Consider the following 288,358-nt stretch of genomic DNA (forward strand, 5'->3'; position numbering starts at 1 on the left):
ATCACTCTCATCAGTATTTTGGCTCGTAAAATTAATCAGTTTCAACATTTCTTCAGAAGTTCTCTCTAATTTTTTTCTAATATGAGATGGAAGGTTTTCATGCCTGGATGTTTTGGACCAGTCATTTATGAGGTCATTTGCTTTTTCAAGAGAAAAGGGATGAGTAACATTGCCAATCTTTTTCCTGGCTATTTTATTTATACATTTTCAAGCCAAACTTAAAGGGGTGGACCTATTTAATCCACTAACAAACTGTTCCCATTCCTGTTGCCTAAGTTCTTGCTTTCTATTCCTTGCATTTGTTAGTGCAGCTTGGAACGTTCTGAGCAGGTCTGGGGTTCTACATTCACGGTATGCTTTACCAATCCTCCTAGCTGCATGTGTTAGATTGCGTAGCTGTGGATCATTATAGTATTTACATTGGTTTTTATTGTTATTTATAGTGGAGGGTCTTTGTTTCCTATTCCTGCCCACTGGATCTGCATGTGTACCACCCCAGCAAGACTAGCTTCATCTGGAGGTATGAAGTCCCTGTCAGCTGAGCCAGGTGGCTGACTGACAGCTGACTCAGCCAGACAGGTGGTGTCAACACCAGCAGCAGTACTAGTGTTGATAACAGACGTGATCGTGCTCTGTTGATCTACTCCCAGAGTGACTCGCTCAACCATATTGTCTGAAATCAGGCATGGGTCAGTATTCAGACATGAAGTATCTGGTAGGCCTATTGCCTCATCATGGGGGGTGATGGGTGAGGCGGGAGCCCTGCGGCTGGCGATGTGAGCAGCTTTCACTCTGCAGTCAGCATGAGCAGCTGTGACTCCTGGAGTCTTACAATTGATACATTGTAATGCAACGGTTTGGTGTTTCTTGATCATATCATAGCACTGGTGAGAAGGATGGGCCTTGGCACACACTGCACACCAGTGTGACTTAAATGGGCATTTCCAAGCGATGTGACCCAGCGCTGACACTTGTAGCATCTACGGTGAGGTGGTTTGCACAAGGCTATTTTGTAACTGGAGTTTACCTGGAGAGAGTTTCGGGGGTCAACGCCCCCGCGGCCCGGTCTGTGACCAGGCCTCCTGGTGGATCAGCGCCTGATCAACCAGGCTGTTGCTGCTGGCTGCACGCAAACCAACGTACGAGCCACAGCCCGGCTGATCAGGAACTGACTTTAGGTGCTTGTCCAGTGCCAGCTTGAAGACTGCCAGGGGTCTGTTGGTAATCCCCCTTATGTGTGCTGGGAGGCAGTTGAACAGTCTCGGGCCCCTGACACTTATTGTATGGTCTCTTAACGTGCTAGTGACACCCCTGCTTTTCATTGGGGGGATGGTGCATCGTCTGCCAAGTCTTTTGCTTTCGTAGTGAGTGATTTTCGTGTGCAAGTTCGGTACTAGTCCCTCTAGGATTTTCCAGGTGTATATAATCATGTATCTCTCCCTCCTGCGTTCCAGGGAATACAGGTTTAGAAACCTCAAGCGCTCCCAGTAATTGAGGTGTTTTATCTCCGTTATGCGCGCCGTGAAAGTTCTCTGTACATTTTCTAGGTCGGCAATTTCACCTGCCTTGAAAGGTGCTGTTAGAGTGCAGCAATATTCCAGCCTAGATAGAACAAGTGACCTGAAGAGTGTCATCATGGGCTTGGCCTCCCTAGTTTTGAAGGTTCTCATTATCCATCCTGTCATTTTTCTAGCAGATGCGATTGATACAATGTTATGGTCCTTGAAGGTGAGATCCTCCGACATAATCACTCCCAGGTCTTTGACGTTGGTGTTTCGCTCTATTTTGTGGCCAGAATTTGTTTTGTACTCTGTTTTGTACTCTGGTGGATGTCTTTATTGGGCTTAGCAAGAAAGATCATCCTAGCAGTCTTAAAAACCACTGGAAAATGTCCTGAGGCCAAGATGGCATTAAAGATATTAACCAAAGACTGTTTACAATTTCTGGGTAGGAACTTTATTTGTTTCATTGTTATTCCAGAGACCAGGGGCTCTATTTCGCATTCTTCCAATAACCTGACTCATCTCGAGTAATGTAATAGGTCTAGTAAGCGGGTGGGCGTCTTCAAGAGTTGATGTATCGATAGAAGGTAGTGGTTGTAGATCATCTAAGTTCTCATCTCTCCATTCATTTACCAACTGATAGTGATTATTGTTAAATCTACGACTATTATTGTGGGAGAGAATTTTTCCCATACATCACCCATCAAATTAGCCTGGTCCTGTGGATCATCAAGTTTAATCTCAACATCTTCATCATCCTCATCAGTGAAAGTATGAATTAGGTAGTTAGGAACCTTGTGCTTTGCCCCTAACAGTTGTCGGACCTTACTCCAAAATTTTGCTGGCTCACGTTTATACTGATCAGCTTGAAGAACTAGCAGTTTCCATAAGTCCCTTTTGTGATGACTAATCATGTTAATTAATTCTTGCCTCAATCTGTGCAATGTAGCTACTGGTGGTTTTCGCGTTTGAAGATGCCTTCGACATTCTGCTTGATAATTTCTTAAAGCGTCTCTAATTTCCCTAGTAGGTTTATATTGTTGATAGATCTTTGTGGAAGCTAATTGGCAAGTTGCATTAGTAGCTTCAATTATTCTGTTGTGAAGGGACCTGATTGCGTCATCAATTGCAGTGGAAAGTAGATTTTCCAGTGACACAATTTCATCTTCACCCAGAAATGCTCTGAAGGGGTCAAATCCTAGGGTGTTAAGATTGGGTTTAGGAGGTACAGGTATTCTAAATGGAGAAGTTTGTAGTTGTATTATAACAGGGATATGGTCAGATCCTACGTTTCCACCAGGAGATATACGACAATGAAAGATGTCACAGTCTCTGTTTGTCAGTACTATATCTGGTGTCCCTGGATGAGGTCCAATGTACGATTTAAAGAATGGGCCTTGAAATGACAAGTTTCTAGCTGTCATGATATTAAATAGTTGTTTTCCTTTTAAGTCACCCAGTGGAATATCAGCTCCACGGTTAAAGAGGGCAGGGTGATGAGCATTAAAATCTCCCGCTAGAATTGTTGGAATATTTCTGCTTAATATCCTATGTAGAGGAATTGACTCTATATATGGTTGTCTCGGGGGAAAATATCCAGTTCCTATCACTAGTTGGCCATGAGACGTTGTCATTTCTATTGCAAGAATGTTATCTTCATCAACATGAATATTTTTAAATGTATAGCCTAATTTAACTAAGATGGCTACACCACTAAAGGGTCCTCTCGATTTCTCCACAGTAGAGTAACCACGTAATTTAATATGTTGATCAACTCTTGCAGCTGTCTCATTCAAGAGTATAACATCGGGATTGTAATTATGTAGTTCAACTTCAAGGAGGTAACGGTTATTAAAGAAATGTTGAATATTAAGTTGGAAAATTGTAATCCCCATTATTTCTTGCACTTCGCTCGTGTACTGCGGTCTGAACGCCTGCAAGTAATGTCATGTTTGGTATCCACACTATCCCTGCTGGACTCGTCAAGGGGAGGAGGGAAGTTCTGCGTAGTTGCTTGTGTAATAAAAGTGTCATCATCTTCACTAGAATTGGTAATATTAACAGAATCATTAGTCATTAGAGTCATCATCAGAAAACTGAGGTGTTGTATTCCCAGTTACAGGAAGCAGAGGCTCGTGAGAGTTAATGGGAGACTGTGGAGGCTCCAAGGGAAAATTTGGTAGGCCAGGTGATTTATGCGGGGAAAGTTCCTGTTCAACAGGATCAGCTGCAATAGCGGAAGAGTAAGCACCAATCTCTGGGGTATCGTTAGGGTCAGGTATTGACTCATCGGGTTGAGGGGAGTTAACAACTTGGTTATGTGAGGTGGGTGATCCCTGGACAAGGGATGAATTAGACTTATTTGAAGAAGTAGAGTAGGGAACATACTTCTTGTTATGAGAAGGTTGGGCCATAATCGTTTTAACATTTTCAGGGATAGTAATGGGAGTGATCCCATTAGCCAATAACAAATCATTTAAAACCTTAGAGCAGAGATGAATGTCACCTCCTGCTATGTCTTTGGCCAGCATATACATTAGTTGCGCTCTCGTCATATCCCCGTCTGAGGATACCTGAGACATGGGAGGTGAGGCTGGACCTTGTTGTTGCGTTTGTGTATGTTGTAGGTGAGGGTTAGATTGGGGCACTCCAAAAGGAGTAGAATTCCAAACATTGGAACCATTGGTAGAGACATGAGGAGTCCCACTAGATCCAAGCAGAGCTGGGAAGGAAGTTTGGGACATTGACGGCGGTGCCTGGGGAGTGGTCTTCTTAGAAGTGGACAGTTTCTTAGCTCCTATAATTTTCTGCATTTCCTTTTTCCTCTCAGGACAGATAGCAGAAACAGCATGGTGTTTTCCCTTGCAGAGGACACATTTGGGGGTAAGATAAGATAAGATTTCGTTCGGATTTTTAACCCCGGAGGGTTAGCCACCCAGGGTATTTTTATTAGTATAATCTCTATAAGAATGTTGGCCAGAGCAAATGCTGCAAATCTGTGCTTGAGTACTGCATTTGTTGGTGGTATGACCAAAGGCATAACATTTAAAACATTGTGTCACACTGACAAATCGTTCAAGAGAGATTTGGTCAGGTGTACATCTGGTGCCAAAACATTTGAAGCCATTTTGACACACAAGTTTGGCCTCTTCAGGTGTTTCAAGTATTAACTTTAAGGTTACCTAGTTGTTGTTAGATTTAGAGAATTTATGTGCTTGACAGCCCTAAATTCAGAATTCTCCGCATTAAAGTCTTCAACAATTTCATTCGCTGTGCTATGTCGCATGAAACTGTTAATTCTGGCAACAAACACTGTCCTCTGGGCTTGATAGCTTTCGGGTGCAACTGGGGTAACACCAAAAGTCTTCAATTTTTCCAGAACATCATGCTTCAGCAGTTGAAGTAACTCTTCTTCAGAAGAGAGGAGAAGTACTGCTCCAGCGTGGGTTTGAAAAACATCCACTGGAGCAACAGTTGAATTCGAGCAAATACATGCTAGACTTTCTTTCATCGTCTTTTGGTTGCCATCAACACGTAATCTTACTCTTATCCTTGCCATGATGTTTAGGAAGGTACATCTGGCAGAGAAGTTACGTTAACAAAAAGGATCTTTCCTTAGTGTTAGTCTAGCATCCTATTTCAGCTGACTTATGAAGGTCAGCCCCTAAGATAGCCTACCCTCGAGTGGTGAGGGGGAAAGGGCCCAAGGCAAAGATCGGCCGGATTTTAAAAAACCACACGGGCTACCGGGTGGTCAAAATGCCTTGTGTTAACTCGCCAAAGCGAAGTTGCCGAAAAAGAAGAAGATAGGAAAGTCAGAAGGACCCCAATGGAAATAAGTCACTCTGTCTGACTTTTTTGGGTTATCCTAGGTTCTCTACACATATGCTGTAGCAATGTATGTAGTGTGTTAGTGTGTGGGCCAGTGTAGTTTGGGTGAGGGGAGGTTGGGGGGATGGGGATGAGAGGGGTGAACAAGCAAGCAAGTCACCGCCTTACCCTCTTGATGGGATGGGGCTCGAAGTGACTGCAAGCAAGTTTCCTCTCAGCTCTGGTGAAGAACTACTCAGGATAACCCAAGAAAAATCTCGAGTAACAGTGTTCAGAGTTGCTCAGCTGAAGAGCAGGAACGACGACGCCTTCTCTCCACGACGGCTGGGCTGCTTCCGTGTGTCTGTGTCACAAATTAAAGTACCAAAAGAATAATAAGTAAAAAATAACAATGGCAATGACTTGGTTATAATATGATAGTACAGGTACAAAGGATAATATAGAGGTTGGAGTTGAATATACAAACTTGAAAATTTGGCAACAAAATGTTATGAAAAGTATAAAATAATGATTAAAGTACAAAAGTAAAATTGACTGGTAGTAAATATGGTGTTTAATAAAATTTTAGAAAGTAATAATGATTACAAAAAAGTGAAAAAGTAATGTTTATTTCATTCAATATTGCACACTAACAGCACCTTTCAAGGCAGGTGAAATTGCTGACCTAGAAAATGTACAGAGAACTTTCACGGCGCGCATAACGGAGATAAAACACCTCAATTACTGGGAGCGCTTGAAGTTCCTAAACCTGTATTCCCTGGAATGCAGGAGGGAGAGATACATGATTATATACACCTGGAAAATCCTAGAGGGACTAGTACCGAACTTGCACACGAAAATCACCCACTACGAAAGCAAAAGACTTGGCAGACGATGCACCATCCCCCCAATGAAAAGCAGGGGTGTCACTAGCACGTTAAGAGACCATACAATAAGTGTCAGGGGCCCGAGACTGTTCAACTGCCTCCCAGCACACATAAGGGGGATTACCAACAGACCCCTGGCAGTCTTCAAGCTGGCACTGGACAAGCACCTAAAGTCAGTTCTGGATCAGCCGGGCTGTGGCTCGTATGTTGGTTTGCGTGCAGCCAGCAGCAACAGCCTGGTTGATCAGGCTCTGATCCACCAGGAGGCCTGGTCTCAGACCGGGCCGCGGGGGCGTTGACCCCCGGAACTCTCTCCAGGTAAACTCCAGGTGAGGAGGAGCCAGCGTTAGTAATACTGGAGATTGTTTACCTGGAGAGAGTTCCGGGGGTCAACGCCCCCGCGGCCCGGTCTGTGACCAGGCATCCTGTTTGAAGTTGTTACAGAGCTGAGTAAGTCTAAACACTGAATGATCATAAAATAATTCCTTATTTTTTTCGTGTCACCCTACCTGGGTGAGAGTTGATAATGTTTAATAATAATAATAATTGTTATTAATAAAATAAAACGAAAAAGATCCTCTAATATCGAACTACTAAATACTAAAACTAAAAATCTCTAGTAACAGTGTTGAGAGTTGCTCTCCTCGAGAATTACTCAGGATAACTGAAGAGCAGGAACGGCGACATGTTCTCTCCACGGCGGCTGGGCAGCTTCTCCAGTGTGTCTTGGAAGTTGTTACAGGGCTCACCAAGTCTTCACAATTAATGATCGTAAAATTATTCCTTGTTTTTTTTCGTGTCACCCTACCTCGGTGAGAGTTGGTAGATGTTTAATAATAATAATAATAATAATAATAATAATAATAATAATAATAATAATTGTTATTAATAAAATAAAACGAAAAAGATCCTCTAATATCGAACTACTAAATACTAAAACGAAGCGATAAACCCATGTGGGTTATTCAAAGCAAAGGTTATCCACAGGCTGCGTCTTCAAGCTGCGGGTATAGAAGCAGTTGCTCTGCGAGGCTTTACAGTTTTTCGAGATGTGATTTCGCTAGCTGCGGCTTCACGAGCTGCGGCTTCACGAGCTGCGGCATCACGAGCTGCGATTTCACGAGCAGTTGCTCTGCCCCTCTTTACAGATTTTCGAAAGGTGATTTCACGAGCTGCGGCTTCTCGAGCTGCAGCTTCACCAGCTGCAAATTCACGAGCTGCGAATTCATGAAATGCAGCTTCACGAGCTGCGGCTTCTCGAGCTGCAGCTTCTCTAGCTGCGGCTTTACGAGCTGCGGCCTCACGAGCTGCGGCCTCACGAGCTGCGGCCTCACGAGCTGCGAATTCAAGAGCTGCGGCTTCTCGAGCTGCGGCTTCTCGAGCTGCGGCTTCTCGAGCTGCGGCTTCACGAGCTGCGGCTTCACGAGCTGCAGCTTCACGAGCTGCGGCTTCACGAGCTGCTGCTTCACGTGCTGCGGCTTCACGAGCTGCGGCTTCACGAGCTGTGGCTTCACGAGCTGCGGCTTCTCGAGCTGCGAATTCAAGAGCTGCGGCTTCTCGAGCTGCGGCTTCTCGAGCTGCGGCTTCACGAGCTGCAGCTTCACGAGCTGCAGCTTCACGAGCTGCGGCTTCACGAGCTGCGGCTTCACGAGCTGCTGCTTCACGTGCTGCGGCTTCACGAGCTGCGGCTTCATGAGCTGTGGCTTCACGAGCTGCGGCTTCTCGAGCTGCAGCTTCTCGAGCTGTGGCTTTACGAGCTGCGGCCTCACGAGCTGTGGCCTCACGAGCTGCGGCATCATGAGCTGCGATTTCACGAGCAGTTGCTCTGCCCCTCTTTACAGATTTTCGAAAGGTGATTTCACGAGCTGCGGCTTCACGAGCTGCGGCTTCATGAGCTGCAAATTCACGAGCTGCGAATTCATGAAATGCGGCTTCACGAGCTGCGGCTTCTCGAGCTGCAGCTTCTCGAGCTGCGGCTTTACGAGCTGCGGCCTCACGAGCTGCGGCCTCACGAGCTGCGGCCTCACGAGCTGTGAATTCAAGAGCTGCGGCTTCTCGAGCTACGGCTTCTCGAGCTGCGGCTTCTCGAGCTGCAGCTTCACGAGCTGCGGCTTCACGAGCTGCGGCTTCACGAGCTGCTGCTTCACGAGCTGCGGCTTCACGAGCGGCTTCACGAGCTGCGGCTTCACGAGCTGCGGCTTCACGAGCTGCAGCCTCACGAGCTGCGGCCTCACGAGCTGCAGCCTCACGAGCTGTGGCCTCACGAGCTGCGAATTCAAGAGCTGCAGCTTCTCGAGCTGCAGCTTCTCGAGCTGCGGCTTCTCGAGCTGCGGCTTCACAAGCTGCGGCTTCACGAGCTGCGGCTTCACGAGCTGCGGTTTCAAGAGCTGCTGCTTCACGAGCTGCGGCTTCACGAGCTGCGGTTTCAAGAGCTGCTGCTTCACGAGCTGCGGCTTCACGAGCTGCGGCTTCACGAGCTGCGGCTTCACGAGCTGCTGCTTCACGAGCTGCGGTTTCACGAGCTGCGGCTTCACGAGCTGCGGCTTCACGAGCTGCGGCTTCACGAGCTGGGGCTTCACGAGCTTCGGCTTCTCGAGCTGCAGCTTCAAGATCTGCGGCTTCAAGAGCTGCGGCTCTACGAGCAGCGGCTTTACGAGCAGCGACTTCACGAGCTGCGGCTTTACGAGCAGCGGCTTCACGAGCTGCGGCTTCACGAGCTGTGGCTTTACGAGCAGCGGCTTCATCATGTTTTCTGGCCTCGGCCTCTCTTGCCTCTGCCTCCCTGGTTTGGGCCTCCCGGGCCTCGGCCTCCCTGGCCATTTCTTCTCTGGCCTTTGCCTCTCTAGCCTTTGCCTCTCTAGCCTTGGCCTCCCTATCTTGTCCATTGCGTGCCGCAATTTCGCGATGGATGTCTTCACGTTGGGCGGCTGCTACTACGGCTGCTTTCCGAGCCGCTACTTCGTAAGCAACTGCCCTCCTAATGGTGGCGTCTCGCTCAGCCTCTTTACGCGCCGCAACTTCAAGAGCCTTGTTCGCCCGTCGAGCTGTTTCGTTCATCTGCTCCCTTGTCAAACCTGGCTGCCTGTGGACATCGGTCCTGAGCATGTATCGTCTAGTGAAGATATGATCAGCGGGAGTTGGTGTTCTAACGCCGGACAGTGGCATTGACATTTTGTCGAAAACACTAGTATGTTTACCTGGAGTTTACCTGGAGAGAGAACAGAGTTAGATATTGTAACTTAATTAGGTTTGAAGTTCATCGAATATCCAGTTTGAATAATTATAGTGACATTGGAATTTTAACTGACTTAGGTACGAAGTTCTATAGAATATCCAGTGTGAATAATTGTAGTGACATAGGAATTGCGTGTGAATCATTTTACTAGTGGCAGTGATAGTGCGTCATAGTAGTAGTGGTAGTACATTGTAGTACTAGTAGTAGTAGTAGTGATAGTAGTAGTTGTGATAGTAGTAGTGATAGTAGTAGTAGTGATAGTAGTAGTAGTGATAGTAGTAGTGATAGTAGTAGTAGTGATAGTAGTAGTAGTGATAGTAGTAGTAGTGATAGTAGTAGTTGTGATAGTAGTAGTAGTGATAGTAGTAGTAGTGATAGTAGTAGTAATGGTAGTAGTAGTAGTGATAGTAGTAGTAGTGATAGTAGTAGTAGTGATAGTTTACCTGGAGTTTACCTGGAGAGAGTTCCGGGGGTCAACGCCCCCGCGGCCCGGTCTGAGACCAGGCCTCCTGGTGGATCAGAGCCTGATCAACCAGGCTGTTGCTGCTGGCTGCACGCAAACCAACATACGAGCCACAGCCCGGCTGATCCGGAACTGACTTTAGGTGCTTGTCCAGTGCCAGCTTGAAGACTGCCAGGGGTCTGTTGGTAATCCCCCTTATGTGTGCTGGGAGGCAGTTGAACAGTCTCGGGCCCCTGACACTTATTGTATGGTCTCTTAACGTGCTAGTGACACCCCTGCTTTTCATTGGGGGGATGGTGCATCGTCTGCCAAGTCTTTTGCTTTCGTAGTGGGTGATTTTCGTGTGCAAGTTCGGTACTAGTCCCTCTAGGATTTTCCAGGTGTATATAATCATGTATCTCTCCCTCCTGCATTCCAGGGAATACAGGTTTAGGAACCTCAAGCGCTCCCAATAATTGAGGTGTTTTATCTCCGTTATGCGCGCCGTGAAGGTTCTCTGTACATTTTCTAGGTCGGCAATTTCACCTGCCTTGAAAGGTGCTGTTAGTGTGCAGCAATATTCCAGCCTAGATAGAACAAGTGACCTGAAGAGTGTCATCATGGGCTTGGCCTCCCTAGTTTTGAAGGTTCTCATTATCCATCCTGTCATTTTTCTAGCAGATGCGATTGATACAATGTTATGGTCCTTGAAGGTGAGATCCTCCGACATGATCACTCCCAGGTCTTTGACGTTGGTGTTTCGCTCTATTTTGTGGCCAGAATTTGTTTTGTACTCTGATGAAGATTTAATTTCCTCATGTTTACCATATCTGAGTAATTGAAATTTCTCATCGTTGAACTTCATATTGTTTTCTGCAGCCCACTGAAAGATTTGGTTGATGTCTGCCTGGTGCTTTGCAGTGTCTGCAATGGAAGACACTGTCATGCAGATTCGGGTGTCATCTGCAAAGGAAGACACGGTAGTAAGTAAGCGATTAAATTAAGTCTGCCCATAATGCCTAGGCATGATAGTGGCTCTTTGCACTGCAACTTATTATTGTAATTTCATGATATCAATGTAATCTTGCAAGGAAATAAAATTTGATTGACTGATTGAATGACAGTGATTGTAAATTCGCCGCCACCTTCAGACAACTAATTCAAATTCAAATTCAAAGTTTATTCTCTATAAAGATTACAATGTTGAATTTACAGAATTTGGTTATTGTGTGGTTTACAAGTAGTTAAATAATGATTACAGAGTGTACCACTAGAACGCCTAGCATGGCTAGGCATTTCGGGCAGACTTAGTTTAATTATTTATTTTAAAATATTACAAATTATGAGGTAAGTTGGTATTATGGCTAAGTGACTAAATACTAGTTTGTGAGTTTAGCAATGTGAATGCTTTTGTTTTGGCACAGTACATAGTTTCAGTATTGGAGTATCATAGGATTCATTATTTTAAGATTGAGATTAATATTTCTGTTTATGGTCAAATGGGTGAGTGAAAGTGTGTAAGTAAGTAAGTAAGTAAGTTTATTCAGGTATACACAAATACAGTTACATAGGTTATCATACATAGCAGCATATGTGTAGAGAACCTGGAACTCACTACCTGTAAATATAAAAGAAACACTACCTGTTTATAAATTCAAGTCTCTTCTCAAAGATCACTTACTCACCCAAAACCAAATAAATACTGAATAACTGAACCTTATAAATTGTATATCTTAAATGTTTCTCACAATTATATCACATAAATGTTAAACCTAAAACCCAATCTAACTTTATTATTTTTTAAATACACTACCTAACAGAATACTCCATTCTACTGAATGTACAACAATGCATACAACCATATGACCTGTCTTTGTAAAGTCAGAGTGACTTATTTCCACCAGGTGGTATTCGTGTAGTTAGTTGATGGGGTGTATCAGGGAGATAAGATGTTTTCTAATGGTAGTTTTGAAGGTGATGAATGTGTCTGCAGTTCTAGAGTTCTCGGGTAGGGTATTCCAGATTTTAGGGCCTTTGACATACATTGAATTTTTGTAAAGGTTTAGTCGGACTGCTCCCTTGTTATAAAATACTATAGTGACGTCTTGTGATGACTTCCTCGCTCATGGTAACTTACGTATCTTTCCTGGTAGATATTATAGTGTAGGAATGAATAATAACTGGTAATTAACCTTGTTTAATGAATATTATAGGCTGCTTAGAGCTCAGGACAATTGCTCTACACTCAGATAATTTTAACTAACAACTAAATACAAATGGGTCGTATATTTTTATTAAGGTCATTATTTGAAAAGAATATGCAGTGCTACTTATATTACTAATAAAATTATAACGATTAATACACAATAAATTTTGAAAGATGGACTACCATTATGTGACATTCTAAACTAAATTTCATCACATATAAAATCCTTCAGTCACGCAAGAAATAAACTGAATTTATTAACAATCATACTACTACTACTACTAATGAAATAAATGTTTATTTACTCGGTAATGAAGCATTCCATTAATCACAGAGCATTTACATTTGCTGAAAATTTTGCTGCGCAAATTTTCTTCATACAAATAAATGTACCTTTGAGAAGCAATTATAGCAGGATAAACTTACTTTTAATTATAAATAGCATATAGTGCCTTCCGTCAATTAAATTACTAGCTGAGTTACAGTGTCGAGTGTGTTGGGGAGGGGGGTGGGTGGGGGGAGGAGCAGTGTTGATACACACCATCATCACCATCACTGTCATGTTCAAGAAACGTAAAAATATTAATATTCGTCAGCGTCGTGTGAGTGAGGATGATGGTGGAGGAGAGAGTGATAGTGTTGGTGATGACAGTAACTCGACCAGCACCGTCATCAAGAAGGAGAAGAAGAAGATCAAGGAGAAGACTGAAGCCAAGAAGCAGTCCATTTTAAGTTTTGAAGACGAGCTTGAAGGTTACTCTACCTCTTAATTATACGCAACTTGCCTTATTAATACGCTATTCTATATAGTTTTTACCCTGATTTGTATCATATTTTATGTTAATTACGGATGTTGTGTGTATCTCAGCAGTGTACACTCGCAGTCATACATATATACTGTTTTGTATGATAATTAATGTAACTATTTATGTATACCTGAATAAACTTACTTAAAGTTAAGTTTATTCAGGTACACGTTCTTGTCCTCACACACTGAGGGTCCGTGGTTCAATCACCGGCACGGGTGGAAACGTTGGCCATATTTCCTTACATCTGGAGTTTACCTGGAGAGGGTTTTGGGGGTCAACGCCCCCGTGGCCCGGTCTGAGACCAAGCCACATGCTGTTACTCTTTACCTAGCAGTAAGTAGGTACCTTAGCTGACTAGCATGGGTCGCATCCTGGGGGTACAAGATTGAACGACCACAATGGAAATATGACACAGTCCCCGATGACGACTTTCTTGGGTTGTCTTGGGTACTTAACCCTCCAGGTTAAAAATCCAAACAAATCTACCCGGTCGCTCGCCAAGGACTATCATTCACTTCTAGATGAGGGGAAATATGTTCATGTTTTTTTTATCTGGTACCCTCAAGGGAGGTTCCTTGATGCTGGTGAGGGGCTCTTGATCTAGGGAATTGGATCTGTGCTCCAGTTCCCTAAATTAAGCCTAAATACCTTCCATCCCCCCCCTCACAGGTGCTGTATAATCCTACCGGTTTAGTGCTTCCCCATGATTACAATAATAATGATGTTTATCTGGTGCCTACAGCTTGTTTTCATCTAGTAATAAACAGATTGTAATAATGTTGGTAGAATTACCGACTATGTAAAGTAAAAGGACACAAGTGCCACTAATGTGACATTTTATAGTGGCAACGTTTCACTCTGCAGGAGCTTTGTCAATCTGTTACGGCTTGACAAAGCTCCTTGAGAGCGAAACGTTACCACAATAAAATGTCACATTAGTTGCATTTGTGTCCTTTTACTTTACAGTAATAAACAGGTAGTGTCTGGTGAAGTTCACGACTTGCAAATCACAAACAGCAAAAGTTATTCAGGCAGCATGCTCAGTGACTTGTTAAAATATAACCAAAAGTTATCTAACAACGTAGTTTAGGCTTAGGTTAGGTTAGAATATATTTGGTTAGCTCTTGTCAATAGTTTTAATATTAGCAGAAACATGCAGAAGACTCCTGACCAATCTGTGTCTTGGTAATGCCAGTGACATCACTGACATTCAGATAGATAGTTAATTAAGTGAAATTAGCCTCACTGCTTGGCTTTATGGGTCATATTAGGTTAAAAAGTAAAAAAAAAAGTAAGTTTTTATAGTGAAGTCCACCTTTTTTGTTTGGGAATTCTTATCCTCTTTTGTTTTCCTGTCCATAGTTTGAAATATAGTATTTCATTCCCAGGTACTAGGAGATTGAGTTCAATGCAGCATAAGTTATGGTACTCTAAACAATAATGTTTTTTGAGCTCAGAACCTGAGAATAAATAAAATCATCCTTCAGGGTTTCTACCTGTTTTACAAGTCATAAACAATTACAGACCGGGCAACAGGGGCACTGACCCAAGAAACCCTCTCCAGGTATACCTTTGAAATGACTTATATTTTATTATTTTTTTTATTAACACTTCGGCTGTCTCCCATCAAGGAAAGGGGACCTGTAAAAGAAGAAACACTTTATTTGTCATTCACTCCGTCTGTGTCTTACCTTGCCAGAGGCATGCCTACACTACATTTTAAAAAAACTGCAATGTATTAACACCCCTCCTTCAGAGTGCAGGCACTGCACTAACTATCTTAGGACTCAAGCCCAACTAACTGGGAATAACTATGTCAGCTGATCTTTCTTAAAATAAACTAAAAATAAAATAAAATAAAATATTCATTTCTTTGCTAAGGTTATAATGTGTGTTTACATATCTTAGGATGATTGGAGCAAAGAAAGCCACTGTCATGCCAAGGCATTTTGGGCAGACTTAACCTAATACTTGTGGACTACTTAAGTCTAGACAGGTGAAGAGTGGTAGAATACAAACAGTCAATATTCACTGAGTTGTTAATACGAGGTACTACAATTTATGAAAATCTCAATTTTTAAGTACGAAATTAGGTTCTCTTCCAAAGAACATAATAAGATAAAGGTCACAACAGCCAGGAGGATGACGGCGTGGGTACTGAGAACTTTGAAAACAAGGGAAATAATACCAGTGGTGACACTTTTCAAATTGCTAGTGTCCCCTCATTTCAGATATTGCTCGGTGTTGACAGCCTCGTTCAAAGCAGGAGATATATCATAGCTTGAGCAAATACAGAGATCGTTTACGTCCCACATGCAGCCAGTAATGCATTTAAATTTCTGGGAATTACCTGGAGTTTACCTGGAGAGAGTTCCGGGGGTCAACGCCCCCGCAGCCCGGTCTGTGACCAGGTCTCCTGGTGGATCAGAGCCTGATCAACCAGGCTGTTGCTGCTGGCTGCACGCAAACCAACGTACGAGCCACAGCCCGGCTGATCCGGAACTGACTTTAGGTGCTTGTCCAGTGCCAGCTTGAAGACTGCCAGGGGTCTGTTGGTAATCCCCCTTATGTGTGCAGGGAGGCAGTTGAACAGTCTCGGGCCCCTGACACTTATTGTATGGTCTCTTAACGTGCTAGTGACACCCCTGCTTTTCATTGGGGGGATGGTGCATCGTCTGCCAAGTCTTTTGCTTTCGTAGTGAGTGATTTTCGTGTGCAAGTTCGGTACTAGTCCCTCTAGGATTTTCCAGGTGTATATAATCATGTATCTCTCCCTCCTGCGTTCCAGGGAATACAGGTTTAGGAACCTCAAGCGCTCCCAATAATTGAGGTGTTTTATCTCCGTTATGCGCGCCGTGAAAGTTCTCTGTACATTTTCTAGGTCAGCAATTTCACCTGCCTTGAAAGGTGCTGTTAGTGTGCAGCAATATTCCAGCCTAGATAGAACAAGTGACCTGAAGAGTGTCATCATGGGCTTGGCCTCCCTAGTTTTGAAGGTTCTCATTATCCATCCTGTCATTTTTCTAGCAGATGCGATTGATACAATGTTATGGTCCTTGAAGGTGAGATCCTCTGACATGATCACTCCCAGGTCTTTGACGTTGGTGTTTCGCTCTATTTTGTGGCCAGAATTTGTTTTGTACTCTGATGAAGATTTAATTTCCTCATGTTTACCATATCTGAGTAATTTAAATTTCTCATCGTTGAACTTCATATTGTTTTCTGCAGCCCACTGAAAGATTTGGTTGATGTCTGCCTGGAGCTTTGCAGTGTCTGCAATGGAAGACACTGTCATGCAGATTCGGGTGTCATCTGCAAAGGAAGACACGGTGCTGTGGCTGACATCCTTGTCTATGTCGGATATAAGGATGAGGAACAAGATGGGAGCGAGTACTGTGCCTTGTGGAACAGAGCTTTTCACCGTAGCTGCCTTGGACTTTACTCTGTTGACGACTACTCTCTGTGTTCTGTTAGTGAGGAAATTATAGATCCATCGACCGACTTTTCCTGTTATTCCTTTAGCACGCATTTTGTGCGCTATTATGCCATGGTCACACTTGTCGAAGGCTTTTGCAAAGTCTGTATATATTACATCTGCATTCTTTTTGTCTTCTAGTGCATTTAGGACCTTGTCGTAGTGGTCCAATAGTTGAGACAGACAGGAGTGACCTGTTCTAAACCCATGTTGCCCTGGGTTGTGTAACTGATGGGTTTCTAGATGGGTGGTGATCTTGCTTCTTAGGATCCTTTCAAAGATTTTTATGATATGGGATGTTAGTGCTATTGGTCTGTAGTTCTTTGCTGTTGCTTTACTGCCCCCTTTGTGGAGTGGGGCTATGTCTGTTGTTTTTAGTAACTGTGGGACGACCCCCGTGTCCATGCTCCCTCTCCATAGGATGGAAAAGGCTCGTGATAGGGGCTTCTTGCAGTTCTTGATGAACACAGAGTTCCATGAGTCTGGCCCTGGGGCAGAGTGCATGGGCATGTCATTTATCGCCTGTTCGAAGTCATTTGGCGTCAGGATAACATCGGATAGGCTTGTGTTAATCAAATTTTGTGGCTCTCTCATAAAAAATTAATTTTGATCTTCGACTCTCAGTCTGGTTAGCGGCTTGCTAAAAACTGAGTCATATTGGGACTTGAGTAGCTCACTCATTTCCTTGCTGTCATCTGTGTAGGACCCATCTTGTTTAAGTAGGGGCCCAATACTGGACGTTGTTCTCGATTTTGATTTGGCATAGGAGAAGAAATACTTTGGGTTTCTTTCGATTTCATTTATGGCTTTTAGTTCTTCCCGCGATTCCTGACTCCTAAAGGATTCTTTTAGCTTAAGTTCGATGCTTGCTATTTCTCTGACCAGTGTCTCCCTACGCATTTCAGATATATTGACCTCTTTTAGCCGCTCTGTTATTCTTTTCCGTCGCCTGTAAAGGGAGCGCCTGTCTCTTTCTGTTTTACATCTACTCCTCCTTTTTCTTAGAGGAATAAGCCTTGTGCATACATCGAGTGCCACCGAGTTAATCTGTTCTAGGCATAAGTTGGGGTCTGTGTTGCTTAGTATATCTTCCCAGCTTATATCGGTTAGGACTTGGTTTACTTGGTCCCACTTTATGTTTTTGTTATTGAAGTTGAATTTGGTGAATGCTCCCTCGTGACTAATCTCATTATGTCGGTCTGGGGCTCCGCGCATACATGACTGAACCTCAATTATGTTGTGATCTGAGTATATTGTTTTTGATATGGTGATATTTCTTATCAGATCATCATTGTTAGTGAAGATGAGGTCTAGTGTATTCTCCAGTCTAGTAGGCTCTATTATTTGCTGGTTTAAATTGAATTTTGTGCAGAGATTTAAAAGCTCGCATGACTGAGTTTTCATCAGAGCTGCCTCCTGGTGTTATTACTGCAACAATATTATTTGCTATATTCCTCCATTTTAGGTGCCTTAAGTTGAAATCCCCCAGGAGCAAGATGTTGGGTGCAGGAGCTGGAAAGTTTTCCAGACAGTGGTCAATTTTTAACAGCTGTTCCTGGAATTGCTGGGATGTTGCATCCGGAGGCTTGTAGACTATCACAATGACTAGGTTTTGGTTCTCGACCTTTACTGCTAAAACTTCCACTACATCATTTGAGGCATTTAGCAGTTCTGTGCAAACAAGTGACTCTGCATGCCCTAAAGTTTTGAATATTTACTCACTGGAGCAGAGGAGAAAGAGATACATGATAATATATACCTGGAAGGTACTCAAATCTGCACACTACCATAACAACATACTGGAGTGAGAGATATGGGAGGAAATGCAAGATAGACCCAGTGAAAAGCAGGGGTGTGGTGGACACAATAAGGGAACACACTATCAACATTCATGGCCCCAGATTATACAACGTCGTATCAGAAGATATCAGAAACACTGCTGGAATAAGTGTAGATGTCTTCAAGAGAAAACTGAACAAGTATCTTCTCCATGTATTCCATGTATTCCCTGGAATGCAGGCGGGAGAGATACATGATTATATACACCTGGAAAATCCTAGAGGGACTAGTACCGAACTTGCACACGAAAATCACTCGCTATGAAAGCAAAAGACTTGGCAGACGATGCAACATCCCCCCAATGAAAAGCAGGGGTGTCACTAGCACGTTAAGAGACCATACAATAAGTGTCAGGGGCCCGAGACTGTTCAACTGCCTCCCAGCATACATAAGGGGGATTACCAACAGACTCCTGGCAGTCCTCAAGCTGGCACTGGACAAGCACCTAAAGTCGGTTCCTGACCAGCCGGGCTGTGGCTCGTACGTTGGTTTGCATGCAGCCAGCAGTAACAGCCTGGTTGATCAGGCTCTGATCCACCAGGAGGCCTAGTCACAGACCGGGCCGCGGGGGCGTTGACCCCCGGAACTCTCTCCAGGTAAACTCCAGGTATGTGCCAGATCAACCATGCTGTGATGGATATGTGGAGCAGTGGGCCTCCATCAGCAACAGCCTGATTGACCAGGCTAGCATCAAAGGGATCTGGCCCATGGCCTTGCTCTGGCAGTAGAAAGATACTCAAAACTCATCAAAGGTATAAGATAAAGGTACCCCCACTCCCTCCAACCTTTCCAAAGATGACCCCTACCCCCCTTTCCTCTGCTACAGATTTATATGCCCTCCAAGTCCTTCTGTTTTATTCCATCCTCTCTAAATGTCATTGTCTGTTTAGTATATAGAAGTTACAAGTTAGATGATTTAAACTTAGATGTAATCATAATTCCACAGAAGAATTTATTACAACTGAAAAATGCTGTAAATAAATGAATATACATGTACGTAAATATATAAATGTACAGTATTTATTAACATGTGGGAAGTACAGTGCCTGCACTCTGAAGGATATTTGCAATTTGGAGGAGCATCTGAAATGTAGTATCTATGTGCCTCTGGCAAGATGGTGATAGAGTGAATGTTGGTGACAATGTTTCTTTTTTGGGACACCCTACCTCCGTGGGAAAACGACCAGTGTGTTAAAAAAAAAAAGTATGTATGTTTAGACTTTACAGAATAAACAAAAATATTTACAAACATCTCAGGCTGGAGGAGACTCAGACTTACAAGCTTTGAGGCCTAGTACAAATAGAACTCAGAGTAATAGTAAATAGAATCAATCTAGAAGTGGCTATAGTGAAAAGCTCTGTTCCACATACGTGTATGTACGTGTGAAGAGTACAGAGGCTGCATCCTGCCGCATGTCTGATACCAAGTGCGTTACTCCATATACATTCTCTCTCTTGTTCGGTGCAGCTTTAGACTGTTCAGTCTCGCATTGCCTCTGTTAAGTTAGCCACTGGGCTGGCACAGCACTTGACAACATGCATTTAAATACTTCTTGACACTAATTGACCTGACTTATCCACTTGACAAGACTTTTCATGCTGAGCTGGGCAGTAACATTGATACAGTACTTCATAAATGTCCTTCACCTGACTTGAAAATACGTTTAATAGGGGTCATGACAGTGCACTCAGTGTGCATTTGAGGTCGACAACCAAGAGAACATACAAAAAACCAGGACATTTTTTTTCTTGAATTCCTCGTTCGAAAACAGAGTTGCTCAACAAGTAATGCAGTCAAGAACTGAGGTTGCACTGTATATTTACACACCCATCTGGGTTTTCTTTTATTTTCTTACCCTTCAAGGGGGGGCTCCTTGGAGTGGTGAAGATGCTCTTGGTCTGAGGAATTAGACCTTTTGGTCTCCTTCCTCAGACCGAACCTAATTACCCCCCAGTCCCCCTCCCCTATCCCACCGTCCCCATGCCCTCCCTTTTTCCCCTTTCCTCCCCTCTCCCCACCCTCCCCTTGTTTCTCATCCCATTTGTAGTCTCTGGGGTCCTCCTCTCGGGCATTACGGTTTCTAGGTAGGGGGGAGTGTGCTGGGGTTCATCCCACTCCATGGGGTCCCTCCAGGGTAGTGTGGTTTGTCGTGGAATCTGAATTGTCTGAAGGTGCCCTGCTTCCTTCTCGGATTTACGAGAGGTGAGCGGGGTGCCCTTCGGATAATGGGTGTATCTCCGGAAGCTGCCTGCTGGTTCTGGGGGGTGGCAACCGAAGGAAGTGTGCTTTCTGGCGGGTTTCCGACCGCCCTTTCTTTTGTCCACCAAGGTTGCTCAGTAGATGTGAGGCTGAGGCTGCTATCCCGGAGCCCTGGTTTACTGGTGTGAAGGGTAGGGTATGGGACGGGTTCCACACTGCATCTTCACTGTCCGTGGGCTCGAGGCCCTCTCAGATGAGGGGGTAAACTTCTGGCCCTGCTGTGCCTTCTAGTGATTGTCCTTCCGCTGTCCTCCTTTTTTTTCTTTCCTTCTTTCTTTCTTTTTTCTAAAAATTGCAAGAAAGGAGACATCATGGAAGAATCGCCTTATTATGGAGTCTCACCTAACGAAACCCTTCCTCCTCCTAGACCCCTTTCTGATCCTACACCCTGTTCTGACCAGGCTTCGTTATCAATCCATTTTCTCAACTCTTCTCATACCCCTGTACCTTCTGCTGGTGACGTTTCGTCACCTGCTTCAGGTGCTGCAGCGGCGCCCATATCTGTCCATACTGCTGCTTCTAGCATGCCTTTCATAATGCGTCTGGCTTCCTCGAATACTGTGCGACGGTGTTTGGATTGCCCACCTCCCTCAGGTCAAACTGCCCACGGTACTACTCCTAAACATCCAAGGCAACCTATTGGTGACAGTTCGTCGATCGTCATTGAAAAACGACCTATGTGATACTCACTAACTTTGCATACTGGGCTAATGAGTGTGCAATGGACAAAATTCTTTTCTTTACAAACGACGTCTCGAACGGACTATCTGTCATCATGAAATTGGTAAAACTCTTTTAGGGCATATTGGCCAAAATATACCTTTCCACGCTCTTCGAAGCAGTGTGCGTGTCGTAACTGTACAGAATTCAGAGCAAGCTCATGGTCTCTCCCGCATCACTTCCTTTGATAACATACCAGTCACCGTTCGTAAGCACTCTGCTCTTAATTCTTGCGTTGGTACTGCTCTGCTTTCAAGGAAAACTTCCTTGTGTCCCGTATGCTCGAGTAGCTCGCAGACCTCCAACCTCGACAGTCCTCCCACCTCCCAATCCCTCTGCTTCAGTGTCTTCTGGGGTCACCCCAGTTTCTAATTCTTTTGCAGTTTTATCCTTTGACACTCCTACTTCCGCACCACTTTCTACTTCTACTTCTTCAGCTCGCCTGCTTACTTCTCAGTCTCCTAGGCCTCACAGACCTACATGACCTTTGCATCCATCTCCTGTACAGAATCTGTCTTCTACCTTGGAGACTAGTTCTCACCCGCTTTCCAGCTCTCACACAAAGGTGGAGGTTCACCCCCCCCCCCCCAGTGTAGTTCCCTCTTTCCCTGTTCCCCCCTGTCTTCTTCCATAGTTGTCCTCTAACCTCCTTCCTCTCCTGTTACACTGCAGGACTCTTTTCTCCCAGCAAACACATCTTTCCAGGCTCATACTCTCTGCCCTCTTCAGACCTCTTTGGTTGCCCCCGTAGTTACTACAACTTTTACTTACAGCTCCTCTCCTGTTTCTGACATGGTATCGTCGGCTTCCTTATCAACTGAGATGTTAGACGCTATCTCCAGCTATAAAGCAGAGACGACACCCCTGATGGACACCAATGCGCCTCCTCCTGCCCCTTCTATTTCACGAAACATGCAACAACCTATTCCTCCGCAATATTCTGATTCTTCCTTGCTTACACACTTACCGTTGCCCCCACACGTTAACTTTACTGATCCTAAAAGCCCATAGGTTTTATCTTTTCTTATTGTTGTCATTTTTATTTCTGTACATAATGTCTTTTTTACAATGGAATATTTGTGGCCTTAGGGGCAGTTGAGGAGAACTCCAGTTGTTGCTCTCCCAGTTGTCCCCAGTATGTGTTGGGTTGCAAGAGTCCAAAATTTGATCTGCTGTCATTCGCCCCGTTTCGGACTACTTGCTGATAAATTCTTCCGATCCTTTACCTGATGAATCATTTAATGAAAGCACGCTTCTTGTATGCATTGAAATACCATATCGACAAGTTTTTATTCGTTCGCTGCTGCATTATACTTCAGCTCGTATTTATTTACACCAATGGTTTCCAGCTTGCTCTCTTTATCTTTCTCCCTCCCATGCATTCTGTATCTCTGATATCGCATTTTTAATTTCATCTCTGCTGCTGCCCATATTGTTGTTGGGTGATTTTAATGCTCACCATCACCTGTAGGGAGGGTCCCACTGTGACTCATGGTGATCAGTTAGAGACTATTCTTGTATCTCATCCTCTTCATGTTTGTTTTAAACATGGGTGCTCCTACCCATTTTGACTCTTGTACTCTGTCTCTCTTCTGCATTGATCTTTCTATCTGTTCCTTGCTCGTTGTGCTTGATTTCACGTGGTCTGTTCTTCCAGATTTACATGATAGTGATTACTTTCCCATCCTTCTTACTTCTACTATGTATGCCCGACCGTTTCGTAGCCCTCGTTGCCAGTTTGCTCAAGGACCCCCTTTCTTCCTCTATTGATGAACTGGCACACCACTTTTGACCTTGGTCCTAACTGCGGCGACTCGTTCTATCCTCCAGACCTCAGGTAGGCATTCCCAGGCATGCGTACCTTGGTAGTCTCTTACATGCGCCCATGCATTGCATTTAAAGTATGCTGCGTGCGGCTGTTATCAATATATTTGTACCGCTGAGCATCTCTTGGATTTCAAGCCGGCAAGGGCAGTTGCTTGCCGCGTCATCTGTGACGCTAAGCGCACTTGTTGGCGAGACTTCGTGTCTACCATTAACTTGTCTTCCCCTATGTGCGTGATTTGGAAAAAGGTGCTGAAATTGTGTGGTAAATACACTCCGGACCCAGCTCAAGTTTTGCAGGTTGCTGGAGTTGATGTCGCAGAACTCTTAGAAGTTGCCACAGCAGTCAGGAACTATCTTGTCTGTATCTGTCCCTCATTTCTTGCGTCTAAACCTACCAAAGAGCAGTTGCCCTCAGATTTCTCCTGCAATAGGTTGGAGCCATATAACGTACCATTTACTCTTCAAGAACTGGAGTTAACGCTTTCCATTTGCTGGCCATCGGAACCGAGACCTAACAATGTCCACATCAGTATGCTTCAACATCTCCATTCTATGGCTCTTCCCATTCTTTTACGTCTTTTCAATCTAATTTGGATGCGAGGGGTTCTCCCTCAACACTGGAAATCGGCTATTGTACTACCATTTTGCAAACCAGGTGCCTTGGGACTTGACACCTCTTACTATTGTCCCATTGCCCTGACAAGTGTGGCCTGCAAGGTGACGAAACGATTGGTGAATAGACGTCTGATGTGGTTATTAGAGACACACAATAGCCTTTTCCTTCGCCAATATGGTTTTTGCAAAGGCCGCCCTACTTTAGATCCCTTGCTCCACTTAGATACATATATTTGCAATGCCTTTGCTAACAACCACTCTGTCCTAGTAGTGTTTTTTGATCTAGAGAAGGCATATGACACCACTTAGAGGTATAACATCTTAGCACAAGCCCACTCCTTAGGCCTCCGCGGTAATCTACCAAACTTCATAGCTGCTTTCTTGTCCAATAGACATTTTCGGGTCCGTATTGGCACCTCGCTTTCCTCGGACTTTGTACAAGCCGAGGGAGTTCCACAAGGTTGTGTCCTCAGCACTGCTATTTTTCTCTTAGCTATAAATAACCTCCCTTCCATTCTTCCTTCTCATATTTGGTTGTCACTCTATGTTGATAACTTTTTCTATAGCTTACTTGGGTGCTGACTGTTGATTAGTAGCAGCCTCTCTTCAGGTTGTGATACACAGAGTCTCCCATTGGACCACTTTGCACAACATTAAATTTTCTAGTACAAAATCTCAGTTCATAACCCTCACTAGACGTCCTCTTATTTCAGATACTCCCTTGTACTTACACGGTTCATGTATTCCGACATGTGATATGGTCAAGTTTCTGGGCCTGCTCTTTGATTGCCGGCTGACGTGGAGACCACACATTTCTTCTTTAACCCTTTGAGGGTCGACAGGCCCTCTCCGAAACTCGTTCTCAGGGTCGGCCAAATTTAAAAAAAAAAAATTATTTTCTCTTATGAAAAGATAGAGAATCTTTTCCCGATCATAAAGGCACCAAAAGTTTGAAATTTTATAGAAAACTTACGGAATTATGCTCTCGCAAAGTTAGCGGTCTCGGCGATGTTTACGCATCGGCGATTTTGCCCACTTTGAGCCCCATTTTCGGCCAATTTCACTGTACTAGTCGACAAAAAACATGAATATTTCGATAGAACTCCATTTTTTCTATCGAATGGGTGCAAGAAACCACTCATTTATGAAATTCTACTATCCAGTACAGTGGTCAGAATTTAGCAATTTTGCCAATTTCACACAAATTTCAAAAGATGCCAATTTCCGAATAGGGTCCAGAATAAACAAGAAAGACATTCCTGGCACTAAAATGACATTTCCTCTGTTCATTAGTCATGTCTCAAGGCCCCTCTTATATTCTTTTGCTTTCCACTTTGAATTATTATTTTCACAAAAAATATAAGATTTACTGTTATGCAGACTACTGCATTAGTGTAAAAAATGGTATAAATATTATTGGTGCACTTGTGAAAGAATATTAGACTCACCAGTTGACGTGTATTGCACGCTTGGCACGATTTGTTTACTTTTGAAGTTTGGTAAAAATCGAACATTTCTGCTACTTTGAGCTCAATTTCAAGGCACCTTTCTTTGTAAAACCAGTCAAAATCATCTCAATTTCTGTAATATGTCTTCCATTCTATAAAATGAGACCAAGAAAACTAGAATACAACAATAAATACCATACGAAAATACACTGCAAAGTCGCTGATTTATTAAAAAAAAATGGTCAAAGTTTTTTTTTTCTCATTATGCACTGTGTGCTGCAGGATTTTTTTTAGACTGTGCACACTGACCACATAGACCCATTCTTTCATATGAAGGCCTACCAGCTTTCTCCCACTAGATTTGAGGCCGCTAGAATTTATGAGTACTAGTACGTCAAAAACCCCTACGCGTAAGACGTACTAGTACGACGAAAACCCTCAAAGGGTTAAAGACAACTTGCCATGGTCAGCTAAATCTCCTTAAAGTTCTCGCTCATCGTTCATGGGGAGCAGATAGTTGCACTCTCCTCCATTTGCATTCCACTCTAGTCTTGTCCAAGCTGGATTATGGTAACCAAATGTATTCTGCGGCCTCTCCCACAACTCTAAGTTAGATCCCATTCATCACCAAGGTCTCTGTCTGTGCCTTGGTGCCTTTCGTTCATCCCTTGTTGAGAGCCTCTATGCAGAAGTGAATATTCCATCCTTGTCCGATCGCCATGATGCTCATTGCCTTCGCTATTATGTTCGATCTCATGACCTCGACAATCCTTCTGTATATAGGATGGTCACTGATGTTAGTAAACGTTCTTTATTTGTTCGTCGCCCCTGCTTACTCTGCCCCTTTTCTCTCCTCCTCCATTTGCTCTTGTCTTCTCTTCAGTTACCACCTTTATATGTTCATGTAGCATCTCACTTTTCCCTGCCCCCTTGGGAAGTTCCAGCTGTTTGAGTCTGTTCTTTCCCACTGTCATGCTCGAAAGCCCAACTCCCTACGGAGGCTTCCTGCTCTCTTTTTCTTGACCACTTCTGCTCTCATTCTCATGCCATCGCAGTGTACACCGATGGTTCTAAGTCTTCTGACGGCGTCGGATTCACAGCAGTGTTTCCGGACAGTGTCGTGCGAGGACATTTATTATCCTCGGCTCGCATTTTTACCACTAAATCATATGCCATTCTTGTAGCACTTATCCATATAGCATCTATTCCTGTGTCACCATTTGTGGTCGTTTCAGACTCCCCTAGTGCTTTACAGGCTATATGAGAATTTGATATGCCTTACCCCCCTAGTTCTTCGTATCCAACTTTGGCTATGCCATATCTCTGGCAAACACAAAGATATTGTTTTTTTTGCTGGGTCCCTGGTCAAGTTGACATACAGGGCAATGAACTGGCAGACACTGCTGCGCAGTACATGACCTCCCAGTTTCATATAGAGGTGTTCCATTCACAGACTATTTTGCTGAAATTGCTACCCACCTTTGCACCCGTTGGCAAAACGTTGGTCTGATCTACTCCATAACAAACTTTATTCTATTAAACCAAGTACAGTATTGGTTTCTGGCCGTCTTCTTGCCATAAATGTCGGGGTTGGGAGACTACACTCTCCCATCTTCGCATTGGCCACACTCGTCTTACTCACGGGTATCTCATTGAGAGGCACCCTGTTCCTCTCTGAGAATTGTCATGTTCTGGTATATGTTAGCCACATTCTGTTGGACTCTCCACTCTATCAGTGAGCATGCAGAATTTACCTCCAACGTCGTCTCCGCTCTGCTACCCTTTCTTTACCTTCCCTTCTTGCTGATGGACCCTCCTTTAATCCAGACTCTCTCATTGACTTTTTGACAGCGACTGATTTACTACACAAACTCTGATGATGCCTTTAGCACTCTCCTCCATCCTTTCTACCTTAATTTCTTGCTACCCTCTACCCCATGCACTATCCACTGCCCTGCTGCACTTCATCCCCTAATAATCATCCCTCTCCCTCTTGCCACCCATTTCCCCTGCATCCTTCCCTGCCCTGCTGGGTTGTATAACCCTTGCAGTTTAGTGCTTCTTTTGGTTATAATAATACTGCACAAGCGAGTGGCCCATGTCCTTTCGCATGCTATTTCATTACTCCTTAAGTCACCAGAAACTAGCACTTTCCCAACCCTACTCAAGACAGCAAGGGTTACACCAGTGCACAAATGTAGTGACCTCACAGATATAAACAACTATAGCCAGTATCAAACTTACCATTGCTATTCAAAATCTTCGAGAAACTCGTGGACAAGAGATTATATTCATTCATAACAGCACAAAGGATACACAACCTCTGCCAATTTAACTTCAGAAAAAATAGCTTCCAAACTACGAATTCTCTGCATTACATTCACACCACACATTGCCCTCAGACATGACATCTCCACTGCCTCCAGCCTTCTACTTGCTGCATATTGCATTCATATGCACTCTCAAAGGAAGCAAAGAAGGGAATGTATGAGAGTATAGTTTTACAATGCTCTTAACCTCTGCCAATTTATTACCCTTCCAAACTACGAATTCTCTGCATTACATTCACACCACACATTGCCCTCAGACATGACATCTCCACTGCCTCCAGCCTTCTACTTGGTGCAACATTCATTGCCCATGCTTTACACCCATATAAGAGCATTGGTAAAACTATACTCTCATACATTCCTTGGAAGCAAAGAAGGGAATGTATGAGAGTATAGTTTTACGAATGCTCTTATTTGGGTGTGAAGCATGGGTGATGAATGTTGCCTTAAGGAGAAGGCTGGAGGCATTGGAGATGTCATTATTTTTTTATTATTAACCCTTTGAGGGTTTCGGCTGTACTAGTATGGCTTACGACCCAGGGTTTTTGACATACTAGTATGCCTAAATTCTAGCGCCCTCAAATCTAGTGGGAGAAAGCTGGTAGGCCTACATATGAAAGAATGGGTCTATGTGGTCAGTGTGCACAGTATAAAAAAATCCTGCAGCACACAGTGCATAATGAGAAAAAAAAATCTTTGACCATTTTTTTGGAATAAAACAGCGGCTTTGCACTGTATTTTCGTATGGTATTTATTGTTGTACGTATTCTACTTTTCTTGGTCTCATTTTATAGAATAGAAGACATATTACAGAAATTGAGATGATTTTGACTGGTTTTACTATGAAAAGTACCTTGAAATTGAGCTCAAAGTAGCAGAAATGTTCGATTTTTACCAAAGTTCAAAATTAAACAAATCATGCCAAGCGTCCAATACACGTCAACTGGTGAGTCTAATATTCTTTCGCAAGTGCGCCAATATTATTTATACCATTTTTTACACTAATGCAGTAGTCTGCATAACAGTAAATCTTCAATTTTTTGTGGGAATAAAAATTCAAAGTGGAAAGCAAAAGAATGTAACAGGGGCCTTGAGACGTGACTAATGAACAGAGGAAATGTCATTTTAGTGCCAGGAATGTCTTTCTTGTTTATTCTGGACCCTATTTGGAAATTGGCATCTTTAGAAATTTGTGTGAAATTGGCAAAATTGCTAAATTCTGACCACTGTACTGGATAGTTGAAATTGATAAATGGGTGGTTTCTTGCACTCATTCGATAGAAAAAATGGAGTTCTAGCGAAATATTCATGCTTTTTGTCGACTAGTGCAGTGGAATTGGCCGAAAATGGGGCTCAAAGTGGGCAAAATCGCCGATGCGTAAACATCGCCGAGACTGTAAGTTTTCCATCAAATTTCAAACTTTTGGTGTCATTATGATCGGGAAAAGATTCTCTATCTTTTCACAAGAGGAAATTATTTTTTTTTTTAAATTTGGCCGACCCTGAGAACGAGTCTCGGAGAGGGCCTGTCGACCCTCAAAGGGTTAACACACTGGCCGATTCCCACCAAGGCAGGGTGGCCTGAAAAAAGAAAAACTTTCACCATCATTCACTCCATCACTGTCTTGCCAGAAGAGTGTTTTACACTTCAGTTTTTAAACTGCAACATTAACACCCCTCCTTCAGAGTGCAGGCATTGTACTTCCCATCTCCAGGACTCAAGTCCGGCCTGCCGGTTTCCCTGAATCCCTTCATAAATGTTACTTTGCTCACACTCCAACAGCACTTCGAGTATTAAAAACCATTTGTTTCCATTCACTCCTATCAAACATGCTCCCGCATGCCCGCTGGAAGTCCTAGCACCTCACACAAAACCTCCTTTACCCCCTCCCTCTAACTTTTCCTAGGCCGACCCCTACCCTGCCTTTCTTCCGCTACAGACTGATACACTCTTGAAGTCAATCTGTTTCGCTCCATTCTCTCTACATGTCCAAACCACCTCAACAACCCTTCCTCAGCCCTCTGGACAACAGTTTTGGCAATCCCGCACCACCTCCTAACTTCCAAACTACGAATTCTCTGCATTATATTCATACCACACATTGCCCTCAGACATGACATCTCCACTGCCTCCAGCCTTCTCCTCGCTGCAACATTCATCACCCATGCTTCACACCCATATAAGAGCGTTGGTAAAACTATACTCTCATACATTCTCCTCTTTGCCTCCAAGGACAAAGTTCTTTGTCTCCACAGACTCCTAAGTGCACCGCTCACCCTTTTCCCCTCATCAATTCTATAATTCACCTCATCTTTCATAGATCCATTCGCTGACACGTCCACTCCCAAATATCTGAATGCATTCACCTCCTCCATACTCTCTCCCTCCAATCTGATATCCAATCTTTCATCACCTAATCTTTTTGCTATCCTCATAACCTTAACTTGTTAATCTCACTCCAAAACTTTTTCTTATTTTCAACAAAATTTGTTGATAACATCTCACCCACTCTCTCATTTGCTCTCTTTTTACATTGCTTCACCACTCTCTTAACCTCTCTTTTTCTCCATATACTCTTCCCTCCTTGCATCACTTCTACTTTTTAAAAACTTCTTATATGCTAACTTTTTCTCCCTTACTACTCTCTCTACATCATTCCACCAATCGCTCCTCTTCCCTCCCGCACCCACTCTCCTGCAACCACAAACTTCTGCTGAACACACTAACACTACAGTTTTAAACCTACCCCATACCTCTTCGACCCCATTGCCTATGCTCTCATTTGCCCATCTATCCTCCAATAGCTGTTTATATCTTACCCTAACTGCCTCCTCTTTTAGTTTATAAACCTTCACCTCATGTCTGGTGTGAATACAATGCAGAGAATTCATAGTTTGGAAGTTAGGAGGAGGTGTGGGATTGCCAAAACTGTTGTCCAGAGGGCTGAGGAAGGGTTGTTGAGGTGGTTCAGGCATGTAGAGAATGGAACGAAACAGAATGACTTCGAGAGTGTATAAATCTGTAGTGGAGGGAAGGCGGGGTAGGAGTCGGCCTAGGAAAGGTTGGAGGGAGGGGGTAAAGGAGGTTTTGTGTGTGAGGGGCTTGGACTTCCAGCAAGCATGTGTGAGCATATTTTATAGGAGTGAATGGAGACAAATGGTTTTTAATACTTGACATGCTGTTGGAGTGTGAGCAAAGTAACATTTATGAAGGGATTCAGGGAAACCGGCAGGCCGGACTTGAGTCCTGGAGATGGGAAGTACAATGTCTGCACTCTGAAGGAGTTGCAGTTTTATAAACTGTAGTGTAAAGCACCCTCTGGCAAGGCAGTGATGGAGTGAATGATGAAAGTTTTTCTTTTTTGGGCCACCCTGCCTTGGTGGGAATCAGCCAATGTGTTAATAATAAAATAATAGAAAAAAAATGAAAGCAAAAACGATGCAATTGTAAAAATGCTAGATCTGCTTTAAACAGCACTGGAAAATAAGGAATATCCATTAGGACTATTTATTGACCTAAGGAAAGCTTTTGACACAGTAGACCACAGCATCCTACTCTACAAACTTGACCATAATGGTACAAGAGGCCATGCACTTGCATATTTCAGTACGTCACCATTAAAGACACAACCTCATCAACAAGACCACTTGATACTGGAGTGCTACAGGGAAGTGCCCTTGGTCTCCTGCTCTTCCTCTTATACATCAATGATTTTCCCAGTGTATCACAACCCCTGAAACCAGTTCTCTTTGCTGATGTCAATACTTGTGTCATCTCCCACCCAAATCTTGCCACACTCAACACCGTTGTTAATGAGGAGCTACTAAAAATATCTACTTGGTTGGCAGCCAATAAACTTACACTTAACACTGACAAAACCTTCTATATTATGTTTGGTAACAGAGCAGGTGTTGCACAACTTAACATTAGGATTGACAACACTCTTATTGCCAAACATAATGAGGGCAAATTCCTTGGCCTACACCTCAACAGGAACCTGAAATTCAACACCCATATCTAACACACAACAAAAAAGTATCCAAAACGGTTTGAATCCTCTCCAAGATACGTTACTACGTGCCACAATAAGCTCTTCTCACACTATACTATTCACTCATCTATCCCTACCTCACCTCACCTATGCTATTTGTGCCTGGGGATCAACAGCAGCAACACACCTAAAGCCAGTAATAACCCAACAATAAGCCACAGTAAGAATAATCATGCAATCCAATCCCAGGCAACCCCCTTCCCCTTCCCCCCACTGTTCAAAGATCTAAACTTACTGTACAGAACACCCACACTTACTATTGTGCACCCTACATTTACAGAACCGTAAATTCCAATGTTAACCCTGAACTAAAACACTTTCTTGATAGTTGTGACAGGACCCACAGGCACAACATCAGGCACAAAAATCTGAGACATTCCGCATGTCCGGCTAAACCTTTACAAAAATTCACTGTGCATAAAAGGACTTAAAATCGGGAACACCCTACCTGAAAACTCTAGAACTGCAGACACAACCATTGCTTTCAAAACTACCATTAAAAAATGTCTTATCTCCCTGACACACCCCACCGTCAGCTAACTACGTGAAAACCACCTATTCTCTTACTTGTATCATACACACACAAAAAACAAACTAGACCTACTCTTGATATCTATGATTCCCCCCAATTTACACTTACACTCACCCAAATGACTGTAAACATAAAATTACGTAATAAAGCTATTACCTAATGAATCTTAAACTAGTCATAAGTTTGCCTGAGATACTCCAGTATAGGAGTTTTAATAGAAACTATGTATCATGCCGAGACAAAACCATTCTCATTGCTGAATTTACAAACTGTAATGCAGTTACCTAGCCTTAATATCAATATGCTCCATAACCTGTATCAATATAGAGTTTGAATTATTGTTAGTCTCTCCGAAATGCCTATCCATGCTAGGCATGGTAGTGGCCCTCTTTGTAATTAGTATTTTATAATATGTAAACCACACATTGTAACCAATATTTTATAATATGTAAACCCCACATTATAATCTTTATAGAGAATAAACGTTTGATTTGATTTGGTGTTTGAGGGCGTCTTGTTTAAAATGTAAATATGGAGTGACACTGGTGTCAGTAAAGTCGATCTATATGAGAGAGAGTGAGTTAGTGTTAATACATGATATGGATAAATGAGGAGGAGTTTAATGTTTCTTTGCACTAAAACTGAAGTATTGACTGGTGGAGTGTGCATTAGTGAGTTACGTACAGGCAGATATTGAAACCTTGCCTTTTTTTAGTATGTAATTTGTGAATTAAAAGTGGTATAAATTCGGTCAACACTGATAGGGAGTTCCTAGTGTGGCTTTTCAGTGAGAATAGCTTGGCAGTAGGTAAGGTTATCATTTTGAGTCCATTGAGAATATTATTGATTAAGTTTTTCTTCGGTAAGAGAGCTGCTTCTCAAGTTTAATTTTTTTATTTATTCAGAATGATAAAACTGATTTAGTTTAATTTCTTTTAGCTGATGATGGCATCATCTTTCAAGAAAAGAAATCTAGCTTGAGCTATAAACTGCGTAAAGAAATGAAGAAGGAGAGGAAGGAGAAACGAAAAGAGGAAAAAGAGAAACAGAGGCAGGCTGAAGGAAAGGACAAATTTCAAGACAAGGACAAGAATGGGGGACCAACTGTGTCTGAACTGGTAGGGTCTTTCTCCCATTTCAGAAAATGTGACTATTTAATGCTACTATTCCTTGCCACAGTTTTAAGCATTATCATGGAAAATGGATTGTAGCTTTCTTATTGTCATAAAGCTTTATTTTGCTAACTTCTGCTCTATATCACATTTCCCTTTCAGTCTCATTTCTGTCTTGCAGGGACAAGGTTGATCAAACAGTTTATGTAGCTCATTATCCTATTCATTGTCCTTAGCTTTCTTACAGTGAGCCAAAGTGATAAGTTTCTTAAAAACTGTTTAAAGTAGTAAATTATTATAGTGCTGTATTCATTATAATCATCAAGATAGACCTATGCTTTCATTTCCACTCAAAAGAATAAATAAGACACATTTTCAACAACTGGTTATCCTTGAGGTTTTTCGTCTGCTCAGCAAGTGAAAAGTCTCAGTAAAGATACCCAGGTGTTGCATATGTTCTTATTTATCAACCTGTCGGTATTATACCTTCGCTCTAACGATTCTCCTTCTTTTAACAAACCAGCCGTATCCCACCGAGGCAGGGTGGCCCAAAAAGAAAAAGAAAAAAAGCTTCTCTTTTTTAACCCTTTGACGGTTTTGGTTGTATATATATGTCTTACGAGCCACCGTGTTTGACGTATATATTTATTTATTTATTTATTTATTTATTTTATATCTTTGCAAACAGTACATTGAGATTTTATATTTACAATAGTGGGTTGCAATGCAAAGAGAGCCTCTATTATGCCTTGGCATTATGGGCCAACTTAACATTATTGGCTTACAGACTACTTAACACTAAGGTTTTTATCATAGTTGTACAGTAGGACAGTAATTATTTTATAGTTGAACAGTAGATTATTAATTATAAGTGAATTAAATTTGTATAAGAAAAAGGATATATTCTTAGTCTAAAATGCTTTTTGTGGAAAACAATGGTTCAATTATATTCCTGTCAACAATGGATAAAAGGTTCAAAGTGATTGTTAAAGTTATGATGTGGGAATACATAGGTGAGTATGTGTGTACTGAGTATTTAGAGTTCAGTCTAGGGTGATTAAGTGGCTTTTGAGAAGAGTCTTAAACTGATTTTCAGACTGGGTTACTTTAATATCTTCTGGTAATGAATTCCATATTTTAGGGCCCTTTAAGTGCATAGTTTTTACACAGTGTGATAAGGACATGAGGTATATCAAAAAGAGATCTGTCTTGTGCTGTGGTCGTGTGTCTTGTTTAAGTTGGTGAGGAGAAGTTTGAGTGGAGGGTTTATATTTGTGTGTATTGTTCTGTGTATGTAGTAGGCACATGAATAAGTATGGATGTTCTTAATGGTAAGCAGATTCAGACTTTTGAAAATTGGCGGAGTGTGCTGGCGGGAGTGGGAATTCATCATTCTTACTGCTGCCTTTTGCTGGGTTATGAGGGGTTTTAGGTGATTGGAAGTTGTTGATCCCCATGCACAAATTCCATATGTAAGATAAGGGTATATGAGTGTATGGTACAGTGCCAGGAGAGCTGATTGTGGAACGTAGTACCTTATCTTTGATAGTATGTCTACAGTCTAGGAGATTTTCTTGGTGATTTGGTATATGTGTGTCCGGAACTTAAGGCTACTGTCAATGTGGATACCTAGGAATTTTCCCTCTGTGAGTCTTGTGACTGATGAACCATTTAGCGTTATGTTAATCGGGTCATTTGCAGCTTTATTTCCAAACTGAATGAAATAGGTTTTATCAGTATTCAGGGTAAGTTTATTAGTCTTCATCCAGGCAGATATTTTCTGCAATTTGGCATTGACTGTGTTTGCTAGTATGACCGTGTTTGGGTGGGAAAAGACATATGTAGTGTCATCTGCAAATAATATGGGTTTGAGTAGCTGTGATGCATTTGGTAGATCATTGATGTAGATGAGAAAGAGGAGTGGTCCAAGGACATTTCCTTGTGAGACTCCTACTGTGATTGGTTGGTGGAAGAGTTTGCATCATTTGCATACACATATTGAGTTCTGTTACTAAGGTATGATTTTAGGTAGTTGAGGGAGTGGCCTCTGATACCATTGTGCGTTAATTTGGAATACAGCAGTTCATGGTCGACTGTATCGAAAGCTTTACGTAAATCGATGAAAATGCCCAGCGGGACTTCTTTCTTTTCGAGTGCGGTATATATTAGTTCTAGCATGTGTATGATAGCATCATTCGTGCTTTTATTATTCCTGTATCCAAACTGACAAGGGTTTAACCCTTTGACTGTCGCGGCCGTATATATACGTCTTACGAGGTACCGTGTTTGACGTATATATACTCATAAATTCTAGCGGCTTCAAATCAAGGAGAAAGCTGGTAGACCCACATGTGAGTGAATGGGTCTGTGTGGTCAGTGTGCACCACATAAAAAAAATCCTGGAGCACGCAGTGCATAATGAGAAAAAAAAACTCCGACCGTTTTTTTTTTATTAAAATGCCGACTTTGTGGTCTATTTTCGTATAGTATTTATGGTTGTATTCTCGGTTTCTTGGTCTCCTTTGATAGAATGAAAAACATATTATAGAAAAAGAGATGATTTTGATAGATTTTATTATAAAAAGAACCTGGAAATGGAGCTCAAAGTAGGGGAAATGTTTGATTTTTGCCGATGTTCGAAAGTAAACAAATGACATCATTATCCAATAAATGTCCAACTAGCCATTCTAATATGCAGTCATGAATGGGTTGATGTTATTTATACAGTTATTACAGTATTGGAGTAGTCTGCATAATAGAAAATCTTCTATTTTTTGTTTGAATAAAAATTCAAAATAGAAAGCAAGAGTAATATCAGAGGGGCCTGGAGACATGACTGATGAACAAAGAAAATGTTATTTTAAAGCCAGGAATGTCTGCATTGTTCATTCTGGACCTTATTTTGAAATTGTCATATTTTTTAATTTTCGTGAAATTGGCCAAATTGGGTAGCTGAAATTGGTAAATGGGCAGTTTCTTGTACTCAATCGATAGAAAAAACAGAGTTCTAAAGAAATAGCTATGAGTTTGGTCAACTGGAACAATGGAATTAGCCGAAAATAGGGCTCAAAGTGGGCGAAATCACCAATTTGTAAATATCGCCAAGGTCGCTAACTTCGCGAGAGCGTAATTCCGTCAGTTTTCCATCAAATTTCGGGTTTTTGGTGTCATTACAATCAGGAAAAGATTCTCTATCATTTCATAAGAAAAAATAATTTTTTTTTTTTTTTTTGAAATTTTGCGACACCAGGAGACACCTCAGGATTGGGGGTTGCGACAGTCAAGGGTTTAATATGTTGTGTGAGACGAGGTAGGAATAGATAAGTCTATGAATTAATTTTTCAAAGATTTTATAGAGCAGTGGTAAGTTAGATATTGGTCTATAGTTATTCAAGTCAGCTTGGTCACCTCCTTTATGGATCGGAGCGATCCCTCGCTATTTTGAGGATTGTTGTGAAGGTAGATGATTCAATGGATTTGTTAAAGAGCGTTGCAATAATTGGTGACAATACTTGAGAAGCTTTTTTGTACATAAAAGCAGGCAAGTTGTTTATGTCTCCTGCCTTGTTTTTAAGGGTGTTTATGATGAGCGTAACTTCAATGGGGTTGGTTGGAGCTAGGAATAGCGTATTTGGGTAGGTACCTATGATGTAGTCTGATGGACGGGTGTTTATGGTTGGTATTTTGTTCGCTAGATTTTTACCTATGGTGGAGAAGAAAACATTGAGTCTGTTTGCTGTTTCAGTAGGTGTGAGTAGGGGTTCATCTGATTTTGTTAGTTTGATTGTTTTGTTTTTGGATAACATTTTAGTTCCAAGAATTTCAGATAGAGTTTTCCAGGTTTTTTTCATATCACCTTTGATATTATGTAGTCTATTTTCATAATACAATTTTTTAGATCTTATCAGGCTGGTAAGTGCTGACGAGTAACATTTAGACTGTTCTCTAGTTATTTGACCCATTCTATATTGTTTTTCATATTTGTGCTTTGTGTAAATTCTAGTGGCTTCAAATCAAGCAGGAGAAAGCTGGTAGGCCCACATGTGAGAGAATGGGTCTGTGTGGTCAGTGTGCACTATATAAAAAAAAATCCTGCAGCATGCAGTGCATAATGAGAAAAAAAAAACTCCCACCATTTTTTTTTTAATTAACCCTTTGACTGTTTCAGGCTCCTTTCTGAAACTGTCATTCTATGTCGCTCAATTTTTGAAAAAAAAAAATTATTTTTTCTTATGAAATGATAGAGAATCTTTTCCCGATGGTAATGACACCAAAAGTTCGAAATTTGGTCAAAAACTCATGGAATTATGCTCCCGCGAAGTTAGCGGTCTCGGCGACATATGCATATCGGCAATTTCGCCGACTTTGAGCCCTATTTTCAGCCAAACTCATAGCTATTTCTTTAGAACTCCATTTTATCTATCAGCTGAGTACAAGAAACCTCCCATTTACTAATTTGGACTACCCAATATGGTGGACAGAAATTGGCAATTTGGCCAATTTCACACAAACTAAAAAAGATGCCAATTTCAAAATAGGGTCCAGAATAAACAAGGTAGACATTCGTGGCACTAAAATAACATATGCTCTGTTCATTAGTCACATCTCTAGGCCCCTCTTATATTATTATTGCTTTCTATTTTGATTTTTGATTCATACAAAAAAATACAAAATTTACTGTTATGCAGACTACTGCATTATTGTAAAAATGGTATAAATAATATCAGTGCACTAGTGAAAGAATATTAGACTCCCCAGTTGACGTGTATTGGACGTGTGGTGTGATTTATTTACTCCTGAACATTGGTAAAAATCGAACATTTCCGCTACTTTGAGCTCAGTTTCAAGGTCGTTTTCATCGTCAAAGTAATGAAAATCATCTCTATTTCTGTAATATGTTTTCCATTTTATCACCTAAGACCATGAAAAAGCGAATACAACGATAAATACTATACGAAAATACACCTCAAAGTCGGCGTTTTATTCCAAAAAAATGATCAGTTTTTTTTTTCTCATTACGCAATGTGTGCTGCAGGATTTTTTTTATGTGGTGCACACTGACCACACAGACCCATTCTCTCACATGTGGGCCTACCAGCTTTCTCCCGCTTGATTTGAAGCCGCTAGAATTATTGAGTATATATACGTCAGAAACATTGGCTCGTAAGACGTATTTATACATCGAAAACAGTCAAAGGGTTAAAATGCCGACTTTGTGGTCTATTTTCCTATAGTATTTATGGTTGTATTCTCGTTTTCTTGGTTCCATTTGATAGAATGAAAAACATATTATAAAAATAGAGGTGATTTTGATTAATTTTACTATAAAAAGAACCTGGAAATGGAGCTCAAAGTAGGGGAAATGTTTGATTTTTGCCAATGTTCAAAAGTCAACAATTGATGTCATTGTCCAATAAATGTCCAACTAGCCATTCTAATATGCAGTTATGAATGGCTTGGACATACAGCAGGCATGTGTGAGCACATTAGATAGGAGTGATTGGACACGAATGGTTTCTGGGATTTAGTGAGCTGTTGGAATGTGAGCCATATAATATTTTGTGAAGGAATTCAGGGCAACCGGTTGGCTGGACTTGAGTCCTGAAGGTGGGAAGTACAATGCCTGCACTTAAAAGGAGGGGTTTGTGATATTTGCTGTTTGGGGTGACATCCAAACTGTCATATCTGCACGCCTCTGCAAAGACTGATTATGTGTGAATGATGGCGAAAGTGTTGAATGATAGTGAAAGTGTTTCTTTTCTGGGTCACCCTGCCTCAGTGGGAGACGGCCATGTTAAAAAAAATAGTAGTACAGTGGACCCCCGCATAACGTTGGCATCGCATAGTGTTAAATCCGCATAGTGATACATTTTATCACTAAAATTTTGCCTCGCATAGTGCTAAAAAATTCGCTCAACGCGATTCGTCCGAGACGCGGCCTGAGCCAGCCTCACTTGTTCTGCCAGTGGCATTGTTTACAAGCCAGCCTCCACAGTAACATTCAAGCATACAATCGGAACATTTCGTATTATTACAGCCTTTTTATAGTGATTTCACCTGAAAAATAAGTGACCATGGGCCCCAAGAAAGCTTCTAGTGCCAACCCTACAGGAATAAGGGTGAGAATTACTATGGAGATGAAGAAAGAGATCATTGCTAAGGTTGAAAGTGGAGTGCGTGTCTCCGAGCTGGCCAGGTTGTATAGTAAACCCCAATCAACCATCGCTTCTATTGTGTCCAAGAGAACGGCAATCAAGGAAGCTGTTCTTGCCAAAGGTTTAACTGTGGTTTCGAAACAGAGATCGCAAGTGATAGATGATGTTGAGAGACTGTTATTGGTGTGGATAAACGAAAAACAGATAGCAGGACTTGACACCTCAAGTCCTAATGGAAGAGGATTCCCCTTCTAAACACTAAAACCATCCAGTCTCCCCTCCTCCCATCCCATCAATCATCACCACATCTTCAATAAAGGTAAGTGTCATGTAACTGTGCATGTTTTCTTAAGTTTGTGTGTATTAAAATTAATATTTCATGTGGTAAAAATTTTTTTTTTTCATACTTTTCGGTTTCTTGCACAGATTAATTTGATTTCCATTATTTCTTATGGGGAAAATTAATTCGCATAACGATAATTTCGCATAACAATGAGCTCTCAGGAACGGATTAATAGCGTTATGCGGGGGTCTACTGTACTAAATATTTTTATTATAGTCGTAAATAAACAGTGTATCACATATACAGTAGACCGTTATATTACATGGATTTATGTATTTGCCACGTTTTGGTTATTACACTATTGAAAAATTGTGGCATAATTTCATACAATACTGTACTTTGTAAAATTAACTTAACATGGTTCCGTCTGCGGGAGGGGAAAAAATTTGGAGCGTCGCCCGCGTGATATTTATCTAGCTCAGGCTGCCACCTGGCTGTGGGTCAGACCACTGTCTCAGCAGAGGAGACCTACCGATATCCCCTGCAACTCCCACCACCCCCGTCCCAGCCTTCCATGCATACACATCTAGTACAATTCTCTCCTAGGAGCTAGCTGTGTTTGTGGATTGTGTTTTGATCTTTTAATTGCCACATCTTGTATCTGCCAAGCAATCATGGCACCCAGTAGGCATAGATGTGTTGCTGAAAGTGGCAAGAAAAGGTTTAAGTATTTAAGTCTTAGAGTTACAAAGAAAATTGAGATATTAGACAAGCTTAAGAGTGGCTCACATGTGGTGGATATAGTGAGAGCCTATGGCCTTAATGAAGTGTCAGTTCATACAATTAAAATGAATGGGGTAAATCTATAAGTTTGTGTAATGAATAACCCAGGATATCATCTCGCTGACTGACTGACTGACTTGACTGACTTAACCCTTTCAGGGTCGAGAGGCCCTCTCCTAAACTCCTTCTCAGGGTCGAAAAATTTTTGGAAAAAAAAAAATTTCTTATGAAAAGATAGAGAATCTTTTCCCAATCATAATGACACCAAAAGTTTGAAATTTGATGGAAAACTTACGGAATTTTGCTCTCGCAAAGTTAGCGGTCTCGATGTTTACGCATCGGCGATTTCACCCACTTGGAGCCCTATTTTCGGCCAATTCCAGTGTACTAGTCAACAAAAATCATAACTATTTTGCTAGAACTCCATTTTTTTCTATTGAATGAGTACAGGAAACCACCCATTTATAGATTTCAACTATCCAATAAACCGGTCAGAAATTAGCAATTTTGCCAATTTCACACAAATTTCAAAAGAGGCCAGTTTCCAAATAGGGTCTAGAATAGGCAAGACAGACATTCCTGGCACTAAAATAACATTTCCTCTGTTCATTAGTCACGTCCCCAGGCCCCTCTTATGTTTCTTTTGCTTTCCACTTTGAATTTTTATTCTATCAAAAACTAGAAGATTTACTGTTATGCAGACTACTGCATTAGTGTAGAAATGGTATAAATAATTTCAGCGCACTTGTGAAAGAATATTAGACTCACCAGTTGACATCATTTGTTTACTTTTGAACTTTGGCAAAAATCGAACATTTCTGCTACTTAGAGCTCAATTTCAAGGTACTTTTCATTGTGAAACCAATCAAAATCATCCCAATTTTTGTAATATGTCTTCCATTCTATAAAATGAGATCAGGAAAACTAGAATACTACCATAAATACCATACGAAAATATAGTGCAAAGTCGCTGTTTTAAACCAAAAACTGTGCACACTGACCATAAAGACCCATTCTTTCATATGTAGGCCTACCAGCTTTGTCTCGCTAAATTTGGCGCTAGAATTGAGGCGTTCTAGTACGTCGATAACCCTGGTGCATAAGCCATACTAATACGTTGGAAACCCTGAAAGGGTTAACTGGCTTGACTGGCTTGACTGACTGACTGACTTGACTGACTGACTTGCTTGAATGACTGACTAACTTTACTGACTTAGGACCCTGACAAATCTAGAAGCAGTGCTCTGATATGGGGTCTAGAGGAGCAGATGCCTTACCATCAGCTGTATTAATGTACTGCAGGGTAAAATAGCCCTGAAATCACTACAGAATTTATGCACACTCCAAGTACAACCATCGACTTATTACCAGAACCTCTTCCATCCACCTCAGCCCAGTAATGCCAAAGCATAACTCTCCACTCTCTTCACAATCATCGACAAACACCAGCACCCACAATTTAAAGAGGTAAATGTTACTATCAACAACTTCATATGATGAATGAATTTCCAGGTATCCACAAATGTGTAGGTATTGTATTTACATAATTTCTGTCTCTACATTAGTGAAGAGTAGTGTTTAATTTTAGTATTTTTCTATAAATATTAGTCATTTTTTCTCATCCAGTGTTGAGATTTTATATATAAAAGTTTATTTCAGGATGAGCTGGGAATAAGAATAGTAAACGGTCGAGAGGCAGAGAGCATCGGCGCTAAGCCAGGGGACTCGGATGAAGATGACCCCAGTACGCCGGGCAAGCACAAATTCAGAGCAAAAATTATGAGGACCTCTCACTCACTGGATCCCTGGAAAAAGATTCTTCAAAGTAAGATGACCTTTATTCTATGAGTTTTTCCTGACTCTTAATTCACTTCAATTCTATAATCTTTTCCAAGTACATAATGTACTCCATAATTCTATAAACTTTCCCACTACTTAATTCACTAAGATAAGAATTTTGCAATCTGAAAGTCTTCAAGATGGAAGGACAGACTAAAAGTTCCTGTAGGGGGTGATTGATGAGGGTGGTTGTCATGATTGTTGGCCTGGAGGCTGCAAACTGCAATAGCTTGACTGATCAAGCAGTCTCCATGGAACCTGGCATAAAGCTTATCTGTGTCAGTAGTAACTTTTATAACTGGTCATAGGTAAGTTGCCAGGTAAATGACATTTAGAGAAACTTAGAATTTTTAAAGAGGAAAAATGTATGCTTGTAATTGAATACGATTAAATTATCAGCGTGTTAAGTAATTGAGACCAAAGAATTAACACTAGATGATGATGCAGGCTGTATGTATTATCAGTTTTATTCACTCTGGTTTATCCTTCAACATTTATCATCTACTGTATAATAGTTTTCTTAATGTTTCGAATATTGTTATTTAAACTTTCACTATTCAAAATATTTGTATAATTTTATCTTTTGCTTTTGATGCTTTCTAAGACACTTTCACTTTCACTCACTTCATCAGTCTTGCCAGAAGGGCTCCGATACTAAATAAATAAACTGCAGATATCCCCACCCTTCCTTCAGAGTGCAGACACATTACTTCCCACCTCCAGGACTCGAGTCCAGCTAACCAGTTTCTCTGAATCTCTTCATAAATGTTACTTTGCTCATACTCTAACTTGATTTCAAGTCATAAAAAACATTTGCCTCCACTCCTATCTAACACGCTCTCTCATGCTTTCTGGAAATCTAAGGTCCTCACAAACAAAACCTCCTGTACCCACTCTCTCCAACCTTTCCTAGGATGACACCTACCCTGCCTTTCTTCCACTGCAGATTTATAAACCTTCCAAGTCATTTTATTTTGCTCCATCCTCTCTGAATGTCTGAACTACTTCAACAGCTGCTCTTTAGCCCTCTGGATAATACTTTTAATATCCCCACTCCTCTTAATCTCCAAGCTACGAATTCTCTGCATAATATTTACATTTCGCATCGCCTTCAGACACATCTCCACTGCTTCCAGCCTCCTCGCTGTAATATTTACAACTCGTGCTTTACACCCACATAAGAATGTTAGTACTGCTATACTCTAATACATTCCCTTTTACACCTCCATGGATAACATTCTTTGTCTCCACAGATGCCTCAATTCACCACTCACCTTTTTTCCCCTCTCATCAATTCTGTGGTTCACTTGGTCTTTCATAGACCCCTCCATCGACAAATCAAACCAACCATTCCAAAAAACACATTCCCAGTTACTTTTAACATGTATGTCTTAATCCCATCTGTCCCAGTTGCTTTACCCCTTTTCATTCTACCCACTGACTCGTGCACATATCCCACATTCACGTCTTGCTCTTTTCTGCTCCTGTGTGATGATGATCTCCCTGTCCAGTGTAGGAAGACACAACCTGCTTTGAACATTTCCTGTATTTTCTGGCATATACGATGCACCACAATTTTGGCAGGCACATTCTGGAAAAATAAAAAAACTATTTCCTTGATCTTCATAGCGCTCCCGACTATTGGGTCATTTTAAAACTTTTTATCTATTCAAATCTGTAGTGTTTTTTTTTTTTTTTTTTAGGTTGGCCATTCCCACTGAGGCAAGGTGACCTAAAAAAAGAGAAACCCAAAACGAAAATAAAAACAACTTTCATTATCATTCAACACTTTCACCATCACTCAAACATAATCACTGTCTTTGCATAGGTGCCCAGATACGACAGTTTAGATAGTCACTCCAAACTGCCAATATCCCAAACCCCTCCTTTAACCCTTTGACTGTCGCGGTCGTATATATACGTCTTACGAGGTACCGTGTTTGACGTATATATACTCATAAATTCTAGCGGCTTCAAATCAAGCAGGAGAAAGCTGGTAGGCCCAGATGTGAGAGAATGGGTCTGTGTGGTCAGTGTGCACCATATAAAAAAAATCCTGGAGCACGCAGTGCATAATGAGAAAAAAAAAACTCCGACCGTTTTTTTTAATTAAAATGCCGACTTTGTGGCCTATTTTTGTATAGTATTTATGGTTGTATTTTCGTTTTTGTGGTCTCATTTGATAGAATGGAAAACATATTATAGAAATAGAGGTGATTTTGATTAATTTTTCTATAAAAAGAACCTTGAAATGGAGCTCAAAGTAGGGGAAATGTTTGATTTTTGCCAATGTTCAAAAGTAAACAAATGGTGTCATTGTCCAATAAATGTCCAACTAGCCATTCTGATATGCAGTCATGAATGGGTTGATGTTATTTATACAATTATTACAGTATTGCAGTAGTCTGCATAATAGTAAGTCTTCTATTTTTTGTTTGAATAAAAATTCAAAATAGAAAGCAAGAGTTATATCAGAGGGGCCTGGAGACATGACTGATGAACAAAGAATATGTTATTTTAGAGCCAGGAATTTTTGCAGTGTTCATTCTGGACCTTATTTTGAAATTGTCATATTTTTTAATTTTCGTGAAATTGGCCAAATTGCAAATTTCTGACCACATTATTGGGTAGTTGAAATCAGTAAATGGGCAGTTTCTTGTACTCAATCGATAGAAAAAATGGAGTTCTAAAGAAATAGCTATGAATTTGGTCGACAGGAACAACGGAATTAGCCGAAAATAGGGCTCAAAGTGGGCAAAGTCGCTGATTTGTAAATATCGCCGAGGTCGCTAACTTCGCGAGAGCATAATTCCGTCAGTTTTCCATCAAATTTTGTTTTTTTGGTGTCATTTCAATCGGGAAAAGATTCTCTATCATTTCATAAGAAAAAGTAATTTTTTTTGTTTTTTAAATTTTGCGACACCAGGAGACACCTCAGGATTGGGGGTTGCGACAGTCAAGGGGTTAAAGTATAGGCACTATACTTCCCATTTCCAGGACACGAGTCTGGCTAACCGGTTTCCCTGAATCCCTTCACAAAATATTACCCTGCTTACACTCCAACAGCTCGCCAGTTACCAAAAAACATTTGTCTCCATTCACTCCTATCTAACACGCTCACACATGCTTGCTGGAAGTCCAAGCCCCTCACCCACAAAATCTCCTTTACCCCTTCTCTCCAACCTTTTCGAGGACAACCTCTGCCCTGCCTTCCTTCCCCTACAGATTTATACGCTCTCCAAGTCATTCTGTATTAAACCCCACTATTTCCCTGTTTTTCATAGGCCTCCCAGCTACCAGGTTTATTCTAAGATCCTTGGCTATTGGATGTCACATACCATTTTCTCTGTTAGCATAGCCCAAAATGCCTTGCTACAGCTCAGTTCCCATGTTCCTTTGCAAACTTGATCACTTGTGGTTTATTACCGATTGAGTGTGCATGCCTTCTCTTTGAATCCATTATAATAGGGTTGGAATAGTTTTAAAAATGCAGTATTAGAATGTGGGGCAGAAGTTTGTGGTTATAGGAGGGTGGGTGTAGGAGGAAAGAGGAGTGATTGGTGGAATGATGAAGTAAAGGGTGTGATAAAAGAGAAAAAGTTAGCTTATGAGAGGTTTTTACAAAGCAGAAATGTTATAAGAAGAGTAGATTACAGTGGACCCCCGGTTAACGATATTTTTTCACTCCAGAAGTATGTTCAGGTGCCAGTACTGACCGAATTTGTTCCCACAAGAAATATTGTGAAGTAGATTAGTCCATTTCAGACCCCCAAACATACACGTACAAACGCACTTACATAAATACACTTACATAATTGGTCGCATTCGGAGGTAATCGTTATGCGGGGGTCCACTGTATATGGAGAGTAAAAGAAAGGTGAAGAGAGTGGTGAGAGAGTGCAAAAGGAGAGGAGATGATAGTGGGAGAGGCACTATCAAGAAATTTTAATGAAAATAAGAAAAAATTTTGGAGTGAGTTAAACAAGTTAAGAAAGCCTAGGGAACAAATGGATTTGTCAATTAAAAGCCGAGTAGGGGAGTTAGTAGATGGGGAGATGGAGGTTTTAGATAGATGGCGAGAATATTTTGAGGAACTTAAATGTCGACAAAGAAAGGGAGGCGGTAATTTCATGCACTGGCCAGGGAGGTATACCATCTTTTAGGAGTGAAGTAGAACAGGATGTGAGTGTGGGGGAGGTGCGTGAGGCATTACGTAGAATGAAAGGGGGTAAAGCATCTGGAACTGACGGGATCATGACAGAATGTTAAAAGCAGGGGGGGATTTAGTGTTGGAGTGGTTGGTATTTTTGTTTAAGAAATGTATGAAAGAGGGGAAGGTACCTAGGGATTGCAGAGAGCATGTATAATCCCTTTTTATAAAGGGAAGGGGGACAAAAGAGATTGTAAAAATTATAGAGGAATAAGTTTACTGAGTATACCAGGAAAAGTGTACGGTAGGGTTACAATTGAAAGAATTAGAGGTAAGACAGAATGTAGGATTGCGGATGAGCAAGGAGGTTTCAGAGTGGGTAGGGGATGTGTAGATCAAGTGTTTACATTGAAGCATACATGTGAACAGTATTTAGATAAAGGTAGGGAAGTTTTTATTGCATTTATGGATTTAGAAAAGGCATATGATAGAGTGGATAGGGGAGCAATGTGGCAGATGTTGCAAGTACGTATATGGAATAAGTGGTAAGTTACTAAATGCTGTAAAGAGTTTTTATGAGGATAGTGAGGCTCAAGTTAGGGTGTGTAGAAGAGAGAGAGACTACTTCCCAGTAAAAGTAGGTCTTAGGGAATGCAGCAGCGAGGAGGCGGTTGGAGGCAGTGGAGATGTCCTGTCTAAGGGCAATGTGTGGTGTAAATATTATGCAGAAAATTCGGAGTGTGGAAATTAGGAGAAGGTGTGGAGTTAATAAAAGTATTAGTCAGAGGGCTGAAGAGGGTTGTTGAGGTGGTTTGGTCATTTAGAGAGAATGGATCAAAGTAGAATGACATGGAGAGCGTATAATTCTGTAGGGGAAGGAAGGCGGGGTAGAGGTCGTCCTCGAAAAGGTTGGAAGGAAGGGGTAAGGGAGGTTTTGTGGGCGAGGGGCTTGGACTTCCAGCAGGCGTGCATAAGCGTGTTCGATGGAAGTGAATGGAGACATGGTATTTGGGACCTGACGATCTGTTGGAGTGTGAGCAGGGTAATATTTAGTGAAGGGATATAGGAGTTGACGTGTCGGCGGATGGATTTATGAAGGATGAGGTTAATCATAGAATTGATGAGGGGAAAAAAGGTGAGTGGTGCATTGAGGTATATGTGGAGTCAAAAAACGTTATCTATGGAGACAAAGAAGGGAATGTATGTAAGTATAGTAGTACCAACACTCTTATATGGATGTGAAGCTTGGGTGGTAAATGCAGCAGCGAGGAGACGGTTGGAGGCAGTGGAGATGTCCTGTCTAAGGGCAATGTTTTTTTTTTTTTTTTTTATTATCACACCGGCCGATTCCCACCAAGGCAGGGTGGCCCGAAAAAGAAAAACTTTCACCATCATTCACTCCATCACTGTCTTGCCAGAAGGGTGCTTTACACTACAGTTTTTAAACTGCAACATTAACACCCCTCCTTCAGAGTGCAGGCACTGTACTTCCCATCTCCAGGACTCAAGTCCGGCCTGCCGGTTTCCCTGAATCCCTTCATAAATGTTACTTTGCTCACACTCCAACAGCACGTCAAGTATTAAAAACCATTTGTCTCCATTCACTCCTATCAAACACGCTCACGCATGCCTGCTGGAAGTCCAAGCCCCTCGCACACAAAACCTCCTTTACCCCCTCCCTCCAACCCTTCCTAGGCCGACCCCTACCCCGCCTTCCTTCCACTACAGACTGATACACTCTTGAAGTCATTCTGTTTCGCTCCATTCTCTCTACATGTCCGAACCACCTCAACAACCCTTCCTCAGCCCTCTGGACAACAGTTTTGGTAATCCCGCACCTCCTCCTAACTTCCAAACTACGAATTCTCTGCATTATATTCACACCACACATTGCCCTCAGACATGACATCTCCACTGCCTCCAGCCTTCTCCTCGCTGCAACATTCATCACCCACGCTTCACACCCATATAAGAGCGTTGGTCAAACTATACTCTCATACATTCCCCTCTTTGCCTCCAAGGACAAAGTTCTTTGTCTCCACAGACTCCTAAGTGCACCACTCACTCTTTTTCCCTCATCAATTCTATGATTCACCTCATCTTTCATAGACCCATCCGCTGACACGTCCACTCCCAAATATCTGAATACGTTCACCTCCTCCATACTCTCTCCCTCCAATCTGATATTCAATCTTTCATCACCTAATCTTTTTGTTATCCTCATAACCTTACTCTTTCCTGTATTCACCTTTAATTTTCTTCTTTTGCACACCCTACCAAATTCATCCACCAATCTCTGCAACTTCTCTTCAGAATCTCCCAAGAGCACAGTGTCATCAGCAAAGAGCAGCTGTGACAACTCCCACTTTGTGTGTGATTCTTTATCTTTTAACTCCACGCCTCTTGCCAAGACCCTCGCATTTACTTCTCTTACAACCCCATCTATAAATATATTAAACAACCACGGTGACATCACACATCCTTGTCTAAGGCCTACTTTTACTGGGAAAAAATTTCCCTCTTTCCTACATACTCTAACTTGAGCCTCACTATCCTCGTAAAAACTCTTCACTGCTTTCAGTAACCTACCTCCTACACCATACACTTGCAACATCTGCCACATTGCCCCCCTATCCACCCTGTCATACGCCTTTTCCAAATCCATAAATGCCACAAAGACCTCTTTAGCCTTATCTAAATACTGTTCACTTATATGTTTCACTGTAAACACCTGGTCCACACACCCCCTACCTTTCCTAAAGCCTCCTTGTTCATCTGCTATCCTATTCTCCGTCTTACTCTTAATTCTTTCAATTATAACTCTACCATACACTTTACCAGGTACACTCAACAGACTTATCCCCCTATAATTTTTGCACTCTCTTTTATCCCCTTTGCCTTTATACAAAGGAACTATGCATGCTCTCTGCCAATCCCTAGGTACCTTACCCTCTTCCATACATTTATTAAATAATTGCACCAACCACTCCAAAACTATATCCCCACCTGCTTTTAACATTTCTATCTTTATCCCATCAATCCCGGCTGCCTTACCCCCTTTCATTTTACCTACTGCCTCACGAACTTCCCCCACACTCACAACTGGCTCTTCCTCACTCCTACAAGATGTTATTCCTCCTTGCCCTATACACGAAATCACAGCTTCCCTATCTTCATCAACATTTAACAATTCCTCAAAATATTCCTTCCATCTTCCCAATACCTCTAACTCTCCATTTAATAACTCTCCTCTCCTATTTTTAACTTACAAATCCATTTGTTCTCTAGGCTTTCTTAACTTGTTAATCTCACTCCAAAACTTTTTCTTATTTTCAACAAAATTTGTTGATAACATCTCACCCACTCTCTCATTTGCTCTCTTTTTACATTGCTTCACCACTCTCTTAACTTCTCTCTTTTTCTCCATATACTCTTCCCTCCTTGCATCACTTCTACTTTGTAAAAACTTCTCATATGCTAACTTTTTCTCCCTTACTACTCTCTTTACATCATCATTCCACCAATCGCTCCTCTTCCCTCCTGCACCCACTTTCCTGTAACCACAAACTTCTGCTGAACACTCTAACACTACATTTTTAAACCTACCCCATACCTCTTTGACCCCATTGCCTATGCTCTCATTAGCCCATCTATCCTCCAATAGCTGTTTATATCTTACCCTAACTGCCTCCTCTTTTAGTTTAAGGGCAATGTGTGGTGTAAATATTATGCAGAAAATTCGGAGTGTGGAAATTAGGAGAAGGTGTGGAGTTAATAAAAGCATTAGTCAGAGGGCAGAAGAGGGGTTGTTGAGGTGGTTTGGTCATTTAGAGAGAATGGATCAAAGTAGGATGACATGGAAAGCATATAAATATATAGGGGAAGGAAAGAGGGGTAGGGGTCGTCCTCGAAATGGTTGGAAAGAGGGGGTAAAGGAGGTTTTGTGGGCGAGGGGCTTGGACTTCCAGCAAGCGTGCATGAGCGTGTTAGATAGGAGTGAATGGAGATGAATGATACTTGGGACCTGACGATCTGTTGGAGTGTGAGCAGGGTAATATTTAGTGAAGGGATTCAGGGAAACCGGTTATTTTTATATAGTCGGACTTGAGTCCTGGAAATGGGAAGTACAATGCCTGCACTTTAAAGGAGGGGTTTGGGATATTGGCAGTTTGGAGGGATATGTTGTGTATCTTTATACGTATATGCTTCTAAGCTGTTGTATTCTGAGCACCTCTGCAAAAGCAGTGATAATGTGTGAGTGTGGTGAAAGTGTTGAATGATGATGAAAGTATTTTCTTTTTGGGGATTTTCTTTCTTTTTTGGGTCACCCTGCCTCGGTGGGAGACGACCGACTTGTTGAAAAAAAAAAAAAAAAAAATATAGGGAAACCGGTTATTTTTATGTAGCCGGACTTGAGTCCTGGAAATGGGAAGCACAATGCCTGCACTCTAAAGGAGGGGTTTGGGATATTAGTAGTTTGGAGAGATATGTTGTGTATCTTTATACATATATGCTTCTAAACTGTTGTGTTCTGAGCACCTCTGCAAAAACAGAGATTATGTGCAAGTGAGGTGAAAGTATTAAATGATGGTGAAAGTGTTGAATGATGATGAAAGTATTTTCTTTTTGGGATTTTCTTTCTTTTTGGGTCACCCTGCCTCGGTGGGAGATGGCCGACTTGTTAAAACAAAAAAAACAAAAAAACAAAAAAAAAATTGGTAATTTGAAAATTAAAAACTTAAATAACTGTTTAACCAACAGTATTACGTTTGTCAGAGAGGACAGAAATATAATGGTAAATCAGTGATCATAATCATCTTTAGATAGATATGAATACAGGAAGGGCCTGCTTATACAGCAGGTTAGGTTCCTTGCTACTGCTCTAAAGCAAAAGTCACTGCAATGTGAAACAGTCTTTTTTCACTTTCACATGCTTATAAAAGCTTGATAACATGTTTACACTGTCATATATTAAGTGAGCAATAGAGCTAGGCATAAAAAATCCCACTGAGGCAGGGTGGCCTCCCCCCCCAAGAAATGTTTCTCTTTTTAACTTTAGTAATGTATACAGGAGAAGGGGTTACTAGCCCATTGCTCCTGGCATTATAGTCGCCTCTTACGACACACATGGCTTACTGAGGAAGAATTCTGTTGCACTTCTCCATGGAGAGTAGAGGAAATAAACAAGAATAAGAACTAGTAAGAAAATAGAAGAAAACCCTGAGGGTTATGTATACAGCCTCTCCTCAATTAGCAACATACTCGTTTACAAATAACTCAGACTTATGATGGGCTCTCTGACCAGTATGCATATCTAAATAATGTATATTAGAACTTACTTCCTCTATTCTGTTTGTTGCGATATACAGTACACTACTGTATAAACATTTAAAAATTTTTATTATTTTTTTTATTATCACACCGACCGATTCCCACCAAGGCAGGGTGGCCCGAAAAAGAAAAACTTTCACCATCATTCACTCCATCACTGTCTTGCCAGAAGGGTGCTTTACACTACAGTTTTTAAACTGCAACATTAACACCCCTCCTTCAGAGTGCAGGCACTGTACTTCCCATCTCCAGGACTCAAGTCCGGCCTGCCGGTTTCCCTGAATCCCTTCATAAATGTTACTTTGCTCACACTCCAACAGCACGTCAAGTATTAAAAACCATTTGTCTCCATTCACTCCTATCAAACACGCTCACGCATGCCTGCTGGAAGTCCAAGCCCCTCGCACACAAAACCTCCTTTACCCCCTCCCTCCAACCCTTCCTAGGCCGACCCCTACCCCGCCTTCCTTCCACTACAGACTGATACACTCTTGAAGTCATTCTGTTTCGCTCCATTCTCTCTACATGTCCGAACCACCTCAACAACCCTTCCTCAGCCCTTTGGACAACAGTTTTGGTAATCCCGCACCTCCTCCTAACTTCCAAACTACGAATTCTCTGCATTATATTCACACCACACATTGCCCTCAGACATGACATCTCCACTGCCTCCAGCCTTCTCCTCGCTGCAACATTCATCACCCACGCTTCACACCCATATAAGAGCGTTGGTAAAACTATACTCTCATACATTCCCCTCTTTGCCTCCAAGGACAAAGTTCTTTGTCTCCACAGACTCCTAAGTGCACCACTCACTCTTTTTCCCTCATCAATTCTATGATTCACCTCATCTTTCATAGACCCATCCGCTGACACGTCCACTCCCAAATATCTGAATACGTTCACCTCCTCCATACTCTCTCCCTCCAATCTGATATTCAATCTTTCATCACCTAATCTTTTTGTTATCCTCATAACCTTACTCTTTCCTGTATTCACCTTTAATTTTCTTCTTTTGCACACCCTACCAAATTCATCCACCAATCTCTGCAACTTCTCTTCAGAATCTCCCAAGAGCACAGTGTCATCAGCAAAGAGCAGCTGTGACAACTCCCACTTTGTGTGTGATTCTTTATCTTTTAACTCCACGCCTCTTGCCAAGACCCTCGCATTTACTTCTCTTTCAACCCCATCTATAAATATATTAAACAACCACGGTGACATCACACATCCTTGTCTAAGGCCTACTTTTACTGGGAAAAAATTTCCCTCTTTCCTACATACTCTAACTTGAGCCTCACTATCCTCGTAAAAACTCTTCACTGCTTTCAGTAACCTACCTCCTGCACCATACACTTGCAACATCTGCCACATTGCCCCCCTATCCACCCTGTCATACGCCTTTTCCAAATCCATAAATGCCACAAAGACCTGTTTAGCCTTATCTAAATACTGTTCACTTATATGTTTCACTGTAAACACCTGGTCCACACACCCCCTACCTTTCCTAAAGCCTCCTTGTTCATCTGCTATCCTATTCTCCGTCTTACTCTTAATTCTTTCAATTATAACTCTACCATACACTTTACCAGGTACACTCAACAGACTTATCCCCCTATAATTTTTGCACTCTCTTTTATCCCCTTTGCCTTTATACAAAGGAACTATGCATGCTCTCTGCCAATCCCTAGGTACCTTACCCTCTTCCATACATTTATTAAATAATTGCACCAACCACTCCAAAACTATATCCCCACCTGCTTTTAACATTTCTATCTTTATCCCATCAATCCCGGCTGCCTTACCCCCTTTCATTTTACCTATTGCCTCACGAACTTCCCCCACACTCACAACTGGCTCTTCCTCACTCCTACAAGATGTTATTCCTCCTTGCCCTATACACGAAATCACAGCTTCCCTATCTTCATCAACATTTAACAATTCCTCAAAATATTCCTTCCATCTTCCCAATACCTCTAACTCTCCATTTAATAACTCTCCTCTCCTATTTTTAACTGACAAATCCATTTGTTCTCTAGGCTTTCTTAACTTGTTAATCTCACTCCAAAACTTTTTCTTATTTTCAACAAAATTTGTTGATAACATCTCACCCACTCTCTCATTTGCTCTCTTTTTACATTGCTTCACCACTCTCTTAACTTCTCTCTTTTTCTCCATATACTCTTCCCTCCTTGCATCACTTCTACTTTGTAAAAACTTCTCATATGCTAACTTTTTCTCCCTTACTACTCTCTTTACATCATCATTCCACCAATCGCTCCTCTTCCCTCCTGCACCCACTTTCCTGTAACCACAAACTTCTGCTGAACACTCTAACACTACATTTTTAAACCTACCCCATACCTCTTCGACCCCATTGCCTATGCTCTCATTAGCCCATCTATCCTCCAATAGCTGTTTATATCTTACCCTAACTGCCTCCTCTTTTAGTTTATAAACCTTCACCTCTCTCTTCCCTGATGCTTCTATTCTCCTTGTATCCCATCTACCTTTTACTCTCAGTGTAGCTACAACTAGAAAGTGATCTGATATATCTGTGGCCCCTCTATAAACATGTACATCCTGAAGTCTACTCAACAGTCTTTTATCTACCAATACATAATCCAACAAACTACTGTCATTTCGCCCTACATCATATCGTGTATACTTATTTATCCTCTTTTTCTTAAAATATGTATTACCTATAACTAAACCCCTTTCTATACAAAGTTCAATCAAAGGGCTCCCATTATCATTTACTCCTGGCACCCCAAACTTACCTACCACACCCTCTCTAAAAGTTTCTCCTACTTTAGCATTCAAGTCCCCTACCACAATTACTCTCTCACTTGGTTCAAAGGCTCCTATACATTCACTTAACATCTCCCAAAATCTCTCTCTCTCCTCTGCATTCCTCTCTTCTCCAGGTGCATACACGCTTATTATGACCCACTTCTCGCATCCAACCTTTACTTTAATCCACATAATTCTTGAATTTACACATTCATATTCTCTTTTCTCCTTCCATAACTGATCATTTAACATTACTGCTACCCCTTCCTTTGCTCTAACTCTCTCAGATACTCCAGATTTAATCCCATTTATTTCCCCCCACTGAAACTCTCCTACCCCCTTCAGCTTTGTTTCGCTTAGGGCCAGGACATCCAACTTCTTTTCATTCATAACATCAGCAATCATCTGTTTCTTGTCATCCGCACTACATCCACGCACATTTAAGCAACCCAGTTTTATAAAGTTTTTCTTCTTCTCTTTTTTAGTAATTGTATACAGGAGAAGGGGTTACTAGCCCATTGCTCCCGGCATTTTAGTCGCCTCATACGACACGCATGGCTTACGGAGGAAAGATTCTTTTCCACTTCCCCATGGACAATATAAGAAATAAAAAAGAACAAGAGCTATTTAGAAAAAGGAGAAAAACCTAGATGTATGTATATATATATATATGCATGTGCGTGTCTGTGAAGTGTGACCAAAGTGTAAGTAGGAGTAGCAAGATATCCCTGTTATCTTAGCGTGTTTATGAGACAGAAAAAGAAACCAGCAATCCTACCATCATGCAAAACAGTTACAGGTTTTTGTTTCACAGTCATCTGGCAGGACGGTAGTACTTCCCTGGGTGGTTGCTGTCTACCAACCTACTACCTAAAAATATATTGTTATAAATGGTGCAAAGATGACATTAAAACAATATCAAAGATGATTGATACAAACCCACTACAATTATAGTATGCTCTTTGCTTAGCGACAAATTCGTTTACCGACATGGTCTTAGGAACGGAACTCCGTTGTTAAGTGAGGAGAAGCTGTATATGTTCTTGTACATGCATGTGTAGTATGACCTAAGTGTAAGTGGAAGTAGCAAGATGTATCTGAAATCTTGCATGTTTATGAGTCAGAAAAAAGACACCTCAATCTTGCCATCTTGTAAAACAATTACAGGGTTCCGATTTACACTCGCTTGGCAGGATGGTAGTACTTTCCTGGGCGGTTGCTGTCTACCAACCTACTGCCTAGGTACATGTTACTTACCTTAAAATATTTTGTGGTGAATATATTTATTGAATTTTATTGAATTTATTGAATTTATTTATTGAATTTATTGAATTTAGTGAATATATTTATTGGTGGATAAAAGGTTGATGGGTAGGCTCCAGGATGTACATGTTTATAGAGGGGCAACTGATATATCGGATCATTATTTAGTTGTAGCTACAGTTAGAGTAAGAGGTAGATGGGAAAAGAGGAAGGTGGCAACAACAAGTAAGAGGGAGGTGAAAGTGTATAAACTAAGGGAGGAGGAAGTTCGGGCGAGATATAAGCGACTATTGGCAGAAAGGTGGGCTAGTGCAAAGATGAGTAGTGGGGGGGTTGAAGAGGGTTGGAATAGTTTTAAAAATGCAGTATTAGAATGTGGGGCAGAAGTTTGTGGTTATAGGAGGGTGGGGGCAGGAGGAAAGAGGAGTGATTGGTGGAATGATGAAGTAAAGGGTGTGATAAAAGAGAAAAAGGTAGCTTACGAGAGGTTTTTACAAAGCAGAAGTGTTATAAGAAGAGCAGAGTATATGGAGAGTAAAAGAAAGGTGAAGAGAGTGGTGAGAGAGTGCAAAAGGAGAGCAGATGAAAGAGTGGGAGAGGCACTGTCAAGAAATTTTAATGAAAATAAGAAAAAATTTTGGAGTGAGTTAAACAAGTTAAGAAAGCCTAGGGAAAGTATGGATTTGTCAGTTAAAAACAGAGTAGGGGAGTTAGTAGATGGGGAGAGGGAGGTATTAGGTAGATGGCGAGAATATTTTGAGGAACTTTTAAATGTTAAGGAAGAAAGGGAGGCGGTAATTTCATGCACTGGCCAGGGAGGTATACCATCTTTTAGGAGTGAAGAAGAGCAGACTGTAAGTGTGGTGGAGGTACGTGAGGCATTACGTAGAATGAAAGGGGGTAAAGCAGCTGGAACTGATGGGATCATGACAGAAATGTTAAAAGCAGGGGGGGATATAGTGTTGGAGTGGTTGGTACTTTTGTTTAACAAATGTATGAAAGAGGGGAAGGTACCTAGGGATTGGCGGAGAGCATGTATAGTCCCTTTATATAAAGGGAAAGGGGACAAAAGAGATTGTAAAAATTATAGAGGAATAAGTTTACTGAGTATACCAGGAAAAGTATACGGTAGGGTTATAATTGAAAGAATTAGAGGTAAGACAGAATGTAGAATTGCGGACGAACAAGGAGGTTTCAGAGTGGGTAGGGGATGTGTAGATCAAGTGTTTACATTGAAGCATATATGTGAACAGTATTTAGATAAAGGTAGGGAAGTTTTTATTGCATTTATGGATTTAGAAAAGGCATATGATAGAGTGGATAGAGGAGCAATGTGGCAGATGTTGCAAGTTTATGGAATAGGTGGTAAGTTACTAAATGCTGTAAAGAGCTTTTATGAGGATAGTGAGGCCCAGGTTAGGGTGTGTAGAAGAGAGGGAGAATACTTCCCGGTAAAAGTAGGTCTTAGACAGGGATGTGTAATGTCACCATGGTTGTTTAATATATTTATAGATGGGGTTGTAAAAGAAGTAAATGCTAGGGTGTTCGGGAGAGGGGTGGGATTAAATTATGGGGAATCAAATTCAAAATGGGAATTGACACAGTTACTTTTTGCTGATGATACTGTGCTTATGGGAGATTCTAAAGAAAAATTGCAAAGGTTAGTGGATGAGTTTGAGAATGTGTGTAAAGGTAGAAAGTTGAAAGTGAACATAGAAAAGAGTAAGGTGATGAGGGTATCAAATGATTTAGATAAAGAAAAATTGGATATCAAATTGGGGAGGAGGAGTATGGAAGAAGTGAATGTTTTCAGATACTTGGGAGTTGACGTGTCAGCGGATGGATTTATGAAGGATGAGGTGAATCATAGAATTGATGAGGGAAAAAAGGTGAGTGGTGCGTTGAGGTATATGTGGAGTCAAAAAACGTTATCTATGGAGGCAAAGAAGGGAATGTATGAAAGTATAGTAGTACCAACACTCTTATATGGATGTGAAGCTTGGGTGGTAAATGCAGCAGCGAGGAGACGGTTGGAGGCAGTGGAGATGTCCTGTCTAAGGGCAATGTGCGGTGTAAATATTATGCAGAAAATTCGGAGTGTGGAAATTAGGAGAAGGTGTGGAGTTAATAAAAGCATTAGTCAGAGGGCAGAAGAGGGGTTGTTGAGGTGGTTTGGTCATTTAGAGAGAATGAATCAAAGTAGAATGACATGGAAAGCATATAAATCTATAGGGGAAGGAAAGAGGGGTAGGGGTCGTCCTCGAAAGGGTTGGAAAGAGGGGGTAAAGGAGGTTTTGTGGGTGAGGGGCTTGGACTTCCAGCAAGCGTGCATGAGCGTGTTAGATAGGAGTGAATGGAGACGAATGATACTTGGGACCTGACGATCTGTTGGAGTGTGAGCAGGGTAATATTTAGTGAAGGGATTCAGGGAAACCGGTTATTTTCATATAGTCGGACTTGAGTCCTGGAAATGGGAAGTACAATGCCTGCACTTTAAAGGAGGGGTTTGGGATATTGGCAGTTTGGAGGGATATGTTGTGTATCTCTATACGTATATGCTTCTAAACTGTTATATTCTGAGCACCTCTGCAAAAGCAGTGATAATGTGTGAGTGTGGTGAAAGTGTTGAATGATGATGAAAGTATTTTCTTTTTGGGGATTTTCTTTCTTTTTTGTGGGTCACCCTGCCTCGGTGGGAGACGACCGACTTGTTGAAAAAAAAAAAAAAAAAAAAAAAAAATATTTATTCTAGGAAGTGTGAATGAATGAAGACTGGGTGTAATTGAAAACTCCTGCATTAGCGAAGTACTGTAAAGTGGAGCCGTCCTGTACTCCATGCCCCTCTCAATGAAACAAATATTCCACTGAGTTGCAGTTTCACAGAGAAGATTAGATGTTTGTTTATGCTGAGTATTGGCTGCTTGCAGGCACAGTGTTTTCCAGCAGTCATAATGTAACATTAGTAAACAACCGCTCTATTGCTGTATTGTTTCTTAATTTCCACAACTTATGCAGCCCTTCTTTCTTTCGTTTTATATTATCTTTGTCATGGGAAATAGTTCCCAGTTACTAGGTTAGAAGTTTCATTAATATGACTGTTGTAACTGTGGAGTCCTGTTTTACAAGTGACCACCAGTTTGTGTTTACATCTTTGGTCATGACTCATTAGTAGTGTTTTTGCTGAAGTGGTCTTTTAATATCAAAGTACTATCAGTGCATATTGTTACCACCAAAAACACCACTTTCCAGTGACCCAAAGCCTGACCTTGAGCATATAAGGAGCAGGGTGATTTTCCAAGACTTGTTTGGGAAAAAAGTTCACTTTTTATGCTGGAAAATAAGGTAATAGCTTCTCAGAATATTCTCTCCATCTTGCCCGTACCTCACCTCCCACTCTGACATCTCTTTGTCCAGAAAATTTATTGTTGTCCTTGATTCTAAAAACAGTATTGAGGTTTAGTAACATTCTATCAGGCATAGGATTAGTACATATATTCTACTGTGCAACATGTATTTATTTTTCCTGAAGAAATTAAATAAAATGAATCTAATATGTGTAAATTGACTGGCATGTTATTTAATTTCTTGTTTCAATTTGCAGTGTGTAAATGCTTTAATACCTATGAGTTTATTAAACACTGCTTAACAAGGCTTAAAAGAGTATACTTTAACCCACCATGAAGTGGTAATGCCATTATTATTCTCTATTCTTTTCATAGTTCTTTCTTTCAACACACCGGCCGTATCCCACCAAAGCAGGGTGGCCCAAAAGGAAAAACGAAAGTTTCTCCTTTTACATTTAGTAATATATACAGGAGAAGGGGTTACTGGCCCCTTGCTCCCGGCATTTTAGTTGCCTCTTACAACATGCATGGCTTACGGAGAAAGAATTCTATTCCACTTCCTCATGGAGATAAGAGGAAATAAACAAGAACAAGAACTAGAAAGAAAATAGAAGAAGACCCAGAGGGGTGTGTATATATATGCTTGTACATGTATGTGTAGTGTGACCTAAGTGTAAGTAGCAAGACGTACCTGAAATCTTGCATGTTTATGAGACGGACAAAAGACACCAGCAATCCTACCATCATGTAAAACAATTACAGGCTTTCGTTTTACACTCACTTGGCAGGACAGTAGTACCTCTCTGGGCGATTGCTGTCTACCAACCCACTACCTAGTCTTTTCATAGTTATGTTAATTTTTTGGGTGCTCAGTAATCCTGTAACCCCTAAAGGAAGGTTCCTTGATGCTGGTGAGAGGCTCTTGATCAAAGGAATGTGACCTGGGCTCCAATTCCTTGAATATTCTGAATCTCTCTCATTCCTGTAGGTGCTGTATGACCCCTACAGGTTTAGCTCTCCCCATGAATGCATTAATGTAATCCTGTAAGGAAAAAAATGATAACGGATTTCAAGTTTACTCCTCCATTCTTGATTTGAGGGTTAAGAAGGTGCATTTGTTGTAATAAGTAATTTATAATATGTAACTCTTTGAAAGTTGGACTTCATCATTAATAGTTGGGTTACTTTAGGTGGTCAGATTCCTGATGCTAATATGATACATGCCATCCGGAAGCAGAGACAGCAAGCCAGAGAGCAAGGTGATATGCTTCCTCTAGATGATACTGTCAGGTAAGACACTTTCTGTCATTCATTTAAACAATTACATTTGTTTTAGAATTTAGTTCACAATTTTTTTGTGAGTTAATACTGAATTCTTCCAGCCATGGTGTTGTGACTTCCAGCCCATGGACCAGCAGATTATTTCTAACTTCAAAAAACTCTTCACCAATGCAGTGTTTGAAAGGTGCTTTGAAGTGACCTCAAACACTCAGTTGACCCTTAGAGAGTTCTAGAGGAAGCACTTCAGTATCCTCCATTGCATAAGCCTTATAGGTGAGGCTTGGGAGGGAGTGACTTCCAGGACTTAGAATTCTGCTTGGAGACAGTCGTGGCCACAATGTGTCGTCCAGAGGGATTTTGAAGGATTTAAGGCTGACCCTGACCCTGTCGACTCTCTGCCTGTTGTGGAAGGTATTGTGGCATTGGGCAAGCCCATGGGGTTAGAGGTGAGTGGTAAGGATGTGGAAGAGTTGGTGGAGGACCACAGGGAAGAGCTAACCACTGACGAACTGCAAGAGCTTCAACTGGAACAGCATCAGACCACAGCTGAGGAACTTGCTTCAGAAGAGGAGGAAGAGGGAGTGAAGGAGGTGCCTTCTTCAATGATTAAGGACATGTGTGCAAAGCGGAATGAGTTGCAAACTTTTGTCGAAAAGTATCACCCTGACCAAGCTGAAACAAGCCATATCTGCAACATGTTCAGTGACAAAACCTTGTCCCACTTCAGGGAAATCTTAGAGACGCCAGAAACAGAGTACTCTTGACAGTTATTTTGTGCGACAGGAGTCCAGTGACTCTCAAACTGGTCCTAGTGGCCTTAAAAGACAAAGAAGGGAAGTAAACCCAGATAAGGACTTATTACCTAAAGTCTTTATGGAAGGGGATTCCCCTTCCAAACAATAAGTCCTCCCTGTCTCCTCCCTATCTTCCAGATGCCATCAGGTCTCTTCAATAAATGGAAGTAAATGTTATTTTAAATGTTTATTTAAATTTTAGTTTATGTATTTTATAATATATATGTATTTTTCTGTGTTGTGTGTGTGTAAAACTATAGTTATTCTTTAAAAAATGTATTTTTTGTGAATATTTTTGTGGGTCTGAAACAGATTAATTGTATATGCATTATTTCTTATGGGAAATATTGCTTCGCCTTTCGCCGTTTTGAGTTTAGGCCTAGCTCCTGGAACGGATTACGGCCAAAACTCGGGGTTCCACTGTACATGGGAGTAGTGGTGGCAGCTACCACAGAAAATAGTTATTATTTCTATTACTGTTAATAATTGTCTACTGAAATAAAACATCGAGGTCTATGTACATGTATGAAATGAACATACACAAAGTATGAATGTATTATGCAAAAATTAACAGAGAATTATTTTCTTAACACCAGCTGTCTCTCCTACCAATATAAAGTGACCCAAGGAAAAAAAGCAAACACATTCATTATTATTCATTAACCCTTTGACTGTTTTCGACGTATAAATACGTCTTACGAGCCAATGTTTCTGACGTATATATACTCAATAATTCTAGCGGCTTCAAATCAAGCGGGAGAAAGCTGGTAGGTCCACATGTGAGAGAATGGGTCTGTGTGGTCAGTGTGCACCACATAAAAAAAATCCTGCAGCACACATTGCGTAATGAGAAAAAAAACTGATTGTATTTTTGGAATAAAACGCCGACTTTGAGGTGTATTTTCGTATAGTATTTATCGTTGTATTTGCTTTTTCATGGTCTTAGGTGATAAAATGGAAAACATATTACAGAAATAGAGATGATTTTCATTACTTTGACGATGAAAACGACCTTGAAACTGAGCTCAAAGTAGCGGAAATGTTCGATTTTTACCAATGTTCAGGAGTAAATAAATCACACCACACGTCCAGTACACGTCAACTGGGGAGTCTAATATTCTTTCACTAGTGCACTGATATTATTTATACCATTTTTACAATAATGCAGTAGTCTGCATAACAGTAAATTTTGTATTTTTTTGTATGAATCAAAAATCAAAATAGAAAGCAATAATAATATAAGAGGGGCCTAGAGATGTGACTAATGAACAGAGCATATGTTATTTTAGTGCCACGAATGTCTACCTTGTTTATTCTGGACCCTATTTTGAAATTGGCATCTTTTTTAGTTTGTGTGAAATTGGCCAAATTGCCAATTACTGACCACCATATTGGGTAGTCCATATTAGTAAATGGGAGGTTTCTTGTACTTAGCTGATAGATAAAATGGAGTTCTAAAGAAATAGCTACGAGTTTGGTCAACTGGAACAATGGAATTGGCTGAAAATAGGGCTCAAAGTCGGCAAAATCGCCGATACGCATATGTCGCCGAGACCGCTAACTTCGCGGGAGCATAATTCCATGAGTTTTCGATCAAATTTCAAACTTTTGGTGTCATTACCATCGGGAAAAGATTCTCTATCATTTCATAAGAAAAAATAATTTTTTTTTTTTCAAAAATTGAGCGACATAGAATGACAGTTTCAGAAAGGGGCCTGAAACAGTCAAAGGGTTAATAGTTGATGGTGAATTTTTTTTTTTGTTGGTGTGTCGATAAAACAAATGATCTTCATAGATAATTAAGTGGTTCAAAGGTGCCACTTTTGTAAGGTCGAAACTGCATTTTGAAATTCCACATGTACTCATTAATATGTGGCTATGGGTTGAGTCTTAGTTCCTGGCCCTGCCCGTCCATTTATTGCATGCCAGATTCACTCTTAGTCTCATGGGCTTTATCATGCCTGCTATTAAACCTGTGCATGGAGTGTGACTCCACCACTTCTTCACTGATATTATTCCACTGTCTGACTACTATGAGATTGGAAAAAATATTTCCTGACATTCCTGTGGCTCATCTGTGTCCCCAAGTTCCCATTTCTTACCTCTTGACCCTTAAACTGTCCAAACGTAGATCTACGTTGACGTGCGTAGTGCTCCGATCGTAGAGCTACGTTTTTTACATAAAGCATGTAAAATTGGACGTAGATCTACGTCCAGAGCGTTGCGCATGTCAATGTAGATCTACGTTTGGACAGTTTAAGGGTTAAACAGCCTACCGCTGTCTACTCTTTCAATTCCTCTTAAGTGTTTTGGGTGTTATCATCATATCTCCCCTAGTTCTCTGCCCTTCAGTGTCATTAGATTTATTTCCATTAGCCTTTCCTCATAGCTCGTAAGTCTTATCTGAGGAACAAACCTTATTCCTGAGTTAAGAAGTATGAGTCTTCTGCACATTTTTTTCAGTTTCTTAACATGCTTCCTTAGTTGTGGGCTCTTTACTGATGATGCATACTCAAAAATGGGCCTAACATATGTTGTATCAAGTGCCCGGAAAGACCTTGTTGAGATTCCTGAAGACCACTCCTAGATTACCGGGTGAGCATTGATGTGAAATGATATGCATTATGCTCATCACTAAGTCCTTCTTATTGAGTGAGGTCTGCAATCTTTTCTCTGAGATTATACACACTATCCAGTATTCTGTCTCCTTACCTGATCTTTGTGACCTTACATTTGCTGGGGTTAAATTCAAGCAACCATTATCTGACTACTCTTGCAGATTTTCAAGGGGCATTTGCAGTGTTTCCATGTCCTCATCTGTTTTTATTCTTCTCATCAGTTATACATCATCAGCAAACAGGGATACATCTGACTTTGTCCTGTCGGGAATATCATTAACATAAATCAGAAGCAGTACAGTGGACCCCCGCATACCGTTGGCCTTACATAACGTTAAATCCGCATACCGCTACATTTTATTGCTAAGATTTTGCCTCGCATACCGCTAAAAAACCCGCTCAACGCTGTTCGTCCGAGACGCGTCTATGTGCGGCCTGAGCCACCCTCACATGTTCCGCCGGTGGCATTGTTTACCAGCCAGCCTCCGCGGTAACATCCAAGCATACAATCGGAACATTTCGTATTATTACAGTGTTTTTGGTGATTTTATCTGCAAAATAAGTGACCATGGGCCCCAAGAAAGCTTCTAGTGGCAACCCTACAGCAATAAGGGTGAGAATTACTATAGAGATGAAGAAAAAGATCATTGATAAGTATGAAAGTGGAGTGCGTGTCTCCGTACAGCTGCTGCTGCTGCTGTACCACCGTCAGCTGCTGCTGTACCACCGTCAGCTGCTGCTGCTGCTGCACTGTCAGCTGCTGCTGCTGCTGTAGCACTGTCTGCTGCTGCTGCTGCTGTAGCACTGTCAGCTGCTGCTGCTGCTGTAGCACCGTCAGCTGCTGCTGCTGCTGTAGCACCGTCAGCTGCTGCTGCTGCTGCTGTACCACCGTCAGCTGCTGCTGCTGCTGTAGTACCGTCTGCTGCTGCTGTAGCATCGTCTCCTGCTGCTGTAGCACTGTCAGCTGCTGCTGCTGTTGTACCACCATCAGCTGCTGCTGCTGTAGTACCGTCTGCTGCTGCTGTAGCATCGTCTGCTGCTGCTGCAGCATCGTCTGCTGCTGCTGTAGCACTGTCAGCTGCTGCTGCTGCTGTACCACCGTCAGCTGCTGCTGCTGCTGTAGTACCGTCTGCTGCTGCTGTAGCATCGTCTGCTGCTGCTGTAGCACTGTCAGCTGCTGCTGCTGCTGTAGCACTGTCAGCTGCTGCTGCTGCTGTAGCACTGTCAGCTGCTGCTGCTGCTGTAGTACCGTCTGCTGCTGCTGTAGCATCGTCTGCTGCTGCTGTAGCATCGTCTGCTGCTGCTGTAGCATCGTCTGCTGCTGCTGTAGCACTGTCAGGTGCTGCTGCTGCTGCTGCTGCTGTAGCACCGTTGTTGGTGTGGCTTATTGAGAATACCAAGAAACAATTAACCCCAGAGGATTAGCCACCCAGGATAACCCAAAAAAGTCAGTGTCATCAAAGACTGTCTAACTTATTTCCATTGGGGTCCTTAATCTTGTCTCCCAGGATGCAACCCACACCAGTCCACTAACACCCAGGTGAACAGGGAAAAATGCCTGGAACTAGTGCTCATATTGGTGAATTTAAAGCCAGCAAAGGTTGGTTTGAGAGATTTAAGAATCGTAGTGACATACACAGTGTGATAAGGCCTGTTCTGGAAGAAAATGCCAAACAGGACCTACAGTACTCAGGAGGAAAAGGCACTCCCAGGACACAGTGTCTCATCAGTCATTGCTGCATCTTCAATAAAGGTAAGTGTCATTTATTCTTCATTTAGTAGAGTAGTACATGCACAATATATACTGTGCATGTACTACTCTACTATTGTGCATGTATCCTTCTCTTTGTGTGTAGGAAAATGTATATTTCATGTGGTAAAATTTTTTTTTCATGCTTTTGGGTGTCTTGCACGGATTAATTTGATTTCCATTATTTCTTATGGGGAAAATTCATTCGCATAACAATAATTTCGCATAACAATGAGCTCTCATGCATGGATTAACCCTTTGACTGTTTCAGGCCCCTCTCTGAAACTGTCATTCTATGTCGCCAAATATTCAAAAAAAAAAAAATTATTTTTTCTTATGAAAATGTTATTAAGATTATTTTTCTGAGTGTTTTAGTCCAAAAAAAAAATTTTTGCCATCGGTACTTACTGAGATATAGAGCCGTGAAGTTTGCAGAAAATGAGCCGCGTATGGCAACAGCGGCGACTGCCGCTCACCCGGTAAACTTTAGTTTACTTGTATTTGAAGGTTTTTTGTTTTTTTCACTATTTTATTTTTTCACATAACTTATGTGGCCTATGAGACCAAAGTAAGGTGCAATGTATATATATACACTCGTTGTATACAATACAATAAGCACACAAACATAATTATCAATATATTGTTTACAAAACTTGTTTACAAAAACAAACAATCATCCTCCTCCTCCTCCTCCTTCTCCTCCTTCTCCTTCTCCTTCTCCTCCTCCTCCTCCTCCTCCTCCTTCTCCTCCTCCTCCTCCTCCTCCTCCTCCTCCTCCTCCTCCTCCTTCTCCTCCTCATTCTCCTCCTCATTCTCCTCCTTCTCCTTCTCCTTCTCCTCCTCCTCCTTCTCCTCCTCCTCCTCCTTCTCCTTCTCCTTCTACTTCTACTTCTCCTTCTCCTTCTCCTTCTCCTTCTCCTCCTCCTTCTCCTCCTCCTCCTTCTCCTTCTCCTCCTTCTCCTCCTCCTTGTCTTGTGTGCGAGTGTGTGGCTTATAATTGTTTTGAGTCAGAAGTCGGCAGCTGTCAAAGTGACATATTGTCTCATTAGTCACTACCCCTACCTCCTGTCAAAACAATGGGGTCGGACGCTGCTTCCCCTCCTCCATTCTATCTAATTATCTTTCTCCCTCATTCTATATCTTTCAATCTGTCTCTCTATCTATCTGCCTATCTCTGTCTCACAGGTACACATAAATACAAGTATACATAGTGTAAATTACCTAGGATAACCCAAGAAATCCAGACAAAGTGCTATACTCTGCTTGAAGATGTGAGTAAAGGTGATGACACAGTCTTGTGGCTCTCTCTGAGACAGAGAGCTAGGTGGACAGACAGGGAGCTTGACAGACAGACAAATAGACAGACAGAAATGTTTGTGTACCAGCAAAAACAAAGGGAGGGCGATGGTCATGTAATATTACCCTCCTTTACGCTCATCAAAGTCAGCTCTTATCAGATGTTATCTCCCCTTATCTTGTCACTGTCATGGGGTGGACTTTTTTTTTCTTGCTTCAAGGGAACAATATTATTACATCTTCTTCTTCCTCCTCCTCCTCTTCTCCTTCTCCTCCTCCTCCTCCTCTTCCTTCCCTCCTCCTCCTCCTCCTCTTCCTTCCCTCCTCCTCCTCCTCCTCTTCCTCCCCTCCTCCTCCTCCATTGCTTTTGGTCTCAAACTCCTCCAAATCATGAAATTGATCTTCACTGACACTTCCATCTGTGTTAGAGCATCACTTGGGAAGAGAAGAGTCCCAGATTTGCTAGGGAATCACATATTTCTTACCGCTAGACATGCTGAAAAAGGACAACTGAAATGGCATTCCCACAATGCACCACTGGCTCCCCGATTTTTTTTATATGGTGCACACTGACCATGGAGACCCATTCTCTCACATGTGGGCCTACCAGCTTTCTCCTGCTTGATTTGAAGCTGCTAGAATTTATGCGTATAAATACGTCAGAAACATTGGCTCGTAAGACGTATTTATACGTCGGAAACAGTCAAAGGGTTAATATCGTTATGCGGGGGTCCACTGTATTTGCCTTACTGCAGATCCTTGTGGCACCCTGCTTATTACACTTACCCATACTGGAAAGTTTTTTTTTTTTTTTTTCCTCAACAAATTGGACGTATCCCACCAAGGCAGGGTGACCCAAAAAGAAAAACGAAAGTTTCTCTTTTTAAATTTAGTAATTTATACAGGAGAAGGGGTTATTAGCCCCTTGCTCCTGGCATTTTAGTCGCCTCTTACAACACGCATCGCTTACGGAAGAAGAATTCTGTTCCACTTCCCCATGGAGGTAAGAGGAAATAAACAAGAACAAGAACTAGAAAGAAAATAGAAGAAAACCCAGAGGGGTGTGTATATATGCTTGTACATGTATGTGTAGTGTGACCCAAGTGTAAGTAGCAGTAGCAAGACGTACCTGAAATCTTGCATGATTATGAGACAGAAAAAAGGACACCAGCAATCCTACCATCATGTAAAACAATTACAGGCTTTCATTTTACACTCACTTGACAGGACAGTAGTACCTCCCTGGGCGGTTGCTGTTTACCAGCCTACTACCTTTCTTTTGTTTCTTAATCTCAGTTATTACCTCAGCTAATTTGCTTTAGACTTCAAATGTGTTCTAATACTATATTTCATTTTGTAATTATGTTCTGAAGCATGTTTCTCTCTTCATCTTGCTGAACACTGACCTTTACTCAGTTGCAGTATGGAAGACTCACAGAAAATTAAGAAATACTGTAGTTAATCTTTTAGAGAATACATAATGCACTGATACCTTTAGTAATTTATTAAAAGCCATTATTTCATTTTTATTATTATTACAAATATGATCTGCATTCAGACATGAGGAAACCAAAAGTCGTCTGGTACGTGATGATGACAACGATCGCAGTGATGATGATGGGGAAACTCGCATGGATTTCTCTGTGAATCAACATGCACGAGACAGACAACAACGACAGGAAGCCTTTGAAGCAGCACAAGGTAGGAAATTTAAAGCAGTTTTATGCTTGTTATGTAAAAGTAATAATTCTCTCTTTTACATTAATGTAGAGGAGGTACCTGCTTTATGGAGATTCACTAATATGGACATATCAAATATGACCAAAAAAAAAAAATGTTTGTGGCTCCCTGGTTCATTATTATGGCATCTTCGCACCACTCTTGTTTGTTGACATCCTCCATGAACTCCTTGTCTCTCGGTTATGCCTGGAAACTTTCCACAATTTCAAGTGTTTTAAAGTTACTGCATATTTTATGTGTACTCTGATTATTATACTTATGTGTACCTGTACAGTATCTAAATAAACTTAAACTGCTGACATGCAGATACACATTAAAATCGCTAAGAGTGTCTCACTAGTGTTGAAGATGCCATAATAATAATAATAATAGGTAGTAGGTTGGTAGACAGCAACCACCCAGGGAAGTACTACCGTCCTGCCAGATGACTGTGAAACAAAAACCTGTAACTGTTTTGCATGATGGTAGGATTGCTGGTTTCTTTTTTCTGTCTCATAAACACGCTAAGATAACAGGGATATCTTGCTACTCCTACTTACACTTTGGTCACACTTCACAGACACGCACATGCATATATATATATACATACATCTAGGTTTTTCTCCTTTTTCTAAATAGCTCTTGTTCTTTTTTATTTCTTCTATTGTCCATGGGGAAGTGGAAAAGAATCTTTCCTCCGTAAGCCATGCGTGTCGTATGAGGCGACTAAAATGCCGGGAGCAATGGGCTAGTAACCCCTTCTCCTGTATACAATTACTAAAAAAGAGAAGAAGAAAAACTTTATAAAACTGGGTTGCTTAAATGTGCGTGGATGTAGTGCGGATGACAAGAAACAGATGATTGCTGATGTTATGAATGAAAAGAAGTTGGATGTCCTGGCCCTAAGCGAAACAAAGCTGAAGGGGGTAGGAGAGTTTCAGTGGGGGGAAATAAATGGGATTAAATCTGGAGTATCTGAGAGAGTTAGAGCAAAGGAAGGGGTAGCAGTAATGTTAAATGATCAGTTATGGAAGGAGAAAAGAGAATATGAATGTGTAAATTCAAGAATTATGTGGATTAAAGTAAAGGTTGGATGCGAGAAGTGGGTCATAATAAGCGTGTATGCACCTGGAGAAGAGAGGAATGCAGAGGAGAGAGAGAGATTTTGGGAGATGTTAAGTGAATGTATAGGAGCCTTTGAACCAAGTGAGAGAGTAATTGTGGTAGGGGACTTGAATGCTAAAGTAGGAGAAACTTTTAGAGAGGGTGTGGTAGGTAAGTTTGGGGTGCCAGGTGTAAATGATAATGGGAGCCCTTTGATTGAACTTTGTATAGAAAGGGGTTTAGTTATAGGTAATACATATTTTAAGAAAAAGAGGATAAATAAGTATACACGATATGATGTAGGGCGAAATGACAGTAGTTTGTTGGATTATGTATTGGTAGATAAAAGACTGTTGAGTAGACTTCAGGATGTACATGTTTATAGAGGGGCCACAGATATATCAGATCACTTTCTAGTTGTAGCTACACTGAGAGTAAAAGGTAGATGGGATACAAGGAGAATAGAAGCATCAGGGAAGAGAGAGGTGAAGGTTTATAAACTAAAAGAGGAGGCAGTTAGGGTAAGATATAAACAGCTATTGGAGGATAGATGGGCTAATGAGAGCATAGGCAATGGGGTCGAAGAGGTATGGGGTAGGTTTAAAAATGTAGTGTTAGAGTGTTCAGCAGAAGTTTGTGGTTACAGGAAAGTGGGTGCAGGAGGGAAGAGGAGCGATTGGTGGAATGATGATGTAAAGAGAGTAGTAAGGGAGAAAAAGTTAGCATATGAGAAGTTTTTACAAAGTAGAAGTGATGCAAGGAGGGAAGAGTATATGGAGAAAAAGAGAGAAGTTAAGAGAGTGGTGAAGCAATGTAAAAAGAGAGCAAATGAGAGAGTGGGTGAGATGTTATCAACAAATTTTGTTGAAAATAAGAAAAAGTTTTGGAGTGAGATTAACAAGTTAAGAAAGCCTAGAGAACAAATGGATTTGTCAGTTAAAAATAGGAGAGGAGAGTTATTAAATGGAGAGTTAGAGGTATTGGGAAGATGGAGGGAATATTTTGAGGAATTGTTAAATGTTGATGAAGATAGGGAAGCTGTGATTTCGTGTATAGGGCAAGGAGGAATAACATCTTGTAGGAGTGAGGAAGAGCCAGTTGTGAGTGTGGGGGAAGTTCGTGAGGCAGTAGGTAAAATGAAAGGGGGTAAGGCAGCCGGGATTGATGGGATAAAGATAGAAATGTTAAAAGCAGGTGGGGATATAGTTTTGGAGTGGTTGGTGCAATTATTTAATAAATGTATGGAAGAGGGTAAGGTACCTAGGGATTGGCAGAGAGCATGCATAGTTCCTTTGTATAAAGGCAAAGGGGATAAAAGAGAGTGCAAAAATTATAGGGGGATAAGTCTGTTGAGTGTACCTGGTAAAGTGTATGGTAGAGTTATAATTGAAAGAATTAAGAGTAAGACGGAGAATAGGATAGCAGATGAACAAGGAGGCTTTAGGAAAGGTAGGGGGTGTGTGGACCAGGTGTTTACAGTGAAACATATAAGTGAACAGTATTTAGATAAGGCTAAAGAGGTCTTTGTGGCATTTATGGATTTGGAAAAGGCGTATGACAGGGTGGATAGGGGGGCAATGTGGCAGATGTTGCAAGTGTATGGTGTAGGAGGTAGGTTACTGAAAGCAGTGAAGAGTTTTTACGAGGATAGTGAGGCTCAAGTTAGAGTATGTAGGAAAGAGGGAAATTTTTTCCCAGTAAAAGTAGGCCTTAGACAAGGATGTGTGATGTCACCGTGGTTGTTTAATATATTTATAGATGGGGTTGTAAGAGAAGTAAATGCGAGGGTCTTGGCAAGGGGCGTGGAGTTAAAAGATAAAGAATCACACACAAAGTGGGAGTTGTCACAGCTGCTCTTTGCTGATGACACTGTGCTCTTGGGAGATTCTGAAGAGAAGTTGCAGAGATTGGTGGATGAATTTGGTAGGGTGTGCAAAAGAAGAAAATTAAAGGTGAATACAGGAAAGAGTAAGGTTATGAGGATAACAAAAAGATTAGGTGATGAAAGATTGAATATCAGATTGGAGGGAGAGAGTATGGAGGAGGTGAACGTATTCAGATATTTGGGAGTGGACGTGTCAGCGGATGGGTCTATGAAAGATGAGGTGAATCATAGAATTGATGAGGGAAAAAGAGTGAGTGGTGCACTTAGGAGTCTGTGGAGACAAAGAACTTTGTCCTTGGAGGCAAAGAGGGGAATGTATGAGAGTATAGTTTTACCAACGCTCTTATATGGGTGTGAAGCGTGGGTGATGAATGTTGCAGCGAGGAGAAGGCTGGAGGCAGTGGAGATGTCATGTCTGAGGGCAATGTGTGGTGTGAATATAATGCAGAGAATTCGTAGTTTGGAAGTTAGGAGGAGGTGCGGGATTACCAAAACTGTTGTCCAGAGGGCTGAGGAAGGGTTGTTGAGGTGGTTCGGACATGTAGAGAGAATGGAGCGAAACAGAATGACTTCAAGAGTGTATCAGTCTGTAGTGGAAGGAAGGCGGGGTAGGGGTCGGCCTAGGAAGGGTTGGAGGGAGGGGGTAAAGGAGGTTTTGTGTGCGAGGGGCTTGGACTTCCAGCAGGCATGCGTGAGCGTGTTTGATAGGAGTGAATGGAGACAAATGGTTTTTAATACTTGACGTGCTGTTGGAGTGTGAGCAAAGTAACATTTATGAAGGGATTCAGGGAAACCGGCAGGCCGGACTTGAGTCCTGGAGATGGGAAGTACAGTGCCTGCACCCTGAAGGAGGGGTGTTAATGTTGCAGTTTAAAAACTGTAGTGTAAAGCACCCTTCTGGCAAGACAGTGATGGAGTGAATGATGGTGAAAGTTTTTCTTTTTCGGGCCACCCTGCCTTGGTGGGAATCGGCCAGTGTGATAAAAAAAAAAAAAAAAAATAATAATAATAATAATAATGTAGGTAGTAGGTTGGTAGACAGCAACCACCCAGGGAGGTACTACCGTCCTGCCAAGTGAGTGTAAAACGAAAGCCTGTAATTGTTTTACATGATGGTAGGATTGCTGGTGTCCTTTTTTCTGTCTCATAAACATGCAAGATTTCAGGTACATCTTGCTACTTCTACTTACACTTAGGTCACACTACACATACATGTTTTTTTTTTTTTTTTTTTTTTCAACAAGTCGGCCGTCTCCCACCGAGGCAGGGTGACCCAAAAAAGAAAGAAAATCCCCAAAAAGAAAATACTTTCATCATCATTCAACACTTTCATCACACTCGCACATTATCACTGTTTTTGCAGAGGTGCTCAGAATACAACAGTCTAGAAGCATACACATATAAAGATACACAACATATCCCTCCAAACTGCCAATATCCCAAACCCCTCCTTTAAAGTGCAGGCATTGTACTTCCCATTTCCAGGACTCAAGTCCGACTATATGAAAATAACCGGTTTCCCTGAATCCCTTCACTAAATATTACCCTGCTCACACTCCAACAGCTCGTCAGGTCCCAAGTACCATTCGTCTCCATTCACTCCTATCTAACACGCTCACGCACGCTTGCTGGAAGTCCAAGCCCCTTACCCACAAAACCTCCTTTACCCCCTCTCTCCAACCCTTTCGAGGACGACCCCTACCCCGCCTTCCTTCCCCTATAGATTTATATGCTTTCCATGTCATTCTACTTTGATCCATTCTCTCTAAATGACCAAACCACCTCAACAACCCCTCTTCTGCCCTCTGACTAATACTTTTATTAACTCCACACCTTCTCCTAATTTCCACACTCCGAATTTTCTGCATAATATTTACACCACACATTGCCCTTAAACAGGACATCTCCACTGCCTCCAACCGTCTCCTCGCTGCTGCATTTACCACCCAAGCTTCACACCCATATAAGAGTGTTGGTACTACTATACTTTCATACATTCCCTTCTTTGCCTCCATAGATAACGTTTTTTGACTCCACATATACCTCAACGCACCACTCACCTTTTTTCCCTCATCAATTCTATGATTAACTTCATCCTTCATAAATCCATCCGCCGACACGTCAACTCCCAAGTATCTGAAAACATTCACTTCTTCCATACTCCTCCTCCCCAATTTGATATCCAATTTTTCTTTATCTAAATCATTTGACACCCTCATCACCTTACTCTTTTCTATGTTCACTTTCAACTTTCTACCTTTACACACATTCCCAAACTCATCCACTAACCTTTGCAATTTTTCTTTAGAATCTCCCATAAGCACAGTATCATCAGCAAAAAGTAACTGTGTCAATTCCCATTTTGAATTTGATTCCCCATAATTTAATCCCACCCCTTTCCCAAACACCCTAGCATTTACTTCCTTTACAACCCCATCTATAAATATATTAAACAACCATGGTGACATTACACATCCCTGTCTAAGACCTACTTTTACCGGGAAGTAGTCTCCCTCTCTTCTACACACCCTAACCTGAGCCTCACTCTCCTCATAAAAATTCTTTACAGCATTTAATAACTTACCACCTATTCCATATACTTGCAACATCTGCCACATTGCTCCTCTATCCACTCTATCATATGCCTTTTCTAAATCCATAAATGCAATAAAAACTTCCCTATCTTTATCTAAATACTGTTCACATATATGCTTCAATGTAAACACCTGATCTACACATCCCCTACCCACTCTAAAACTTCCTTGCTCATCCGCAATCCTACATTCTGTCTTACCTCTAATTCTTTCAATTATAACCCTACCGTACACTTTTCCTGGTATACTCAGTAAGCTTATTCCTCTATAATTTTTACAGTCTCTTTTGTCTCCTTTCCCTTTATATAAAGGGACTATACATGCTCTCTGCCAATCCCTAGGTACCTTCCCCTCTTTCATACATTTATTAAACAAAAGTACCAACCACTCCAACACTATATCCCCCCCTGCTTTTAACATTTCTGTCATGATCCCATCAGTTCCAGCTGCTTTACCCCCTTTCATTTTACGTAATGCCTCACGTACCTCCCCCACACTTACATTCTGCTCTTCTTCACTCCTAAAAGATGGTATACCTCCCTGACCAGTGCATGAAATTACTGCCTCTGTTTCTTCCTTAACATTTAAAAGTTCCTCAAAATATTCTCGCCATCTACCCAATACCTCCATCTCCCCATCTACTAACTCCCCTACTCTGTTTTTAACTGACAAATCCATATTTTCCCTAGGCTTTCTTAACTTGTTTAACTCACTCCAAAATTTTTTCTTATTTTCATTAAAATTTCTTGACAGTGCCTCTCCCACTCTATCATCTGCTCTCCTTTTGCACTCTCTCACCACTCTCTTTACCTTTCTTTTACTCTCCATATACTCTGCTCTTCTTATAACACTTCTGCTTTGTAAAAACCTCTCATAAGCTACCTTTTTCTCTTTTATCACACCCTTTACTTCATCATTCCACCAATCACTCCTCTTTCCTCCTGCCCCCACCCTCCTATAACCACAAACTTCTGCCCCACATTCTAATACTGCATTTTTAAAACTATTCCAACCCTCTTCAACCCCCCCACTACTCATCTTTGCACTAGCCCACCTTTCTGCCAATAGTCGCTTATATCTCACCCGAACTTCCTCCTCCCTTAGTTTATACACTTTCACCTCCCTCATACTTGTTGTTGCCACCTTCCTCTTTTCCCATCTACCTCTTACTCAAACTGTAGCTACAACTAAATAATGATCCGATATGTCAGTTGCCCCTCTATAAACATGTACATCCTGGAGCCTACCCATCAACCTTTTATCCACCAATACATAATCTAATAAACTACTTTCATTACGTGCTACATCATACCTTGTATATTTATTTATCCTCTATTTCATAAAATATGTATTACTTATTACCAAATTTCTTTCTACACATAGCTCAATTAAAGGCTCCCCATTTACATTTACCCCTGGCACCCCAAATTTACCTACTACTCCTTCCATAACATTTTTACCCACTTTAGCATTGAAATCCCCAACCACCATTACTCTCACACTTGATTCAAAGCTCCCCACGCATTCACTCAACATTTCCCAAAATCTCTCTCTCTCCTCTACACTTCTCTCTTCTCCAGGTGTATATACGCTTATTATAACCCACTTTTCACATCCAATCTTTATTTTACTCCACATAATCCTTGAATTAATACATTTATAGTCCCTCTTTTCCTGCCATAGCTTATCCTTCAACATTATTGCTACTCCTCCTTTAGCTCTAACTCTATTTGAAACCCCTGACCTAATCCCATTTATTCCTCTCCACTGAAACTCTCCCACCCCCTTCAGCTTTGTTTCACTTAAAGCCAGGACATCCAGCTTCTTCTCATTCATAACATCCACAATCATCTCTTTCTTATCATCTGCACAACATCCACGCACATTCAGACTTCCCACTTTGACAATTTTCTTCTTCTTATTCTTTTTAGTAATCTTTACAGGAAAAGGGGTTACTAGCCCATTGTTCCCGGCATTTTAGTTGACTTTTACAACACGCATGGCTTACGGATAAAAGATTCTTATTCCACTTCCCCATGGATATAAAAGGAAAATTAATAAGACCAAGAACTATTAAGATAAAATCAAAGAAAACTCAGATGAGTGTGTATAAATAAATGTGTACATGTATGTGTAGTGTGACCTAAGTGTAAGTAGAAGTAGCAAGACGTACCTGTAATCTTGCATATTTATGAGACAGACAAAAGACATCAGCAATCCTACCATCATGTAAAACAATCACAGGCTTCGTTTTACACTCACTTGGCAGGACGGTAGTACCTCCCTGGGTGGTTGCTGTCTACCAACCTACTACCTATACAAGCATATATATATACACACACACCCCTCTGGGTTTTATTCTATTTTCTTTCTAGTTCTTGTTCTTGTTTATTTCCTCTTATCTCCATGGGGAAGTGGAACAGAATTCTTCCTCCGTAAGCCATGCGTGTTGTAAGAGGCGACTAAAATGCCTGGAGCAAGGAGCTAATAACCACTTCTCCCGTATAAATTACTAAATTTAAAAGAGAAACTTTCGTTTTTCTTTTTGGGCCACCCTGCCTCAGTGGGATACGGCCGATGTGTTGAAAGAAAATAATAATAATAATAATAGTAATTGCTATGGGGTGCTTTAAATGTTGTATGTTAATATAGACATTTTCATTAATCCATCTGTGATATTTTTTCAAAATTATATAAGGAACACGCTGCATATAGACACACAATACAGCCTCTCCTCACTTAGTGATGTACTCGTTTGCCAATGACTTGGACTTATGATGGGCTCTCTGACTAGTATGCATACCTAAATAATGTATAATAGAGCTGATTTCCTCCATTCTGTTTATTACAATATACAGTACACCACTATATAAACATTTAAAAATATACTAGAAATGTTATAAATGGTGCAAGGGTGACATTAAAACAATATTGAAGATGGTTGACACAAACCCACTACCATTATAGTATGCTCCTCACTTAGCAATGAATTTGTTTGCTGACACGGTATTAGGAACGGAACTCCGTTGTTAACCTTTCCACTGTTCGTGCTGTAGTACTACGGCTTACAAGCCAGTGTTGGTGCTGTAGTACTACGCCAAAATTCTAGCGGCTTCAAATCTAGTGGGAGAAAGCTGATAGACCTACATATGAGAGAATGTATCTAAGTGGTCATAGTGCACAGTATAAAAAATATCCTGTGGCATGCAGTGCACAATGAGGAAAAAACTCCAACTGTGTTTTTGGCTTAAAACACCGACTTTGCAGTGTATTTTCATGTGGTATTTATGGTCGTACAGTGGACCCCCGCATAACGATTACCTCCGAATGCGACCAATTATGTAAGTGTATTTATGTAAGTGCGTTTGTACGTGTATGTTTGGGGGTCTGAAATGGACTAATCTACTTCACAATATTTCTTATGGGAACAAATTCGGTCAGTACTGGCACCTGAACATACTTCTGGAGTGAGAAAATATCGTTAACCGGGGGTCCACTGTATTCCCGTTTTCTTGGTCTCATTTGATAGAATGGAAGATATACTACAGACATAGAGATGATTTGGAGTGGGTTTCGGACTAAAAGTACTTTGAAATTGAGCTCAAAGTAGCGGAAATATTCAATTTTTGCTGATGTTGAAGAGTAAACAAATCATGCCACACATCCAATACACACCAACTGGTGAGTCTAATATTCTTTCACAAATTTGCTGATATTATTTGTACCATTTTTACAATAATGCAATAGTCTGCATAACAGTAAATCTTCTATTTTTCGTGTGAATGAAAATTCAAAATGGAAAGCAATCCTAATATAAGAGGGGCCTGGAGACATGACTGATGAACAGAGAAAATGTTATTTTAGTGCTAGGAATGTCTGCATTATTTATTCTGGCCCTTATTTTCAAATTGGCCTTAATTGAATTGTGTATGAAATTGACCAAATTACCAATTTATGATCACTTTATTGGGTAGTTGAAATCAGTAAATGAGCGGTTTCTTATACTCAACCAATAGAAGAAATGGAGTTCTACTGAAATAGTTATGAGTTTGGTTGACTGGAACAACGAAATTGGCAGAAAATAGGGTTCAAAGTTGGCAAAATCGCCGATGTGTAAATATCGCCAAGACTGCTAGCTTCGCAAAAGCGTAATTCCTTAAGCTTTCCATCAAATTTCTTACTTTTGGTGCTGTTACCATTGGGAAAAGATTCTCTGTCATTTCATAAGAATTTTTTTTTTTTGGAAATATTTCGACACAGTGAGTTCAGGATCAGGGGTCTCGACACTGAAAGGGTTAAGTGAGGAGAGGCTGTACATACAACTATAGTAGATCACATTGACATATTTATAAATGAGATGTGGTAGCAAGGCAGCTTATAGGAGTGACAAGAATTCTGTTTTCTCTAGTCCATCACCAGAGAAGTTGTGTACAATATAATATTACCGGGGTAACTGTAGAATAATATTCTTTTTGTATGCCTTCACTCATAGCATCATTCGCTCTAAAAATGGTGTGTTGCATGAGAATGGAAGGGTTGCTTTTATTTATTGTACAGCACCAACGTGAAAACAACTTGTACACAATGTAAGGTGTTTGTATTGTTGGGAAAATACTTCACAGTTGTATGGATAATGCAAAATGAATGTGTATGAAAACGAAGTGGACAGGTCTTAATACACGTTCGTCTGACCACCCTCAGTTTGTTTACATTCTCTGTCTCTCATTTTCTCTCGTTTATGATAATAATAATAATAGTTCTAATAAAAAGAAGAGTTGTATGCCTCTTACTTTAAATCCTAAGTTAAAAATTATTAAGCTCGATGAACAAGGTATGTTGATATCAATAAGCATAATTTTTTTTTTAACATGTTAGCCGTCTCCCACCAAGGCTCGGTGACGCAGAAAGAAAGAAAACCCTGAAAAGAAAGAAACTTTCATCATCATTCAACACTCACCATCACTCATATGTAATCACTGTCTTTGCAGAGGTGCCCAGATATGACAGTTCAGATGTCCTTCCAAACTACCAATATCCCAAACCCCTCCTTTAACCCTTAACCCTTTCAGGGTCCGTCCCGTAGATCTACGGCTTTACGTTCAGGGTCCAAACCGTAGATCTACGCCATGAGCTCAGCTCACTCTGATAAACTGTGAGTGGTACATTTGGGCCTAGATATGAGAGAATACATCTATGTGGTATGTGTGCACCACATAAAACAGATCCTGCAGCACACTGTGTATAATGAGAGAAAAAAAATGAAAAAATGATTTTTCGATTAAAACAGCAACTTTGCAGTGTTTTTTCTTATGTTTTTTATAGTTGTATTTGCAATTTCTTGGTCTCATTTGATAGAATGGAAGACATATTACAGAAATAGAGATGATTTTGATTGGTTTTAGCACTGGAAATGGCTTGAAACTGAGCTCAAAGTAGCAGAAATGTTAAATTTTTGCCGATATTCAAGAGTAAACAAACGACCTCACACGTCTAATACACGTCAGCTGGTGGGTCTAATATACATTCACAAATATGGTGATGATATTTATACAATTATTACAGTATTGCATAACAGTAAATCTTCTATTTTTTGGTGTGAATAAAAATTCATTATGTGAATAAAAAATCAAAATGGAATTTATTTGTAAAGCCTCAAAACATAACTAATGAACAGAGGAAATATTAGTTTAGTGCCAGGAATGCCTACATTGTTCATTCTGGACCCTATTTTGAAATTGGAATATTTTGAACTTTGTGTTAAATTGGCCAAGTTAACAATTTCCGATCACTTTATTTTGTAGTTCAAACAGTTGACTTGGCGATTTCTTGTGCTCAATCGATAGAATGGAAGTAATACTAGTGAAATAGCTAAGAATTTGGTTGATTGGAATAATGTAATTGGCCTAAAATGGGAGTCAAAGTCGGCAAAATCGCCGATTCGTAAATATCGCTGACACATCAAAATTCGCGAGAGCATAATTTCGTCAATTTTCCACCAAATTTCGTATTTTTTGTTTTATTACCTTCACAAAAAGATTCTCTACGATTTCATAAGAAAAAATAACAAATTTTTTTTTTCAAAATTCTTGGACACTGGTGCGTGACTCCAGATTTGGGCCTTGGACCCTGAAAGGGTTAAACGGTCCAAACGTATATATACCTTCACTCGCGTAGTGCCCCAAATTTTTTGAGAAAAAAAAAATCTTTTTTTTTAAAAGGAAAAAGGAGCATATGGTACCCAGGCATCCCCAATTATTTTAATATGGCGCACAGTGAGTGCGCACACCTATTCTCTCATGTCTAGGTGACTCAGGCTTATCGTGGCCATGTTGAATGAATGACAAAGAAAACATATATATACGTTTGGGGTGCTACGCGCTTGAACGTATATATACGTTTGGACCGTTTAAGGGTTAAAGTGCAGGCATTGTACTTCCCATTTCCAGGACTCAAGTCCGTCTAACTGGTTTCCCTGAATCCCTTCACAAAATATGACCCTGCTTACACTCCTACAGCTTGTCAGGTCCTAAATACCACTCGTCTCCACATTCTCCTGTCTAACAGGCTCACCCCCCCCCCTCCAACCTTTTCAGGGACGACCAATACCCTGCTTTCCTTTCCCTACGGATTTATACACTCTCCAAGCCATTCTACTTTGTTCCATTCTCTCTAAATGACCAAACCATCTCAACAGACCCTGACTAATACTTTAGTTATTCCACACATCCTCCTAATTTCCACACTATGAGTTCTCTGCATAATATTTACACCACACATTGCCCTTAGACAAAACTTCTCCACTGCCTCCGGTTGCCTCCTCGCTGCAGCATTTACATCCCATGCTTTACACCCATTTAAGAACGTTGGTACCACTATTCTTGCTTACATTCCTTTTGTTGCCTCCATGGATAACGTTTTTTGTCTCCACAGATACTTCAACGCATCACTCATCTGTGTTCCCATTTCTCTCTTTTCAAACAGTCTGTCTGTCTACTCTTTCAATTCACCCTTAGTATTCTATATGTTCTTATCACATTTCTCCCTGGCTCTTCTATCCTAAAAAGTTGTAAGATTCAATTCCATTAGTCTTCCTTAGCTCAGGACCAAGCCTTGTTGTGTACTTCTGCACTGTCTCCAGTTTCCTAACATGCTTCCCTCAAGTATGGGATCCATACTGGTGCTATGCTCTCCAAGATGGGCCTGGCATATATTGTGTGAAGTGCCTGGAAAGACTTTTGTTGACATGCTTGAAGCAGGGGGGGGGGGGTTATAGTATTGGAGTGGTTTGTATTTTTGTTTAATAAATGTATGAAGTTTGGGTGAGATATAAACAGCTATTGGCAGAAAGGTGGGCTGGTGCAAGTATGAGTAGTGGGGGGGTTGAAGAGGGTTGGAATAGTTTTAAAAATGCAGTATTAGAATGTGGGGCAGAAGTTTGTGGTTATAGGAGGGTGGGTGCAGGAGGAAAGAGGAGTGATTGGTGGAATGATGAAGTAAAGGATGTGATAAAAGTGATAAAAGAAAAAAAGGTAGCTTATGAGAGGTTTTTACAAAGCAGAAGTGTTATAAGAAGAGTAGAGTATATGGAGAGTAAAAGAAAGGTGAAGAGAGTGGTGAGAGAGTGCAAAAGGAGAGCAGATGATAAAGTGGGAGAGGCTCTGTCAAGAAATTTTAATGAAAATAAGAAAAAATTTTGGAGTGAGTTAAACAAGTTAAGAAAGCCTAGGGAACGAATGGGTTTGTCAGTTAAAAACAGAGTAGGGGAGTTAGTAGATGGGGAGATGGAGGTATTGGGTAGATGACAAGAATATTTTGAAGAAATTTTAAATGTCAACGAAGAAAGAGAGGCGGTAATTTCATGCACTGGACAGGGAGGTATACCATCTTTTAGGAGTAAAGAAGAACAGGATGTGCGTGTGGGGGAGGTGCGTGAGGCATTACGTAAAATGAAAGGGGGTAAAGCAGCTGGAACTGATGGGATTATGACAGAAATGTTAAAAGCAGGGGGGGATTTAGTGGTGGAGTGGTTGGTATTTTCGTTTAATAAATGTATGAAAGAGGGGAAGGTAGCTAGGGATTGGCGGAGAGCATGTATAGTCCCTTTTTATAAAGGGAAGGGGGACAGAAGAGATGGTAAAAATTATAGAGGAATAAGTTTACTGAGTATACCAGGAAAAGTGTTATAATTGAAAGAATTAGAGGCAAGACAAAATGTAGGATTGCAGATGAGCAAGGAGGTTTTAGAGTGGGTAGGGGATGTGTAGATCAAGTGTTTACATTGAAGCATATATGTGAACAGTATTTAGATAAAGGTAGGGAAGTTTTTATTGCATTTATGGATTTAGAAAAGGCATATGATAGAGTGGATAGGGGAGCAATGTGGCAGATGTTGCAGGTATATGGAATAGGTGGTGAGTTACTAAATGCTGTAAAGAGTTTTTATGAGGATTATGAAGCTCAGGTTAGGGTGTGCAGAAGAGAGGGAGATTGCTTCCCGGTAAAAGTAGGTCTTAGACAGGGATGTGTAATGTCACCATGGTTGTTTAATATATTTATAGATGGGGTTGTAAAAGAAATAAATGCTAGGGTGTTTGGGAGAGGGGTGGGATTAAATTATGGGGAATCAAATGCAAAGTGGGAATTGACACAGTTACTTTTTGCTGATGATACTGTGCTTATGAGAGATTCTAAAGAAAAATTGCAAAGGTTAGTGGACGAGTTTGGGAGTGTGTGTAAAGGTAGAAAGTTGAAAGTGAACATAGAAAAGAGTAAGGTGATGAGGGTATCAAATGATTTAGATAAAGAAAAATTGGATATCAAATTGGGGAGGAGGAGTATGGAAGAAGTGAATGTTTTCAGATACTTGGGAGTTGACGTGTCGGCGGATGGATTTATGAAGGATGAGGTTAATCATAGAATTGATGAGGGAAAAAAGGTGAGTGGTGCGTTGAGGTATATGTGGAGACAAAAAACGTTATCTATGGAGGCAGAGAAGGGAATGTATGAAAGTATAGTAGTACCAACACTCTTATATGGGTGTGAAGCTTGGGTTGTAAATGCTGCAGCAAGGAGACGATTGGAGGCAGTGGAGATGTCCTGTCTAAGGCAATGTGTGGTGTAAATATTATGCAAAAAATTCGGAGTGTGGAAATTAGGAGAAGGCGGGGAGTTAATAAAAATATTAGTCAGAGGGCTGAAGAGGGGTTGTTGAGGTGGTTTGGTCGTTTAGAGAGAATTGATCAAAGTAGAATGACATGGAGAACGTATAAATCTGTAGGGGAAGGAAGGCGGGGTGGGGTCGTCCTCAAAAAGGTTGGAAGGAGGGGGTAAAGGAGGTTTTGTGGGTGAGGGCCTTGGACTTCCAGCAAGCGTACGTGAACGTGTTTGACAGGAGTGAATGGAGACGAATGGTACTTGGGACCTGATGAGCTGTTGCAGTGTGAGCAGGGTAATATTTAGTGAAGGGATTCAGGGAAACCGGTTATTTTTACATAACTGGAGTTGAGTCCTGGAAATGGGAAGTACAATGCCTACACTTTAACCCTTAAACTGTCCAAACATAGATCTACGTTTTTTCAACATTTGAAAGTATGTAAAAAAAACTCGATCTTCTTTTCTTTTTTTACTTTTGAAAAAGTTTAAAACAAACTTTGATCTACGTTTTTTTTTTTTTTTTTTTGTTATATTTGAAAATATGTAAAAAAACAGATTACTTTTGGAGCACTACGCATGTGAACGTAGATCTGCTTGGACAGTTTAAGGGTTAAAGGAGGGGTTCGGGATATTGGCAGTTTGGAGGGATATGTATCTTAATACGTATATGCTTCTAAACTATTATATTCTGGGCACCTCTGCAAAAACAGTGATTATGTGTGAGTGAGGTGAAAGTGTTGAATGATGATGAAAGTGTTCTTTTTAGGGATTTTGTTTCTTTTTGGGTCACCCTTCCTCGGTGGGAGACGGCTGACTTGTTAAAAAAAAAAAAAATGTATGAAAGAGGGGAAGGTACCTAGGGATTGGCAGAGAGCTTGTATAGTTCTTTTATATAAAGGGAAGGGGGACATAAGATATTGTAAAAATTATAGGGGAATAAGTTTTCTGAGTATACCAAGAAAAGTGTACGGTAGGATTATTATTGCAAGAATTAGAAGTAAGACAGAGAGTAGGATTTTGGCTGAGCAAGGATGCTTTAGAGTGAATAGGAAAAAAGGCATATGATAGAGTGGATAGGGGAGCAATGTGGCAAATGTTGCAAGTATATAGAAAGGTAGTACATAAGTTATTAAATGCTGTGAAGTGTTTTTATGAGGATAGTGAGGCTCAGGTTAGGGTGTGTAGACGAGAGGGAGATTACTTCCCGGTAAAAGTAGGTCTTAGACAGGGATGTGTAATGTCACCATGGTTGTTTAATATATTTATAGATGGGGTTGTAAAAGAAGTAAATGCTAGGATGTTGGGGAGAGGGGTGGGTTGAAATTATGGGGAATCAAATACAATATGGGAGTTGACACACTTACTTTTTGCTGATGATACCGTGTTTATGGAAATTTCTAAAGAAAAGTTGCAGAGGTTAGTGGACGAGTTTGGGAGGGTGTGTAAGGTTAGAAAGTTGAGAGTCAACACAGATAAGAGTAAAGTGATGAGGGTATCAAATGATTTAGATAAAGAAAAATTGGGTGTCTCATTGGAGAGAGGGAGCATGGAAGAAGTGAATGTTTTCAGATATTTGGAAGCTGATGTGTCAGCAGATGGGTTTATGAAGGATGAGGTTAACCATAGAATTGATGAAGGAAAAAAGGTGAGTGGTGCTTTGAGGTATATGTGGAGACAAAAAACTTTATCTATGGAGGCAGAGAAGGGAATGTATGAAAGTATAGTGGTACCAACTCTCTTATATGGGTGTGAAGTTTGGGTTGTAAATGCTGCAACGAGGAGGTGGTTGGAGGCAGCGGAGATGTCCTAAGGGCAGTGTGTGGTGTAAATATTATGCAGAAAATTCGGAGTGTGGAAATTAGGAGAAGGTGTGGAGTTAATAAAAGTATTAGTCAAGAGGGCTGAAGAGGGGGTTGTTGAGGTGGTTTGGTCATTTAGAGAGAATTGATCGAAGTAGAATGACATGGAGAGTGTATAAATTTGTAGGGGAAGGAAGGTGGGTTAGGGGTCGTCCTCCAAAAGGTTGGAGGGAGGGGATAAAGGAGGTTTTGTGGGCAAGGGGCTTGGACATCCAGCAAGCGTTTGTGAGCGTGTTAGATAGGAGTGAATGGAGACGAATGGTTTTTGGGACCTGACAAGCTGTTGGAGTGTGAGCAGGGTAATATTTTGTGAATGGTTTCAGGGAAACCAGTTATTTTTATATAGCCGGACTTGAGTCCTGGAAATGGGAAGTACAATGCCTGCACTTTAAAGGAGGGGTTTGGGACATTGACAGTTTGGATTGATATGTTATATATCTTTATATATGCTTCTAAACTGTTGTATATGGGCACCTCTGCAAAAACAGTGATTATGTAAGAATGAGGTGAAAATGTTGAATGATGATGAAAGTATTTTCTTTTGGGGGATTTTCTTTCTTTTTGGGTCACCCTGCCTCGGTGGGAGACGGCTGACTTGTTAAAAAAAAAAAAAAAAACTTGAAAGACCACTCTTAGATTTGTTAAATGAGCATTTGGTCCTGAGGTTATTTGGTTGATGTGAGCCTTTGGTGAATTGCTTGACACTATGCTCACCCCTAGGTCTTTCTTCAAGTGAGGTCTGCAACCCCTCTTCCCTAAGACTGTACACCATGTTCAGTCTTCTGTCCCCTTCCCTGTTCTTCATGACCTTGCATTTGCTAGGGTTGAATTCAAGCACCTGCTTAACTGACTGTGGGTGAATTCCACACTTAGTACCATGAAATTGTAATAAATTTTGAGCAAGGCATTTTACTGCCAGTTCTACATCCCTTCTTTGCTGGCAGGGAACTTGGTGATGTGGCAGGATAGGTCCTAGTTGCATTGTTTACATGTGCTCGTAAGGCAGTGTTATCCTTGATGCACTGTGTGAGCCTGCCTGGTCCTAGATTTTTTTGCAGGCATGAGGAGGTAGTAGGTGACCCAAACAGTGAAGCTAAGCTCTAAAATAGGGATGCATGGGCAATTTAAATACATTACTTTAAAAAATTTTCTTTTTCGGGCCACCCTGCCTTGGTGGGAGTCGGCCAGTGTGATAATAAAAAAAAAAATACTTTAAAAATTATGTGTAGTAGTATATCAGACACATCCTGATCCAGTGTACCGGTATGCTGTATGCTGTTAAGGATTAAACAACCATTGGAAATAGCCCCTTGGTTGGGATATTGAAACAGGTTGAGACAGGGCATCATATCTCCCTAGTCCTTTGATTATAGTTTCTGTATCCCTGATTTTGTATCTGTGTTAATGTATCTTTGTTAATGTAATTAGTACCTGTATACCATTACATATTTGAGTTTGCAGAGGGGGTAGAGCTTCAGCTTTTAGTCCTGCCTCTTAACTTTGGACCAAATGACATGTTTAGTTGTGTTGATGCATTTTTTTATGTTGTTTTAATTTCTTTTAATATGTACATCAGAGGGTGGAAGCGACAACAGTGATCATGAACGAGAGTGGGAGAAACAGCAGTTACTGAAAGCAGGGGCAAATGCCAAGGTATTTTATTTTTAGTTTAGTTTTTAGTAAATCTGTTTCTCATCATCAATGTTTCATTGACAATTATTCGGATATGTAATCACTGGCACTTGAAACAAAAATTTGTATGAAATATTGAAATTAAATTAAAAGCTGTTGGTATTGTATGCTATGTGATTCTGATGTACACATTTGTGAGTCTTACACTCCAGTAAACATGATTTCTTCTTATATTTCACTATCATATAAGGGTTAATTCGTCATGCGTTCATGTGGCATGTTTGTGGATTTTCCCGAGCAGGTGGCTGCAGTTAGTGAAGGGGAGTTGAATCAAGAAACTGGTGATATCAGCAGCATCCAGTTCACTGTGATTGATAATGGAACAGCTCTTAGCAACACAGAGCAGCACTTATGGGGCACAGAGACATTAATCCCTTCATCTGCAGCATCACTACCTCGCCCATCTAACTACCAGGCGGAAGGGATCATCAAACGACTCCAGGACAGGTAGCCACCACCCAACAACAACAGCCCACGACTGGGCCCAGCCGTCCCGCCTTTTTAAGGCTGAGCCATTTCAAGATTGAAGGGCTCGTCCACAGTTATATAGCCAGTGATGTACAGGTTACTGTGGCTGTAACATCGATTGCATTTCAGTATTTGTTGTTGCCTTTTCATGTTTCAGGAACATTGTACAGTATCAGTTTTTACAAGTTTTGTAAATATGTCATAATTTCCTGTAATGTAAATAGTTTTAGACCAGTTTTTAAGATGTGTAAGTAACATGCACACATTTTAAGATCAGGCATTGCTGGTGTATATTTCCTAGGAGCTCTTATTAAACTCTTAATATGCTCCACAAGCTTTGTAGATGCTAATACACTACAGTCATAGGTTTTGTATTAATTGATTCTAAGATCGGGATTATACATAGTTTCTACAAATATATTCACATATGAATATTAATTAACCTGTTAGTATTCATTCATTGAAATATTGAAGGGATTCCAATATGCTTTTAGTATGTTTTAACATGGTCTATTCCAAGACCTATAAACTTGCGACTTTTGCTGTATCTTTGATAGTTTATGAATCTTCAAAAGCAAGTCCAAACAGTCATTATTCCTGCTTACAAGCAGTTGTGAATGATTGGAAAATGCACTATCCCAGGTCTAGAACTACACTGTTTTACATTTTGACTCTGCATTTCACTTAGGAAACAGTTAGGGCCATCTGAATGTTTTCTTTTGGATGACAAGTTGCCCAGTTGGCTTGCAGCAATGTTAACAATTTCCTGTGCTTTGGAAAGACTCAGAGTAGGCCTAAGAACCTACCCTGCTCAGGGATTCTCGTCTGTTTGGGAGAGGGGTAAATAAACACCATTTCCCGAAGTAAACTAACTTCAGTATTTAAACTGAGATAATTATGATATATAATTTATCTTTTTTTATATTCTTGTCTGTAACCTCTTTTTCTTATCCATGGGATGGATCTACCTTCAAAATATCTGCACATACCCATGCCTTGCATGTTTTTTATTCTTCATATTATAAGTGTTATACTCAGTTATATGAATTCAGTTTTGAGCATCTCTCAGGCAAGTCGTCTTGCAGGGACAGCTAAGTATAAACATAAACCTTGAGACATTTTCTCTGTGTATGTTTTCTGTTTTATCTTCAGCTATGCTGGTGTACATCCGCATTGCCAGTTTTTGGCTCCCATACTGGCTCTTGTAACCATGCTGAAGAGATTTGAGTGGGCTGAGTGCCTTACTTAACCTACGAACCCATTTTCAGCCTAATAGCTGAAAGATTTTCCCTTCGTGAGGATTTCCTGTAACCTCTAGCTTCTGACTTGGAATCAGTTTCAGATATGGTTTGATCTGCTACTATTGGACTTGGATTTACTTTTCATTACAATATACAGTATTGTGTTCATAATATAAGTCATATGACAATGAATGTATCACAAATTTGAATTGATAATAGCAAGTTGCTCAGATAGCTCAAAATTAGTGATGTTAGCAAATTCATAATGTTGGTATATTTTGTTAATACAGTTAAGAATCTTTTTTCCGAAATGCTTGGGACCAGAAGTGTTACGGATTTTGTTATATTGCTACATTTTCATCTATAAAATGGGACAACTTGGGGATGGGACCCATGTCTACACAGTACTGTACTGTACAGGTACTCTACCAAAAAACCATGATCACCATTTACAAAAAGAAAATACCGTATTTTATGGCATAGAAGACTATGTTTTATCCAAAAATAAGTCTAGAAAATTTACCCAACATCTTGTAGGCAGAAGATTACATTGCTCATAGGTCTGAGCCTAAGCCTAGGGAAGAGTTTCAATACTAGACAGTAATCTAACCTCTTGTATATATGACCCAGTAATGAATCGTGTAAATTATATTGCTTAAAATAATAAATAAATAAGCGTAAAAATTCATTGAAGCTTAGCAGAGGTAGGCTAAGGTAAACCAGGCAGTGGAATTGGATAGACTACGGGTAGTATCAGTAGGTTAATTCACCTCTTTATCATAAAACCAATGGTAATATTTTTACTTGCCTCAAATGATCCTAAAAATCATTTGAGGTGAGTAAAAAAAGAGAGTACTTTCCAGTAAAAGTAGGCCTTAGACTGGGATGTGTGATGTCACCATGGTTGTCTAACATATTTATAGATAGGGTTGTAAAAGAAGTAAATGCTAGGGTGTTGGAGAGAGGCTGGGATTAAATTATGAGGAATTAAATACAAAATGGGAGATGACACACTTAATTTTTGCTGATGATACTGCACTTTTGGGAGATTCCAAAGAGAATTTGCAAAGATTGGTGGACGAGTTTGGGAGGGCATATAAAGGAAGAAAGTTGAAAGTGAACGTAGATAAGAATAAGGTGATGAGGGTATCAAACGAGTTAGGTAAGGAAAAATTTGATGTATATTGGAGGGAGGGAGTATGGAAGAAGTGAATGTGTTCAGATATTTGGGAGTTCAGATATTTGAAGGTGAGGCTTTGGTATGTAGAAAAGGGGAGGAATTATTTTCCAGTAAAAACAGGCCTTAGGTATGAATGAGTAATGTCATTAGGGTTGCTTAACATAAATGTATATGAGGTAAAAGTAAATACCAGAGTGTTGGTGAAAAGACATGAGAGTAAAATATATTGAATCTAATACTGTGTGGAATTTGTCACAGTTGCTTATTTCTGATGACCTTTTTTTTTTTTTTTTTTTTAAGATTCTGAAGAGAAGTTGCCAAAGTTGATGAATGAATTTGGGAGTTTGTAAAAGAAGGAAATTAAACAAGTGCATATAGAAAGAAGAGCAAATGATAGTGGGTGAGGCACTGTCAACAAATTTGGCTGAGAATAAGAAAAAGTTTTGGAGTGAGATTAACAAGTTAAGAAAGCCTAGAAAACAAATGGATTTGTCAGTTAAAAATAGGAGAGGAGAGTTATTAAATGGAGAGTTAGAGGTATTGGGAAGATGGAGGGAATATTTTGAGGAATTGTTAAATGTTGATGAAGATAGGGAAACTGTGATTTCGTGTATAGGACAAGGAGGAATAACATCTTGTAGGAGTGAGGAAGAGCCAGTTGTGAGTGTGGGGGAAGTTCGTGAGGCAGTAGGTAAAATGAAACGGGGTAAGGCAGCCGGGATTGATGGGATAAAGATAGAAATGTTAAAAGCAGGTGGGGATATAGTTTTGGAGTGGTTGGTGCAATTATTTAATAAATGTATGGAAGAGGGTAAGGTACCTAGGGATTGGCAGAGAGCATGCATAGTTCCTTTGTATAAAGGCAAAGGGGATAAAAGAGAGTGCAAAAATTATAGGGGATAAGTCTGCTGAGTATACCTGGTAAAGTGTATGGTAGAGTTATTATTGAAAGAATTAAGAGTAAGACGGAGAATAGGATAGCAGATGAACAAGGAGGCTTTAGGAAAGGTAGGGGGTGTGTGGACCAGGTGTTTACAGTGAAACATATAAGTGAACAGTATTTAGATAAGGCTAAAGAGGTCTTTGTGGCATTTATGGATTTGGAAAAGGCGTATGACAGGGTGGATAGGGGGGCAATGTGGCAGATGTTGCAAGTGTATGGTGCAGGAGGTAGGTTACTGAAAGCAGTGAAGAGTTTTTACGAGGATAGTGAGGCTCAAGTTAGAGTATGTAGGAAAGAGGGAAATTATTTCCCAGTAAAAGTAGGCCTTAGACAAGGATGTGTGATGTCACCGTGGTTGTTTAATATATTTATAGATGGGGTTGTAAGAGAAGTAAATGCGAGGGTCTTGGCAAGAGGCGTGGAGTTAAAAGATAAAGAATCACACACAAAGTGGGAGTTGTCACAGCTGCTCTTTGCTGATGACACTGTGCTCTTGGGAGATTCTGAAGAGAAGTTGCAGAGATTGGTGGATGAATTTGGTAGGGTGTGCAAAAGAAGAAAATTAAAGGTGAATACAGGAAAGAGTAAGGTTATGAGGATAACAAAAAGATTAGGTGATGAAAGATTGAATATCAGATTGGAGGGAGAGAGTATGGAGGAGGTGAATGTATTCAGATATTTGGGAGTGGACGTGTCAGCGGATGGGTCTATGAAAGATGAGGTGAATCATAGAATTGATGAGGGGAAAAGAGTGAGTGGTGCACTTAGGAGTCTGTGGAGACAAAGAACTTTGTCCTTGGAGGCAAAGAGGGAAATGTATGAGAGTATAGTTTTACCAACACTCTTATATGGGGGGTGTGAAGCATGGGTGATGAATGTTGCAGCGAGGAGAAGGCTGGAGGCAGTGGAGATGTCATGTCTGAGGGCAATGTGTGGTGTGAATATAATGCAGAGAATTCGTAGTTTGGAAGTTAGGAGGAGGTGCGGGATTACCAAAACTGTTGTCCAGAGGGCTGAGGAAGGGTTGTTGAGGTGGTTCGGACATGTAGAGAGAATGGAGCGAAACAGAATGACTTCAAGAGTGTATCAGTCTGTAGTGGAAGGAAGGCGGGGTAGGGGTCAGCCTAGGAAAGGTTGGAGAGAGGGGGTAAAGGAGGTTTTGTGTGCGAGGGGCTTGGACTTCCAGCAGGTATGCGTGAGCGTGTTAGATAGGAGTGAATGGAGACAAATGGTTTTTAATACTTGACGTGCTGTTGGAGTGTGAGCAAAGTAACATTTATGAAGGGGTTCAGGGAAACCGGCAGGCCGGACTTGAGTCCTGGAGATGGGAAGTACAGTGCCTGCACTCTGAAGGAGGGGTGTTAATGTTGCAGTTTAAAAACTGTAGTGTAAAGCACCCTTCTGGGAAGACAGTGATGGAGTGAATGATGGTGAAAGTTTTTCTTTTTCGGGCCACCCTGCCTTGGTGGGAATCGGCCAGTGTGATAAAAAAAAAAAAATAAGAAAAAGTTTTGGAGTGAGATGAATAGGTTAATAAAGCCTAGGGAAAAATAGATTTGACAGTTAGAAACACAGTAGAAGAGTTAGTAGATGGGAAGTTGGAGGTATTGGGAAGATGGCAGGAATATTTTGAGGAATTGTTATATGTTGATGAAGAGAGGGTGGCAGTGATTTTATGCATTGGCCAGAGAGGTATAACATCTATTAGGAGTGAAGCAGAGCAGGATGTGAGTGTGGGGGGAGGTTTGTGAGTCATTAGGTAGAATGAAAGGGGGTAAAGGAGCTGGAACTGATGGGATCATGATGGAAATGTTAAAAGCAGGGAGGGATATAGCTTTGGAGTGGTTGGTACTTTTGTTCAGTAAATGTTTTAAGAGGGGAAGGTACCTAGAGATTGGCAGAGAGCATGTATAATTCCTTTATATAAGGGAAAGCAGGACAAAAGAGATTGTAAAAAGTTATAAGGGTATAAGCTTACTGAGTATACCAGGTAAAGTGTATGGTAGGGTTATCATCAAAAGAATTAGAGGTAAGACAGAGAGTAGGATTGCAGATGAACAAGGAGGCTTTAGAATGGGTAGGGGATATGTAGATTAAGTATTTACATTGAAGCATGAAAGTGAAAATTTTTTAGATAAAGGTAAGGATGTTAATGATAAATGCAATGCATTTATAGGTTTAGAAAAGGCATATGATAGGGTGGATAGGGGAACATTATGACAGATGTTGCAAATGTATGGAATAGGTAGTAAGTTAATAAATGCTGTAAAGAGTTTTTATGAGGATAGGCTCAGGTTAGGGTGTAGGAGAGTGGGAGATTACTTCCCAGTGAAAGTGTGCCTTAGACAGGGATGCGTAATGTCACCAGGGTTTAGCATATTTATAAATGGGATTGTAAAAGAAGTAAATGCTAGGGTGTTGGGGAGAGGAGTGGGGTTAAATTATGGGGAATCGAATACAAAATGGGAGTTGACACAGTTACTTTTTGCTGATGATATTGTGCTTTTGGGGGATTCTAAAGAGAAGTTGCAAAGTTTAGTAGGTGAGTTTTGGAGGGTGTATAAAGGTAGAAAGTTGAAAGTGAACATAGATAAGACTAAGGTGATGAGGATATGAAACGAGTTAGGTAAGGAAAAATTGGTGGGGGGGAGTATAGAAGAAGTGAATGTTTTCAGATATTTGGGAGTTAACTTTTCAGCGGATGGGTTTATGAAGGACGAGGTTAACCATAAAACTGATGAAGGTAAAAAGGTGAGTGGTGTTTTCAGGTATGTGTGGAGACAAAAAAAAAAAAAAAAAAAAAAAAATTGTCCATGGAGGTAAAGAAGGGAATGCACGAGAGTACAGTGGTACTAGCACTATTTTATGGGTGTGAAGCTTGGGTTGTAAATGCTGCAGCGAGGAGGAGGCTGGAGGCAGTGGAGATGTCCTGTCTAAGGGCAATGTGTGGTGTAAATATCATGCAGAGAATTTATAGTGTGGAAATTAAGAGGAAGTGTGGAGTTACAAAAAGTATTCACAGGGCTGAAGAGGGGTTATTGAGGTGGTTTGGTCGTTTAGAGAGGATGGAGCAAAATATAATGACTTAGAGGATGTATAAATCTGTAGTTGAGGGGAGGAGGGGATAGGGGTTGTCCTAGGAAAGGATGAATGGAAGGGGGTGAAAGAGGTTTTGTGTGCAAGGGGCCTGGGCATGCAGCAGGCATGTGTGAACATGTTAGATAGGAGTGAATGGAGATGAATGGTTTTTGGGACCTGACGAGCTATTGGAGTGTGAGCAGGGTAATATTTTGTGAAGGGATTCGGGGAAACCAGTTAGCCAGACTTGTCCTGGAGGTGGAAAGTACAGTGCCTGTGCTTTAAAAGAGGTATTTGGTTTGGGATTTTTGCTGTTTGAAGTTGCATCTAAACTGTCATATCTGGGCACCTCTGCAAAGACAGTGATTATGTGTGAATGATGGTGAAAGTGTTGAATGATGGTGAAAGTGTTTCTTTTTTGGGTCACCCTGCCTTGGTGGGAGATGGGTGACGTGTTAAAAAGAAAATATAGAAAAGAGGTGGTTTGGTCATTTAGAGGGGGTGGAGCAAAATAGGATGACTTGCAGGGTGTGTAAATCTATAGTGGAGTGAAGGAGGGGTAGGGGTTGTCCTAGGAAAGGATGGAGGGAGGGGGTAAAGGAGGTTGTGTGTGCAAGGGGCTTGGACATCCAGCAGGCATGTGTGAGCATGTTAGGTAGTAGTGAGAGAGAAATGTTTCTTGGGACTGGTAAGCTGTTGGAGTGTGAGCAAGGTAACATTTTGTTAAGGGATTCAGGGAAACCAGTTAGCTTGACTTGAGTCTTGGAGGTGGGAAGTACAGTGCTTGCACTCTAGAGGGGATTTGGGATATTTGCTGTTTAGTGGAACATTGAAACTGTCGTATCTGTGCGCCTCTGGCAAGACAGTGATAGTGTGAATCATGGTAAAAGTGTTAGCTTTTTGGGTCACCCTTCCTCAGTGGGAGATGGCCATGGGGAAGTGGAACAGAATTCTTCCTCCTTAAGCTATGTGTATCATAAGAGGAGACTAAAATGCCGGGAGCAAGGGGCTAGTAACCCCTTCTCCTGTATATATTACTAAATTTAAAAAGAGAAACTTTCATTTTTCTTTTTGGGTCACTCTGTCTCTGTGGGATACAGCTGGATTGTTGAAAGAAGATTTGAAAGTGAGCATGTCAGCAGATGGATTTATTGAAGACAAAATGAACTGTAAAAGAGATAAGGAAAAATGTAGAGGGTTTCTTTAGGTATCTCTGGAAAGACAGTTTATCTATGGAGGCAATAAAGAGGGAAATACTGTATATCTGAGTATAGGGGTACAGGTTGACCATCACTAATCTGGCATCATCAGGACCTGTAGGGTGCCGGATTAGTGATTTTTTCTAGATTACAGAGGGGTTGGGTCAGTAAACACTTAAGCCAACAGCGAACCACCTCATGCTAACTTTAAAATACCCCATAAATCAGTACAAGTTGGTTAATCCTTTCAGTGTCGTGACTCCTGCTGACAAACTTGCTCCCAGTGTCAAAGAATTTAAAAAAAAAAATTATCTTATGAAATGATAGAGAATCTTTCTAAAGGTAACAAAACAAAAAGTACAAAATTTACTGGAAAACTCTTGGAATTATTCTCTCGCAAAGTTAGCAGTTTCGGCGATATTGATGCATTAGTGATTTCACTCACTTTACAGCCTATTTTTGGCCAATTCCATTGTTCCAGTTGACTACACTCATAGCTGTTTTGCTAGTATTCCATCTATTCTGTTGACCGAGTACAAGAAAACACTCATTTAGCTATTTCAACCACCCAATAATGTGATAAAAAATCAGTAATTTGGCCAATTTCGCACAAATTTCAAGAGATGCCAATTTCAAAATAGTGTCCACAATAAACAGTGCAGACATTCCTGGCACTAAAATAATGTCATGTTTCCAGGCCTCTCATATTATGCTGCTTTCCATTCTGAATTTTTATTCTCACAAAAAATAGAAGACTTACTGTTATGCAGACCACTGCATTATTGTAATAATTGAATAAATAATGTCACCCATTCGTGACCATGTATTAAACCGGCCAATTGGACAAGTATTGGACACTTGATGTGATTTGTTTACTCTTGAACATCAGCAAAAATCAAACATTTCTGCTACTTTGAACTTAATTTCAAGGTACACATATGTACTTTCCATCCTGAAACCAATCAAAATCCTCTCTGTTTCTGTAATGTATTGTCCACTCTATCAAATGAGACCAAAAAACCGAGAATGCAACTATAAAAACCATAAAGTCTGAAAAACAAATTGAAATGGCTTGCCTGCCTGTGTTTGCAAGTGATACAGTGTTTATGCAGCAAGTAGCAGCAGGTTGGTGAGGTGACCCAGAAAATTTGAAATTACGCTAGCTGAAATTAGTGCCGGATTAGTGATGGAACTGGATTGGTGCTTGCCAGATCAGTGATGGCTGACCTGTAGCAACATCTTTATATGGGTTTCAGGCATGGACTTTTAACATTACAGCAAGGAAGCTAAAGGCAGTGGAGATGTTATGTTTGAGAGCAGTGTTTCGTGTGAATATTATGCAGAGAATTAAGAGCATAGAAATTAATTTGACAATATAGTTAGAAAGTTAGGAAGGATACAATTCAAAGAGCTGGGGAGGATGAAGCAGAAAAAAAACCTAAGATGGTGTATAAATCTAGGGCAAAATGAAGCAGAGGTAGGGGTTACCTCAGGAAGGTTTAAAGGTGGTCATGAGTGTGTTCGTGTTAGATTGGAGTAAGTGGAGACAAGTGGTTTGTATGGCTTGATATGCTTTGGAGTGTGAGCACTTTAACATTTATGAAGGGATTCAGGGAGGCTGGTTAGCCAAACTTGAGCTCTGGAGGTGGGAAGTTCAGTGTGTACATTCTGAGGGAGGGAGGGAGGGGGGGATGATATTTCACTTTGAATGATCATGCAGATTTTCATGTTCACTTCTGGCATGGAAACTATTGAATGAATGATGGTAAATGCATTTCCTTTTGGGTTGCCCTTCCTTAGTGCAAGATGGCCAGTGTGTCAACAAAAAAATAGGTCTAATAACAATAATGGCTAAGTATTATTATTTTGTACAGATTAACTTGATTAGAATGTTCATAAGGAAGTAGAATAAAGGTAGAAATGTAGATGGTAATAATAGTGCTGATAAGAGAACTTGAAACTGATCAATCTTCAGTAATGTATGAATTGGATGCAGAAAATTCTAGGGAATCTTGTTGTAGTTACAAGTTACATATAATTTTTTTTTTAATTGTAAATGCTTCCTGACTTTCTTTTTGGTTATTTACACAAACCAATTTTACAGGCTAAGATTTGTTATCCTGTCTCAGCTTATTTCAAAGTTCAGCCCTATCTAAGGCATAATACCACTCCGCAAGATGCAACTCGTAATAGTTGACTAACACCCAGGTTAACCACTTACTGCTAGGTGAATAGTGGCAGCAGGTATAAGGAAACATGCCCAATGTTTCCATCCATACCAGGGACCCAATCATGAACACTGTGTGAGAGCCAAATGAACTGCCAACTGAACAGTGGGATGCACATTTATGTCTGAATAACTCTGCTAACTCTAAAGGGTCACCTCTCACTCATTGTGACATCAGTAGTAGCAGCAGTCACACCTTAAAAGGCTCACACTGTATATCAAATCTATCAAGTTACTACAGTGTAGCCAAATTACCCAGGAATGAAACAGATGGACAAATGCATTGATTTAAATTTTAAATGTCTTCAGTAGAGTTTCTAGTGAAAAGTTAACTGAAACTACAAAATATAGGATAAAAAAAATATGATGTTGCAAATGAATGGAATAGGTGGTAGGTTACTTAAAGCAGTTAAGAATTTTTACAAGGATAGTGAGGCTCAGGTTAGGTTATGTAGGAGACAGAAAGATTACTTCCCAGTAAAAGTAGGCCTTTGACAGGGATGCGTGGTGTCACCATGGTTGTTCAATATATTTATAAATGCAGTTGTAAAAGAAGTGAATGCTTAGGCATTGGCAAGAGGTGTAGGATTAAGAGATAAATAATCTGACACAAAGTGGGAGTTGTCAGTTACTTTCTGCTGATGACACTGTGCTTCTGGGAGTTCTGAAGAGAAGTTGCAGAGGTTGGTGAACAAATTTGGAAGGGTATGTAAAAGAAGGAAATTAAAAGTGAACACTAGAAAAAGCGAGGTGATGATATAAAAAAATTTAGGTAATGAAAGATTAGATACCAGGTTGGAGGGAGGGAGTATGGAGGAAGTGATTGTATTCAGATATTTGGGACTGGAATTGTCAGCAGATGGGTCTGTGAAAGACGGGATGAATCATGGAATTGAATAGGGGAAAAAGGCGAGTGGAGCACTCGGAAGTCTGTGGAGACAAAGAATGTTATCCATGGAAGCAAAGAGGGAAATATATGAGAGTATAGTGGTACCAATGCTCTTATATGGATGTGAAGCATGGGTGGTGAATGTTTCAGCAAGGAGAAGGCTGGAGGCAGTGGAAATGTCGTGTCTGAGGACAGTGTGAATATAATGCAGAGTATCTGTATAAATCTGTGGGGGAAGGAAGGCGGGGTAGGGGTTGTCCTCGAAAAGGTTGGAGGGAGGGGGTAAAGGAGGTGTTGTAGGCAAGGGGTTTGACTTTCAGCAAGCATGCGTGAGCGTGTTAGATAGGGGTGAATGGAGACGAATTGTATTTGGGACCTGACGAGCTGTTGGAGTGTGAGCAGGGTAATATTTAGTGGAGGGATTCAGGGAAACCGGTTATTTTATATAACCGGTTATTTTATATAACCCGCTCCTTTAGAGCGCAGGCACAATGCCTGCGCTCTAAAGGAGGGGTTTGGGATATTGGCAGTTTGGAGGGATATATTGTGTATTTTTATATGTATATACTTCTAAACTATTGTATTCTTGGCACCTCTGCAAAAACAGTGATTATGTGTGAGTGAGGTGAAAGTGTTGAATGATGAAAGTATTTTCTTTTTGGGGATTTTCTTTTTTTTTTTGGGTCACCCTGCCTCGGCGGGAGATGGCCGACTTGTTGAAAAAAATAAAATCTGTAGCTTGGAGATCAAGAGGAGATGCGGGGTTTCTAAAATTACAGTGGACCCCTGCCTTACGATGACATCGCGTTACGTTAAATCCGCCATACGATACATTTGAACACAAAAATTTTGCCTCGCCTCACGCTAAAAAAAACTAGCCTCACGCGATTCATCCGGGACACATCCCACGTGTGGCCTCAGTGCCAGTGTTTACAAGCCAGCCAGTGCAGTCGCATCCACGCATACATTCGGTACATTTCACCTTATCCCAGTGTTTTTTGTGCTTGTAACTGCAAAATAAGTCACCTTGGGCCCCAAGAAAACTTCTAGTGCCAACCCTGTGGTAAAATGGGTGAGAATTAGTATGGAAATTAAGAAAGATTTTGAAGGGTTTGGGGCTAACCCTGAGAAGCCTATGCCAGTTGTGGAATCCATTGTGCCTACTTCAAAGATTAAGGAAATGTGTGCAAAGTGGGTTGAGCTGCAAACCTTTATGGATGAAAAGCACCCTAACACAGCTATTGCAAGCTGTGCTGGTGACTATTACAATGACAACATTGTGGCCCGTTTTAGGCAAATCTTAAAGGAACGGGAGGTACAGACCTCTATGGACAGATTTGTTGTCCAACAGAGGTCCAGTGACTCTCAAGCTGGTCCTAGTGGCATTAAAAGAAGAAGGAAAGTAACCCCAGAAAAGGACTTGCTACCTCAAGTCCTGATGGAAGGGGATTCCCCTTCTAAACAAAAACTTCCACACACTCCCCTCCCATCCCATCAATCATCATCAGATCTTCAATAAAGGTAAGTGTCATGTATTCTATTCTTAGTAGAGTAGTAATTGTGCATGTCTTCTTCAGTTTGTGTGCATTAAAATTAATATTTCATGTGGTAAATTTTTTTTTTTTCATACTTTGGGGTGTCTTGCTCGGATTAATTTGATTTCCATTATTTCTTATGGGGAAAAATAATTCGCCTTACGATAATTTCGGCTTACAATGAGCTCTCAGGAATGGATTAATATCGTAAGGCGGGGGTCCACTGTATTATCCAGAGGGCAAAGAAAGGGTTGTTGAGGTGGTTTGGACATTTAGAGAGGTTGGAATAAAATAGAATGACTTGGAGGGCATATAGAGCTGTAGTGGAAGGAAGGCGGGGTAGGGGTCATCCTAGGAAAGGTTGGAGGGAGGGGGTGAAGGAGGTTTTTGTGTGCATGGGGCTTGGACTTCCAGCAAGCATGTGTGAACATGTTAGATAGGAGTGAGTGGAGATGAATGGTTTTTATGACTTGATTGCTGTTGGAGTGTGAACATAGTAACATTATGAAAGGGATTCAGGGAAACTGGTTAGCCAAACTTGAGTGTTGGAGGTGGGAAGTACAGTGCCTGCACTTTGAAGGAGGGGTGTTATGTTAGTTTTTTTTTTTTTAACTAATGTAAGCATGCCTCTGGCAAGACAGTGTAGAATGAATGAAGATAAAAGTGTTTCTTCTTTCTTAGGTCACCCTGCCTCGGTAGGAAACAGCTGATGTGTTAATAAAAAAAAAGTAATGTGTACTGTATATGTATATGTAGGCCTAGATATTTTGCTAAATATATAATAGTGTAAAGATGTTATAGGATTTTATATGCATTTGAAAGTGAAAAAAAGGCTATCTTTCACTTTACAATGATTTTTGATTTACAGCAGTAACCAGGAACCTAACCTGCTGCACAAGTGGGGGGCTGCCTATACCTGGTATGCCACGAGGAACAAAAGCTATTAACTTGGTTACAGATGATGTAAAAATCTTATACAAAGAAATAAAAAATTTCTAAATCCCGTAAACAAGTGGTAGGTGACACTCCATGAGCATTGGTCTAATCCTGTGTATGTATGTTATCATAAATGAATAATTGTCATGATACCTTCATTTTGCACATACTCATGTATACTGTGCCTTAGAGTTTTATAAGTTGCACTAGCTAAACTAACTCATACTATTAAAATGTGGAAATTTTAATAAAATGTGAAGTAGATCAGATTACTTCACTCCTGTATTAATGTTGGTGGAATTACTGACAATATGTTAGGTAAAAGGACACAAATGTTGCCACAATAAAATGTCACTTTAGTTGCACTTGTGTCCTTTTACCTAACATACATCACTGCTGTTTCAAGTGAATATTGCAAGTAAAGTAAGATTCTTAGTGTACTGTTTATCAAATATAGTGCACCTCCGACTGATATTACAAATACTCTACCTTTATTTATTTATTTTTTTTTTCAAAAAGTCGGCCATCTCCCACCGAGGCAGGGTGACCCAAAAAGAAAGAAAATCCCCAAAAAGAAAATACTTTCATCATCATTCAACACTTTCACCTCACTCACACATAATCACTATTTTTGCAGAGGTGCTCAGGACACAACAGTTTAGAAGCATATATGTATAAAGATACACAACATATCCCTCCAAACTGCTAATAATACCTTTATAACATTTGGTAAATGAGTCTAATTAGAAATTAGGAGCATTTTAACCCTTTGAGGGTCGACAGGCCCTCTCCGAGACTCGTTCTCAGGGTCGGCCAAATTTAAAAAAAAAAAAAAAAAAATTTCTTATGAAAAGATAGAGAATCTTTTCCCGATCATAATGACACCAAAAATATGAAATTTGATGGAAAACTTACGGAATTATGCTCTCGCGAAGTTAGCGGTCTCGGCGATGTTTACAGATCGGCGATTTTGCCCACTTTGAGCCCCATTTTCAGCCAGTTCCACTGTACTAGTTGACAAAAAACATGAATATTTTGCTAGAACTCCATATTTTCTATTGAATGAGTGCAAGAAACCACCCATTTACCAATTTCAACTATCCAGTTCAGTGGTCAGAATTTAGCAATTTTGCCAATTTCACACAAATTTCAAAAGATGCCAATTTCCGAATAGGGTCCAGAACAAACAAGAAATACATTCCTGGCACTAAAATGACATTTCCTCTGTTCATTAGTCACGTCTCAAGGCCCCTCTTATATTCTTTTGCTTTCCACTTTGAATTTTTATTCTCACAAAAAATAGAAGATTTACTGTTATGCAGACTACTGCATTAGTGTAAAAAATGGTATGAATCATATTGGCGCACTTGCAAAAGAATATTAGACTCACCAGTTGACGTGTATTGGATGCTTGGCATGATTTGTTTACTTTTGAACTTTGGTAAAAATCGAACATTTCTGCTACTTTGAGCTCAATTTCAAGGTACTTTTCATTGTAAAACCAGTCAAAATCATCTCAATTTCTATGATATGCCTTCCATTCTATAAAATGAGACCAAGAAAACTAGAATACAGCAATAAATACCATACGAAAATACAGTGCAAAGTCACTGTTTTATTCCAAAAAAACGGTCAAAGTTTTTTTTTTCTCGTTATGCACTGTGTGCTGCAGGATATTTTTTATACCATGCACACTGACCACATAGACCCATTCTTTCATATGGAGGCCTACCAGCTTTCTCCCACTAGATTTGAGGGCGCTAGAATTTAGGCGTACTAGTACGTCAAAAACCCTGAGTCGTAAGCCGTACTAGTACGTCCGAAACCCTCAAAGGGTTAATGATAATTTTGTTTGGAATGATAATGCAGTGCCAAATTTGATTTTTTGTTTATAACACACTGGCTGTCTCGCTCCTAGGCAGGGCGACCTGAAAAAAAGGAAATGCATTCTCCATCACTCTGTCTCTGTCTTGCCAGAGGTGTGCAGATACTACAGTTTAGATGCCCATTCAAACAGCAAATATCCCCACCTCTCTTTCAGAGCTCAGGCTCTGTACTTCCTATCTCCAGAACTCTAAGTCCAGCTAAGTGGTTTCTCTGAAACCTTTTGTTAATGTTACCTTGCTCACACTCCAACATGTCAAGTTATAAAAATCACTTGTCTTCACTCAGTCCCATTCAGCATACTCATACATTCCTTCTGAAAGTTCAAGTCCCTTGCCTACAAAACCTCCTTTAACCCCCTCCCTCTAACCTTCTCTCCACAACATATCTTACTTCATCCTCTATAAATGCTCAAACCATCTCAACAACCCTTTCTCCACACATTCAAATCTCCAAACTATGAATTCTCTGCATAATATTTACACCACACATTACCCTCAGACTGATGTGCAGTATTTATTAAAATTCCTGAAGATGTTTTTAATACACTGGTTGTCTCACACTGTGGTAGGGTGACATGAAAAAGAAAAATTCAGCATCATTTACTCCATCACTGTCTTGCCAGAAGCATTCAGACAGTACAGTTCAGATGTCAGGATATAATATGGTAATTGATCTTATTTAATGTGAGAACATTGCATTACAGTCAGTTTGGTAGAATAAAGATGGTGTGCCTTAGCTTGATGTTATCAACAAGGAAACGCTACAGATATTATTATCTTGGAGTTTACTTAGAACTGCTATAAGTGGAAATTTTTGTGTTTCTTTGAATAATTTTGACAGTAGTACTGTATTATAAATCATTTGTTTGATTCTTGTTGTATTAGGTATATGTGTTTGTTTGACTGATTTATTTTTAGATGGGAGAAGCAGCTCTTAAATATATTTTACGTCTCGTGTCTTCCCTTTTGTCTCTCCCCACACAGTCGTGTGAGCCTGGAGGAGGTGTACCGGCGGCACCAGACCGAGGCAGATACTATAATAGATGATTTGGTGGCATGCAAATCAACTATATCCCGGTGCAACTTGGAACGGCATCCATTGACCAGCATCTTCCAGTTTTATCAAGATATCCGTGGGTATGTCACTGACTTAAGAGACTGTCTGAATGAAAAGGTGGGTTCACATGCAACCTTGCAGTCTTACTCTATGGAAATGGAAAGGTTAATGATAGGAGGTGGGTAAGGGGAATTGGATTGTCTTGAACACAGTCCAATGTTCCAAGATGGGAAAAGAAGATTTGTGAGCGATACAGGTTCAAAATGTTCACCTCTCGGTAAGACACTGTGCTTCAACTGGGAACACACATCTTATCAATGTGGGCATAGGTAGGACGCTTCCTGGATGTTTCAAGTTTTTTTTTCATATACCTAGGCAACAATTTGTTGACAGTCTACATACTATTCTGAACAACTGAGTAAGTATTACTGCAGCTGGAGCTCATTATTAAGTCAAGGCTTAATGGAAGTGCCGTATGCAGACATAAAGTTTAAAATCACCTTCCTCCAGGTATAAATATTTATGTAAGTCAAAATCTTTGGCCTTGTTGTGTTCTTTATCCTACTACATCACAATTTCTTCCTTTAACTCTCATGAATGTTAGTTTTTTCTTTGAGTAAAATACATACCAAGTACAATACAGATATAATAGAATTGGAATATTTTGTATTAGGAGAAAAAAGTAAATGTTCATTTGCCGTGTTATGGATCTGCTCTTGTTATGGATCTGCTCTTCAGTACAAGGTAGGTAACAAATAATGCCGTTTCCTTAAGACTAAACTTAGCATAGCTTTTAAAGAAGCAACTTGTCTCTTCTGTAATGTATTAAGAGAAACACCAGCAGCTACCAGTACATAATGCATCAAGAAATTTCTCCCTGGCTGCAGTGACTGATAAATAAAAAGATGAAATGCAGTGGAATGATTTTTATACATTTTGTGAACATTTTCACTAAAATTGTAATTTAGTAATTTCTTGCTTAATCTGGAAAATGTGCCTTGTGATTCTGATTATTAAGAAAAAAATAGAAAGCTTTGTTAAATACATTAGTGTGTGAATTAGAGCAAAACTTATTTTTTTTATTTGGAATATATATTCTTAAAATAAGTACAAATAGAGTATACACCACATGTTTTGTAAGGACAGTGTTTCTGAAATTAGAGCTGTACATGGAAATGTGATTCTTAAAGTGAATAATGTGCCAGAAAATTGGGTTCTTGTTCCATAACTTGAAAAAAGACTGGGATCAAACCCATCATATTTTAGCCAGCCCCTCAAAAAATATGCCAAAATTCCAAGATGCCCTGGTCTACTGTGCCATCAACACTTCAAACATCAGGTGCCAAGTACCACTGGACATTTCACTCGTGATGCGAGCACATATGTGGTTGTGGAAAGTACAGGACTAATTTCATTCTCCTCGCATTTGGAATACCAGTTTCTTGAGCAGTACACACACAAATGCATCCACGAATGAGTGGTTTTAAGCAAATAATATTGCGACTTGCCAGGCAACAAACTCTCAATATTTTGGCATGCCTCCCGAGAAGCCTGCCAAAATTCCAAGACACCTTAGTTCACTGAGCCATCAGAGGGGAGGATCCAGGATGGTGGATGGTTGTGGGGGGAGGTGGAGACTGGAAGTAGTGTGATGGTGACTGTGTGAGTGGTAGTGGTGGTGACTGTGTGGGTGGTAGTGTGATGGTGACTGTGTGGGTGGTAGTGTGATGGTGACTGTGTGGGTGGTAGTGTGATGGTGACTGTGTGGGTGGTAGTGTGATGATGACTGTGTAGGTGGAGGTTACTGGGTGGGATGGTGTGAGTGAAGGTGTGTGGCCTTGAGAAAACTATAGATACAGGTGGTATGGGTGGGAGAGAGGCATGGGTGAGGTTGCTGAGTGCAAGGCAGGGAATGGAGTAGAGACAATCGGTATGGCGGAGGTATGTAGATGAGGTTTGGTACTAGACACACACTAGAACTGAGGCAAAGGAGGTTGTGCACAGTGCTAGTCACGGCATTATGCTGGGTGAGCGCCCCACAACCCTTTCGAGGACGACCCCTACCCCTCTTTCCTTCCCCTATAGATTTATATGCTTTCCATGTCATTCTACTTTGATCCATTCTCTCTAAATGACCAAACCACCTCAACAACCCCTCTTCTGCCCTCTGACTAATGCTTTTATTAACTCCACACCTTCTCCTAATTTCCACACTCCGAATTTTCTGCATAATATTTACACCACACATTGCCCTTAGACAGGACATCTCCACTGCCTCCAACCGTCTCCTCGCTGCTGCATTTACCACCCAAGCTTCACATCCATATAAGAGTGTTGGTACTACTATACTTTCATACATTCCCTTCTTTGCCTCCATAGATAACGTTTTTTGACTCCACATATACCTCAACGCACCACTCACCTTTTTTCCCTCATCAATTCTATGATTAACCTCATCCTTCATAAATCCATCCGCCGACACGTCAACTCCCAAGTATCTGAAAACATTCACTTCTTCCATACTCCTCCTCCCCAATTTGATATCCAATTTTTCTTTATCTAAATCATTTGATACCCTCATCACCTTACTCTTTTCTATGTTCACTTTCAACTTTCTACCTTTACACACATTCTCAAACTCATCCACTAACCTTTGCAATTTTTCTTTAGAATCTCCCATAAGCACAGTATCATCAGCAAAAAGTAACTGTGTCAATTCCCATTTTGAATTTGATTCCCCATAATTTAATCCCACCCCTCTCCCGAACACCCTAGCATTTACTTCTTTTACAACCCCATCTATAAATATATTAAACAACCATGGTGACATTACACATCCCTGTCTAAGACCTACTTTTACCGGGAAGTATTCTCCCTCTCTTCTACACACCCTAACCTGAGCCTCACTATCCTCATAAAAGCTCTTTACAGCATTTAGTAACTTACTACCTATTCCATATACTTGCAACTTCTGCCACATTGCTCCTCTATCCACTCTATCATATGCCTTTTCTAAATCCATAAATGCAATAAAACTTCCCTATCTTTATCTAAATACTGTTCACATATATGCTTCAATGTAAACACTTGATCTACACATCCCCTACCCACTCTGAAACCTCCTTGCTCGTCCGCAATTCTACATTCTGTCTTACCTCTAATTCTTTCAATTATAACCCTACCGTATACTTTTCCTGGTATACTCAGTAAACTTATTCCTCTATAATTTTTACAATCTCTTTTGTCCCCTTTCCCTTTATATAAAGGGACTATACATGCTCTCCGCCAATCCCTAGGTACCTTCCCCTCTTTCATACATTTATTAAACAAAAGTACCAACCACTCCAACACTATATCCCCCCCTGCTTTTAACATTTCTGTCATGATCCCATCAGTTCCAGCTGCTTTACCCCCTTTCATTCTACGTAATGCCTCACGTACCTCCACCACACTTATATTCTGCTCTTCTTCACTCCTAAAAGATGGTATACCTCCCTGGCCAGTGCATGAAATTACCGCCTCCCTTTCTTCCTTAACATTTAAAAGTTCCTCAAAATATTCTCGCCATCTACCTAATACCTCCCTCTCCCCATCTACTAACTCCCCTACTCTGTTTTTAACTGACAAATCCATACTTTCCCTAGGCTTTCTTAACTTGTTTAACTCACTCCAAAATTTTTTCTTATTTTCATTAAAATTTCTTGACAGTGCCTCTCCCACTCTTTCATCTGCTCTCCTTTTGCACTCTCTCACCACTCTCTTCACCTTTCTTTTACTCTCCATATACTCTGCTCTTCTTATAACACTTCTGCTTTGTAAAAACCTCTCGTAAGCTACCTTTTTCTCTTTTATCACACCCTTTACTTCATCATTCCACCAATCACTCCTCTTTCCTCCTGCCCCCACCCTCCTATAACCACAAACTTCTGCCCCACATTCTAATACTGCATTTTTAAAACTATTCCAACCCTCTTCAACCCCCCCACTACTCATCTTTGCACTAGCCCACCTTTCTGCCAATAGTCATTTACATCTCGCCGCATAATACCGTAACAAAAATCAAAGGCCCACCATACAGGGGGGTCTTTTTTCATCAGTGCATTATGCTGGGTAGCAACCGTTAGCATAACATCATGGCCTGCCGCCACACTCCACAGTGACTCCTCAGTTCTCACGTGGCTGCCATGGTGAGAGGAAGTGTTGCAATTTTGTCTCTCATCCGCCCCATCTTTTGTCTAGTGTTCCCTTTGGTTTTGGGGCTATACGTGTTTGATTGTAGATAAAAGGAAGTCTTTAAAACCTGAAACTATAGCTCAAATCATTGGGCTTCACAGAGCTGGGCACCAGAAGAAAGAAATAGTGGAGAATGTTGGTGTGTGTGAGCATTCAGTGAGGAACTGGGTGCAGCGTTTCAAGGCTGGTGGCAGTGTCGAGTTACCGTCTGCCAAACCTCAGCCTGGTCCCTCAAAGAAGGCATCTGTTTGTACCTTAACTGTGTTAAAGAAGCAGTTAGAGTGTACACCTAAGGTAACTGCTAGAGAAATGAAAGAAAAAACCCCACATCTTCTCTGAGGTGTCTGTAAGAACTTTTAACAGATGTGTGTCAGAACTGGGCTACAGTGGTCATCGCCAGGTTAAGAAATTGATCCTCTCCAAGCTACAGAAGAAACATAGGCTGGATTGTGCAAAGAAATACCTTCACTGGAATCTTCAACAGTGGTCTGAAGTACGTACTTTGGAGTGATAAAGCAACCTTCACCTTCACCATCACCTTTAACCATGAGGGACATGTGTACGGGCCCAGAGGTGGTGACCTGCTAGACCCATGCTACACCTATGGTACTGCCAAACACCTAGACTTGCTCATGGTTTGGGGGTATTTCAGTGCTCAGTGTGTTTGTGAACTCATTGTACTTCCCAGAAGCCAGTATATGAACCAGTATAATTACCTGGAGTTATTGTGTGACAATTTACCTGAGGCTTTTGACAAGTGTGGGGCTATGGTTTTTATGCAGGACGGTGCATCGTGTCATACAGCCAAATCTGTAGTTCAGTGGCTTAAGGACTGTGAAGTGAGGTTCTTTAATGACTGGCCAGGCAATTCCCCAGACCTAAACCCTGTCAGACACTGCAACTTCTTGGGATCTTAATACTTGGGAATTCTTCGCTTGCCTAATTCTTGGGGACGACCTACTTCCACATTGAACAAATGTGACACCACCTATGACTGCTGCACCTCTCCTACCAACGGTTTATAAGCTCCTTCTCCGCACGTATGCCGTATTCTATGCAAGATTGATGGACTGACCACATCGACTCAAGGTTGAGGGACTGATTACCTCATTCTCCTGTTCTTCAAGATTCTCCTTTGTATGGACTGATGAAGCCACTGTGTGGCGAAACGTTTCTTCAATAAAGATAGAGTTGCACATGTGTCTAATTTATCAACATGTCGGTTCTCTGAACCATTCATCTACAAACCTAAGCCCTATTGAGAACCACTGGCCAGTAGTGAAATGAAGTTTACTGGGCAGGGATATCAGTTCCAACCCGTGGTTGGAGGCTGCTCTACATTAGGCATGGAATAATATACCTCCCCAAACCCTCAAGAATTTGTGAGAGTCTTTCTACATGGCCCAGGAACATGATTAAGTGTAAAGGATGCAACACCAAGTATGAAAACCTCAGTGTACAAAAATATAAATATTATAATCTTTCATGGTATGTGTTTGTGTTTTGGTACGTGTGTGGGGGAGGGGCAGCATAATGCCGTGACTAGCACCGTACATTAACCTTTTCACTGTCGTAGCCCCCAAAATTTACATTGTCATGACTTTTAAAAAATGTAATAATTTTAGCTTCTGAAATGGTAGAGATTCATTTTCTGAAGGTAAAGACACCAAAAAGTTGCAAAATTTGATGGAAATCTTAAAAAAAATTATGCAGGCTCAAAGTTGGCAGTCTGAGCGTAATTTATGCTTCGGCAATTTTGTCCTATTGTAAACCAATATCATTGTTTAGCTATTTCACTAATATTCCTTCTGTTCTGTTGACTGAACACAAGAAACTGCTCATTCATCTATCAGGACTTCCCTGTCATGTTCATAGAAGTTGCTAATTTTTTCAATTTTATGCAATGAAAAAAAATTAATTTAAAACATAGTTCAGAATAAACAGTGTATGCATTCCAGCCACTAAAGCCACCTTTTTTTTGTTCATTACTCACATCCCCAAGCCTCTTCCACATAAAACTTGCTTGCAATTTTGAATCCATCGTCACACTATGACAGTGTTCTCCATTGAAGACAACACAAGACTCCAAGCAGACATCAACCAAATCTTCAAATATGAAGTTCAATGAAGAGGAATTACATCTATACTCAGATATGGAAAACTTGAGAAAATTAAAATTGTATCAAGGTATACAACAAATTGTAACAATGCAATAGAACAAGAAAGTAATGTAAAGGACCAGGAGTGATAATGTCAAAAGATCTCACCTTCAAAGACCACAACAATGTAGTATCTACCACATCTGCTAGAAAAATGATAGGATGGATAGTGAGAACCTTCAAAGCTAGGGACGCCAAGCCCATGATGATTCTCTTCAAATCGCTTGTTCTCTCTAGGCTGGAATACTGCTGGAGACATTGCAGACCTGGAGAGAGTACAAAGAACTTTCACAGCACACATAAGAACGATAAAGCACCTAAATTACTGGGAATGGTTGAAATCTTGTAATTTGTATTTCCTGGAATGTAGGCAAGAGAGATACATGATAATATACACTAGGAAAATCCTAGAGGGATTAGTACCAAACTTGCACATGAAAATTACTCCCTATGAAAGCAAAAGACTCGGCAGGAGTTGCAACGTTCCCCCAATGAAAAGCAGAGGCATCACGAGTACACCGAGAGACAACACAATAAGTGTCAGGGGCCCAAGACTGTTCAGCTGCCAGCATACATAAGGGGAATTACCAATAGACCCCTGGCTGTTTTTAAGAAGGCACTGGACAGGCACCTAAAGTCAGTACCTGACCACCCGGGCTGTGGTTCATATGTCAGTTTGCATGCGGTCAGCCATAACAACCTGGTTGATCAGACCCTGATCCACCACAAGGTCTGGTCTCAGACTGGGCCATGGGGGCATTGACCCCCGAAACCCTCTCCAGGTATACACAAAAAATGGAAGTTATATCCTATTTCATGGCTAATAAAATATATCTAGGAATAAGTGGTAATAGTTTAGGTTATCCCAGATAGAAATAGATCTAGTAAAAACCCATAAAACAGATTTGGGGGGGTAAGGGGGAAATCTAACCTTCCTTAGGAAAATTGCCAAAAATATTGTATTACCACTTTGAGCTCTATTTCCAACATCGTCTGGTCTGCAACAGACCAGAATCATCAATATTCATTAGTTTGTCTTCCACTCTCTTAATTGATACCAAGCAACAGCCAATAAAACCATAAAATACACCCTAGAAAATACCTCAAAGTTGCTATTTTAAACCTAAGGCAAGGTCATAATTTTTCTTTTTCCATCATATACTGCTGGTGGCAGGATTTTTTTTATACTGTGTACACTCACCACACACTCATTCTCTCATGTCTAGGCAAAATTTACCATTCACAGAATATTTGAGGGAGCTGTGCTTCAAATGTAGATCTGCATGAGCGACACTGGCGTTAGTGACGTAGATCTACGTCCCTGGGTGTCCTAAAAGTGAATTCTGTTAAAAAAACAACAGAAAAACACACCACAGATAGTTTTTGGAGAAAATGTTCATTATTATATATAAATGTAATTATTTTGGATAGCACTGACAGTGATGCCAGTGTTATATTCAGCATACTTTTGGGAATAAAGTTATGTAAATAAAATATAAATGTAATGATGATAAAATCATCAGATTTATGTGAGGATTGCCAGGGTTTATCACTGGCAAACATCAAGTTGGTGTCACTAGTATTTCAGCCAGCAGTGACTGATACCAGTTGTAACTTATGCAATATACCATACATTTTAGTGAAGGTAAATAAATAATAGAGAGATGAGTGTGAAAAGATGAGATTCATGTGAGGACGCTGCCAGAGGTGGACCACTTCTGAGCCACATATTGATTTTTTCCGTTTTAACGTGTTTCAGGGACTACCACACAGTGAATGTATGTACCCTTCTTTCCATATCCACCATGGATGCATTTAAAGAAAAGACTACCTGTTGAATGCACAAATGCTGAACTTGATCTGCAGTGGTAATAGAGGGAATGTGTTCGGGGACCACAGTGGCTGCCTTACCCAGACTTTAAATTATTCAAACATTTTGTTCTGCAGTATTTTGGATCCAGGTGTCCCTGGTTTTATGTGGTAGACAGATTCTAGGCTTATGGCAGCTGTAGTAATCATATATCAGGTCATAAGTGCTGGATTATTTTTTAAAGAAATTTTATTACATTTTGTGATCTGCACTGATCACATAATTCTTGCATAACTGGGGATTACTGCAATATGTAGTTGATGTGCTGTAGTAGAATTGCAAGCTGTGGATCTAGAAGCCAAGCCAGTGGATATATATATATTGAACAAAAGTTGTGAATCTTCAGCTCCAGCTTGTGATAGAGGCATAATATGGTATGCAAGTCAGAATTGTAGAAACTAAGCTTCAGGATAATACCATAATATCATGTGCTACTTGTTGGTCTACAAATCCAGCTTGTGGGTGATGAGCAAAATAACCTAAAACAACTTGCAGATCAGGACACTTGAACATGCAGAACCCGTGGGTATAGCAGAAATACAGTACCTCTGAAAGAAACAAATATTACATACGTACTCTTGATGATTATGGCACACTTCATTACTAGCTTCAAGAACTCAATATGTAGGTGTAACATAGTCATTAATTTTTTTTACCAATTTCTCCAGAATTATATTCAGTTTTGCATACTCTGTATCTTAGAAAATACCCATTGAAGGGGCATGAGGAGACCCCCCCCCCCAGAATAGTATTTAACCCCTTGACTGTCACAACCCCAAATCCTGAGGTGTTTCCTGGTGTTATAAAATTTCCAAAAAAAAAATATACATATGTATAATTTCTTATGAAATGATAGAGAATCTTTTCCCGATTGTAATGACACCAAAAGAATGAAATTTGATGGAAAATTGACGGAATTACACTCTCGCGAAGTTAGCGACCTTGGCGATATTTACGAATTGGCGATTTCGCCCATTTTGAGCCCTATTTTCGGCTAATTTCATTGTTCCAGTCGACCAAACTCATAGCTATTTCTTTAGAACTCCATTTTTTCTATCGATTCAGTACAAGAAATTGCCCATTTACCAATTTCAACTACCCAATAACGTGGTCAGAAAATTTGCAGTTTGGCCAATTTCACAAAAATTAAAAAATATGACAAATTCAAAATAGGGTCCAGAATGAACAATGCAGACATTCCTGGTTCTAAAATAACATTTTCTTTGTTCATCAGTCACGTATCCAGGCCCCTCTGATATTACTCTTGCTTTCTATTTTGAATTTTTATTCAAACAAAAAATAGAAGAGTTACTGTTATGCAGACGTTATTTATACAATTATTACAATATTGGAATATTGTAATACATAATTGTATAAATAATGTCAACCCATTCATGACTGCATATTAGAATGGCTAGTTGGACATTTATTGGAAAATGACATCATTTGTTTACTTTTGAACATCGGCAAATATGAAACATTTTCCCTACTTTGAGCTCCATTTCAAGGTTCTTTTCAAAGTAAAACCAGTCAGAATCACCTCTATTTCTATAATATGTTTTCCATTCCATCAAATGAGACCAAGAAAATGATAATACAACCATAAATGCTATACAAAAATAGACCACAAATTCAGCATTTTAATTAAAAAAAACGTTCGGAGTTTTTTTTTCTCATGCACTGCGTGCTGCAGGATTTTTTTTTATATGGTGCACACTGACCACACAGACCCATTCTCTCACATGTGGGCCTACCAGTTTTCTCCTGCTTGATTTGAAGCCGCTAGAATTTGAGTATATATGTCAAAAACGGTGGCTCATAAGACGTATATACGACCAAAACAGTCAAAGGGTTAATGATTAAACTGGCTCATAATGTCTTGCCATAAAAACTGTTTCATGGTGGTTTGTGCAAATCTTACTAGTGCCTTTCATAATACAGTGGACCCCCGCATAGCGACCTTAATCCGTGCAAGAGGGCTGGCTGTTATGCGAAATGTTCGCTATGTGAATGAATTTTCCCCATAAGAAATAATGGAAATAAAATTAATCCGTGCAAGACACCCAAAAGTATGAAAAAAAAAATTTTTTACCACAAAAAAATGTTAATTTTAGTACACACAAACTGAAAAAGGCATGCACAATTACATGACACTTACTTTTATTGAAGATCTGGTGATGATTGATGGGATGGGAGGAGGGGAGAGAGAGTGTTAGTGTTTAGAAGGGGAATCCCCTTCCATTAAGACTTGAGGAGGCAAGTCCTTTTCTGGGGTTACTTCCCTTCTTCTTTTAATGCCACTAGGACCAGCTTCAGAGTCACTGGACTTCTTTCGCACAACATATCTGTCCATAGTGGCCTGTACCTCTCGTTCCTTTATGATTTGTCTAAAGTGGTTCACAACATTGTCATTGTAACAGTCACCAGCACGGCTTGCAATAGCTGTGTGAGGGTGATTTTCATCAAAAAAGGTTTGCACTTCAAGCCATTTTGCACACATTTCCTTAATCTTTGAAGTAGGCAATTCCTTCAATTTCTCTCTCCCCTCCTTTGAACCAGTTTCCGCAGGTCTGGCCTCTTGCTCTTGAAGTTGATCTATCAGCTCATCAGTGGTTAGTTCTTCATTGTCCTCCTCCACCAACTCTTCCACATCATCCCCACTAACCTCCAACCCCAAGGACTTCCCCAATGCCACAATTGATTCCTCAACTGGTATACTCCTCTCAGGGTTAGCCTCAAACCCTTCAAAATCCCTTTTGTCTACACATTCTGGCCACAGTTTCTTCCAAGCAGAGTTCAAGGTTCTCTTAGTCACTCCCTCCCAAGCCTTACCTATAAGGCTTACACAATTGAGGATATTAAAGTGATCCTTCCAAAACTCTTTTAGAGTCAATCGAGTGTCTGTGGTCACTTCAAAGCACTTTTGAAACAGAGCTTTTGTGTACAGTTTCTTGAAGTTGGAAATGACCTGCTGGTCCATGGGCTGCAGGAGAGGAGTGGTATTAGGAGGCAAAAACTTCACCTTAATGAAGCTCATGTCCCCATAAAGTCGCTCTGCCACGTCTGTAGGATGACCAGGGGCATTGTCTAACACCAGGAGGCACTTAAGTTCTAATTTCTTTTCAGTTAGGTAATCTTTCACATTGGGGGCAAATGCATGGTGTAACCAGTTATAGAAAAAGTCCCTAGTGACCCATGCCTTACTGTTTGATCTCCACAGCACACACAAATTATCCTTGAGGACATTCTTTTGCCTGAACGCTCTGGGAGTTTCAGAGTGATACACTAATAAAGGCTTAACTTTGCAATCACCACTAGCATTGGCACACATCAACAAAGTAAGCCTGTCTTTCATAGGCTTATGTCCTGGGAGTGCCTTTTCCTCCTGAGTAATGTAGGTCCTGCTTGGCATTTTCTTCCAGAACAGGCCTGTTTCATCACAATTAAACACTTGTTCAGGTTTCAGTCCTTCAGTTTCTATGTACTCCTTGAATTCCTGCACATATTTTTCAGCCGCTTTGTGGTCCGAACTGGCAGCCTCACCATGCCTTATCACACTATGGATGCCACTACGCTTCTTAAATCTCTCAAACCAACCTTTGCTGGCCTTAAATTCACTCACATCATCACTAGTTGCAGGCATTTTTTTAATTAAATCCTCATGCAACTTCCTAGCCTTTTCACATATGATCGCTTGAGAGACGCTATCTCCTGCTAGCTGTTTTTCATTTATCCACACCAATAAGAGTCTCTCAACATCTTCCATCACTTGCGATCTTTGTTTCGAAAACACAGTTAAACCTTTGGCAAGAACAGCTTCCTTGATTGCCGTTTTCTTGGCCACAATAGAAGAGATGGTTGATTTGGGTTTCTTGTACAACCTGACCAGGTCGGTGATACGCACTCCACTTTCATACTTATCAATGATCTCTTTCTTCATTTCTATAGGAATTCTAACCCTTATTGCTGTAGGGTTGGAACTAGAAGCTTTCTTGGGGCCCATGGTCACTTATTTTCCAGAAACAGCACCGAAAACACTGTAATAATACGAAATATTCCGATTGTATGCTTGAATGTTACCGCGGAGGCTGGCTGGTAAACAATGCCACCGGCGGAACATATGAGGCTGGCTCAGGCCGCACATTGGACGCGTCTCGGACGAAGGCCGCTGAGCGGGTTTTTGGGCGCTATGCGGGGCAAAATTTTAGCGATCAAAGCGTCCGCTATGCGGATTGTCCGTTATGCAAGGCGTCCGTTATGCGGGGGTCCACTGTATTTGTTTGCTATTATGTTGAATAAATAAGAGTACTGTATGTAAGTTAGGAAGACTGCTATGTCTTTCAGGCTATCATATGTCTTCATATTATAATGTCCTTATATTGACAGTGTTTCCTGAGGCAAATTTGCTTCATTATTGTCTGTTTTCTTTGATGATTTTCAACATAGATATCAGACTTGTTTAGTGATTTATAGCTGTGTGTTTCATTCATCTCTTATTAGCATTGCTATGCAGAAATGTATCCACCATAAACTTGTCATTTAGAACGGTTTGAAAATATTCTATGATGAGTGGTAATTCAGGGTTGCAGAGATATTTATTACTGCATATTTATGGTATAATTGAGCTTCTGCACTCAGTATAATCACAGTAGGAATAATGTAAGTAGACTTTATTAAAGTCTTGTTACAAAAGGGTGATGTGGATCATATGGAGAACAGGACATAAGGTGAGATAACTGAACCAAAGTTGTTTCGTCAACAAGCTTCAACTAAAATATTGGTAAGTATATAAATATGAGTTAAGGCTTAAATTTTAATATAGTCTTAAAGCAGTGAAACATGTTATAGGTGATAATTTGTGGATCAAGACTGTTGGATATAGTTATAAGGTACTGTATATTAACACTTTCTACTTACACTGTAGACTTTTATACTTAGCCTTGGTGGGCAGAGGCCAACGTTTAAAGTTAAGGTAACAAAGCAATTTATTTTATATTTCACCAAAATTCTCTCACTTTCTTGTGTTGCTCAAGTGAGGGGCTTGATACTGTACTAAACTTGTCTCTCACTTTCTTGTGTTGCTCAAGTGAGGGGCTTGATACTGTACTAAACTTGTCTCTCACTTTCTTGTGTTGCTCAAGTGAGGGGCTTGATACTGTACTAAACTTGTCTCTCATTTTCTTGTGTCATTCATGACAGGGGGCTTGATCCTCAACTGATACTCTCTCGTGTAGTCAATATGAGTTTTCATGTCCTGGTGAGGTTTTGATAATTTTCAAGTATTTTTGAGGACACACTGTAATATACTGTAGTGTAAGACAGCCAGTGAGAGCCCAAGGTAGCCTAGCACCAATATGTATGAATTAAAATAAAGGATGAGTGTAGAGGGGAAAAAATAATGAATAAGGAAAGAGTGCATGGTGTATGTTTTTTTTTCTTCTAACATGATTGCATTACATCCAGAGTACCATGGCAATTGTATTAACAATTGAAAACTTGTTAAAGTTTCTGAGCTCCAACTTATTTCCAGTACTTAACTCATCTTGTGAGCATACAGGATGGGCAGTGCAATACTCGTCTCCTGAGCATATGAGATGGGCAGGGCAATCTTACAAAGTTGTACAGGAGGGCCCTGGCTTACAGTGCTTTGCTTCTCGGCTCTTTGTTAATAAAGACATTTCAAAGTACAGTAGGACCCCTCTTATACGGCAGGTTAGGTTCTAGGCTACCGTTGGAAAGCAGAATGCCGTTTGTTTCCATTTATAAATGTCAGATAATAAGCTTATACTAACATGTACGTAACAGTGCTCTTGTATGGGTGTGAGGCATGGTTGGTGAATGTTGCAACAAGGAGAAGGCTGGAGGCAGTGGAGAGGTCATGTCTGAGGGCAATGTGTGGTGTGAATATAATGCAGAGGATCTGTAGTTTGGAGATTAGGAGGAGGTGCGGGATTACCAAAACTATTATTCAGAGGGCTGAGGAGGGGTTACCGAGGTGGTTTGGACATGTAGAGAGAATGGAACAAAACAGAATGACTTCGAGAGTGTATAAATCTGTAGTGGAGGGAAGGAGGGGTAAGGGTCGGCAGAGGAAAGGTTGGAGGGAGGGAGTAAAGGAGGTCTTGTGTGCGAGGGGCTTGGACTTCCAGCAGGTATGCGTGAGCGTGTCAGATAGGAGCAAATTAAAACAAATGGTTTTTAGGGCTTAATGTGCTGTTGGAGTGTAAGCAAGGTAACATTTATGAAAGGATTCAGGGAAACCGGCAGGCTGGACTTGATTCCTGGAGATTGGAAGTACAGTGCCAGCACTCTGAAGGAGGGGTGTTAATGTTGCAGTTTTATAACTGTAGTGTAAGCATGCCTTTGGCAAGACAGTGATGGAGTGAATGATGATGGAAGTTTTTATTTTTCAGGCCACCCTGCCTTGGTGGGAAACGGCCGATGTGTTAATAAAAAATAATAAATAAATTAGGGGAGTATCTTAGGCAAACTTAGGACTATTGTGTAGGCAATAGCTATATTAGGAATTTTGTATTTACAGTCATTTGGGTGAGTGTAAGTGTAAATTAGGAGAAATTACAGACAACAAGAGTAAATCTATTTTGTTTTGGATGTGTTCATGAATACGTAGTTCTGAGGGCAACATAAGCTTTTAATACAGTTAACCCTTTCAGGGTCGACAGGCCCTCACCTAAACTTGTTCTCAGAGTCAAAAAAAATTTTGGAAAAAAAAAAAATTTCCTTACGGAATGATAGAGAATCTTTTCCCGATCATAACGACACCAAAAGTATGAGATTTGATGGAAAACTTACGGAATTATGCTCTTGCGAAGTTAGCAGTCTCAATGATGTTTACGCATTGGCAATTTCGCTAACTTTGAGCCCTATTTTCAGCCAATTCCAGTGTACCAGTCGACAAAAATCATAACTATTTCACTAGAGCTTGATTTTTTCTATCAAATGAGTACAAGAAACCACCCATTTACCGATTTCAGCTATCCAATAAAGTGGTCAGGAATTGGCAATTTTACCAATTTCACACAAATTTCAAAAGATGCCAATTTCCAAATAAGGTCCAGAATAAACAAGAAAGACATTCCTCTGTTCATTAGTCACGTCCCCAGGCCTCTCTTACATTTCTTTTGCTTTCCACTTCAAATTTTTGTTCTCGCAAAAAATAGAAGATTTACTGTTATACAGACTACTGCATTAGTGTAGAAATGGTATAAATAATATCAGCGCACTTGTGAAAGAATATTAGACTCTCCAATTGACGTGTATTGGATGCCTGGCAAGATTTGTTTACTTTTGAGCTTTGGCAAAAATCAAACATTTCTGCTACTTTGAGCTCAATTTCAAGGTACTTTTCATTGTGAAACCAATCAAAATCATCTCAATTTCTGTAATATGTCTTCCATTCTATAAAATGAGACCAGGAAAACTAGAATACAACAATAAATAGCAGACGAAAATACACTGCAAAGTCGCTGTTTTCAAGCAAAAACACGGTTGGAGCTTTTTTTTTTCTCATTATGCACTGTGTGCTGCAGGATTTTTTTTATACTGTGCACACTGACCACACAAACCTATTCTTTCATATGTAGGCCCACCAGCTTTCTCTAGCTACATTTGAAGGCGCTAGAATTTATGCTTACTAGTATGGCACCAGCCCTGGCGTGCAAGCCGTACTAGTACGGTACCAACCCTGAAAGGGTTAAATATTAGCATTAAAAACTTGAAATGAATCGGAAGAAACATTCACAAGTTATCACCAGAAACTAATATCCTATTTTTTTCATTTAAATGTCAAATTGGCACCTACATAGCTCAAAACTAATGTAAACTTCCTCTAATAAACACCAGGCTTGAAATTTTAAAGAATGAGAAGAGGCATTTTCTACAGTGCTCATCACGGCATTATGCCAGGTGAGCACTCCGGCATAATGCCATGACGAAAACCAAAGGCCTACCATACAGGTTTCTTTTTTTCATTAGTGCATTATGGCGGGTAGCAGCTATTAGCATGAAGTCTCAGCCTGCTGCCACAATGCAAAGTAACTCGTCAGTGCTCATGTGGCTGCCATGGTGAGGGGAAGTGTTGCACGTTTGTCTCGCATCCACCCCATCTTTTGTCCCATGTTCCCTTTGGTTTTGGGGCTATACATGTTTGATTATGGGTGAAAGGAAGTCTTTAACACCTGAAACTATAGCTCAAATCATAGGGCTTCACAAAGCTGGGCACTAGATGAAAGAAATAGTGGAAAATGTTGGTGTTTGTGAGCGTTCAGTGAGGAACTGGGTTCAACGTTTCAAGGCTAGTGGCGGTGTTGAGTTACCGTCTGCCAAACCTCGGCCTGGCCCCTCGAAGAAGACATCTTTTGGTAGCTTAACTGTGTTAAAGAAGCAGTTACTCTCTAACCGCTTCTTTAACAGTTAACAGTAAAGGTATGAACAGATGAGTGAATAGTATAGTGTGAGTAGGGCTGATTGTGGTACGTAGTAACGTATTTTAGAGAGGATCCCAACCATTTTGGATGCTTTTTTTTTTTTTTGTTATGTGTTGGACATGGGTGCTGAATTTCAGGTTGCTGTCAAGGTGCAGGCCCAGGAATTTGCCCTCATTTTGTTTAGCAGTAAGAGTGTTGTCAATCATAATGTTCAGTTGTGCAACACCTGCTCTGTTACCAAACATAATATAAAAGGTTTTGTTAGTATTAAGTACAGTCGAACCTCAAAAATCGAACAGCTCCCAACTCGACCAATTATGTAAGTGTATTTTTGTAAGTGCTTTTATAAGTGTATTTTTGAGGGTCTTAAATGGTCTAATCTAATTTACATTATTCCTGATGGGAATAAATTCGTTCAGTAGTGGCACTCGAACAGCCTTCTGGACCGAAGAAAGTTCGATATTTGAGGTTCCACTGTATAATTTATTGGCAGTCATCCAAGTCGATATTTTTACTAGCTCTTTGTTAACAATGGTGTTGTGGGAGGCAAGATTTGGGCGGGAGGTAACATAAGTCATGTCATCAGCAAAGGTGTCAGGATACATTGGGAAGATCATTGATGTATAAGAGGAAGAGCAGGGGGACTACGGACACACCCCAATGGCACTCCAGTATCAAGTAGTCATGTTGATGAGATTGTGTCATTGACAGAGACGTATTGGTACCTGTTAGTAAGATAGGATTTGAAATAGGCAAGGGCATGGCCTCTTGTACCATCATGGTCAAGTTTGTGCAGGAGTATGCCATGGTCTACTATATCAAAAGCTTTCCTTAGGTCAATAAAGAGTCCTAATGGATATTCGTTTTTTCCAGAGCCGTGTAGAGCAGGTCTAGTATTTTTACAATTGCCTCATTTGTGCTCTTGTTTTTTCTGAATCCAAATTGGCAGGGGTTGAGTATGCTTTGTGCTGTTACAAATGAATATAATCTCTTGTGCACGAGTTTCTCGAAGATTTTGGATAGCAGTTGAGGTGTATGAGTGAGAATGATCACTGAAGAAAGAGTAGAGTATCATGAAGGCAAAATCAAATGAACAGTTATGGAGACAGCATATAGAAATTTAAATTTGAGAAGTGTGCTTAAAATAAAAGTGGATTGTGAGAGGTGGGCAACAGTAAAAGTATATATGCTTTAATAGTGAAGGAGGAGGCTGCTTTGGAGGGCATCATGGGAAAGTTTGTAGTGTTGGGGTAAATGACAATAGGGCACCTTTAACCTTTTAACTGTGTCCAATATACATTTCTCGGCCTCAAATTTGCCACATGCTAACTACCTCGTGTTTCCTAGGAAAATGAATCCAGACTGCATAGGTATGCATGGGGAATTGAGTAATATCACCCATCAAACATAGGGTCACAATGGCTGGCTGACACCACAACCTTATTGTTCAGTCTAAACACCAGTGAAATTGAGGAGGATTTTTTTTTTTAAAGGGACAGCAATGGTTGTGCAACTAGGAATGAAAGAAGTGCCAGTTCAACCCAAGATATAGTAATGCTGTCTACTTCTGGTCTAGCCACATAAAGCAGATGCTGACACTTCTTTACCTTGTGAAACGAACACCGGTGAAGCATCACTCTTGATATGGCTCTCATTTGTGTGCTGTTTCATTTTTCTGTGTTCACATTGTAGGACATAGTGATTGTGACATTGATGGTGCTTTCCTTGGTATCAGGAAATAGCATGCAGCACCAACACCATCTGTGACAACAGCTGTGGCAGTGCCAACAGTGGTAACAACAGTACAAGGCATGCCAGCATAAGCACCACTGATGACACCATCACCTGTGACAAAAACACAAGCTGTGGCACCATCAGCTATGACAATAACACCAGTAGTGAAACCACCACCATCTGTAACAATATTACCACTAGCTGTGACACCAACAGCAGATATTATATACTCACAGACAAACAGGGTGTGGAACTGGCAGGAAATTACTTCCTTCGTGTCAGTTGTTTCACAATTTGATGATGATAATAGTGGAATTTAGCCAGATTATCCAAAAACAAATGATTCCACTGAACTTGACTACTTTGTTATTCTTCAGTGAACTATTGTTATGTTACCCAGTCATATATCTATTACAAGTACATGATGGCTAACTCTTATGTTTCACTGAAATCATGGCTTTGAAAGTGGAAGGACACTGTGGTTACAGAACTATCTCTACAATACTAATGCTGATGCCCCACACCCATAAGACTAATATAACAGTATTGGAGTACAGATAAACTTTCAGTGAAATGCCTATTGCTTGTTTTCTCTTATTGCTGCATGTGTTGCATTTCTCTGATAAAAGCAATCCTCAAGAGAGATGATTTGCTTTACAAAATCTGCTAAGTGATTATGTACCTGAAACATGAATTCAGTGAGTACTCTTTATTTATTCCAAGGAAGACTTTCCTTTAAGCAATATATACCAAATGACTGGTTTGGTAGCAGACTTTTCTTTGATATGTGATTGTGAGACTGGTATAGTGCTAGATGTTACTGTGTATGCAGGAAAACACCAGTGATGTGTTAAGACTCCCTGGTGCAGTTGTAAAGAATATCATTGCTAAATGTAGGCAAAGGGCATACCTTATTCACAGATAATTGATAAACAAGCCTTTCTCTCTGATTTCCTAAAGGTGAACAATGCGGACATGCGAGAGACACTGTGAGGAAATAGGAAATATGTGCCGTCATTCACAAAAATCACTGGATGACAGTGAAGTGCAGGTATTTCATATCAGTAACATAATGGCATTTCAGTAGCATGACAGGAGATGTGACAATGTTGACGACCATCTGCAAGCATCAAATGAAGGAAAATGGAAAGGTTGACTGGCAAACAGATACACATACATATTTTGACACCACAGCTATTGGATGTTGCAGTGCAAAATGCATATAATATGTTAGAAGTGAAACAACATAAACTCAAATTGGCTGATTCCCATTTATCTATCATAAGACAGATAACAGAAAAATACCAGTTGAAGACTGAGCCAAAATGTCACCACCAGGGCAATGGCGGTGACATTCTCAACGTTATCAGTATCGGCTGAAGCCTGATGTATATTCCTGATAATATTCCTGCTACAAAGAAGTAGAAGAAAGCATAGAAATGATGTTACTTACGTCAACACAAGGAGAAAGCCAAGCAAGTTAATACATACTTGATACAATTGTAAGTTGTGTGATATTCCATTGTGCCTTAAACCATGTTTTGAGGACTATCATACCTTGAAACATTTCTTGTATGTCAATTAAAATATGTATATTGTGTTGCATGATAGAAACGGTTATTAGGTAAACTTTATTTGTACAGATTCTAAGGGATAATGATAGTGTTCTTATTGTGCAGTGTGCTTCCTGACATATTTACAGTATTATTTTTGCTTGAAATCAGGATATTTTTGTTCCAAAATGAGGTACTTGGTGTTAACCAGCACATACAAAAAAAAAAAAATGAAAAAAATGCACTTTATTTTGCTTAGAAAACTGGAACCCCCCCCCCCCCTTTCCCCCTCAAAAAAAATAAAAAACTAATTGGGGGTTTTAGTGCCGATGTTGCCAACAGCACGTTGATTTTGGCCAACTTCAGCACATAAAATGGTAAGTTTTATAAAAAAAAAAATCAGAATCTTTCTGCATGCTCAGAAATTTATTTTCCAGTTATACCACAGTTAAGGGGGTTAATTGAATTATGCATATAAGGTGGTTTGGCATAAAGGCACTGTATGTTTAAAGTACTAAAATACTGTTTGCAAAAACCCCACATTGTGATGGGTTCAGTGAACAAATAAGAATATTTTCTAAAAATTTGCCTGTCTTCGTTAGTTTGATTATTTGCCTTCCAATTGTAGCTCAGTATCTCTCCACTTTAAACTTTTTTTTTTTTTTTTTTTTGTATGTGTGTGAATTCTTGTTGTCTATTGTTCACCTTTCTGTAGTTCAGGAGATAGATGGTTACTTTGTTACTTGATAATGGACAAAGAATACATGCTGATTTATTAATTAATGTAAACAGCTGTAAAGATTGAAGTTTGCATTCCCTTACCCAAGGAAATATAGCCTGTGAACATTAACCCTTAAACTGTCCAAACGTAGATCTACGTTTTTTCAACATCTGAAAGTATGTAAAAAAAAGTAATTTTTTTTTTACATTTGAAAACATTTAAAAAAAACTTTGTGAATGTAGATCTGCTTGGACAGTTTAACCCTTAAACGGTCCAAACAGATCGACGTTCAAATTCGTAGTGCTTCGAAAGTAGATCTACTTTTTGTTACATAGTTTCAAATATACCAAAAAAAATGTAGATAAAAGTTTTTTTTACACATTTTCAAATGTAAAACAAAAAAGAAGATCTACATTTTTTTACATACTTTCAGATGTTGAAAAAACGTATATATACGTTTGGACCGTTTAAGGGTTAATAATAGTATGTAGAAAAGCAGCATAGCTGAGTGTGCACTGTAGGTGTCCCAAGAAAACAACTTCAGGAACTTCAGCAACCAGTGTTATGGAACTTGATCTCCTTCAAAAGTGTTCCTTATAGTGTTGAAGGGGTTCTTGACTGGAGGAATCAGACCTCTTCTTCCAACCCTCCCTCTCTCCATTTGGCCAGATTAGTGATGAAATTCTCCCCTTTTGTGAAATTCAGAGAGAAAGGCAGCCACTATCAGCTTTGTTGTAACATAGCTTCTGTAAGTAATACTGGAGTGGTTGTGTCACTCCACCTTATGGAAATTAGATCATCTTCTAAAGGGCATAACAGGTGACACTCCAGTGAGACCTTGGGTGGCCATCTTTCAGGGCCTCTGATAACAGAAGTATTACCAGAGGTTGCCTGCTGATCTAGAAGTGGCAGCTGAGAGTGTATGACTCCTGGTGTTCATTACATTTTACCCACTACCATATTAGCTGAAAGATGGTTGCATGGTTAATTCTCTCCTCTAGTGTGGCAGTTTTGCTCAGTCAATTCTGGAGGTACCATCCTGGTGTTGTGCACTGGATAGAGCAAGAGGTTTCTTCTAGAAACAACAACACTAAATGGGGCAGCAGAGGTCACACTAGTTCAGGGTGCATAGTTTCTTCTAGTTTATTATTGGAGCTACCTCCTATTTTGCACATCATGATATGTGAGACAATGGCTGATTCTCCTGGATCTTTAATAACTGCAGCACCCTTTATTGACCCCAGTGTGGTCATAAACCCTCCTCACAACCTGAAATTGTTTTTGGGCAATCGTTTGTTGCCTGAATCCATTAATGGCTTTTAAACCACCCTTGTTTTGCCTTGAACATGTACCTGGGTTTTCTCATGACAATGATGATACTCGGATCGATTGCAAGTCGGAGGGTGGGTGGGCTCAAAGTTATCTTCCAGAGGACCTTGACCAACAGTAGGAAAAAAATGGGAGTGATAATGTCAAGAGGATCTCGTCTTCAAAGACCACGATAATGTACCTGCTGCATCTCCTAGGAAAATGGTAGGATGGATAATGAGAACCTTCAAAACTAGGGATACCAAGCCCATGAAGATTCTCTTCAAATCACTTGTTCTCTCTAGGCTGGAATACTGCTGTACACTAACTGTCCCCTTCAAGGCAGGCAAAATTGCTGATCTGGAGAGTGTACAGAGAACTTTCACAGCACACACAGGTATGATACGGCACCTAAATTACTGGGAACGGTTGAAGGCCCTTGATTTGTATTCCCTGATTCCAGGCGAGAGATACACGATAATATACACTTGGAAAATCTTAGAGGGATTAGTACCAAACTTGCACATGAAAATCATTCCCTATGAAAGCAAAAGACTCGGCAGGAGATGCAACACTCCCCCAATGAAAAGCAGGGCCGCCATGAGTACACTGAGAGGCAACACAGTGAGTGTCCAGAGCCCAAGATTGTTCAACTGCCAGCATACATAAGAGGAATTACCAATGGACCCCTGGCTGTCTTCAAGAAGGCACTGGACAGGCACCCAAAGTCAGTACCTGACCAACCGGGCTGTGGTTCGTACGTATGTTTGCGTGTGGCCAGCAGTAACAGCCTGGTTGATCAGACCCTGATCCACCACGAGGCCTTGTCTCAACCGAACTGTGGGGGCTTTGACCCCAAAACCCTCTTCAGGCAAACTCCAGGCTTGAAAACACACCATCTGGAAACCTCTCTCCAACATTAAGTACATACTTAGAAATCTAAACAGGGCAAAACTCTTTTCCCTCAACCAACAAACCCAGTGGATTACTGTACCTCACACTGTCATATTAGCAAGGAACTCGGTTTCCTCTACCTGCCAAAATGTTACCTTCCATGCCTTAATTAAGGAGCTGGAGGGTTGTTGTTGCTGTAAATAACACGAATCGGGCCACAATCTGTCACAAAAATCTTCTCATTAACTTGACGGAGTTATGTTACAAAGTAACAGAAATGAGGCATGAGAAAGATGGTGGATTGCAAATTCTTAGACTGCATGAATTCATTTGTTACTGTACCTCACAGGAGATTGGGGCAAAAACTTGAGCAGCAGCAGCAGGAGCAGGATAACGGGGAATGTACTGCATTGGATAAAGGAATACCTTAAAGGCAGGAAGCAAAGAATGATTGTCCAAAAACTGATGTCAGAAAGGTAAAATGGGCTCTGCAAATATTAGGACCAGTATTGCTTCTGATGTATGTGAATGACATATCATAAGTGATAGAGGTATCCTCATCCTTGTGTGTGCTTTCCACTGTACTCCTGAATGAGAACAGCCTTACATTCAGCATTGCCTTTGACAACCTTGATGTTTGCCATCATCTAGAGAGTCTCTTTGATGTCCTCATCTGAGTCCCAAGTTGATGGATCTTTGTGCAGGAACACAAGGTAGATTTTCGTCTGGCTGTGTGAGCCATATCATACCTGTCTGTAAAGCTGTGTTTTGATTCTACCTCTAGAATATCGCTGTGTAGATTGTTATACTTCCTGACCACTCTAAGGCTTAAAAAGTATTTCCTAACATCCTCATTCAGGTTTGTGCTTTTAACTTCCAGCTGTGACCTCATATACCTGAGCCCTTCCTCTCAAACACTCCCTATCCACCCTGTCATTTCCTCTTGAGTATTTGGTGCATTGGGATCATGCTACCTCAGGTCCTTTTGTCCTTTAATGTCATCAGGTTTAGCTCCTTTAGGCACCCTGTTCCACTTTGTGAGAATTGTCAGGTTCCAGTTTCAGTTAGCCATATTTGTTGGACTGTCCTGTCCATCAACGAGCACGCAGAATTTACCTCCTACGTCATCACCACTCTAACGCCCTTATTTTATCTTCCTCCCTCTTTGACTTTTTGACAGCAACTGATTTATTACACAAACTTCGATAATACTTCCTTTAGCACTCCTCACAGCCCTTCCTAACTTTACTTTTGTTGTTCTCTCCACCCTTACTTATCTTTTGATCCTGCATCACTCCTTGCCCTGCAGTACTGTATGACCCTAGTAGGTTTAGTGCTTCTTTTTTATTATACTTATAATCCTCTAGCCTCTCCTCACAAAGAATAAAGAGGCTGAAACTTGTGACAATGTTTCGGTCGACTTAAACCATTGACTAGGCACACTAGACATAAGGGTCAGTTTCTTACATGCAGGTAATTTGTGTACTCTTCTCCTAGATCATACCCTTCAGCTCTGGGACTAGTTTGGTGCAAACCTTTTGCCATGTTTCCAGTTTCTTTACATGCTTAAATAGATGTGGATTCCATACTGTCACTACACACTCCAAGATGGGCCTCACACATGCCATGTATAAAGTTGTAAATGACTCCTTGTTAATGTTTCTGAAAGTACTCTTAAATTTACCAATCTCACATTTGCTGCAGCAGTTATTGGGTTGATTTGTGCTCAGGTGAAATATTTGGAACTGTTCCAACCCTGAAGAAGGTTAGCAGGCCTTTGTCTCCCGATCCTGTGCACTGTTTCTGAACATCTTCACCCTTTTCCAGTTTTCATAACTTTGCATTTGCTACGGTTAAATTCCAGTAGCCACCTGTCAAACTAATCCTGCAGCTTGTTCAGATCCATTTTGTAATCCTGCCTGGTCTACTTCTGTTTGCATTCTCCTCATTAGTTTCACATCAGTTGTGAATATGGACACCTCTGACTCGACTTCCTCTTTCATGTAGTTTACATACATAAACAGTACTGGTCCATGTACTGACCCTCTTGTAACTCCACTCCTCACACTCAGCCATTCTGGCACCTCCTCCCTAAAAGTAACTTGTTGCTTCCTTCTTGTTAAGTATTCCTTGTGTGCATGTGTAGGTGTGTGTGCATGTAAAGGTATGTGTAGGTGTGTATGCATATGTATGCGTGCAGGTGTGTGTGTGTGCATGCATGTGTGTCCTTTAAAAAAAAAAAGTAATTTTTTGCGAGGTCATAGATTAAGGGTTAGCCATTTCTAAGCACCCAGACTTGTAGGTATATAATATTTTTTTGCAGTCTGATTTACTTTGTATAAATTTATTACGTTTATTAAGCCCCATAAACAGAGGCATCGCTAGAGTTGGTGTCACCCGGGGCGGAATCATTGGTGTCACCCAGGGCGGAATCATTGGTGTCACACGGGGCAGCATCTTTAGTGTCACCCTCATGAAATCCAAGGGGTGGTAAACCCTAGTTACATCACTGCTGCATGACCAGTGACTAATATTTAATAATGAGAACGTTTAAAGGCCATAAACCGAACTTTATTAATGATAAAATAATTGCAGTAATATTGAGGAAACATTAACTCAAATACCACTTTGAGTACAGCTGACTGATCCTACATTTATTCATCTTCATCAATGAAAAAAATGAAAAAAAAAGAAAAACACTAGTTCCGATTTAACCTTGAGTACAGATAGCATCTCAAAGAATCTGATGTTTCATTTCCTTGCCTTCAATCCTGCAAAGTCATCTATCACATGATCAAAATCAATGATTTTCCCTATACTATAGGCCTATTTGTACTATGTAATCCTATAATAGGCTATATAGAAACAAATAATTTTTCTCTTAGGTTGCTGCAGCATGGTTTTGGCCACTAGTGTCACCTTCTTTAGAGGCTCTATGGTGTCACCCGGGGTGCCCCCCCCCTGCCCCTGCCTTACGACGCCTCTGCCCATAAATATTATGTTGTGGACATATTGGCATTCAGGTGGTTGCTTGTTATTATTGAAAATTCTTTTCTTGTCACTGAGGCTCAAATGGTGGCATGCCATTTTCATGTTTGTATATGTTACCAAAATATTTTCTTAAGATTTTTTTATTGTATGCTCATTCTTTATATTGAAGCAGCTGTATTAATTACTGCTCAGAGACATTTAAGTATTCACACATGACCTTTGATTGCTCTAGGATAAGACCTTATGATTAATCTTGTCATGTTGCTCTCACTTAAGATATACTCCTCGAGTACCCACCTTTTTCATCAGACTCGTACTAATTTTGAGTAAATACAACTTGTTTGTGCAAGGTGAAAGATTTATTGTATGTGGATAGATGACTTAGATGCAGTACTACTTGCTTTTAGGTAACATGTTTTATACAATATATCAAATGTGTTGACAATACACACATATTTTCAAGAATATTTCTTCTTTCTTAAAACTAAACATTTGTTTGCTTCCGAATGCTAAATTATGAATACATATTTGTGTTAATTTTTAATTAGTAAGGAGCTAATGTATGATTCATCTGAATGTCCAAAGTGGATAAAGACAAAGGCAGAACAGGAGGGCCCCCACTTTACAGCATTTTTCTTGATAGTGTTTTGCTAATACAGTGCCTTTCAATTATACCCATTCTTCATTTATTCATACTTCCTACAGTAAATATATTCACTACTCACTATAAGCTCAGGACAAAAATACTTTAAGGTAAGTAATGTGTGTACTGTATATGCATTTTTTAGGCCTAGCTTTAATGCTCAGTTAATATCATAGTGTAAACATGTTATCAGGCTTTTATATGCATTTGAAAGTGAAAAAAGGCTATGTTTCACTTTGCAGTAATTTTTGCTTCACAGCGGTGGCCTGGAACCTAACCTGCTGTATAAGCGGGGCCCTCCTGTATAATAAGAGCCTTTATTGCCAATGTTCTGCCCACACAGTGGACTTTATTAAGTTGCAACCAAATCTACCCAGTGGACAAAAATAATCATAATCTGTTTCTCATTTTTATCAGAAAGGAAAGAAACAGAGAAGTAGTGTGGAACAAATTAGTTAAAAATATGTAATACATGTTGACCATCACTAATCCGGCATCATTGGGACCTGTAGTGTGCCGCATTAGTGATTTTGCCAGATTATAGAGTGGTTAGGTTAGAATACCCTTAAGCCAGTGGCGATATTTATGCATCGGCGATTTCACCCACTTTACACCCTATTTTTGGCCCATTCCATTGTTCCAGTCTACCAAACTCATAACTATTTCACTAGTATTCCTTCTATTCTGTCGATTGAGTACAAGAAACCGCCCATTAACTTATTTCAGCTACCCAGTAAAGTGGTCAGAAATTGGTAACTTGTCCAATTTCACACAAATTTCTAGAGGAGTCAATTTCAAAATAGGGTCCAGAATAAGCAATACAGACAATCTGGGCACTAAAATAACATTTTCTGTTTATTAGTCACAGCTCCAGGCCCCACTTATATTACGCTTGCTCTCCATTTTGAATTTTTATTCACACAAAAAACAGAAGATTTACTATTATGCAGACTACTGCATTATTGTAATAATTGTATAAATAATGTCAACCCATTCGTGACTGCGCATTAGACCAGCCAGTTGTACACGTATTGGACGGTGATGTCATTTGTTTACTCTTGAACATCAGCAAAAATCGAACATTTCCGCAACTTTGAGCTCAATTTCAAGGTACTTTCCATCGTGGAATGAATCAAAATCACATCTATTTCTCTAATATTTCTTCCATTCTATCAAATTATAACGAGATTATTTGGTGTACTGAAAGCGGGTGTGTGAATGATAAACATCTTCGGAGGCTTCTTTGTTTATTGAAAAGTCGTGGTGGGTACACAGGCTTGTGTGTTGTGCCCATGGCCCAAGTAGGCCATGCCCATGAGAGGGAACTAGTAGTAGGCCTTGTGTTTTCCTGCTAGGCCACTGTGTGAGTGAGAGAGTGTGGGACCAGCTTCCCACAGACTTGGACAGGCCCAGAGGGCAGCACCTGAGTGGCACAAAATATGAACTAAGCTGGCAGACAGCAAGGCTGTCTGTGCAGACAGTACAGGCTATCTACAAAATGAGACCAAAAGAAACCAGGATACAACCATAAAAACCTTAGGAAAATACACCGCAAAGTCAGTTTTACACCAACGACGCGGTCTCCGTTTTTTCTCATGCACTGTGTGCTGCAGGATTTTTTTTATATAGTGCACACTTACCACACAGGCCTATTCTCTAATATGTAGGCCCAGATTTACTGGTCACATCTTATCCGAGTGAGCTGAGCTCATGGTGGCTGACAGTGGCTTCAAAGCCACCTTATCTTTTATGGACAATCTACAGTGTATGTGCTTTACACAACAAGAAGCATTTCTTTTATTCATTGGAACCATGGGTAGGGCTAAAAGTGAGTAGATTATGACAATAAATGGAGAAAAAGAAATTGGAATGACTTGTGCAGCAAGTAGCATCACCAAAAAGTAGCAGCTGGTTGGTGAGGCAACCTTGGAAATTTTAAATTATGCTAGCTGAAATTCATACCGGATTACTGATGGAACCGGATTACTGATTACCGGATTAGTGATGGCCAACCTGTACTGTAAAACACAATAGATAATTATGGTAAATATATTAAAACAAACACTTGTATTCTCAACCCTGCATGTTTCTTAACCCTTTGAATGTCGCAAGCCCCCTTTCTGAAGCTCATTCTATGTAGCAAAATTTTTGGGAAAAAAAAAAAATTTCTTATGAAATGATAGAGAATCTTTTCCTGATGGTAATGACACCAAAAGTACGAAATTTTGTCGAAAACTCGCAGAATTACGCTCCCGCAAGTTAGCGGTCTCAGCGACATATACGCATTAGCGATTTCGGCGATTTTGAGCCCTGTTTTTGGCCAATTCCATTGTTCCAGTTGACCAAACTCATAGCTATTTCTTTAGAACTCCATTTTTTCTATCAATTGAGTACAAGAAACCGTACATTTACCGATTTGAACTACCCAATAAAGTGGTCAGAAATTGGCAATTCGGCCGATTTCATGCAAATTAAAAAAGATGCCAATTTCAAAATATGGTCCAGAATAAACAATGTAGACATTCTTGGCACTAAAATAATATATCCTCTGTTCATTAGTCACGTCTCTAGGCCCCTCTTATATTACTATTGCTTTCTATTTTGATTTTTTATTCATACAAAAAATACAAATTTACTGTTATGCAGACTACTGCATTATTGTAAAAATGATATAAATAATATCAGTGCACTAGTGAAAGAATATTAGACTCCCCAGTTGATGTGTATTGGGTGTGTGGTGTGATTTGCTTACTCTTGAACATTGGTAAAAATCGAACATTTCCGATACTTTGAGCTCAATTTCAAGGTCGTTTTCATCGTGAAACTAATCAAAATCATCTCTGTTTCTGCAATACGTTTTCCATTTTATCACGTGAGATCATGAAAACAAGAATACAACGATAAATACTATACGAAAATACACCTCAAAGTCGGCATTTTAATCCAAAAAAAAGTAGTTTTTTTTTTTCTCATTATGTGCTGTGTGCTGCAGGATTTTTTTTATGTGGTGCACACTGACCACACAGACCCATTCTCTCACATGTGGGCCTACCAGCTTTCTCCTGCTTGATTTGAAGCCGCTAGAATCATTGAGTATATATACGCCCGAACTGGCTCATAAGACGTATACAGTTTATACGACCAAAACAGTCAAAGGGTTAAGAACATAATTAAATTATTTTTTCATTTTACCCTGGATATACTGTATTACATACTGTATATTCAATATGGTGACTTATTATGAAAATAATTAATAGTTAATATATATTCTTATATTGCACATTTTCTTGTGCAATGTTTTTATTGGTAAACTGAAAAGTGATGTGTAAATTTTTTCATTTAATTGATGTTACATAATATTAATTCTGCATAAATCAGTATTAGCTCTATAGTATTCCATCATGGAAATTCTGGAGGGATTCACAGTTACTTCTATGTTGTTTTCGACTGCTCGGTTCACACTCCTCTTAACTCTTAGAACTTTTAACCCTTTCACTGTCACGACCCTTGCTCACAAACTTGCTCTGTGTCAAAGAATTCTTACCCCCCCCCCCCCAAAAAAAAAAATTCTTATGAAACAATAAAGAATCTCTTTCCAAAGGTAATGAAACCAGAAGCATGAAATTTGATGGAACAGTTATGGAATTACACTCTTGCAGAGTTTGCAGTCTTGACGATATTTGCGCATTGGCGCTTTCGCCCATTTTGAGCCCTATTTTGGGCCAATTCCATTGTTCCAGTCTTCTGTATTCATAGCAATTTCACTAGTACTCCTTTTGTTCTGTTGATTGAGTACAAGAAACTGCCCATTTACTTATTTCAACTACCCAGTAAAGTGATCAGATTGGTAATTTGGCCAACTTCACACAAAAATTCAAGAAAGGCCAAGTTCAAAATAGGGTCTAAAATAAACAGTGCAGCATTCCTAGCACTATAATAAAAATTTTTCTGTTCATTAGTCACATCTCCATTCCCCTCTTATATTATGCTTGCTTTCCATTTTGAATTTTGATTCACACAAAAAATAGAAGATTTACTGTTATGCAGACTACTGCGTTATTGTAAAAAGTACTATGAATAATAATAGCGCATTTATGAAAGCATGTTAGACCCATCAGTTGACGTGTATTGGACGCATGACGTGATATTTGAGCATTGTCAAAAATCGAACATTTCCACAAGTTAGAGCTCAATTTCAAGCTACTTATAGTTGGTAAACCATTCGAAATCATCACTATTTCTGTAGTATATCTCCCATGCTATCAAATGAGACCAAGAAAACTAGAATAAAACCATAAATACTATACTAAAATACTCTGCAAAGTCGCTATATTAAACCAAAAACATGGTCGCAGTTTTTTTTTCATTATGCACTGCGTGCTGCAGGATTTTTTTTTTATACTGCACACACTGACTACTCAGACCCATTCAATCATATGTAGGCCTACCAGCTTTCTCCCACAAGATTGGAAGCCGCTAAAATTTTGGAGTAGTAGTATGGGACCAACACTGGCTTCAAAGCCGTAATGTTATGGGACTGACAGTGAAAGGGTTAATGATTTTTTTTCGTATAAATTTTTGAGGGTCCAAACAGTCATCATTTCTACTTACAAGCGATGGTGAATAGCTAGAAACCATCCTCTGCCAAGTTTTGAGCCACACTGCTTCACATCTGAGTGCCTCACTTCCCTTGGGAAATAGAAATAGAGCTCTCAGGTTTGTTCCTTGAGGAAAACCAAGAGTAAGCCTACAAAACACAGATCTCTGACTATACTTGGCCTTACAGCAGTGTCAGAGTCAACAAAAAATGAGTTCATTAATGAATACAAGAAGGCTATAGGGTTAAGAATATAGTAATGTAAAATAATATAATAAATGGAACAATAATTTGGGTAGCATTACTGCAGTAATTCATGGCACTAATTTTATGCACAGTTGATGCTCATTTATCCAGAATATACTGTACAAAACTGAGCTTAGCCCATGTACAGCACCAGCCAGCTGAACACCTTGCAAGGGTTCGGGAAAGTTTTCAGGTTTCTCTAGGGAAGGGGGTTAATTTGATAGAAAAGCAGAGCAGTTTATTATACAGCAGGACCCCTGTATCCACGGGGGATAAGTTCCAAGTACCTGCCATGGATAATAGCAAACCCTATATTGAAGTCCTATACATACCTATTATAAAGTTTAATTGATAAATTATGCACAATATGTGGAGAATTATCACTTTTTTTTAATGATGAAAAGCACTTTACAGCTTCTTTTAAGCTTTGAAGAACTGCCACCTGTTCGATTTTGTGCTCTGGAGCCATTATTATACAAAATGAGTATTTTTTGACCATGGTAAACCGTGGATAACAGAAACAATGTAAAACGAATCAGTGGATACAGGGGTTTTGCTGTATATGAAAGTAACTTGTTAAAAATAAAATTAACAAGTTTGAGTTAACTGATATTTAAAAAATAATATTAATACAGTGGAACCTCGGTTTTCAAATGTAATTTGTTCTAGATGTCAATTTGGCAACCAAAAATTGCTGACAACCAAAGCAATTTTTCCCATAAAGAATAATGTATATAGAATTAATCTGTTCCAGACCTGAAATGACAATATAATATATTAACCCTTTCAGGGTCCAAAGGCCAAATTTCAAAACAGGGTTCAGAATAAAAAATGCAGGCATTCCTGGAACTAAACTAACATTTCCTCTGTTCATTAGCTATGTTTTGAGGCTTTACAAATGAATTCCATTTTGATTTTTTATTCACATAATGAATTTTTATTCAAACCAAAAAAATAGATGATTTACTGTTATGCAATACTGTAATAATTGCATAAATAATATCACATTTGTGAACGTATATTAGACCCACCGGCTGGCGTGTATTAGATGTGTGGGATTATTTATTTAGTCTTGAACATCGGCAAAAATTTAACATTTCTGCTATTTTGAGCTCAGTTTCAACCCATTTCCATTACTAAAACCAATCAAAATTATCTCCATTTCTGTAACATATCTTCCATTCTATCAAATGAGACCAAGAAATCGCAAATACAACTATAAAAAAACATAAAAAACACTGCAGAGTCGCTGTTTTAATCGAAAATTATGGTCTCAGTTTTTTTTCTCTCATTATGCACTGTGTGCTGCAGGATTTGTTTTATGGGGTGCACACACCACATAGATGTATTCTCTCACATCTAGGCCCAAGTTTATCGCTCACAGCTTATCAGAGTGAGCTGAGTTCATGGCATAGATCTACGGTTTGGACCCTCAACATCTAGCCGTAGATCTATGCCACGGACCCTCAAAGGGTTAATAATGTACTAACTACTACAAAGAACAATGTATAAAATTATACAGCACAGGAAAACTGTAAAAAATGAATACTAAATTAAAATTTAACTGAAATACTGTACGGTAAATGAAAATTTTACTCCCCCTTACCAACTAGAGGAGAGCTAATAGCATATTGGAAGCAGGAGGTGGAGGAGAGGAGGGGGTATGTTACTGATTGGAAGGAGAGTCACCTTCTGTTAATGTGTCAAATAACTGTCCTTGTGGTGTTGTTTCTCCTCTTTGTTTTTTTTTCACCACGTACTTTGTCTCACTAAAAGCCTGTCCAGTGAGGTTTGTTTGTTTCCTAGACACACTGTTATTGTACATGTTAGAGAGAGAGATGGATGACCTCTGCTTTGGCTCATATTTTTACAGCAAACTCCTGCACTTCATACCATTTAGCACACATTTCCTTGACAAGTGCAATGGGCACATCATTCCTTTTCTCCTCTTCTGATGACAGCTCCTCCACTGCAATCTGTTGCTGCTCCTTCTGAAGGTCTAGAAGTTCTTCTGTGGTGAGTTCAGTTCTATTCTCCTTCAACTCCTCCACATCATCTTCAGTCAACTCTAGGCCCAAGGTCTTTCCCAAGGATGCAATATCCTCTACTGGCTCAGGCTCATCTTCAAAACCTTCAAAATCCCTGGCTGCTACAAAGTCAGGCCACAATTTCTTCCATGCTGACTACATGGTCCTGGAAGACACATTCCCCCAGGCTTTGTCTTTAAGCCTCAAGCAAGTGAGGATATTGAATTGGCCCTTCCAGAACTCCCTGAGGGTTAAATTTGTTTCTGAAGTGACTTCACAGTGCCTTTCAAAAAGTGCTTTGGTGTAGAGTTTCTTGAAGTTAGAAATGACCTGCTGATCCATGGGCTGGATGAGAGGAGTGGTGTTAGGAGGCAAGACCTAGGCAAGAACTTAACAGTTATAAAACTGAACTCCTCCAGCAACACGTTTTCCAAGCTTGAAGGGTGAGCAGGAGCATTATCCATAAGTAAAAGGACCAAGTGGCAATTATTTTTTAATGAGGTACTTTTTGACAGTGGGAGAAAAGACCTCATGAACCCACTCAATAAAAAGTGATCTTGTCGACAACCAAGAAAACATACAAAAACCAGGACATTTTGTTCTCAAACACTTGATTCAAAAACCGATTTATTGACAACCGAGGTTCGACTATACTGTAATTTAAAAAATTATTTAATTTCCGTTGCTGTGGCAGCTTTAAGACTTTGATTTATATGGGTTTAGAGCTTCCCAATAATAATTACTATAATGGGAGCTTCATTTCTCTCTCAACACACTGTAAAGACACTAATGTTTTTCCTAGACTTTTTTTTTAAGTCATAAATGGATGAAGTTAATACATAAGCAATGGTGGCATAGGCCACCATACTAATCACACTACCATAATAAACTCTCATTCATAAAAATAGCTACTTAAATAATATATTCATGAGTAAATAACTTAAAAAGTTTTATCAAGGTGTATGGGAGGAAGGGGGTTAGTGGGGTTTGGAGGTAATTTTTTTTATAGATTTTAATTTACAGGCTAATAATTGTTATCCTATCTCAGGTGATTTTTAAAGCCAGGCTTGATCTAAGGTATACTAGCACCCTTCTTGGCATATAACCCAAAATTGCCCACTAACACCCAGGTACAGTAATCCCTTTATATATTGGATTACTGAAATAATGGACAAAATCCACTGGATAAATTGCACTTAAAACTATCTATTTTCAGTGTTTAAAGTAGTATATATGTAAATTGTGTGTACACTACTATATAAGGTGTACAGTAGAGCACTTTGTCTTTTTTTTTTTTTTTTTTTTTTTTTTTATGTTTTAACAAACACTGAAATTTCACCCTATTAGTCCATTGTGTTGAGGCTTTACAGTACCTTGTTACTGCTAAGTGAACATGGACAACGGGTGTAAGAAAACATGCCCTACGCTTCTATTGGTGTTTCTTGGCTGCTGTGATGTGGGGAAGGGGAGTGGGTGGGTTTGGTGAGAGCACATTAGAAACAGCTGTTATTACTCCGAGTTCAAAGAAGTGTATTAGGAGTCTTGCAGGTAAGAAATTTTTACCCAGAATTAAAATTTGTTAGGTGCCATTTAGTGATTATTTTGCCTGTGACATCCCTTATGAAAGTAGCAGATATAAAATTTTCCCATAAATTAATTTTATGTCCAGATATAATATATCTTTCTCCCAAATGCACAGTTTCTTATAACAATAAGAAAAAAATTTTTTTTTTTAAAGCCAGTTATATTTACTCAAATAATAACTGCCTAAAAGAAAGTGAATAACAGAAACATTCTGTTGGCAGGTGCCAGAGATCAGTGCTCTAGAGGATCAGGTGTACATTCTGTATCGGCAACGAGCGCAGAAAGCAGTACAACGCAGACGCCAGGATGTTAGAGATCAAAACGATGAGTTTTCACCATTTGCAGGTTGGTCATTACTTACTTTGTCTGATTAGCTTCAGGTTCTTGTTACCTCAAGTTAAGGGACTAATAGGAAAAGTGTGTCTGGTAATGCCAATTTTCTGCTAAATTTCCATCTTCCTCAGCAACCCATACTCTTAAACAGTACCTTACTGTGGCACTAAATGTAAATGTTAAGGCTTTATTGTCATGCTTCATTTATCATCTCATTGGTTCCCCATGTTGTTTCAAATCAGAATGCAGCTATGCTTTTATGCATAATTGTTCTTGTGTTCTTACATGTTATATATATACTACTTGGTTATATTTAATTACATATTTGACATTAACCTAATGTAATCTTGCCTGAAGAGGGTATGTAGAAAAAAATGGCATAAGCACAGGCAATGTGAAATAGATGTTTCTGTTAGGACTAGGGCAAGTTGACTGTACTCGTTAGAAATGTGAAAATTTTGTAAGATAGGCTGTTGCCAGTTTGTTTTCTATATAGAATTATGACATTTCTAGACTCAGCTGATGAAATGGTTGTCAGCAGGAGGCAAGAAAGCCATCATTCAGCTTTGGCAAACAGTGAATTGTGATTTTTCCATCTCTGCTATGATATTTGTATTTCCTGCCTCTTTTACAGCTGCCTTCACCATTACTTGGGGTCATGTTTGGAGGCTTGCTAGTGGTTTATCACAATCCATAATAGAAATTCAGTAGTATATGCTTAGCTTTGAAATGCAAGATGTTCAGTAGACCATCTTTTAACAATGTTTTGTTTGGCATGTTTTGGTTATAGCACTATTGAAGAATTGCTGCATATTTTTGTATAACACTTTGTAAAATTTACTTAACATGGTTCACTTTGTGGGAGGGGAAAAAATTTTGAGCGTGCATCACCCACGGGATACACTCTGCTTGGCTATTGGTTAGACCATTGAGTCAACGGGAAAGACCTACCACCATCCCCCACCACCCTTGTCCCAGTCTTTGGTTCATACGCGTGTAGTACATACCACCCTCTGCTAGGAGTTTAGATCTTTTAATTGCCATATCATAAATCTGCCAAGCAATCATGGCACCCAGTAGGCATACAAATGTTGCTGAAAGTGGCAAGAAAAGGTATAAGCGTTAGGGTCTTAGAATGAAGAAAATAGAGATACATGTATTAGACAAGAGATAGCCTGTGTCCGTAATGAAGCGTCACTTTGTGCACATAAGAATGAGGTAAATATGAGTTTGTGTGATTGACTTACTGACTTGATTGACTGACTGACTGACTTTGACTGACTTATTGACTTGTCTGACTGACTTGACTGATTTACTGACTTGACTGATTTACTGACTGACTGACTTGACTGACAGGATTACTGACTGACCAATTGACTTACTGACTGACTTTACTGACTTGACTGACTGACTTACTGACTTGACTGACTGACTTACTGACTTGACTGACTGACTGACTTGACTGACTTACTGACTGACTTACTGACTTGACTGACTGACTTACTGACTGACTTACTGACTGACTTACTGACTGACTTACTTGACTTGACTTTGACTGACTGACTTTGACTTTGACTTTGACTGACTGACTGACTGGATTACTGACTGACCAATTGACTGACTTACTGACTGACTTTACTGACTTGACTTACTGACTGGCTTTACTGACTTGACTTACTGACTTTACTGATTTACTGACTGACTTAAAGTTAGACTTTGTCACTGAAGACGGACCCTGAAACAGTGTCTAGAGCAGCTGATGCCTTACCGTCAATTGTATAATGTACTGTGGGGTAAAATAGAACAGAAATCCATTACAGAATTTATGCACTCTCCAGTACAACCATCGACTTCAATACCAAAACCTCTGCCATCCACCTCAGCCCAGTAGGGCCACAGCATAACTCTCCACTCTCCACAATCATCTACAAACACCGGTACCCACAATTTAGGTAAAAAATACTATTATTATTTCTGTTACATTTGTAATCTTAAGTAGTAAAAACAACAAATTGCATCACAACAATGAACTACAATTACATATTCACTTTTATTTTTGTAAGAACTGTTGGTCTAAAAAAAAGATGTTTGGCTTTTTGGGGGCTTCTTGGAACGTAACCCTATTTTTTCCATAAGTTCTTCAGTTTGTCTAACACAGTTTTAACTAAAACGGCATTTTCAGGAACATAACTGCTGCGTTAAGCAGTGGTCTACTGTACATTTCTGAGTAAGGTTCGATGAACCACAGAGACCACCATGTCCCAATGCAAGATGTTTTCAGCACTGCTGAAATGATCTTCCCTAGCTTTAGCTGGACGGGATTCATCTCTGCCAGACATAGACAACTAGAATGAAGATGATAAAGAAAATAGGAGGATTAGTCTTACTGAGCTACAAATTGGTAGAAATTTATTTTGGTGGGTATAGAGAAGTGTGGGCTGGTTGTGCTCCTACTGATTCATCAAACCCTACATAAAAATACATTTTCTTTCAGCAGTATATTCAGGTTGTTTGTTTCGGGATTCAGCTACAAATAAAGAATGTGTTACAGTGTTTATTATTTAACATCTTGTTTCTTTAACATGTGGGATGACTTGGAGGAAGTATAAATCTGTAATGGAGGGTAGGGGTCGTCCTAAGAAAGGTTGGAGGGAAGGGGTAAAAGCTTTGTTTTTGTATGCGAGAGGATTGAACATCCAAAAGGTGTATGTGAGCATGTTAGACAGAAGTGAGTAGAAGCAAGTGGTTTTTATGACTTGATGTATTGTTGGAGCCTGAGCAAGGTGACTTTTTTTGAAGGGATTCAGGGAATCCAGTTAACTGGCCTTAAGCCCTGGAGGTGGGAAATATAGTGCCTGCACTCTGAGGGAGTGGTGAGTATGTTACTGTTTGGAGGGGCATCTGAACTGTAGTATTGGTGTACCTCTGGCAGAACAGTGATGGAATGAGCAGTGGTCACCTACCTCAGTGGGAGACGGGCAGTGTGTTAAAAAAAATTCACTGCAATGCCTCCGCAACTGTTAATTTCCATTGTGTATTGTTTCCTCACTCCTTCCAGTCTTCATCTTTGTCTGCCGTTACTTGTCATCATGTTCCTGTGTTTACACCTTCACAGCCTAATGCTCCTTGCTGAATGGAGCATTTATGCTTTATTGATTGAAAGAGTTTTAACATGAATGCTTTCTCTGTATTTTGTCATCTTTTGCATAGAATGTCTCAACATGCAGTATGTACATTGTACAGTGAGGTTATTTCAGTACAGGTTTCACTATGTATGGATTCACTTGGAGTCATAACATTTTTTTATCTGACATGACCTAACATGTTGAATGATCGTAACGTCAGTATTGTTTTAATTATAATCAGACACATCAATATTGTTCTAATAAGATATTAAATATTCAGTGGATGCATTAGCAATACAGGATGGATAATGAGAACCTTCAAAACTAGGGAGGCCAAGCCCATGATGACACTCTTCAGGTCACTTGTTCTATCTAGGCTGGAATATTGCTGCACACTAACAGCACCTTTCAAGGCAGGTGAAATTGCTGACCTAGAAAATGTACAGAGAACCTTCCTGGCGCGCATAACGGAGATAAAACACCTCAATTACTGGGAGCGCTTGAGGTTCCTAAACCTTTATTCCCTGGAATGCAGGCGGGAGAGATACATGATTATATACACCTGGAAAATCCTAGAGGGACTAGTACCGAACTTGCACACGAAAATCACTCACTACGAAAGCAAAAGACTTGGCAGACGATGCACCATCCCCCCAATAAAAAGCAGGGGTGTCACTAGCACGTTAAGAGACCATACAATAAGTGTCAGGGGCCCGAGACTGTTCAACTGCCTCCCAGCATACATAAGAGGGATTACCAACAGACCCCTGGCAGTCTTCAAGCTGGCACTGGACAAGCACCTAAAGTCGGTTCCTGACCAGCCGGGCTGTGGCTCGTACGTTGGTTTGCGTGCAGCCAGCAGCAACAGCCTGGTTGATCAGGCTCTGATCCACCAGGAGGCCTGGTCACAGACCGGGCCGTGGGGGCATTGACCCCTGGAACTCTCTCCAGGTAATCTCCAGGTAAACAGTACAGTAAGAAAAGATATGCCGCTCTGCATTTCTTCTCCAAGGTATGTAAATGTCGTATGTACACCAGATCTAATTCAGTTAGCCTCACAAACTCCATTTTCTCTTATAACACTTCTGACTTTTTGATAGCTAGAATGTTTGACCACAATCCTCCTCCCTCTGCTGCCCACATAATGGTATATTTTATTCATTCTAGAGTGTATTTCAGCTTTCTATCTTATTTATATTAGATGAATTGTGACAAATAAATAAGCTGTAGAATTGATATTAGGGTTATTTTGTCATGCCTCCTGAGAGCAGGAATTCATCTGGAAAATGGGTACCTGGGTGTTAGTCGACTGGTGTGGGTCGCATCCTGGGACACTGACCTAAGGAGGCCTGGTCACAGACCGGGCCGCGGGGGCGTTGACCCCCGGAACTCTCTCCAGGTAAACTCTCTCCAGGTATGCCTCCTGAGAGCAGGAATTCATCTGGAACGAATTAATGGCATTTCGATTAACCCTTTCAGGGTCCAAACCGTAGATCTACGCCATGAGTTCAGCTCACTCTGATAAGCTGTGAGCGGTAAAATTGGGCCTAGATGTGAGAAAATACATCTATGTGGTATGTGTGCACCCCATAAAACAAATTCTGCAGCACACAGTGCATAATGAGAGAAAAAACTGAGACCATAATTTTCGATTAAAACAGCAACTCTGCAGTGTTTTTTTTTTGTATGTTTTTTATAGTTGTATTTGCGATTTCTTGGTCTCATTTTATAGAATGGAAGATGTATTACAGAAATAGAGATGATTTTGATTGGTTTTAATACTGAAAATGACTTGAAACTGAGCTCAAAGTTGCGGAAATGTTAAATTTTTGCCGATGTTCAAGAGTAAATAAATGACCTTCCACATCTAATACACGCCAGTTAGTGGGTCTAATATATGCTCACAAATGTGCTAATATTATTTATGTAGTTATTACAATATTGCCTGACAGTAAATCTTCTATTTTTTGGTTTGAATAAAAATTCTTTATGTGAATTAAAAATCAAAATGGAATTCATTTGTAAAGCCTGAAAATGTAACTAATGAACAGAGGAAATGTTAGTTTAGTGCCAGGAATGCCTGCATTGTTTATTCTGGACCCTATTTTGAATTTGGAATGTTTTGAACTTTGCACTAAATTGGCCAAATTACCAATTTCCAATCACTTTATTTTGTAGTTGAAACAGTTGATGTGGCAATTTCTTGTGCTCAATCGATAAAATAAAAGTAATACTAGTGAAATAGCTAAGACTTTGGTCGACTGGAATAGGTAATTGGCCTAAAATGGGAGTGAAAGTCGGCAAAATCGCCGATGCGTAAATATCGCTGACACATCAAAATTCACGAGAGCATAATTTCGTCAGTTTTCCATCAGATTTCATACTTTTTGTTTTATTACCTTCAGAAAAAGATTCTCTACCATTTCATAAGAAAAAATAGCAAAATTATTTTTTTGAAAATTCTTGGACACTGGTGTGCACTTTGAAATTTGGCCTCTGGACCCTGAAAGGGTTAATTTAAATGAGGAAAATTGACCCAGCATACGAACAAATCAGGATATGAACAAGTCCATGGAACGGATTAAATTCGTAAACCGAGGTTCCACTATACTCATTATTTAACTTTACCAAAAATCACCTAATTACATAAATCTTAAAACTTCAAATCGAGACTCTCAAAGTTCATACATTATTAACCCTTTGACTGTTTCAGGCCCCTCTCTGAAACTGTCATTCTATGTCACTCAATTTTTGAAAAAAAAATTATTTTTTCTTATGAAATGATAGAGAATCTTTTCCCGATGGTAATGACACCAAAAGTTCGAAATTTGGTCGAAAACTCATGGAATTATGCTCCCGCGAATTTAACGGTCTCGGCGACATATGCGTATCGGCGATTTCGCTGACTTTGAGCCCTATTTTCAGCCAATTCCATTGTTTCAGTTGACCAAACTCATAGCTATTTCTTTAGAACTCCATTTTATCTATCAGCTGAGTACAAGAAACCTCCCATTTACTAATTTGGACTACCCAATATGGTGGTCAGAAATTGGCAATTTGGCCAATTTCACACAAACTAAAAAAGATGCCAATTTCAAAATAGGGTCCAGAATAAACAAGGTAGACATTCGTGGCACTAAAATAACATATGCTCTGTTCATTAGTCACATCTCTAGGCCCCTCTTATATTATTATTGCTTTCTATTTTGATTTTTTATTCATACAAAAAAATACAAAATTTACTGTTATGCAGACTACTGCTTTATTGTAAAAATGGTATAAATAATATCAGTGCACTAGTGAAAGAATATTAGACTCCCCAGTTGACGTGTATTGGACGTGTGGTGTGATTTATTTACTACTGAACATTGGTAAAAATCGAACATTTCTGCTACTTTGAGCTCAGTTTCAAGGTCGTTTTCATCATCAAAGTAATGAAAATCATCTCTATTTCTGTAATATGTTTCCCATTTTATCACCTAAGACCATGAAAACGCGAATACAACGATAAATACTATACGAAAATACACCTCAAAGTCGGCGTTTTATTCCAAAAAAGCGATTAGTTTTTTTTTTCTCATTATGCAATGTGTGCTGCAGGATTTTTTTTATGTGGTGCACACTGACCACACAGACCCATTCTCTCACATGTGGACCTACCAGCTTTCTCCCGCTTGATTTGAAGCCGCTAGAATTTTTTTTTTTTTTTTTTATTATCACACCGGCCGATTCCCACCAAGGCAGGGTGGCCCGAAAAAGAAAAACTTTCACCATCATTCACTCCATCACTGTCTTGCCAGAAGGGTGCTTTACACTACAGTTTTTAAACTGCAACATTAACACCCCTCCTTCAGAGTGCAGGCACTGTACTTCCCATCTCCAGGACTCAAGTCCGGCCTGCCGGTTTCCCTGAATCCCTTCATAAATGTTACTTTGCTCACACTCCAACAGCACGTCAAGTATTAAAAACCATTTGTCTCCATTCACTCCTATCAAACACGCTCACGCATGCCTGCTGGAAGTCCAAGCCCCTCGCACACAAAACCTCCTTTACCCCCTCCCTCCAACCCTTCCTAGGCCGACCCCTACCCCGCCTTCCTTCCACTACAGACTGATACACTCTTGAAGTCATTCTGTTTCGCTCCATTCTCTCTACATGTCCGAACCACCTCAACAACCCTTCCTCAGCCCTCTGGACAACAGTTTTGGTAATCCCGCACCTCCTCCTAACTTCCAAACTACGAATTCTCTGCATTATATTCACACCACACATTGCCCTCAGACATGACATCTCCACTGCCTCCAGCCTTCTCCTCGCTGCAACATTCATCACCCACGCTTCACACCCATATAAGAGCGTTGGTAAAACTATACTCTCATACATTCCCCTCTTTGCCTCCAAGGACAAAGTTCTTTGTCTCCACAGACTCCTAAGTGCACCACTCACTCTTTTTCCCTCATCAATTCTATGATTCACCTCATCTTTCATAGACCCATCCGCTGACACGTCCACTCCCAAATATCTGAATACGTTCACCTCCTCCATACTCTCTCCCTCCAATCTGATATTCAATCTTTCATCACCTAATCTTTTTGTTATCCTCATAACCTTACTCTTTCCTGTATTCACCTTTAATTTTCTTCTTTTGCACACCCTACCAAATTCATCCACCAATCTCTGCAACTTCTCTTCAGAATCTCCCAAGAGCACAGTGTCATCAGCAAAGAGCAGCTGTGACAACTCCCACTTTGTGTGTGATTCTTTATCTTTTAACTCCACGCCTCTTGCCAAGACCCTCGCATTTACTTCTCTTACAACCCCATCTATAAATATATTAAACAACCACGGTGACATCACACATCCTTGTCTAAGGCCTACTTTTACTGGGAAAAAATTTCCCTCTTTCCTACATACTCTAACTTGAGCCTCACTATCCTCGTAAAAACTCTTCACTGCTTTCAGTAACCTACCTCCTACACCATACACTTGCAACATCTGCCACATTGCCCCCCTATCCACCCTGTCATACGCCTTTTCCAAATCCATAAATGCCACAAAAACCTCTTTAGCCTTATCTAAATACTGTTCACTTATATGTTTCACTGTAAACACCTGGTCCACACACCCCCTACCTTTCCTAAAGCCTCCTTGTTCATCTGCTATCCTATTCTCCGTCTTACTCTTAATTCTTTCAATTATAACTCTACCATACACTTTACCAGGTACACTCAACAGACTTATCCCCCTATAATTTTTGCACTCTCTTTTATCCCCTTTGCCTTTATACAAAGGAACTATGCATGCTCTCTGCCAATCCCTAGGTACCTTACCCTCTTCCATACATTTATTAAATAATTGCACCAACCACTCCAAAACTATATCCCCACCTGCTTTTAACATTTCTATCTTTATCCCATCAATCCCGGCTGCCTTACCCCCTTTCATTTTACCTACTGCCTCACGAACTTCCCCCACACTCACAACTGGCTCTTCCTCACTCCTACAAGATGTTATTCCTCCTTGCCCTATACACGAAATCACAGCTTCCCTATCTTCATCAACATTTAACAATTCCTCAAAATATTCCTTCCATCTTCCCAATACCTCTAACTCTCCATTTAATAACTCTCCTCTCCTATTTTTAACTGACAAATCCATTTGTTCTCTAGGCTTTCTTAACTTGTTAATCTCACTCCAAAACTTTTTCTTATTTTCAACAAAATTTGTTGATAACATCTCACCCACTCTCTCATTTGCTCTCTTTTTACATTGCTTCACCACTCTCTTAACTTCTCTCTTTTTCTCCATATACTCTTCCCTCCTTGCATCACTTCTACTTTGTAAAAACTTCTCATATGCTAACTTTTTCTCCCTTACTACTCTCTTTACATCATCATTCCACCAATCGCTCCTCTTCCCTCCTGCACCCACTTTCCTGTAACCACAAACTTCTGCTGAACACTCTAACACTACATTTTTAAACCTACCCCATACCTCTTCGACCCCATTGCCTATGCTCTCATTAGCCCATCTATCCTCCAATAGCTGTTTATATCTTACCCTAACTGCCTCCTCTTTTAGTTTATAAACCTTCACCTCTCTCTTCCCTGATGCTTCTATTCTCCTTGTATCCCATCTACCTTTTACTCTCAGTGTAGCTACAACTAGAAAGTGATCTGATATATCTGTGGCCCCTCTATAAACATGTACATCCTGAAGTCTACTCAACAGTCTTTTATCTACCAATACATAATCCAACAAACTACTGTCATTTCGCCCTACATCATATCGTGTATACTTATTTATCCTCTTTTTCTTAAAATATGTATTACCTATAACTAAACCCCTTTCTATACAAAGTTCAATCAAAGGGCTCCCATTATCATTTACACCTGGCACCCCAAACTTACCTACCACACCCTCTCTAAAAGTTTCTCCTACTTTAGCATTCAAGTCCCCTACCACAATTACTCTCTCACTTGGTTCAAAGGCTCCTATACATTCACTTAACATCTCCCAAAATCTCTCTCTCTCCTCTGCATTCCTCTCTTCTCCAGGTGCATACACGCTTATTATGACCCACTTCTCGCATCCAACCTTTACTTTAATCCACATAATTCTTGAATTTACACATTCATATTCTCTTTTCTCCTTCCATAACTGATCATTTAACATTACTGCTACCCCTTCCTTTGCTCTAACTCTCTCAGATACTCCAGATTTAATCCCATTTATTTCCCCCCACTGAAACTCTCCTACCCCCTTCAGCTTTGTTTCGCTTAGGGCCAGGACATCCAACTTCTTTTCATTCATAACATCAGCAATCATCTGTTTCTTGTCATCCGCACTACATCCACGCACATTTAAGCAACCCAGTTTTATAAAGTTTTTCTTCTTCTCTTTTTTAGTAATTGTGTACAGGAGAAGGGGTTACTAGCCCATTGCTCCCGGCATTTTAGTCGCCTCATACGACACGCATGGCTTACGGAGGAAAGATTCTTTTCCACTTCCCCATGGACAATAGAAGAAATAAAAAAGAACAAGAGCTATTTAGAAAAAGGAGAAAAACCTAGATGTATGTATATATATATATGCATGTGCGTGTCTGTGAAGTGTGACCAAAGTGTAAGTAGGAGTAGCAAGATATCCCTGTTATCTTAGCGTGTTTATGAGACAGAAAAAGAAACCAGCAATCCTACCATCATGCAAAACAGTTACAGGTTTTTGTTTCACAGTCATCTGGCAGGACGGTAGTACTTCCCTGGGTGGTTGCTGTCTACCAACCTACTACCTAGAATTATTGAGTATATATATGTCAGAAACATTGGCTCGTATGACGTATTTATATGTTGAAAACAGTCAAAGGGTTAATACTACTACATTGTAGTATAAATACTTACCCAAAACAATACTGCCTTACACCCATTTGTAGCATTCTCATACGGTAAACTACTCTCGACAGCTCACAATGTCATATACCCATAATATAATTTCAATATTTATTATTGAAACTATTGTAATTAAAGTAAAATTACTGTCTACTATAAATAAAAAAAATGTGCAACTTAAACTATGATCAATTTCTTTAGTATTAAGCAGTCTGTAAGCCATTAAATTAAGTCTGTCCATAATGCCTAGGCATGATAGTGGCTGTCTTTGCACTGCAACTCACTATTTTAATTTCATAATCTCAATGTAATCTTGCAAAGAAATAAAATTTGTTTTTTGTTTGTTTGTTTTATTGGAGGTCTGTACCCTCAAAGGGCTAAAGGAGGGGTTTGAGATATTGGCTGTTTGGAGTGATATCTAAGCTGTCATATCTGGGCACCTTTGCAAGAACAGTGATTGTGTGAATGTTGGTGAAAGTGTTTCTTTTTTGGGTCACCCTGCCTCGGTGAGAGATGGCCAGCGTGTTAAAAAAAAAAATCTCCACACAATATTCACACAACACATTTGGTCTCAAGCATGATATCTTCACTGCCTCTATCCTCCATATTGCTGTAGCATGTCTCACACCTATACAAAAGGTGTTGGTACCACTATACTCTGCTACATTCCCTTTTTTGCCTCCATAGACAAACTTTTCTTTCTACATATACTTCAATACACCACCTACCTTTTTCCTCCCTCATCTCTCTTATGAGTCACCTCATCTGTCATAGGCCCATCTTCCAACATGATAACTCCCAAATATCTAAATACTATGTACATCCACTTCCATACTTCCTCCAGTCAGAATTCAGTATATAATGCTCACACGTGTTGTTATCTTCATCACCTTGCTCTTTTTTACATTCATTTAATTTACTCCTTTTACACACCCTTCCATATTCATCCATGAACCTTTGTTATTTCCCCTTGAGAATCCCCTAAAAGAGCTATGTCATCAGCAAAAAGCATCTAGGATAACTCCATTTTGTATCAGATCCAACAGCTTTCACTCCTACCCCCCCTTCCCAACACCCTAGCATTTACCTCTTTCACAACCCTATCTATAAATATGTTTAACAACAATGGTTACATCACACTCATTGCTGTCTAAATCCTACATTCACTGGGAAATAGTCCTCAACCGTCCTACATACCCTAACCTGAGCCTCGCTCACTCCCTAAACACTGCAAACTGCTTTTAGTAACCTCCCTCCCATTCTGTACATTTGTACAAAAATTATATCTAATTATTAACTTAAAAAATCTTCCTGCAATTCAAGCATGGTGTACTCTATTAATAAAATTTATACTCTGAAAATTTGAAGTACAGTACTGCATTTAATGTGTAAGGATAATGTTTACAAACCTTTTATATAACATTTTTAAAAAAGCACCTCAGTGGCAAAGTTCTTAACCCTTTCAGGGTCCGTACCGTAGATCTACGGCTTTACGTTCAGGGTCCAAACCGTAGATCTATGCCATGAGCTCAGCTCACTCTGATAAGCTGTGAGTGGTAAATTTGGGCCTAGATATGAGAGAATACATCTATGTGGTATGTGTGCACCATATAAAACAAATCCTACAGCACACAGTGTATAATGAGAGGAAAAAAACTGAGACCGTGATTTTTGATTAAAACAGCAACTTTGCAGTGTTTTTTCATATGTTTTTTATAGTTGTATTTGCGATTTCTTGGTCTCATTTGATAGAATGGAAGACATATTACAGAAATAGAGATGATTTTGATTGGTTTTAGCACGGGAAATTGCTTGAAACTGAGCTCAAAGTAGCAGAAATGTAAATTTTTGACGATGTTCAAGAGTAAACAAACGACCTCACACGTCGAATACGCACCAGCTGGTGAGTCTAATGTACATTCACAAATGTGGTGATGATATTTATACAATTATTACAACATTGCATAAAAGTAAATCTTCTATTTTTTGGTTTGAATAAAAATTCATTATGTGAATAAAAAATAAAAATGAATTGTAAAGCTTGAAAACATAACTAATGAACAGAGGAAATGTTGGTTTAGTGCCAGGAATGCCTGCATTGTTTATTCTGGACCCTATTTTGAAATTGGAATATTTTGAACTTTGTGTTAAATTGGCCAAATTACCAATTTCTGATCACTTTATTTTGTAGTTGAAACAGTTGACTTGGCGATTTCTTGTGCTCAATCGATAGAATAGAAGTAATACTAGTGAAATAGCTAAGAATTTGGTTGACTGGAATAATGTAATTGGCCTAAAATGGGAGTCAAAGTCAGCAAAATCGCCGATTCGTAAATATCGCTGACACATCAAAATTTGCAAGAGCATAATTTCATCAGTTTTCCATCTCTATCTCCACCCGTCCTTCAGAGTGCAGTAACTGTACTTCCCACCTCCAGAACTCAAATCTGGCTAACCAGTTTCCCTGAATTCTTTCATAAATGTTACATTGCTCACACTCCGACAGCATGTGAAGTCATAAAAGCCATTTGCCTCCAGTCTCTCCTAAATATGCATGTGCACACTTTCTGGAAGTCTAAGCCCTTTGCATACAAATTCTCCTCTGCCCTTTAGGTGACACTTTTAGAAATTCCACAATTCCTTGTAATCTCCAAGCTATGGATTTTCTGCATAACATTCACACCACATATTGCTCTCAGACATGACATCTTCACTACCTCAAGCCTTCTCCTTGTTGCAGTGTTCACCACCTATGCTTCACACCCATATAAGAGCATTGGTACCACTATGATCTTATACATTCCACTCTTTGCTTCCATGGATAACATTCTTTATCTCCACAGACTCCTCAGTGCACCACTCACCTTTTTTTTTTTCGTCATTGGTGTATTAGTGTATATAATTTTTGTCTGTTTTTCATGGGATCTTTTTGAAATGTCTCTTGCATCACATACATTCCAAGGTTGTGTTTTATTTAGAAGTTTTTTGGGGGTAAAATTTGTAGAAATGATTTGTACATTAGATCCATGAGCAAATGTGGGTTAATAACAAAATATGAATCAAGATGTTCAGTTGATCATACCTGGTTAATTTTTTTATCAAGTGCAAATAAAAGATTTTTTAACAAGCCAGTAATATTGTTAGGTAAAGGTGCAATTGGTGACGAGTATCGGACGAGACGTGCAGCAGAACGGGAAGGTCGCCGAACTCGAAGACGAAGGGAACGGGAGAAAAAGGGGGATGCTAGTCATCATGATGGAATGTCAACTGATGATGAGGAATCACAGTCAGAGATACAACTGGTGCAGTCTGAACTTGGTATGTAGTAAAGTGACTTCATGCTTAGTTTTTCATGTTATGTTCTTTGTTTTGTAAGTTATTGAACATTCTTGTCACAGGGATATTTAATAAGCAGTCAAAAACTTCATAGCTATGTGTGCTTATTCTGTTAGAATATGATGAGTAAGTCAGTATTGTGGGGGGCATAATTCACAAATAACCCACACATTGGTGTGGAAATTAGTGATTATAGCAAATAAACTTGCCTTTAATATAGAAAAAAGCAACATTTGGTAGTAAATCATCTCCATAATAGACACGAAAATTAACTAAACCATGTGAGAAAAAAGGATGAGAGTGAGCTCCTGGGTTTGCTTGTTGATCTTAAATGAAAATTTTTTGCTCCTCTCCACCTCGTTTAATAAAAATACACCCAGACCATCAATTGGAGCACAATTAGTGTGTAAGATCATCTTAAATGCATTAAAAATTGTAGTGAAAAAATATAAACATGGGGAATGGATTGGTATTTTGAGGAGTAAAAGTAATTCACAAGAATTACATAGTTTACTCAATCTGTGGTTTTCTTTGTTCTTCCCCAAACTTCATGAGCCAGGAGCCATTTGTCGAACCAGACTTGTAGTCTGTCCAGATCCCCTTGTAATCGTAGTTGATCCTGGAGTTTACCTGGAGAGAGTTCCGGGGGTCAACGCCCCCGCGGCCCGGTCTGTGACCAGGCCTCCTGGTGGATCAGAGTCTGATCAGCCTGGTTGATCAGGCTCTGATCCACCAGGAGGCCTGGTCACAGACCGGGCCACGGGGGCGTTGACCCCCGGAACTCTCTCCAGGTAAACTCCAGGATCAACTACGATTACAAGGGGATCTGGACAGACTACAAGTCTGGTTCGACAAATGGCTCCTGGCTCATGAAGATTAGGGAAGAACAAAGAAGACCACAGATTGAGTACAGGTTAGGGGATCAGAGGCTGCAAACATCACTTAAAGAAAAGGATCTTGGGGTAAGCATTATAACAAACTGTTGCAGCACATGGGCTCTTGGCAAACCTGAGAATAACATTTCGACATCTGAGTAAGGAATCATTCACGACATTGTACACTGTGTACATCAGGCCCATTCTGACACATCAAGAAATTGGAGAAAGTGCAAAAGTTTGCAACAAGATTAGTTTCAGAACTGAAGGGTATGTCTTACGAGGACAGATTAAGGGAACTCAGCCTGTTGACACTAGAGGATAGGAGGGGCATGATAACGACATATAAAATACTGAGAGGAATCAACAAGGTGGACAGAAACACAATGTTCCAGAGATAGGACACAGCAACAAGGGGTCACAGTTGGAAGTTGAAGACTCGGATGAATCACAGTGATGTTAGGAAGTATTTCTTCAGTCACAGAGTTGTCAGGAAGTGGAATAGTCTGGAAAGTGATGTAGTGGAGGCAGGATCCATACATAGCTTTAAGAAGAGGTATGATAAAGCTCATGAGCAGGAAGAGTGACCAGTAGCAGCCAGTGAAGAGGCTGGGCCAGGAGCTGTGACTTGATCCCTGCAACCACAACTAGGTGAGTACAACTAGGCGAGTATAGAGAGAGAGAGAGAGAGAGAGAGAGTGAGCGAACCTTTGCTTGTTATTAAAGTATGTCTGTTGTGACGGGTTCCTAGGAGATAAGGTGGTGAAAGGATACACAATGAGATAGTTGGTTACACTTGTATTGGCAGAGTCTTGAGGGGAGTATAGCCCAGCCTACTTGTTCTTGTCTGTGCCTATACTGGAACTGAGAGGGAGGCCTGCAAGCGACTGCTCACATGCGTCACTGCATGACATCACACATGCTAGCCACTGAGCCTAGCTGGATAGAGAGCCTATATATAATATGGATGATACACCTGCGATATACTACAGAAGTATATCACAAAGGAATTCAGTAACACTACTGACATGTCGACCTCCCTTTAAAACTACAAACACAAAATAGGCCGTCCCTTGCTTTTTAGGACATCCTTCAGCTGTCTACGAAGTGATTAACACACATTCTTCAGGGTAAATTTCCTCATGGGGTAAATTTCCTCCATGATTCATGTATGGTATCTTAAAGCCTTGGGAATAGGCTGATCATCTTCCCATAGTAGATCTCTCATAACCCAGAGTTCATATCTGGGGGGATTTACCTGGCCAGTCATTAAAGAAAGGTACCTCACACTCATGAAGCCATTGAACATCAGATTTCGTGGTGTAACAAGGAGCATTGTCTTCCATAAAAACTTGGGACCACACTGCATGAAGGGTTCAGGCAAATGATCACTTCACAATTCTAGATACACTATTACAGTTAATGTTAGAGGGGACATTTTTCTAGGTTTCCTTGGGTGTGCTTTTGCTCTGGGCATGTCATGAACACTTTCCTCAAAGAAGTAATGCAGGCAGGGCCTTGCTGAAAATACACATGCATCAATGGCTTCTACTATTTTCTTTGTTTGATGGCCTGCCTTTTGTAATCGAATGACCTCTGCAGTTGACTCTTGTGGCAGTATCTTACTCCTGCCCATTTTAATTCACCAATATCCATAAATGTCCAGCAGACTTGGCCTTCAAGACAATGCTGCAGAAGGGGACCACAGACACAGAATTTCCCAAAGTTAATAGCCTTAGGGAAATTCTTAGATGACCTACTACAAGGCACTAGGCCAATATAACTTGTTTTGTCTCACCAAGAAACCTACCAGGGTCTGGTATTACTTTGGACATTAAAGTATGCCAGGTGCCTTCCACTTGGCATATTGTATTGATGGACAATATGTATGTATGCTCTCATTAGAGCTTGCAACTTATTTTTTTTTTTTTTTTTTTTTCAACAAGTCGGCCGTCTCCCACCGAGGCAGGGTGACCCAAAAAAGAAAGAAAATCCCCAAAAAGAAAATACTTTCATCATCATTCAACACTTTCACCACACTTGCACATTATCACTGTTTTTGCAGAGGTGCTCAGAATACAACAGTCTAGAAGCATACACATATAAAGATACACAACATATCCCTCCAAACTGCCAATATCCCAAACCCCTCCTTTAAAGTGCAGGCATTGTACTTCCCATTTCCAGGACTCAAGTCCGACTATATGAAAATAACCGGTTTCCCTGAATCCCTTCACTAAATATTACCCTGCTCACACTCCAACAGATCGTCAGGTCCCAAGTACCATTCGTCTCCATTCACTCCTATCTAACACGCTCACGCACGCTTGCTGGAAGTCCAAGCCCCTTACCCACAAAACCTCCTTTACCCCCTCTCTCCAACCCTTTCGAGGACAACCCCTACCCCGCCTTCCTTCCCCTATAGATTTATATGCTTTCCATGTCATTCTACTTTGATCCATTCTCTCTAAATGACCAAACCACCTCAACAACCCCTCTTCTGCCCTCTGACTAATACTTTTATTAACTCCACACCTTCTCCTAATTTCCACACTCCGAATTTTCTGCATAATATTTACACCACACATTGCCCTTAAACAGGACATCTCCACTGCCTCCAACCGTCTCCTCGCTGCTGCATTTACCACCCAAGCTTCACACCCATATAAGAGTGTTGGTACTACTATACTTTCATACATTCCCTTCTTTGCCTCCATAGATAACGTTTTTTGACTCCACATATACCTCAACGCACCACTCACCTTTTTTCCCTCATCAATTCTATGATTAACCTCATCCTTCATAAATCCATCCGCCGACACGTCAACTCCCAAGTATCTGAAAACATTCACTTCTTCCATACCCCTCCTCCCCAATTTGATATCCAATTTTTCTTTATCTAAATCATTTGACACCCTCATCACCTTACTCTTTTCTATGTTCACTTTCAACTTTCTACCTTTACACACATTTCCAAACTCATCCACTAACCTTTGCAATTTTTCTTTAGAATCTCCCATAAGCACAGTATCATCAGCAAAAAGTAACTGTGTCAATTCCCATTTTGAATTTGATTCCCCATAATTTAATCCCACCCCTCTCCCAAACACCCTAGCATTTACTTCCTTAACAACCCCATCTATAAATATATTAAACAACCATGGTGACATTACACATCCCTGTCTAAGACCTACTTTTACCGGGAAATAGTCTCCCTCTCTTCTACACACCCTAACCTGAGCCTCACTATCTTCATAAAAACTCTTTACAGCATTTAATAACTTACCACCTATTCCATATACTTGCAACATCTGCCACATTGCTCCTCTATCCACTCTATCATATGCCTTTTCTAAATCCATAAATGCAATAAAAACTTCCCTACCTTTATCTAAATACTGTTCACATATATGCTTCAATGTAAACACTTGATCTACACATCCCCTACCCACTCTGAAACCTCCTTGCTCATCCGCAATCCTACATTCTGTCTTACCTCTAATTCTTTCAATTATAACCCTACCGTACACTTTTCCTGGTATACTCAGTAAGCTTATTCCTCTATAATTTTTACAGTCTCTTTTGTCCCCTTTCCCTTTATATAAAGGGACTATACATGCTCTCCGCCAATCCCTAGGTACCTTCCCCTCTTTCATACATTTATTGAACAAAAGTACCAACCACTCCAACACTATATCCCCCCCTGCTTTTAACATTTCTGTCATGATCCCATCAGTACCAGCTGCTTTACCCCCTTTCATTTTACGTAATGCCTCACGTACCTCCCCCACACTTACATTCTGCTCTTCTTCACTCCTAAAAGATGGTATACCTCCCTGATCAGTGCATGAAATTACTGCCTCTGTTTCTTCCTTAACATTTAAAAGTTCCTCAAAATATTCTCGCCATCTACCTAATACCTCCATCTCCCCATCTACTAACTCCCCTACTCTGTTTTTAACTGACAAATCCATATTTTCCCTTGGCTTTCTTAACTTGTTTAACTCACTCCAAAATTTTTTCTTATTTTCATTAAAAATTTCTTGACAGTGCCTCTCCCACTCTATCATCTGCTCTCCTTTTGCACTCTCTCACCACTCTCTTTACCTTTCTTTTACTCTCCATATATTCTGCTCTTCTTATAACACTTCTGCTTTGTAAAAACCTCTCATAAGCTACCTTTTTCTCTTTTATCACACCCTTTACTTCATCATTCCACCAATCACTCCTCTTTCCTCCTGCACCCACCCTCCTATAACCACAAACTTCTGCCCCACATTCTAATACTGCATTTTTAAAACTATTCCAACCCTCTTCAACCCCCCCATTACTCATCTTTGCACTATCCCACCTCTCTGCCAATAGTCGCTTATATCTCGCCCGAACTTCCTCCTCCCTTAGTTTATACACTTTCACCTCCCTCTTACTTGTTGTTGCCACCTTCCTCTTTTCCCATCTACCTCTTACTCTAACTGTAGCTACAACTAAATAATGATCCGATATATCAGTTGCCCCTCTATAAACATGTACATCCTGGAGCCTACCCATCAACCTTTTATCCACCAATACATAATCTAATAAACTACTTTCATTACGTGCTACATCATACCTTGTATATTTATTTATCCTCTTTTTCATAAAATATGTATTACTTATTACCAAATTTCTTTCTACACATAGCTCAATTAAAGGCTCCCCATTTACATTTACCCCTGGCACCCCAAATTTACCTACTACTCCCTCCATAACATTTTTACCCACTTTAGCATTGAAATCCCCAACCACCATTACTCTCACACTTGATTCAAAACTCCCCACGCATTCACTCAACATTTCCCAAAATCTCTCTCTCTCCTCTACACTTCTCTCTTCTCCAGGTGCATACACGCTTATTATAACCCACTTTTCACATCCAATCTTTATTTTACTCCACATAATCCTTGAATTAATACATTTATAGTCCCTCTTTTCCTGCCATAGCTTATCCTTCAACATTATTGCTACTCCTTCTTTAGCTCTAACTCTATTTGAAACCCCTGACCTAATCCCATTTATTCCTCTCCACTGAAACTCTCCCACCCCCTTCAGCTTTGTTTCACTTAAAGCCAAGACATCCAGCTTCTTCTCATTCATAACATCCACAATCATCTCTTTCTTATCATCTGCACATCATCCACGCACATTCAGACTTCCCACTTTGACAATTTTCTTCTTCTTATTCTTTTTAGTAACTTATTATGTTTATTAAATAAATAGTTAATGTTATTTACCCCTCTGTCAAAGATTAGTGCCTTGATGCAAGTGAAAAGTTCTTGATCCAGGGAATTAGAGCTACCATCCACTTCTTTTAATCAGATTTGATTACCTCCTATTTCTCATTCTCCAAGCATTGTATGACCCCTGTGGGTTTAGCACTTTCAAATAAATATTATAATAATGCTATTTACCACAGAGCGCATCGCTTCAGAAGCTCGGAAAGTATTTGAAGACGTAGAGGACGACTTCTCTCAGTTAAAACGCATCATGGCAAGATTTGAGGAATGGCGCAGTAAGGAGGGCGCCACATACTCGGATGCTTATGTATCTTATAATTTGCCCCAAATATTCTCTCCTTATATAAGGTCAGTAATAGAGAAACGACATGTTGTCTGTAAGTTTCAGAACTTTCTTTCTTTTTCTTTCAACAACTGGCCATATCCCACTGAGGCGGGGTGGCCCAAAAGGAAAAACGAAAGTTTCTCCTTTTACATTTAGTAATACATACAGAAGAAGGGGTTACTAGCCCCTTGGTCCCGGCATTTTTGTCGCCTCTTACAACACGCATGGCTTACGGAGGAAGAATTCTGTTCCACTTCCCCATGGAGGTAAGAGGAAATAAACAAGAACAAGAACTAGAAAGAAAATAGAAGAAAACCCAAAGGGGTGTGTATTTATATGCTTGTACATGTATATGTGGTGTGACCTAAGTGTAAGTAGAAGTAGCAAGACGTACCTGAAATCTTGCATGTGTCTTCTTTTTCTTTCTTTCAACACACCGGCCGTATCCCACCAAGGCAGGGTGGCCCAAAAAGAAAAACGAAAGTTTCTCTTTTAAATTTAGTAATTTATACGGGAGAAGGGGTTACTAGCCCCTTGCTCCCGGCATTTTAGTTGCCTCTTACAACACGCATGGCTTACGGAGGAAGAATTCTGTTCCACTTCCCCATGGAGGTAAGAGGAAATAAACAAGAACAAGAACTAGAAAGAAAATAGAAGAATACCCAGAGGGGTGTGTATATATATGCTTGTACATGTATGTGTAGTGTGACCTAAGTGTAAGTAGAAGTAGCAAGACGTACCTGAAATCTTGCATGTGTATGAGACAAAAAAAAAAAAGACACCAGCAATCCTACCATCGTGTAAAACAATTACAGGCTTCAGTTTTACACTCATTTGGCAGGACGGTAGTACCTCCCTGGGCGGTTGCTGTCTACCAACCTACTACCTAGGAAGTTTCAAAATTACAGTTATGTATTTAACTTTTGATTAATCTCTTCTAACATGAAAATTAGGTTACAGGTCTGCATCCCTTTATCTGAAACCCTTGGGGCCAGTACAGGTCAGCCATCACTAATCCAGCAATCAGTTATCTGGTTCCATCAGTAATCCGGCACTAATTTTGTCTAGCATAATTTCAAATTTCATCATTATACTGACTCGGAAATTGTGCAGATGGTTGTAAATCCACAGCAGTAAGCCAGTGGAGGAGAAAGCAGTGAGGAAGATGTAGCAGGAAGTCTCTTGATAGATTAATTAAGTGTATTCTAACCTAACCACTCTGTAATCCAGCAAACTCTCTAATCCGGCACACTACAGGTCCCAATGATCCCGGATTAGTGAAGGCCGACCTGTACTGTTTTGAATTTCAGAATTTTTCAATTTTCAGAATAAAGGTGGGGGTCTAAGGCAGCACCCCATAATCAGACATTAACACTGCAGCAAAAATGTATGAATATTCACACTAAGTGGGATAAATAAAGACTACAAATATTACTATGGTTTATTTATAGAGTAATGTATTGATAAATGAAATAATGGGATAATTATAGACCAGGAACATGATTCTCAAGACGATTAACAGACGGCGTTTTTAAAGACTTCTTCGAGCGTCATCTGTCTTACTAACATAGGTTTCTGCGTAAGCATTCTCTCTTTAACTGAGTAAATTTCCATAGTCTCTTGCTCGCTGATAAATGCAGTTTGTTCAAGGCTAGCAAGTAACTCATCGCACATTTTCACCATACCATCTATGGGGACTTTTTCATCTGTGTTCACGATATCATCATCACTACTATTCTCATGTTTATTTTTATTTAACACCATTTCAGCAATTTCAACATCACTCAAAGAATCCGCAACAGGTGCATCATTTTCAGCGTTCAGCATTTCTTTGATGTCAGCTGCCTGTAACTTATTTACACTTTCGTCCGATAAGCTTTTAGCATAAGTTACAAGGTTTGATATCGTCTTCTCATCAGCGACACAAAATCCTTCAAAGTCTTCATCTGTATGTCCATTTACATCAAACATCATTTTAGGCCAAAGTCTGTGCCAAGCGAAAACAAAATAGTATCAGCGAACAGCAGACGTGTGAACACTACAAGCACTGAGACACAACTGATGCCTGCCACTCTGGCTGTCAGTGGTCATGGCGGCGTGACTCAGCGCTGAGATGACTGATGCTCCACGAAAAAACTTCGGTTTTTGGAACTTTTCGAAATTCAGAATTTTGGATAAAGGGATGTGGACCTGTAGTGTATAATGTTATATTGGTATTTTATTAAGTTGTCCGAACAGTATTTTCTTTACGTATTTTTTTCCACTCTTCACATAGAGTATGGGTATGTACTAGTTGTAGCTACAGTTAGAGTAAGAGGTAGATGGGACAAAATGAAAATGGCAACAGTAAGAGAGAGAGGTGAAAGTTTATAAACTAAGGGAGGAGGAAGTTATGGTGAAATATAAGCAACTATTGGCAAGTATATGTTGCAAGTATATGGAATAGGTAGTAACTTACTAAATGCTGTAAAGAGTTTTTATGAGGATAGTGAGGCTCAGGTTACGGTGTGTAGAAGAGAGGGAGACTACTTCCCAGTAAAAGTAGGTCTTAGACAGGGATGTGTAATGTCACCATGGTTGTTTAATATATTTATAGATGAGGTTGTAAAGGAAGTAAATGCTAGGGTCTTTGGGAGAGGGGTGGGATTAAATTTTGGGGAATCAAATACAAAATGGGAATTGACACAGTTACTTTTTGCTGATGATACTGTGCTTATGGGAGATTCTAAAGAAAAATTGCAAAGGTTAGTGGACGAGTTTGGGAGAGTGTGTAGAGGTAGAAAGTTGAAAGTGAACATAGAAAAGAGTAAGGTGATGGGGGTATCAAATGATTTAGATGAAGAAAAATTGGATATCTAATTGGAGAGGAGGAACATGGAAGAAGTGAATGTTTTCAGATATTTGGGAGTTGAGGTTAATCATAGAATTGATGAGGGAAAAAAGGGGAGTGGTGCGTTGAGGTATATGTAGAGACAAAAAAACGTTATCTGTGGAGGCAAAGAAGGGAATGTATGAAAGTATAGTGGTACCAACACTCTTATATGGGTGTGAAGCTTGGGTTGTAAATGCTGCAGTGAGGAGACGGTTGGAGGCAGTGGAGATGTCCTGTCTAAGGGCAATGTGTGGTGTAAATATTATGCAGAAAATTCGGAGTGTGGAAATTAGGAGATGATGAGGAGTTAATAAAATATTAGTCAGAGGGCTGAAGAGGGGTTGTTGAGGTGGTTTGGTCATTTAGAGAGAATGGATCAAAGTAGAATGACATGGAGAGCATGTAAATCTGTAGGGGAAGGAAGGCAGGGTAGGGGCCTTCCTCGAAAAGGTTGGAGGAAGGGGGTAAAGGAGGTTTTGTGGGTGAGGGGCTTGGACTTCCAGTAAGCATGTATGAGCGTGTTAGATAGGAGTGAATGGAGACGAATGGTATTTGGGACCTGACGAGCTGTTGGAGTGTGAACAGGGTAATATTTAGTGAAGGGATTCAGGGAAACCTGTTATTTTTACATAGCCGGACTTGAGTCCTGGAAATATGGACTTCAGTAAGGCTTTCGATAGAGCTCCACATCAGAGGCTATTGAGGAAACTTAAGGCAAACAGAATAGGAGAAATTTTTTCCTGGGTAGAGGCATGGCTGACAAATAGGCAGCAGAGAGTTTGCATAAATGGGGTGAAATCAGAATGGGGGCATGTCACAAGCGGTGTTCCTCAGGGGTCAGTGTTGGGCCCGTTGTTGTTCACAATTTACATAAACGACATAGGTGAGGGAATAAATAGTGACATAGCAAATTTGCCGATGACGCCAAAATAGGCCGTCTAATTCATTCTAATGAGGACACTAGAGCACTCCAGGATGATTTGAATAGACTGATGCAATGGTCGGAGAAGTGGCAGATACAGTTTAATATAGACAAATGCAAATTTCTAAATGTTGGAGAGGAAAATAACCATGCGACATATAAACTAAATAATGTAGATCTTAATACTACCGATTGTGAAAAGGATTTAGGAGTTCTGGTTAGCAGTAATCTAAAACCAAGACAACAGTGCATTAGTATTCGCAATAAAGCTAACAGAATTCTTGGCTTCATATCTAGAAGTATAAATAATAGAAGTCCTCACGTTGTTCTTCAATTCTATATATCCTTGGTTAGGCCTCATTTAGACTATGCTGCTCAGTTCTGGTCACCGTATTACAGAATGGATATAAATGCTCTGGAAAACGTACAGAGAGGATGACAAAGATGATCCCATGTATCAGAAATCTTCCCTGTGAGACTGAGGGCCCTGATTCTGCATTCTCTCGAAAGGCGTAGAATTAGGGGGGGATATGATCGAGGTGTATAAATGAAAAACGGGAATAAATAAAGGGAATGTAAATAGCGTGCTGAAAATTTCCAGCCAAGACAGGACTCGCAGCAATGGCTTCAAGTTGGAAAAATTCAGATTCAGGAAGGATATAGGAAAGCACTGGTTTGGTAATAGAGTTGTGGATGAGTGGAACAAACTCCCGAGTACAGTCATTGAGGCTAAAACGTTGTGTAGTTTTAAAAAAGTTAGATAAATACATGAGTGGGTGTGGGTGGGTGTGAGTTGGACCTGACTAGCTTGTGCTGCTGGGTCTGGTGCCGTGCTCCTTCCTTGAGTGGAGGTGACCAGACTGGGTGGGTCATTGGGGTAATCTGGGGGGGGGGACATGGACCTGCTCTGCATGGGTCAGTAGGCTTGTTGCAATGTTCCTTCTTTCTTATGTTCTAAATGGGAAGTACAATGCCTGCACTTTAAAGGAGGGGTTTGGGATATTGGCAGTGTGGAGGGATGTGTTGTGTACCTTTATATGTATATGCTTCTAGACTGTTGTATTCTGGGCACCTCTGCAAAAGCAGTGATTATGTGTGAGTGAGGTGAAAGTGTTGAATGATGATTAAAGTATTTTCTATTTGGGTATTTTCTTTCTTTCTGGGTCACCCTGCTTCGGTGGGAGATGGCCGACTTGTTAAAAAAAAAAATGGCAGAAAGTCAGAAAGTGGGCTATTGCAAGTATGGGTAGTGGGGAGGTTGAAGAGGGATGGGATAGTTTTAAAAATGCAGTATTAGAATGTGGGGCTGAAGTTTGTGGCTATAGGGGGCTGGGTGCAGGAGGAAAGAGGAGTGATTGGTAGAATGGTGAGGTAAAGGGTGCGATAATAGAGAAAAAGGTAGCTTATGGGAGGTTTTTTAAAAGCAGGAGTGATTTGAGAAGGGCAGAGTATATGGAGAGTAAAAGAAAAGTGAAGAGAGTGGTGAGAGTGCAAAGGTAGAGCAAATGATAGAGTGGGAGAGGCACTGTCAAGAAATTTTGCTGAGAATAAGAAAAAATATATTTTGAGGAACTTTTAAATGTCAATGAAGAGAGGGAGGCAGTAATTTCATGCACTGGCCATAGAGGTGTATAACATCTTTAGGTGTGATGAAGAGCAAGATATGAGTGTGGGGAGGTGTGTGAGGCATTAGGTAGAATGAAAGGGGGTAAAGCAGCTGGAAGTGATGGGATCATGAGAGAAATGTTAAAAGCAGGGGGATATATAGTGTTGGAGTGTTAGTATTTTTGTTTAACCCTTTCAGGGTTTCCGACGTACTAGTACGTCTTACACGCCAGGGTTATTGATGTACTATTACGCGTAAATTCTAGCTCCTTCAAATCTAGCGAGAGAAAGCTGGTAGGCCTACATATGAAAGAATGGGTCTATGTGGTCAGTGTGCACAGTATAAAAAAATCCTGCAGCACACAGTGCATAATGAGAAAAAGAAAAAACTCCGACCGTGTTTTTGGTTTAAAACAGCGACTTTGCAGTGTATTTTCGTATGGTATTAATGGTTGTATTCTAGTTTTCCTGGTCTCATTTTATAGAATGGAAGACATATTACAGAAATTGAGATGATTTTGATTGGTTTCACAATGAAATGTACTTTGAAATTGAGCTCCAAATAGCAGAAATGTTCGATTTTTGGCAAAGTTCAAAAGCAAACAAATCATGCCACGCGTCCAATATGCATCAACTGTTGAGTCTAATATTCTTTCACAAGTGCGCTGATATTATTTATACTATTTCTACACTAATGCCGTAGCCTGCATAACAGTAAATCTATTTTTTGTGAGAATAAAAATTCTAAGTGGAAAGCAAAAGAAATGTAAGAGAGGCCTGGAGACATGACTAATGAACAGAGAAAATGTTATTTTAGTGCCAGGAATGTCTGTCTTGTTTATTCTGGACCCTATTTTGAAATTGGCATCTTTTTTAATGTGTGAAATTGGCAAAATTGCCAATTTCTGACCACTTTATTGGATAGTTGAAATCGGTAAATGGGTGGTTTCTTGTACTTATTTGATAGAAAAAAATGGAATTCTAGTGAAATAGTTATGATTTTTGTCGACTAGTACACTGGAATTGGCCGAAAATAGGGCTCAAAGTGGGCGAAATCACCAATGCATAAACGTTGTCGAGACCGCTAACTTTGCGAGAGCATAATTCTGTAAGTTTTCCATCAAATTTCATACTTTTGGTGTCATTATGATTGGAAAAAGATTCTCTATCATTTCATAAGAATTTTTTTTCCCCGAAAAATTTTCGACCCTGAGAACAAGTTGGGGGGAGGGCCCTTGACCCTGACAGGGTTAATAAATGTATGAAAGAGGGGAAGGTACCTAGGGATTGGCAGATATTGTGTATTGTTCCTTTATATAAAGAGAAGAGGGACAAAAGAGATGGTAAAAATTATAGGGGATTAAGTTTACTGAGTATATCAGGTAAAGTGTATGGTAGGGTTATTATTGAAAGAATTAGAGGTAAGACAGAGAGCAGGATTGCAGGTGAGCAGAGGCTTTAGAATGGGTAGGGGATGTGTATATGAAGTGTTTACATTGAAGCTTACATGTGAACAGTATTTAGATAAAGGTAGGAAAGTTTTCATTGCATTTATGGATTTAGAAAAGGCATATGATAGAGTGGATAGGGGAGCAATGTGGCAGATGTTGCAAGTGTATGGAATAGGTAGTAAGTTACTAAATGCTGTAAAGAGTTTTCATGAGGATTGTGAGGCTCAGGTTAGTGTGTGTAGGAGAGAGGGAGATTACTTCCTGGTAAAAGTAGGTCTTAGACAGGGATGTGCAATGTCACCATGGTTGTTCTACATATTTATAGATGGGGTTGTAAAAGAAATAAATGTTAGGGTGTTGGGGAGAGGAGTGGGATTAAATTATGGGGAATCAAGTACAAAATGGGAGTTGCCACACTGTTTGTTGATGATACTGTGCTTTTGGGAGATTCCTAAGAGAAGTTGCAAAGCTTGGTGGAGTGGTGTGTTGAGGTATCTGTGGAGACAAAAAACATTATCCATGGAGGCAAAGAAGGGAATGTATGAGAGTATAGTGGTACCAACACTCTTATATGGGTGTGAAGGATGGGTTATAAATGCTGCAGTGAGGAGGCAGTGGAGATATCGTGTCTAAGGGCAATTTGTGGTGTAAATATTATGCAGAGAATTCATAGTGTGGAAATTAAGACGAGGTGTGGAGTTACTAAAAGTATTAGTCAGAGGGCCGAAAAGGAGTTGTTGAGGTGGTTTGGTCATTTAGAGAGGATAGAACAAAGTAGAATAACTTGGAGAGCGTATAAATCTGTAGTGGAAGGAAGGCGGGGTAGGGTTTGTCCTAGGAAGGTTGGAGGGAGGAGGTAAAGGAGGTTTTGTGGGCGAGGGGCTTGGACTTCCAGTGTGTGTGAGCATGTTAGATAGGAGTGAATGGAGATGAATGGTTTTTGGGACCTGATGAGCTGTTGGAGTGTGAGCAGGGTAATATTTTGTGAAGGAATTCAAGGAAACCGGTTAGCCAGACTTGAGTCCTGGAGGTGGGAAGTACATTGCCTCCATTTTAAAGGAGGGGTTTGGCATATTGGCAGTTTGGAGGGACATCTAAACTGTCATATCTGAGTGCCTCCACAAAGACAGTGATTATGTATGAATAATGGTGAAAGTGTTGAATGATGATGAAAAGTTTTTTCCTTCTTTTTGGGTTTTTTCTTTCTTCTTGGGTCACCCTGCCTCAGTGGGAAACAGCCGATGTGTTAAAAAAATACGTATGTATATACTATCTTTACATTTTGTGTTCATAATTATCTTCAGTTCTCTGAAGCAATTAGTCTCTTTTACCACATCTAACATGGAAAAATTCATGCAGGTTTGATATTTCATTTGATGTATGTTTTACATAATCCCATGAAACAAACCAACATATTTCTGTTTCTTCTTAAATGACCTACAGTATGTGTTAAATGGAAAATCAACGGAATAAACATTGAGACAGAAAAATTCACTGTGTTTGGGCAGATAAAGTAACCTAATATTTACTCTGCCTCCTTTTCTTTACCACAGACTTCAGATGTTACTTTGGAACCCACTGATGAGAGACAGTGATGGAATTGAAGTTGAGAGGATGAAATGGTTTAACCTCCTCCTCCTCTATGGTACCAGTGATAATACAGATGATGAACCTTCACGTTTAAAGATAGACCCAGATCGCAAGCTAATGTCACATCTTGTTGAAAGAGTTGTCTTGGTGAAATTAAAAGGTAGGAAATCTTCCCAAACAATTAATAATAATTTTTAATACATTGGCCATCTCCCACTAAGGTAAAAATAATAATAGTCAATTAATGCACATTCAAGAGATTTATATTGAATTTTTTTGAGCTTAACGTTTTATGCTGAATGTATAGTATACACAAGGTATACCTTAACTTTAATATAATAATAGTATACAGTGCCAACAAGTAGATAAGTAAGACATGTTTAACAGTCTGGTTTCTTTATTCCAAAACATTCCACCTACAAAGTAGGCTTCTTTGATGTGAGGTTTGGGGTTCAAAACATAGTGGGTGCATTTGGAGTAATACACAAGTGCTCTGCTTGGCATTTATTGGTAGACAGTGGGTCGTGTTGTCTGCCAGTGTATCCATCCAGCTTGGCTTCTACATCATAACTGAGCTATGCCCTGCAGCAAACCAGGGGTTTTGAACTGGAGGTCAGCATCATTGACCTTTCATTGTGACTCAAGCTAACTGTCTCAGTCTACAACGGTCTCAGCTTACATGCTTTATACATGCTATTGACATCTTCAGTCAAATACAGAGGTGACTAATATGTTCGAAAAGCACGAGGTGTTATCAAGAAGTTCCTGGACTGCCGCAGAAAAGAAATATACAGTGGTCCCTCGTTTAACGTCATTAATCCGTTCCTGGAAGTGCGACGATTATTGAAATAGACAATTTTTTAATCAATTTTCCCCATAAGAAATAATGTAAATACAATTAATCTGTTCCTGACACCCAGAAGTATTAAAAAAATTTTTTTACATGAAATATAGATGTAGTACATAATACAAGGGGACATGATGAATGAAACCTTAACAGCATAACACTTACTTTTATTGGCGATTCTTCTCAGTGTATGGAAGACTGGAGGAGGAGAGAGACTGGATTAGTTACTGTTTGGAAGGGGAATCCCCTTCCATCAACACCTTAGGTACCAAGTCCTTTTCTGGGGTTACTTCTTTTCTCTGTTTCTTAATGCCACTAGGACCAGCTTGAGAGTCACTGGAGTCCCATCTCGCAAAAAAAGTGTCCAGAGAGCTCTGTTTTTGGCGTCTCTTTAAAACTTCCCTAAAATGGGCCAAGACTCAATGGAAATATAAACACATATGCAGTTTAATGTGATCCTTTATTGACAACGTTTCACCCACACAGTGGGCTTTTTCAAGTCACAAACAGATCTACCTGGGGTGGAAGGTACGCGAGTATTTATAGTCAGGTTCAGAATGTTGAGGTCAGGTGGAGAATGCTGCATCTGATGATCTACCGAGTGGGGTTATAGAGTCTAGAATCTTGGGTAGCTTGGAAGGGAGATTGGATAAGTTTGTGAGCAGACCTTCTGCAGTGTTCTTCCGTTCCTATGTTCTTATGTGGGATAGCGATGAAGAAGTTTCCTGGCAGGTGGTTCAGCTATGTTATAGAAGCCATTGTTCTGGTTGAAATTGTTGGTTATAGAGATAAGCGATGATTCCAGGATTCTTCGGTATTGAGTGTCGTCTTCTCTGGTGATAAGTCTTGAGTTTCTTAGTTAATTAAATGGTTGTGTGAATTGCGGTGTTGTACACAGGCATTCCTTGTATCATCAGACCTGCTTGCGTATTGGTGTTCTGAAATACGTGTTTGGAGGTCTCGATTTTTCGCCCACGTATAATTTGCTGCAGTCATTACATGGAATTATGTATACCCCTGCAGATGATGGAAGCTTGTCCTGTCTATTACTGGTAATGTCCTTGATGGTTGTGGAAGTAGACACTTGGAATGAGGTATTGGAAAAGATGTTGGAAACATGTTTGGCAATGGAGTTGGTGGGGTGGACTATGTATCTCTTCTCGGCAGTGTCTTCTCTTGGTGTGTTGAAGATGTTTAATGCCCGCCGTCTGCAGTCTCTAATGAAGTGACAAAGACAGTGGAGTTTAGAAAATACTTGTTCAATTATAGTGCATTCTTCCTCAAGGAACTCATTGCTGCAGATTCTGAGTGCATGCAGGAAGAAGCCTATAATTACACCATGTTTAGTTTTGGTGTCGTGGTGAGAGTAGAAGTGGAGAAGATCGTTTTGGTTGGTGGGTTTTCAATAGACTTTAAAACGAAGTTCATGGTCAGCTTTGCAGAGAAGAACATCAAGGAAAGGAAGAGTGTTGTCGACTTCTTCTTCAAGTGTGAACTGGATTGAGGGCTCGACCTGGTTGAGTTCGTCTTGAAGAGCTTGAACGTTGAAGCGTCTGGGAGTTATGAGGAGAATGTCGTCAACATAACGGAGCCAGGTGACAGCCGAAGGAATAATGGTGGAGAAACGCTCGGCTTCCAGATGTTCCATGTATAAGTTCGCCAGGACGGCACTGAGTGGCGAACCCATGGGTAGTCCAAAAGTCTGCTGAAAGAGGTGATTTTCGAAAGAGAAACACGTAAAGCCGACACATAGTTGAACAAGGTCGATGAAATCGCTGGCTGGAATAGGAAGATCAAGTGAATCATCAATTTTCCTGCGCAGGAGATCGATGGCTTGTGTAGTAGGTACTTTGGTGAATAGGGAAGTTACGTCAAGGCTGGAAAGTTTCTTGTTCCTGATGTTGATGTTGCGAATGCAATTGAGAAGATCACCCGAGTGTTTGAGATGTGCTGGATTGATAGTGCCCAAGAGTTTGGAGAGGTGTTTTGCAAGAATTCCTGAGAGTTGGTGGGGAGCACTGCCTATTCCCGAAGATATGGGCCTCAATGGGATACCAGGCTTGTGAGTTTTTGGCAGGCTGTACATTCTGGCAGGTCTGGGGTTGCTGGGTATGGTGTGCAGAAGTTTCTTCCCTTGTTCTGAGTCTCTCAGAATGTGGCGAGCCCTTTGAAGAAAATTTTTTTTAAGGTTGTCCACTTGGTTAGTTGTGAGAGGTTTGTAGGTATCTGGGTCATTAAGTAGATAGAGCATTTTGTTCCTGTAATCCTGTAATCCTGTAATCAGGTCTGCTCACAAACTTATCCAATCTCCCTTCCAAGCTACCCAAGATTCTAGACTCTATAACCCCACATGGTAGATCATCAGATGCAGCATTCTCCACCTGACCTCAACATTCTGAACCTGACTATAAACACTCACGTGGCTTCCACCCCAGGTAGATCTGTTTGTGACTTGAAAAAGCCCACTGTGTGAGCGAAACGTTGTCAATAATGGATCACATTAAACTGCATATGTGTTTATATTTTCAACTGTACAAGTTGCTGATATGGCTTGCAACATCCTTCTCAGGGTGATGTTTCTCCATAAATCTTTCCATCCTACCCCACATTTCAAAAATCTCCTTAATTTCTGAAGAAGGCACCTTCTTCCATCTCTTTTCGTCCTCCTCCTCTGCAGCAAGATTCTGAGCTGCGATCTGTTGCTGTTCCTGCTGAAGCTCTTGCAGCTCCTCAGTGGTTAGCTCTTCGTTGTGGTCCTCCACCAACTCTTCCACATCCTCCAAACTCACATCCAACCCCATGGAACTCCCCAATACTACAATAGAGTTCACAACTGACATATGCTCATCAGGGTCAGCCACAAACCCTTCAAAATCCTTCTTGTGGACACAATCTTGCCACAATTTTCTCCAAGCAGAGTTCAAAGTCCTGGTAGTCACTCCCTCCCAAGCCTTACTTATAAAGCTTGTGCAATGGAGGATACTGAAGTGTTCTTTCCAAAACTCTCTTAGGGTCAAGTGAATGTCTTGAGGTCACATTAAAGCACCTTTGAAACATTGCTTTCATGTAGAGTTTTCTAAAGTTTGAAATAACCTGCTGGTTCATGGGCTGGAGGAGAGGAGTGGTATTCTGGGGCAAGAACTTTACTGTGATGAACCCTAACTCCTACAGAATTAGGTCATCCAAGTTTGGAGGATGAGCAGATGCATTGTCCATTACTAGGAGGCACTTGAGATCCAATTTCTTTTCCAGGAGGTAATTCTTCACATGGGTCAAACACTTCATTGAGCCACTCGACTAAAATTTCCCTCGTGACCCATGCCTTATTATTAGATCTCCAAAACACACAAAATTTACTCTTCATAACATTGTTTTTTTTTTTTTTTGAACACTCTGGGATTATCAGAATGGTACACTAGTAACGGCTTCACTTTGAAATCCCTACTAGCATTAGCACAGAACATGAGCATCAGCTTGTCTTTTATAGGCTTGTGCCCTGGCAGTCCCTTTTCCTCCTAAGTAATGTAGGTCTTCTTTGGCATTTTCTTCCAAAAGAAGCCTATTTCGTCACAATTGAACACTTGTTCAGGTTTCAGTCCTTCAGCCTCTATGTACTCCTTGAATTCACTTAGGAATTTTGTAGCTGCAATTTTGTCCGAACTGGTAGCCTCACCATGCCTTATCTCACTGTGTATGCCACTACGGTTCTTAAATCTCTCAAACCAACCTTTGCTGGCCTTAAATTCATAAATATCAGTACTCATTGCAGGCAATTTCTTTACCAGATCGTCATGCAACTGCCTAGCCTTTTCACAAATAATGGACATCATAAGACTATCTCCTGCTAATTGTTTCTCATTTATCCACACCAATAATAACTTCTCTACATCTTCAAGTACTGGTGATCTCATTTTTGTCAGCATATTTACCGCCTTTGCAACAACAGTTTCCTTTATTTTCTTTTTCTTGGCCACGATGGAAGATACGGTTGTATGGGATTTGTTATACATCCTGGCCTGTTCGGCCACACATACGCCACTTTCATGTCGTTCAATGATGTTTTTCTTAAATTCAGTCATATTTTTCACCTTCTTTACCAAAGGCTTGGCACTAGGAGCTTTCTTTGGAGCCATGGTAGCTTATTTAGTACTTGCAAGCACTAAAATGAATGGAATATTATGAAATATTTCTTATGAACACGTGAGGGGACCGTCACTCACTGGTAAACAATGGCACACTGACTGGGAAGGGAGGCTGAGTCAGCTCAGAGCCATGAGTATGCGTCAAGGACGAACGACGATTAGCGAGTCAACCGACCATTTACGAGCCAATGTTTGTACTAAAATAACGCGACGATTTCCGAAAAGGACGACTACCGAGCCCGACTATTATCGAGGAACCACTGTATAGGCTTACCTAATCACCTAGTTGAAGTTGTCACCCTTGAATTACAGGCAGGCCCCACTTCACAGCACTTCACTTTACACCGTAATTCTAATGTAGAGGTTTTCAATTATTCCATTTTTTCATTTATTCAGACTTCCAACAATAAATATATTCACCACTCACTATAAACTAAGAACAAAAATATTTTAAGGTAAGTAATGTATGTGCTGTATGTGCATTTTTTAGGGCTAGCTCTGTTGCTCATTTAATATATGATAGTGTAAACATGTTATCAGGTTTTTATATGCATTTTCAAGTGAAAAAAGGCTATGTATCACTTTACAGTGAGTTTTGCTTTACAACAGTAGCCCAGAACCTAACTTGCTGTATAAGCTGGGTCCTCCTGTACTCTCCTTGGCAGGATATAAACTAATCCCAGTGCCTTTGCCACTTTTCAAAACATTTCTGGAATTCTTCTTTCCTAATGAAGTCTAGTATAGTCTGCAACTCTGCTTAAATTGCAGACCATGCTAGATGCTTCTTGAGTCCCATTTTTACTTTTGGAAAGAGGAAGTCACGGGGTTGTTAGATCTGGAGAGTAGGGAGGGTGGGGGGATGACTGCCATGTTTTTGGTCAGAAAATGATGGTCTTTTTGGTCTTTAGTCAGCAAACAGGGCAAAAATTTCTCAGCCAATCGCCTCATGTTTAAATTTTCAGTCAAAATACTTTGACACAATCCATACAAAATTGCCATAGCACTTGAAATGTCCTGATTACTCTGATGACAATTTTCGTTATTGGCCTTCCTCACTTTTTCAATGTTGGCGTCTGATTTTTGACGTTAATGGACGACCACTGCATGCATCATCCTCATCTGGTGTTCGTCCTAGTTTGAATCAAGAAACATTCAAAACACTGTGTCCATCTCATTGCTTGGTCACCAAATGCTTGCTGAATAATTTTCTGAGTTTAGATGTTTTACTGAGTTTGAAACTGAATTTCACACACTTTGCTATTCTTTCTGTTAAAGATTCCATTCTGTGACATAAAAAATTGCAACAATGCAATAACATCACAACAAAAAATGCCTCTCTAACCTCACCAGAATGACTGATTGCACTGAAACTTGCTATGTTACTTCACTTAACATTCAAAGTTTCCAGATATCCTTCACATGACTATGCTAAGTTAAAAGGTTCAAGAGAAGCAATTAAAATGCTGGGAGCAAGGGGCTAGCAATCTTTTCACCTGTATAAATTATAGCCACTTCTCACTTAATTACTGAGTTAAACATAACGTAAGAATGGAGGAACACTGCAGAAGGCTTGCTGGCCCATACACGACAGGTCCTTATCAAAACCACCACTACCAAAAGCTACCCAAGAATAACTTCAATCCGTTACTTCTGGTTCTTACTTGGTTCAGTATTCTCAGTGTTTTATTAATACCACCTATGTTTATCCCATCATCCACTTATACACTTCAGTGACATCTCTCCTCATTCTATGTCTCTCCAGAGAGCGAAGATTCAAGGCTCTGTGTCTGTCTTCATATGGGAGATTCCTTATACAGTTAATCATTTTAGTCATTCTTCTCTGTATGTTCTCCAATGAATCTATATCCATCCTGTAGTAAGGAGACCAAAACTGAGCAGCATAATCCAAATTAGGCCTCACTAGTAATGTATAGAACTGTAAAATAACTTTTGGACTTCTGTTACTTCTACTTGTTGAAATAAATCCTAGCAGTCTGTTAGCCTCATTGCGCACGCTTCAGCACTGTTGTCTTGGTTTTAGATTTCTGCTTACTATGACTCCCAAGTCTTTTTCACATTCTGTATGATCAAGCTCTACTTCACCTGGTTTATAACTTCAGTGGTTATTTTCTTTCCCAAGGATTAGGACTTTACACTTGTCCACATAGGACTACTGTTGCCACTTTTCAGACGAAGACATTAATTTGTCCAAATCCTCCTGGAGTTCACTGGTATCCTCCTCAGAATGAATCATACGCCCTATTTTTGAATCATCAGCAAATTTGCTCATGCCACTTGTAATTTCTTCATCAAAGTCATTAATGTAAATTATGAGCAACAATGGGCCTTAAACTGATCCTTGTGGAATACCACTAGTGACTAATTCCCATTCAGATTTGACTCCATTAATGAATTCTCTCTGTTTTCTATTGGTAAGCCATGCCTCTCGTGAACCCATGCTGAGATTCATTAATCAAATTATGCTCTTCAAGGTGACTTCTAATAATATTAGCTATAACCAATTCTAATAATTTGCCTACTATAGGCATCAGGCTTATTGGACAGTAATTTGATGGAATGGACTTATCCCCTGATTTGAATATAGGAACTACATTAGCTATCTTCCACATCTCTGGCACAGCACCAGTTAGGCTGGACGAATTAAACATGCTCGTTAATGGCTGACCAAGTTCCATCTTGCATTCTTTAAGTTCCCTGGAAAACAACTCTTCGGGTCCCAAGGACATATTTTGTTTCAGTTTATCTATCTCCTTGATAACCGTGGCCCTTGTGACAGTAATATTAGTTAATTTGAATTCTTCTGGAACTGTTTAATTGTTAATATCAGGAAGTGAATAATTGTTAATCAGGAACTGAATAATTGTTAATATCAGTGGGGGGTTTGAAGAGAGTTGAAATAGTTTTAAAAATATATTATTAGAATCTTCTTCTCTTTTTTAGTAATTGTATACAGGAGAAGGGGTTACTAGCCCATTGCTCCCGGCATTTTAGTCGCCTCACACGACACGCATGGCTTACGGAGGAAAGATTCTTTTCCACTTCCCCATGGACAATAGAAGAAATAAAAAAGAACAAGAGCTATTTAGAAAAAGGAGAAAAACCTAGATGTATGTATATATATATATGCATGTGCGTGTCTGTGAAGTGTGACCAAAGTGTAAGTAGGAGTAGCAAGATATCCCTGTTATCTTAGCGTGTTTATGAGACAGAAAAAGAAACCAGCAATCCTACCATCATGCAAAACAGTTACAGGTTCTTGTTTCACAGTCATCTGGCAGGACGGTAGTACTTCCCTGGGTGGTTGCTGTCTACCAACCTAGAGGGTGGGTGCAGGAGGAAAGAGGAGTGATTGGTGAAATGTTGATGTAAAGGTTGTGATAAAAGAGAAAAAGTTAGCTTATGAGAGGTTTTTACAAAGCAGAAGTGTTATAAGAAGAGTAGAGTATATGGAGAGTAAAAGAAAGGTGAAGAGAGTGGTGAGAGAGTGCAAAAGGAGAGCAGATGATAGAGTGGGAGAAGCACTGTCAAGAAATTTTAATGAAAATAAGAAAAAATTTTGGAGTGAGCTAAACAAGTTAAGAAAGCCTAGGGAACAAATGGATTTGTCAGTTAAAAACAGAGTAGGGGAGTTAGTAGATGGGGAGAGGGAAGTTTTGGTTAGATGGCGAGAATATTTTGAAGAACTTTTAAATGTCGCTGAAGAAATGGAGGCAGTAATTTCATGCACTGGACAGGGAGGTATACCATCTTTTAGGAGTTAAGAAGAACAGGATGTGAGTGTGGGGGAGGTGAGTTAGGCATTACATAGAATGAAAGGGGGTAAAGCAGCTGGAACTGACGGGATCATGACAGAAATGTTAAAAGCAGGGGGGAATATAGTGTTGGAGTGGTTGGTATTTTTGTTTAATAAATGTATGAAAGAGGGGAAAGTACCTAGAGATTGGCAGAGAGCATGTATAGTCCCTTTATATAAAGGGAAGGGGGACAAAAGAGATTGTAAAAATTGTAGAGGAATAAGTTTACTGAGTATACCAGGAAAAGGGTACGGTAGGGTTATAATTGAAAGAATTAGAGGTTAGACAGAATGCAGGATTGTGGATGAGCAAGGAGGCTTCAGAGTGGGTAGGGGATGTGTAGATCAAGTGTTTACATTGAAGCATATATGTGAACAGTATTTAGATAAAGGTAGGGAAGTTTTTATTGCATTTATGGATTTAGAAAAGGCATATGATAGTGGATAGGGGAGCAATGTGGCAGATGTTGCAAGTATGTATATGAAATAGGTGGTAAGTTACTAAATGCTGTAAAGATTTTTTATAAGGATAGTGAGGCTCAGGTTAGGGTGTGTAGAAGAGAGGGAGAATACTTCCCGGTAAAAGTGGGTCTTAGACAGGGATATGTAATATCACCATGGTTGTTTAATATATTCATAGATGGGGTTGTAAAAGAAGTAAATGCTTGGGTGTTCGGGAGAGGGGTGGGATTAAATTATGGGGAATCAAATACAAAATGGGAATTGACACAGTTGATTTTTGCTGATGATACTGTGCTTATGGGAGATTCTAAAGAAAAATTGCGAAGGTTAGTGGATGAGTCTGGGAGTGCGTGTAAAGGTAGAAAGTTGAAAGTGAACATAGAAAAGAGTAAGGTGATGAGGGTATCAAATGATTTAGATAAAGAAAAATTGGATATCAAATTGGGGAGGAGGAGTATGGAAGAAGTGAATGTTTTCAGATATATACTTGGGAGTTGACGTGTTGGCGGATGGATTTATGAAGGATGAGGTTAATCATAGAATTGATGAGGGAAAAAAGGTAAGTGGTGCATTGAGGTATATATGGAGACAAAAAACATTATCTATGGAGGCAAAGAAGGGAATGTATGAAAGTATAGTAGTACCAACACTCTTATATGAGTGTGAAGCTTGGGCTGTGAATGCTGCAGCGAGGAGGCGGTTGGAGGCAGTGGAGATGTCCTGTCTAAGGGCAATGTGTGATGTAAATATTATGCAGAAAATTCGGAGTGTGGAAATTAGAAGGTGTGGAGTTAATAAAAGTATTAGTCAGAGGGCTGAAGAGGGGTTGTTGAGGTGGTTTGGTCATTTAGAGAGAATGGATCAAAGTAGAATGACATGGAGAGCATTTAAATCTGTAGGAGAAGGAAGGCGGGGTAGGGGTCATCCTCGGAAAGGTTGGAAGGAAGGGGTAAGGGAGGTTTTGTGGGCAAGGGGCTTGGACTTGCAGCAGGCATGCGTGAGCGTGTTCGATAGGAGTGAATGGAGATGAATGGTATTTGGGACCTGACGATCTGTTGGAGTGTGAGCAGGGTAATATTTAGTGAAGGGTTTCAGGGAAACCGGTTATTTTTATATAGCCAGACTTGAGTCCTGGAAACGGGAAGTACAATGCCTGCACTCTAAAGGAGGGGTTCGGGATATTGACAGTTTGGAGGGATATGTTGTTTATCTTTATATGTACTGTATATGCTTCTAAGCTGTTGTGTTCTGAGCACCTCTGCACCATTGATTATGTGTGAGTGATGTGAAAGAGTTGAATGATGATGAAAGCATTTTCTTTTTGGGGATTTTCTTTCTTTTTGGGTCACCCTGCCTCGGTGGGAGACAGCTGACTTGTTAAAAAAAAAAATCAGGAACTGAATACAGGTACCATCCAGCTTATGACCGAGCTTGGTATAACTTGTCCAGTCTTTGGACGAAGACCTACTTAGACCAGTGGATGATTACTATGACGTCATCTCCTCCTGTTTCGCCTTACCTGACTACAGTATATAAGCTACTGCTATGGCCCTGTGCTGTACTTTCTACAAGATTGTTGGACTGAACACATCAACTACAGGCTGAGGGACTGATTACTTCAAACTCCTCCTCTCCTTTTACCTTCCTACTTTGTATAAGACTGATGAAGCCACTGTGTGGCGAAACGTTTCTTCAGTAAAGATTCCCATATATTGATTAAGTGTCCCAGTTCTTCAAAATCTTATCTCTTATCTCTTTTTCAAGTCACCCTGCCTTGGTGGGAGTGGGGCCAGTGTGTTAAAAAAAATGAATGGGACTCTGTTAACAGTATGCCTCTTCACTTAGAATAAATGCTAGGAAGCAGGTCTTCAAGTTGAGCCTGAGAGTCACATGCCACCTTCAATTTAGCGAACACTTTAATACAACTTATTTACTTTGCCCAGCACTCATTTGCAGTACAAATTTGTCTCCTGATGTGTGTGTGACCTTAACCCTTAAACTGTCCAAACGTAGATCTACGTTTTTTCAACATTTGAAAGTATGTAAAAAAACGTAGATCTTTTTTTTTTTTTTTTTTTAAATTTGAAAATGTGTAAAAAAAAACTTTGATATACTTTTTTTTTTTTTTTAAAATATGTAAAATAAAAAACGAAGATCTACTTTTGGAGCACTACGAATGTGAACATAAATCTGTTTGGACAGTTTAAGGGTTAAAGTGAACTTTGGTTAATTAAGCTTTCATAAAGTGGGTACTGCCTGTCCAGCCCTTTCCTCATTATTGTGTTTTGTTTCTCCTTAAATTGTTGGATCTAAGTGATTACAGTAAAGATATATTATTCTCTGTTTTATCTACATATTCAGAGTAAGGTCAGCTGCTTTTTCTTTCCAGAAATCATTGGATGTTGGTGGGATCCTTTGTCTCATGTACAGACAGTGAGACTAGTCAATATGGTAAGACATTATGCTGAGGCCTACCCTAGTTTAGGGCCAAGTTCCAAGCCCTTGAAGGATCTCACTCATGCCATCATCGCTAAGATTAGAGATGCAATAGATAATGATATCTTCATCCCAATGTTTCCTAAAAAGTAAGTACTTTGTTTAACTTCTGAATTTATGTCATTGATATAGCTGTTGATCTTTAAGACTGACAAGATATGTAATTCTCTAACATTTAAGAATAAATCTTAGGTTTTTCTTAAATGCCTTAGCGAGATCAAGCAGTAAGATAGACCTGTCATATCCTCTTTCAGTTAAAAGGTTAAAAAAAAAAGAGGTTTATCTACAATGCATGTTGAACTACATGCAGTACTTGTCCATTGACATTTGTGATGTTGGACCTAAAGATTTAAATTTATTTCTAGGATAAATGTGTAAAATATGCATATGCGTACAGTATGTACATTGTTCTTCTGTCAACAAACCAGCTGCATCCCACAGAAGCAGGGTGACCCAAAAAGAAAAACAAAAGTTTCTCTTTTTAACTTTAGTAATGTATACAGGAGAAGAGGTTACTAGCCCCTTGCTCCCATCGTGTTTGTCGCCTCGTATGACACTCATGGCTTATGGAGGAAGAATTCTGTTCCACTTTCCCATGGAGAGTATGTACATATCTAGCACATTATTGAAGATGAAACTAGTACACCATTTTTTGTTATACAGTAGAGTCAAAAATGAGAAGTCTTGATCAATGAAGCCATTAGCCATTACATTTATAAAACTAAGGAAAAATCTCACTGGAAAAATCCCTAGACAAAAAAATACAAATAAAGTAAAAAAAAATAGTGCTTACTAATACTGTTGTCTTTTTTTTTTATTCTGTAAAGTATCATGAGAGCTCATTGTTCACTAGGATCCCTAAGTCTTCTGGGTTCTGATGGGCAGTCTAAAAGTAGATTCAATTGTCTGTGGGTTTCTGAAGGAAGATCATATTATATTTGCATTAAAGGAGCATAAAATTTGAGTAAACACGCCATAGATTTTTTCAGCATTCCTGCTATGCGAATGGGTATCCAGATGTAGTGGCCATCAATCAAATTAGGGTATTGAACTAGTATATGGGATGTAGTGGCAGTTGAGTGCTGTTGTAAGTGTTGCCAGCCAGTCTTGAGTCTGCCCATCTTGAGCTGTTATTAACCCTTAAACTCTCCAAACGTAGATGTACGTTTGCACCGCTAGCGCTCCAAACATAGATCTACATTTTATTTTTCCTGCCTCCAAATTTGGCATGATTAGGCTGAGATGCCTGGCAAGTATAGAATGGGTGTTAACACTCAGTGTGTGCAGTATTAAAAAAAATCCTGGACCACTTAGTACCTTGTGGGAGCACCAGTAAAGTTGAGCACTATATAGAGCAAATAGCATAGCAAACACCAAGGATTCACTGATGTCATGTCATATTAACACTCCTCTTGTAAGAGGAAAGTTATGGATGTGGCAACAAGTGATAGAGGAAATATGATAAACCTCTATAATAACATCTGTGTAACATCCTTTTATTTTTGATACCACTGGCTGTCTATCTCTGTCTGTATATCTGTCTATATCTCTGTCACATGTACACATAAGTACAGTTATTATACATAGTGTAAATTACCTAGGATAACCCAAAAATTCCAGGCAAAGTGCTATACAGTGCTTGTAGATAGGAGACATAATATCCATGACTGGTAACTCAGTGGCAAGTAATACGCATTTTCACTTCATCAGGAATCAGACGTGACTACTGCATCCTGTGTAATACCTGTTGGTTTATGAGCCGCTCTCTAAGACTGAGAGAGAAGCAGACAGAAACACACACACATTCAGATAGAAAGACCAAGACACACAGGCAGACAGAACGACACACACACACACGCATGCGCGCGCACGCACACACACACACACACACACACACACACACACACACACACACACACACACACACACACACACACACACACACACACACACACACACACGTACGTAGACAGAAAGACCGAAACACACAAGCAGACAGAAAGACCGACACACACAGGTAGACAGAAAGACCGAGACACACAGGCAGACAGAAAGACCGAGACACATAAGCAGACAGAAAGACCGAGATACACAGGCAGACAGAAAGACACACACACACAGGCAGACAGAAAGACGGACAATCACACACACAGACAGAAAGACGGACAATCACACACACAGACAGAAAGACAGAGACACACAGGCAGACTGAGAGAGAGAGAAACAAGCAGACAGAAAGATAAGCATAGATAGACACAGACAAACAGATAGACAAACTGACATACGTTTGGTGTAACAGTGTAAACAAATAAAGCCTGGGTTCCCTGCAGCAGGGCACTATCATTGTCTCACTCCTTACCCTGTCAGCAGTTTAGCGACACTTGTCATAAACACCATGCTTCAAGAAGATTCATATATACTCCAGCATGTCTAAAACATTTCTGAGACCTATAAATACTTTGTATATATTTGTAGACAATAGTAAATGACCAAGGCCGGTAAAAATGTACACCTACTGGTCTGATTGTGACTATTTGAGTACTATTTCAGTACCTAATATTAGTGTCAGAACAAAGATTGGCTATGAAATCACAAGAACTATTATAAATTGTAATTATCAGAACATAAAAATTATATAAATTAAAATAAAAACAAGAAAAACAGATATATCAACAACACTTCTGCAAGCGGTAGGACTCCAAGTTGCTGTCAGGTGAGCATCCAGCACCAACTTTGCCATCTTATATCTCGGTAAGTACTAGTCCTAATTTTCTTTTTTTGTCTTATAACACACAGAAAATTGCCATCTTTAATTAAAAAAAAAAAAGATTTTTGTATTTTTCAAAATATTTGGAGCGCTGGCAGTGAAAACGTAGATCAACATTTGGACAGTTTAAGGGTTAAATTGATGTTCTCCATTGGGAAGATTATTTTATGAATCCAGGTGTAACAGTGATACAGTGTTTCACATTAGAAATTATTTAATGTTGTAAAAAATAATAATGTTCTTAGTTTTGAGGGTGGCCAATCAGATTATGATGTAGTTTTCAGCTGGTTAAGTAGAAGAAGAGAATAAGAAGTACATATTATTATCAGTAGTTAACAACTTATAAAATCAAGGGGTGTCTAATGTGTAAATAATAATAGAGGTGTCCAGTGTTTTATGATATAGATGCATTCCTGGCCACTTATTTTTTTTTTTTTTTTTTTAACATGTCACTTGTCTCCCATTGAGGCAGGGTGACCCAAAAAGAAAGAAAATTCCCCCCATAAAATACTTTCATCATCATCATTCAACACTTTCACCTCACTCATACATAATCACTCTTTGCAGAGGCACTCTGATACGACAGTTTAAAAGTCAACCTCGAAACTGCCAATATCCCAGACCCCTCCTTTAAAGTGCAGGCATTGTACTTCCCATTTCTAGGACTCAAGTCCGGCTAACCGGTTTCCCTGATTTTTTTTTTCAACAAGTCGGCCATCTCCCACCGAGGCAGGGTGACACAAAAATAAAGAAAATCCCCGAAAAGAAAATACTTTCATCATCATTCAACACTTTCACCTCACTCATACATAATCACTGTTTTTGTAGAGGTGGCCAGATACAACAGTTTAGAAGCATACACATAAAGATATATAACATATCCCTCCAAACTGCCAATATCCCAAACCCCTCCTTTAAAGTGCAGGCATTGTACTTCCCCTTTCCAGTACTCAAGTCCGGCTATATAAAAATAACTGGTTTCCCTGAATCCCTTCACAAAATATTACCCTGCTCACACTCCAACAGCTCGTCAGGTTCCAAAAACCATTCGTCTCCATTCACTCCTATCAAGTACACTCACATATGCTTGCTGGAAGTCCAAGCCCCTTGCCCACAAAACCTTCACCCCCTCCCTCCAACCTTTCCTAGGACAACCCCTACCCTGCCTTCCTTACACTATAAATTTATACGCTCTCCAAGTTATTAAACTTTGTTCTATCCTCTCTAAATGACCATACCACTTCAACAACCCGTCTTCAGCCCTCTGACTAATACTTTTAGTAACTCCACACCTCCTAATTTCCACACACTGTATTCTCTGCATAATATTTATGCCACACATTGCAGTTAGACAGGACATCTCCACTGCCTCCAACAGCCTACTCGCTGCAGCATTTGCAACCCAAGCTTCACACCCATATAAGAGTGATGGTACCATTGTACTTTCGTACATTCCCTTCTTTGCCTCCATAGATAACGTTTTCTGTCTCCACAGACATCTCAGCCCACCACTCACATTTTTTCCTTCATCAATTCTATGGTTAACCTCATCCGTCATAAACCCATCTGCTGACAAGTCAACTCCCAAATATTTGAAAATGTTCACTTCTTCCATACTCCCTCTCTCCAATGTGATATCCAATTTTTCTTTATCTAAATCATTTGATACCCTCATTACCTTACTCTTATCTATGTTCACTTTCAACTTTCTACACTATCCTACTAAATACTCTTTACAACATTTAGTAACTTACTACCTATTCCATTTACCTGCAACATCTGCCACATTGCTTCCCTATCCACCCTATCATATGCCTTTTCTAAATCCATAAATGCAATGAAAACTTCCCTACCTTTATCTAAATACTGTTCACATATATGCTTCAATGTAAACACTTGATCCACACATCTCCTACCCACTCTAAAGCCTCCTTGCTCATCTGCAATCCTACTCTGTCTTACCTCTAATTCTTTCAATAATAACCCTATCATACACTTTACTTGGTATATTGAATACACTTATTCCCCTGTAATTTTTACAGTCTCTTTTGTCCCCCTTCCCTTTATATGAAGGAACTATACATACACTCTGCCAGTCCCTAGGTACCTTCCCCTCTCTCATACATTTATTAAACAAAAATACCAACCACTCCAACACTATATCCTACCCCTGCTTTTAACATTTCTGTCATGATCCCATCAGTTCCAACTGCTTTACCCCCTTTCATTCCACGTAATGCCTCACGCACCACCTCCACACTCACATCCTGCTCTTCTTCCCTCCTAAAAGATGTTATACCTCCCTGAGCAGTGCATGAAACTACCACCTCCCTTTCTTCATCGACATTGATATTTTATTTTATTTTTTTTTTATTAACGCATAGACTTTCTCCCATGAAGGCAGGGTGGCCTGAAAAAGAAAAACTTTCATCCTCATTCACTCCATCACTGTCTTGCCAGAGACATACTTACACTGCAGTTATAAAACTGCAATGTTAACACCCCTCCTTGATATATAGGTACAGTGGAACCTTGGTAGTTGAACAGCTCCATGCTCAAACAATTCGGCACTCGAACACTTTGTTCAGTAAAAAAATCGCTCTGGAGTCGACTGTTTGCTCGGCACTTGACCAAACTAACACGACCTGCCAGAACATTTGCATCAGTCTCCCCACAGCTGCTGCTGAGTCCAACACTCTGCTGAACTTCACTGTAAACTATTTTGTGTTTCTTCGCATTTTTGAGTGCTTTTTGTTTATATTATTTGTATAAACAAGTCACCATAGTGCCTAAGAAGATTAATGATAACCAACCAAAAAGATTGTGTTTGCCCTAATGTAAACACCGGCTCTGCACAATAAAGATGCCCCGTAGCCACCAGGCTACGGGGCATCTTTTTTGTGCATCTAGGTTATCTATTGTGTTTCTGATATCAAGTTGGAATAAATGTGATAGATAACCTTTATTACTAATATTAGTGTAATTACACAACATTGTATTCGCTCCTCCACTAGTATCCAACTATCAAGATGACTCATCAGATACTGAATGCTGCTCCTGCTGGCCCCTCCCTCTCTCTCCTATTACTCATCCCACTTTGGGCCCCTCTAATATTATGCTTGCTTTCCATTTTGACCTCTTCAAGGGGGGCTCCTTGGCGTGGTGAAGAGGCTCTTGGTCTGAGGAATTAGACCTGTCGGTCTCCTTCCTCAGACCGAACCTAATTACCCCCCAATCCCCCCTTCCCTATCCAATCCTCCCCATTTTCCTTTCCTCCTCCCCCTCCCCACCCCTCCCTTTTGCCCTTCCTTTTTGGCCTTTGGGATTTTTTCCCACAGGCACGCTAGTTCCTAGGTAGGGGAAAGGGTACTGGGGTCCATCCCATTCCGTTGAGGTTCTTGGCGGTGGCGTAGTTTGCCATGGAATCTGGATTGCCTGGGGATGTCCCAATCCCTCTCCGGTATCCCGGAGGGTGGCTTTGGGTGTCTTTCGGGCGACAGGTGTATCTCTGGAAGCCACCTTTCGGATTCCGAGGGTGGTGGCCGAAGGAGGTATGCTTTGTGGTGGATATCCGGCCGCCCTCTCTTTTGTCCACCGAGGTAGCTCGGCAGATGTGAGGTTGCTATCCCGGATTGCTGGTTTACTGGCATGATGGGTAGGGTATGGCACGGGTTCCATGCTGCATCTGCGCTACTTGCGGTGCTGAGGTCCTCTTGGGTGCGGAGGGAGATTTCTGGCCCTTTCATTCCTCCTAGGGACTATCCCTCCCCGGTCCCCCCTTTTTTTATTCTTTTTTTTTTTTATTTTTATTTTATTTTCTTTTTTTTCCTTAACAAAAAGAAAGAAGTAACCTAACCATGGAGTACCCAATCCATGACCCCGCTACCCCCGGGCCCCTTATTGTTCCCGCACCCCATTCTGACCTCGCCTCATCTTTTGGCCACTCTTCGGACATTCCTAAGGCCCCTGTACCTCCTGCTGGTGCTATTTCCTCACCCACTTCAGGTACCGGGGCTTCCACTGACTCCTTCGATTTGTCTGACCTCCGCTCTCCTTTGACTATGCTTCCGGCTTTTCCCTCTACGGCGCGGCGATTTTCGAATCGCCAGCCCGTCCCACATCGGACCGACTCTGGTCCCACTTCTAAACGTCAACGACAATCTCCTAATGATGTTACTTCGTTACCTTCCCATTCTACTCGGAAAAGACCGACACGTCATGCACTCCCTCTCCACACTCAGTTTCGGACCACACAATGGACTAAATTCTTTACATTAAGACCAACTTCTTCTACTGCCTATCTTTCCGACCATAGCATTGGCAAAGCGCTCCTACACCACTTTGGTAGAGATATTTCCTTTCATACTCTTAAGAGTGGTATTCACATCATCACAGTCCAGAATTCTACCCAAGCTTATGATATTTCGCTTCTTTCACATATCGATAATATTCCTATCACTATCGAAAAACATCATTCCCTCAATTCTTGTAGTGGTGCTGTTATTCTGCCCCATACCATAGTCCAACAGAATTTCCAGACATGTGGCACTGACATTCTCGAACAACTGGAACTCCAAGATCTCCCAATTCTCAAGGTAGACACTTATGTTCTTCCTGCCCGCAGGCGAAGATGATTCCCTTGCAATGTGGCTCGTTTAACTTTTGACAGCCGTGAACTCCCATCCTCTGTTTATGTAGCAGGACATCGGTTACAAGTTTGGAAGGTGATCCCTACACCGCAAGTGTAGGAATTGCTGGCGATTTGGCCACCCAGTAAAATATTGCAGATCTATAGCCGAATGCCCAGTCTGTGGTGCCGATGACCATTCTAATACGTCTTGCAGTCGAACTCCCTCTTGTCTTAATTGTCATTAGGCTCACCCTTCATACTCTCGCTGTTGCCAAGTCTACTTAAATGAGCAGGAAATTCGTTGCCTCAAAGAGGCAGAAGGTCTCCCTTATGCTATGGCAGTTTCTCATCTCCGCCTCCAAGGGAGACTACCTCGTGTTTCTTATTCTTGTGTTTCAAAACATCCCCCCCTCCCCACTTCTGGGGTCACATCTGCAGCCTCCTCTGCGGTTGCCAGTCCCATAGTCACTCCTGTATCTAATTCTTTTGCTGCCCTGGGCTCAGACGTCCCTACTTCAGCTCCTCAGTCTGTCCTCACTTCTTTGTGTCCTCCCTCACAAACCCCATTATCGACAAGACCTCGTACAACACCTCCTCCTAATCGCCCCTCTACTTCTCAGAGGTCCAAAAAATCTCCTTTAACCCCTCCTTCCCTTCATCCACCTCCACATTTTACCTTCCCGGTCTCTGTACCTGGGTCTTCCCCTTTCACTGGCTCTGTTACAAGTGTGGAGGTTCATCCTCCTCCTCGTACTGTGCCTTCCTCCCGTCCCCTCCCAAATTTCTTCCTCTTCTGCCACCTCCCAGGTTTCTGCCTCTTCTGTCCCCTCCCACACTTCTCCAGTTCCCTCCACCCTTTCGCCCCCCCCCTACCTTGGTACAGTCCATTACAGCTCCAATCTTTACTCAAACTCCTCCTCCTTCCATCTCCAATATTGTCTCCCATACGACGTCTGTGAACTCCGAAACACTTGAAGCAATCTCTGAATATATTGCAGAGACCAAACCATCAATGGACACTGATCCACCCTCTGTTCCTTCTCTTTCCTCTTCTCCATCTGCGCAACTCTTTTCTTCACAACGCACCATTCCTTCGCTATTTGAACGTTTTCCTTTGCCACCGCATGTGGACTTTTCTAACCCCACTAGTCCGTAGGTACCCTTACCTTCGGATTTCAGGTATCTTTATCGTTGCCAATCATGGCCTGTTTACAGTAGAATATTTGTGGCCTCAGGGGTAATCGGGGTGAGCTTCAGATGTTGCTCTCCCAGTTTTCCCCTGTTGGTGTTTGCTCACAGGAGCCAAAATTACACTCTGCCATTATCTATCCTATCTCAGGCTATAATTTATTGTATTCTTCAGATCCTTTTCCTGATGGGACCTTTAATGAAAGTGCCCTTCTTCTACGCACTGATATTCCGTACCATCAGCTATTTGTTCGTACTTCGCTGCATTACACAGCAGCCCGTATCCACTTGCATAGGTGGTATACACTCTGTTCTTTGTATCTCTCTCCTTCTTGGGCATTATCTATCCCAGATATTGCCTTTCTTGTTTCGTCATTACCGCCACCACTTCTGTTACTTGGCGATTTTTAATGCCCATCATTTCCTCTGGGGGGGTCTCACTGTGATTCCCATGGCATTCAGTTAGAGGCTTTTCTTGCTACCCACCCCCTCCATGTTTTAAATACAGGTACTCACACCCATTTTGATCCTCGGACTCATACTCTCTCTTGCATCGATCTCTCAGTCTGCTCCTCCTCCGCCGCATTAGACTTCACCTGGTCTTTTCTCCCGGATTTACATGACAGCGATCATTTCCCAATCATTCTTACTTTCCCTTCATATTCACCACCTCTTCGTAATCCACGCTGGGAATTTGATCAGGCAAATTGGAACCTTTACTCACAACTAACTGCTTTTAGTGAGGTTCCTTCTTCGTCCTCCATTGATGAGCTTTTACACCTCTTCTTGTCCTCCGTTTTAACCGCAGCTTCTCATTCTATACCCCAAACTTCGGGCAGGCATTCTCAGAAATGCATGCCTTGGTGGTCTCCTGCTTGTGCTCGTGCAGTACGTTTGAAACGCGCTGCATGGGGCAGGTTCTGCGGGCTCCTGTTCTGCGGGTTGCCGGTGTTGATATAGCAAACCCACTAGATGTTGCCAATGAAATTGGCAATCATCTGGTCCGTATTTCTCAGGGGCTCCATCTATGCCCCTCGTTTCTTTCCTTAAAGTCTGCCAGAGAGTTAGCACCCTTGGACTTTTCTTCTCTCAGAGAAGAACAGTATAATGTGCCTTTTACACTTCAGCAACTGGAGGCAACACTTTCAGCTTGCCGATCATTGGCAGCTGGGCCCGACGACATTCATATTCGTATGCTACAACATTTACATCAGTCAGCCCTTGCAGTCCTATTACGCCTTTTCAATCTTATTTGGTCACAGGGAGTTCTTCCACAACGTGGAAATCTGCCATTGTTCTCCCTTTCCGCAAACCGGGTACTACGGGACATGAAGCCTCTCACTGTCGTCCCATTGCTCTTACCAGTGCAGTTTGCAAAGTGATGGAACGCCTGGTAAATAGACGTTTAGTGTGGTATTTAAGAGACACACAACAGTCTCTCCACTCGTCAATATGGCTTTCGTAAGGGCCGTTTTACCATAGACCCCTTACTACGCTTGGATACGTATGTTCGTAATGCCATTGCGAATAACCACTCAGTTATTGCCATATTTTTTGACCTTGAGAAGGCATATGACTCAACTTGGAGGTATAATATTTTGGCCCAAGCCCACTCCTTAGGCCTTTGAGGCAATCTACCATCCTTCCTTAAGAACTTTTTAACTGACAGGCATTTCCGTGTTCGGGTTAATAATGTGTGTTACACTCCAAGGGTTGTAACCACTCGGTTTCCTTTTGGTTAGAGCATAACTTTGGTCAGAGAGGTTAGGGTAATAATAGTAATCCTCCGGAAATCTAATTTTAATGAAGTATATTTATAATGCAACAAAAAGCCAAAAATAATATTACAGTGGTCCCTCAATAATCGTCCGGCCTGAAAGTCGTCCATTTCGGAAATAGTCCTGTTTTTTCGTCAAAATATTGGCTCGCAAATGGTCCGGTAACTCGCTAATAGTCCTAATAGTCCTTCGTCCTGGACGCGTACTCACGCTCTGAGCCGCCTCGGCCTTTCCTTCCCAGCCAGTGTGCCATTGTTTACCAGTGAGTGACGGTCCCCTCACATGTTCCTATGAAATATTTCATAATATTCCATTGATTTCAGTGCTTGCAAGTGCTAAATAAGCTACCATGGCTCCAAATAAAGCTTCTAGTGCCAGCCCTTTGGTAAAGAATGTGAGAAACACATAAGTTACGAAAAAGTTTGTAGAAAAATACAAAGATGGTGGTGGTAGAGTGGAAGCAGTTGTTGATGAACATAAGAAAGGAGGATCACTGCAGCAGGCCTGTTGGCCCATGCTCGGCAGGTCCTTTACAATTCATCCCACTAACGAAACATTTTCCCAACCCAGTCCTCAATGCTACCCAAGAAATAAGCTCTGATAACTCTATCCGCTCATTTGGGACTTGCAAATGTGTTCAGTCCATCAATGGACTGAACACATCGACTCCAGGTTGAGGGACTGATTACCTCACACTCCTCCTCTCCTTACGCCTTCCTCTTTGTATTGGACTGATGAAGCCACTGTGTGGTGAAACGTTTCCTGAATAAAGATTCCCATATGCTGCATAAGTGTCTCAATCTTCAACTTATGTTCTTATGTTCATCAATCACTATCACAACTGCTTCCACTCTACCACCACCATCTTCGTATTTTTCTACAAACTTTTTCATAAATTATGTTTCTCACATTCTTTACCAAAGGGCTGGCACTAGAAGCTTTCTTTGGTGGTAGAAGGTAGTAGTGATGGTGGTAACAGTTGTAATAGTGGTAGAAGGTTGTAGTGATGGTGGTAGAGGGTTCCTTCTTTAGTGATTCAGCGATTCTACCAACTCCTCCAATGTTGTTGGAGTTATATAGGGCTACAAAAACCACCGCCGCCTCACCACCATTATGGACGGCTTACACTCAGTGGCCCTTATATACCCAACAACAACACAACACAACACAACACCTCTCGTGACATACGTAATGACTTATTTTATTCATTCTACAGTATATTCCATGTTTCTATGTTATTAATATTGTTTATTATGTCATATTAGTTGAATTGTGATAGATAAATAAGCCATAGAGTTGATATTAGTGTCATATTCTCCAACAATAAACTTGCCATCCCTCCCTCACACAAACAAATAGTCAATAAGAACATAGCAATGGAAGAACACTGCAGGTCTACTGGCCCATACAAGGCAGGTCCTTATCAAAATGACCTCCACCCAAAGCTACCCAAGAATTTACTCCCGTACCCAATGACACAAATCAAACTCAGCTCCTCCAACTCGTATATTTGTCCAATCTCTTCTTGAAAGCTACCTAAGGTCCTAGCCTCGATCACCCTACTGGTAAGTGTGATGTTAAATAAGAACTTAAGAAAGTAGGAACACTGGAACAGGCCTGCTGGCCCATACTAGGCCGGTCCTTCACAAATCCAACCCACTAACAGAACAGATGCTACCCAAGCAATAAGCTCAGGTGCAAGTCCGACTCAAATCCAATCTCTCTCACTCGTGTATTTATCCAACCTAAATTTAAAACTACCCAGTGTTTTAGCTTCGATCACCCTAGTAGGCAGACAGTTCCACTCATCAACTACCCCTATTACCAATGTTCATTTATACATTTTATTAGTGCCCTAGAGTCCTTATGGAGGGGGATTCCCCTTACAAATAACCTCTCTTCCCTCTCTCCTCCTCCCTGTCTTCCATTCATCAACAACAGCCTTCAGTAAAGGTAACTGTCATGTTTAATGTTCATTCTTTTGTGTATGTAAATCTATCTTTTAGGTAAAAAAAAATTTTTTGTTGATACTTCTGGGTGTCTGGAACGAATTAATTGGATTTACATTATTTCTTATGGGGAAAATTGATTCGAAAATCGTCCATTTCGATAATAGTCCCACTTCCAGGAACGGATTATGGACGATTATTGAGGGACCACTGTATATGAATTATCGTATATAAGTTAAGAATGCTTGTTTGTTCTATATTGTCCAAAATATATAAGGCTTCTATAACACATGATTAGGAGGAGATCCTAGATATAACATATATGTACAGAGATTACTCTAGTGTATAAAGTCTTATTTCCCAATTGGAAGCAGTCAGAATAAAACAGAATATGTCCAGGCTGGATAATCAACCTTAGCCAGTTACCAGAGATGAGCAGGAGTGTTCTCGTTGGCTGTTACTTCCTCGCTGCTCATCCCTCAACCTTGAACATACAGGTCAGGTGGGTCACGTGACTCACCAACACTCAGAGTAGTTGACCAAAAAGGGGGGGGAAGGGGGGTAACCACTGAACACCACAGATTAACCATACACCAGTACACTGGGCAGAAGGCATGTTATTATACCTTCAATTAAACTTATCATGGCCATATTTTTTTTATTTATTATCACACTGGCCGATTCCCACCAAGGCAGGGTGGCCCGAAAAAGAAAAACTTTCACCATCATTCACTCCATCACTGTCTTGCCAGAAGGGTGCTTTTCACTACAGTTTTTAAACTGCAACATTAACACCCCTCTTTCAGAGTGCAGGCACTGTACTTCCCATCTCCAGGACTCAAGTCCGGCCTGCCGGTTTCCCTGAACCCCTTCATAAATGTTACTTTGCTCACACTCCAACAGCATGTCAAGTATTAAAAACCACTTGTCTCCATTCACTCCTATCAAACACTCTCACGCATGCATGCTGGAAGTCCAAGCCCTTCGCACACAAAACCTCCTTTACCCCCTCCCTCCAACCTTTCCTAGGCCGACCCCTACCCCGCCTTCCTTCCACTATAGACTGATACACTCTTGAAGTCATTCTGTTTCGCTCCATTCTCTCTACATGTCCGAACCACCTCAACAACCCTTCCTCAGCCCTCTGGACAACAGTTTTGATAATCCCGCACCTCCTCCTAACTTCCAAACTATGAATTCTCTGCATTATATTCACACCACACATTGCCCTCAGACATCACATCTCCACTGCCTCCAGCCTTCTCCTCGCTGCAACATTCATCACATAAGAACATAACATAAGAAAGGAGGAACACTGCAAGAGGCCTGCTGGCCCATACTAGGCAGGTCCTTTACAATTCATCCCACTAACAAAACATTTGCCCAATTTTCAATGCCACCCAAGAAATAAGCTCTGATGTGAAAGTCCCACTCAAATCCAACCCCTCCCACTCATGTACTTATCCAACCTAGATTTGAAACTACCCAAAGTCCCAGCCTCAATAACCCAACTAGGTAGACTGTTCCACTCATCAACTACCCTATTTCCAAACCAATACTTTCCTATGTCCTTTCTAAATCTAAACTTATCTAATTTAAATCCATTACTGCGGGTTCTCTCTTGGAGAGACATCCTCAAGACCTTATTAATATCCCCTTTATTAATACCTATCTTCCACTTATACACTTCGATCAGGTCTCCCCTCATTCTTCGTCTAACAAGTGAATGTAACTTAAGTCTTCAATCTTTCTTCATAAGGAAGATTTCTAATGCTATGTATTAATTTAGTCATCCTACGCTGAATGTTTTCTAACGAATTTATGTCCATTTTGTAATACGGAGACCAGAACTGAGCTGCATAATCTAGGTGAGGCCTTACTAATGATGTATAAAGCTGCAGTATGACCTCTGGACTTCTGTTGCTTACACTACTTGATATAAATCCCAGTAATCTATTTGCCTTATTACGTACGCTTAGGCATTGCTGTCTTGGTTTAAGGTTGCTGCTCACCATAACCCCCAAGTCCTTTTCGCAATCTGTATGGCTAAGTTCTACATCATTTAACTTATAAGTACTAGGGTTATGGGCACTACCAAGCTTCAGAACCTTGCATTTATCTACATTGAACTGCATCTGCCACTTTTCTGACCAAGAATAGAGTTTGTTTAAATCCTCCTGAAGTTCCATAACATCTACGTTTGAATCAATTATCCTACCTATCTTTGTGTCATCGGCGAATTTGCTCATATCACTAGTAATTCCCTCGTCAAGATCATTGATATATATTATAAACAACAACGGGCCCAAGACTGATCCCTGTGGAACGCCACTTGTTACAGATCCCCACTCGGATTTAACCCCATTTATGGACACTCTCTGCTTCCTGTCAGTGAGCCATGACTCGATCCACGAGAGCACTTTTCCCCCAATGCCATGAGCTGCCACTTTCTTTAACAGTCTATGGTGCGGAACTCTATCAAAAAGCCTTACTAAAATCTAAGTAAATAATATCAAATTCTTTATTGTGGTCAACAGCCTCAAAAGCTTTACTGAAGAAAGTTAATAAATTAGTTAGACAAGACCGGCCTCTTGTGAATCCATGCTGAGTATCATTAATCAAGCTATGCTTATCGAGATGGCTTCTTATAATCTCAGCTATAATTGACTCTAGTAATTTGCCTACAATTGAGGTCAGGCTTATTGGGCGGTAATTTGACGGTAACGACTTGTCCCCTGTTTTAAAAATAGGAGTTACATTAGCCATCTTCCACATATCAGACTCTACACCGGTTTGAAGAGATAAATTAAAAATATTAGTTAATGGTTCACAGAGTTCCATTTTGCATTCCTTAAGAACCTTTGAAAAAACCTCATCAGGACCCGGCGACTTATTTTGCTTCAGTCTGTCTATCTGCTTCACAACCATCTCACTAGTGACTGTGATGTTACATAATTTATTTTCTTCTGGCCCACTGTAAAAATTAATTACTGGAATATTGTTAGTGTCTTCCTGTGTAAAAACTGAGAGAAAATAATTATTTAAAATCAAGCACTTCATTCTCTTTGTCAGTAAGGTGCCCATAGTTATTTTTAAGGGGACCTATCTTATCTCTAACTTTTGTTCTATAGACCTGGAAAAAACTTTTTGGGTTAGTTTTAGAATCCCTAGCAACTTTAATTTCATAGTCCCTTTTAGCTTTTCTTATCCCCTTTTTAATGTCCCTCTTAATGTCAATATACTGATTCATAAGATGACCCTCACCTCTTTTGATACGCCTATAAATTCCTTTCTTTTGCCCTAGTAGATATTTGAGCCTATTATTCATCCATTTTGGGTCATTTCTATTTGATCTAATTTCTTTATATGGGATAAACGCTCCTTGAGCAGCATGTATAGTGTTCAGAAAACTGTCATATTGATAGCTCTCTTCGTTACCCCAGTCAACAGACGATAAGTGTTCTCTAAGCCCATCGTAATCTGCTAAGCGAAAATCTGGGACTGTTACTGAGTTATCGCTACTATCGTACTTCCATTCAATGCTAAATGTAATTGATTTGTGGTCGCTAGCACCCAGTTCCTCTGAAATTTCTAAATTATTAACAAGGGATTCATTGTTTGCCATAACTAAGTCAAGCAGATTATTTCCCCTTGTAGGTTCTGTCACAAACTGCTTCAAAAAACAATCCTGAAATACTTCTAAGAAGTCGTATGATTCTAAAATCCCAGTCAAGAAATTCCAATCAACATGACTAAAGTTAAAGTCTCCTAGAATTACTACATTATCGTGCCTTGTGGCCTTAACAATTTCCTCCCATAGTAGTTTCCCTTGGTCCCTATCTAAGTTTGGGGGACGGTATATCACTCCTAAAATCAGTTTTTCATGCCCCTCTGAAAATTCTATCCAAACAGACTCTGTATGTGTTACTTAAGACTTAATACCCATTTTTATGCAACAGTTCAAGCGATCTCGGACATACAATGCCACCCCACCCCCCCTCCCAATACTTCTATCTTCTTGGAACAATTTAAAACCCTGAATATGACATTCCGCAGGCATGTCCCGACTTTTTGAATTAAACCACGTCTCAGTTAAGGCAAATACATCAATGTTACCTACACTAGCAACTAATCTCAACTCGTCCATCTTATTCCTAGCACTACGGCAATTAGCATAATAAACATTGAAAGACTCTCCTTTCTCTTTCCCCTTCCTGCTCATTTCTATTTTTCTACTAAACCTATTACTGTCCTTATCACCCAAGGTCCCTGGCTTTTCAATATCTATCTCGTTCTTATTATTACTAGTTCCCCTAGAACTCGTAATATTACTACACTGGGACTTCACTGTTTTCCTGCCAAAACCCATACCACTAACTATTCCTAGTTTAAAGTCCTAACTGCTCCCTCCACTGCAGTTGCCAGTGCTTCCACCCCACACCTAGATAAGTGAACCCCATCCTTAGCATACATGTCATTTCTGCCATAGAAGAGGTCCCAGTTGTCAATGAATGTTACCGCATTTTCCTTACAGTATTTGTCCAGCCAGCAATTGACACCAATTGCCCTGGACAACCATTCATTTCCAACTCCCCTCCTTGGCAAAATACCACATATGAGAGGGTTCCCACCCTTACTTCTAATTATTTCTATTGCTGACCTATACCTGCTAATCAGGTCCTCACTCCTACGTCTGCCAACATCGTTGCCTCCAGCACCGAGACAGATAATAGGATTGCTCCCATTACCTCTCATGATGTCATCCAGACGGCTAACAATATCCTCCATCCCAGCCCCAGGAAAGCAAACTCTCTGTCTCCTACTCCTGTCCTTCAAGCAGAACGCCCTATCCATATACCTAACTTGGCTATCCCCAACAACAACAATATTCTTACCTTCCTTAATGTCTTTCATCGTGACGTTCCCAGTAATCGATTCACATTCGTCGGGTAGCACTGAGAATGTATTGGATGTTTCCACAACAGTTTCCACGGCAGTCTCTTTCTTCTTCATCGTTTCTACCTTTCCATTCATCTTCTTGATCATCAACTTCTTTCCCTGCTGTCCAGCCACTGACCAGTTTCCCTTCTTGACCTGAGGACTCAAAACAGGAGGACTACTCCGAATCTTTTTGTTTTCCTCGGTCAGTCGCCGAATTTCCATATTCGCCAACCTCAATTCTTCCTTAAGCTGTTGGTAAAGTTGCTCGATGGAGGGCATCTTGCTTCAATTCTAGAGAGCGCGCAAACAGGTCTTCACAGAGCCAAGTACACGTCAACACTGCGCAAAAGCCAACTCAATCAGGAGCTACTGCGCAGCACGTCCGCATGGCCCAATAGCGATGCGAACACTGCTTCACACCCATATAGGAGTGTTGGTAAAACTATACTCTCAATACATTCCCCTCTTTGCCTCCAAGGACAAAGTTCTTTGTCTCCACAGACTCCTAAGTGCACCACTCGCCCTTTTCCCCTCATCAATTCTATGATTCACCTCATCTTTCATAGACCCATCCACTGACACATCCACTCCCAAATATCTGAATACATTCACCTCCTCCATACTCTCTCCCTCCAATCTGATATCCAATCTTTCATCACCTAATCTTTTTGTTATCCTCATAACCTTACTCTTTCCTGTATTCACTTTTAATTTTGTTCTTTTGCATACCCTACCAAATCATCCACCAATCTCTGCAACTTCTCTTCAGAATCTCTCAAGAGCACAGTGTCATCAGCAAAGAGCAACTGTGACAACTCCCACTTTGTGTGATTCTTTATCTTTTAACTCCATGCCTCTTGCCATGTTACATAAATAATTATAATAATTGTTAATAAGAATAAGCCTTAATAATAGAAGGACGTTCATTTCCAATTTAGCTATTAAAGGAAATAACCGCAATGTAATATTAAAGAAAGGTTAACAATAGGGGCATGACAATGTGCTCTCCCCGGACTTTATCCAAGCTGAAGGTGTTCCCCAGGGATGTGTTCTGAGCACAACACTTTTTCTCCTTGCTATAAATGATTGGCCTCTAGTCTTCCATCCAATATTTGGTCATCACTCTCTGTTGATGACTTTGCTATTGCATGTGCAGGCGCTGACTGTCACCTCATTACAGTTTCTCTCCAACATGTGGTCGACCGTGTTTCCAATTGGGCCACCACACATGGGTTTAAATTTTCCAGTACCAAAACTCGCCAAATTACTTTCACTAGACGCTCTGTCATCTCCGATCATCCTTTGTACCTCTATGGCTCCCGTATCCCTGAACGTGACACAGTCAGGTTTCTAGGCCTCCTCTTTGACCGTAGGGTATCCTGGAAACCTCACATTACCTCTCTGAAGGCAACTTGTCACAGCCGGCTGAACCTTCTTAAAACCCTTGCTCATCTTTCATGGGGAGCTGATCGTCGAACTCTCCTTCACCTACATTCCGCCCTCATTTTATCGAAGCTTGATTATGGTGACCAGAGCTATTCAGCGGCCTCTCCTGCTACTCTCTCTAGCCTTAACCCCATTCATCACCAAGGATTACGTTTATGCCTTGGTGCTTTTCGCTCTTCCGCTGTTGAGAGCCTCTATGCAGAAGCGAACATTCCATCCTTATTCGATCACCGTGATGCCCATTGCCTTTGCTACTATGTACGCTCTCATGATCTCCGCAATCCTTCCATTTATAGAATGGTCACCGATATTAGTAGACATTCTTTATTTGTTTGCCGCCCCTGTTTGCTCCGTCCCTTCTCCCTTCGCCTACATTCGCTCTTGTCTTCTCTTCAATTACCACCTTTCTATGTTCATGTAACATCTCACTTTTCCCTACCCCCCCTGGGAAGTTCCAGCTGTTTGAGCCTGTTCTTTCTCGCTCCCTTGCTCGAAAGCCCAACTGTCTACGGTAGCTTCCCGCTCTCTTTTTCTTGATCACTTCCACTCTCATTCTCATGACATTGCAGTGTACACAGATGGCTGTAAGTCTTGTGACGGCATAGGATTCGCAGCAGTGTTTCCAGACAACGTCGTACAAGGGCATTTACTATCTTCAGCTAGTATCTTTACTGCTGAATTGTATGCCATTCTTGCAGCACTTATCCGTATTGCATCTATACCTGTGTCATCATTTGTGGTTGTCTCAGACTCCCTTAGTGCTTTACAGGCTATACAGAAATTTGATACACCTCACCCCTTAGTCCTCCGTATCCAACTTTGGCTACACCGCATCTCTTCCAAGCATAAAGATATTGTTTTTTGTTGGGTCTCTGGTCATGTTGACATACAGGGCAATGAACAGGCAGACACTGCTGCACGGTCAGCAGTACATGACCTACCAGTTTCATATAGAGGCGTTCCATTTACGGACTATTTTGCTGCAATAGCTACCCACCTTCACACCCGTTGGCAACAATGTTGGTCTACTCTGCTCGGTAACAAACTTCAATCTATTAAACCAAGTATAGGTTACTGGCCGTCTTCTTGTCACCAGTGTCGAGGTTAGGAGACTACTCTCTCCCGTCTTCGCATTGGCCATACTCATCTTACTCATGGCTATCTCATGGAGAGGCGCCCTGCTCCTCTCTGTGAGAATTGTCAGGTTCCATTATCAGTTAGCCACATTCTGTTGGACTGCCCACTTTATCAACGAGCACGCAGAATTTACCTCTGTCGTCGTCTTCGCTCCGCTGCTCTCTCTTTACCTTCCCTTCTCGCTGATGGACCCACCTTTCATCTGGACTCTCTCATTGACTTTTTGACAACAACTGACTGACTTCACAAACTCTGATGATACCTTCAGCCCTTTCTACCTCAATCTCTTGCTGCCCTCTACCCCTGCACTATCCCCTGTCCCGCTGTTTTCTGTAACCTACTGATCATCCCTCCCCCCTTTTACCGCCCAATACCCTCGCTTCCTTCCCTACCCTGCAGCGCTGTATAGCCCTTGTGGCTTAGCGCTTCTTTTTTATTATAATAATAATAATTTCCATTTTGGATTTTTATTCACATAAAAAATAAAGATTTACTGTTATGCAGACTTTTGCATTATTGAAAAAATGGTATAAATAATATCAACGCATTTGTGAAAGCATATTAGACCCACCAGTTGACGTGTATTGGACACATGATGTGAGCATTTAGCAAAAATTGAGCATTTCTGCTGCTTTGAGCTCAATTTCAAGGTATTTTTAGTCTAAATCATTCAAAATCATCTCTATTTCTGTAATATATCTTTCATTCCATCAAATGAGACCAAGAAAACGAGAATACAATCATAAATGGCATACGAAAATACACCGCAAAATCGCTGTAAGTGTATTTTATGGGGTCTGAAATGGATTAATCTGATTTACATTATTCCTTGAGGGAAAAATTCGTTCGGTACTCGAACAGATCATCACTCGAATAGCCTTCTGGAACTAATTAAGTTCGAGTACCAAGGTTCCACTGTACATATATCTAATAAGAACAATAATGTTTATGTGAGTACAGTATCTTCCTTTGATGGTGGCACAGTGTGGAGGTGCTGGCAAGTATGGTGCACGTGTTACTCATCATTGCCACCAGTAAACATTATGAACTGTTTCCCCAGTCCCCCCAGGTGTCTAGACACTAGCAAACAAGACTATAAAATTATTCCACTTCCAACATGCAAAATAGTTGTAGGAACTTAAAAATTTATCTCTTAATTAGATCACAATACAAACTGAATTGTAGAGGTAGCTGGTATTAAATAAGTGAAGCGTTGAATGAGAAGGACTTTGAATAAAAGAGGCATGTTAATAATTATCATAAATGTGAATCAGCACTTACTTAACAGGTCCCCTTACAAAGATAGCAGGTCCTTTCTCCCTCAACTGCCCACTACAGTCATGTTCTATACAGGACCAAGGAATAATTACATCTTTTTTCCTATATACCCAAGCTGTTATTAACATAAACAAGTAATGCAAGTGGACTGTATTTAATAAGTATCAAGATAATCCTAAGATTTTATACTATCAGGATATCAGGGAATTAGTTAATATATCCACATACTGAACAATGTAAACTCAAACATTTTAGTTATATTTGTTAATGACATACCATGTAATGCTAATCCTAATCATCCTAATAGTAAATTCCCTGCTTAAAAAGCTCTGAAATGAAAGGGAAAACTGTGACAGTTTGGGACTTTGAACTGATAGGTCAAGGAACATAAATGTGGTGGTGAATAGTGAGTGAAGAGCCACTGGAAGGTGAAGGATTGAGGGGTGCAGCTCCAATCAGAGACCCTTCACATGTAGAGTTTACTGTACTATCCTTGACTCATGCTCTGTTTCAACCACATAATCACACACCATAGCAACTGAAGGGCAACTCCTCAGGCACACTTCTCAGTCAGTTGGCTAACCACTTACTAGGTACTGTCTAGCAACTGCTAGGCTAGTGCATGGCTACTCATTACCAACTGTCCCAGATCAGGGAGAATACCTAGCATAACATACTTACCGTTTGCTATGTGATACCTTTTAAATTGAATTTATTTATAATGTCCAGATATTTTTGCGTAAATTCTATTAATTATATTTTTAAGGTTTTAGTTTCACATTTTAAGCTTGTTGACAAATGGCAGCATCCCTTGTCATATGCACAACCAGCTTGAGGTTTCATAATGTGTGTTAATAAAATAATAGGAGAATTAAATTGACTGAAAGACTGTGTATTAACATTTGTACACTATGAATAAGTTACAAACTTAGCTTAATTTGGTTATCCTAGATTAAATTCTACATAATATATAAAAACAGTGTAAAAGTTTTGCATTACGTACGAGGCCTAAATATGAATTTGTACTACAAACCTTTCACTACTGCCACAGTATGGGTTTAGGGTACTTAATAAAGCTATCAAATTACCTTGAAAGTACACTGTGTGCAAACTTGGAGTTTGGGTTGCTAGCCTTGGCTTTGGCTTATCTTTATTTTATATATAGAAGTTTATCATCGTGTCACTGAACCTATCATTTCTTTTCTCCCTGCAGTGTATATGAAAACAAGAATTCAGGAGTAAGCTTATTCTTCCAGCGGCAGTTTTGGGTAGCCTGGAAGCTTTTAAGTTCTACGTTAATGTGGCACAAAGTCTTGAGTGATTCTGTCATTCATGATTTAGCTGTTCGTTCCCTCCTGAATTTGTACCTGTTGCCGGCACTCAATTTAGCTGCTGAAATCAATCCCTCCGATGCACTTGACAAATGTAGAAATGTGAGTATTGCACTTTATTTTCAAATCTTGTAGTAATGTTAAAGTTGCTTGAGGTAACTTTAAAAACATTTTATGGACAATATCTACAGTTATCCATGAAGAGTAAAAGGAGAGTGAACCTTCACTGTGACACAAGGCAAGGCATAATACTTCCAAGAAGGAATAGAGAACAGGAGAGAAGACATCATATAATTCTTTCTTTCTTTCTTTCAACACACCAGCCGTATCCCACCGAGGCGGGGTGGCCCAAAAGGAAAAACAAAAGTGTCTCCCTTCATATTTAGTAATATATACAGGAGAAGGGGTTACTAGCCCCTTGCTCCTGGCATTTTAGTCGCCTCTTACAACACGCATAGCTTATGGAGGAAGAATTCTGTTCCACTTCCCCATGGAGATAAGAGGAAATAAACAAGAACAAGAGCTAGTAAGAAAATAGAAGAAAACCCAGAGGGGTGTGTATACATATGCTTGTACATGTATGTGTAGTGTGACCTAAGTGTAAGCAGAAGTAGCAAGACGTACCTGAAACCTTGCATGTTTATGAGACAGAAAAAAAAACACCAGCAATCCTACCATCGTGTAAAACAATTACAGGCGTACGTTTTACACTCACTTGGCAGGACGGTAGTACCTCCCTGGGCGGTTGCTGTCTACCAACCTACTACCTAGGACATCATATAATTATGAAAGAAAAAAAATTGTAATATTATTGAAGCTAAAAAAAAAATATATATGCTATACTGTTAAATAAGGTTCCTGCATTAAACGTGTACACAGGTGAATTAAGGTGGTAGTCATGTAGTATTCTTAGTAAGTTTTGTATTGGCACATTAAGAGCCAATTTAACATTAAGAAGAGTTTCTAATGGGTACCAAAGCTTGTTACCTCAAATAAAATTTGGTATGGTAATCAATATTTACCTCATGCAGTAAGTGTATGTAATGTTTAAATAAAATGTTTTTGACATTGAAAGAAAATGCAGTATAAATAGTAGGTTGGTAGACAGCAACTGTTTTACATGATGGTAGGATTGCTGGTGTCTTTTTCTGTCTCATAAACACGCTGGATAACAGGTATATCTTGCTGCTTCTTTTTCCACTTAGGTCACACTACACAGGCATACACATTCATATATGTGCATACACACATCTAGGTTTTTCTTTTTTTTTCAAAATAGCTCTTTTTCTTTATTTCCTGTATTATCCATGGGGAAGTCGAAAAGAATCTTTCCCCCATAAGCCATGTGTGTCGTATGAGGCGACTAAAATGCCAGGAGCAATGGGCTAGTAACCCCTTCTCATGTAAACATTTACTAGAAAAAGAGAAGAAAAGCTTTATAAAACTGGGATGCTTGAATGGGCGTGGATGTAGTGTGGATGACAAGAAAGAGATGATTGCTGAAAAGAAGTTGGATGCTCTGGCCCTAAGCGAAACAAAGCTAAAGGGGGTAGGGGAGATTTGGGTAGGGGAGTTTTGGTGGGGAGAAATAAATGGGACTAAGTCAGAAGTATCTGAGAGAGTTAGAGCTAAGGAAGGGGTAGCAATAATATTGAAGGATCAGTTATGGAAGGAGAAGAGGGAATATAAATGTGTAAATTCAAGGATTAGGTGGACTAAAATAAGGGTTGGATGAAAAAGTGAGTCATGATAAGCATGTATGCACCAGGAGAAGAGAGGAGTGTAGAAGAGAGAAAGGGAGATGTTTGTATAAGAACCTTTGAATCAAGTGAGAGATTAATTGTGGTAGGGGACCTAAATGCTATAGGAGAAACATTTAGAGAGGGTGTGGTAGGTAAGTTTGGGGTGCCAGATGTAAATGATAATGGGAGCCCTTTGATTGAACTTTGTATAGAAAGACGTTTAGTTATAGGTAATACATATTTTAAGAAAAAGAAGATAAATAAGTATACAAGATATGATGTAGGGTGCAATGGCAGTAGTTTGTTGGACTACGTATTGGTAGATAAAAGATTGTTGAGTAGATTTCAGGATGTACATGTTTATAGAGGGGCTACAGATATATCAGATCACTTTTAAGTTGTAGCTACAGGGAGAGTAAAAGGTAGATGGGATACAAAGAAAATAGAAGACACAAGTGAGAGAGAGGTGAAGGTTTATAAAATAAATGAGGAAGGAGTTAGGGTAAGATATAACCAACTATTGGAGGATAGATGGGCTAGTGAGAGTATAGGCAATGGAGTCGAAGATGTATGGGGTAGGTTTAAAAATGTAGTGTTAGAGTGTTCAGCAATGTGCAAAGAGAGCAAATGAGTAGGTGAGATGTTATCAACAAATTTTGTTGAAAATAAGAAAAAGTTTTGGAGTGAGATTAACAAGTTGAGGAAGCCTAGGGAACAAAAGGATGTGTCAGTTAAAAATAGGAGAAGGGAGTTATTAAATGGAGAGTTAGAGGTATCGGGAAGATGGAGGGAATATTTTGAGGAATTGTTAAACGTTGATGTAGATAGGGAAGCTGTGATTTCATGTATAGGGCAAGGCGGAATAACATCTTCTAGGAGTGAGGAAGAGCCAGTTGTGAGTGTGGGGGAAGTTCGTGAGGCAGTGGGTAAAATGAGAGGGGGTAAGGCAGCTGGGATTGATGGGATAAAGATAGAAATGTTAAAAGCAGGTGGGGATATAATTTTGGAGTGGTTGGTGCTATTATTTAATAAATGTATGGAAGAGGGTGAGGTACCTAGGGATTGGCAGAGAGCATGCATAGTTCCTTTGTATAAAGGCAAAGGGGACAAAAGAGAGTGCAAAAATTATAGGGGGATAAGTCTGTTGAGTATACCTGGTACAGTGTATGGTAGAGTTATTATTGAAAGAATTAAGAGGAAGACAGAGAGTAGGATAGCAGATGAACAAGGAGGCTTTAGGAAAGGTAGTGGGTGTGTAGACTAAGTGTTTACAGTGAAACATAGGTGAACAGTATTTAGATAAGGGTAAAGAGGTTTTTGTGGCATTTATGGATTTGGAAAAAGTGTATGACAGGGTGGATAGGGGGACAATGTGGCAGATGTTGCAGGTGTATGGTTTAGGAGGTAGGTTACTGAAAGCAGTGAAGAGTTTTTACGAGGATAGTGAGGCTCAGGTTAGAGTATGTAGGAAAGAGGGAGATTATTTCCCAGTAAAAGTAGGCTTTAGACAAGGATGTGTGATGTCACCGTGGTTGTTCAATATACTTATAGATGTGGTTGTAAGAGAAGTGAATGTGAGGGTCTTGGCAAGAGGTGTGGATTTAAAAGATAAATAATCAAACATAGAGTGGGAGTTGTCACAGTTGCTTTTTGCTGATGACACTGCTCTTGAGAGATTCTGAAGAAAAGTTGCAGAGGTTGGTGGATGAATTTGGTAGGGTATGTCAAAGAAGAAAATTAAAAGTGAATATAGGAAAGAGTAAAGTTATGGGGATAAAAAGATTAGGTGATGATAGATTGGATATCAGATTGGATGGAGAGAGTATGGAGGAAGTGAATGTATTCAGATATATGGGAGTGGACATGTCATCAGATGGGTCTATGAAAGATGAGGTGAATCATAGAATTGATGAGGGGAAAAGGGTGAGCGGTGCACTTAGGAGTCTGTGGAGACAAAGAACTTTGTCCTTGGAAGCAAAGAGGCATATGTATGAGAGTATAGTTTTACCAACATTCTTGTATGGGTGTGAAGCATGGGTGATGAATGTTGCAGCGAGGAGAAGGCTGGAGGCAGTGGAGATGTCATGTCTGAGGGCAATGTGTGGTGTGAATATAATGCAGAGAATTCGTAGTTTGGAAGTTAGGAGGAGGTGCGAGATTGCCAAAACTGTTGTCCAGAGGGCTGAGGAAGGGTTGTTGAAGTGGTTCGGATATGGAGAGAGAATGGAACAAAATAGAATGACTTCAAGAGTGTATAAATCTGTAGTGGAGGGAAGGCGGGGTAGGGGTCAGCCTAGGAAAGGTTGGAGGGAGGGGGTAAAGGAGGTTTTGTGTGCGAGGGGCTTGGGCTTCCAGCAAGCATGCGTGAGTGTATTTGATAGGAATGAGTGGAGACAAATCGTTTTTAATACTTGACATGCTGTTGGAGTGTGAGCAAAGTAACATTTGTGAAGGGATTCAGGGAAACCGGCAGGCTGGACTTGAGTCCTGGAGATGGGAAGTACAGTGTCTGCACTCTGAAGGAGGGGTGTTAATGTTGCAGTTTTATAAACTGTAGTGTAAAGCACCCCTCTGGCAAGAAAGTGATGGAGTGAATGATGATGAAAGTTTTTTTTCGGGCCACCCTGCATTGGTGGGACTCGGCAGATGTATTAATAAAAAAAAAAAAGACTTGAGTGTGGATATTTATTACTTTTTTATTTACCTGTGATTTCAGGTGGTATTTGAAAGAATCCTTGACTATCTGTAACTCACTCGCTTATAGTCTTGTTTCATGTGATTCTGTAATAAAATAAAATCAGTGTGTGTACTCACCTAGTTGTGGTTGCAGGAGTCGAGTCACAGCTCCTGGCCCCGCCTCTTCACTGGCCACTTCTAGGTCACTCTTCCTGCTCCATGAACTTTATCATACCTCTTCTTAAAGCTATGTATGGATCCTGCCTCCACTACATCACTTCCCAGACTATTCCACTTCCTGACAACTCTGTGACGGAAGAAATACTTCCTAACATCCCTGTGGTTCATCTGAGTCTTCAATTTCCAACTGTGTCCCCTTGTTGCCGTGTCTCATCTCTGGAACATCCTGTCTCTGTCCACCTTGTCGATTCCTCTCAGTATTTTATATGTCGTTATATCCCCCCCATCTCTCCTGTCTTCCAGTAGCGTCAAGTCGATTTCCCTTAACCTCTCCTCATAGGACATACCCCTTAGCTCTGGGACTAGTCTTGTTGCAAACCTTTGCACTTTCTCTAGTTTCCTTACATGCTTGGAAAGTGAGGGTTCCAAACTGGCACTGAATACTCCAACATGGGCCTAACGTACACAGTGTACAGGGTCCTGAATGACTCCCTATGTCGGAAGATGTCGGAAGGCTGTTCTTAGGTTTGCCAGGCGCCCACATGCTGCAGCAGTTACTTGGTTGATGTGCACCTCGGGAGATGTGCCTGGTGTTATATTCACCCCAAGACCCTTTTCCCAGAGTGAGGTTTGTAGGCTCTGGCCCCCTAGACTGCACTCTGTCTGTGGTCTTCTTTGCCCTTCCCCAATCTCCATGACTTTGCACTTGGTGGGGTTGAACTCCAGGAGCCAGTTGCTGGACCAGGGTCTACAGCCTGTCCAGGTCCCTCTGTAGTTTTGCCTGGTCCTCGTTCTATTGAATTTTTCTCATCAACTTCACATTATCTGCAAACACAGACGCTTCAGAGTCTATTCCTTCTGTCATGTCGTTCACAAATACCAGAAACAGCACCGGTCCTAGGACTGACACCTGTGGCACCCCACTCGTTACAGGTGCCCACTCTGACACCTCGCCACGTACCATGACTTGCTGTTGTCTTCCTGACAGGTATTCTCTCATCCGTTGTAGTGCCTTCCCTGTTATCCCTGTCTGGTCCTCCAGCTTTTGCACTAATCTCTTGTGTGAGACTGTGTCAAATGCCTTCGTACAGTCCAAGAAAATGCAGTTTACCCACCCCTCTCTCTCTTGTCTTACTGCTGTCACCGTGTCATAGAACTCCAGTAGGTTTGTGATGCAGGATTTCCCATTCCTGGAACCATGTTGGCTGTCGTTGATAAGCTCATTTGTTTCTAGGTGCTCCACCACTTTTCTCCTGATAATCTTCTCCATGACCTTGCATAATAATAATAATAATAATAGTTTATTAGGATATGATACATAGTTGTACAAGGTATTATAGTAGTTGGGTGTACGTGTCAAAAGCCCCTCATACTATACACGTCAGTGACACTGGTATGTAGTTTAGTGCTTTGTGTCTGTCTCCTTTTTTAAAAACTGGGACCACATTTGCTGTCTTCCATACTTCTGGTAGTCGCCTTGTTTCGATAGATGTGTTGAAGATAGTTGTTAGTGGTACACAAAGTGCCTCTGCTCCCTCTCTCAGGACCCATAGAGAGATGTTATCCGGCCCCATCGCCTTTGAGGTATCTAGCTCGCTTAACAGCCTCTTCACTTCTTCCTCGGTTGTATGTATTGCGTCCAACACTTGGTGTACTGCACCTCTCTGCCTTTCTGGAGGCCCTTCTGTCTCCTCTGTGAACACTTCTTTGAATCTCATCTTGAGCTCCTCACATACTTTGCGGTCATTATTTGTGACTTCCCCTCCTTCCTTCCTCAGCCTGATTACCTGGTCCTTGACTGTTGTTTTCCTTCTGATGTGGCTGTACAGCAGCTTTGGGGGTGTGTGTTTGGGGGTGTTTTTTTTAAATAAACAAACTATTTCACAAACACAGTAATCTGTCAAAATAGCAGCACACATGAGCTAATGGCACATTGAAACCAGCACCATTTATAGAGTGCTCTGTTGTGCAGTGGCAGAACTTGGTAACACATGAATAGTATTTGTTTACATCTGCCACTTTGAAAAATGAACTCTGTACTGTTAGCATGCTACAGTATACAGTGCCACTTTACCTTTGTTGTATTTGTATGTAATTAATTGAATGAGTTAACCTACAAATGAAGTGAAGAAAAAACAAACACCCTTAAAACCTAGTGACAAACTTGATACATATGAGAAAGAAACTAGAACATGGTGTAAATAGAAGTGTGCTAATGACAGGATAAAACATTGTATCATCAACATTATATGATATTAAATAGTCAAAAAAACTTAATAAACAAGGGATAAATTGAAATAACAGCACCTTTAATCTCCAGGGGTACCATTATTCAGAAAGTTTACTGTACCATGTTGATCGTGCAACCATATATCTGAATTTGCTGAAAATAATATTTTTAGTTCAGTTTAATACCTCAAGTGTTAAATGTAACTGAAGCTGTATTTTCCTTTCACAATGAATGAGAAAAGCATGATACATTGGCTCCAGACCTATATACTTTTTTTTTTTTTTTCAACAAGTCGGCCGTCTCCCACCGAGGCAGGGTGACCCAAAAAAAAGAAAGAAAATCCCCAAAAAGAAAATACTTTCATCATCATTCAACACTTTCACCACACTCACACATTATCAGTGCTTTTGCAGAGGTGCTCAGAATACAACAGTTTAGAAGCATATACGTATAAAGATACACAACATATCCCTCCAAACTGCCAATATCCCAAACCCCTCCTTTAAAGTGCAGGCATTGTACTTCCCATTTCCAGGACTCAAGTCCGACTATTTGAAAATAACCGGTTTCCCTGAATCCCTTCACTAAATATTACCCTGCTCACACTCCAACAGATCGTCAGGTCCCAAGTATCATTCGTCTCCATTCACTCCTATCTAACACGCTCATGCACGCTTGCTGGAAGTCCAAGCCCCTCGCCCACAAAACCTCCTTTACCCCCTCTTTCCAACCCTTTCGAGGACGACCCCTATATACACTATTTAAATATAGTGTACCTCTGTGTTGGACTGTATATGATCTGGGATGTAAACGCCAATACTTATCTGCTCTTCAACATGTGTACATAGATCTGTGCACTCTTCCACGTACATGCTCAGATTTGTGTGTTCTAGGAAGTATGTAATTCCCTATTTGCAGCTACAGGATCAGAGCTACGCTCTTGAGGTTCTGTCTTCGATATTAGTTTGTCATGTGTACAGTTTTTTTAAACTTCTAGTAGCGGTAGTTCTTATTACCTCTTGTAAGTCATTCTATTATTCCACCACTTTTGTGAAGAATAACTTCATAGTATTCTTTCAGCACCTCCTCTTTCTTGGTTTGTAGCTATGGCCTCTTGTTCTCCTTGCTAATGATTATTATGTTTTAACTTGTCGTTATGTTTTTCAAAGACGGACTCCATACCACTGCTAAATACTTCAGTTTTGGTTGAATGTATATTGTGAACAGCTTTTTTAGTTTTTCTATATCATATCTGTATCTCTAAAGACTGTTGGCTTTTGGTGCAGTGGAGTATCTCGCTACTGGTATTTCTTTTGTGGGATTTTCTAGTGATGACCACTTGGTCCCTCTCTTTGTATGATGCCTTAAGTATTTATTATGTAATCTGTATTCTTTGTATAGCCTCTTTTCACTTTCACCTGTTTTTATTACTTAGTACTTATCCACATTAAATTCCATAATTCATTGATCATACCACTTGATTAATCTATCCAGGTTTTTCTGCACGAGTCTTTTTTTTTTTAACCTTTCATAGGATCTTTGCATCATCTGCACAAGTATTTGTATACATTCTATTCTTTCAGTCTGGTGATATTACCCCATGAGGATATTTTAGCTTGTGTCATTGTTCACATTTGACCTTCAAAAAGAAATTCTCTCATCCACTGTAATATCTATACTTCTCTTCCTCCTTTGCTTGGCATTTCCCAGATCAAACAGTTATGAAAATGCTCTCAAAAGCATTGTTAAAATTTCAGTAAATGTCAATGTCATAGTAGCTTAGTGTATTTGTATACTGTATTGGGTACAGAATTTACTGACCAAAGACTTAGTTGTTTGCTAGTTATTAAAAAGTGTTATGTTTATTTTTCTTTAGTGGCTCATTAGAGAAATGTGATTGCTTACCAGCAAGACAGGCCTGCTTGAAAGTTACAGTTTCATTAGTTAAGCATAAAGAATTGTGTTATTAGATCATTGGGGTTTTTATACAATAATACAAGCCAGTTATGTACATTACAGGTAATTAATGCACTGCCTCGTGCCTGGGTGAAAAGTGAGGAAACTCATGCTTTCCTTGGACGTCTTGAAGACTTCTTAGTGAAGCTTGCTGAAAAACTTGACCCTGCTGCTCACTCTCCAGCTCTGAAGGAAGTGTGTGACCTCTTAAAATCCATTGGTGCACAGAGTCAAGCAGACAAAATAGCCTACAAGTACCTGTAATTATTAAGAAAAAGGTAGTCAGTAGTTGGGACTGGTTGCATTGTAAATGTACTGAATAGGGATGCCGTATATAATTTATAATGTACTGTATTTTTTTAACGTGTACTGTACTTTTTTTTAATTATTAACTTGTAATACTGTCTTCTTTTATACCTGTGAATTTGAGCTGAATGCCATCTGTCAACTTTGTATATACAGTATTTGAACATTTGCATTATTTAAAGATACATGTGTTTGCATGAATATGTACAGTATGTTGCAAAAATATAAATTAGGCAGAATATTCAGTATTGTTGTAACATCATAAAATTTCATTGAAACGGCTTTTTTGTATAATTTTTTAATATGAAGATTATATAAAAATAAACCATTAAAGACATACTGATTTTTTACTAAGGTACCTGCAGATGGTGGGTTGCCTTAATAGTGTTGATGTGTTTATCTTGTATTTATGTTAACTGATTGGTTATACAGCTACATTATTTCTGGAATATAATTTAAGAATGCTTCTTTGTATATTCATGTATTTATATAAAGATTGCACCATTTGTGCATATTAAAAAAACACTTTTTGTGCTAACTTTATCTTGTTGCATAGAAAAACAGGCACACTCTTATGAACTGTAAATTAAGTGCTAAGAGGAAGGTTGGCTCAGATGACAGGGGAGATATAGGTAAATAACCTGTCCTTCCCTCACTACCTCATTTTCAGCACCCTACTGCCCATTCAACAAATCAGTTTACATACACTTCAGTTACTCTACAACTCAGTTTCTGGACTCGACCTTTCTTGTAGCATCTGACTTGAAATTTAATAGTAACTAAGTGGAAAAATGTTACAGTGAAGAATGGAAGGTGGTTTACAGTAAAGGGAGAAAAATTAGATTGAAGCAGGCTTGAAGATTGAAAATCTTGTTGCCGTACTCAAGGACAGTACAGTGGACCCCCACATACCGTTGGCATCACATAACGTTAAATCCGCATACCGATACATTTTATCGCTAAAATTTTGCCTCGCATACTGCTAAAAAACTCGCTCAACGCTATTCGTCCGAGACGCGTCTAATGTGCGGCTTGAGCCAGCCTCACACGTTCCGCTGGTGGCATTGTTTACCAGCCAGCCTCCGTGGTAACATCCAAGCATACAATCGGAACATTTCGTATTATTACAGCGTTTTTGGTGATTTCATCTGCAAAATAAGTGACCATGGGCCCCGAGAAAGCTTCTCTAGTGACAACCCTACAGGAATAAGGGTGAGAATTACTATAGATGAAGAAAGAGATCATTGCTAAGTATGAAAGTGGAGTACATGTCTCCGAGCTGGCCAGGTTGTATAGTAAATCCCAATCAACCATCGCTACTATTGTGTCCAAGAAAACTGCAATCAAGGAAGCTGTTCTTGCCAAAGGTTCAACTGTGTTTTTGAAACAGAGATCGCAAGTGATAGAAGATGTTGAGAGACTCTTATTGGTGTGGATAAACGAAAAACAGATAGCAGGAGATAGCATCTCTCAAGCGATCATAAGTGAAAAGGCTAGGAAGTTGCATCAGGATTTAATTAAAAAAATGCCTGCATCTAGTGATGATGTGAGTGAATTTAAGGCCAGCAAAGGTTGGTTTGAGAGATTTAAGAAGCATAGTGGCATACATAGTGTGATAAGGCATGGTGAGGCTGCCAGTTCGGACCACAAAGCAGCTGAAAAATATGTGCAGGAATTCAAGGAGTACATAGGCAGTGAAGGACTGAAACCTGAACAAGTGTTTAATTGTGACGAAACAGGCCTGTTTTGGAAGAAAATGCCAAGCAGGACCTACATTACTCAGGAGGAAAAGGCACTCCCAGGACATTAGCCTATGAAAGACAGGCTTACTCTTCTCATGTGTGCCAATGCTAGTGGTGATTGCAAAGTGAAGCCTTTATTAGTGTATCACTCTGAAACTCCCAGAGTGTTCAGGCAAAAGAATGTCCTCAAGGCTAATTTGTGTGTGCTGTGGAGGGAAAACAGTAAGGCATGGGTCACTAGGGACTTTTTCTATGACTGGTTACACCAAGCATTTGCCCCCAATGTGAAAAATTACCTAACTGAAAAGAAATTAGACCTTGAGTGCCTCCTGGTGTTAGACAATGCCCCTGGTCATCCTACAGACTTGGCAGAGTGACTTTGTGGGGACATGAGCTTCATTAAGGTCAAGTTTTTGCCTCCTAATACCACTCCTCTCCTGCAGCCCATGGACCAGCAGGTTATTGCAAACTTCAAAAAACTGTACACAAAAGCTCTGTTTGAAAGGTGCTTTGTAGTGACCTCAGAAACTCGATTGACTCTAAGAGAGTTTTGGAGAGAGCACTTTAATATCCTCAATTGTGTAAACCTTATAGGTAAGGCTTGGGAGGGAGTGACTAAGAGGACCTTGAACTCTGCTTGGGAGAAACTGTGGCCACAATGTGTAGACCAAAGGGATTTTGAAGGGTTTGAGGCTAACCCTGGGAATCCTATGCCAGTTGAGGAATCCAATGTGGCATTGGGAATGTCCTTGGGGTTGGAGGTTAGTGGGGAGGATGTGGAAGAGTTGGTGGAGGAGGACAATGAAGAACTAACCACTGATGAGCTGCTAGATCATCTTCATCAGCATGAAGCCACACCTGAGGAAACTGCTTCAGAGGAGGGGAGAGAGAAATTGAAGAAGTTGCCTACTTCAAAGATTAAGGAAATCTGTGCAGTGTGGCTTAAAGTGCAAAACTTAATGGATGAAAATCACCCTCAGACAGCTGTTGCAAGCTGTGCTGGTGACTATTACACTGACAATGTTGTGAACCACTTTAGGAAAGTCATAAAGGAACGAGAGGTACAGACCTCCAGTGACTCTAAAGCTGGTCCTAGTGGCATTAAAAGAAGAAGGGAAGTAACCCTGGAAAAGGACTTGACACCTCAAGTCTTAATGGAAGGGGATTCCCCTTCTAAACACATATTTATTTATTTAGTAATTTGAACATACATACAGAGGTACAAAAAAATACAGGTAAGAGCAGCATGCCAAAGCCACTTGTATGCATAGCATTACGGGCTGGCTTAAAATTAACTTAAGATTAACTAAGCAATGAAGTAATCAGTGATAAAACATTATTGTAAACAGATAACAATAAAGCACAAATGAGTATTACAAACACAGGTCATATGGTTGCATGCATTGCTGTACATTCAGTCGAATGGAGTATTCTGTTAGGTAGTATATTTAAAAAATAACAAAGTTAGATTGGGTCTTAGGGTTAACATTTATGTGATATAATTGTGAGAAACATTTAAGAGATACAATTTATAAGGTTCAGTTATTCAGTATTTATTTGGTTTTGGGTGAGTAAGTGATCTTTGAGAAGAGACTTGAATTTATAAACAGGTAGTGTTTCTTTTATATTTACAGGTAATGAATTCCAGATTTTAGGGCCTTTTATGTTTACCTGGAGAGAGTTCCGGGGGTCAACGCCCCCGCGGCCCGGTCTGTGACCAGGCCTCCTGGTGGATCAGAGCCTGATCAACCAGGCTGTTTCTGCTGGCTGCACGCAAACCACCATACGAGCCACAGCCCGGCTGATCAGGAACTGACTTTAGGTGCTTGTCCAGTGCCAGCTTGAAGACTGCCAGGGGTCTGTTGGTAATCCCCCTTATGTGTGCTGGGAGGCAGTTGAACAGTCTCGGGCCCCTGACACTTATTGTATGGTCTCTTAACGTGCTAGTGACACCCGTGCTTTTCATTGGGGGGATGGTGCATCGTCTGCCAAGTCTTTTGCTTTCGTAGTGAGTGATTTTCGTGTGCAAGTTCGGTACTAGTCCCTCTAGGATTTTCCAGGTGTATATAATCATGTATCTCTCCCTCCTGCGTTCCAGGGAATACAGGTTTAGGAACCTCAAGCGCTCCCAGTAATTGAGGTGTTTTATCTCCGTTATGCGCGCCGTGAAAGTTTTCTGTACATTTTCTAGGTCGGCAATTTCACCTGCCTTGAAAGGTGCTGTTAGTGTGCAGCAATATTCCAGCCTAGATAGAACAATGACCTGAAGAGTGTCATCATGGGCTTGGCCTCCCTAGTTTTGAAGGTTCTCATTATCCATCCTGTCATTTTTCTAGCAGATGCGATTGATACAATGTTATGGTCCTTGAAGGTGAGATCCTCCGACATAATCACTCCCAGGTCTTTGACGTTGGTGTTTCGCTCTATTTTGTGGCCAGAATTTGTTTTGTACTCTGATGAAGATTTAATTTCCTCATGTTTACCATATCTGAGTAATTGAAATTTCTCATCGTTGAACTTCATATTGTTTTCTGCAGCCCACTGAAAGATTTGGTTGATGTCCACCTGGAGCCTTGCAGTGTCTGCAATGGAAGACACTGTCATGCAGATTCGGGTGTCATCTGCAAAGGAAGACACGGTGCTGTGGCTGACATCCTTGTCTATGTCGGATATGAGGATGAGGAACAAGATGGGAGCGAGTATTGTGCCTTGTGGAACAGAGCTTTTCACCGTAGCTGCCTCAGACTTTACTCTGTTGACGACTACTCTCTGTGTTCTGTTAGTGAGGAAATTATAGATCCATCGACCGACTTTTCCTGTTATTCCTTTAGCACGCATTTTGTGCGCTATTACGCCATGGTCACACTTGTCGAAGGCTTTTGCAAAGTCTGTATATATTACATCTGCATTCTTTTTGTCTTCTAGTGCATTTAGGACCTTGTCGTAGTGATCCAATAGTTGAGACAGACAGGAGCGACCTGTTCTAAACCCATGTTGCCCTGGGTTGTGTAACTGATGGGTTTCTAGATGGGTGGTGATCTTGCTTCTTAGGACCCTTTCAAAGATTTTTATGATATGGGATGTTAGTGCTATTGGTCTGTAGTTCTTTGCTGTTGCTTTACTGCCCCCTTTGTGGAGTGGGGCTATGTCTGTTGTTTTTAGTAACTGTGGGACGACCCCCGTGTCCATGCTCCCTCTCCATAGGATGGAAAAGGCTCGTGATAGGGGCTTCTTGCAGTTCTTGATGAACACAGAGTTCCATGAGTCTGGCCCTGGGGCAGAGTGCATGGGCATGTCATTTATCGCCTGTTCGAAGTCATTTGGCGTCAGGATAACATCGGATAGGCTTGTGTTAATCAAATTTTGTGGCTCTCTCATAAAAAATTCATTTTGATCTTCGACTCTCAGTCTGGTTAGCGGCTTGCTAAAAACTGAGTTATATTGGGACTTGAGTAGCTCACTCATTTCCTTGCTGTCATCTGTGTAGGACCCATCTTGTTTAAGTAGGGGCCCAATACTGGACGTTGTTCTCGATTTTGATTTGGCATAGGAGAAGAAATACTTTGGGTTTCTTTCGATTTCATTTATGGCTTTTAGTTCTTCCCGCGATTCCTGACTCCTAAAGGATTCTTTTAGCTTAAGTTCGATGCTTGCTATTTCTCTGACCAGTGTCTCCCTACGCATTTCAGATATATTGACCTCTTTTAGCTGCTCTGTTATTCTTTTCCGTCGCCTGTAAAGGGAGCACCTGTCTCTTTCTATTTTACATCTACTCCTCCTTTTTCTTAGAGGAATAAGCCTTGTGCATACATCGAGTGCCACCGAGTTAATCTGTTCTAGGCATAAGTTGGGTCTGTGTTGCTTAGTATATCTTCCCAGCTTATATCGGTTAGGACTTGGTTTACTTGGTCCCACTTTATGTTTTTGTTATTGAAGTTGAATTTGGTGAATGCTCCCTCGTGACTAGTCTCATTATGTCGGTCTGGGGCTCCACGCATACATGTCTGAACCTCAATTATGTTGTGATCTGAGTATATTGTTTTTGATATGGTGACATTTCTTATCAGATCATCATTGTTAGTGAAGATGAGGTCTAGTGTATTCTCCAGTCTAGTAGGCTCTATTATTTGCTGGTTTAAATTGAATTTTGTGCAGAGATTTAAAAGCTCGTGTGAGTGTGAGTTTTCATCAGAGCTGCCTCCTGGTGTTATTACTGCAACAATATTATTTGCTATATTCCTCCATTTTAGGTGCCTTAAGTTGAAATCCCCCAGGAGCAAGATGTTGGGTGCAGGAGCTGGAAGATTTTCCAGACAGTGGTCAATTTTTAACAGCTGTTCCTGGAATTGCTGGGATGTTGCATCCGGAGGCTTGTAGACTACCACAATGACTAGGTTTTGGTTCTCGACCTTTACTGCTAAAACTTCCACTACATCATTTGAGGCATTAAGCAGTTCTGTGCAAACAAGTGACTGCAATGTACAGGCCAACCCCCCCCTTTTGCCTGTTCACTCTGTCACATCTGTATAGGTTGTGAGATGCACACGAGGAACATCAAAGAGTGATCTGTACCTTGTGTTATGGTCATGTGTTCTGTTGAGGTTGGCAAGGAGATGTTTGAGGGGAGGGTTAATATCAGAGTTAAGTGTTCTATGCATGTAATAGGTGCAGTAATAAGTATGGATGTTTTGTATGGTGAGTAGGTTTAGTGTTTTGAATATTGGTGGAGTGTGCTGCCTGTAGTGGGAATTTGTTATTCTGACTGCAGCCTTTTGTTGGGTAATTAGTGGTCTGAGATGGTTAATTGTTGTTGAGCCCCATGCACAAATTCCATAGGTGAGATAGGGGTAAATAAGAGAGTGATATAGGGCCAGGAGGGCTGACTGTGGAACATAGTACCGTATCTTTGATAGTACGCCTACAGTCTTGGAAATTTTCTTAGAAATTTGTTGTATATGTGTATGAAATTTGAGTCTATTATCAAGGTGGATTCCTAAGAATTTTCCCTCTGTTAGCTTTGTGATAGGTGATCCATTTATCATTATGTTAAGAGGGACATCTGTAGCTCTGTTACCAAACTGAATGAAGTAGGTTTTGTCAATGTTTAGTGTAAGTTTGTTAGTCCTCTTCCAGGTAGATATTTTCTGTAATTCGGTATTTACAGTATTGGCTAGCGTGACTGGGCTCAGGTGAGAGAAGACGTATGTAGTGTCATCTGCAAATAGTGTGGGTTTGAGTAATTGCGAAGCATCTGGTAGGTCATTTATGTATAGGAGAAAGAGAAGAGGGCCAAGGACACTTCCCTGTGGGACACCAACTGTAATTGGTTGTGCGGAAGAGTTTGCCCCATTTGCGTACACATATTGGCTTCTGTTGCTGAGGTATGACTTGAGGTAGTTGAGGGAGTGCCCTCTTATACCATAGTGTGACAATTTTATGTGGAGCAAGTCATGGTCAACTGTATCAAAAGCTTTACGTAAGTCAATGAAGATCCCCAGTGGGACTTCTTTTTTCTCTATTGCAGTGTATATATGTTCCAGCATGTGTATAATAGCATCATTAGTATTTTTATTAGGCCTGAATCCAAATTGGCAGGGGTTGAGTATGTTTTGGGAGATGAGGTAGGAGTAGATTCGTTTATGAATTAATTTTTCGAAGATTTTTGAGAGAGGGTGTAAGTTGGATATTCGCCTATAGTTATTCAACTCTGTTTGGTCTCCTCCTTTATGGATCGGGGTGACCCTTGCTATTTTGAGAACTGTAGGGAAGGTGGAGGATTCAATGGATTTGTTCAAGAGTGTTGCAATGATTGGTGATAGCACTTGTGACACTTTTTTGTATATAAAGGGTGGTAAGGTATTTAGTTCTCCTGCCTTGTTTTTTAGTGCGTTGATAATAAGGGAGACTTCATATGGGTTAGTCGGAGCTAGGAACAGCGTGTTCGGGTAGTTGCCAGTGAGGTAGTCATTTGGTGGGGTATCTGAGCTTGGGATTTTATTGGCAAGGTTTTGTCCTATAGTGGAGAAGAAATCATTGAGTCTGTTTGCTGTTTTTGTTGGTGGGAGTTGGGGTTCATCTGATTTTGCTAATTTTATTTCGCTGTTTCGTGATATCTTTTTTGTTCCTAGAATTTCTGATAGGGTTTTCCAGGTCTTTTTTATATCACCTCGTAAGTTGGATAATCTGTTCTCATAATACAATTTTTTTGCCCTTCTTATCAGGCTGGTTAGGACTGATGAGTAACGTTTTGTTTGGTCTCTGGTTATGTGACCCATTCTGTACTGTTTTTCATATCGGTGTTTTGTATTTATGGATTTGAGAATGCTGGGTGTTAGCCAAGGACTGTTCAGGCTTTTAGCTGTCATCTGTTTAGTTTTTTAGGGCAGTGCTTGTTATAGAGGTATTGGGTCTTTTTTAGAAAATTATTAATACATTCGTCAATATCTGTATAGATTTCTAGCTCAGTGTGCCAGTTAATGTTTGTTACTGCTGTTGTGAAGTTATTAATGGCTGCCTCATTGTGAAGTCTGAAGGTGACTTTAGTAGTGTCTTGGGGTAATTTACCAAGAGTTGTTATGAGGAAAGTAGGGTAGTGGTCTGTGTTATTATCTGTAATTATGCCTGATTTTAAAGGGGATATGGTGTTGGTCCAGATGTGGTCAAGTAGGGAAACACTAGTCTCTGTAACTCTTGTAGGTTTTGTTACTGTTGGTAGCAACATGCAGTTACTCATTGTGTTTGTGAATTCAGTAACGTGTGGGTCCTGGTCTTGTAGGAGATTTATATCGAAGTCACCTAAAAGTAGTAAGTGATCTTTGTTCATGCGTGCATCAGTTATCATACTTCCTAGGTTTTGACTAAATTGGCTAATGTTTTACTGTGGAACTCTGTAGATGTTTATCAATGTGAGAGGTTTTTGTAGGTATTTGGATTTGAATTTAGCTATTATATATTCCCCATGTTCATCCCTTGTGCAAGTATTAGTGATACATTCTAGTTGGTCTGAGTAGTATATAGTTGTGCCACCCCCTTGTTGATCTGGCGTACAGTTGTGTATGGCTGTGTAATCAGGAATGGCATAGACATCTGTAGTATCAGGCTATAGCCAGGTTTCAGTTAGTGTAATGATGGACATATTGGCATGCAAGAAATTTAGTAATGCTATGAGGTCATCGTAATGCTTGCTTAAAGATCTGATGTTGTAGTTAAAGACAATTATGTTGTTGTTGGCTCTGAGGAGTGCCTTTGATTGTTCTGCTGTGTAGTAATTACAGTTACTGTTTGATTCATTTAAGTCATTAAATAAGAGGTTGGTATCAGGATCAATGCTTGTAATCATAAGATTTGTAGTGAATCTATAGTTAGAATTAAGTATAAAACAAAGTAAATAGTCTAAAGCTAAAAAATAGCACCTGAATTATTTAACAAATGTAAAAATAATGAGCTAAGGTAGTTGTTTTTTAAACTAAAATAAAGGAGACAATATAAAAGGGACTAAAATAATTTGTGGTGAACAAATAAAGTGATGATCAAATAATGGAGCTTGGGAATATGATAGTAGGTAGTACTTTAAAGGTAATTCTTTAAAGTTAGAATTAGGGAAAACAATATAAAAGGGACTAATATAAGTTGTGGTGAACAATATAGTGGTAATCAAATAAATGAGCTTTGGAATATAAGGGCAAAATTGTGAACTTATTACACTTTAGCACCTGAGAATAGCACCTTGATTATTTTAACAATTGTGAATATATGAACTAGGGTAGTTATATAAAGCTAAAATAAAGGAGAAAATATATAAGGGACTAAAATTAAGTAATGGTAAACTAAGTTAAATGGACATAGTCACTATGAAATAATATTGGTTTAGGAGTAAGATCTGATTTGTAATATTAAATAAGTTGAGCAGTTTATTGCATAATAAAAAGTAAAAAAATATGAGGTAGTTGGTACTAGCTAGAAAAAGATAGTTTTGGTACTTGAAAAAAGTAATTGGAATATACACTAATTGCACACACAATAAAAGGTGACTAAAACAAGTAGTGGTAAACAAAATTAAATGGACAGGTAAGAACAATGAATAATATTAATTTGGAGTAAGATTTGACTTGTAACATAAAATTATGAGCAATTAATAGCAATAAGAAAGAAGTATAAAGTACTGGAGGTAGTTGGCATTAGCTAGTGATGAAAAATAAAAAAATAATAATGCACAATATAATAGTAACGTACACTATATGCACCACACGTATATATGTATTAAGGGCACTTATCTAATCTGTTACAGAAATGTCAGCTTTTCTAAGGAAGGTAGAGAAATCATGTTCGTTTGAGATGGTATATTGTTGTCCTGTTGATGTTTTCCTTACTATTATTTTCCCATCTCGCGTGAAACACTGATGTCTTTTGTTTTCCTGTTTAAGTTTTCTCAGCCTGAACAGAAGGTTTTGACGTTTTTTTGTTAGACACTCATTTATGTACACTCCATTTTTCATTGTAATTGCTGATTTAATTAGGTCCTTTCTTTTATCATATGAATGAAGTCGGATCATTATACTGTGTTTACTTCCTGGTTTTCCTAGCAAACGTGTTTCTGTGATTTCATTGTTTTGCACGATGACTTGTACGTGGTTCTGTATTATCCTGATAGCAGTTTCTTTGCACTGTGCTTGAGTTACGTCATTAGGAATGTTATTTTATATTTATTATCACACTGGCCGATTCCCACCAAGGCAGGGTGGCCCGAAAAAGAAAAACTTTCACCATCATTCACTCCATCGCTGTCTTGCCAGAAGGGTGCTTTACACTACAGTTTTTAAACTGCAACATTAACACCCCTCCTTCAGAGTGCAGGCACTGTACTTCCCATCTCCAGGACTCAAGTCCGGCCTGCCGGTTTCCCTGAATCCCTTCATAAATGTTACTTTGCTCACACTCCAACAGCACGTCAAGTATTAAAAACCATTTGTCTCCATTCACTCCTATCAAACACGCTCACGCATGCCTGCTGGAAGTCCAAGCCCCTCGCACACAAAGCCTCCTTTACCCCCTCCCTCCAACCCTTCCTAGGCCGACCCCTACCCCGCCTTCCTTCCACTACAGACTGATACACTCTTGAAGTCATTCTGTTTCGCTCCATTCTCTCTACATGTCCGAACCACCTCAACAACCCTTCCTCAGCCCTCTGGACAACAGTTTTGGTAATCCCGCACCTCCTCCTAACTTCCAAACTACGAATTCTCTGCATTATATTCACACCACACATTGCCCTCAGACATGTGTGGACTGTTTATTATAACTGCATCAGACAACTTATCTTGTTCAGTTTTGTCGTCTTGGAAATCAAGGTATTCATTTAGTCGAGTGTGCATGTTCTGATTCCAGTCCTTGATTGCTTCTTCAACCTTCATGTTTATTGTTGTTATTTGTTCAGTGTGACTGGCTATAGCTGCTTTCAGAGTATTTTCTGTGTCAACACTTCCCGATGTAATCTTCTCTTCAAGGTTTTGGATCTTGTTCTTGAGGTTGGTTATCTTGGATTCTCATCGCTCAAGTGTTGCTTTGATATCTTTGATTTCGTTTTCTAGAGCAACGATGTAGTCCTTGATATTGTCAGGAATAATCATACCTGAGTTATCATGGGTGAATCCTTTGAAGGGAGTGGAGTTGGAGGGGGAGTCAGCCATGTTTGTTGTTGTTATTCCCTGGGTGGTGGTGGTGAGGGGGGTTGATGATACACCGGCGACCATCAACACTCTCCCCTCCTCCCATCCTATCAATCATCACCAGATCTTCAATAAAGGTAAGTGGCATGTAACTGTGCATGTCTTCTTCAGTTTGTGTGTTTTTATTTTTATTTTATTATCACACCGGCCGATTCCCACCAAGGCAGGGTGGCCCGAAAAAGAAAAACTTTCACCATCATTCACTCCATCACTGTCTTGCCAGAAGGGTGCTTTACACTACAGTTTTTAAACTGCAACATTAACACCCCTCCTTCAGAGTGCAGGCACTGTACTTCCCATCTCCAGGACTCAAGTCCGGCCTGCCGGTTTCCCTGAATCCCTTCATAAATGTTACTTTGCTCACACTCCAACAGCATGTCAAGTATTAAAAACCATTTGTCTCCATTCACTCCTATCAAACACGCTCACGCATGCCTGCTGGAAGTCCAAGCCCCTCGCACACAAAACCTCCTTTACCCCCTCCCTCCAACCCTTCCTAGGCCGACCCCTACCCCGCCTTCCCTCCACTACAGACTGATACACTCTTGAAGTCATTCTGTTTCGCTCCATTCTCTCTACATGTCCGAACCACCTCAACAACCCTTCCTCAGCCCTCTGGACAACAGTTTTGGTAATCCCGCACCTCCTCCTAACTTCCAAACTACGAATTCTCTGCATTATATTCACACCACACATTGCCCTCAGACATGACATCTCCACTGCCTCCAGCCTTCTCCTCGCTGCAACATTCATCACCCACGCTTCACACCCATATAAGAGCGTTGGTAAAACTATACTCTCATACATTCCCCTCTTTGCCTCCAAGGACAAAGTTCTTTGTCTCCACAGACTCCTAAGTGCACCACTCACTCTTTTTCCCTCATCAATTCTATGATTCACCTCATCTTTCATAGACCCATCCGCTGACACGTCCACTCCCAAATATCTGAATACGTTCACCTCCTCCATACTCTCTCCCTCCAATCTGATATTCAATCTTTCATCACCTAATCTTTTTGTTATCCTCATAACCTTACTCTTTCCTGTATTCACCTTTAATTTTCTTCTTTTGCACACCCTACCAAATTCATCCACCAATCTCTGCAACTTCTCTTCAGAATCTCCCAAGAGCACAGTGTCATCAGCAAAGAGCAGCTGTGACAACTCCCACTTTGTGTGTGATTCTTTATCTTTTAACTCCACGCCTCTTGCCAAGACCCTCGCATTTACTTCTCTTACAACCCCATCTATAAATATATTAAACAACCACGGTGACATCACACATCCTTGTCTAAGGCCTACTTTTACTGGGAAAAAATTTCCCTCTTTCCTACATACTCTAACTTGAGCCTCACTATCCTCGTAAAAACTCTTCACTGCTTTCAGTAACCTACCTCCTACACCATACACTTGCAACATCTGCCACATTGCCCCCCTATCCACCCTGTCATACGCCTTTTCCAAATCCATAAATGCCACAAAGACCTCTTTAGCCTTATCTAAATACTGTTCACTTATATGTTTCACTGTAAACACCTGGACCACACACCCCCTACCTTTCCTAAAGCCTCCTTGTTCATCTGCTATCCTATTCTCCGTCTTACTCTTAATTCTTTCAATTATAACTCTACCATACACTTTACCAGGTACACTCAACAGACTTATCCCCCTATAATTAATATTTCATGTGGTAAAAAATTTTTTTTTTCATACTTTTGGGTGTCAGGAACGGATTAATTTGATTTCCATTATTTCTTATGGGGAAAATTCATTCGCAGAATGATAATTTCGCATAACATTGAGCTCTCAGGAACGGATTAATAGCGCTTTGCGAGGGTCCACTGTACAGCGGACCCTTGGTTTTCGTCAATCTTAGTTATCGCCGATTTTGGTTTTGGCCGACTTTTTTCGTCGATTTTTGGCTTCAGTTTTTGTCGGTTACCTCCGTTTTCATCGATCGTAAGGAACCTGTCCAGTCACCAGCGCACACAGAAAGCCGCCTCTAACACGCATTCTCAGCAATGTAATGTTGTGTCTCGGTCAGTGAACATATCCTGCTAGGTCATATGAAACATTTCATAATAATCCATTGTTTTTTCCACTTTTTTATCGTGTGTGACTGCTAAATAAGCGACCATGCAAGAGCTTCGTCTGCAACAGCAACAGACCACGGCTGAGGAAATTGCTTCAGAGGAAGAGGAAGAGAGATGGTAGAAGGTGCCTTCTTCAAAGATTATGGAGATTTGTGCAATGTGGACTAAAGTGCATTCATTTGTGGAGGAACATCACCCTGAGAAAGCTGTTGCAATCTGTCCTGGTGACTTTTACAGTGACAGTGCCATGTCCCATTCTAGGCAAATCTTAGAGACGCTGGAAACAGATCTATCTGGACAGATATTTTGTGCGACAGGGGTCCAGTGACAAAAAGCTGGTCCTAGTGACAGTAAAAAACAAAGGGGGGAAGTGACCCCAGATAAGGATTTGGTACCTAGTGGCCTTATGGAGGGGGATTCCCCTTTCAAACAATAACCTATCTTCCCTCTCCCTCCCTCCCTGCAACAACAGCCTTCAATAAAGGTAAGTGTCATGTTTAATGTTCATTCTTTTGTACATGTAAATGTATATTTAAGGTAAAAAATTTTTTTTTGATACTTCTGGGTGTCTGGAACGGATTAATTCCATTTACATTATTTCTTATGGGGAAAATGGTTTCGGTTTTGGTTGATTTTGGTTTTGGCAGATGCCTCTGGAATGGATTAAACATGAAAATCAAGGGTGCACTGTATACAAGAGTTGGCAAGAAGAAAGGTATGACTAATTCCTCTACAAATAGAGGTAAGGATGTGATCATTGTTGGGGACTTGCAGATTGCATATATGGACAGAGCATTCTTTAGCAGGCAGGAGAGCAAGACAGATGGTGCCAACTCCAGGGTAAAGCTTTTCCCTGGAATTTTCACAGATAACTAGAACATCCCTCTTATCTTCCTCACTTCTGGAGGTAATGATTTTGATAAAAGGGAGGACTTGAATACCAAATACAGAACTAATAAATTACAGTGGACCCCCGCATAACGATCACCTCCGAATGCGACCAATTATGTAAGTGTATTTATGTAAGTGCGTTTGTACGTGTATGTTTGGGGGTCTGAAATGGACTAATCTACTTCACAATATTCCTTATGGGAACAAATTCGGTCAGTACTGGCACCTGAACATACTTCTGGAGTGAAAAAATATCGTTAACCGGGGGTCCACTGTAATTAAGTTTAAGGGAGGGATCCCAATCGTAAGTACCATTTTGCCTAATATAGGCTTCCCTGCCTCCTAGCAGTAAATAAGTGCCTAGGAGTGAGGCAGTTATTGTATGCTGTTTCCAATGAGAGGAGCAGAAAGACTCCAGTGGAAGTAGTAAGCTGCACCGTTTGGCTAACTGCATTTAGCCTCAGTTCTCATTCAATCACTTTGGACTAAGTCATGTGGGCAGTGAATAGATGCCCAGGGTAGTTGGTGTAAATTGCTGGCTAGACAACTGGGATAATTTTTATGGCAAACACAATATATACACAAGGGTTGGGGTGCATCATTCTGGGGTACGAGTGATAGTTTTAGCCAGTTCAATCAAAGAAAGAGTTGCTGGATTTTCTAAGATTTTAAACTGGTGGATGATAGAGGTATGGGTGTGTGTGCATAGAGAACAGAGGGGGTGCATTACTAGAGATGAAACAAACAAGTAAACAAATTTTATTTCTTTGCAAAGGTTATAATGTGTGATTACATATTATTAAGTGTTGTTAAGCACAAAGAAAGCTAGTAACATTCCGGGGCATTTTGGGCAGACTAATCCTCATGCTTACATATGACCTAAAACTAGACAGGTTAAAGAGTGGTAAATTTTAATATTTTAGGAAAGCAGAAGAATAATACTTCAGCTCAAAATAGTGACAAAAACAAAGGAATTCAATTACAAACAGAGACAGTGGATAGAGATGAGGCAAAATTTTTCTTTAACTTTCGGTATATAAACAGATGGAGTGCCAGAAGCAACTTACATGAGCTAAGATCAGTTTCAGGTGCAGGAAACATATTATTGCAGTAACAAAGACCTGATTCAATCTGACAAATAGGAAAGAGGGCAAAGTACAATTTATGTTAAGGAAAGTTTAAACTGTTAAATTAGAGAGAAAACCTACTCTTAGATGCAGTCTACAGTCCTTAAACTTATAGTGGCCACAGTAAACTTCTATGAGATGAAATTACTAAGCATCTGGATTTGAAAAAGATGTTTTAGTTTTAATGGAAAATTGGCTATTTCTTGATATCATTTGATAGAATGGAAGATATACTTTTCAAAAAGGATTTTGGTTGGCTTCAGGATCAGAAGTAGCTTGAAATAGAGTTCAAAGTTGTGGAAATATTCAATTTTTTCTGATTTTCCTGAGGACTGGTAAGGATACCCTACATTTCCAGTCTGTTTTATGGGTTTTTACTAGGTCTGGTTTTATTATTGGGACTCCGTAAACCATGACCAATCATTCCTGGTTATATTTTATTAATTAAAAAATTTTTTGTGTGACAGATTCAGAATGGAAGACAAGTGTAATATAAGAGAGGTCTGGGGATGTGATTAATGAATTGAGGAAATGTTTTAGTGCCTGGAATGTCTACAGTGTTTATTGTAGACTCTGCTTTTAAATTTTAATTTTTTTAATTTTGTCAAATTGGCCAAATTACCGACTGCTGTGCACTTTATAGGGTGATTTTGACAATTGAATGAGCAGTTTCTTGTGCTCAATCGACAGAACAGAAGGCATACTAGTGAAATAGCTAAGAATTTGGTCAATTTGAATAATGGAATTGGCTTAAAATGGAGCTCTGATGGGCTAAACTGCTGATAGGTAAATTGTGCCTAGACCACTAACTTTGTGCCTGCTTTATTACATAGGTTTTCTATGGAATTTCATACTTTTGGTGTCATTACCTTTATAAAAAGATTCTCTACCATATCAGAAGAAAAAAAAAATTTTACATGCAGACACTGTGAGCATTCTAATTGTGGGGATACTGACAGTAAAGGGGGTTAATAGGATAGTTTCTTGTAATCAATGGGTAGGGTGGAAGTAACATTAGCAAAGTAGCCAAGAATTGAATCAGTTTGAGCTGTGAAATAGGCTTGAAGTGTAAATTGCTCCTCGATCTCAAACTTCACACTTGCATACCTTACCTTTACCTTTACCTTTTGACAAGTTTCGAGTGTCACTACTCTCAGAGCCTGGCCATGGGCCAGACTCTTCTGGTACTTGCCTGGTCAACCAGGCTTTTGCTGCTGGAGGCCCACTGCCCCATATATCCATCACACCCTGGTTGATCTGGCACCTGGTGAAGATACTTGGCCAGTTTTCTCTTGAAGACTTCTACACTTGTTCCAGCCATGTTTCTGGTATCTTCTGGTAAGATGTTGAATAATCTGTTGATACAGATACAGTGTTCCCTTATTGTGCCCACCGCACCCCTGCTCCTCACTGGGTTTATTTTGCACTTCCTTCCATATCTGTCACTCCAGTATGATGTTAGGGCAGTGTGCAGATTTGGGACCAGGCCCTCAAGTACTTTCCAGGTATATATTGTCATGTCTCTCCCCCATTCAAGTGAATACATGTTCAAGACTTTAAGGTGTTCCCAGTAATTTAAGTGCTTTACTGGGTCTGTGTGTGCCGTAAATGATCTCTGCATTTGTTCCAGCTCTGATATTTCTCCTGCCCTGAATGGGGCCATCAGCATTGAACAATATTCCAAATGAGGGAGCACTAACAATTTGAAGTGTCACCACTGGCATTATTTCCCTTGTTTTGAAAGTTCTCAATACCCACCCCGTCATCCTCCTGGCTGTCGTGATCTTTGTCTTATTATGTTCTTTGAAAGAAAGGCCAGCTGACATGATTATTTTGAAATCTTTTACGTGTTCCTTTCATTCTATTTGGTAATCCTCTTAAGTTTTGTATACAATGTTTCTTTTGAGTTCTTCATTCTTTCCATATCTAAGCAGCTGGAACTTATCACCATTCAACATCATGTTGTTCTCCACTGAAAAACCCAGCTTATATCTTCCTGTAATTTTTTCACTGTCTTCTACTGTAGTGACTTTCATGCTTATTTTAGTGTCATCTGCAAATGATGATACAGAACTGTGACAGGTGTTTTTATCTGTCTGCTATGAGGATAAGAAACAGCAGAGGTGCCAGGACAGTGCCTTGGGGAACTGAGGTTTTTACCTTGCTGATGCTGGATTTTGCTCTGTTTGCTACTACTTTTTGTGTTTTGTGTTAGGAACCTGAAAATCCATCTTGCCTACCTTCCATGATCGCATTTGTCAAACACCTTTGCAAAATCTATGTAAATCACATCTGTGTTTTGGTTGTCTTCCAACCCCTCCATAATTCTGTCATGGTTCAGCAGCTGTGAAGGCATGAGCATCCTGCTCTAAAGTCATGCTGGTTTGGGTTATGCCAGTTGTGCTGGTCCATGAAATTTGTAATCTGCCATCTTATCACTCTTTCGAATATTTTTATGATGTGAAAAGTTAAGGCTACTGGTCTGTAATTTTAAGCTAGTGCTCTACTACCTCCCATATGTAAAGGAACTATGTCTGCACTCTTTAAGCTCTCTGGTATTTCACCTAGATCTAGGTTCTTTCTCCAGAGCATATTGAGGGCTCATTCTAATGGTACTCAACACTTCTTTATAAACAGAGCATTCCATGAATCTGGTCCAGGTGCTGAGTGGGTGGGCATATTATCCATTTCTTTTTCAAAATTTATGGGATTTGTATTAACATCAGGTAATTGATCTGCACAGCCTTCTGCTGGAGTGAAAAATGTTTCTGCATTCTCGACCTTGCTGTCATTTAGTGGGTTGCTGAACACCGACTCGTACTGTTCTTTTAGAATTTCACTCATTTCCTGTTGATCATCAGTATACAAGTCTCCTCTTAATAGTGGTCCAATTCTACAGGTACTTCTTATCTTGGATTTTGCATAGAAATAGAAATATTTTGGATTTCTTGCAATATCCTGTATTGCATTTTGTACCCTTTGTACTTCTGTTAAGTATGGTATCCTAAGTTTTTGCTCTAATTCAGTGATCTCTCAGCTAAGGCTGTGTTTCCTCTGTTGTGACATATTTGTGTTTCTCAGCAATTTAATAACCCATTTCCTTCTTCTGTACCATTTACGCTCTCTATATCTGATCTTCTGGGCTTCCTTAATGGTACGTGTTTAATACAGACCTTGTATGATTCTACATTCATCTTTTCAGGCACTGGTGGAGATTTAGGGTGCTCATGTCTGATTCCCAGGATATGTCTGATAGTTCTTGGTTTATTTTTTCCATTCAATTCTTTGGTTGTTGAAATTAAACTTACTGAACATCCCTTCTCTTACATTAGTGCTGCAGTCCCCTAACCCTGAGTTAATACTTGTTTGTACTTCCATGATGTTGTGGTCAGAGTATATTGTTTTTATAATTATGCCTCTGATTAATTCCTTGTTGTTTGTGAATATCAAATCAAGGGTATTTTCATTTCTAGTGGGATCAGTTATCTGTTGGTTCAATGAGTGCTTTTCACAAAGCCTCATTAGTTTCCTGGTATATGCCTGTTGAGCCAGGGTGGTTCCAGAAGATATTTCAGGTATAACGTTGCATTGAGCCATCTTCCATTTTACATAAGGGAAATTAAAATCTCCAAGGAGTATATTTGGTGTGGGATTTCCTAGCCTATTCAGACAGCTATCTGTCTTCCTTAACTGACCTGTGAATTCCTCAGCAGTTGCTGATACAGCCTGGTCACAGACCGGGCTGTGAGGGCATTGACCCCCGGAACCCTCTCCAGGTATACTCCAGGTATGTACAGCCTCTCCTCACTTAGCGGTGTACTCATTTACTGACCACTCTGACTTACGACCAGCTCTCCAACCAGGGTGCAAACCTAAGTAATGTATATTAGAGCTGATTTCCTCTATTCTGTTCATTACAGTACAGTGGTCCCTCGTTTATCGTCCTTAATCCATTCCTGGAAGTGGGACTATTATCGAAATAGATGATTTTCGAATCAATTTTCCCCATAAGAAATAATGTAAATACAATTAATCCATTCCTGACACCCAGAAATATTAAAACAAAAAAAATTTTTACATGAAATATAGATGTAGCACATAAACAATACAATGGGACATGATGAATGAAACATTAACAGCATAACACTTGCCTTTATTGGCAATTCTTCTTAGTGTATGGAAGACTGGAGGAGGAGAGAGATTGAATTACTGTTTGGAAGGGGAATCCCCTTCCATCAACACCTCAGGTACCAAGTGCTTTTCTGGGGTTACTTCTCTTCTCTGTTTCTTAATGCCACTAGGACCAGTTTGAGAGTCACTGGAGTCCTGTCTCACAAAAAAAACTGTCCAGAGAGCTCTGTTTCTGGCGTCTCTTTAAAACTTCCCTAAGATGGGCCACGACTTTGTCACTGTACAAGTTGCCGATATGGCTTGCAACATCCTTCTCAGGGTGATGTTTCTCCATAAATCTTTCCATCCTACCCCACATTTCAAAAATCTCCTTAATTTCTGAAGAAGGCACCTTCTTCCATCTCTCTTCCTCCTCCTCTGCAGCAAGATTCTGAGCTGCGATCTGTTGCTGTTCCTGTTGAAGCTCTTGCAGCTCCTCAGTGGTTAGCTCTTCGTTGTGGTCCTCCACCAACTCTTCCACATCCTCCAAACTTGCATCCAACCCCATGGAACTCCCCAATGCCACAATAGAGTTCACAACTGACATAGGCTCATCAGGGGCCGCCTCAAACCCTTCAGAATCCCTCGTGGACACAATCTGGCCACGAGTTTCTCCAAGCAGAGTTCAAAGTCCTGGTAGTCACTCCCTCCCAAGCCTTACCTATAAGGCTTATGCAATGGAGAATACTGAAGTGTTCTTTCCAAAAATCTCTTAGGGTCAAGTGAGTGTCTGTGGTCACAGTCAAGCACCTGTGAAACATTGCTTTGGTGTAGTTTTTTAAAGTTTGAAATGACCTGCTGGTCCATGGGCTGGAGGAGAGGAGTGGTATTCGGGGGCAAGAACTTTACTGTGATGAACCCAAACTCCTTTAGAATTAGGTCATCCAAGTTTGGAGGATGAGCAGGTGCATTGTCCATTACTAGGAGGCACTTGAGATCCAATTTCTTTTCCAGGAGGTAAATCTTCACGCTAGGGCCAAACACTTCATTGAACCACTCGGCAAAAACTTCCCTCGTGACCCATGTCTTATTATTAGATCTCCAAAACACACAGTTTACTCTTCATAACATTGTTTTTCTTGAACACTCTGGGATTTTCAGAATGGTATACTAGTAACGGCTTCACTTTGAAATCCCCACTAGCATTAACACAGAACATGAGCGTCAGCCTGTCTTTCATAGGCTGGTGTCCTGGCAGTGCCTTTTCCTCCTGAAAAATGTAGGTCCTCTTTGGGATTTTCTTCCAAAAGAGGCCTGTTTTGTCACTATTGAACATTTGTTCAGGTTTCAGTCCTTCAGCCTCTATGTACTCCTTGAATTCCTGCACATACATGTATTTTTCAGCCGTTTTTTGGTCCGAACTGGCAGCCTCACCATACCTTATCACACTGTGTATGCCAGTACGCTTCTTAAATCTCTCAAACCAGCCTTTGCTGGCCTTAAATTCACTCACATCACCACTAGTTGCAGGCAATTTCTTTACCAGATCGTCATGCAACTGCCTAGCCTTTTCACAAATAATGGACATCATAAGACTATCTCCTGCTAATTGTTTCTCATTTATCCACACCAATAATAACTTCTCAACATCTTCAAGTACTGGTGATCTCATTTTTGTCAGCATATTTACCCCCTTTGCAACAACAGCTTCCTTGATTTCCTTTTTCTTGGCTACGATGGAAGATATGGTTGTATGGGATTTGTTATACATCCTGGCTAGTTCGCCCACACGTACACCACTTTCATATTGTTCCATGATGTTTTTCTTAAATTCAATCGTATTTCTCACCTTCTTTACCAAAGGCTTGGCACTAGGAGCTTTCTTTGGAGCCTTGGTAGCTTATTTAGCACTTGCAAGCACTAAAATGAATGGAATATTATGAAATATTTCGTATGAGCAAGTGAGGGGACCGTCGCTCACTGGTAAACAATGGCACAATGGCTGGGAAGGAAGGCCGAGGCGGCTCAGAGCCGTGAGTACGCGTCCAGAACGAAAGACGATTAGCGAGTCAACGGACCATTTGCGAGCCAATGTTTGGACGAAATAACACGACGATTTCCCAAAAGGACGACTATCGAGCCTTACTATTATCGAGGGACCACTGTATATGGAACATAATAAACATTTAAAAATATACTAGAAATGTTATGATTGGTGCAAAGGTTACATTAAAAAAACATCTGAAGATGGTTGACACAAACCCATTACCAGTATAGTATGCTCCTCACTTAATGACCAAGTCATAAAAGAAAGATGAACAGAGTGCACAAGGAGAGCAAATGATAGAATTGGTGAGGCAGTGTCAAAAAATTTTGCTGAGAATAAGAAAATTTTTCTGGAGATAAACAAGTTAAAAAAGCCTAGGGAACAAATAAATTTGTCAATTAAAAACAAAGTAGGGAAGTTAGTACATGGGGAGCTGGAGGTATTGGGTAGATGGCGGGAATATTTTGAGGAACTTTGAAATGTTGATGAAGAAAGGGAGGCAGTAATTTCATGCACTGGCCAGGGAGGTATAACATCTTTTAGGAGTGAAGAGAGGGATGTGAGTGTGGGAGAGGTGTGTGAGCCATTACATAGAATGAAAGGGGGTACAGCAGCTGGAACTGACGGGATCATGACAGATATGTTAAAAGCAGGGATATATCTTGTTGGAATGGTTGATATTTTTGTTCAATAAATGTATGAAAGAGGGTAAGGTACTTGGGAATTGGAGGAGCATGTTTTTTTATTTTATTATCACACTGGCCGATTCCCACCAAGGCAGGGTGGCCCGAAAAAGAAAAACTTTCACCATCATTCACTCCATCACTGTCTTGCCAGAAGGGTGCTTTACACTACAGTTTTTAAACTGCAACATTAACACCCCTCCTTCAGAGTGCAGGCACTGTACTTCCCATCTCCAGGACTCAAGTCCGGCCTGCTGGTTTCCCTGAACCCCTTCATAAATGTTAATTTGCTCACACTCCAACAGCACGTCAAGTATTAAAAGCCATTTGTCTCCATTCACTCCTATCAAACACGCTCACGCATGCCTGCTGGAAGTCCAAGCCCCTCGCACACAAAACCTCCTTTACCCCCTCCCTCCAACCTTTCCTAGGCCGACCCCTACCCCGCCTTCCTTCCACTACAGACTGATACACTCTTGAAGTTATTCTGTTTCGCTCCATTCTCTCCACATGTCCGAACCACCTCAACAACCCTTCCTCAGCCCTCTGGACAACAGTTTTGGTAATCCCGCACCTCCTCCTAACTTCCAAACTACGAATTCTCTGCATTATATTCACACCACACATTGCTCTCAGACATGACATCTCCACTGCCTCCAGCCTTCTCCTCACTGCAACATTCATCACCCATGCTTCACACCCATATAAGAGCGTTGGTAAAACTATACTCTCATACATTCCCCTCTTTGCCTCCAAGGACAAAGTTCTTTGTCTCCACAGACTCCTAAGTGCACCACTCACCCTTTTCCCCTCATCAATTCTATGATTCACCTCATCTTTCATAGACCCATCCGCTGACACGTCCACTCCCAAATATCTGAATACATTCACCTCCTCCATACTCTCTCCCTCCAATCTGATATCCAATCTTTCATCACCTAATCTTTTTGTTATCCTCATAACCTTACTCTTTCCTGTATTCACTTTCAATTTTCTTCTTTTGCACACCCTACCAAATTCATCCACCAATCTCTGCAACTTCTCTTCAGAATCTCCCAAGAGCACAGTGTCATCAGCAAAGAGCAACTGTGACAACTCCCACTTTATGTGTGATTCTTTATCTTTTAACTCCACGCCTCTTGCCAAGACCCTCGCATTTACTTCTCTTACAACTCCATCTATAAATATATTAAACAACCACGGTGACATCACACATCCTTGTCTAAGGCCTACTTTTACTGGGAAATAATTTCCCTCTTTCCTACATACTCTAACTTGAGCCTCACTATCCTCGTAAAAACTCTTCACTGCTTTCAGTAACCTACCTCCTACACCATACACCTGCAACATCTGCCACATTGCCCCCCTATCCACCCTGTCATACGCCTTTTCCAAATCCATAAATACCACAAAGACCTCTTTAGCCTTATCTAAATACTGTTCACTTATATGTTTCACTGTAAACACCTGGTCCACACACCCCCTACCTTTCCTAAAGCCTCCTTGTTCATCTGCTATCCTATTCTCCGTCTTACTCTTAATTCTTTCAATAATAACTCTACCATACACTTTGCCAGGTATACTCAACAGACTTATCCCCCTATAATTTTTGCACTCTCTTTTATCCCCTTTGCCTTTATACAAAGGAACTATGCATGCTCTCTGCCAATCCCTAGGTACCTTACCCTCTTCCATACATTTATTAAATAATTGCACCAACCACTCCAAAACTATATCCCCACCTGCTTTTAACATTTCTATCTTTATCCCATCAATTCCGGCTGCCTTACCCCCTTTCATTTTACCTACTGCCTCAGGAGGAGCATGTATAGTTCCTTTATATATATAGGGAAGGGGGACAAAAGAGACTGTAAAAATTATAGAGGCATAAGTTTACTGAGTATACAAGGAAAAGTGTACAGTAGGGTTATTATTGAAAGAATTAGAGGCAAGACAGAGAGTAGGACTGCTGATGAGCAAGGAGGCTTTAGAGTGGGTAGGGTTGGCAGAGAGTGTGTATAGTTCCTTTACGTAAAGGGAAGGGGGATGAAACAGATTGTAAAAACTTACAGGGGAATAGTTTACTGAGTATACCAGGTAAAGTGGTGTATGGTAGGGTTATTATTGACAGAATTTGAGGTAATAGAGAGAGCCTCCTTGTTCATCTGCAATCCTGCTCTCTTTTTTTTTTATACAAGTTGGCCGTCACCATGCCTTGGTGGAAGATGGCCGACTTGTTGAAAAAAAAAAACAGAGCAGGATTTCAGATGAATAAGAAGGCTTTAGAATGGGTAGGGGATGTGTACATCAAAGTATTTACATTGAAGCATATATGTGAATAGTATTTGAGGGTATGGAAGTTTTTATTGCATTTATGGATTTAGAAAAAGCATATGATAGTGTAGATAGGGAAGCAGTGTGGCAGATGTTGCAAGTGTATGGAATGGGTAGTAAGTTACTAAATGCTGTAAAGAGTTTTTATGAGGATAGCGAGGCTCGGGTTAGGGTGTGTAGAAGAGAGGGAGACTACTTCCCGGTAAAAGTAAGTCTTAGACAGGGATGTGTAATGTCACCATGGTTGTTTAACATATTTATAGTTGGGGTTGTAAATGAAGTATGCTAAGGTGTTTGGGAGAGGGGTGGGATTAAATTTTGGAGAATCAAATACAAAATGGGAGTTGACACAGTTAGGTTTTGCTGATGATACTGTGCTTTTGGGAGATTCTAAAGAAAAGTTGCAAAGGTTAGTGGATGAGTTTGGAAGGGTGTATAAAGGTAAAAAGTTGAGAGTGAACAGTAATAAGAGTAAGGTGATGAGGGTATCAAACGATTTAGATAAAGAAAAATTGGATACCACGTAGGAGGGAGGGAGTATGGAAGAAGTGAATGTATTCAGATATTTAGGAGTTGACTTGTCAGCAGATGGGCTTATGAAGGACGAGGTTAACCATAGAACTGATAAAGGAAATAAGGTGAGTGGTGTGTTGAGGTATCTGTGGAGACAGGAAATGTTATCCATGGAGGCAAAGAAGAGAATGTACGATAGTACTGTGGTACCAACACTCTTATATGGGTGTGAAGCATGGGTTGTAATTGCTACAGCAAGGAGGAGGCTGGAGGCAGTGGAGATGTCGTGTCTAGGGGCAATGTGTGGTGTAAATATTCATAGTGTGGAAAATAGGAGGTGTGGAGTTGAAGTATTAGTCAGAGGGCTGAAGAGGGGTCATTGAGGGTGGAACAAAATATGACTTGGAGAACCTATAAATCTGTAGTGGAAGCGATGTGGGGTGGGGGTCATCCAAGGAAAGGGTGGAGGGGGGTTAAAAGAGGTTTTGTGGGCAATGGGCTTGGATTTCCAGCAAGCATGCATGAGTGTATTAGATAGGAGTGAATGGAGAGAAAGGATTTTTAGGACCTGAGGAGCTGTTGGAGTGTGAGCAGGGTAATATTTTGTGAAGGATTCAGGAAAACTGGTTAGCCAGACTTGAGTCTTGGAGGTGGGAAGTACAATGCCTGCACTTTAAAGGACGAGTTTGGGATATTGGATGTTTGGAGGGATATCTAAACTGTCGTATCTGAGCGCCTCTGCAAAAACAGTGATTATGTATGAATGATAATGAAAGTGTTGAATGATGATAAGTTTTTTCCTTCTTTCTGGGTTTTTCTTTTTGGGTCACCCTGCCTTGGTGGGAAATGGGCGAGGTGTTAAAAAAAAAATAATTAGGATAACCCAATGTAGTCAAACAATGCGGCTTATTTCCATGTTTTGAGGTGTATTAGGTCTTTAAACAACATTGATATCTCACCTATTCCTTGTATGTAGTGTCAGAAGACCAAAGAAGAAAAAAAATAGAAAAAATAGTTATTTGCTTCAATTTATACTGTATATTCTATGTCGAGTAATGTCAGGCTATGCATTTCTCCGTGCTTGAAGTGCTAAGACTTCTTTAGTCACATCTAGTATCATAAGAAAGTAGTGTACATAGTGTTAAATATTAAAAACAAAAAAAATCTGAAAAACATCATAATTTGGCATTAATAAATTGTAAAACAAATATTGCTGGGTCATTTACACTGCGCCGACTGATCATTTGTTCGCCAACTGCAACACGCTATAAAATGATAAGTTTTCATCACATTCCACTCATTTTTGTCATATTCAGTTTATAAAAAATGCACCTTTTCATTCTGTAAGAATTTTTTTTTATATATTTTCCAGAATATTGCCACATATGCACAGTAATTTTAATTTCTGGGTATGCCACAGTTAAGAGGTTAATTGTGGACACAGAAGAGGCTTTCAGTTTGGGGGCCCCAAAATCGAATGATCCTTGTGTTGAGATAAAAAAAAAAAAGTATATTTTTCTCCATGTAATAAGACCAAAATGAACAAAATCTATCCCATTCTTATGGAATCATGCCTCTTCAAGGGGGGCTCCTTGGCGTGGTGAAGAGGCTCTTGGTCTGAGGAATTAGACCTGTCAGTCTCCTTCCTCAGACCGAACCTGATTACCCCCCAATCCCCCCTTCCCTATCCCATCCTCCCCTTTTCCCTTTCCTCCTCCCCCTCCCCACCCCTCCCTTTTGCCCTTCCTCTTTTTGGCCTTTGGGATTTTTCCCACAGGCACGCTAGTTCTTAGGTAGGGGAAAGGGTACCAGGGTCCATCCCATTCCGTTGAGGTTCTTGGCGGTGGCGTAGTTTGCCGTGGAATCTGGATCGCCTGGGGATGTCCCGATCCCTCTCCGGTATCCCGGAGAGTGGCTTTGGGTGTCTTTCGGGTGACGGGTGTATCTCTGGAAGCCACCTTTCGGATTCCGGGGGTGGTGGCCAAAGGAGGTATGCTTTGTGGCGGATATCCGGCCGCCCTCTCTTTTGTCCACCGAGGTAGCTCGGCAGATGTGAGGTTGCTATCCCGGATTGCTGGTTTACTGGCATGATGGGTGGGGTATGGCACGGGTTCCATGCTGCATCTACGCTACTTGCGGTGCTGAGGTCCTCTTGGGCACGGAGGGAGATTTCTGGCCCTTTCATTCCTCCTAGGAACTATCCCTCCCTGGTCCCCCCTTTTTTTTATTTTTATTTTCTTTTCTTCTTTCTTTTTTTTTCTTAAAAACAAAAAGAAAGAAGTAACCTAACCATGGAGAACCCAATTCATGAACCTGCTACCCCCGGGCCCCTTCTTGATACCACACCCCGTTCTGACCCCGCCTTGTCTTTGGACCACTCTTCGGACACTCCTCATGCCTCTGTACCTCTTGCCGGTGCTGTTTCCTCACCCGCTTCAGGTACTGAGGTCTCGACTGACTCCTTTTATTTATCTGACCTCCGCTCTCCTTTGACTATGCTTCCGGCCTCTCCCTCTACGATGCGCCAATTTTCGAATCGCCGGCCCGTTCCACGTCAGACCAACTCTGGTCCCACGCCTAAACGCCAATGAGAATTACCTGCTGATGATACTTCTCCACCTTCTCGTTCTTCTCAGAAAAGATCGACACGTCCTGCACTCCCTTTCCACGCTCAGTTTCAGACTGCACAATGGACTAAATTCTTCACTTTACGACCGACTTCCTCTACCGCCTATCTTTCTGACCACAGTATTGGCAAGGCACTCCTACGCCATGTTGGTAAAGATATTTCTTTTCATGCTCTTAAGAGTGGTACGCGCATCATCACTGTACAGAATGCTACCCAAGCTCATGATCTTTCTCTTCTTTCCCATATAGATACTGTTCCTGTCACTATTGAAAAACATCATTCCCTCAATTCTTGTAGTGGTACCGTCATTCTGCCCCATACCATAGTTCAACAAAATTTCCAGACATGTGGCAATGACATTCTTGAACAGCTGGAACTCTAAGATCTCCCAATCCTCAAGGTAGACACTTATGTTCTTCCTGCCCACGGGCGGAGACGATACCCTAGCAGTGTGGCTCGTTTAACTTTTGACAGCCATGAACTACCATCCTCAGTTTATGTAGCAGGACATCGGTTACAAGTTCAAAAGGTGATCCCTACAACACAACAGTGTAGAAATTGCTGGCGATTTGGCCATCCAGCGGAATATTACAGATCTATAGCCGAATGCCCAGTCTGTGGTGCCGATGACCATTCTAATACATCTTGCAATCAACCTCCCTCTTGCCTTAATTGTTATGAGGCTCACCCTTCGTACTCTCGCCGTTGCTAAGTCTACTTAAATGAGCGGAAAATCCGTTACCGCAAAGAGGCAGAAGGTCTCCCTTATGCCATGGCAGTTTCACATCTCCGCCTCCAAGGGAGACTACCTCGTGTTTCTTATTCCCATGTTTCAAAACGTTCCCCCACTTCTGGGGTCCCATCTTCTGCAGCCTCCTCTGTGGTTACCTCTCCCATAGTCACTCCTGTATCTAATTCTTTTGCTGTCCTAGGCTCAGATGTCCCTACTTCAATGCCTCAGTCTGTTCACGCTTCTTCGTGTTCTCCCTCACAAGCCTCAGTATCAACGAGACCTCGTACGACACCTCCTCCCAATCATCCCTCTACTTCTCAGAAGTCAAAAAAAGGTCCTTTAACCCCTCCTTCCCTTCTTCCATCTCCTCATTTTACCTTCCCTATCTCTGTACCGGGTTCTTCCCCTCTCACTGGCTCTGTTACAAGAGTAGAGGTTCACCCTCCTCCTCGTACTATACCTACCTCCCCTGTTCCCTCCCAAGTTTCTTCCTCTTCTGCCACCTCCCAGGTTTCTGCCTCTTCTGCCCCCTTCCAAGCTTCTCCAGTTCCCTCCACCCTTTCATCCCCCCCTACCTTGGTACAGTCCATTACCGTTCCAATCTTGACTCATCCTCCCCCTACCATCTCCAATATTGTCTCCCATACGACGTCTCTGAATTCCGAAATGCTTGAAGCAATCTCTGAATATATTGCAGAGACCAAACCATCAATGGACACTGATCCACCCTCTGTTCCTTCTCTCTCCTCTCCTCCATCTGCGCAACTCCTTTCTTCACAGCGCACCGTTCCTTCGGTGCTTGAACGTTTTCCGCTGCCTCCGCATGTGGACTTTTCTAACCCCTCTAGTCCGTTTGAACCCTTACCTGCGGATTTCAAGTATCTTTATCATTGCCAATCATGGCCTATTTACAGTGGAATATACGCGGCCTCAGGGGTAATCGGGGTGAGCTTCAGATGTTACTCTCCCAGTTTTACCCTGTTGGTGTTTGCTTAAAGGAACCAAAATTACACTCTGCTGTTATCTCTCCCATCTCAGGCTATAATTTATTGTATTCTTCAGATCCTTTTCCTGATGGGACCTTTAATGAAAGTGCCCTTCTTCTATGCACTGATATTCCGTACCATCAGCTATTTGTTCGTACTTCGCTGCATTACACAGCAGCCCGTGTCCACTTGCATAGGTGGTATACGCTCTGTTCTTTATATCTCTCTCCTTCTCGGGCATTATCTATTCTGGATATTGCCTTTCTTGTTTCGTCATTACCACCACCGATTCTGTTACTTAGCGATTTTAATGGCCATCATTTCCTCTGGGGGGGTCTCACTGTGATTCCCGTGGCATTCAGTTAGAGGCTTTTCTTGCCACCCACCCCCTCCATGTTTTAAATACAGGTACTCACACCCATTTTGATCCTCGGACTCTCACACTCTCTTGCATCGATCTCTCGGTCTGCTCTTCCTCCGCCGCATTAGACTTCACCTGGTCTGTTCTCCCGGATTTACATGAGAGCGATCATTTCCCAATCATTCTTACTTCCCCTTCATATTCACCACCTCTTCGTATCCCACGCTGGCAATTTGATCAGGCAAATTGGAACCTTTACTCACAACTAACTGTTTTTAGTGAGGTTCCTTCTTCGTCCTCTATTGATGAGCTTTTACACCTCTTCTTGTCCTCCGTTTTAACCGCAGCTTCTCATTCTATACCCCAAACTTTGGGCAGGCATTCTCAGAAATGCGTGCCTTGGTGGTCTCCTGCTTGTGGTCATGCAGTACGTTTGAAACGCGCTGCATGGTGCAGGTACCGGTACAATAGAACCACGGAGAGACTTCTCGATTTTAAGCGGAAGCGTGCGATCGCTCGCCGTGTCATCCGTGACGCTAAACGCACTTGCTGGTGAGATTATGTCTCCACCATCACCTCTGCTTCCTCTATGAGTGCAGTCTGGAAAAAAGTACGAAAACCGAGTGGTAAATATTCTCCTGACCCGGCTCCTGTTCTGCAGGTTGCCGGTGTTGATATAGCAAACCCATTAGATGTTGCCAATGAAATTGGCAATCATCTGGTCCATATTTCTCAGGGGCTCCATCTATGCCCCTCGTTTCTTTCCTCAAAGTCTGCCAGAGAGTTAGCACCCTTGGACTTTTCTTCTCTCAGAGAAGAACAGTATAATGTGCCTTTTACACTTCAAGAACTGGAGGCAACACTCTCAGCTTGCCGATCATCGGCAGCTGGGCCCGACGACATTCATATTCGTATGCTACAACGTTTACATCAGTCAGCCCTTGCAGTTCTATTACGCTTTTTCAATCTTATTTGGTCACAAGGAGTTCTTCCACAGCTGTGGAAATCTGCTATTGTTCTCCCTTTCCGCAAACCAGGCACTACGGGACATGAAGCCTCCCACTATCGTCCCATTGCTCTTACCAGTGCAGTTTGCAAAGTGATGGAACGCCTGGTAAATAGACGTTTAGTGTGGTATTTAGAGAGAGACGACAGTCTCTCCACTCGTCAATATGGCTTTCGTAAGGGGCGTTCTACCATAGACCCCTTACTACGCTTGGATACGTATGTTCACAATGCCTTTGCGAATAACCACTCAGTTATTGCCATATTTTTTGACCTTGAGAAGGCATATGACACAACTTGGAGGTATAATGTTTTGGCCCAAGCCCACTCCTTAGGCCTCCGAGGCAATCTACCATCCTTCCTTAAGAACTTTTTAACTGACAGACATTTCCGTGTTTGGGTTAATAATGTGCTCTCCCCGGACTTTATCCAAGCTGAAGGTGTCCCCCAGGGATGTGTCCTGAGCACAACACTTTTTCTCCTTGCTATTAATGATTTGGCCTCTAGTCTTCCATCAAATATTTGGTCATCACTCTATGTTGATGACTTCGCTATTGCCTGTGCAGGCGCTGACTGTCACCTCATTACAGTTTCTCTCCAGCATGCGGTCGACCGTGTTTCCAATTGGGCCACCACACATGGGTTTAAATTTTCCAGCACTAAAACCCAACAAATTACTTTCACTAGACGCTCTGTCATCTCCGATCATCCTTTGTACCTCTATGGCTCCCGTATCCCTGAACGTGATACAGTCAAGTTTCTGGGCCTCCTCTTTCACCATAGGTTATCCTGGAAACCTCACATTACCTCTCTGAAGGCAACTTGTCACAGCCGGCTGAACCTTCTTAAAACCCTTGCTCATCTTTCATGGGGAGCTGATCGTCGAACCCTCCTTCGCCTACATTCCACCCTCATTTTATCGAAACTTGATTATGGTGACCAGATCTATTCAGCGGCCTCTCCTGCTACTCTCTCTAGCCTTAACCCCATTCATCACCAAGGATTACGTTTATGCCTTGGTGCTTTTCGCTCTTCCGCTGTTGAGATCCTCTATGCAGAAGCGAACGTTCCATCCTCATCCGATCGCCGTGATTCCCATTGCCTTCGCTACTATGTACGCTCTCATGATCTCCGCAATCCTTCCATTTATAGAATGGTCACTGATATTAGTAGACATTCTTTATTTGTTCGCCGCCCCTGTTTACTCCGTCCCTTCTCTCTTCGCCTTCATTCGCTCTTGTCTTCTCTTCAATTACCACCTTTCTATGTTCATGTAGCATCTCACTTTTCCCTACCCCCCTGGGAAGTTCCAGCTGTTCGAGTCTGTTCTTTCTCTCTCCCTTGCTCGAAACCCCAACTATCTACGGTCGCTTCCCGCTCTCTTTTTCTTGACCACTTCCACTCTCATTCTCATGCCATTGCTGTGTACACAGATGGCTCTAATTCTTCTGATGGCATAGGATTCGCAGCAGTGTTTCCGGACAGCGTCGTACAAGGGCATTTACTATCTTCGGCTAGTATTTTTACTGCTGAATTGTATGCCATCCTTGCGTCACTTAACCGTATTGCATCTATGCCTGTGTCATCATTTGTGGTTTCTCAGACTCCCTTAGTGCTTTACAGGCTATACAGAAATTTGATACACCTCACCACTTAGTCCTCCGTATCCAACTTTGGGGTACGCCGCATCTTTACCAAACATAAAGATATTGGTTTTTGTTGGGTCCCTGGTCATGTTGACTTACAGGGCAATGAACAGGCAGACACTGCTGCACGGTCAGCAGAACATGACCTACCAGTTTCATATAGAGGTATTCCATTTACGGACTATTTTGCTGCAATATCTTCCCACCTTCACACCCATTGGCAACAACGTTGGTCTACTCTGCTCGGTAACAAACTTCAGTCTATTAAACCGAATATAGGTTACTGGCCGTCTTCTTATCACCAGTGTCGAGGTTAGGAGACTACTCTCTCCCGTCTTCGCATTGGCCATACTCGTCTTACTCATGGATATCTCATGGAGAGGCGCCCTGCTCCTCTCTGTGAGAATTGCCAGGCTCCATTATCATCAGTCAGCCACATTCTGTTGGACTGCCCACTTTATCAACGAGCACGCAGAATTTACCTCCGTCGTCGTCTTCGCTCCGCTGCTCTCTCTTTACCTTCCCTTCTCACTGATGGACCCACCTTTCATCTGGACTCTCTCATTGACTTTTTGACAACAACTGACTGACTTCACAAATTCTGATACCTTCAGCCCTTTCTACCTCAATCTCTTGCTACCCTCTACCCCCGTACTATCCCCTGCCCCGCCGTTTTCTGTAACCTACTGATCATCCCTCCTCCCTTCTGTCGCCCAATACCCTCGCTTCCTTCCCTACCCTGCAGCGCTGTATAGCCCTTGTGGCTTAGCACTTCTTTTTTATTATAATAATAATAATATGGAATCATGTCTGTGTAAAGTTGGTCATGGAGCGCTTGATGGTAACAGTGGGTGTTGCTCTTTTGAATCGGTGCGCTCTCTTGTTTTATAATTATTTTTCTTTACTAAAGTTTTTAAGGAGGTTTTTTTTTTAATTATAAACACTAGAACTTTATTTTCTATAGATGCTAGTTGTGCTATTATTTTAATATTCAAATTTTGTTACACAAAATTCCACAAACCAATGTAGTTTATGATCATGCACTAAATAATATTTCTATCTTCTACAGTTCTTGACTGTTTCTAGCATATATGTACATTCACTGTAGATTCTATTAAAATTCCTTAAGTGTGTAGAATTCCTCAAAACAAGGTATAAGGATCAGTGGTGTTTCACAAGACTTGCAGATACATTTTGTTTCCTTGTGTTGTGGAGATCTTACAATGTGAGTAAATACACATCATCTCTGAGACTTTATCATCTTTCCATTAGGAGGAATTAGTGCTGGATAGTAATTGTGATTACCAGGCTGCAGATAAACAGAATTTGTTTGTCACTTCTGCAACATTGTGGTGCTAGAGTTGTGGATTGAGGTTTGAGGAAGTATTATGGTCATTCCTTCATTCATATTAGTTTCAAACTCTTGAAACTGTACATCATAATCACTGTTTTCACTGTAAGTGTTGACATTAAGTAGTTAATAGTGGTTGAGGTGAAGGATTCACATCTCCAAACTGTGGTTAACAAAGGTTGAGATGGTACCTGTTCCCATCATGCTCTGTATGGAGCAGAAATTTTTGTATACAGCACACACCTAGTGTGCAGACCCATTCTCTCATGCTCAAGCCTAAATTTCCCACCCGATGCAAATTTGATGGTACTGGTACGTCACCATTAGCATAGTAGTTAATGATCAGTTTTGAGAAAGGGATCACAAATCATCTATTTTTAATATCTCAAAGAATTGCTTTACTAACAATAGCAGAGTTACTCAAAGCTCCATGATTTTCTCACTTCAGATTATGTGGGGCTGAGGGATTTCCTTGGTGATAAAGATTGAATAGACTGTGTGGAGATAATGTGTTGATAATGTGGTATATTACAATTGTACAAGCTGCATAAGGTGGTTTGGGCATTTAGGGAGGATGTAGGAGAATAAGATGACCATGAGGGTGTATAAATCTGAGATGGAAGGAATGAGGTGTAGGGGTCATCCCAGGAAAGGTTGGAGGAAGTGTATAGAGGTTGTTTCAAGTGCTAGGGGCTTGAGCATCCAGCAGGCTTGTGTGAGCCTGTTAGATCAGATAGAATAAAGAAAAGTGGCTTTTATGACCTGATGTGCAGTTGGAGTAAGGTAACACAAAGGGATTCAGGAGAAACTGGTTGGCCAGACTTGAGTCCCGGAGGTGATAAGTATATTTCAATTGTGATGTCTGCACCCTTATGGCAAGACAGCTATTGAATAAGTGAAAGTGAACATTTCCTTTTTGTGTCATGCTACCTCATTAGGAGACAGCTGGTGTGTTGATGAAATCTCAGGTAAAAACAAACAATAAAGAAGAGGCTTTTATTGGAAAATAAAAAAGGTCACCTTATGAACCAGTATATTCAATTGAAGAGAATGTAAAAAAAAACATGAATAAGGAAAGCCAAAAGAGAACGTAGCCTCTCCCCACTTAACGATGGAGTTCTGTTCCTAAGACCACGTCAGTAAACAAATTTGTCGCTAAGTGAGGAGCATACTATAATGGTAGTGGGTTTGTGTCAACCATCTTTGATAATGTTATAATGTCACCTTTTCAACATTTATAACATTTCTGGTATATTTTTAAGCGTTTAAACATCAGTGTACTGTATATTGTAATAAAGAGAATAGAGGAAATCAGCTCTAATATACAGTGAACCTCCACATTTCGGCGGCCGCGACTTTTGTGAAATCCGACTTTCGGCAACTTTTTTTTGGCAAACTATAGCCTCGCGGTTTGTGATTTGGCGACTGTCTGGTATGCGTCTAAGCGGCATCCCAGCGTCAGCGCGCACACAAAGCCAGTGTCCTGCACTATTCACACTCAGTGTGTAATTGCTTATCAGCAAGTGACCATCATCGCACACATTCATAGAATACATTTCGTAATATTCTATTCTGTTTTGTGCTTCCAACTGCTAAATAAGTCACCATGGGCTCAAAGAAAGCTAGTGCCAGCCCTTTGGTAAAGACAGTGAGAAACACAATCAAATTAAAGAAAGAAATCATTGAAATATATGAAGGTGGAGTGTGTTTCAGAGCTTGCCAGGATGTATAGCAAACACCATTCAACCATCACTTCTATCGTGGCGAAGGGAAAGGAAATCAAGGAAGCTGTTGTTGCAAAAGGGGTAGATATGCTGACAAAAAAGAGATCGCAAATCCTCGAAGAAGTGGAGATATTATTGTTGGTGTGGATTACCCAAAAACAGGTAGCAGGAGATAGTATTATGCAGTCGATAATTTGTGAAAAGGCAAGGCAGTTACATAATGAGATTGTAAAGAAAATGCCTGCAACAAGTGCTGATGTTTGTGATTTTAAGGCCAGCAAAGGCTGGTTTGAGATATTTAACCCTTTCAGGGTCCATGCCATAGATCTACGGCTTTACGTTCAGGGTCCAAACCGTAGATCTACGCCATGAGCTCAGCTCACTCTGGAGTTTACCTGGAGAGAGTTCCGGGGGTCAACGCCCCCGCGGCCCGGTCTGAGACCAGGCCTCCTGGTGGATCAGAGCCTGATCAACCAGGCTGTTGCTGCTGGCTGCACGCAAACCAACATACGAGCCACAGCCCGGCTGATCCGGGACTGACTTTAGGTGCTTGTCCAGTGCCAGCTTGAAGACTGCCAGGGGTCTGTTGGTAATCCCCCTTATGTGTGCTGGGAGGCAGTTGAACAGTCTCTAATAAGCTGTGAGCAGTAAATTTTAACCCTTTAAGGGTCCATGCCATAGATCTACGGCTTTACGTTCAGGGTCCAAACCGTAGATCTACGCCATGAGCTCAGCTCACTCTAATAAGCTGTGAGCAGTAAATTTGGGCCTAGATATGAGAGAATACATCTATGTGGTATGTGTGCACCACATAAAACAAATCCTGCAGCACACAGTGCATAATGAGAAAAAAAAACTGAGACCGTAATTTTCGATTAAAACAGCGACTTTTTTTGCAGTGTTTTTTCGTATGTTTTTTATAGTTGTATTTGCAATTTCTTGGTCTCATTTGATAGAATGGAAGATATACTACAGAAATAGAGATTATTTTGATTGGTTTTAGTACTGGAAATGGCTTGAAACTAAGCTCAAAATAGGAGAAATGTTCAATTTTTGCCGATGTTCAAGAGTAAATAAATGATGTCACAAGTCTAATACATGACAGCTGGTGGGTCTAATATACATTCACAAATGTGGTGATATTATTTATACAATTATTATAGTACAGTGGTCCCTCGTTGTTCATAATTAATCCGTTCCTGGAGCCATTACTATAAACGAAATTTACGATTTACGAATCAATTTTCCCCATAAGAAATAATGTAAATACAATTAATCCGTTCCTGACACCCAGAAGTATTAAAACAAAAAAAATTTTAACATGAAATATACATGTAGTACATAAACAATACAATGGGAAATGATGAATGAAACATTAACAGCATAACACTTACCTTTATTGGAGATTCTTCTTAGTGTATGGGAGACTGGAGGAGAGAGAGAGAGAGTGGATTGTTTATAGTTTGGAAGGGGAATCCCCTTCCATCAACACCTCAGGTACCATTTGCTTTTCTGGGGTTGCTTCTCTTCTCTGTTTCTTAATGCCACTAGGACCACCTTGAGAGTCACTGGAGTCCTGTCTCACAAAATAACTGTGGAGAGAGCTCTGTTTCTGGCGTCTCTTTAACACTTCCCTAAAATGGTCCAAGACTTTGTCACTGTACATGTTGCCAACCTGGCTTGCAACAACCTTGTTAGGGTGATGTTTCTCCATAAAGCTTTCCATCTTATCCCACATAGTAAAAATCTCTTTAATTTCTGAAGTAGGCACCTTCTTCCATCTCTTCCTCCTCCTCTGCAGCAAGATTCTGAGCTGCGATGTGTTGCTCTTCCTGCTGAAGCTCTTGCAGCTCCTCAGTGGTGAGCTCTTCATTGTGGTCTTCCACCAATTCTTCCACATCCTCCAAACTCTCATCCAACCCCATGGAACTCCCCTGTGCCACAATTGATTTTACAACAGACATAGGCTCATTAGGGTCAGTCCCAAATCCTTCAAAATCCCTCTTGTCGACACAATCTGGCCACAATTTTCTCCAGGCAGAGTTCAAAGTCCTGGTAGTCACTCCCTCCCAAGCCATACCTATAAGGGTTATGCAGTGGAGGATGCTGAAGTGTTCTCTCCAAAATTCCCTTAGGGTCAAGTGAGTGTCTGTGGTCACAGTCAAGCACCTGTGAAACATTGCTTTTGTGTAGAGTTTTTTAAAGTTTGCAATAACCTGCTGGTCCATGGGTTGGAGGAGAGGAGTGGTATTCGTGGGCAAGAACTTTACTGTGATGAACCCAAACTCCTCGAAAATTAAGTCATCCAAGTTTGGAGGATGAGCAGGTGCATTGTCCATTACTAGCATGCACTTGAGATCCAATTTCTTTTCCAGGAGATACTCCTTCACACTAGGGCCAAACACTTCATTGAACCACTCGACGAAAATTTCCCTCGTGACCCATGCCTTACTATTAGATTTCCAAAACACACACAATTTACTCTTCATAACATTGTTTTTCCTGAACACTCTGGGATTTTCAGAATGGTACACTAGTAATGGCTTCACTTTGAAATCCCCACTAGCATTAGCGCAGAACATTAGTGTCAGCCTGTCTTTCATAGGCTTATGTCCTGGCATTGCCTTTTCCTCTTGTGTAATGAAGGTCCTCTTTGGCATTTTCTTCCAAGAGGGGCCTGTTTCGTCACAATTGAACACTTGTTCAGGTTTCAGTCCTTCAGCCTCTATGTACTCCTGGAATTCATGCACATATTTTTCAGCTGCCTTGTGGTCCGAACTGGCAGCCTCACCATGTCTTACCACACTGTGTATGCCAGAACGGTTCTTAAATCTCTCAAACCAGCCTTTGCTGGCCTTAAATTCACTCACTTCACCACTATTTGCAGGCAATTTCTTTACCAAATCTTCATGCAACTGCCTAGCCTTTTCACAAATAAACAAAGTCATAAGAGTATCTCCTGCTAATTGTTTCTCATTTATCCACACCAATAATAACTTCTCAACCTCTTCCAGTACTGGTGATCTCATTTTTGTCAGCATAGTTACTCCCTTTGCAACAACAGCATCTTTTATTTCATTTTTCTTGGCCACTATGGAACATAAGGTTGTGTAGGGTTTCTTATACATCCTGGACATTTCGGCCACACTTGTACCACTTTCATATTGTTCAATGATGGTTTTCTTAAATTCAATTGTATTTCTCACCTTCTTTACCACAGGCTTGGCACTAGGAGCTTTCTTTGGAGCCATGGTAGCTTATTTAGTACTTGCAAGCACTAAAATAAATGGAATATTATGAAATATTTCACTGGAGCACGCGAGGGGACCTTCGCTCACTGGTAAACAATGCCAGACTGGCTGCCGCCCTGGCTCATGCCGTGCGTACGCGTCCCAGACGAACTACGACTCGCGAGTCAACCTATGAAAAGCGAGTCCATGTTTATACGAAAATACCCCTATGACTGGTGAATTTTACGATTGCTGGGAACTACGAAAAGCGGGGGACCACTGTATTGCATAACAGTAAATCTTCTATTTTTTGGTTTGAGTAAAAATTCATTATGTGAATTAAAAATCAAAATGGAATTCATTTGTAAAGCCTCAAAACATAACTAATGAACAGAGGAAACGTTAGTTTAGTGCCAGGAATGCCTGTATTGTTTATTCTGGGCCCTATTTTGAAATTGGAATATTTTGAACTTTGCATTAAATTGTCCAAATTACCAATTTCCGGTCACTTTATTTTGTTGTTGAAACAGTTGACTTGGCTATTTCTTGTGCTCAATTGGTAGAATAGAAGTAATGCTAGTGAAATAGCTAAGAATTTGGTTGATTGGAATACGGTAATTGCCCCAAAATGGGAGTCAAAGTCGTCAAAATTGCCGATGCGTAAATATCGCCGACACATCAAAATTCGCGAGAGTATAATTTTGTCAATTTTCCATCAAATTTCGTACTTTTTGTTTTATAACCTTCAGAAAAAGATTCTCTACCATTTCATAAGAAAAAATAACAAAATTATTTTTAGAAAATTCTTGGACCCTGGTGCACACTTTGAAATTTGGCCTCTGGACCCTGAAAGGGTTAAGAAGTGTAGTGGCATACACAGTGTGGTAAAACATGGCAAGGCTGCTAGTTCTGACAAAAAAATGGCTGAAAAATATGTTCAAGAATTCAAGGGGTACATAGAGACTGAACAATTCAAACCTCAACAAGTGTTCAACTGTGATGAAACAGGCCTGTTTTGGAAGAAAATGCCAAAGAGGACCTACATCACGCAGGAAGAAATGGCACTACCAGGACACAAGCCTATGAAAGACAGGCTAACTCTCATGTTTTGTAGTAATGTTAGTGGGGATTGCAAAGTAAAGCCTTTACTGGTGTATCACTCTGAAAATCCCAGTGTGTTCAAGAAAAACAGTGTCGACAGAGCTAATTTGTGTGTGATGTGGAAGGCTAACAGTAAGGCATGGGTCACGAGGGACATTTTCCTTGATTGGTTCAATGAAGTGTTTGACGCCAGTGTGAAGAAATACCTCCTGGAAAATAAATTGGAACTCAAGTGCCTCCTGGTAATGGACAAATCTGCTCATCCTCCAGACTTGGAAGAGCAATTGGTGCAGGAATTTCATTTCATCACAGTGAAGTTCTTGCTCCCTAATGCCACTTCTCTCCTCCAGCCCATGGACCAACAGGTCATTTCAAACTTTAAAAAATTGTACACCAAAGCAGTGTTTCAAAAGTGCTTTGAAGTGACCTTAGACACTGAATTGACCCTGAGAGTTCTGGAAAGATCACTTCAATATCCTTCATTGCATAAACCTTATAGGTAAGGACTGGGAGGGAGTGACTTCCAGGACTTTGAACTCTGCCTGGAGAAAATTGTGGCCACAATGTGTACAAGAGAGGGATTTTGAAGGGTTTGGGACTAACCCTGAGGAGCCTATGCCAGTTGTGGAAAGTATTGTGGCATTGGGAAATTCCATGGGGTTGGATGTGAGTTTCGAGGATGTGGAAGAGTTGGTGGAGGACGACGATGAAGAGCTAAGCACTACAGAGCTGCAAGACCTTCATCTGCAACAGCAACAGACCACAGCTCAGGAAATTGCTTCAGAGGAGGAGGAAGAGAGATGGAGGAAGGTGCCTTCTTCAAAGATTAAGGACATTTGTGCAATGTGGACAAAGGTGAAAACATTTATGGATGAGCTTCACCCTGACAAAGCTGTTGCAGGCCGTGTTGGCAACATGTACAATGACAACATTGTGTCCCATTTTAGGGATGTTTTAAAGAAACGCCAGAAATAGAGCTCTCTGGACAGTTATTTTGTGCGGCAGGGGTCCAGTGACTCTCAAGCTAGTCCCAGTGCCATTAAAAAACAAAGAAGGGAAGTAACCCCGGAAAAGGACTTGGTACTTGAAGTCTTTATGGAAGGGGATATCCTTTCCAAGCAATAGTGTATCTTCATCCACTCCCCTCCTCCCATCTTCCATCCACCAAGAAGTCTTCAATAAAGGTAAGTGTAATGTTGTTATTATTTCATATATGTATGTACTTGATTTTTCATTGCTTTCTGTATGTAAATCTTTATTTAATTTGAAAAAAAAAAAAATTTAATATTTTTGGGTGTCTGGAACGGATTAATGGATTTCCATTATTTCTTATGGGGAAAATGGTTTCGCCATTCGTGAATTTTGGCTTTCAGCAGACTCTCTGGAACGGATTAATCACGAAACTTGGGGGTCAACTGTACATTATTTAGGTATGCATACTGGTCAGAGAGCCCATCATAAGTCAGATTCGTGGGTAAACGAGTACGTCGCTAAGTGAGGAGAGGCTGTATAAAGTTGAAGTTACGAGGGATTCAAATACTACGTACTGTGTATCTGGATAAGTTTAGTTAAAAGCTGTGCCCACTGAAATGTAACACAGTTCAGCTTCTTAGTGACAAAGAAATTACCATTTTTAACACTTATTGCTTCTCTATTTATACAAAAGAGGATACAAATAAAATTTTTTTTTTTTTTTTTCACTCATCAGTTAAAATATTGTACAAATTGGCAACAACCCCCTCAACTGAGCTGGCTAATTCTATCACCACTTCCCCAAAAAAGATGGATCCCATCCCTTGCCTACATACAGTGGAACCTCAAAAATCGAACTTAATCCGTTCCAGGAGCTAGTTCTAAATTCGAAAAGTCTGAAATTTGAAGCAATATTTCCCACAAGAAATAATGGAAATACAATTAATCCGTTCCAGAAACCCAAAAATATTCACACAAAAAATACATTTTATAGAGATTAATTACAGTTTTACATACAACAAACACTATAGTTTTTAATTATGTATAGTAATACATATAAAATAATATTTTTACTTACCTTTATTGAAGATTGGTGATGGCATCTGGAAGATAGAGAGGAGGAGAGAGGGGGTTGGGGTTAGTGTTTGGAAGGAGAATCCCCCTCCATGAGGACTTCAGGTAAAGCCCTCTCTGGGGTTACTTCCCTTCTCTGTCTTTTAATGCCACTAGGACCAGCTTGAGAGTCACTGGACCCCTGTCTCACAAAATAATTGTCCACTGTCCTCTGTTTCTGGTGCCTCTTTAACATTTCCCTAAAATGGGACATGGTTCTGTCACTGAACTTGTTGCAAAGATGGCTTGTTTCAGCTTGCTCAGGGTGGTACTTTTGCACAAACATTTGGACATCATTCCACTTGGCACAAATCTCCTTAATCTTTGAAGAAGGCACCTCATCCACTCCCTATATTAACACCTTTCGCAACATCAGCTTCCTTGATTTGTTCTTTCTTCGACAGGATAGAACCGATGGTCGACTTGTTTTTCCCATACATCCTAGCAAGCGCAACAAGTCTCACACCACTCTCATACTTCTGTATTATTTCCTTCTTCACATCTATGGTGTCTCTCACTTTCTTTACCACAGGGGTACCACTAGCAAGTTTCTTTGGGCCCATGGCAGCTTATTTCACAGTCCCACAAGCACTCAACACAACGAAATAATCATAAAATGTGTGAATGAGAGCGCAGGTTAGTGTTCACTCAAGCATAAACAAAGCTAGACTGCTCACGGCGCCTGCCCGGGGACGTGGACAGAGCGGGCCGGCAGACAGGTCCCGTACCCGGCGGTCCGAAAATAGGGGTGCGTTCGATAATAGGGACACATTTTGTCCGAAAAAATGGTCCTATTTTCGAAACGTTCAATATGTGATACTTTCGATTTTTGAGGTTCCACTGTATCATGTTTGCCATAGAAATTATCCTAGTTGCCTATGAGTACAATTACAAGTTCTTTACAGTACAGTATTTATTTAGTAAGCACAGTACACAAGGTGCCCCACACATCAATTCATTGCCCACCCCTCTTCTTGCAAAGCCCTTAAGGGAGGTTCCTTGACACTGGTGAGGGGCTCTTGATTGCAGGAATTGGATCTGTGCTCCGATTCCCTGAAATGAGTCTGAATACCTTCCATCCTTCCCTTCATATGCCCTGAATAATCCTATGGGTTTAGCACTCCCCCATGATTATAATAATAATCTTTTTGCAGAATGTTACATATGTTTGGGATCTCTTCATTCAAAGCAATTAGATCAATAGCTGCCTTGTACTTGGCCAGCAACTCATCTTTTGCATTTTCCTAACACATTGTACTTCCAGCACTGAGGCAGATGATGGGGTCGTTCCCATTACATGACATTATCTAAGCTGCTAATTACAGTATATTGTTTATACCATCTCTTTAGTAAAATCCTCTTGTTTCATCATTATACTCTTGATTATGAGTATATTCTTACTTTTATTGATAGAGGGGTTAGTCATAGCTTTCTTCTTGCCGATAGCTTTACACTCATCAGGGAGTATGGCAAAATAACTTCTGTTGTTCTAGCCTACTTCTTCAACCTTCCTCAATCTTCTCTTCCTTTTCTGTGAACCACTTTTCATTCATTACAACTAACGTTTTACCTTCATGAGTGCTAACATGTTTTCCTTTGTTACCCTCAGCAACTTTTCACTCATTACAGTTCAAGTGAATTTTCAATCTATTATTCTCCTCTATAAGTAGACCCTCTTTCTCACTTCACTCCATTTCTAAAACCTGCCAACACTTGTAAAAGCTTGCAAATCAATCCCTGTTAGCAAACTCTCAACATCCCAACCAAATTTCCCAAGTAACACTCAACTGTAGGACAGATAACATGACTTGCATTGACCACTGACCCTGGCAGGACTGACTGACCTTAGTAGGATTGTTCTTATAAGGGAAGAGTGCTCAGTTCTTTATGCAGTGTGATAAAGTTTTTCACTGAATGAAACATCAGTTTTTAATAAAGGCTTCTCTTTACATGTCTTTGTTTTACTACTTGCCAACTTGCTGCCTATCTTTCATACTACAATCTTGATACGTAAGTGTGAAACTTGAACCTCTTCAATATTCATCACTCTGGCATTAATCTGTCCCTACAAGAATTTCCCATTACTTCATTAGTCTTCACTTCAGAAAAATACAGTTGCTCTACAGTGCAAAATAGAGCACTCAGACTCATAGATCAAAGGAATCAAAAGGAAGCGAGAGGTGACTGTAGTCGTCACCAACACTGACAACCCTAAACAAATAACCTAATACATGTATAACTAAGCTGGGGACTTCTGGAATCCCAACCACTCTACAGATGTAACTTTCCACAGAGTATAAAAGTGAAAACTCATTAGAATTATCAACCATAGTATACCCTGGCTTAGCTAGGCCTGAAGTCAGTCACCCTCAACACCATTAATTTGCATGATAATGCCCAGAAAATGAGAGAGATGGAAGCAGTTAGGGTAAGATATAAGCAAGTACAGTGTATTGAAAGAAAGGCTAGTGAGAGTATAGGAAATGAGGTTGCAGAAGTATGAGGTAGATTTAAGAATGCAGTGTTAGTGCGTTCAGCAGAAGTTTGTGGATATAGAAAGGTGGGTTTGAGAGGGAAGAGGAGAGATTGGTGGAATGATGAGGTAGAGTAGTAAGAGAAAAAGTTAGCATATGAGAGGTTTTTACAAATTAGAAGTGATATTAAAAGGGAGGAGTATATGGAAAGAAAAAGAGGTTAAGAAAACGTTAGGAAAGAGTTTTGAAGCGAAACTAATAATTTGAGAAAGTCTACGGAACAAATGGGTGTGACAGTTAAAAATAGAAGAGAAGAGTTTTTAGATAGAGAATCAAGGTACAGTATCAGGAAGATGGAGGGAATAGTCTGAGGAACTGTTAAATGTTGATGAAGATAGGGAAACTATGATTTCAAAGGTATGTCAAAGATGCATTGGGCAGGAAGGTACGTATAACATCCTTTAAGAGTGAGAAAGAGCCAGATGTGAGAGTGGGGAAAGTTCGTGTGGCAATAGGTAGAATGGAAGGGGATAAAGTAGCTGAGAATGATTGGATCAAGACAGAAATGTTGAAAGCAGGTGGGGATTTAAAAGTATTATCTAGCAGGCTGAGGAGGGGTTGAGATGGTTCAGACATTTAGAAAGGTGTACAAAGCTGCAGTGGAAGGAAGGCAGAGGAAGGGTTGGAGGGAGAGGGTAAAGGAGGTTTTGTGTCCGAGGGGCTTAGGCTTCCATCAGGTGTGCATGAGCATGTTAAATAGGAGAGAGAAGACAAATTATTTTTATGACTTAACATGCTGTTGGAGTGTGAGCAACGTAACATTTATGAAGGGATTCAGGGAAACTGGTAAGCCATACTTGAGTCCTGGAGGTGAGAAATACAGTGCTTTTATTCTGAAGGAGGGGTGTAGATACGTTAGTTTTTGTTAACTGTAGTGTCAGCAAGTCTCTAGCAAGACAGTGATGGAGTGAGTGATGATGAGAGTGTTTCTTCGCTTTTGGGTCACCCTGCCTCAGTGGGAAACGGTCGATGTGTTAATTAAAAAAATGCCCAGCTATCCAAGTTTCCAAGGGTATCTAGATACACACTGAAAAAAGGAAGACTGAAGTAATTACGACCTGTCTAGCTATACCGCCAAGTGTCAGGAGCAGACAACTGCCAAACGAATCTGTTTACAAACTAGTATTTGAAACAAATAGGCTCTCTGGTAACCATCTTCCAAAATATATGAAAGGGAAAGTAATACAGTGAACCCCCGCATAACGATATTAATCCGTTCCTGAGAGCTCATTGTTATGCGAAATTATCGTTATGCGAATGAATTTTCCCCATAAGAAATAATGGAAATCAAATTAATCTGTGCAAGACACCCAAAAGTATGAAAAAAAAAATTTTACCACATGAAATATACATTTTCCTACACACAAAGAGAAGGATACATGCACAATAGTAGAGCAGTACATGCACAATATATATTGTGCATGTACTACTCTACTAAATGAAGAATAAATGACGCTTACCTTTATTGAAGATGCAGCAATGACTGATGAGACACTGTGTCCTGGGAGTGCCTTTTCCTCCTGAGTACTGTAGGTCCTGTTTGGCATTTTCTTCCAGAACAGGCCTTATCACACTGTCTATGCCACTACGATTCTTAAATCTCTCAAACCAACCTCTGCTGGCTTTAAATTCACCAATACGAGCACTAGTTCCAGGCATTTTTCCCTGTTCACCTGGGTGTTAGTCGACTGGTGTGAGTTGCATCCTGGGAGACAAGATTAAGGACCCCAATGGAAATAAGTTAGACAGTCTTTGATGACATTGACTTTTTTGGGTTATCCTGGGTGGCTAACCCTCTGGGGTTAATTGTTTCTTGGTATTCTCAATAAGCCACACCAGCAATGGTGCTACAGCAGCAGCAGCTGACAGTGCTACAGCAGCAGCAGCTGACAGTGCTACAGCAGCAGCAGACGGTACTACAGCAGCAGCAGCAGCAGCTGACGGTGGTACAGCAGCAGCAGCAGCTGACAGTGCTACAGCAGCAGCAGACGGTGCTACAGCAGCAGCAGACGGTACTACAGCAGCAGCAGCAGCAGCTGATGGTGGTACAGCAGCAGCAGCTGACGGTGCTACAGCAGCAGCAGCTGACGGTGCTACAGCAGCAGCAGCTGACAGTGCAGCAGCAGCAGCTGACAGTGCTACAGCAGCAGCAGATGGTGCTACAGCAGCAGCAGACGGTACTACAGCAGCAGCAGCAGCTGACGGTGGTACAGCAGCAGCAGCAGCTGATGGTGCTACAGCAGCAGCAGCAGCAGCTGACAGTGCTACAGCAGCAGCAGACGGTGCTACAGCAGCAGCAGATGGTACTACAGCAGCAGCTGACGGTGGTGCAGCAGCAGCAGCTGACGGGGCTACAGCAGCAGCAGCAGCTGACAGTGCTACAGCAGCAGCAGCATCAGCAGTTGACCATGGTACCACAGTATTTCGATAATATTTCTCACCATTTTTACCACAGGGTTGGCACTAGAAGTTTTCTTGGGGCCCATGGTCACTTATTTTGCAGATAAAATCACCAAAAACGCTGTAATCATACGAAATGTTCCGATTGTATGCTTGGATGTTACCGTGGAGGCTGGCTTGTAAACAATGCCACCGGCGGAACATGTGAGGCTGGCTCAGGCCGCACATTAGACGCGTCTTGGACGAATAGCGTTGAGCGGGTTTTTTAGCGGTATGCGAGGCAAAATCTTAGCGATAAAATGTATCGGTATGCGGATTTAACGTTATGTGATGCCAACAGTATGCAGGGGTCCACTGTACTACAATATAATAATCTTAGTGTAATCACCACATGTACTAGAGATTTTGTACCTATCCCCACCCACCCCTACACACACAGGAGAGGGTGGGTAATAGGTATGTATACCTGGAGTGGGTTTTGGGGGTCAATACCCCATGGCCCAGTCTGTGATCAGGCCTCATGGTAGATCAGGGCCGGAACAACCAGGTTGATACTGTTGGCTGCATTCAATTCAAGTTTATTCTCTATAATGGTTACAGTGTGGGGTTTACAAGTTTTGGGTATTTTGTGGTTTACATGTTATACTAATTACAGAGGGGGCCACTAGGACACCTAGCATGGCTAGGCATTTCGAGCAGACTTAGATTAATTAACATTAAATCCTTACAGATTATGGTGTTAAGGCTAAGTGACTACATCATAATTTGTGAGTTTAGCAATGTGAATGCTTTTGTTTTGGCACAATACAAGGTGTCTATATTTGAGTATCATAGGCAAACTTATGACTAGTTAGGATTTATTATTTTAAGATTAAGATTAGTATTTCTGGGTTTATAGTCAGTGGGTGAGTGAATGTAATTTTGAACCACCAGGTGGTTATCATGTAGTTAGTTGTTGGGGTGGATCAGGGAGATAAGATGTTTTCTAACTGTAGTTTTGAAAGTGATGAATGTGTCTGCAGTTCTAGAGTTTTCAGGTAGGGTGTTCCAGATTTTAGGTCCTTTGAAATACATTGAATTTTTGTAAAGGTTTAGTCGATCACGGGGAATGTCATAGAGATGTTTGTGTCTGGTGTTATGCCTGTGGATCCTGTCACAACTATCAAGAAAGTATTTTAGGTCAAGGTTAATATTGGAATTTAAGGTCCTTTAGATATAGATTGCACAGTAGTAAGTGTGAATGTTCTGAACAGGGAGTAAGTTTAGATCTATGAAGAGTGGGGGGGGGTGTTGCCAGGGATGGGATTTAGTGATTATTCTTACTAAAGCTTTTTGTTGGGTTATTATTGGCTTTAGGTGTGTTGCTGCAATTGAACCCCAAGCACAGATAGCATAGTTGAGGTATGGATACATAAGTGAATGGTATAGTGTGAGAAGGGCAGTTTGTGGTACATAGTATCATATCTTGGAGAGGATCCCCACCGTTTTGGATACTTTTTTTGTTGTGTTGGATATGGGTGCTGAAATTTAGGTTGTTGTCGAGGTATAGGCCAAGGAATTTGCCCTCATTATGTCTGGCAATTAGAGTGTTGTCGATCTTAATGTTAAGTTGCACAACACCTGCTCTGCTACCAAACATAATATAGTAGGTTTTGCCAGTGTTAAGTGTAAGTTTATTGGCTGTCATCCAAGTCGATATTTTGAGCAGCTCCTCGTTAACAGTGGTGTTGAGGGTGGCAAGATTAGGGTGGGAGATGACACAAGTCGTGTCATCAGCAAAGAGAATGGGTTTCAGGTGTTGGGATGTTTGGAAGATCATTGATGTAAATGAGGAAGAGCAGGGGTCCAAGGACACTTCCCTGCGGAACTCCAGTATCAAGTGGCCGTATTGATGAGCCTGTGTCTTTAATGGTGACATACTGCTACCTATTAGAAAGGTAGGATTTAAAATATGCAAGCGCATTGCCTCTTATACCATAGTGGTCAAGTTTGTGGGAGTAGGATGCCGTGGTCTACTGTGTCAAACGCTTTTCTTAGGTCAATAAAAATTCCTAGCGGATATTCCTTATTTTCCAATGCTGTGTAAAGCAGGTCTAGCATTTTTATAATTGCATCATTAGTGCTTTTATTTTTCCTGAATCCAAATTGGTAGGGGTTGAGTATGTTTTGTGACGTTATAAATGAATATAGACTCCTGTGCACGACTTTCTCGAAGATTATGGATAGCAATGGTAAGCTTGATATTGGCCTATAGTTGTTTACATCTGTAGGGTCACCACCTTTATGTATTGGTGTAACCCTTGCTGTCTTGAGTAGTGTCGGAAAAGTGCTAGTTTCTAGTGACTTGTTAAAAAGTAATGTAATAGCATGCGAAAGGACATGGGCCGCTCGCTTGTACAATAATGGTGGGATGTGAGACAGATTCCCCGAGTTATTTTTAAGTGACTTTATGATCGCAATGACTTTCGTGGGCTCAGTTGGTACAGGATAAGAAGGAATTTGGGGAATTCCCATCTAGGTAGTCCCCGTCACAGGTAAAGGAATCAAAAGGAAGCGAGGGGTGACTGTAGTCGTCACCAACACTGACAACCCTAAACAAATAACCTAATATAACTAAGCTGGGGACTTCTGGAATCCCAACCACTCTACAGATGTAACTTTCCACAGAGTATAAAAGTGAAAGAACTCATTAGAATTATCAACCATAGTATACCTTGACTCAGCTAGGCCTGAAGTCAGTCACCCTCAACACCATTAATTTGCATGATAATGCCCAGAAGATGAGAGAGATGGAGGCAGTTAGGGTAAGATATAAGCAAGTATTGAAAGAAAGGCTAGTGAGAGTATAGGAAATGAGGTTGCAGAAGTATGAGGTAGATTTAAGAATGCAGTGTTAGTGTGTTCAGCAGAAGTTTGTGGATATAGAAAGGTGGGTTTGAGAGGGAAGAGGAGAGATTGGTGGAATGATGAGGTAGAGTAGTAAGAGAAAAAGTTAGCATATGAGAGGTTTTTACAAATTAGAAGTGATATTAAAAGGGAGCAATGGGCTAGTAACCCCTTCTCCTGTAGACATTTACTAAAAAAGAGAAGAAGAAAAACTTTATAAAACTGGGATGCTTAAATGTGCGTGGATGTAGTGCGGATGACAAGAAACAGATGATTGCTGATGTTATGAATGAAAAGAAGTTGGATGTCCTGGCCCTAAGCAAAACAAAGCTGAAGGGGGTAGGGGAGTTTCGGTGGGGGGGAAATAAATGGGATTAAATCTGGAGTATCTGAGAGAGTTAGAGCAAAGGAAGGGGTAGCAGTAATGTTGAATGATCAGTTATGGAAGGAGAAAAGAGAATATGAATGTGTAAATTCAAGAATTATGTGGATTAAAGTGAAGGTTGGATGCGAGAAGTGGGTCATAATAAGCGTGTATGCACCTGGAGAAGAGAGGAATGCAGAGGAGAGAGAGAGATTTTGGGAGATGTTAAGTGAATGTATAGGAGCCTTTGAACCAAGTGAGAGAGTAATTGTGGTAGGGGATCTGAATGCTAAAGTAGGAGAAACTTTTAGAGAGGGTGTGGTAGGTAAGTTTGGGGTGCCAGGTGTAAATGATAATGGGAGCCCTTTGATTGAACTTTGTATAGAAAGGGGTTTAGTTATAGGTAATACATATTTTAAGAAAAAGAGGATAAATAAGTATACAAGATATGATGTAGGGCGAAATGACAGTAGTTTGTTGGATTATGTATTGGTAGATAAAAGACTGTTGAGTAGACTTCAGGATGTACATGTTTATAGAGGGGCCACAGATATATCAGATCACTTTCTAGTTGTAGCTACACTGAGAGTAAAAGGTAGATGGGATACAAGAAGAATAGAAGCATCAGGGAAGAGAGAGGTGAAGGTTTATAAACTAAAAGAGGAGGCAGTTAGGGTAAGATATAAACAGCTATTGGAGGATAGATGGGCTAATGAGAGCATAGGCAATGGGGTCGAAGAGGTATGGGGTAGGTTTAAAAATGTAGTGTTAGAGTGTTCAGCAGAAGTTTGTGGTTACAGGAAAGTGGGTGCGGGAGGGAAGAGGAGCGATTGGTGGAATGATGATGTGAAGAGAGTAGTAAGGGAGAAAAAGTTAGCATATGAGAATTTTTTACAAAGCAGAAGTGATGAAAGGAGGGAAGAGTATATGGAGAAAAAGAGAGAGGTTAAGAGAGTGGTGAAGCAATGTAAAAAGAGAGCAAATGAGAGAGTGGGTGAGATGTTATCAACAAATTTTGTTGAAAATAAGAAAAAGTTTTGGAGTGAGATTAACAAGTTAAGAAAGCCTTGAGAACAAATGGATTTGTCAGTTAAAAATAGGAGAGGAGAGTTATTAAATGGAGAGTTAGAGGTATTGGGAAGATGGAGGGAATATTTTGAGGAATTGTTAAATGTTGATGAAGATAGGGAAGCTGTGATTTTGTGTATAGGGCAAGGAGGAACAACATCTTGTAGGAGTGAGGAAGAGCCAGTTGTGAGTGTGGGGGAAGTTCGTGAGGCAGTAGGTAAAATGAAAGGGGGTAAGGCAGCCGGGATTGATGGGATAAAGATAGAAATGTTAAAAGCAGGTGGGGATATAGTTTTGGAGTGGTTGGTGCAATTATTTAATAAATGTATGGAAGAGGGTAAGGTACCTAGGGATTGGCAGAGAGCATGCATAGTTCCTTTGTATAAAGGCAAAGGGGATAAAAGAGAGTGCAAAAATTATAGGGGGATAAGTCTGTTGAGTATACCTGGCAAAGTGTATGGTAGAGTTATTATTGAAAGAATTAAGAGTAAGACGGAGAATAGGATAGCAGATGAACAAGGAGGCTTTAGGAAAGGTAGGGGGTGTGTGGACCAGGTGTTTACAGTGAAACATATAAGTGAACAGTATTTAGATAAGGCTAAAGAGGTCTTTGTGGTATTTATGGATTTGGAAAAGGCGTATGACAGGGTGGATAGGGGGGCAATGTGGCAGATGTTGCAGGTGTATGGTGTAGGAGGTAGGTTACTGAAAGCAGTGAAGAGTTTTTACTAGAATACTGAGGCTCAAGTTAGAGTATGTAGGAAAGAGGGAAATTATTTCCCAGTAAAAGTAGGCCTTAGACAAGGATGTGTGATGTCACCGTGGTTGTTTAATATATTTATAGATGGAGTTGTAAGAGAAGTAAATGCGAGGGTCTTGGCAAGAGGCGTGGAGTTAAAAGATAAAAAATCACACATAAAGTGGGAGTTGTCACAGTTGCTCTTTGCTGATGACACTGTGCTCTTGGGAGATTCTGAAGAGAAGTTGCAGAGATTGGTGGATGAATTTGGTAGGGTGTGCAAAAGAAGAAAATTGAAAGTGAATACAGGAAAGAGTAAGGTTATGAGGATAACAAAAAGATTAGGTGATGAAAGATTGGATATCAGATTGGAGGGAGAGAGTATGGAGGAGGTGAATGTATTCAGATATTTGGGAGTGGACGTGTCAGCGGATGGGTCTATGAAAGATGAGGTGAATCATAGAATTGATGAGGGGAAAAGGGTGAGTGGTGCACTTAGGAGTCTGTGGAGACAAAGAACTTTGTCCTTGGAAGCAAAGAGGGGAATGTATGAGAGTATAGTTTTACCAACGCTCTTATATGGGTGTGAAGCATGGGTGATGAATGTTGCAGCGAGGAGAAGGCTGGAGGCAGTGGAGATGTCATGTCTGAGAGCAATGTGTGGTGTGAATATAATGCAGAGAATTCGTAGTTTGGAAGTTAGGAGGAGGTGCGGGATTACCAAAACTGTTGTCCAGAGGGCTGAGGAAGGGTTGTTGAGGTGGTTCGGACATGTGGAGAGAATGGAGCGAAACAGAATAACTTCAAGAGTGTATCAGTCTGTAGTGGAAGGAAGGCGGGGTAGGGGTCGGCCTAGGAAAGGTTGGAGGGAGGGGGTAATGGAGGTTTTGTGTGCGAGGGGCTTGGACTTCCAGCAGGCATGCGTGAGCGTGTTTGATAGGAGTGAATGGAGACAAATGGTGTTTAATACTTGACGTGCTGTTGGAGTGTGAGCAAAGTAACATTTATGAAGGGGTTCAGGGAAACCGGCAGGCCGGACTTGAGTCCTGGAGATGGGAAGTACAGTGCCTGCACTCTGAAGGAGGGGTGTTAATGTTGCAGTTTAAAAACTGTAGTGTAAAGCACCCTTCTGGCAAGACAGTGATGGAGTGAATGATGGTGAAAGTTTTTCTTTTTCGGGCCACCCTGCCTTGGTGGGAATCGGCCAGTGTGATAATAATAATAATAAATATAATTAAAAGGGAGGAGTATATGGAAAGAAAAAGAGGTTAAGAAAACGTTAGGAAAGAGTTTTGAAGCGAAATTAATAATTTGAGAAAGTCTACGGAACAAATGGGTTTGACAGTTAAAAATAGAAGAGAAGAGTTTTTAGATAGAGAATCAAGGTACAGTATCAGGAAGATGGAGGGAATAGTCTGAGGAACTGTTAAATGTTGATGAAGATAGGGAAACTATGATTTCAAAGGTATGTCAAAGATGCATTGGGCAGGAAAGTATAACATCCTTTAAGAGTGAGAAAGAGCCAGATGTGAGAGTGGGGAAAGTTCGTGTGGCAATAGGTAGAATGAAAGGGGATAAAGTAGCTGAGAATGATTGGATCAAGACAGAAATGTTGAAAGCAGGTGGGGATAGTGTTTGGGAATGGTTGGTGCTTTTATTTAATGTATGAGCAAGGGGAAGGTACCTAGGGACTGGCAGAGGCATGCATAGTTCCTTTGTATAAAGGCAAAGAGGACAAAAGAGAGTGTAAGAATTATAGGGGAATAAGCCTGATGAGTACACCTTGTAAGGCGTGTGGTGGTTATTGAAAGAATTAAGAGTAAGATGGAGAGCAGGATCACAGATGAACAAGGAGGCTTTTGGAAGGGAAGTGGACGTGTAGACCAAGTATTTACAGTGAAGCATTTAAGTGAACAGTATTTAGATGAGGGTAAAGAGGTTTTTGTTGCATTTATGGATTTGGAAAAAGGCATATGATAGGGTGGATAGGGAAGCAATGTGGAAGATGTTGCAAGTGTATGGAATAGGTGATAGGTTACTGAAAGCAGTTAAGAATAGTTAGGCTTGGGTTAGAGTATGTAGGAGAGGGAAATTATTTCTAAGTATAAGCAGGCTTTAGACAAGGATGCATGTCACCATGGTTGTTCAATATATTTATAGATGGGGTTGTAAGAGAAGTGAATGCTCAGGTGTTGGGAAGAGGTGTGGTATTAAAACAATCTAACACAAAGTGGGAGTTGTCATAGTTGCTTTCTGCTAATGACACTACTTTTGGGAGATTCTGAAGAGAAGTTGCAGAATTTGGTGGATGAATTTGGGAGGGTATGTAAAAGAAGGAAATTAAAAGTAAACAGAGGAAAGATCAAAGTGATGAGGAAAACAAAAAAAAAAAATAGATAATGAAAAACTGGATATCGGACTAGGGGAAGGAGTGTGGAGGAAGCGAATGTTTTTAGATAATTTGGGAGTGGACTTGTCAGCAGATGAGTCTATGAAACATGAGGTTAACCATAACATTGATGAGGGGGGAACAAGGGGAGTGGTACACTGAGGAGTATGTGGAGACAAAAAAACGTTATCCATGGAAGCAAAGGGGGGGAGTGTATGAAAGTATAGTGGTACCAATGCTCTTATATGGGTGTGAAGCATGGGTGGTGATTGTTGCAACAAGGAGAAAGATGGAGGCAGTGGAAATGTGTCTGAGGGCAGTGTGTGGTGTGAATAGAATTCAGAGTATCTGCAGCTTGGAGATCCGAAGGAGGTGCTGGGTTTTTAAAAGTATTATCCAGCAGGCTGAGGAGGGGTTGAGATGGTTCAGACATTTAGAAAGAAGGTGTACAAAGCTGCAGTGGAAGGAAGGCAGAGGAAGGGTCATCCTAGGAAGGGTTGGAGGGAGAGGGTAAAGGAGGTTTTGTGTCCGAAGGGCTTAGGCTTCCATCAGGTGTGCATGAGCATGTTAAATAGGAGAGAGAAGACATTATTTTTATGACTTAACATGCTGCTGGAGTGTGAGCAACGTAACATTTATGAAGGGATTCAGGGAAACTGGTAAGCCATACTTGAGTCCTGGAGGTGAGAAATACAGTGCTTTCATTCTGAAGGAGGGGTGTAGATACGTTAGTTTAAAAGGAAGACTGAAGTAATTACGACCTGTCTAGCTATACCGCCAAGCGTCAGGAGCAGACAACTGCCAAACGAATCTGTTTACAAACTAGTATTTGAAACAAATAGGCTCTCTGGTAACCATCTTCCAAAATATATGAAAGGGAAAGTAATACTACAATATAATAATCTTAGTGTATTCACCACATACTAGAGATTTTGTACCTATCCCCACCCACCCCTACACACACAGGAGAGGGTGGGTAATAATTATGTATACCTGGAGTGGGTTTTGGGGGTCAATACCCCACGGCCCAGTCTGTGATCAGGCCTCATGGTGGATCAGGGCCAGAACAACCAGGTTGATACTGTTGGCTGCATTCAATTCAATTCAATTGAAGTTTATTCTCTATAATGGTTACAATGTGGGGTTTACAGGTTTTGGGTATTTTGTGGTTTGGTTTAGAAAGACACGTAAGCAAACACTATGACATATTTATTAGAAAATGTTTCGGTCCTGGGACCTTGATCACTTCTAACATACAGAGGTAGAAAGGCATTATATATATAGGCGGAGAGTGAGGTGTGACGCACGTGACCTGAGGAATGTCACAAGAACATAAGAACATAAGAATGGAGGAACACTGTAGAAGGCCTACTGGCCCACTTGAGGCAGGTCCTTATCAAAACAACCTCTGCCTACCTTACATCGTCTCTGTTAGAGGCATTTCGATGCTCTAACAGAGACGATGTAAGGTACGCCTGTGTCCTCCACAGAGACTCCACGGGACATTTGATGAACTGGAATGAGGCACAACTCGTTCTCACCGAACCAGACCTCAGACGCCGACGGTGCCTAGAAGCCTCACTAATCGCCGTCACCGACACTATAGAACGCAACACTGGAAACTACAAAATTTCAAAAACATTGGCATACATGATACTTAAGCACCACCAACCCAACAACACAGGAGTCACATGATTTCATCGTCTACCCGTCCTCATCATAGGCAGAGGTTGTTTTGATAAGGAACTGCCTCGCATGGGCCAGTAGGCCTTCTACAGTGTTCCTCCATTCTAATGTTCTTATGTCATTCCTCAGGTCACGTGCGTCACACCTCACTCTCCGCCTATATATATAATGCCTTTCTACGTCTGTATGTTAGAAGTGATCAAGGTCCCAGGACCGAAACGTTTTCTAATAAATATGTCATAGTGTTTGCTTACGTGTCTTTCTAAACCAACTTGTCAGTATTTATTACCAAGGTTTATACCATTTTGTGGTTTACATGTTATACTAATTACAGAGGGGGCCACTAGGACACCTAGCATGGCTAGGCATTTCAAGCAGACTTAGATTAATTCTTAACATTAAATCCTTACAGATTATGGTGTTAAGGCTAAGTGACTACATCATAATTTGTGAGTTTAAAATGTGAATGCTTTTGTTTTGGCACAATACAAGGTGTCTATATTTGAGTATCTTAGGCAAACTTATGACTAGTTAGGATTTATTATTTTAAGATTAAGATTAGTATTTCTGGGTTTATAGTCAGTGGGTGAGTGAATGTAATTTTGAACCACCAGGTGGTTATCATGTAGTTAGTTGTCGGGGTGGATCAGGGAGATAAGATGTTTTCTAACTGTAGTTTTGAAAGTGATGAATGTGTCTGTAGTTCTAGAGTTTTCAGGTAGGGTGTTCCAGATTTTAGGTCCTTTGAAATACATTGAATTTTTGTAAAGGTTTAGTCGATCACGGGGAATGTCATAGAGATGTTTGTGTCTGGTGTTATACCTGTGGATCCTGTCACAACTATCAAGAAAGCATTTTAGGTCAAGGTTAATATTGGAATTAAAGGTCCTGTAGATATACATTGCACAGTAGTAAATGTGAATGTTCTGAACAGGGAGTAAGTTTAGATCTATGAAGAGTGGGGGGGGGGTGTTGCCAGGGATGGGATTTAGTGATTATTCTTACTAAAGCTTTTTGTTGGGTTATTATTGGCTTTAGGTGTGTTGCTGCAATTGAACCCCAAGCACAGATAGCATAGTTGAGGTATGGATACCTAAGTGAATGGTATAGTGTGAGAAGGGCAGTTTGCGGTTCATAGTATCGTATCTTGGAGGATCCCCACCGTTTTGGATACTTTTTTTGTTATGTGTTGGATATGGGTGCTGAAATTTAGGTTGTTGTCGAGGTATAGGCCAAGGAATTTGCCCTCATTATGTCTGGCAATTAGAGTGTTGTCGATCTTAATGTTAAGTTGCACAACACCTGCTCTGCTACCAAACATAATATAGTAGGTTTTGCCAGTGTTAAGTGTAAGTTTATTGGCTGTCATCAAAGTCGATATTTTGAGCAGCTCCTTGTTAACAGTGGTGTTGAGGGTGGCAAGATTAGGGTGGGAGATGACATAAGTCGTGTCATCAGCAAAGAAAATGGGTTTCAGGTGTTGGGATATGTTTGGAAGATCATTGATGTAAATGAGGAAGAGCAGGGGTCCAAGGACACTTCCCTGCGGAACTCCAGTATCAAGTGGCCGTATTGATGAGCCTGTGTCTTTAATGGTGACATACTGCTACCTATTAGAAAGGTAGGATTTAAAATATGCAAGCGCATGGCCTCTTATACCATAGTGGTCAAGTTTGTGGGAGTAGGATGCCATGGTCTACTGTGTCAAACGCTTTTCTTAGGTCAATAAAAATTCCTAGCGGATATTCCTTATTTTCCAATGCTGTGTAAAGCAGGTCTAGCATTTTTATAATTGCATCATTAGTGCTTTTATTTTTCCTGAATCCAAATTGGTAGGGGTTGAGTATGTTTTGTGATGTTATAAATGAATATAGTCTCCTGTGCACGAGTTTCTCGAAGATTTTGGATAGCAATGGTAAGCTTGATATTGGCCTATAGTTGTTTATGTCTGTAGGGTCACCACTTTTATGTATTGGTGTAACCCTTGCTGTCTTGAGTAGTGTCGGGAAAGTGCTAATTTCTAGTGACTTGTTAAAAAGTAATGTAATAGCATGCGAAAGGACATGGGCCGCTCGCTTGTACAATAATGGTGGGATGTGAGACAGATTCCCCGAGTTACTTTTAAGTGACTTTATGATCGCAGTGACTTTCGTGGGCTCAGTTGGTACAAGATAGGAAGGAATTTGGGAAATTCCCCTCTAGGTAGTCCCCGGCACAGGCATTGGTATGTGGGTTTTTACTGGCGAGATTAGATCCTATGTTTGAGAAGAAGTCGTTTATCTTGTTAGCTGTATCAGTGGGATGCAGTGGTGTTTCATGAGGTTTAGTTAGAACAATATTTTTGTTTTTTTTCAGTTTGTGGGTCCCCAGAATCTGGTAAAGTGTTTTCCAGGTCTTTTTTATATCTCCTCTTGTGTCAGTGAATCTGCTGGAGTAGTACAGTTGTTTGGCTTTCTTTATTACTTTGGTGAGAACTGTTGAATAGTGTTTAAGAATATCTTTGTGCATTAAGCCCTGTCTATATTGCATTTCATATTGGTGTTTCTTTTCAATGGAATTCAGAATGATGCTGGTTAGCCATGGGCAACCAAGCCGTTTATTCGTGATCTGTTTCGTTTTTATAGGACAATGTTTGTTGTATAGTCTAAGTATTTTGTTAAGAAAAATGTCTGTCCAATCGTCAATACCATTGGCATTGGAGAATTCTGTAGGCCAGTCAACAGTCTCTAGGTCTGCTGTGAAATTCCTTATTGAGGCCTCGTCATGGAGTCTAAATGAAACTTTGTTGTATTCGAGTGGTGGCTTACTAATGTTTGTTAAGAGGAAGGATGGATAGTGGTCAGTAGTGCTGTCTGTGATTATCCCTGATTTAAGGGGGGCTAGTATATTGGTCCATATGTGGTCTATTATGGTTGCACTTGTCTCAGTCAGCCTGGTTGGTTTAGTTATTGTTGGTGTGAGAAGTGTGTTGTTCATATTGTTGATGAAATCAGTTAGTCTGATCATCTGGTAGGCCAAGGTTGATATTGAAGTCTCCAGCTAAGAGAAGGTGGTGCTTGTTCATTTGTCTGTTTGTTATTAGTGACTTTAGATTCTCACTGAAGTTTGGGATGTTTGTGTGGGGTATCCGGTATATGGCACCAATTGTTATAGGCGTCTTGAGGTTTTTTACAGTAAAATTAGCAAAAATGTATTCCCCATATTCATCACTAAAGCAATTAGTGCTAATACAAGATAGTTGGTTAGAGTAATAGGTTGCAGTACCACCCCCAACTTGGTATGGTCTGCAGTTGTGGATTATTGTGTATCCTGGTAGTGGGTAGATATCAATTGTGTCCTGCTTAAGCCAGGTCTCAGTAAGAATAATGCAGGAGAAGGGTGTCTTTAGTGACTCACGGAGTGCCAGGAGGTCATCATAGTGTTTGCTTAAAGACCTGATGTTGTAGTTAAGAACTGATAGACTTTGAGCAGTGTTCAGGATAGTGCTGGCTTGTGATGCTGTGTAATAAAGGCAGTTACTTTCCAATAAGTTTTGATTGTGTGTTAGATTATGGAGGTTTAGATCAGGGTCAACGTGATCATTCATCATTTAGTTTAAATAGTGGTTGTTTATATCCTGTATTATGCGGTGAGTTCTAATACTGATTTCTGTAGTGGTGGGAGGTTTGGATAAGTATACCGCTAAAGCACTTTGGTCATATAGAGTATAGTCCCTAATAAACATAATGAAATTTATATTGTCTATGTGTTGTGCTAGAATGAGCTAAAGTACAACTAGGTATAAACTAATACTATAAAAAAAAAATTACAAGTGGCACCAGACTCACTCTTGTAATTGCACTAAGGTCTAATATAATGAATTTATTGTTGTCTATGTGTTGAGCTAGAATGAGCTAAAGTACAACTAGGTATAGCCGGGTCACCACTACTTGGAAAAGACCCGGGCCGGGAGAATACCGGCGAATAAGAAGAAAAAAAAAGTTAGTTTAGGTGTTTCTAAGTATTGAGCTAGAATGAGCTAAAGTACAACTAGGTATAAACTTATAATATAAAAATACAAATTAAAATATTACTTGCATGTAAACTGACGCACAAACCATAGCCCAGCTGGTCAGGTACTGACTTAAGTGCCTGTCCAAAGCCTTCTTGAAGACAGCCAGGGGTCTATTGGTAATCCTCCTTATGTATGATGGGAGACAGTTGAACAGTCTTGGGCCCCTGACACTTATTGTGTTGTCTCTTATTGTGCTAGTGGCACCCCTGCTTTTCATTGGGGGGATGTTGCATCGCCTGCCAAATCTTTTGCTTTCATAAGGAGTGATTTTTGTGTGCTAATTTGGTACTAGTCCCTCTAGGATTTTCCAAGTGTATATAATCATGTATCTCTTCCACCTGCATTCCAGGGAATACAAGTTGAGGAACTTCAACTGTTCCCAATAATTTAGGTGTTTTAACATATTTATGTGTGCTGTGAAGATTCTCTGTACATTTTCTAGGTTAGCAATTTCACCTGCCTTGAAAGGTACTATTAGTGTCCAGCAATATTCCAGCCTAGATAGAACAAGCGACCTGAAGTGTCATCATGGGCTTGGCATCCCTAATTTTGAAGGTTCTCATTATCCATCCTGTCATTTTTCTAGCAGATGCGATTGATACAATGTTATGGTCCTTGAAGGCGAGATCCTCTGACATTATCACTCTCAGGTCCTTCACATTCAAATTCAAAGTTTATTCTCTATAAGGATTACAATGCTGAGTTTACAGAAATTTGGTTATTGTTTGGTTTACATGTAGTAAAATTGTGATTACAGAGTGTACCACTAGAACGCTTAGCATGGCTAGGCATTTCGGGCATACTTAGTTTTATTCTTAATTGTAAAATATTACAAATTATGAGGTAAGTTGGTATTATGGCTAAGTATTATGGCTTAAGTATTGTATGGTTGGAATTTGTTTTATACTCGTATATAGTTTTAATTTCCTCACGTTTTCCGTATCGGAGTAATTGAAATTTCTCATCATTGAACTTCATATTGTTTTCTGTGGACCATTTAAAGATTTGGTTGATGTCTGCCTGGAACCTAGGCTGGAATACTGCTGTACATTAACATCTCCATACAAAGCAGGTGAAATCGCAGATCTAGAGAGTGTACAGAGATCCTTTACTGCACGTATAAGTTCTGTCAAGCACCTTAACTACTGGGAACGCTTGAAAGCACTTGACTTGTACTCGTTGGAACGCAGGAGGGAGAGATATATCATAATCTACACTTGGAAAATCTTGGAAGGAATGGTCCCAAATCTGCACACAGAAATCACTCCCTACGAAAGTAAAAGACTGGGCAGGCGATGCAAAATACCGCCAATAAAAAGTAGGGGCGCCATTGGTACACTAAGAGAAAACACCATAAGTGTCCGGGGCCCAAAACTGTTCAACAGCCTCCCATCAAGCATTAGGGGAATTGCCAATAAACCCCTGGCTGCCTTCAAGAGAGAGCTGGACAGATACCTAGTCAGTGCCGGATCAGCCGGGCTGTGGCTCGTACGTCGGACTGCGTGCGGCCAGCAGTAACAGCTTAGTTGATCAGGCCCTGATCCATCGGGAGGCCTGGTCGTGGACCGGGCCGCGGGGGCGTTGATCCCCGGAATAACCTCCAGGTCTTCAATGGAAGACTGTCCTGCAGATTCTGGTACCATCAGCACTGACTTTCTTGGGTTATCCTGAGTGGCTAGTCCTCCGGGTTAAAAATCCTAACAAAATCTTAACTCCATTTATCATACGGATTCCAACGATTCCATTTTTTTTTTTTTACTTTAAGTGCACTGACGAACTTGCCCACACAAACTAAACTAATTGGGTTCAATCCTGGTCGCACGATGCATCAGCCATTAAATATTAAAGGCAATAAGAGGAGGTAGGCTCAGATATATTAACATGATTAAAGGGAAATAATAATTTTACGCTATTTTCCACTACTTAAATCTAAATCTTCGTGTGCACCTACACTCTTCAAATTCTCACTCTGGTCGTCGAATGAGGAAGCACCTTTTTTTTGAAGGCTTTGAAAATTATTGAGGCTATTCCAGTATGCTGGGAGTGAATCCTACAACTTTGGTCTGGGTTCGATTCCCAGCACAGGTAGAAACATTGGGCGTATTTCTTTACACCTGTTGTCTATGTTAACCCATCAGTAAAATGGGTACCTAGGAGTTAGTAGACTCGTGTGGGTCGCATCCTAGGACAAAACTGACCTAATTTGCGGGAAATGCTCAGCATAACAAGGGGTTTTCTATATAGTAGTATGTCATTGATGTCAGCTATGGTCTGTATACCTTGTACATGTAGTAAATAAAGACATTATTATTATTATATAAATTTCAAGCCAATCGAATGAGACTACGTATTATGAGGGAAAGATTTTGACAACTACTTATAGGTCCCCCTTCAGAGATGCCTAAAATAATAATTAAAATATTTTTTTTATAAAGGTATTTTTATATAAAAGAGGAAAGAGACATTAACACGCTCATATTCTTACACAAGCTACCTAATACACACGCATCACAAACTAAATCCAAGTGCCTGTGGTTATCCACCTTTATCATACACATCCGTATCCGGTTTCACTGTGCTCAATACCTCCATTCCCAGCCTTCATATAGTATCTTTACCAGTACTTTTCTTATAACTATCGTCATCGTTTTCGTACTCTGGCAGGAAGAAACTTGTTCGAATTATTAACTTGAAGAAATAACCTAGCCAAGCCATTGTGATCAAACTGGCTGATTTTCATGGTATTCCTGAGTCCTCTTCCCCAAGATGCCACCCACACCAGGTACCTAACACCCATGTACAAACCTTCTACTAGGTGAACATGGTCACCAAGCGTTAGCAGTTATGTTAGTTTAATATATTTATTATGTACCCCATACCCATCCTGTGGGTGGGAGTCAAAAGATAACAGAGGTACATAATGGGTCCAGTGACTGAACCCCAAAGTTTTGATAATTGAACAAGTTACAAAGGTAATGAACTATATCTGGTCACAATCATGACCAAGTTACAAAGGTAATGAGCTCCAGGTAGAGCTGGTCACGATCATGACAAGTTACAAATGTAATGAATCATAAACACGTCCAATGAGCAGTTAACAAACATTGTAGGGAATTCATCCACTGCCCCAACAATAGATGTTGCTAGGTGCCTGTCCCTCCTCTGCAGGACAGCTAGACATCCATTGCAAACAGCAGCAGGTTGCGCCAGGATCTGCTGCTTGCAGGAGCACCATCGACCCTCCCCAACAGGTCCAAGAGATCAGCGACTCCGCTAGCAGCCCGAGGTAGAGCTGGCCTGGGGACGTGTCAACGCCCTGGTGGACGCTAAGTTGATTGTAGATCCCAGGCTCTCTGTAAAGGTGAAGGTGCAGCAGCTGTCACCTGTGTCTGCTGGGAGGGGCTGTTGGTTGTTCCCACCTTATGACCCTCCGGGTGCCCAGACATCCACAGTGTGCACGTATGTTGAAGCTTGAGGAACTGAGTGCACACTGCCCGTGGCACACCTGACAGCTGCCTCGCGGTCGACCTCCACTTCGCTGTCCCTGCAGTGCCATCGCTGACGTCGGCTGTGAGGGGAAAAGTGAAGTGTTAGCAAACATGATAAAAGTTTACACTCGTCCAGGACCACAATGGAAATAAGTCACTTCGTCTGACTTTTTTTTTTTTTTGAGCGGGAGGGGGGTTATTCTTGGTAATTTACATATGCTACAATGATAATTGTAATTATGTGTACCTGTTCTTGAATAAACTTACTAAGTCTCGGTCACTCAGTGGAGACATTGAAGGCTCTTGACTCGTATGAAGACTTCAACAACATGCTCATTGGAGAAGCCAGGTATAGATACTCAAAAATTAGGGACAAAGGAATTAATGTACAGTTGCTATGGATCCCATCACACATTGGATTACTCCTTCATGATAAAGTTGATACGTAAGCCAAGAAGAGTACCCAGAAGGAGAATGTAGAATATAACTTTGGTATAAATGTGTCTAGCATTAGGAATAATATTAGGAGAGAAGTAAATAATGAAAATAATTGTTATAGGAATGCAGTTAGAAGCCTGAGTAGATCTATAACCCACTATGATAACATGAACGTAGATAAGTATGTTTATGGAGCAACTTGCAATGTGAACACTGACTGATGTTGTAGTGGCCAGGCTTAGGCTTGGTTACAAGTACTGACTGATGTTATAGTGGCCAGACTTAGGCTTGGTTACAAGTACTGACTGATGTTGTAGTGGCCAGACCTAGGGGCCGTTGACACTTCGCTGCGCGAAAAAAAAAAAAAAAAAAAAAATACGAAAATTGAGTTATTGTTACCAAAAAATAGCTGAACTTTCTGGCTACACTCTGGTATAATTATTATCCTTGTACGATGTTTCTAAAAGGAATTAGTCATTTATAACAGGCATGGTGACAGCGCATTGTGTAACACTGCATAGCAAGCGCTGACGCGGCATTTTTTTTTTTTCCCTGTGTTATTTTTATCGTTTTCTTGTATCTTAGATTTTTAGATTAGATTTTGCCACCGAAGTGGCTAGTTTATTGTGCACCCCATATTCATCCTGTGGACGGTAGCGCAAGAGCATATGGATACACAAAAGGCCTAGGACCTAGGCCCTAAAGGGTTAACAGGAATACATATGGATTTATGTCTACATATCTATAGTTCACTTATCTGTTACAAGCAAATTTAGGAAATTTGCTTAGTATATCTGGTATCTTATTTTCATTAATAAGATATCTTGACATGTCACATAGGTTATTATACTGTCTGTCTCTGTATTCCTCAATAAGTGGACAATTAAGCACATAGTGTTCAAGAGAGTGACCATATGCCTGATCACATAATTTACATTTAGTTTGATCATCATCTGTGTGTCTCCCAAATTTCCAGAAGTACTTGTAACCAAGCCTAAGCCTGGCCACTACAGCATCAGTCTGTTCACATTGCAAGTTGCTCCATAAACATACTTATCTACGTTCATGTTATCATAGTGGGTTATAGATCTACTCATGCTTCTAACTGCATTCCTATAACAATCATTTTCATTATTTACTTCTCTCCTAATATTATTCATAATGCTAGACACAGTTATACCAAAGTTATATTCTACATTCTCCTTCTGGGTGCTCTTCTTGGCTAACATATCAACTTTATCATGAAGGAGTAATCCAATGTGTGATGGGATCTATAGCAATTGTACATTAATTCCTTTGTCCCTATTTTTTTAGTATACCTGGCTTCTCCAATGAGCATGTGGTTGGAGTCATTATATGAGTCAAGAGCCTTCAATGATGACATAGAATCAGTAATGATGATAGTCAAGCTCAGTGTCATAGGTTAGCTTTAGCGCCATAGGATTGCAAACAATTCAGTTTGCAGTGTAGACGCCCAGTTGTTAATTCGTATACCTAACTCAACAAATTTATTATCGTTCTTAACTAGGAAGGTGGCAACAAGAGCAGATGCAGCCCTGCCAGAAGACTCCTGTTTAGATCCATCAGTGTATATAACTTGTGATAACTTTTTACTACCAGCTAGGCGAGAAATTTCTTCTTGAGCAGTTGCTCTAACAAGTGATTTAAGGAAGGGATTACTAGCAATGAGCTTCTTGGGAGGGACTTGCAGGTATGTGATATTAAATGAACACATCTTCCACGGAGGGGTGACATGCTCTTGTTGCCTACAGTGATACAGTTCATGCAGGTTATAAAACTTAATGCAATTGCACGTTTTCACAATCCGTTTAGATCTGTGTGTATTCACCTCTAGACACTTAGTAAGATTCATTGTGACAGTGTCTGGTTCGTTTCTCAACATTCTAATACCGAGTACAGTGTTAATCTCAACAATCCTATCACTGATACTAGAAATACCAAGCTCCTTCCTCATGTTAAGAACTTTTGTAGATCTGGGACAGCCAAGAATAATCCTGAGATCATCATTTTGCATTAACTCCAAGGGTCGGAGAGAACTTTCTCTAGCTAATATCAACATGGGAGCAGCATAATCAATTAAGGACCTAACATAGGCTATGTACATCATTCTCACGATTCTCACATTAGCACCATAGTTGGGGTTGTAGCCAGCAACAGCTTTGAGAGCATTTAGCCTATCTTTGCATTTCTTATTTAGTTGTGGTATAGTGGATTTGTTAAAGGGTTCATCTACACCAAGATATCTGTAAGTTTTAACGTAGCTAATGATTTCACCCTGCAAATAGATGGGTGGGGGATGTCGTTTGCTTGTTAATATCTTTGTTTCAGTGGAAGATGTTATGAGGCCTAGTCGATTACAAATTGCTTGAACTTCATTAAGAATGGTACTCATCATCTTTTGCCCTGTTGTATGGATCATGATATCATCAGCATAGCTTATAGCTATATGTTTAGGTGAGGCAGGTAGAGCATTTAGGAAAGCATTAATCAGAATATTAAATAGCATGGGACTAAGAACTCCTCCCTGCGGTGTACCTAAAGACATTTCTTTAGAATCACTTCTGAAGCCTTGGTAAAGGACAGAGGATACTCTATTTGACAGGTATCCTATTATCCAGCAGAGTAAGCTACCACCAATATTCATTTTGGCTAGTTCATGTAGTATAACGGTTCTGTTCGCAATATCAAATGCAGATTTTAGATCAAGAAAAGTGGTAAAACTAGTAGAGGTGTGTGCAGTGAGAAAGGTGGAAATACAGTTCTGCATAATTTTACCTTTCATGAACCCATAGAGGTAGGGGGAAAGTTGGTGTCTGATTCTGTAGTACAGTCTGTTAAGTATCATTCTTTCAAAAGTTTTACAAAGACAACTAGTTAAGGAGATCGGCCTAAATGTATCAGGCTGCCTTGAGACTATTGGTCCAGGAAGTAGGAAGAACGCCCTCAGTGCAACTGAGATTATACAGTGCCAACAAAGTGTTATCAGGCACGTGCCTTAGAGTTCTGAGAATATCATAGGTTATACCATCCTCTCCAGGAGCAGTTGATCGACCTTTAGTTAATGCATTATCCAATTCATACTCGGTAAAGAGGCAATCACTCTCATCAGTATTTTGGCTCGTAAAATTAATCAGTTTCAACATTTCTTCAGAAGTACTCTCTAATTTTTTTCTAATATGAGATGGAAGGTTTTCATGCCTGGATGTTTTGGACCAGTCATTTATGAGGTCATTTGCTTTTTCAAGAGGAAAGGGATGAGCAACATTGCCAGTCTTTTTCTTGGTTATTTTATTTATACCTTGTAAGACGAGGTCTTACACCTTATTACAAATTACAAAGATGAAAAGAGAGAGAGAGAGAGAGGAAGTAGGTAATATTGAGCATAAAATTATAATTCTGACATATCACATTAAACAAGAGGTTCAAATTCAATGATAACTTCCACTTGAGTCAGTTCAGGCTACTGTCACCTAATGTACCTCACTGAAATAATAATATAGCGGACATCACAATGAATGCGAAGACAACCTTTTACCCCAACCATAGATTGTAAACAATATTACTTAAAAAAAAAAATAACTAGGTACTGTTACAATGACATTGAGATAAATCACTCTGGTCGACTTGCTTGGTCCATCCTGGGTAACACACGTTACTATGTTATATATGTATGCAAGCATAAGTGTGCAGCTGTAGATAGATGTACCAGTGCCTAAATCTCACACACACGTTACTATGTATGACAAGTGTTACCAAGTACACCAGGGGTGTCACTAGCACGTTAAGAGACCATACAATAAGTGTCAGGGGCCCGAGACTGTTCAACTGCCTCCCAGCACACATAAGGGGGATTACCAACAGACCCCTGGCAGTCTTCAAGCTGGCACTGGACAAGCACCTAAAGTCAGTTCCTGATCAGCCGGGCTGTGGCTCGTACGTTGGTTTGCGTGCAGCAACAGCCTGGTTGATCAGGCGCTGATCCACCAGGAGGCCTGGTCACAGACCGGGCCGGGGGGGCGTTGACCCCCGAAACTCCAGGTAATACACTTGTGTTGATGTAAATATAGGTGAGAGTGGTACACCGCTGGTCGTAATAAACACACTCAACTTCTCAAGGTGACACACTAGGCCCAGCTTCTGGAGAATTACCAGTGTTTTAGTTTAACATGTTTATTATGTGTCAGTGCGAGTCTGCAGTCATTAAATTGGTGTGTCAGAAGTTAAACACTACAATCCAGTTGACCAAATAGTCTAAAACAATTTACACAATGTATAACTAGAAGTATAATGATTGCAAATTGTTACTATTACAATTTTAACTAGGCGCTAAACCCACTAGATGAGATGGCAAGGAGCATAGATGTTAACAGGCTGACTCTTGCTTAACACAGTTGAAAGGTAACCGAATTACTCAAGTAAGAAAGTATTCATGAAACTGAACATTATGCAGGAGTAAGCTTGTTCACAGTAAAAATACAAAGCATAAGTTACACACTCACACCACAGATGAACACTGCAATTTGAAATATTACTGGGAATTTAGCAGTAAAGTTTCAGTCTGAACGAGAAAATGTATTAGAAAACACAGCAATGACACTAGGACAATTATTATTATTATAATCAAAAAAGAAGCGCTAAGCCACAAGGAACACTAGGACAAGCAATTTAATTATGTAACCGTATTTAATAGTTCAGTTACACTGAGCAGATCATGTATTACACTGATTTATCAAATGCAAGGAGTCACTACACTGAAGTACACTCTGAGCCTTTTAAAGTCTTAATACAGGCTTACAAATGACAATTAACTGTCTATAAAGTGAAAGTGTTGGAGAAAGTCAGAAATAATCCTATTGTAGCGGTTAAAGAAAGCTGACGTAGTTACACAGCATCTTGACAGTCGACTTCTGAGGGATGAATTTGCGCTCTCCGACGGCTCAGAGAGCCTGCGGCTTTGTCGTCAGCGCTCAGAATATCTTCTTTCTTCATCTGGTGTGTGAGCGGTAGTTTACAATGTACAAGCATGGAGAGAGATGTGGGTGATGGTGGTAGAGACCAAAGACTACTCCACTCTGCCTGACATTACTCACTTTTTAAACCCACACTTCCTCAATGCAGGAAAAAACAATGGTACGGCCAGAACACTGTAGAACGTTCACAAAGGCATTTTGCGATTCAGAACAGATGTAACTGCAGTGTAACTTGGCCTGGACTGTCTGGCTTGGAGTGTTGCTTGGCCTGGATCAGCTAAACCCGTCCTTATCCCATATGTAGATAATGGCGACGAGTTAAGGGATACCGGTGAATAGGAAAGTCGAGGAAGGGACATTCACCTCACTAGACACACGCAGTATGGGTGTAAGTGGCATTCGGGTCTTATAGTGCCATTTTCAAGGTCACCTAGCAGGCCAGACATTCCTCACTCATTTTAAGCCTATGTAGGTACTGATGGTCGCACAATGTCCTAAGTCAGTGAAATCCACTCGTGCAAATAGTTACAACAAACCTGCAGCACTTAACACTTCTAGCACACGTATGACAGACGAATGTTCACTCTGTGCACAAGCAAATCACCACAAACTTACTATATTTATAGGTGAACCTCTGGCATATCCCACTTAAAGTCAGTACTGCAATGCTCGTTAAATTGTTCTTAACTAAGCCACTACAGGAAACACTGGTACGCCAGCAGCGTAATCTGTAAATACCTTTGTAACTTGTCATGATTGTGACCAGACTTACCTGGAGTTCATTACCTTTGTAAATTGTGAGTTCATTACCTTTGTAAATTGTGAGTTCATTACCTTTGTAAATTGTGAGTTCATTACCTCTGTAACTTGCTCAGCTATCAAAACTTTGGAGTCCAGTCCCTGGACCAATTATGTACCTCTGTAATCTTTTGACTACCGCCCACAGGATGGGTATGGGGTGCATAATAAACATATTAAACTAACTAAACGCCAGCAGCACTGTAGAACGTATACGTAGACATGCTGGGGGTCAGGAGCTGTAACTGCAGGCTGCCTTAGCTTGTCCTGGCTAGCTTGGAGTGCTGCTTTCAAGCTTGCTTGAATGTGCTTGCTAAGCCCGTGTCAACCACTTGGATATTTGCTTGTAGCAGGCAGGTAGGCACACAAGAGACATTCGTAAGATGAGTGGAATGCGGCACAGAGAACTGACATGGGGACTCAAGCATTTATGTGGCCTGGCAAAAAACCGCCTCTAGACCATAAGTAAATAGAGGCGAATGGCTGAGTTCCAAATCGAGGAAGGAGGGGAGACAGGCGAGGCGGAGTGAAGGTAGGCCTCCTACAGCCACTTCAAATCAACATTTGTATTTCACTAGGTATATCACTAGTCACAGTTCACACATAAGAGTTCCAGCAGCAATTCAGCTGCGCTCCAGCGATATCTGTTGCATGATGAGTTATCAGTTGGGTAAGATAAGCAGGTCTGATACAGAAGGCCTAGGACCTCACTCAACACACACGTCCTCTCCCCTCAACCACTCAGGCATTACTGTCACCTGCCAACCAACGAGAAGTGTTGAAGGAGTCGGACTGATGTCCCGAGACGTCACTATGATCTACCTACCTGATTAATTGTACAGGACACTACCCCTCATCTTTGTAGTGGTAAAGAACCTGTGTTCCTGTCATCTGGACTGACTATTCAAGGCTATAGCCTCTGAAGAACTAGTCGTTGGGTTGTCACCAACACCTGTGACCCCCCCCCCCACACATCATCAGTAACTGCTACAATTTCTACAAGACTGTGTCAACCTCCACCAGACACCTCAGTATAACTGTATATATTAGCGTTGAATTCAAATGTCATATTTTTATTTTATTTTTAATTTTTCTGTCAAATATGATACACATTCATTTTTTCAATGTTTTATCTTTGCATTACTAAATAACAAACTGTTTATCTTTGTGAATTATTATTTCTTTTTCTATTCATTAATTTTCCTGAGGAGGAGCCAGCGTTAGTAATACTGTTTGAAGTTGTTACAGAGCTGAGTAAGTCTAAACACTGAATGACCATAAAATAATTCCTTATTTTTTTCGTGTCACCCTACCTGGGTGAGAGTTGATAATGTTTAATAATAATAATAATTGTTATTAATAAAATAAAACGAAAAAGATCCTCTAATATCGAACTACTAAATACTAAAACTAAAAATCTCTAGTAACAGTGTTGAGAGTTGCTCTCCTCGAGAATTACTCAGGATAACTGAAGAGCAGGAACAGCGACGTGTTCTCTCCATGGCGGCTGGGCAGCTTCTCCAGTGTGTCTTGCAAGTTGTTACAGGGCTCACCAAGTCTTCACAATTAATGATCGTAAAATTATTCCTTTTTTTTTTCGTGTCACCCTACCTCGGTGAGAGTTGGTAGATGTTTAATAATAATAATAATTGTTATTAATAAAATAAAACGAAAAAGATCCTCTAATATCGAACTACTAAATACTAAAACGAAGCGATAAACCCATGTGGGTTATTCAAACCAAAGGTTATCCACAGGCTGCGTCTTCAAGCTGCGGGTATAGAAGCAGTTGCTCTGCGAGGCTTTACAGTTTTTCGAGATGTGATTTCGCTAGCTGCGGCTTCACGAGCTGCGGCTTCACGAGCTGCGGCATCACGAGCTGCGATTTCACGAGCAGTTGCTCGGCCCCTCTTTACAGATTTTCGAAAGGTGATTTCACGAGCTGCGGCTTCTCGAGCTGCAGCTTCACGAGCTGCAGCTTCACCAGCTGCAAATTCACGAGCTGCGAATTCATGAAATGCAGCTTCACGAGCTGCGGCTTCTCGAGCTGCAGCTTCTCGAGCTGCGGCTTTACGAGCTGCGAATTCACGAGCTGCGAATTCACGAGCTGCGAATTCACGAGCTGCGAATTCACGAGCTGCTGCTTCACGAGCTGCGGCCTCACGAGCTGCTGCTTCACGAGCTGCGGCCTCACGAGCTGCTGCTTCACGAGCTGCGGCCTCACGAGCTGCTGCTTCACGAGCTGCGGCTTCTCGAGCTGCAGCTTCTCGAGCTGCGGCTTTACGAGCTGCGGCCTCATGAGCTGCGGCCTCACGAGCTGCGGCCTCACGAGCTGCGAATTCAAGAGCTGCGGCTTCTTGAGCTGCGGCTTCTCGAGCTGCGGCTTCTCGAGCTGCGGCTTCACGAGCTGCGGCTTCATGAGCTGCGGCTTCACGAGCTGCGGCTTCACGAGCTGCGGCTTCACGAGCTGCGGCTTCACGAGCTGCGGCTTCACGAGCTGCGGCTTCACGAGCTGCGGCTTTACGAGCTGTGGCCTCACGAGCTGCGGCATCACGAGCTGCGATTTCACGAGCAGTTGCTCTGCCCCTCTTTACAGATTTTCGAAAGGTGATTTCACGAGCTGCGGCTTCACGAGCTGCAGCTTCACGAGCTGCAGCTTCACGAGCTGCAGCTTCACCAGCTGCAAATTCACGAGCTGCGAATTCATGAAATGCGGCTTCACGAGCTGCGGCTTCTCGAGCTGCAGCTTCTCGAGCTGCGGCTTCACGAGCTGCGGCTTCACGAGCTGCGGCCTCACGAGCTGCGAATTCAAGAGCTTCGGCTTCTCGAGCTGCGGCTTCTCGAGCTGCAGCTTCACGAGCTGCGGCTTCACGAGCTGCGGCTTCACGAGCTGCGGCTTCACGAGCTGCGGCTTCACGAGCTGCGGCTTCACGAGCTGCGGTTTCAAGAGCTGCTGCTTCATGAGCTGCGGCTTCACGAGCTGCGGCTTCACGAGCTGCGGCCTCACGAGCGGCGGCCTCACGAGCTGCGGCCTCACGAGCTGTGGCCTCACGAGCTGCGAATTCAAGAGCTGCGGCTTCTCGAGCTGCGGCTTCTCGAGCTGCGGCTTCACGAGCTGCGGCTTCACGAGCTGTGGCTTCACGAGCTGCGGCTTCACGAGCTGCGGCTTCACGAGCTGCGGTTTCAAGAGCTGCTGCTTCATGAGCTGCGGCTTCACGAGCTGCGGCTTCACGAGCTGCGGCTTCACGAGCTGCGGCTTCACGAGCTGCGGCTTCACGAGCTGCGGCTTCACGAGCTGCGGTTTCACGAGCTGCGGCTTCACGAGCTGCGGCTTCACGAGCTGGGGCTTCACGAGCTTCGGCTTCTCGAGCTGCAGCTTCAAGATCTGCGGCTTCAAGAGCTGCGGCTCTACGAGCAGCGGCTTTACGAGCAGCGATTTCACGAGCTGCGGCTTTACGAGCAGCGGCTTCACGAGCTGCGGCTTCACGAGCTGTGGCTTTACGAGCAGCGGCTTTACGAGCAGCGGCTTCTCTGGCCTCGGCCTCTCTTGCCTCTGCCTCCCTGGTTTGGGCCTCCCGGGCCTCGGCCTCCCTGGCCATTTCTTCTCTGGCCTTTGCCTCTCTAGCCTTTGCCTCTCTAGCCTTGGCCTCCCTATCTTGTCCATTGCGTGCCGCAATTTCGCGATGGATGTCTTCACGTTGGGCGGCTGCTACTACGGCTGCTTTCCGAGCCGCTACTTCGTAAGCAACTGCCCTCCTAATGGTGGCGTCTCGCTCAGCCTCTTTACGCGCCGCAACTTCAAGAGCCTTGTTCGCCCGTCGAGCTGTTTCGTTCATCTGCTCCCTTGTCAAACCTGGCTGCCTGTGGACATCGGTCATGGGCATGTATCGTCTAGCGAAGATATGGTCAGCGGGAGTTGGTGTTCTAACGCAGGACAGTGGCATTTTGTCGAAAACACTAGTATGTAGTATAAACTCAATAATGTTATCAGTAATACAACCGACAACGAACAGAGTTAGATATTGTAACTTAATTAGGCTTGAAGTTCTTCGAATATCCAGTTTGAATAATTATAGTGACATTGGAATTTTAACTGAATTAGGTACGAAGTTCTATAGAATATCCAGTGTGAATAATTGTAGTGACATAGGAATTGCGTGTGAATCATTTTACTAGTGCCAGTGATAGTGCGTCATAGTAGTAGTGGTAGTACATTGTAGTAGCAGTAGTAGTAGTAGTGATAGTGCGTCATAGTAGTAGTGGTAGTACATTGTAGTACTAGTAGTAGTAGTAGTGATAGTGCGTCATAGTAGTAGTGGTAGTACATTGTAGTACTAGTAGTAGTAGTAGTGATAGTGCGTCATAGTAGTAGTGGTAGTACATTGTAGTACTAGTAGTAGTAGTAGTGATAGTGCGTCATAGTAGTAGTGGTAGTACATTGTAGTACTAGTAGTAGCAGTAGTGTCAGTAGAAGCAATCGTAAAACTAGGAGCATTGTCATTATTAGTAGTGTAGTTCCATTTTTTGTTTATGCCATTATTTTCATTATTGTTATAATTATTAATATTTTATAATTATGTGAAGTGTTTGTAGTGATGGTTGTGGTGATGGTTGTGATGATGGCTGTAGTGATGGTTGTGGTGATTGTTGTGGTGATGGTTGTAGTGATGGTTGTGGTGATTGTTGTGGTGATGGTTGTGGTGATGGTTGTGGTGATGGTTGTAGTGATTGTTGTGGTGATGGTTGTGATGATGGCTGTAGTGATGGTTGTGGTGATTGTTGTGGTGATGGTTGTAGTGATGGATGTAGTGATGGTTGTGGTAATGGTTGTGATGATGGTTGTGGTGATGGTTGTGATGATGGTTGTGATGATGGTTGTGATGATGGTTGTGGTGATGGTTGTAGTGATGGTTGTGATGATGGTTGTGGTGATGGTTGTGATGATGGTTGTGGTAATGGTTGTGATGATGGTTGTGGTGATGGTTGTGATGATGGCTGTAGTGATGGTTGTGGTGATGGTTGTGGTGATGGTTGTAGTGATGGTTGTGATGATGGTTGTGGTGATGGTTGTGATGGTTGTAGTGATGGTTGTGATGATGGTTGTAGTGATGGTTGTGGTGATGGTTGTGGTGATGGTTGTGATGATGGCTGTAGTGATGGTTGTGGTGATGGTTGTAGTGATGGATGTAGTGATGGTTGTGGTGATGGTTGTGATGATGGCTGTAGTGATGGTTGTGGTGATGGTTGTGGTGATGGTTGTAGTGATGGATGTAGTGATGGTTGTGGTAATGGTTGTGATGATGGTTGTGGTGATGGTTGTGATGATGGCTGTAGTGATGGTTGTGGTGATGGTTGTGGTGATGGTTGTGATGATGGTTGTGATGATGGTTGTGATGATGGTTGTGATGATGGTTGTGATGATGGTTGTGATGATGGTTGTGGTGATGGTTGTGATGATGGCTGTAGTGATGGTTGTGGTGATGGTTGTGATGATGGTTGTGATGATGGTTGTGATGATGGTTGTGATGATGGTTGTGGTGATGGTTGTGATGATGGTTGTGATGATGGTTGTGATGATGGCTGTAGTGATGGTTGTGGTGATGGTTGTGGTGATGGTTGTGATGATGGTTGTGATGATGGTTGTGGTGATGGTTGTGATGATGGTTGTGATGATGGTTGTGATGATGGCTGTAGTGATGGTTGTGGTGATGGTTGTGATGATGGTTGTGATGATGGTTGTGATGATGGTTGTGGTGATGGTTGTGATGGTTGTGATGATGGTTGTGGTGATGGTTGTGATGATGGCTGTAGTGATGGTTGTGGTGATGGTTGTGATGAAGGTTGTGATGATGGTTGTGATGGCTGTAGTGATGGTTGTGGTGATGGTTGTGATGATGGTTGTGGTGATGGTTGTGGTGATTGTTGTGATGATGGTTGTGGTGATGGTTGTGATGATGGTTGTGGTGATGGTTGTGATGATGGCTGTAGTGATGGTTGTGGTGATGGTTGTGATGATGGTTGTGATGATGGTTGTGGTGATGGTTGTGGTGATTGTTGTGATGGTTGTGGTGATGGTTGTGATGATGGTTGTGGTGATGGTTGTGATGATGGTTGTGATGATGGTTGTGGTGATGGTTGTGGTGATGGTTGTGGTGATGGTTGTAGTGATGGTTGTGGTGATGGTTGTGATGATGGTTGTGGTGATGGTTGTGATGATGGTTGTGATGATGGTTGTGGTGATGGTTGTGATGATGGTTGTGGTGATGGTTGTGGTGATGGTTGTAGTGATGGTTGTGGTGATGGTTGTGATGATGGTTGTGGTGATGGTTGTGATGATGGTTGTGATGATGGTTGTGGTGGTTGTGGTGATGGTTGTGGTGATGGTTGTGATGATGGTTGTGGTGATGGTTGTGGTGATGGTTGTGATGATGGTTGTGGTGATGGTTGTGGTGATGGTTGTGGTGATGGTTGTGGTGATGGTTGTGGTGATGGCTGCAGTGATGGTTGTGGTGATGGTTGTGGTGATGGTTGTGATGATGGTTGTGGTGATGGTTGTGATGATGGTTGTGATGATGGCTGAAGTGATGGTTGTAGTGATGGTTGTGATGGTTGTGATGATGGTTGTGGTGATGGTTGTGGTGATGGTTGTGGTGATGGTTGTGATGATGGTTGTGGTGATGGTTGTGATGATGGTTGTGATGATGGTTGTGGTGATGGTTGTGGTGATGGCTGAAGTGATGGTTGTGGTGATGGTTGTGATGATGGTTGTGATGATGGTTGTGGTGATGGTTGTGGTGATGGTTGTGATGATGGTTGTGGTGATGGTTGTGATGATGGTTGTGGTGATGGTTGTGGTGATGGGTGTGGTGATGGTTGTGGTGATGGTTGTGATGATGGTTGTGGTGATGGTTGTGATGATGGCTGTAGTGATGGTTGTGGTGATGGTTGTGATGATGGTTGTGATGTTGTGGTGATGGTTGTGGTGGTGTTGGTTGTGGTGGTGTTGGTTATGGTTGTGGTGGTGGTGATGGTTGTGGTGGTGATGATGGTTATGGTGATGATGGTTGTGATGGTTGTGGTTGTGGTGGCGGTTGTGGTGATGGTTGCGGTGATGGTTGTGATGATTGTGGTGGTGATGGTTGTGGTGATGGTTGTAGTGATGGTTGTGGTGATGGTTGTGATGATGGTTGTGGTGATGGTTGTGATGATGGTTGTGATGATGGTTGTGGTGATGGTTGTGGTGATGGTTGTGGTGATGGTTGTGATGATGGTTGTGGTGATGGTTGTGGTGATGGTTGTGATGATGGTTGTGGTGATGGTTGTGGTGATGGTTGTGGTGATGGTTGTGGTGATGGTTGTGGTGATGGCTGCAGTGATGGTTGTGGTGATGGTTGTGGTGATGGTTGTGATGATGGTTGTGGTGATGGTTGTGATGATGGTTGTGATGATGGCTGAAGTGATGGTTGTAGTGATGGTTGTGATGGTTGTGATGATGGTTGTGGTGATGGTTGTGGTGATGGTTGTGATGATGGTTGTGGTGATGGTTGTGGTCATGGTTGTGATGATGGTTGTGATGATGGTT

General features: G+C 40.7%; 1 protein-coding gene across 1 annotated transcript; it reads left to right on the forward strand.

Annotated features, from left to right (window-relative positions):
- The first annotated feature begins 12,593 nt into the window (after positions 1-12,593).
- Positions 12,594-211,162, forward strand: LOC128688410 (PAX3- and PAX7-binding protein 1). Its single transcript, XM_053776269.2, has 15 exons — positions 12,594-12,835; positions 32,929-33,107; positions 41,982-42,147; positions 60,233-60,332; positions 68,340-68,482; positions 86,672-86,748; positions 87,029-87,234; positions 103,354-103,543; positions 138,655-138,778; positions 152,425-152,598; positions 158,944-159,112; positions 167,493-167,689; positions 179,184-179,379; positions 201,618-201,837; positions 210,583-211,162. Exons 1-15 carry the CDS (start codon positions 12,643-12,645, stop codon positions 210,781-210,783), a joined length of 2,535 nt encoding a protein of 844 aa, XP_053632244.1. The 5' UTR covers positions 12,594-12,642; the 3' UTR covers positions 210,784-211,162.
- Positions 211,163-288,358: the final 77,196 nt, after the last annotated feature.

The sequence above is a fragment of the Cherax quadricarinatus genome, chromosome 2, assembly GCF_038502225.1.
Source record: "Cherax quadricarinatus isolate ZL_2023a chromosome 2, ASM3850222v1, whole genome shotgun sequence".
NCBI classification, from domain to species: domain Eukaryota; kingdom Metazoa; phylum Arthropoda; class Malacostraca; order Decapoda; family Parastacidae; genus Cherax; species Cherax quadricarinatus.

Bases quoted from the DNA above. Each gene is read 5' to 3' on its own strand.
- LOC128688410 (XM_053776269.2), top strand. From the start codon at position 12,643: ATGTTCAAGAAACGTAAAAATATTAATATTCGTCAGCGTCGTGTGAGT. The intron at 68,483-86,671 runs GTAGGAAATTTA...TATGTACATCAG, and splicing joins AGCCTTTGAAGCAGCACAAG to AGGGTGGAAGCGACAACAGT. The intron at 87,235-103,353 runs GTAGCCACCACC...CTCCCCACACAG, and splicing joins ATCAAACGACTCCAGGACAG to TCGTGTGAGCCTGGAGGAGG.